Here is a 288,358-nt window from a genome sequence, read left to right on the forward strand (position 1 = left end):
CAACACTGTGGTGTTCAAGCTGAACCAAACTGCGTGCTTCCAGTGCAGGAAGAGACGTTGTAAACTTTGTGTTTGTAAACTGGGCTTTGGCCCAGAGACTCTTTACAGATATAACTACCTCTGTCTGGCTGCAGGCTTTCATTTCTGCCTTTCTTGATAGCAGGCAGGCTATGGGCTAGGCAGACAGATTGGCCTGAGCAATGCTGTGAACCCTCCGGATCGAGCTTTCCAGACTTTTCATGTTGGTGACATGCTTTTTAGGCATGCATCATTTTGCAACACAGTATTTCAGTTTTACTAGCAAACCAGAGGTTAAACTCAACCCTTTCCAGCCTTAGAAGGAGCGTGGGGAACATTCGCATGACACACCTACACATCAGTGTGTCGCGACACACAGTTTGGAAAGCTCTGCTCTAGATGTTGATGCACTCCCATCTCCCTGTCAACCATAGCTAGCGCGGCCCTGGGCTTCTTAAACCTTTCCTGTGGGCCAAACTTTCAGAATTAAATTTGCTCACACCACACCTATTTTTATTGATAAGAAATGCCTCGGTAGGGTTGCCATATTTTGAAGACCGAAAAAGAGGACACATTTGCCAACTTCTACTTTTAACTATGGATCGGACTTTTATCCCGACATATGGCATCCCTCGGATGTGACTGTATTTGTATGTATCTATGCACTCATATAGGGACGCGGGTGGCGCTGTGGGTAAAAGCCTCAGCGCCTAGGGCTTGCCGATCGAAAGGTCGGCGGTTCGAATCCCCGTGACGGGGTGCGCTCCCGCTGCTCGGTCCCAGCGCCTGCCAACCTAGCAGTTCGAAAGCACCCCCGGGTGCAAGTAGATAAATAGGTACCGCTTACCAGCGGGAAGGTAAACGGCGTTCCGTGTGCTGCGCTGGCTCGCCAGATGCAGCTTTGTCACGCTGGCCACGTGACCCGGAAGTGTCTCCGGACAGCGCTGGCCCCCGGCCTATAGATGTGAGATGGGCGCACAAACCCCAGAGTCTGTCAAGACTGGCCCGTTCGGGCAGGGGTACCTTTACCTATATGCACTCATATAAGGGGAGGGGAGGTGTGTGTGGGTGCAGAATAATAGAATGAGAGGATAGGTGAAGATTAAAAGGAAAGGGGGGATTAAACAATTGAATGAATGTAAAATGTGCAAGAGTAAGAGTAGGAGTAAAGGTTTGGAGGTAAAAGTCAGAGTTCAAGACAGAGAATCAAGTTATAAATAGGAGGTGAAGTTACAAAATGAAAATGTAAATATTCCCTCCTTTTCTTTGGAGTTAAAAATGCAAAATCAAAATGGAGGTTCAAATTAAGGTTTGAAGGAATAAACCAAAAATTGAAAGTTAAAAGGTTAAAATTTTTGGAGGTAAGAATTTAATCAGCTGGTGTGAGGCTCCTCCTGGCTCTGAGTCCTGGTATACTCAGCTGAGAATTAACACAGCTCTCTCCCTTCTCCTCAAATTGGCAAGGTGGGTGGGAAAGTGCCCCCACATCGCCTGTTTCACTGCCTCGCCGCATGGTCCCCCAAGGGCTCTCACGTTCCTCCTCAGCAGCTCTCTCCCAGGATCGGACCTATTCTGAGCAGTGCGCCTCCACGTGGCCTCCGCCGCCCTTCCGATCCCTCTCAGCCTCTTCTCTGCAAAGGCGGCAGTGGCAGCAGCAGCTCAGCACAAGGGAGAGCTCTCATGCTGCCTGCTCTGCCACACCGTTCCTCTGGGCCTCCAGGTTCCGCTGGGCTGCCGGTTGGGTCGGTCTCCATTCTGGGGCAAGAGGCGCCCAGGGAGACGCATTTCTCTGCGACCTCTCTGGTTCCCTTGCTCCCATTGGGCTCTACTCTGCCAACAGCAGCGGCTGCAGCAGCAGCGACAGCGATGGCATTGGTGGCACAAGCACTAGCCAGATGCTCCTGCCAGTATTGTATTTTTCCTAGCAACTCACTGAGCCCATGTCAGTCGCCATCTTGCATTGCCAGAAGTCCAGATGCAATTAATTTTCACCCAACAGTGTCAGCCCACTTGCAGATTTGTCTTCTGCTCATGGAATGGGACTTTCCTCTTATCTAAGCTTCAGGCCCCCCAAATCCACCGTGCTACCAAACAAAAAAGACCTGCGCTTTCTGCCAAATTTTAAAAATCCACCTGGACAGTAATTTTAAGCCTGAAAAAGAGGATATGTCCTGGAAATAAGGGACATATGGCAACCTTATACATTGGAAAACCCTATGCATTGGAAAACTAAGAGAAACAACTAGCAGTGCTTGATATATAACTTAGAACACAACTACTTTATAATATGGGGTGACCTATTTAATAGCTCCGTTTGTAGTGAAGCAGCGTTACAAGAACCTGGATGGAACATGCATTGCCTCGGCATGTCAATATGAAGATTCACACAAGCATTCCACAAACATCGGCATCCTTGATCAGTCAACCTTATGAACTTCCACAAAGCTTCAAACCTCAACAGCAGCTCTTGTAAGGGCAACTGTCTCCATTTTAGCATCAAATTCCAGAAGGAGGCAGATTTCATGGAAGTATTTGGGTGCCTCTTCCTGCTACTCCAGATGGCTTTCTAATCCAAACATTGTGTCTGCCCATTTCCAACACTCTGGAAATGGCAAGAAAATAAGCAGCCACGCGTGCTTTTCTTTATTATTTGTTTGGTACATTTACATCCCACTTTTCATCCAAGGAGCTCAAGGTGAGCTCAAGCAGTACGTGGTTCTCCCCATTTTATCCCCACAGCAATTCTGTGATGTAGGTTAGCCCGAGAGACAGTCACTGGCTCTGGGTCACCCAGTGGACTTCGTGGCTGAGGGGGGCGGCTAGAGCGCCAGACTCCCGGGTCTTAGTCCAGCATTCTAACCATTCTTCCCTCAGTCCTGTTTGCAACCCACCTTCACCTGCTGTAAGAGGAAATCAGTTTTGCAGCAGCTGATGGAGAAGAAAAGGGGACTTGTGGGAGAATCATGTAGGGAAAAGGATTGTTAGCTTGCCAACTGCAGCTAGTCTGGACCATTCTATGGAGGTGGGGGTGGTTCCCTTCTAAGCTCCTGCTTTCGTAGTGTGCATGTGGTTCTTGGGATGGATTTCGCCATGACAATTGGGGCTTCAGGTTGCTCAAGCACATTCCATTTATACAGCTGGGCACCTAAATTAATAGTTTTAATATGCTGCATTCTCCAGATGCTTTTTTTTAAAAAAAAAACATGGGGAGGATTTGGACCTTCACCCTTCTGACCCCTGTCAGCACTAAGTCCTATTGAACCTGACCAGAACGGTTTTGATACTAAAAACAATGTTCTGGACACCATAACATCCCCAAGGCTGAAACCTAGCATGATGATGCTTAGATGTTTCCAGTTATTAGATTACTCCAGTCCAAGAGAGTTTCCATTTTTTCATATTTGTCTGAGCTTTGGAAGGCATCAGCAAAGGTTTGAAATTTCCATATTGGCCACAAGGTGGCAGCAACAGCTTCAGATATGAGGTCCTGCTGATGCCAAAGCTGGAGAAAGTCATCGCCAGTGGCTCAATAGCCATCGTATTGAGAAAACGGGTTTGCACACAGTCATGTGCTGCACTGCATGCGCACATCCTTCAGTATGATGCAATTTTCTCACACTGCATCACAAAACCTTCCAAACACTATAACACATGCACATCTGATACACAAAACAGCTTTGAACAAACCCATCTTAACTGGGTTTACATCACTCCAGTTTCCCATTTTGAAGTTGTGGTGTCTAAGATAAAGGGGTGTTCAAAGGCACTCCGATAATGAAAGGGCCTTCTGAATGATGGCTACCCTTTACAATAAAAGACTCTTATTTAACCACTAAATAACCAAGCCTGCTTCCAGTCATGTGGCACTGACAGTACATCCCAATTAGAAAATATGGCTTCCAGGCCAGAAGCTTAAGCCCCAGCAAGCAAGACCAGCTCTGGAACCGAGTGAGGTGGGTCATTTGCAAGGGTCCCTAGTCTGGCCTGGCCCACTGCCCATTCTTTGCATGCAAAGGAGTTCACAGGTAGGGTCAGAATTCTGAAGCCTGATTTATATATGCAGGAGAATAAATCTCCCTGCTTGTGGAAATCTGGTATGATAGGAGAAAGGACAGGGGAATAATCTTTCTCCTGGGCTAATTTAGTGGTGAGCTGCACCACTGGCAGCTACAGGCATAGGCGCCAACTCCATGGGGCCTGAGGGGGCCCGAGCCCCCTCAAAAATTCATTTGGGGGGCTCTGCCCCCCCCCAACAATTTAAGAAAATTATTAGGCACCTTGCCAAAAACCGCGCAGGGGACTCTGGCGCGCCTCCCAAAGTGACCGGGAGCTCCTGAGAAGGGGCGGGTAGGTCGGTCAGTCAGAGGAAGACCCCCAGCGGCGGGACTTTAGAAAGGAATGGAGCCGCGGGGCCGAGGAACGGCGTATTCGCCGCCGGCGAGGGACCGGGGTGAGGGGAGAATGGAGGGGACGGGAGTTTCCGCCACCGGAGCGGGGCTTTTTTTCTGGGTTCGGCTAAGGTGACGTTGGTAGGAGGGGGTGGCCGCCTCCAGGCGCGAAGCCTGGGGAGGGCAGGCCGGTTCTTGCATGCAAAAGCACCACTGCCATCCTGCCGCCAGGGAGCGCGCGGCGGAAGGGCAGCGCGCGGGGGGCGACCCGGCGTGGGATAGGTTTTCCTTTTTTGCTGGCGGAGGGCCAGAAAGTGCCGTTGAGTGAGGGTTCTAATGTTGATCATATGACTCTAAAATACTTTTTAAAAACTTTATAACTAACTAATTTTCATCTAAAATTTAGAAAACTTCCTGGGGCAGGACCCCGGTATGGCCCCCCCCCATATTTTTTATAAGTCGGCGCCCCTGGCTACAGGTGGGAGTTGCCTGGGGGGAATGTGACTCCCCACTACCAGCCTGGCAGGTAGTTACACTCCCCCCCCCCCAGGCATCTCCCACCTGTAGCTGCCAGTGGTGCAGCTCACTGCCATCTCGGTATTCCACAGTGTAGACACAGAGTGGTATTCTGCTATATTTTACTCAGAGGGGACCTGCTGAAATATATTGGCCTGATGTATCCTTGCCCATCCATTTCCACGGGTCTGCTCTGAGTGCCCCAGGTCTGCTTTCACACCCTGTTTTTTCCAGCCTAAGTGGGCCTACTAGAGGTGCTTTCAATGAGAGTCCAACCTTCCTTTTTAGGAACCACTATTCTGCATCACAGTCACACGGTACACAAATCTGTCCCCATTGTTTTCTTCCATCTTCTCACAATCACCATCATGTACCCAGCGTGTTGTACACATCTACAGACACACAATTTTTGTACATTCATCATGCACTCCAAGCCATGGTGCTCCAAGGCTTAGCACATATGTTTAATGCTTTGCTACATATTTTCCGGGCTTAAAAAACAACAACACCTCCCAACAAATAGAATTCTCCTTATTCTTCCTCTTTAAGCACCCAGGGCAGATTTCAGGAGACACCTTCCTTTCAGTTTGGGCCTAGAGAATGCCTTGAACCCACACAGTAATCTCACCTCCTACTGTGTCCTGAAACTAGGTTTTCCTCTGGCAGTTTTTCTTTTTAAACAGCTCTAGGAAATATGGCATTAAAGGTAAGTAAGTAGTCAATCAGAGCCATTGAAGACCAGCCAGGTGGCAGGTCTATAGAAAAGATTTGCAAACGAATGTGTTAACAGTGGTGGCTTTATGTATTCATTCCCAATATGTAATAGGAGCATTAAACAAAACTGAAGGGGAAACGTCCAACGTGGAGACCTTTACATGTCAAAAATTATTACTTGAAATAGGTGTCAGGTCTGAATCATACAGCTATCAGCCAAAATGAAAAAATAATCATTCAAGAACTCTGAGCCAAATGTGTGAAGCGTCTCCACAGAAAAGCATTGTGTTTGCTGTAGTATATGACTGCACAAAAGCTCCTTCTGTGGTGTTTGATCTATAATGGATGTTTCACTCATGCAAGTCATTGCTTGATGCTGCAGCCACCAAGAGATAAACATGGATGTATGAATTCACTACCTGTTAACCAAGTAGGCTCCTCCTCTTTTATAATTCCCTCCCAATATAGTTTTGTTTGCTTGCTTGCTTTTAGTTCATTGCCCAAAAGCCTGGGGACATTGGGTTTGAGGCCAGAGCAAGAAGGGACCGAGGGAGCAACCCTGATGGGTCAAACCTGAGTGGAAGGAACAGCAGGGACCTAGTAGTAGCTGAGCTGTCTTGATTAAGGCAGGAACAGGCACCAAAAGTCTGTCAGAATCACAATTCTGTGCATATCTGCTCGGAAGCAAGTCCCTGGTGGATCTTAATCTGAGGTAAAGATAAAGGTACCCCTGACCGTTAGGTCCAGTCGCAGACGACTCTGGGGTTGCGCGCTCTTCTCACTCTATAGGTCAAGGGAGCTGCCGTTTGTCCGCAGACAGCTTCCGGGTCATGTGGCCAGCATGACTAAGCCGCTTCTGGCGAACCAGAGCAGCACACAGAAACGCTGTGTACCTTCCCACTGGAGGTATTTTTCTACTTGCACTTTTGTGCTTTTGAACTGCTAGGTTGGCAGGAGCTGGGACCGAGCAACGGGAGCTCACCCCGTCACAGGGATTCGAACCGCCAACCTTCTGATCAGCAAGTCCTAGGCTCTGTGGTTTAGACCACAGTGCCACCTGCATCCCTAATCTAAGTACATGTTATTAGACTGCAGCTTTTGCACGATGTGTAATGTAAATTAAGAATTTTTATTTTTAAAGAAACATGTTTATTGGTTTTTAAACAAATAAAAATACAATTACCATCAAACACTGATCCAGCAGTACATCGAATGGTATTTGTTTTATGCATTGTTTCTAGACATACACTTACACATTCAACTTTATGTAACCTGTCCATTGAGAATATTGAGTGGTTGGTATAAGAAGGTCTGGATTTTTGTCATTAACGAAATGGGTCCATGTTTCTTGGAAGGTGTCTCTATTCCAGTGATGGCGAAGCTTTTAGAGACCGAGTGCCCAAACTGCAACCCAAAACCCACTTATTTACCGCAAAGTGCCAACATGGCAATTTAATCTCATTTTTTTCCTGTGTGTTTCACGTTTCTTCTTTAGGACCACTGTTGTAATAAATAACCCTTCATAAAAGTTATTGCATTACATTCTTCATTAAATTATCTTTCCATTGATATATGATTTTATGGTATAACAGTGCTTTTTTTCTATAAAAAAATGTTTAGGGGTACTCTCACTTTGACCCAAGAAAATCACCACCAGGGGGAAATAAATACAGTTCAAATCGGGGGAAATAAATATAGTGAATTTCTTCTCCCTTTAAATTCACAAAACATTTAGGGGTATGCGTCCCTCAGTGTCCCCACAGAAAAAAGCACTGGTATTACTCCCAAACAAAGTGGTGTTATGAGCCATCACACCTCAGAAATACATTTTTTCCAGAAGGTTCCACAATTTTGGCCACAACTGTGCACTGGAGGGCTGTACTAAGAGCCACCCTCTTCCAATTTTTAACATTAGATAGTAATGATTGTCTGCATGTGCACATACAAATAAATAAACCCAGCCAGATGGACGGGGTATTATTATTATTATTATTATTATATTTTGCCGTTTCTTCAGCTGCCATTTGATTGCAGCCTCCACGGAATGAATTTCTCTGTTGGCTTCCGCAGGAAGCCCAGCAAACATTCAAACCCAGCAGCCCAGTTTTAGGTTGCCGTCTTTATATGCTTACTGACATGGGGGTTAAGCCCTGCTGAACTCAAGGCAGCTTACTCCAGAGTAGGAAAAACAGACTGGCGGGAGGCCCTGGCGCATCAGAAGTCATGCCTGCTCAGCCCCTCGCTCGCCCCCCAGGCCCTGGCGCAGCAGGCTTTGGACGGCACATGCGAGGCCTCCTCTCCTCCTCCTCCTCCCCCACCCCCTGCTGGGGCGATGGCGCACGTGCCCACAGAGAGGACTCTGAGTGCCCTCTCTGGCACACGTGCCATAGGTTTGCCACCACTGCTCTATTCGTTATGCTTTTAATTGCTCTCCTGTGTCTGGTGAGACACTCAGACATTGTTGTGTCCCATATATTATTTTTTAGGTTTTACCCTCAGTGCCACCCGCGTTCCACTGAAAAGCAGCATAGTATAACATTAAGTTGAGCATTCCCATCCCTCCTTTTGTTCTATGTCTAAAGAGAGTTTTGTTGCTTATTGTAGATTGTTTTGCGTCCTGACATAAATGTATTGAGTTTGATTTGCCCTCTCTTTAGCTGAGGAGGAAGGATGGGAATAGGCAAAACTTGAAAAAACTTAAAAAACCTAGGTAACACTGACATTTTGATCACAGCTATTTGCCCAAACCAGCTAAGTCTAAGATGTCTCCATTTCCTAAGTTCTTGTTGAAGGCCTTTATGCAGCCCTCTATGGTTTCTGCGTCCCAGATGTTGTGTGTCTGCAGGGGGATTAATACCTAGCACTTAAATCCTCCATGCGCTGTGGCAAATGGAGAGTTAACTAGTAGCCAGTCTCTTGTAGTGTTGTCTAAATTGATAGGAAGGAGCATGGATTTAGAATAGTTGATTTGCAATCCTGCTACCCTGTGATACATTTCTAACTGTTGCTTAAGTGGCTTGAGGGCTGTTATGGGGTTTTGCAAAAATAAGAGCATGTCATCTGCAAACATATTCGCTTTATGTACCTCATCCCGCATGGTGACCCCCTCTATAGAAGCGTCTTAGTGTAGCTGGATAGCTATTAGCTCCATGACCAATGCAAACAACAATGGCAACAGAGAGCAATTAGTAGTTATTGACTGACATGGGTGTGTGAGGAATCCTCACTGATAACTCCCAAGAGGAATCAAGCAATGGTGGCCTCTGAGGATTAAATAAATTAAAAGTCTACTGAAATTATCCCACTTCTCCCACATTTATTGTTTATATGTGCACACAGGACGGGAGACTGGAGGCAGGAAGATGTGCTGTGTGTCTCCCCACCCCACGACCATGCCCCAAAACACCTTCATGACCTGGCACAACCTCTTGCATACCTTCCAACATTTCTCCGATTAAGATAGGGACATCCTATTCCATAATGAAAATTCTACTATTTATACCCCACACATCTTACTGGGTTGCCCCAGACACTCTGGACAGCTTCCAACATATATAAAAACATAATAAAACATTAAACATTTTAAAAACTTCCCTATACAGGATTGCCTTCAGATGGCTCGGGGATTGGGTAATTCCATACCCTCCAACATTTCTCCAATGAAAATAGGGACATCCTAAGGAAAAGTGGGACATTCCGGGATCAAATCAGAAACCAGGATGGCTTCTCTAAATCAGGGATGACCCTGGAAAACAGCGACACTTGGAGGGTCTGCTCTTATGGCTCACTGCAAGGGCCCCAAGGCTACATATCCCCACAAGGAACTTTCCGGGGGCCACATGTCATTGGTGCCTTGGGCATGCAGCAACTGATGTAACACTTAACTTTTCCACAGTAGATTATGCTCCAGGCTTCTGCATATAAATACACACACACACACACACACACACACACACCTCTCCATCCCCCATCCAAGGAAGCAAACAAGTCAGCCCAGTCTGAGGTGCAGGACTGAGCTAGCAAGGGGTTTGGCATGGGGATAAAACCAACAAGCAAATGAGAAAAAGCTCTTCCTTGCTTCTGTTTTGCAACTTCCTGGCATGAAGTCATCAAGGACAAAGCCAAGGGGAGCTGGGTTCTGTCACAAGGGTGGATGGATGGCTCCCAAAGGCGCAGAGGGGCGTCATCAACTCACGGGTCATTTGTCTCGCCTCCACTAGGCCCAATATGCATCTCCCTCTCACATTCCTCTGCCACTCCTAAGAACAAATTGTTTCTCGGTGTACATTAAAAATCGATACGTGATGGATCGGGCAGTGCCAGGTATTAATATGGAACGGTGCCTTGTCACTCTCCTAAAGGTGACCCCTGACATGGGACCTGCACAGCACTACAAACAGGAAGGTCAAAAATAGCCCTGACATGAATGGTCTGATTGGGATGCCTGGAAGGGAGAGAAGTGTCCCGTGTTAGCAGGAGTGGGCAGTCCACACGAGAAACGACCTGCAAAGATTAGGAATTGCTCTATGTAAAATTTGCAAATGCTGAAGAAAGAGGAGATGGACAGATCTGCAAGGCGTCTAGTTGTCAGGGAAAGCCAGGGCCTCTGCTCCACATGCTGTTGGGTTGGTTTATCGCTAGGCAGACCCTGCAGCATAGTCCAAACTTCCTTTGGCTTTGTTATTTTTTTGAAGGTTCAGACCATTGGCTATGCTGGCTGAGGCTGATGGGAGTTGTAGTTCAGCAACATCTAGAGGGCACCACGATGGCTATCTCTGTGATACTATCATCTATTAAACTCTTCAGTAGAATAAAAGCAAGGGTGAGCTTTGGTCTTCCTGTGAGAGGCCAAAATTGCAGCAGGGAGCTTCCTCTCGCCTTCTGTTCTGTGCATGCCCTACATCTGCCTCTAAATGAAAGCTTTTGCCACACATAATTTTTAAGCTACCTTGCAACTTTCTTCTTGAGCATGCTTTGAGAAGAAGCATTTCTTCCTCTCCATGCTTCCAGCCACATTTCTTTAACATGGCCCCATTCTGCCCCCACTAGTGTGCCTCTTGCAAAATCCAGCAGCTGAGTTGGCCATTGCCTACTTGCTTCCTCCAGAAGTTTTGGGTTACATTTTCCATCAACCCCAGTTGGTATGGCCATATTTAAAACTTAAAAATGGTTTAAATTTCTGCAAGGAACCCTGGGAAATGTTCTCCCCTCCATTCAGAAGCCGAGTGACATGCAGAATTCAACAGGTGCAGCATTTCCTAGCATGGCGTTGTAGGGGTGAGGAACACTACACCCAAATTTCTCTCTCTTGTGGAGTTGTTGTGCCCTTCTTTTAAGGGGAGAGTAATTTACCTAAGGAATTTTAATTCTAGATGATAAACAAGCTAGGGCAGTTACTAGTAGAGAAAGAGATTGGAGCACTACCAGAACCACAATGAAATTTGCCTATTCAGTTCTCCAAAGAGTCTGTGCTATACTGTTGTCTGCATTATATATAGACTAACCAGTGGACAGGTTGAAGGATCCTGTGGACACAAGAACTGGACTTCAGGGCTTTCCACCTCTGTGTGCCTCTCACTAACAGAGCAGTCTAAACCTTACAGCACTACTTGAGAAAACTATTCCAGTTCGAAAGCCATTTGTATTGTAGTGTAGATGTGACTCAGGCCCTACCACACTTTACATTTAAAGCAGGTGTTACCGGAAAAATCCGAGGGCTCCCTTGGACAAAAAGTAAAGACACCAACCAGAGTAAATTGGAGCAAAACAGCAGCCTGTAGGCTTGGCCTTTATTGAACTGTTGCAACAGGGTGCTCCCCTCACTTGCAGGAGAGAGGAAAGACAGAAAAAATGGTGTGCAAGACCTTATAAAAACTTTTGAAACTCCCCTCCTCTAGGTCAAGCCCACCCCCAGAAACATCATGCATACATTACAGAAAGGAGGGGTTGAGGGAGGAGTTGTGGTGGTAACCTGAGTCTTCTGTCACCTGGCTGGTTCCCTTCTCCCCCTCCCCATGAGTCATTTTCAGAAGACAAAAGGTAGTCGCAGTTTCCTGCCCCCAGAGGGAAGATCTGATCATTGTCCTTTGTTTCAGTCCATGCTGAATCCACCCCCATATGCAAGTTCTTTGTGATCTTGATGGTCTTCTGTCTAGGACCATCAGGGTTGGCATAGCAACTGGGCAGGGCTCCTGTGGATGTGCTGGTATGCTGAAGGGATTATGGCTGGCCTGTATCAAACCTTCCCCATTGTGTAGTCCTTCCCTCATGGAGTAAAATAAAAGTGGAACAGTGCAAATCCGATGTATGGTTGATTTTCTATGAATTTATAACAGAAGTGTAGCGTATGTAGTGTGTGAGTGTGAGTGTGTGTGAAGTTTGTACAAACTGAATGATGGGGGGGGGGTTTCCTGCTACACAGGGGTCAGCAACCTTTTTCAGCCATGGGCCGGTCCACTGTCCCTCAGACCATGTGGTGGGCCGGACTATTTTTTTTTTTTGGGGGGGGGGGGATGAATGAATTCCTATGCCCCATTAATAACCCAGAGATGCATTTTAAATAAAAGGACACGTTCTACTCACGTAAAAACACACTGATTCCTGGACTGTCCGCGGGATGGATTGAGAAGGTGATTGGGCAGCATCCGGCCCACGGGCCTTAGGTTGCCCACCCCTGATTTAAAGCGTTATATTGCCACATTAAGCAGTCATGACGTCCCCAAAGAATCCTGAGAACCGTAGTTTGTTAAGGGTGTTGAGAGCTGTTGGGACTCCTCTTCCCCTCAGAGAGTGGTTGAAGAGCCAGTTCCTCCTCCCAGGAAACTGACTGGGTACAGCTTGTGGTGAACTTTCTGGAAGGAATTACTTCTTTATATCACTGTTAAAGGCACGCCAGGCTCCCGTCCTTACCAGTTTTTATTGGCCTCTCTGTGCCTCAAACACTGGCTTGACAGGCAGGAATTTGTCAGGAAAGCAAGAATTAACACCATCTTATGCCAGCATTTCAGGAAGTGGTGGTGCATTCCCCTAGGGGCGCATGCTGCGCCACCTGCCCAGCCACACAGTGGGGAGCCCAGCCAGCTGACGCCGCCCTGCTTTGAGAGGCGCACTCACAGCGCCCTGTGAGCCCAGCGCCGCTTTGCGAGACTCACAAAAAGGGTGTGGGGCTGGCAGGGCGCAGGCCTGTTGCGTCCTTCTCAAGCCACCCTCCAGCTGGAGGTCAGGTGAAAAGGACACAACAGGGCAGGGCACAAAATGGTGCTGGGCTCTCAGGGCACTTCTCATGGTGTCTTCCAGCTGGAGGATGGTGAGAAGGATGCAATAGGGCAGGGCGTCATGAGGAATGCCCCCCCCAAAAAAAAACTGCACCCAGAACAATTGCCTCCCCCAGTCCCCTGCTACGCCTTGGATATCAGGATATCACAGAAGCCTTAGGAAATGCTGGCAACCCTAAGCAAGGCCTGTGATACCTACTAGAATGGCCAGCTTTGGAATCAGTCTCTGTATCTGATCCTTTAATTGCAATTTGATCTGCAGCAATTAGGAAGTGATAACCTTTAGTTCCATCCATGCCATATAAAACCTCACTTATTGATTCCTTCAACATTAAACCCTTCTTCAAAGGCACAATAAGAGGCTGGAGCTGAGTGGGGCTTGTTAACAATTCTAGTAGTTGCTGTTCCTTCTTGGTCTTATTGCCATAACTGAGTTTCCAGTATGCCTTTGAAATAAGCAAACTTGATTTCAACTTTTGATGTGCAACTTCAATGCTTGCCCTTTTTATGGTTCATCTTACATTTAAACCAGACTTAGACAGGGCAGCTTCAAATAGAGGACTGTACAGGAGGACACATGGCCACCCCACAGAGAGACTGGACCTCAAAGTCCACCTGTTGGCATGGGTTCATTATGCAGTATTTGGCAAGACACAACTGCATACCTGTGGAAGGGACTTGCAATTAAGACTGTAAATCTCTCTCCCAATTAAAGATGTTCTATAGATATGTGATGATGTCAGTCAGTCACACTTCTCCATCTTTTTAATGAAAGTGCTGTCAAGCTTCTGCCAATGTCAGGTGAACCCAGAAGGATCAAGTACACAGTGTTCACTCTCTTTCACAGTGCAGGTAGATTAAAGGAAAAGAGAAAGGGAAGGGTCAACAATGCCTGGCATGTTGAAGAAATTTGAAAGTGGGCATTTTTAAAAATTATTTCAGATGAAAGCAGGCATATTTCACCAGGGAAGGAGCCCCTTTCTAGCAAATGCCAAATAAGGTGATGTCAGGGGATGGTTAGCTGCTTGTGCTTAAAATTGTGCCCCTTCAGAGTTTGTGCGACCCCACAAGCCTCTGTGTGTGACAGAGCTCCTCAGACATGTCTGCTCTAGTCACTAGTAGAGTCTGACAGTGGCTGTCTGCGGAAGCGCTTCCAGCAAAGAAGTTCCTTAACGGAAACGCGTCTCCTGGACTCACGACGTGGCAGCTTCCGGCGAAGTATGGGTCTCCCTGCAGTTGCTTCTGACACCTCCCCGCTATTTTCGCTCGAAGTGTCTCTCACCCCTTTCTCTCCCCTGCTGCTTCCTGCCTGGGCTGCTGCGTCTCTCTCAGCATTACTGAGATCCTCCTCCAGAGACCCCGCGCTCCCCCTGCTGGTCCCTGCTTTGGCTGTTGACTCTCTCCCAGTCTCTGGGAGCCTTACCACTTCCCTTTCCTCCGATGTCAGTTCCCTGACATCCACCTCCCCTCCAGGGCCCCCCTCTCCCCCGCCCCTACTTTCTCCTCTGGGCGGTGAGGAGCTGAAACCCCTAAAAGAATCCTCTTCATCTTCAGACGTCTCGAACAATTCCCTCCATCGGTCTTCGTTCCGACTCGCTGAATCCTCCTCCACCTCGGAATCAGCGAACCCCTCCAACTCTTCTTCGTCGTCGGTGGTGGCGAAGTATTCCCTCCGGAACCTCGCCACTGGCTGGGGTTTTCTAGGGAATCTCTGATGAAAAGTTTCAATCAAAACCTCGTCATCTACCTCCTCTGCCCTGACCCAGGTGTTTTCCGACTCCGGCTCCCCTTCCCACATTACCAAATACTCTACTTGCTCTCCCCTCCACCTAGAATCGAGAATCTCCGCTACATGGTAGCTGTGTTCTTTTTCCTCCATAGCCGGTCCCCTATTGACCCTCCCCTCTCTGTCTCCTATATACGGTGACAGCAATGATCTGTGGAACACTGGGTGCAACTTCATGTGGTTCGGTAACCGGAGTCTGAAAGCCACTGGGTTGACCTGTTGCGTGACTTCAAATGGGCCCAGTCTTTTGGGTCTTAACTTCTTACAACCTCCTTTATAATAATAATAATAATAATAATTTATTATTTATACCCCGCCCATCTGGCTGGGTTTCCCCAGCCACTCTGGGCGGCTTCCACAGAAACCAAAAAACACTAAAATATCATACATTAAAAGCTTCCCTGAATAGGGCCGCCTTAAGATGTTTTCTGAATGTCAGGTAGTTTTCCATCACCTTGACATCCGATGGGAGGGCATTCCACAGGGCGGGCGCCACCACCGAAAAGGCCCTCTGCCTGGTTCCCTGTAGCTTCGCTTCTCGCAATGAGGGAACCGCCAGAAGGCCCTCGGCGCTGGACCTCAGTGTCCGGGCAGAACGATGGGGGTGGAGACGCTCCTTCAGGTATACTGGGCCGAAGCCGTTTAGGGCTTTAAAGGTCAACACCAACACTTTGAATTGTGCTCGGAAACGTACTGGGAGCCAATGTAGGTCTTTCAAGACCGGTGTTATGTGGTCTCGGCGGCCGCCCCCAGTCACCAGTCTAGCTGCCGCATTCTGGATTAGTTGTAGTTTCCGAGTCACCTTCAAAGGTAGCCCCACGTAGAGCGCATTGCAGTAGTCCAAGCGGGAGATAACTAGAGCATGCACCACTCTGGCCAGACAGTCAGCGGGCAAGTAGGGTCTCAGCCTGCGTACCAGGTGGAGTTGGTAGACAGCTGCCCTGGATACAGAATTGACCTGTGCCTCCATGGACAGCTGTGAGTCCAAAATGACTCCCAGGCTACGCACCTGGTCCTTCAGGGGCACAGTTACCCCATTCAGGACCAGGGAGTCCTCCACACCAGCCCGCCCCCTGTCCCCCAAAAACAGTACTTCTGTCTTGTCAGGATTCAACTTCAATCCATTAGCCGCCATCCATCCTCCAACCGCCTCCAGGCACTCACACAGGACCTTCACCGCCTTCACTGGTTCTGATTTGAAAGAAAGGTAGAGCTGGGTATCATCTGCATATTGATGGACACCCAGTCCAAACCCCCTGATGATCTCTCCCAGCGGCTTCATATAGATGTTAAAAAGCATGGGGGAGAGGACGGAACCCTGAGGCACCCCACAAGTGAGGGCCCAAGGGTCTGAACACTCATCCCCCACCACCACTTTCTGAACACGGCCCAGGAGAAAGGAGCGAAACCACTGTATAACAGTGCCCCCAGCTCCCAACCCCTCTAGACGGTCCAGAAGGATGTTATGGTCGATTGTATCAAAGGCCGCTGAGAGATCCAGCAGAACTAGGAAACAACTCTCACCTTTGTCCCTAGCTCGCCGGAGATCATCAACCAGTGCGACCAAGGCAGTTTCAGTCCCATGATGAGGCCTGAACCCTTTAAATGGTAACCCTTGGGTGGACAGCCACACCTGGTCCCCCACCCTAATGCTTTCCCCTTCCCTTCTGGTTTTGTCTGCCTGCCTCTTATATTCCTCCTTCGCCCTGTTTAAATTAAGTTGGAGCTGGCGATGGATCGCTTCCATTTCTTCAACGAACTGTTCTGCGGCAGGAACGCTCCAGTTCTCCCCCTCCCCCCCTGGGAAGGCTCGGGGATGACACCCGTGATTGGCCAAAAAAGGGCTCATCCCCGTAGACACGTTCTCTGCATTGTTATAGGCAAATTCTGCCAACGCCAGCTTCTCCACCCAATCATTCTCTCTGTCATTCACATAACATCTCAAATATTGCTGGAGGACACCATTAGCTCTTTCCGCCTGCCCATTGGTTTCTGGATGACGGGCAGTGGAAAAATTCACCTCTACATGCAATAAGCTCATGAGCTTCCTCCAGAACCTGGAAGTAAATTGTTTCCCTCGGTCCGAAACCACCCTCAAGGGGGCACCATGCAACCTAAACACATTTTCCACAAACAATCTAGCGGTTTCTTCTGCTGTGACCGCATGTGAGCAGGCTATAAAGTGGGCCATCTTTGTTAACAGGTCTACCACAACCATAATGGCTGTCTTCCCCTTGGACCTGGGCAGATCAGTCATGAAATCTATTGCCACTGCCTCCCATGGTCTTTCCGGCGTGGGTAGTGGTTCTAATAAACCTGCCGGTGCCCGCCTCTCCCCCTTGGCTCGTTGACATCGGTCACACCCTCTCACATATTCACGCACATCTTCCCTGACCTTGGGCCACCAGAATTCCCTGGTAACCAGCCACATGGTTTTGTGTTGCCCAAAATGCCCTGCTGTGGGGCTATCGTGCAGTTGCTTGAGTACCTTTTCCCTCAATTCCCCTTCCGGTATGTATAACGCTCCCTTGTAATACAACGCCCCGTTTCTCTCCTCAAAACCCCCGGGTTTGTCTCCCTCCCTCCTGAGACCCCTGAGTTTGTCCTGGGCGTATTCATCCTGCACCGTTCCCTCTACCAGTTCCCTTTGCCCCACCAAAGCCGCCCCACACACCCAGCGGTCCTCGGGAATAACATGGGTCTCTTCGGGTGCACCCTCTCCCTCCAAATATTCAGGTTTGCGTGAGAGAGCGTCCGCCCTAACGTTCTCCGGGCCTGGTACGTAACAAATCTCAAAGTTAAATTTGGAGAACTCCTGGGCCCATCTCAACTGCCTTTGGTTGAGCACTCGCGCAGTTCTCCAATACTCTAGATTCTTATGGTCCGTGCACACTTGCACCTTCTGTTGTGCACCAATTAGTAGGTGCCTCCATCTCCGGAAGGCCTCATAAATAGCAAGAAGTTCCCGGTCGTGCACCGTGTAGTTTCTCTCAGATTTGTTCAGTTTTCGTGAAAAGAAGGCACACGGTCGCCACTCTGACCCCTCCTTCCCCGGCTGCAGAAGAAGCACCGCCCCTATGGCTCTGTCAGAAGCATCTGTTTCGACCCTCAGCTTTTTTTGTAAATCCACATGTAGAAGTTGTTCGTCAGAGGCGAAGGCCCTTTTCAGTTCCTCAAACGCTCGCTCCGCCTCCCCCGTCCAAACAAACTTCTTTTTGCTGCTGAGACAGTCCGTGATGGGCGCCGTCAGGTGGGCGAAGTTTCGGATGAACTTACGATAAAAGTTTCCAAACCCTAGGAACCTCTGCACATCCTTCTTGGTCTTGGGTGTTTTCCATTCCAGCACCGCTTGAACCTGGCCAGGGTCCATGGCCAACCCCTTGTCTGACAAGCGGTACCCCAGGAATTCCACCTCCTTGGTATGAAACTGACACTTTTCCAGTTTCACCCACAGTCTGTTGGCTTGCAGCCTGCTCAACACTTCTCTGACGTCTCTCACATGTTGCTCCTCATTCTCCGAATACACCAACACGTCATCTAAGAAGGCCACGCAATTCTTGTAGAGCAAAGGCCCCAGTACATGGTTCATAAAGGCTTGAAAACACGCGGAGCCTGTTTGTAATCCAAAAGGCATAACGAGGTATTCAAATGCCCCCAAAGGGGTGAACATGGTGGTCTTCCATTCATCCCCTTTCCTTATACGTATCAGGTTGTACGCCCCCCTTAGGTCCAGCTTTGTAAAAATCTTTCCTTTTCGCACCCTGGTCAAAATATCATCAATCCTGGGCATAGGAAAAGCCGCCGGCTCTGTCACTGCATTTAGGGCCCGAAAGTCACATACCAGCCTCGGCTTGTCCGTGTTTTTTTTATCCACAAAAAACACTGGGCTACCCCCCGCTGCCTTGGACTCTCTGATGAAGCCTCTCTTCAGGTTCTTGTCAATGAACGCTCGCAACTCCTGCATCTCCCTGTCTGACATGGCATACAACTTGCCTACAGGAAGCTGTGCTCCAGGGAGTAAATTGATCTGGCAATCAAAGGGCCTATGCGGGGGTAGTTGGTCCGCTTCCTTCTCGCTGAACACGTCGCTGAGATCAGCATACTGTGGTGGCACCTTCCCCTTCTCCATCACTTCCGTCCCTGCTAGGGTGGCTTGGGCCCCTGCTGACCCCTTTTCCGCCCTGCAGTGTTCTAAGCAGTATGCGGAACCGAAGGAAACCACTCTTTGATGCCAGCCCACCAGCGGATCATGTAGGGCCAGCCAGCTCATTCCCAAAATAATGGGAGCGCCTCCCAAGGTGGCCACATTAAACGCTATCAGTTCTGTGTGCCTTGCCACCCTCATTATCATTGGGACGGTCTGCAAGCTGACGCCTCCTCCCAACAGTTCCCTGCCATCAATCGTGGTCACCTGCAGGGGGTTGCTTAAAGGGATAGTCTGTATCTGGTGCTCAGCAGCAAACTCCTTGCTCATGAAATTGCAGGAGCTGCCTGAGTCCAACAGCGCCTTTATTTTTAGGGGGTGTCCATTTTGCAGCTCTAGCGACACTTCAATCACTAGAGCAGGTCGAGGAGCTTCTGGCACTGGCACTTGGGGAAGGGGCACTTTCACTGCTCTTTGGCCTGGCTGCAGTGCCCTGCTGGCAACCAGGCGTTGGCTTTTACCTGCTCCGTTTCTCCCTGCTCTTCCTCCTCAACCGCTCCCACCATCCCTTGCCATTCCTTCCTCTGGGGGCAGACTCTGGCAAAGTGGCCTGGCTGTTGGCAGAGATAGCATTTCCGGGCTCCCTTTCCCTCCTTCTTCGCCCCCTCACTGGGCTTTGAAACTGCGCGCGCGCGGGCTGTTCCGATTTCCATCGGCTCTGCCGGCGGGAAAGCTGGCTCAGGAATGTCTGGAATGCGTAACTCCTTCCAACGTTCCCCTCTCCCTTCCCGCCTCTCCAAGGCTCTTGCCTCCTGGCGCGCTCCAATGGTCAGCGCAGATTTGGTCAGCTGATCCATAGACCCCGCCCTGGGGCTCCTGGCCAGCTCGTCTTTCACAGCTGAAGAAAGACCTTCTTCAAATAGCATCTGAATGGGTGCCGCCGATAAATCCCACCCCAATCTGTGAATCAGCATGGTAAATTCAGTCCAGTACTCACGGACAGATCTGCTTCCCTGCTTGCAAGCCATTAGCTGTCTGCGTACCAACCCTTCCTCAATATCGCTGGAAAACATGATATCCATTGCACGAAAGAATTTCATAGTGTCCTTTAGGATATCGTTGTGCGTTGCCATCAGGGGTCGAACCCAGTCCCGCGCCCCCTTCTCAAGATGCCCAATTACGAACGCAACTCGCGATTCCTCATCAGGGAACTCATCAAACTGCACATTCAGAGCATATTGCATCTCAGTCCTAAAGGCATGGTAATCCTTGGGGTCCCCCCCAAACTTCTGCACCAATCCTGGTACCTTTATGGGGAACTGAGTGGTTCTCCCCTTTTTGTCAGCATCCTGAGCCCTTCTCTCCTCGAGCCTCGCCGTCTGCAGCGCAAGTTGGACCTCCAGAGCTTGATACCTTTCCTCCAAGCTTGGACCCGCTCCAACCCCTGCGTCTCCGGTTCCGACTGGGTTGCTCATGATGCTTTCTCCTGCACAGGCAGCGTACAGAGACTGTCAGACTGCTGTCAGGGGATGGTTAGCTGCTTGTGCTTAAAATTGTGCCCCTTCAGAGTTTGTGCGACCCCACAAGCCTCTGTGTGTGACAGAGCTCCTCAGACATGTCTGCTCTAGTCACTAGTAGAGTCTGACAGTGGCTGTCTGCGGAAGCGCTTCCAGCAAAGAAGTTCCTTAACGGAAACGCGTCTCCTGGACTCACGACGTGGCAGCTTCCGGCGAAGTATGGGTCTCCCTGCAGTTGCTTCTGACACCTCCCCGCTATTTTCGCTCGAAGTGTCTCTCACCCCTTTCTCTCCCCTGCTGCTTCCTGCCTGGGCTGCTGCGTCTCTCTCAGCATTACTGAGATCCTCCTCCAGAGACCCCGCGCTCCCCCTGCTGGTCCCTGCTTTGGCTGTTGACTCTCTCCCAGTCTCTGGGAGCCTTACCACTTCCCTTTCCTCCGATGTCAGTTCCCTGACATCCACCTCCCCTCCAGGGCCCCCCTCTCCCCCGCCCCTACTTTCTCCTCTGGGCGGTGAGGAGCTGAAACCCCTAAAAGAATCCTCTTCATCTTCAGACGTCTCGAACAATTCCCTCCATCGGTCTTCGTTCCGACTCGCTGAATCCTCCTCCACCTCGGAATCAGCGAACCCCTCCAACTCTTCTTCGTCGTCGGTGGTGGCGAAGTATTCCCTCCGGAACCTCGCCACTGGCTGGGGTTTTCTAGGGAATCTCTGATGAAAAGTTTCAATCAAAACCTCGTCATCTACCTCCTCTGCCCTGACCCAGGTGTTTTCCGACTCCGGCTCCCCTTCCCACATTACCAAATACTCTACTTGCTCTCCCCTCCACCTAGAATCGAGAATCTCCGCTACATGGTAGCTGTGTTCTTTTTCCTCCATAGCCGGTCCCCTATTGACCCTCCCCTCTCTGTCTCCTATATACGGTGACAGCAATGATCTGTGGAACACTGGGTGCAACTTCATGTGGTTCGGTAACCGGAGTCTGAAAGCCACTGGGTTGACCTGTTGCGTGACTTCAAATGGGCCCAGTCTTTTGGGTCTTAACTTCTTACAACCTCCTTTATAATAATAATAATAATAATAATTTATTATTTATACCCCGCCCATCTGGCTGGGTTTCCCCAGCCACTCTGGGCGGCTTCCACAGAAACCAAAAAACACTAAAATATCATACATTAAAAGCTTCCCTGAATAGGGCCGCCTTAAGATGTTTTCTGAATGTCAGGTAGTTTTCCATCACCTTGACATCCGATGGGAGGGCATTCCACAGGGCGGGCGCCACCACCGAAAAGGCCCTCTGCCTGGTTCCCTGTAGCTTCGCTTCTCGCAATGAGGGAACCGCCAGAAGGCCCTCGGCGCTGGACCTCAGTGTCCGGGCAGAACGATGGGGGTGGAGACGCTCCTTCAGGTATACTGGGCCGAAGCCGTTTAGGGCTTTAAAGGTCAACACCAACACTTTGAATTGTGCTCGGAAACGTACTGGGAGCCAATGTAGGTCTTTCAAGACCGGTGTTATGTGGTCTCGGCGGCCGCCCCCAGTCACCAGTCTAGCTGCCGCATTCTGGATTAGTTGTAGTTTCCGAGTCACCTTCAAAGGTAGCCCCACGTAGAGCGCATTGCAGTAGTAGACTGGGTTGCTCATGATGCTTTCTCCTGCACAGGCAGCGTACAGAGACTGTCAGACTGCTGTCAGGGGATGGTTAGCTGCTTGTGCTTAAAATTGTGCCCCTTCAGAGTTTGTGCGACCCCACAAGCCTCTGTGTGTGACAGAGCTCCTCAGACATGTCTGCTCTAGTCACTAGTAGAGTCTGACAGTGGCTGTCTGCGGAAGCGCTTCCAGCAAAGAAGTTCCTTAACGGAAACGCGTCTCCTGGACTCACGACGTGGCAGCTTCCGGCGAAGTATGGGTCTCCCTGCAGTTGCTTCTGACACCTCCCCGCTATTTTCGCTCGAAGTGTCTCTCACCCCTTTCTCTCCCCTGCTGCTTCCTGCCTGGGCTGCTGCGTCTCTCTCAGCATTACTGAGATCCTCCTCCAGAGACCCCGCGCTCCCCCTGCTGGTCCCTGCTTTGGCTGTTGACTCTCTCCCAGTCTCTGGGAGCCTTACCACTTCCCTTTCCTCCGATGTCAGTTCCCTGACAGGTGACTATTGAGGAAATGAATACGTACAAAGCACTGTGGAACACCTTCTGCTCTAGATGGGTTTTTATGATCTGATTAATGCTACAAAGAATAACAACAGGAGGGGAGGAATGCTTATTTTACATTCTTAGGGGCTTCTGATAACCCTTCCTATGGGTGTGGTAAGCATGTCCTAGACTCTCAGCTGTTCATCCTGTTGTGTAGTGAAGACTATGACCCCAATACCTCCTTGAGAGCCAGGGATTTGTTTTAAAAAAACAAAAGGAGATGTTTGCATCAGCCACAGGGGGTCCTGGCCCATCATGCTAGGTGCTGACACGGAGCCTGTGGCAGGTTGAGAAAGCATTTGACTTGGTCTAAGGCATCTTCCTTTTGACCAAACTGCGGGAGGCAGTGGAAGACAGGAGCGCCTGGCGTGCTCTGGTCCAGGGGGTCATGAAGAGTCGGACACGACTAAACAACAGCAACAACAACAAGGCAGCTTCCTATGTTCCGACTAGGGATGGGCAGATTTGTTAGGGCTTGTTCCCACTCAATAGTTGTTTTTTTTTAATGTTTCCAGTCTCCACATTTCCACATCACATCAGTTTGTGATTATTTAAAAACAAACTTCACAAAAATTCACCGACATTTTAGCATAGATTTCTCATAATAAATATGAAAAATAAATATGTGTTATAAGAATTTATGGCCTCAAATATATAAATTAAATGCTCATAAATTTACAAGGCAAACACATACATAAGTATCTAAACCACGTGTCTGAAATAGTGCAGGAGAGCAATCCTGAAACCATTTTGACTCTCCCAAATGTTTCTCTGCAAGGAGGAAGGAAATGGGAAATCCTCTTCATTGTCTTGTGCTTACCTATCTTTAGGGCATCTTTGTGTATGAATAGGGTGAGCCTGTGACCTGGATTCAGGAACTAACCATTTAGCATCGCAAAAGGAATGACCAGGCTGCCCGGTAAAGCAATCAACTGACCATTATCAGTATCCTGCCAGACAGGATTTCTGTTGTAGACCACCCCCTGTGATGTATTTCTGCTGTAGCCCGCCTCCTCCTGTGATGTATGTGTGATGTTTTGCGGGGTGCGCTCCCATCGTTCGGTCCCAGCGCCTGCCAACCTAGCAGTTCGAAAGCACCCCCGGGTGCAAGTAGATAAGTAGGGACCGCCTACCAGCGGGAAGGTAAACAGCATTCCATGTGCTGCACTGGCTCGCCAGATGCAGCTTGTCACGCTGGCCACGTGACCCGGAAGTGTCTGCGGACAGCGCTGGCTCCCGGCCTATAGGGTGAGATATGAGCGCACAACCCTAGAGTCTGTCAAGATGGGTCCCGTACGGGCAGGGGTACCTTTACCTTACCTTGAGTTACAGGGTGGGCAATTTCAAAAGTCTATATAAGGGCTTGCATACCATTGTTCTGGGTTCCTCCACCCTCTGGCATGTGGTAAATGAGGACCCTGTTGCAACAGTTTAATAAAGATCAGGCTTGCTGGCTGCTTTGCTTCTCAATATTCTCTGGTTGGCCTCTGACATTTTCTCCTACCAATAGGGAACCCACTTAAGGGCTCTATACGGGCTCTTGGATACCCCATAAGGGAAAAGGAGCAGGTTTTTTCTACATCATATGTTTGCATGCAATTCTGCCTAATATGCACATTTTTGCAAGGCAACTTCCCTCATATAACATGTTTTGCGTTGTTGCATGCCATCCCAATCTCCAAGTGGGGCGAGATTCCAGGGGTTCCAGGCACTTGCCCAAGGTTCATGTGTCCTTCGGAATGAGGTATAGAGAAGATGGTGGTGTCTTTATGATATATGGTTTATCTGCACATATATATACAACCTGAGCCTATGATGGAGGGGTTCACAGCATTAAAACCCCTGCTTCTTCCATAGCCACAGCCTTGGATTCCAGCAGAAATCAGGCATGGCTTTGACCCTCTGCCTTCCCAGACTGCTGTCTTGCTTCCAGCATCTAGCTCACAGCTCACACACACAACTCTAGCCTTGGCCTTTTCTAACTAAGTACCAGCAAGCTGAGGGAGGGTTTGCTCACCCATTTGCTGTCTTGCACTGCGTCACCTCCTTTGTTAACAACCCACATTTAGCGGCCCATTGTCAAGAAGCTTGCCTGGATATCCCAACAACTTGAGTCCTTGCTCAGACTTGAACATTTGCTGGATCCAGGAATTAGCAGGGTCTCAGCATATAGCCTATCGTGCCCCCACCAACTTATAATGCTATGTTCTTTTTGTTAATACCCAGTATATACATCTTTGGACATATTACTTGGCTAGAGAACTGCATTGCAAAATTCTGAGAAATATGAATTTTGAATGATGGTTGTGTTTCAGTTAATGTATTATTTTGGAAAGTGCAAATTAGGCAGGTTCACTTTTAAATTAAGATGCCTTGGTGTAAGAAAACTTCCTGTGGCCTTACTCTGCCTTTTTAGCGTAGAAGATTTCATTTCATTTATTTTATTGTTTAGATAATTTATACAGTGGTACCTCAGGTTAAGTACTTAATTCGTTCCGGAGGTCCGTTCTTAACCTGAAACTGTTCTTAACCTGAAGCACCACTTTAGCTAATGGAGCCTCCTGCTGCCGCCGCACCGCTGGGGCACGATTTTTGTTCTCATCCTACACCCATGTCTGGAAGTGCCTTCAGAGTCCCCAAGGGATTTCCAAACTTACATTCCTGGGAGTGCAAAGCAAGCAGTTTTGCCATTAGCCATGTTAGTTGCTCAGGGGCCCCACCAAACTTCCATTCCATTACCCACTTCATTGCACATTGTGGCCCCACAGGATCCTGCTTTCCATACTGCTTGTGCCTGCAAAAGTTTTGAGACAGTCACATTGCTTCATGTTCACTCAGCACAGATCCCATAGACCCTCCTGAAGTCCCATAGCTTTTTATGCCACAAATGTCCTGGTTTATTTTTGTCCTGCTTCTGTTGCACTATAGCTCCTCCAAACAGCAATAATGTGGTAGCATTGGAGACCCACCACAGAATAAATCCACCACTATTGCACTATTATTGTGTCAAGAACATGTTGCAGAATACACCCACAATAAAGCACCAGTCTGGAGAAACCCTAAAAGAGACCCAGAACTACACAGGAATGAAATGAGATAAAATGCAGCCCTAACTCCATTCTAACACCTTATTTCCAACTCTGCCTCCCAACTTCAGGGTGGGAATTAAATTATCCTCTTTGGCATTGTTCTTCCTTGTTACCTAAAATCTTAGAAATATGCAACAAAGCTTAAATATCCTATGTTATTAATGTTCCAAAGCAGCTGAAAACATTGTCAAATGAAAAGGATTTTGAGAAATGCCTGAAGATTTAAAATTGGGGGGGGGGGAGAATGAGGTGAGGAAAGGAGAGCAGCCTCTTTCCCCCCTTTTTAATAAACCCTTTAGAAAAGATTTACGGTGTCGATAAGTGAACAAAGAGCTATGATGAAAATAGATCTGAGACTCGGAGCTGCTATAGATCCGTTTAATATAGGTGTTTGTTACTTTTCAAAGACAACCGGGAAGGCTCCAGCAAGGTATTAATGTGGGGCCCCAGTCAACCTGGAAGGCGAAGGTGAGGGGAACTGAAAACTAAACAGGTTCCAAGGGGTGGAAGCAAATAGGGGGCCCAAGGGCCAAGGTGCACATATAATTCTTGAATTGGGGAAAACCTAACAAGGAAAAGTGTTGTTGCAATGCACACTACGGCACTTATGCTGACCCCAGTGCTGTGCGACTGGTTTCCTCTTAGTTTGCTGGTTTGTGACGCTGCTGGAAAGGCAGGCAGGAACACAGGATAGGTCAGCCAGCCCCACTCCATCTGTCTGGGCACGTCACAAACTCCCACCTGCCCTGGCTGTGGCACCTGTGCTGTAGCTTGGTTGCCCACATCTTAACACCTGAGAGACCCCACACATTTTACTTTTTTGAAATGTTTCAAGTGCCCCACTGATAACATGGCTACCCCAAGGGTCTGGTAGGAATGACAGACAGTGGCAGCAAAGTCAGGTCAAGACAGTGTGGGGCCCTTGCGAGTACCCCCAAACCCCCAGCCAGTGCCCAACTTGGCCAAACTCTGGCACTCGGCTTGTTCCCAGGGACTGGGCTGAATGCAGAATCACCCAAGTGTACTAAAAAGGTAAAGGGACCCATGACCGTTAGGTCCAGTCGTGGGTGACTCTGGGTTTGCAGCGCTCATCTCGCTCTATAGGCCGAGGGAGCCAGCGTTTGTCCAAAGACAGCTTCCGGGTCATGTGGCCAGCATGACTAAACCGCTTCTGGCGAACCAGACCAGCGCACGGAAACGCCGTTTACCTTCCCGCCGGAGCAGTACCTATTTATCTACTTGAACTTGACGTGCTTTCCAACTGCTAAGTTGGCAGGAGTTGGGACCGAGCAACAGGAGCTCACCCAGTCACGGGGATTTGAACCGCCAACCTTCTGATCGGCAAGCCCTAGGCTCTGTGGTTTAGACCACAGCGCCACCCGCTACTGGACCTTATTTTTCCTGGAATTATCCTGAGATTCCATATAAGTTTTGAAGTCCCAGGTTTTTTCAACATGGTTGGGAAACACCGCTTGCTTTCTGTAATGTTCACCATCCTGAATGGGGTTGTCTAGGCCAAATTCTTATTGTCATAACTGTTCCTGAGAAATCTGGTACTTGGGACAATGGTGAACTTTCCCTCTTCCTTCTCTTCCCCCACCCACACATTCCACTCTATGCGGCAATTTCATGCTGCTAGCTCCTTTCCTATCTGTCACACCCAATTTGGCATTGCTGCTTCGAGGGGAGAGATGTCCGTTATTATTTTTGTCTGAAGCGCCATCAGCAGCTTGTCCCCCAAGCTGAGATTTGTTGTCATCCACCTACAGAAGCTGCAGCTGTCACACTGAATTCCACTGCCCACTCCGGCCAGGAAGTCGATTCGGAAGGGAGCTTGGCAGGTGTGAACTTGCCCCTCGCCCTCCTCCACACGATGTGGAAAGCGCACGTTCCCACAATGCACTTCTCTGGATATTGTTTTGCTCTGGTTAAGACCATATGGAACCCTTACATTCTATCACTTTCTTCATCAGCCACTGGAGTCAAATAATAATATGTACATCTGTTAAGTTTCACCCTGTAGCTAAAACAGCCCCTGGAGGGGCTAAGGCTGAAAAACAAAACCACTCACTGATTATGGTTCTTTCCCCATTTGTGAAGGTTTGTTACAGCAAGACAGGGATGAGGAACCTGACGACTTCGATATTGCTGGACTGCAGCTCCTTTCATCCCTGACCACGGATCGTGCCGGCTGGGGCTGAGAGTCCAAAAGCATTCGGAGGATCACAAGGTAGCCACCACTGCAGTAAACCTTCACCTGACGCAGTAAATATTTGAGGCAATATTTCCAAAAGAGCATTGACATTCTTCTACAGCAGCATAACACAAACATTATTGGGCTGTATTTGCGGGATTCAAGTCCCTCCCAACCTCTACTGAGTGGTTCTCAAAGGGCGTGGTGCACCACACAACAAGTGGGAGGGAAGATTCAAGGACAAAGAAACATTTAAGCATTGCTATGCTGTATAGTATAGTATCAAAAAACTTTTTTCTATTTGCAGAATATGGATAGATATATTTTCAAAATGGGAGCAAGAGCAGTGATACTGCAAGCTCACACCTCTCACTGAGTTTGCATACATAATTAAAGTATGTCTAGGGTTGCCATACATCTGGGAATTCCCAGACATGTCATCTTTTGGGGGGCCTACGTACCCCTCTGAGGGGAAATTTACATTTTAAAGCAAATGTCCGGGATTTGCGGGGGCTGGGGGGGCTGGGGTGTACAGGTGGCTCTGGTTCAGGCTCTGGCGCAGAGCAGCTAAATTGCAGCTTGGAAGCCAAATCATGTGCAATTCTGACTCTCTTTCTTGAAATTAAAACAATGTTGTTCTGCCAAATACAGCAGTTCTTTCCAAGGATATCAGGACAAAAGGAATGAGGAGGTGGAGGGGGAACCAAAACAGTTTTATTAACAAATAAACAGCAGGCACACAAAGCATAAAATAAAACATACCCGACAGGGGCCACCCACTCTCCCCTTCAGCTGCCCGGAGCCCCAGGTAGAGCAGCAGGAGAAAGACCCCAATCGTCAGGTCCTTTGATCTGGGTAGAAGCTCCCCGGACCCCTCCCCCCTATGGCTTTTACAGCCTGCCTTGATGTAATCCAGTGCCCCTGGCATTACTCAGGATTAGCCCAGGACCCTGAGATGGAACTAATACAGAGCGGCTGAGTCTCCCACTACCTGCAGCCGGGCATCCAGCCAGCACTTGCAACACAGAAGAACCCAAGAAACTCCCGACAGGTGTGTGAAACACCAGAATCCAGCAGACCTCAAACCGGGGATGTGAAAGGGAAAGGGACATGCCACCTAACTCATCGAAATACAATGGTCTTCTGCATTTCCACTACAAATGTCCAAACACCTGAATTCAAAAATATTAAAATATTCAAAAGCTTTTACTTGCAGACCATATGGTTAAAGAAGAATATATGCAAAGTGTTTACATTCACATGCTTATCCAAGCATGGACTTAGTTTTTCTTAGCTGAAGATCACAGCTTCTGTGTTTTTTCCTCTTTCCAGTCCTTGCCCTCAGCCTTCGGCACATGCCCAGCTGGGCCAGGCAGTTCCTTCTGAGAGGTTTCCACTTTCTCCTTCCAGCAGACTTCTCCTGACTGGGAGAACACCAACGTCTGCATTTCTTTCTGCCCCAAACATTCACACAGAAACATGGGCCTCCTCTCCTCTGTTGTGTCTCCTCTTCAGAGTTCATGGACATGCAGCTATTATACTCAAGTCACTCATACTCAAAACAAAATGGAGAATGTAATAAAGACACACACCTTCCATGTGACCAGAGTTAACCGATCACCCAAGAGTTACTGGGGAATATTCCAGAATTAAACACACATAATGCAGTTAAACATTCCTAATTTCAGTAAATTAAATTGTTACAAGGTACTTTACAAGGTACATATATAAGAGGTTTGTTTGTAATTATATTTTGGGAAGGATTCATGTTCTTATGTAGCTGCACTGTTTTATACTTTCTGGATGCTCCGTGATCGTATCCTGAAGTAGTTGTGTTCTGGGTTATCAACTGAGAACTGCTAGTTGTTGTTTCCCTTTTCCCCTCAATTTATTTCTTGTCAATAAAACATTTGGTGTGGCACAATCAAATTTTTATTCTGAAAGTGTGGCCCAGAGAAAAAAGTTTGAGAACTACTGGTGTACATCATGCACCTGTACATTTCAGACTGATTTAACAATCATTTCCCATCCTCAAGAAACCCTGGGAACATAGATTTATTAAGACACATCACATTTAACAGAAAAATTCACTACACTCTCACCAAAACATGACTTCCAAGATTCTTTGGGAGAAGCCATGGCTGTTAATATAGTATAAAATCAATACACACATATAGCCACTGGCTAAATCAGGGCATGTCATTAAACCATGACTTAGCAATCAGAGTGTGACATGACGAGCACTGGGCTTCCGTTCACCTCCCTTATTCATGCGCAAGGGGCAGAAATTTAAAGCTTCGGGGCATGATTTGTAACAAGCCACACTTTCCCGGTTCATCTGAATCTTATTATTAATTTTTTATTTGTGAATTTAACAAGAAGAGGAAAGATGAGAGAAAAAGATAAAATAACATTTTATAAAGAGAAGAGATAATATTGATAAACAATAATATACAAATAATATTAAGAACAATAGACCACCATTAGTACATGACTCTTAAACCAAACATATAAATTAATTAATTTAAGCCCTCCAGATGTCCAAATAGGTATCCACAGAAGATTCCTATATGAAATATTTCTGAATGCAGCCAAGGTAATAAGGTCCTTGGACCACTGTGTGATAGATGGTGGGTTTTTATCCTTCCAGAGTTGAAGTCTCTTAGCTACCAGAAGTGTTTACAAAATCCACTTATGTAGTCCATCCATGAGTCCCTATACTATAGGTAAATGGTTCAGAAGTACATTTCTTTCATCTGAATCTGAGAAACTGCAGTTGGTACACATCCTGTTTTCTGAACCAAGTATGGTTTGTGCAACCCAGTGTTTCCACAACTGTTCACCACTGCTTTACATTTCCTCCCCTTGTGCATAAAGATGGAGGAAAGCACAAGAACTCAAACTTGCTGAGGTTACTAATCCCATAATGCTAAAACATTGTTTAGAATTACATCTGAATTTTGTCAATATGACATGGGGAAACTGACAATAAGGGTAGAGGGAAAGGCATATCCCCCTAAAAACTGAGACAAGCCAACAATCACAAAGCAAGCCTGAGTGATTTGCCTGGACTTCTGTGCTCACCTTCAGGTATCATAAACACATTCCACTATATAGAAAGCACAGTGTATTGGGCAAATAACCCAGTAGTATATCTATTAAGCGAACACCTCGTAAGCATTTGAATTGTCTTGACACGTGTCTGATTATGTGACATTCTTGTTCATTCAGACATCATTTAGGAAAGTGTAAGATGCAAACAGGGCCTCAGGTAATAAGTTCCACTATTTCTGCTGACTCACAAGAAGAGCTCCGCGGGATCATGCTAAAAGTCATCAAGTCCAGAATCCTGTTCTCACAGCAACCGACCAGACACCCATAGGATGCCTATTAAATAGGCATGAAGGCAGCAAGTTTATCCTCTCCCCTGGTTCTCCGGAACTGGTATTTCAGTCACGCTCCCTCTAATACCACAAGTAGTACACAGCTATCATGACGAGTAGCCATTTAGAGCTTTGTCTAATCCGCTTTTAAACTCATCTCAAACTGGCGACCAACACCACACCTTGTGGCAGCACATCCCATACATTCAGCTATGCACTGTTTGAAGGTGTACTTCAGCTTTACTCTGGATTTTCAGCCTACCTGTGCAGCATTGCAAACAAATATAGCACCAATCCTTGCTTTTACCTGCAGTCATGTGTCAAATTCTACTGCTGGAGAGCTCTGTGTCGCGAGGATGCCACATTTAACTGAGCTGGAGAAGCAAGCTCCCCATCCAGCAGGTGTCTAGGGGGCCACATCACCCCCCCAACCTCCCCACTGGTTTCTATGGGAGATGCAGGAAAGGTTGGGGAACGGTCCTCACAAGACTAGCAGCTGGTTTCTTTCATTATATATATATATTAAATTCCTCAGATCCTCACCATCTGATCCTAATTGTCATCAATCTTGCCATTAGGTAGAGTTACAGCTGGGCATGGGGTGGAAGGAGTAGCGCTTATGGGATTTTCTGCCTCAGGTGCTAAAATCTCTTGATTGGCCCCTGGATTGGGGGGGGGGGTGCCATTTCCCGCTCTGCCTCAAGCAGCAAAATGTCTCAGCCTGCCCTTATACACGTTGCCCACCAAATTATTTCCCTAGCACCACTGCTGATGCCAAGCAGCACACAGCCTTGAAGGCCCTTTCCTAGTATGTTGATGCTTTTCTCTCCCAAATCCTTTCCTACATGAAAATAGCTGCCCCCGCTTCCTAAACACCCTCGTTATCCAAATCTCTGTTCCAAAGTGACCAAAGGTCATTGCTGCCCAGGCAGGGAACAGCTGATCTGCTAATCTGACTGAGTGTGGTGGGTAACACTGATATTTAAGGGAAGAAGTACTTTAAAAAAACAACACATTTTTATGCCACCTTTCCACAATCAAAGCGGTTCACACAAATTGGAAGGTGGCGAGGAGAACAATAACTTCCAATAATTGTATCTAAACAGAAACACCAAGCATAAACAAAAAACCAGAATAAGCTGAAACCAGAATAATACTTACTTAGGCGGATCTCAACAGCCAAATGCCCTCCAGAACAAATACTTTATATATCTTTGTTTCCCAGCAGCAGCCACAGTTCACCCCTTTGCCTGATTAAGAATATCACGTCCTAGCCTTGAAAATGGTTCCGTATTTGGGGTGTGGGGAGTGTGGTAGGCTGCATTTGAGACACCCAAGGGCCTGAGGTAGTATACGTTGCCTCATTTAGTTCTCTGGGATCACTTAAAAAAGACTAATAACATAATAGTAGAATAACTTAACCTCTGTTGTCTCTGATTAGATTACTGCAATCCCTTAAATGTGGGGCTGCTTTTGGAAACAGTTCAAGAAGTGCAGCTGATGTAGAATTCAGCACCAGGTTAAGGCAGTCTGTGCATATAACACCAATTCTGGCACGACTCCACTGACTGCCAATTAGTTTTCAGGCACAATTAAAAGTGCTGATTTTGAACTACAAAGCCCTCTGTGGTTTAAGACTGCAATATCTCAAGGGCTGTCTCTCCCCAGATGAGCCAGCCAGGACACTGCGCCCATCATTTGAGGGCCTTCTTCATGTGCCCACTCTGAGGAAGGTTCGGGGGCAGCAACAAGTGGAAAGACTTTTTCTGTACTGGCCCCCCATTTACAGGATGCTCTCCACAGGAAGACACGCCTGGTACTATCATATCTATTTTTAAGCACCAGGCAAACACCCTTTTTATTTACCCAGGCCTTCATCCTTTAATTTGGAGAGTAATTAGTTCTGCCTGTGGCCTCTTTTTTGCACCTCAGCCTTTTACTGGGGTTGCTTGGATTTCTCTTATATATTAAGCATTTAAAGTCATTGTTTTATTGCTGTTTTTATACTTAGTTTTAAATGTTTCTTGTTATTTCCATTCTTACTTTGTGAGTCACTTTGAGACTTTTCCATGTAAAGAGCAACAAATAAATATAGTAATATTAGTGATTAAGTGAATGAGCTATGAGGTAACAAGTGTCTGGCTCAAAATTTAACTCAGCTGTGAACTCACCAGTCAATCTGAAGCAAACTACCCCCCAGATCAGCTCCTGACCCATCTGTGAAACAGGGAGAACAAAGGGGACCATCAGCAAAAGGTTACTTACAGTGGGGAGAATTTTGTGGTCTCTTCTGGTCAACCAGCCATGCCTTATTTCAGGATAAACCACCTCCCACCCTGTTTCCATTACACACACACACACACAGTATTCTCTAGCCAGTCCACTCTGCATGCTCAGTCCTCATTGAGCTGTTTTCTGTCCCCTCGGGGGACAGGAAGGAGTACATTTGCACATCTTAGGATTCACCTGAGCATGCTCATACCATCCTCTGGTTTCTTGCTTACCTTACTTGGCTATAGTCTTGTCTGTGGCTAATCAGCTATGTTCAAAATTGGAGGGAGTAGTAATACTGACTCAGGACAATTGTAAGGATTGCTGCAGTGCTGTGTGCAAAGTGCTTTGAGAACTTAGTTGAATAAATAAATAAATATTAATGTCAGAAGAAACATCTATTAAGGTGTCCTACTAATTAGGCCATCTAGGTCTGTACTGTCTACTTATAATGGCTCTTCTTCCAGGGCCCCAGGCAGAAGTCTCTCCCAACACTGCTTTTAAACTTTTAACACTTAGAGATTTTTAGTTTAGAAAAACTGGATGGGAGGACATGATAGAGGCGCATAAGATTATTCATGGCATGGAGAAAGTGTTCTCAAAAAACTATGATTTCGGGACATCTAAGAAGTTGAATGTTGGAAGATTTAGGGCAGACAAAATAAAGTACTTCTTCACACAGTGCATAATCTATGGCATTTGTTCCCATAAGATGTAGCGATGGCCACCAACTTGGTGTTGGAGAGAAAGGGTTGGAATGGAGTTCAGCACAATGGCAATTATTCCAAGCACGTTAAAACTTGGTTAGATTTACATCCGTCCTCATCCACCTTTAAACAAGTATTCCCCACAAAATATTTAGGCTAGAATAAATCGTAGACACTTAGCTTTACAAGAACAGGCAGCAACCATTTTGCTTGGGGGTTCCCTTCCTGGCCCCCACATGCATCAGTGGAGCATGTATAAGCATGTGCTGCCCTGTTCTGCCTTCTTCTGGGTGCAAAAGGACCGTGCATCAACTAGACATACCTAAAATGGTTGCAGTCTGTAAGTGAATGTTTTATTCACAGTCTCCATTGGCTGGCAGTAAAATAAAGGTGTAAAAAGGTTCCAAATAACTTCATAAAGAAAAGGAATTGGTTTCCTTACAAAATGATAATGCAATCTTCAGGTTAGCAAAGAAGCAGGCTGTAAAATCTCCCTTTTGGAGAGAGTAAGGTTCCTTCGTTTTTCTTGCATCTGGGAGCCATTGACTGTATGGAATCTTGCTTGTTTGAGGAAGCACAAAGAAAAAAAGACTGAAAGTGGGGAGCAAAGGCTGCTGTGTGCCTGCCAAGCCACACTCTGGTAACTTGAGCTCAGGGCTCAGGTTAACCCTTTCATGCATGAAAGTGTGAGTCAGTGACTGTATATAAAGAGAATTAGACAAATCCATGGGAGATAAAGCTATCAATGACTACTAGCAACACTGGCTTATGTTCTGCCTCCACTGTCGGAGGCATAAGGCTGTGTATACCGGTTTCTGGGTACCACAGGGTTTTGCTTGCTGGCTTCCCATAGGCATCTAGTTGACCACCTGTGAGAACATGATCCAGGATCGGGTGGGCCTTTGGCTGATCCAGCAGGGCTTTTCTTATATTATGCTTAACTGGAGATGCTGAAGAATCTGGGACCTTCTGAATCCAACACATGTAGATCCTTCATTGAACTATGGCCCTTCCTTAGCTCAGTGTTTCATACTTCACTCTTCAGACAAATTCACCTTTGAAGCAGAGGCCATATACATATTCTTATACTTTTGAGACTGAGGCAAAACAGTTAAGTGATCTGTGCTGACAGGAAAGCCAAGGCTCAAGTGACTATATTAAATGCTACATTTTGCACATGTCAGAATATAAGCACACCCCTGGCAAATGCTGAACATGTTTTTCCACCTCACCCCAAACAAACCCCATAGGCATCATCTACACTTCTGTCTGCTTCCAAAGTCACATTTCTGGATGGTATCCTGGAATGCAATTCAAAACTGCATGGTGGGACATAATGAACCACAGCATTTAAAAATGCATTGAACAGTGGGACATAGGGACTGCTGTGAAAGGACTTTGTAGAGTGAGCACAGTTTGAATTAGGACCACCACCACGTGTCCTACATTTACAGGGGACAGTTTTCTATTTGAAGGTTCAAGTTTAGCTTGTAGAAAGAAGAACCCTGAAAAGTGAGAGCAAAGAGGGGGCCTTGGAGTTGGCCATCAAAAGGAGAACCTGAGCAGCAGAGAGAGCAGGCCACAGATCACCTGGGCACAATCTTCCCCATGAGGGTGAATTGCATTGTATCTCTTTCTCGCTTTTAAAATAAATGTTATTTTTCAGTCTTTCAGAAATATTTTGACAAATCAACATACAATCCGACATTTTCTAACAAATACGTATATTTTGACTTCCTCCCATTCCTTTTGTGGTTTTTAATTTTTTTTTAATTTGTAACACTGCATCTCCTTCAGTACTCCAGTTATTAATTACTCCCTAGTTATTCTTTGCATTGTATCTCTTTCTACATAGTAATTATTTATTAATTAGCATGTGAACATTTTATAAAAATCTGTGTCCTTTTTTATGGTGAAACGTGTCCTCTTTATTTTTGCATCATGTAACTGGTGCCCTTAATCTGAACGGATGTGCCACTTCAGACAGGGGGGCCAACTAGAAAAAATATTGAGGCGGGGGGAGGGAAGCCCTGCCCGGCATAATCAATCACATGATGTGGCACACACACAGCATTTTTTTTGGGGGGGGTACGAATATTTTACTGGGGGGTGTCAAATACCTCTTGGCCCTTAGGAGTTGGCTCCTATGACTTAAGATATCACTGGCTGTGATCAGCATTCTTCAGCAGCATAGCTGTCAAGTGTCCCTTATTTGAAGGGACAGTCCCTTATTCCAGCGCCATGTCCCGCTGCTGTCCCTCATTGATGGATGTCCCTTAAATGATGTCCCTTAAATTTCAAAGGCCGGGGAGCCATCTTAAGTTGAGGCTGCATAGGCCTTGTGGTGCATGTGATTCAGATTCTATTCACTTGAACCTCTGGTTACAAAGTTGGTTGGACAGTGTTCTCGAAGCTACCAGCATGAGTTTGACCAGACTGCAGGAGGACAGGAAGACTGGAGTGCCTGGAACAGGTGAGGCTGCAGGTCCCTTATTTTGGCTGCTGGTCCCTTATTTTCAAATCTGTAAGTTGACAGCTATGTTCAGCAGGGCCCAGCTTCACTGGGGAGGGGGCAGGACAAACTTGCCAGGCACGCTCCTTCCCACACATAGATCATGATTCCATTGCATACATTCAATCTCATGATTTATATTTATAGCCAGACATGGCAGTAAGGTGTGTGCATGTACTGGACATTTGATGACATATATTTTCGGCCTGTAAATCAGCACTTGTTCCCCCTGTTCTTGGGATCAATGTCCCTGATTATCAATGTGGTTTTTGAGAGAGCATTTGACGTAGGAAAACACAAATGATTTCTCTGTCTCTATAACTACAAGTCCTGGCTTAACTGCACAAAGTATATACTCCTTGTCCTAGGAAAAAGGCCTGGGGCAGCATTTTCTCTTCAGACTGTTGCAGCACTGCTTCTGTTCCGATTGGCTCTAGCAACTTTCTCAAGATCTGAAGTTCAGCTTCATGTTCTGCCCTCGTGATAAAGGGTTGCAGGCTGGTCTGGCCCCTGCCCCGGATCAAAGAAGCCCCTCTCCCTCACGCTTGGGCCCCCCACCAGAAAGATGCAAAGATCCACTCCTGGTAAACATTTGACAATAAAATGGCGAAAAAGGTGGATTTTAAGAACAACTGTTGTGATTAGTTTCTTTAAGTACCTCAATAAAACAAAAGCAATGTTATCAACAGCAAACAGATCCTTCCAATCCCACTCCCTTTTAGTAAGCAAAAGGGATTTGAGCCTTTGGCATGCATACCTAATTCATACGTCAGCCTGCTGGAGTGTTTATATAACCATCGTCACCAGAAAGCTGAACTACAGTTGCCGAAGCTGCTGAGGAATAACAACATGTTATCCCAAGTATTCAGGGTTGTCTGCCCCCTCCCACTACTTAAATGTCACCCCGGTACATTTGAATAACTTTCTTAAACACATGGTGAACAGGGAACATAGTATGGGAAGGTAATGCACCATATTTAAAGTACTTTGGGAGTGATTTTGATTTGAACAAATTGCACCAATGGTAGTTAAGGGTGCAGGCTTTGGATGTCAAACACACGGGCTCCATTGGCAGGGCCAAAAGCTGTAGGGTGATGCCCCGTGATGAGATGAATACCATTTTAAAAATACTTAGAATATTTGTATGCTATCCATACAAAGATTATCTGGGTGGCTTATAATGTATATTTAATATACTGTACAGTAACCATGAAAAGAAAAAATATATAATGCAGCATTTAAACAAACAAACCTCAAGCAGCCTATAATAAAATCAATAAGACAAGACTCTCAGTCAGCACTAAAAATGCGAAGAGATTTTTAAATTTTAAAGGCCTGGGAAAATAAAAAGATCTTCACCTGGCACCAACACAGAGTACATGCCAGGTGGCGAAAGAATACTAGCTAGGGTGGCACCATCGAAAAGCCCGTGGTTCACTGCAAACTGCTTTATCTGGTCAGTGCAAGGATTTCTGCCGTACACATACCCCAGTCTTGGCATATGCCCACCTACAACATCACTGGGCACTCTCCCAAAATTTCAGATATGCCCACTTGCCCAAAAGGATTGGAAACCCCTGTGAGGGCAGCAAATGTGTTGCACTCCCGATATTCCTGCCCACTGACCATGCATGTTAGGGCTGATGGGAACTGGAGGCCAACAACATCTAGAAGGCACCATATTGGGCTATCCCTGCTATAGACCATGGCACCTCCCCACCTTCCTGACTCTTGAATCAGTGCTAGCAATGTACCAAGTACCCAGGAGGACACTGCTGGCAAACTCCTCCCAGTCCCTCCATCCAGGTCTCAATGACACTAACCAGATTTGCCCCGGCACCCACAGTTAAATCAATGATTAGATATTTTATTGTGGACTAAGCCAGGGACTCAGCTACATCAGTAAAGGAAAAGCATTTTAAATGCATTGTAACACTGTGGCACCAGATGGCGCTGTGGAGTTCCGTCTTTCGGCAACACGATTTCCCACTATGAGATTTACAACATGTTTTGCTGAAAGTTTTTTTGACGTGTCTAGATCCAGCCCAGCAAGCATTCAGTTGATGCCCTGTGGGTATCAAACTCCAACATCTGTAGAGCATCCTTTCAGCTTGTGCTCTGAGGAGGGCAGAACAGAGACTGGCCCCACAATCCCATGATTTCAGAAGCTGGTGTTTTAGGGAAAGAAACACACGGCATTGTGAAAGTTGTCTCCCACCTCCTGGGCATTTCCCCTCCCTGGCCACCAGTCCCTTGGCATGGCCACCCTTCCTGGAAGGCCCAGTTGTTCTGAGATACTTCTATGTGCGGTGGGAGATATGCCCCCCCCTCACTCCGAGAGAGGGCACATTTGGCAAGAGCTCTCCCAGCACCCTCTTCAGAAAGCCAGGCAGGTGTGCCAGCTGCAAAAGAGCCAGGTGGCCAGTGAAAGGGCAAGCACCTGCTGGTGCCAGCATTAAAAGGGCAGCTTTATTGCTTCCTTGTTTGGGTTGTCTTTACTCCCCCCCTCCCTTGGTGGCTCCCTCCCCGCATCCCCGCTCCCCTGCTGCTCACACACCAGGCAGAGCCCTGTCAGCCTTCAAGGGGAAAGAGGGAGAAGAAAAATAACACTTGAATATGTATTTCTGCGGAAATGAAAGAATTACTGCCCGCATATGAGGCGGCAGACACCTTAGAATATATAAGGGCATCCTCTGCATACACAAGAGCCAGGTTCTTCAAGTCAGCTTGCTCTGGGGGTAGGAACTGGAGGGCAGAGGGGAGGAATCATGTCCTTGATGGGGCAGCACCTGTCTTTAGGTAGGTGCGGGTGGCTGTGGAATATAAAGGGGATTTTGATTTTGAAGTGGATGGGTCTCCAGTTCTCTATGAAACAATTAAATGCTTGGTGATGGGATTCAAGCCCACCTGGAACTAAGTGTCTACTGCTATGAAAGACCCCCCCAAAATCCAAGATGCGTAAGCTTTCTTAGTGGTAAGTGAAAATAACCTGGCACAAACTCTGTGCATGCTTGAGGGCACTATTTTCTCTGTCAGAGAGGTCTTGAGGCACCTTAAAACATTTGTTAGGGTACACCCACCCCTCTGGAAATTCTTTATTATCACGTTTCAGAGAAATTTATAAAAATAGTCCTCAAAAACTTAACATGTACTAGGCGCTAAAAACACCCCTGCCAAAATATAGACAGTCTTCTGACATTTTTGAAATATTACCTATATAGAAAGTAAAATAGCAAGGTTAGCCTATAGTTGCATACAACCCGTTAGACTGATCACTACGGCTGAAAACAGATCCGAGAGCTCAGATTAAACCTTATTGTATGCTGCCCCCTGTTTAGCCCCCCCCCAACATCTCTTGTTCGAACTGGAAGATTTAACACACTGCACCCTGCGATTTTGCGCATGGATCTGAACCCACTGAAGTAAACGGATGGACGCGTGTGCTGCCGAGTGTGGGGCGGGGGTGGCGGGGGCAACCTTTGATGTCTTCCTTCCCCTTGAGATCACAAGTTCAAACCAACCAACCAACCAACCCTACTCTCTTCTGTGAAAAGTACAATTTTAACTTCTTCAGCATGTTCTCCGCCTCCCCCCGCTCACATTTTCTTTTTGCCCCAGACTCTTTCCCTCCCAGGAAGAGGTGTAGGAAGAAAAATCGCAACACCCTCTCCCATCAGCGGCGGGCGGACTGGGATTGGTGAACTAGGGAATTAAGGAACATCACCCCCCCCCGCCGCCAGCGCCCCCTTCCCTGCCAGCATCTTGGGCAGGGCGCATGCAACTCACGCCCGTCTCTTCTCCACGCGCTCCCCTCCTTCCGATCAAGTGCAGAGTCAACTTTCTCCCCCCCCCCCGCCTCAATTCTCAGTGCATCTTGGATTGCTGCTCCGGATACCTGCTGCTCCTCCTTCCCGCACAGCTCTTTCGCGGTCTCCTTCCCACCGCAAGGATTTTGTTGTTTTCCCCTTTTTTTTGGGGGGGGGGCGCCTGCTGCTGCTGGTGGTCTTCCTTTCTTCGAGCTCCCCACACCTCCTCCAGACCCACCTCTCTCTCTCTCTCTTTCTTTCTCCCACCCACCCCCCTTCCCCGCCGCGCTCTCGATGCTGGCGGAAGATTTTTGCCTTGAAAGATGAAGGTCCTTAGCTGGGTGCATCTCCTCCTTAGCCAGTGGCTCTTGCAAAAGGTAAGGGGCGAGCGGGGAAGGGAGAGGCGCGGGCGGGCGGCTTGGCTGGCTGGCTGGCTGGCGAGGGGGTCGCGGGCGGGGGAAGTTGCCGTCGCCGAGAAGGCAGCCTTGTGCCCGAAGCAAACTTGCCCCTTGGCACGAGGGAAGGGAAAGTGGGCACCAAAGGCACCAGGAGGGATTTCTGCCCGGTCCAAAAAAAGGCTAGTACTGTGTATATGGCGAGGAGGGATTGCTTTAATTCTGGCCGCCGCCCGCATCGTTTCCCCAACTTTGACTCGACTCCGGGTTACAATTCGTTGGAATGTAAGCAGCAGAGACTTGACGCGTGTCTCGAAAGTTAAGGGAGACGCTGATTTCTGGGGAGCGGGGAGTCGTCTGTATGTATTCATTGGCGAGCCGGGCGGGCGGCTGGGTTGTGTGTGGGTTGCGTGTGTGTCCTGTTTTCTTAGTGTGGGGCACAATCAGATTATGTAGCAAGTTCGTCTCCCCCCGCCCACAAAAAAGAAATCAGCACGGAGCGCCTGTGTGGGGTGTTTGGTTTGGTTTTTTTGGCGGAGTGGGGCGAGGAAGAGAAGAGATTGCCAAGCTGTAAAAACACCTCCTCCGCTCTCCTCTGGGGCGACGGCCCGTCTGGCGGCTCCGCGGAAGGCGGCTCGCGAGACGTGAATCGTGTAAATATAGCCTGGCTGCCAATTCGGATCCTCTTCCCGCTTAGCCCGCAGACAGCCATGGGGGCGGTTAGGTGTAACTCCGGGTCAAGGCGCGCTCGCAATGCTCGCGCCGCGGCGCTTCGCAGTGGCATCGTAAGAAGCCGAAGAGCGGCGGCTGGGTGACGCGCGGGCACCCCGAGGTCGAGTGGTCGGTCCAGCCGAGAGCAGCGCCGATCTTTCTTCCCGAACTCAGACGTTCATGCATCGGACGCTCGTGTCATAGTCCAGGACGATATTGCATATTCTTTCAACTCCCACAGGGCTGAAACGCGCGCGGAAGGCGCTCGCAGGCGCGGCACAAGCGAGGCTCCGGCGCCCGCCCTCGCGTACCCGTTGTGTGTACAAACGCGCGCACGTGGTCGTGCCGTGCCACTTGGCTCCCGGAGGCAGGTGGATTAGTACGGAGTTGGTGTGCAAGGTTTGCACGTGGGAACACCATGCAAGCGTGAATAGACTGCACCTACACGTCCGGGTCACACCGTACAATAGCGATTTCGTGCAAGGTGGTGGGAAATAGAGTGTGTGTGCTCACACATATTTCAGACGCTTGTTCTGTGAGTTGTGCAAAGTGCTAGACGTACCTAGCATTTGCTAGGATCTGGGGCTCTCAGGGCAGATCAGCCCATCCAGACCTTCCACCGCAATCCCAGCATTCAGAGTTTTATTTCCATTTCATTATCTACAAAAACTGGTTTCCACCACTTTTTCAGAACCCACTTCCACTGGTTAGGAAAAGAGGTACATTTTTCCCCTCGTGACATGGCAACTCCCCCGCGCCCCTCTTTTGAGGTGCTTCTTCTGGTTCTAAACTGAGTAATTTTAGACAGAGCTTTGACCTTTTGCATTGGGTGTTCCTGTTGCGAATTTAGCTTGTCTCAAATGCCACAAGCACTGCAGAACCCTGGGAGCCACGGTCGCCCCCCCCCCCCCAGGATCCGATGCACTAGTTCCAATTTGCTCGTCTTGAGGGCAGGGTGGTTGTTTGCTTGGTGCAAGCCCTCAGAAAAAATAAAACTGGAACCCAGTTCAGGCACAAACCCTGCCCCCCCCGCCCTTCTGACCTTGACGCCCATCTTCTGAATTACAATCCAGTCCGAAAAGATGTCTTCCATAAAATGCATCATTCTCTCTGTTGCACATACGTATGAAAGGGGATGTAACAGCCAGTGTGTTGCTGTTGGTTCTGTTTCTCCAACATGCTTACAGATTGTGGCATTAAGTGTTTCTTTCTGCCTAGTATAGTATACCCCTTATTGGTTAAACCAGGGCCCATTAGCTGTTCCACTTGGAGGCTTGCTCCTCTAATTTGCCCAGTTTAAACTGAGTGGAGAAGCACTTAAAGCAAAGTGTTATTTTGCTTATTCCAACTCAGACCTCCCCCCTACTTCCATTCCCCTAGGCTTCTGGTCTTCTTTTCTTCTACCAAACATGCTGCCATATTTTTTTAAAGTGACTTTTGGGAGCAGAAATGACCTGGCCCTTGTGATTTGGAACTTTAGAACTTCCCAATTTCTCTTTAGACCAGTCAAACAATAGCTTTCAAAAAGAATCATAAAATTTTGATTCTCTTCCGTCTGCTTCATACACGTCCGCTGGTGTGCAATGTGTGTGTGTGAAATAATTCTTTCACAGGTAACAGGCATTGCAGTTTTTAGTGCTTGCAAATGGGGAGTTAAGAGCTTCGGTTTCATTTTTAATTTTTTTCTCTGCCTGTGTCTTATTTTTCTTTTTATGGCATTGTAATGTTGCAGGGAGAAATAAGGAACAGGCTCATTAAGCACCAGGCCAGCGAGAATCGGATTTCATGACAATCAATTTTTACTTTTCAACAGTTTCATGAATGCAAACCCCTCCCCCACCCTCTTTTCTTTCTCAAGGAGCTACATACAGACTTTTGCAAGGTTAGATCTAACTAGTTTGTCTTTCTTGGGCTTATCTTATTCTATGTAGCAAGATGGGGAGGAAAACATTATTTGGGGGCTACCCTCAGCTTTCCATCAGCCTGAGAGCACTGCTTTTAAGAGGCTGTGGGGGGACCTTTGTTTTAATCAGATAACAGCGATTTTTGTTGCTGGCTGAAAGGCAGGGAGATCAAAGGAATGAGGTGTGCTTTGGGTTTGGAAAGAAGGTTTAGCTACTGGGGTTTTTTTGAGCCCTGCATTAGAGAAAAAAACATTCAGTGAAGGTACAAATGAGATGCTCTCCTGATTCTCAAACTAGGTCTTGTGTGATGTGTGTGTAAGAGAGAGAGAGAGAAGATACACTACTGTGAGCTCAAAAAAAGCCCAAAATATGGGTGGGAAATCCGCAGCCCCCCAACTACACCTCACTGGATCATCAGTTGTTTCAAATAAATATTACAAGCAAAGTTAAGGAATGAGAAACAATTCAGACACCAGTGCCTGGTCTGTATTAACTTCTCAGGCTGCAAGCCGCCACTATTACTGTGGAGGTGCCCCATTAAAATGTGGGGCTGCTTCTGTGGACTTCAATTTTTTATTCAGTTCCTTTGTGGCCCTGTTATAGTGCATCTTAGGCAGACAGCATCCCTCTTCAACTACATTTCTAATTTATCCCAACATTTTCTGTGTTGTCTGTACCATTTAGACAAATGAGATTTTGCAGTTGCCTATAGAACCAAAACCTTGCTGTGAATGAATATTTAGAGCAGAGCCCAGCAATATGCCATTCTTTCACCTGAGAATTTGGTTGATATTGAAGACCATTGGAAGTTTTTACTTGCCCCATCTGTGCTTCCTGGTTTCCAGTCCACCCAGCATCAGGCAAGGAAGTCTAAGATCATGATGTGGAATAAAAAAAATAATAGTGCTGAATGTTGTAGCTGCCATGGTAGCATTTTGGGAGTTTCCCTCAAATAAACAAAAGAAAAGGAGCAGTTTGCTAGCCCTCAAGATGTGGACTCTAACTTAAAATAATGTCTGAGTGCTATCAGGTAATATTGATCTACTAACGGAATTGACTTCCCTAAAGTCAGGGGTGCATCTCATCTTTTGTATCTTCCAAGAAGTCTGTGATCGTGTTCATGGGGATTGTGTCCCCTTTTATCTTCACAAGATGATAACTAACTCAAGACTGCTCAGTGGGCTTGGAATGTAGATTTAGTGTTTCAGATTTATTTGTTTCTTTTAAATGCAGAATTGCCAATCACGTATATAAGTATCCTATCTGTGGCTCTGAGGATGTTGAATGTGATGCTGCCACCTCAGAGTAGACTTTGACTGAAAAGCATAGCTAAGTGAAATTTTACTCACCTATTTCTATCGCTGAGATAATCAGATTCAACTTTATGCAACCTTTGGCCATAAGGAACCCAGGATGTTGCTTAATACCAGGTCAGCTATGGACAGACTGTGGACATTATACATTTAAAGCACATTCAGCCCACATGTAAAGCACCTAATTCATCCCTGAAGGATCCAGGGAACTGTAATTTTCCCTTCACAGAGCTACAGTTCCCAGCACCCTTAACAACTACACTTCCCAGGATTATTTGAGGCTAATTGTGTGCTTTAAATGTATGGTGTGAATCCATCTAGCCCAGATGGATACCCGAGAGCAAGCCTGGTGTGAGAAAGAACGACTTTGCATGAGTACCCTATCCATTATCAGGCTTTGCCCAGTACCAGAGCTTAGTGCTGAAAGGCTCTCTGTCGACCACCCACAGCTGTCCTTTGCAGAAAGGGCACGAGTGCCCCACAAGGCAATTGCTAACAAGCCGATGTACATGGTCTCTCTGAAGATGCTAGCATTTTGGGCACATGGCAAGCTCTGCAAGGGGGTTCAGCTGAAAATCTTGTTGACTCTCGGCCCAGAGTTCCCTTTCCATGCGGATCAGCCTTCAACCAGAGCATTTTGTCAAGTTGAGGTGGGAACTCTGATTATCCACAAACCAACCTGAAGTTCTTTTAACAAAGTGGTGGTGGGGAAATCTACAGACTTCAATAGTTGATACTGCTTTTTGAAAACAGTTCAGTTGATGTTGAGATTCATACCCAAATGTTGTTTATGGTGTTTAACCAGCACACGATATTTTGAGATATTTCTAACTTTGCTTTTGCAAACTGAAAAAAGCTTATTAATGGCAGCCCCCTGTGGTTCAGCACCGTCCGGGTCAACAGGACCCTGTCCATTAACTTGTTTTGTGCTTGTGTACATTTCTGTCAGCAGATGCTGGGAGATTATGAGGAGTGGGATCTACAGCTCTGAGCTAAAAAAAAGTAAGAAATCCCCAAACATTGCAGGATGGAATAGAATAGTGCTAAACTGTTTGGTGTGCTTGCATTGTGGTTGCAAAAGAGACAGTAGAATTTTAAATTTACTTCACCAAGGAATAGTATGTTGGAGAAAAAGAGGAACTGGGTGGGTAAAACATTAGAAATAACATGATCCAGAAGTGTATGAATGAAGAAGACCAAAAATGTAGCAAGGAGGTAGGGTTGGGGGATGTAAAGCAAAGATGTGGCCTTCCATCTGTGACTGGATTCTGCTTCCCATCATTCCTAGCCACTGCCTATGGTAGCTGAGGCTCATAGGATTTGGAGTCCAGCAACATCTGGAGAGCCCCTGTGTCCCTCACTCAGCCACCAACATCCCAAGAATCTCATTTTGGAGTGTTTAGAAGTTGCTACTCAATTTTGTACATTTTGTTATGAGGACCGCAATTCTGCTGCTTTTGAAGAGTGAAGGCTGTACTGAACTAAAATCGAGGGTTCAGAATTCCAGAAAGCCATATTCATCTATTATAGCAATGCAGATAGATATCTGAAATCCAGCCTCAAATATCAACCTAATAGTGGTGTTTAAAAATGTACAGTGGAAAAACATTGAATGTTGAAAAGGAGAGATTTGGAAATTGCTACAGCAGAATCCCTGCCCTTCCCCTTTCCTGATTCCATTTTTGTTTCCTGTAGTTCCTCCAGTGCTTTTTTCTTGGGGGGGGGGGACGCAGGGGTATGCATACCCCTGAACATTTTGTGAATCTTTGTACTTTTATCTATTTACTGTATTTCTTTTTCCCGATTTGAACTATAAAATGGTGAGCCAAAACTTCTTAAGGAAAAAAGCACTGAGTTCCTCCCTATGTTCCGCTCATATACTGCCTCAGTTCTTTGGAGGCTGGGGGCAGGGAGGGGCTGATGGTCACAGCAGGAGGCAGATGACCTCAGGACTTAAAAAAAATAAAAATTCCTGGCTCTACAGAGGAAATGGGATTTAGTTCAGAGCCAAGAGATCAGAGATGGGACGCAGGACAAACCTCTACTTTGGTTTTTCCACTCAGTTTGCTTTGGTAGGGTGAATTTAGTGCATCACTTTTCCCCATATGAAAATGTTTCTAATAACGTAGAGCAGGGGTCAGCAAACTTTTTCAGCAAGGGGCCAGTCCACTGTCCCTCAGACCTTGGGGGGGCCAAACTATATTTTTTTTTGGGGGGGATGAACAAATTCCTTTGCCCCACAAATAACCCAGAGATGCATTTTAAATAAAAGGACACATTCTACTCGTGTAAAAACACGCTGATTCCCGGACTGTCTGCGGGGCGGATTTAGAAGGCGATTGGGCTGGATCTGGCCCCCCGAGCCTTAGTTTGCCTACCCATGATGTAGAGGCACCCTTGCAAAATGCAACACGTTTAACACATGTCTGTTTCTAAAGGAGCTTCACAAAATGAACATCCTATTATTTTTCTGACCCAAGGACAAAGGCATGTGTCCTCATCCTCAGATAATAATGCCTGTCCTTTTGCTGGGCTTGCTATCTTGCTGTGTTCGGCATTGCCCTGTCCTGGGGAAAGGGCTGGCTTCGTTTTCTTTTCCATTTATTACGCTCAATAGCCACTTAAAGTAGCTGATGGGTGCCTGGAGCCCCGTCTGGCCCTGCTGTTTCACAGGGTCATGCGGTGCCAGATGTTCCTGCATTTAAACAGCTGCCGTAGCCTCATTTTGATAAAATAATAAATCCCTCCTCTTTGGCTTTAACCCCTTTCTGGCTCATACCACTCACAGCCAGTGCTACATAGCAACTTGGAGCTATTCACGTTCACACTGGATTGACATAATGATGTGAGGGGCAGGGAATTTTTTAACCAGTAGAGAAATGGGCCTGGATTGTAACTGGAGGGGGGATTTATTGAGGCCTTGAAGCTGTTAGCAGATGTATAGAAGGGATAATTTTGAAAGGGGCTGCGTCTCCCGCTATTACAGCAATATTATGGAAAAAAGGGAACACTGAAATTCCTCCTCCAGTAAAACTGATTCAGTGCACCGGAACACTTCTTTTCTTTGAATCTTGCAACCCTGGCTGGAGTAGTAACTGGTGCTCTTGTCTATAAGACTGGTGGTGGGCACTGAAGGAGTTATCCTGCCCAATTCTGAACTGAGCAAATCTAAGAAATCTTCCCCATCTCAGCAGTATTAATTAGCAAGGAAACACTTCTTCATTAGCCACAGCCTTGTTAAGAGCTCATTGTCTGACTGGCTCCCCCGTATTGTAATTGGGACTGGTAGGTAAACAGACAAAACACGGTTCTTATTTTGGGAGAGAAGCAATCATGTAACATGGGAAACAGCTTTTTCTAATGGATGCAGCAGCTAGGTTCAGAAGGGCCCTTGAACACCTGAGAAAAGGAGAAGCAAAATTTAAAAGTGTGCGCTTGTGGGCTAAAAGAGCGGGGAGCAGGCTGAGAGCCAAGATGCCTGAGGGATGTGGCTGACTCGGGCCCTCTGGAAACAAAATGGCCGCTGCATGGCTGCTACATAAAATGGCACATGTGTGACAGGCTCCCAGTGGAGCAAGCTGTGCAATGCCATAATCAGTGCTGGCTCACCTTCCATACAGATGGAGTTCTAGGCAGCCTTCATGTTCTGTCCTTTAGTGTGTGATGGGATTCCTGCTCTAACTATTTGTTTTGCCTTTTCCTTAAGAAAGGCCCAGGCTCACATAGAACTAGTTTCATCCAAATGGCGAACACAGAGGTGGGCCTGGAGCTGGGAGGGTGAATTTAAGAAGCTTGCTTGGTCATGGACCTCCTGCCCAAGGGATGGGGCTGACTCGGGTTTGGCCAAGTTGCTCTTCGTTGGCCTCAGTATATAAAATAGAAATGGGGATGCCTTACCTCCCACACAGTTGTTGGGAAGCTGAAGATAAAGCCATAAAAGCCTTTTATATTATGAACAAGCAGTATTTAAACCAGGCTTCCTCAACCTCGGCCCTCCAGATGTTTTGAGACTACAATTCCCAGCATCCCTGACCACTGGTCCTGCTAGCTAGGGATCATGGGAGTTGTAAGCCCAAAACATCTGGAGGGCCGAGGTTGAGGAAGCCTGATGTAAACCATTAATAAATACATCTGTATGAGTATGTGTAAGTCTCAGGAGGCATTAACACTTTTAGCCTTATGTAGTCAGTCCTATTTACTCTCATAGTTCCAAATTGAACCCTGGAGTTCTGGCTCCTATATTCTTCTGTATTTTCCACCTCAGTTTAGGCTTATGCGCTCTTACTTTTTGCCCTGCTCTTTCCACACAGAGGTCTGCACTTTAGTGGTCTGTGTCTGAGTGTTGTTGTGGTTGGTTTTTTTGCCCCAAGTTTCCCCCGCAAAATCCTGCTCTTTAAAGCTCAATCGGAGCAACTGCCAATTCTGGTTTTCCACAGGTTGACTTTGCTCCAATTGAGCTTTAAAGAGTATGATTTTGCGGGGAAAGCTCAGGAGCAAAAAAAAAAAAAAAAAAAAAAAAAAATGAAGGAAAAAAACGGGGGGTGGGTGTTTGGATAGAGAGCTTTAAATTGTGGACTGTGCCTGGAAAGAGCGGAGGAGAGGCAAGTGTGGATAAGCCCTTTGTCTCATTAGACCCTCACTCATTACACATGCAAAAATATGAAAGGCAAGTATGTGCATCCAGGAGTTGGGCAGGGGAAAACAACAGCGCATTGTGCAAGCCGAGAAGGCCATATTGGAGATCCAGGAGTCCCTGATCTAAGCAAGCCTCGCACAGCCTTTTGTCTGACTATCAAGGGGCGAGTGGACAGAAGCTGCTGTCCCTGGCTGAAGAGAACCTGCTGTGGATTTCCTTTTCTTCCCTCTCTTCCGCTCTGCACCTGCATGCTCCGTGTCCATCCAGTAAGGGGAGCTCTTGATTTCTATTCCTCTCAGTTTCCATTCTAGCCCCCTTTTAGCTTTAACTCAAAGAAGCTTGTTGAGAATTGGGACAAGCTGTAGTTGGCACAGTCAGTTTTCAGCCAGAATGTGGACACCTCAGAATCGCAGCTGTTTTTACTTTGTTTTACAATTTTGTTACTGGTATTTTCTTTTATATTTAAGCATAAGTTTCTAGACCTTATGACTGTTGAGAGATGTGTTTCAGATGTACAGTGCCTTTCTAAAAACTCGCTCCTTCTGTTTATGTGTAGTTCCTTCATGGCTTCCAGTGATACTGCTCTCTGCATATACCGAACCCAAACAGTACGTCATTTGGCAACACCTGGGAGAGAGTATGGGGTGTGTGTATGTGATTCCCCCCCCCCCAAACTATTTTAATTGGTCACATTTTATTTTGCCCTTTCTCCAAGGATAGCTGATTCAGAATAAGACATGCAAAACAAACTAATTTGAAAATGTTTGAATGGTAATCCATAATGCAATTGATTCTGAGTTAAAAATCTCCGAGTTTCCATTGTGCAGGATTTGGAGAAACAGGCCTGGCCCCCAGCAATACGAGGAAAAAATCCTGGGAACAATTTGGAAATCTAGGGAATCCACCTCCCTTCTCTGCCCTGTATTGATTAAATGTTAAAATAAGACTACCTCATGCCTTATTACTTAAGAGTTGCCTTCTGTTCTCGTAGAGCAGGGAGAGTCATCAGGCCTAATCTGGCCTGCCAAACCTCTAGATCCATACCCACCTCCTCCCATCAGGTCAAGCCTATTCTCCCTAGACTGCTCTTTCCTTGCTATTGATCTGCAGTCCCTGCGCAGTTGTGCAGCACTTCCTGCCATGTGATCTCTCCCCACCCTCCAGATTATGCTCAGCTGATTGCAGGTTTCACTACTACTGAGCAGTAATTTTTCACTTTGTAGTTTGGCTCCATTCTCCACCCATATGTCACCTCTGATCACTTTGCCCAAGAGACTGTGTTCCTGGGGGGTGGGGACCCACCCTCCCTTAAAGGTAAAGGGACCCCAGACCATGAGGTCCAGTCGTGACCGACTCTGGGGTTGCGGCGCTCATCTCACTTTATTGGCCGAGGGAGCCGGTGTACAGCTTCCGGGTCATGTGGCCAGCATGACTAAGCCGCTTCTGGTGAACCAGAGCAGCACACGGAAACGCCGTTTACCTTCCCGCCAGAGTGATACCTATTTATCTACTTGCACTTTGACGTGCTTTCAAACTGCTAGGTTGGCAGGAGCAGGGACCGAGCAACGGGAGCTCACCCCATCGCGGGGATTCAAACCGCCGACCTTCTGATCAGCAAGTCCTAGGCTCTGTGGTTTAACCCAGAGCGCCACCCGCACCCCACCTTAAAGCAATATAAAGAAGGCCTCCCACTGTTTCATGTTCCTACCTCATATTACTTCCATAGAACTGGTATATTCCATCAGCTCCCAGCATTTAATACAGCACATCCTGGCACAGCTGGCGTTCGCCCGATATCCTCAGTTGAGCAAGCCTCTCAGCTGTCACGGCACACCCATATGATTTTCCTTAGCATTGTTCTGCTCCAGGGGTCAGCAACCTTTTTCAGCTGTGGGCTGGTCCACCGTCCTTCAGACCATGTGGCGAGCCAGACTATATTTTTTGGGGGAAATGAACAAATTCCTATGCCCCACAAATAACCCAGAGATGCATTTTAAATAAAAGCATGCATTCTACTCATGTAAAAACACCAGGCAGGCCCCACAAATAACCCAGAGATGCATTTTAAGTAAAAGGACACATTCTACTTATGTAAAAACACGCTGATTCCTGGAATGTCTGCGGGCCAGATTGAGAAGGTGATTGGGCCGCATCCAGCCCACGGGTCTTAGGTTGCCTACCCCTGCTCTACTCCCTCCCAGACTGTCATCCATTCTCCTTGTCCTATATCCTTGCCTGGGCAATCCAAGGAATTGAAAGGGGTGGTGGTGGGGAAAATGTGATGCTAACAACCAAATACCAAGATGAAGGTCTACCAGGCTTGCGTGTTGAGCATGCTGCTTTATGGAAGTGAGACATGGGCAACTTACACCCACCAGGAGTGACACTTCAATGCCTCAGGAAGATTTTGGGCATTGCACGGCAGGACAGAGTCTCAGACAAAGATGTGCTCTTCCAAGCCCACTTTGCCAGCATGTTCGCACATTTCTGTCTCAATGATGGCCTGGTCATGTACACAGAATGGAAAATGGCAGGATCCAAAAGGATATGCTCTACAGGGAGCTGACTTCAGGTACCAGGACTGTTGGCAGACCAACTCTGTGTTACAAAGACGTTTGCAAACGTGATGAAGGCTGGCAACATCAATGCCGCCATGTGGCAATCCCTTGCAGATGACCGCAGTGCCTGGAGACAGACATTCAGGTCATGTATCCCCAGCAGTGACCAGAGGAGAAATGACCACTGGGAGAAGCGCAGAGAGAAGAAACACCATAGTGCATCTGTAAGAGTGAAACTTGACACCTTCAGCTGTCTTACCTGCAATAAAATATGTTTCTCCCATATTGTTCTCTACACCCACAGCAGGAGCTGTAACTCTCCAACAGTTTTGTCTCTCAGGACAAATCAGTGCCAACAACAAAATTCCTCCACCAGTTCTGCATAACTGGAGTGGTGGTGTTGGTGTTGAAAGGCTGCCAGAAGAAATCGCATTGGCATGAGCAGCAAGACGATGCACAGGAGCAACCCCTGAAACCAGATGTTGTAAACCAGATGTTGTCTTGCATCTGCCTTGCATGATCTGCTCCCCGTCCCATTCTAATGTGTGCATAGGTAGGTAGGTAGGTAGATAGATATATGATAGAGATAGATAGATAGATAGATAGATAGATAGATAGATAGATAGATAGCTGGATTGGATCAAGGTCCAGCTAATCTAGGACTCATTGCAAGGTGGTCTTCTAGAAAGCAAAACAACAACAACAACTCTGGGGCAAAATCACAGCAAGGGATTTTTATAAAACTGGGTTTGTCAAGAGGCCAGAGAACCAAGTTGTCTGGCTTAGGCTCCCCCAATTTGGGACTACATCTGTTCTGTCTAGGTAAGGTTTGAGTATGTAACTGTCACTCTTATTTGAATTCTATCTAAAACTAAAAGGTAAGGTAAAGGACCTCTGGATGGTTAAGTTGAGTCAAAGGCAGCTATGGAGTTACGACGCTCATCTCGCTTTCAAGCCAAGGGAGCCGGCATTTGTCCACAGACAGCTTTCTGGGTCATGTGGCCAGCAGGACTAAACCGCTTCTGGCGCAACAGGACACCGTGGTGGAAAACAGAGCGCACGGAAACACCGTTTACCTTCCCGCCACAGCAGTGCCTATCTATCTACTTGCACTGGTATGCTTTCAAAGTGCTAGGTTGGCAGAAGCTAGGGCAGAGCAACGGGAGCTCACCTCTTTGCGTGGATTTGAACCATCGACCTTCTGATCAGCAAGCCCAAGATGTGCTTAGACCACAGCCCCACCTGCGTCCCTGAATTGTAGCTATTGTTGCTGTTGCCATACACAACTGTCAAGGGCACTTCTCAGACAAGGAATACACATGGCAGATAGTTAAGTATTTCTTGTCAAAGATAGCACAGTCACTTCTACATCTCTGGATATCTACACACCCCAATCTAAAGGCTAGGCAACTATTCTCAGGTCCGCATTCTGTGGAGTAGTTGCAGCAACGGGGGACCATTCCCTCTCCACCAGCTTATGCACCTTCCTCCGAGGGGCTGTGTGCCTGCAGCTGGAGACTGTGCCTGTATGGAAACTTTCTCTGTGCATCCCGTTTCAGTTCCCTCCTCGTTCTGGGAGAGTGGTGCAGAAAAGGGTGGAGAAGCACCTTCCCTTGCCTGACCTGCCTTTTTCTCCTCTTCTTCTGACCCATCCTGTGCTCCACTTTCCAGCTCCGAAGCTTCCCCATGCCTCTGATTCTTGCCTCCTGCCGGGTACAGGTCCCCACAAACCATTGCCCCTCCATCAGAAATTGCATCTCCTTAACTGGGAGAGGGGGGAAAGTAATTCAGGGGTGGGGTGGGTAGATTTACCCTGAGTTAAATCTGAGTAGATTTAAGCTACTTCCTAACATGCCATAAAGATAAGTGCTTAGTGATCTGTACTTCAACACCCTTATTTCAGTTTGCTGCTCAATTGAGCACAACCAAAGCCATTTTGCTTCTGGTAGCCCAAACAAAGCCCGTTTCCACCAACTCCTTCATGCCAAAGGCGCATCTGAATTTGAGAAATTATTATTATTACTATTATTACAACTACAAGATCTCCGCACAGTACATGTGGGGAATCACTTCAGCTAATGTAATGCCAATACTGTACATACAGTGGAGCTCTTTTTGTTTTAAAAAAACTAATAACATGGAAGACCTCTGTGTTAAAAACTGTGCAAGACCTCGGCACCATTTTTCAATTTTTAAAAAATGCCATCAGATTCGGGGTGTGTGTTATTATTTAAATGTGTAAAGGTACAAAAATACCTGCTTGCATGGGAAAAGGTAGGACCAGAAAATACATCCTAAGAACATTCCACCAAGCACTGCTCACTGGTACAGATGGGATACAGCAGAATGGTTATGAAAAATGTGTGGACACTTGCATACCAATTGCCCACATGAAAAAGCAGATCAGAACAATCAAATTGAGATGTTAAGCCCCCATCTGGAAGTCCCCTAAGGGAGCCATTGTTAAGTCTCATGTGCATTCTAGCCAATGGTAAGTGTTACAGTCTCAGGAGGTGCAAGACGTACATTCAGTGCTGTCTGAAAATGCCTCATTTACTGCCCCCTACTTACTACACTGGAATCATCGTGGCTTAACAAGCTTATTGTGAGCCTGAATGAGATATGGAGAATGAACCGCAGGTGGAGGAAGGCTGGGCCCGCTCCATGAAACTCTGAATGCACCCCGCAAGCAGCGAATTTGGTATCTCTTGCAGAATTCAGCATTGTGCGAAATCTCTTTAAAAAGTAAAGCAAGTTTCTAGCACTCAGGGCTAAACATTTCTAGCTCATATGAGGTAAAATCATAGAATTGTAGAGTTGGAAAGGTCCCCAAGACTCATCTAGTCCAACCCCACAGCCATCCCTAGGTGGGCTTGAACCCCCACTTTGTGGTTAACAGATGCACTAACCCATTGTGCCACTGGGGGAAATCTCACACATTGAGTTAGGGGTTTAAAGAGACTTCCCGCAGAATAGAGGTGGTGAGGGCTGTAGAGCTCATTGCCCCCTCATGGAAAACAGAAATGGAATGTATTATTCAAATGAGAGCGAAAATGCTCTAATTTGCATAATTTATTCCATTTGCAGAATCTGTTTCCTTGGTGCTAAATTTGGACCAAGTGTGCTTGTGGGCAGAGTGTACAGCAGTCCTGGGTACAGGAGGAACTATAACTCTAACTAATAATTATTTCTGAAGTGCTCTTAATCGATATTAAATTTATTTTCTGAGTGTTGCATACTGCCTGGATTCCTGCATCTTACAGCAGTAGCCGAGGTGCTAATGTTAGGAACTATGCATGATTGAAAAGCTGTCTCCAAGAGACCGGAGTGCTGGCTGGTCTCTTTCCAGCCATCTCCAGAGCTAATATATTGCCGAACAAACACACTGTAATTCAGATTGAAGCTTTCCAATATGACTCATTTCCCTCCCTTTTAATAACACTCCCCCTGCTGCGGCCTTTAAACCCTTGGCTGCGAGCAATTCAATAAGGAGGCACACGACCCCGTCTGCCACCCCGAGACAAGCGCTGCGCATATCGCAGGACGCAGCACATCCATCTGGAATAGAAACGAACCAGCGGCTGGGAAGCTGGGGCTAGACTGGGGCAGAATCCGACTTCTCCTGACAAATGCCACTTGCTTTTTAATAAGAATGAAATATTCTCCCTTTGCCATCCCCCCCTTTGCGGTTGATTATATTTGAGAGCATTGCAAGAATCAGTATAAACAGGGAGGCTGGAGGTCAGAACTGAGGGGCACCGTCAGAGCTAGGTTATCAGGAGGTGTGGGAGGAGATTGACAGACACAGAGGATGTTGTGGCCAGTAAGCATGGAGGGCGGGGGGGGGGGGCTCTTTCCGTTTGCATTCACTGGAAGTTCATGTGTGAGCTTGTCTTATTCAGAAGTGCGGCTGTGCAGATGAGGGTTTAGAGCTCCTTTATCTGTACCTGGAGCGAGATGGTTGCTGAGCTTCTGTGATTTCTCCCACATCATTCCAGAAACATTAATAAATGTCTGTCCACATGGTTGTTTTGCTTTTCTTTGTAACAGAGAGACGATGCCCACACTCCCTTGGGAAGTGTATTTCTTCTCTGTTACACAAACACCATAAAGCAAAACTTCATGGTCAAAGATGTCCAAAACTTGTAGAGGGAGTAACTGCGGAGGCAGGAATATTCCTTGCTGCCCCAGGAGCCTCTATAAAGTGGGCCTTAGTTTCCAAGAGAGCAGAGTTCAAGTCCTACCTCTGCCATGGATTCATAATATCAGCCAGGCTAGTATTTCTGAGGGTTTCCCAAAAACAATGCTAAAAAGTATTTGAGCCTTCCGTATTGCACATGGACGCTGGTTAATGCAGGAGAGAATTGGGATGTTTGTGTAGTCAGAGTCAGCTGGATTTAAAGATTGTGGGAAGGTTGGTGCCTCTTTCGTGAAGTTCTAACTTTAATGCCAAGAAATTAAGAAGTGGAGTGTGGTTAGGGGCAGGACTTTGCAATATGCCTGTGCTTTATCTCTCCTCCACAAACCCCCCACAGTTGAGGAAGATATCCCCCAAGCTAACAATGGCCAATATTTTTTGCAAGTGTGCAACAGGCTCAAACTGTTGCTCTGGTTAATGTTTGCATAAGTATTTAAATGGCGTTTGTGAATTATTTGGAAACAGTGCTATATTATGTAAGTGTTTCTGACGTAAGATGTTGCGAAGATTTCTGGTGGAAGAATGGCATGCAAGCTAACTGATTATGAAAGTAGACATGCAAACCCCTGTCTTCTGAGCCATTCGTGTTAGTCTGCTGAGCCAGAAAGAAGGCTGTAATGCAGAACAGGAGAGACAAGGGGGTCTGTAGCTCTATGGGCCCCCCAAGTGTGCCAGGCCTATGGGACCCCTCTATGGGTGAGAGTGGTGACACTCAAGCTGCAGGCTGGCTATCATACATACCCATGTCCAAATATATGTCTGCGTTTAACTGGAGGACTAAACTAGGAAGAGTCAATAGTATCATATTGAACACTCCTCTCCAAAGTGTCCCTGAATTCTGCTTTGAACCCAGTTATTTATTTATTTTACATTCTTAGCCCACCCTCGCTTTAGGGAACTCAGGATGAAGTACTGTACACGATTCCCCTGTTATATTCACACAACAGCCCTGTGAAGTAGGTTAAACTGGAAGATGGTAACTGACCCCAAATCATTTAGAAACTTTTGTGGCATGTATTTAAACCCAGTTTTTCCTCTCTTAAGTCTCATGCTAGCCATCACACAATACTGGCTCTCACTTGTAAGGCTTTCTATACTGGATCCCTTGGACGGAAGACTATTGCTGCAGTGTTTGTTGGTGAGGGAGTGTCCAATGTTCATAATGATAGGAACCCACTTCAAAGCACAGTCAACTGATTTTACTTAAGCTGAATGCAAAATGTTCATCAGCAGAAACCTGGGCTGTGTATCCACCATACATTTAAAGCATATTCCCTGTAAAAAAGAATCCTGGGAACTGTAGTTTACCCCTCACAGAACTACAATTCCCAGCACCATTAAAAACGATAGTTCCTGGGATTCCTTGGGTGAAAAATGTGCTTTGAATTATGGTGTATATGTCAGCTCATTAGAGCTGTGGGACTAAAGAATGAAAGGACACCGGCTGCTCTGTGGTGAAGCAAGATGTGCATTTGCCTTCCCCTGTTACACCCAGCTTGGCTTACTTACATGAGCCATCCTTGGCTGTTTCCTCTCTAAGGACATTAGTAGTTCCTGAGTGTGTGCTGCTGGTGTGGATTGCAGAGAATGATATCTGTGTTAGCTGATCCAGCTTTGCGGCAAAGGGCTGAGATGGATGGCCTCTGAAGTCCTTCCAACTCCTGCAACGATTGCGTTGCCATGCGCCTATCGCTCCCGTCACCATAATCTGCTACAAATGAGCATTCAAGGCAAAATATTATCCCTCCTTAGCAAATCCTCATGTGTCGGCGACACAGGTTTTTAAAGGTCGCCAGCGTTGGCGCGAGACCCCGGGAACAAATGGTTCGTGTCTCTTTTCTTTGTAGGTGATCGAAAAGCCCTTTCCTCTCCCCACCCCAGCCGAATCGCTTCCCCTGTTCAGCATTCCTCCTCTGCTGCCAAGGCTAAATGGCCCCGAGAAGATGAAAACTTTTCTCCGCGCCCGACTGGATTGATGCTAAAGAAATAATCAACCCCCGGATCGCCGGGCGAAAAGCCATTCGGCAAATGAGCACCGGGACTGCAATCTCGGCTATTAAGAGCCGCCAAGGCTCACTCTAGGATTGGAATTAATTTCCCCCTTCTTCCTCCCAGGGCCTGTTGTGGGGAAGCTATAAAAGCTGCTGCTTCAGCTCTTGAGGGGTTTTGGGGGCGGGAGGGGGGAACTGTCCCATGGTGGACCCGCTGTCTCTTTATCTCTAATCCCTCCTTCAGTGCTGGTCGCAGGCAGCTGAACTCACACAGTTAGCACTCACAGTGGACAAATACTTTTTAATTTCTTTCGCTCCCCTGAAGGGCAGAAGAACACCTGCCATATATATATATATACACACACAGAGAGAGAGAGAGAGAGAGAGACACGTATCTACATCTATATCACAGTCATAGAAAGTCTATGCTCCACTAGGTCATTGTGCATGTCTGTTTTAATAAAGCTCTTTTGAATTTTGTGAGGGTGGGAATGTGTCTTCCTTATGTAGTTTTTGTTGAATGCTGAAGATGCACATCTTTACCCCAGCTTAATATATACATATGTACATATGTAGGGCCCACCCTATTACCTTGACTGTAATTAAAAAAAACAAAACTATTTTAATACTGCATTTTAAAGTTGTTGCAGCACTCCCTGGGAACTTACGGTGAAGGGTGGGCAAGAATTCTAATAAATAATAAAGGTAAAGGTACCCCTGCCCGTATGGGCCAGTCGTGACCGACTCTGGGGTTGCGCGCCCATCTCACTTAAGAGGCTGGGGACCAGCGCTGTCTGCAGACACTTCCGGGTCACGTGGCCAGCGTGACGAAGCTGCTCTGGTGAACCGGCACCAGCGCAGCGCACGGAAACGCCATGTACCTTCCCGCTATAAAGCGGTATCTATTTATCTACTTGCACTTAAGGGTGCTTTCGAACTGCTAGGTGGGCAGGAGCTGGGACCGAGAGACGGGAGCTCACCCCGCCGCGGGGATTCGAACCGCCGGCCATACGATCGGCAAGTCCTAGGCTCTGTGGTTTTACCCACAGCGCCACCCGCGTCTAATAAATAATAAGACTGACAAATTAAGTTAGTCAAAGGGAAAGCCTTTGAGAAAAAAGAGGGAAAACATCTGTCTCAACCACGAGATTCTTAAAATACAGATGTTTAGCTCTCTGAATAAGGTATGATTCAGAGAGATCAAATCCAAATCCCAAGAGCAGCAGCTCTGAGGAAAATCTGTAAGGGGAGATTTAATTTGTCACCCTGAGCAGCAGCCTGGGCTCTGACTTGGAACAGAAGTGGGTGACCAGATCCACCAGGCCAGCATAACCAGAAACAAAGATGGCAGAAACTCACCCAGTTGTGGATATGCATGGAAGCGAAAGGAAAGTCCAATGCTGTAAAGAAAAATATTGCATAGGAACCTGGAATGTAAGAACCATGAACCTGGGTAAGTTGGATGTGGTCAAAAATGAGATGGCAAGAATAAATATTGACATCCTGGGCATCAGTGAGCTAAAATGGACGGGAATGGGCGAATTCAGTTCGGATGACTACCATATCTACTACTGTGGGCAAGAAACCCGTAAGAGAAATGGAGTGGCCCTCATAGTCAACAAAAGAGTGGCGAAAGCTGTACTGGGATGCAGTCTCAAAAATGATAGAATGATCTCGATACGAATCCAAGGCAGACCTTTTAACATCACAGTAATCCAAGTTTATGCACCAACTACTGGTGCTGAAGAAACTGAAATTGACCAGTTCTATGAAGACTTACAAAACCTTATCGAAGTGACACCAAAGAAGGATGTTCTGCTCATTATAGGGGATTGGAATGCTAAAGTAGGGAATCAAGAGATAAAAGGAACAACTGGCAAGTTTGGCCTTGGAGATCAAAACGAAGCAGGGCAAAGGCTAATAGAGTTCTGTCAAGAGAACAAGCTGGTCATCACAAACACGCTTTTCCAACAACACAAGAGACGACTCTACACATGGACATCCCCAGATGGGCAACATCGAAATCAGATTGATTATATTCTCTGCAGCCAAAGATGGAGAAGCTCTATACAGTCAGCAAAAACAAGACCTGGAGCTGACTGTGGCTCAGATCATCAGCTCCTTATAACAAAATTCAAGCTTAAACTGAAGAAAGTAGGAAAAACCACTGGACAGGTAAGATACAATCTAAACCAAATCCCTTATGAATACACAGTGGAAGTGAGGAACAGGTTTAAGGATTTAGATTTGCTGGACAGAGTGCCTGAAGAACTATGGATGGAGGCTCGCAACATTATACAGGAGGCAGCAACTAAAACCATCCCAATGAAAAAGAAATGCAAGAAAGCAAAGTGGCTGTCCAACGAGGCCTTACAAATAGCGGAGGAGAGAAGGCAAGCAAAATGCGAGGGAGATAGTGAAAGATACAGGAAATTGAATGCAGATTTCCAAAGAACAGCAAGGAGAGACAAGAAGGCCTTCTTAAACGAGCAATGCAAAGAAATAGAGGAAAGCAACAGAATGGGAAGAACCAGAGATCTGTTCAAGAAAATCGGAAATATGAAAGGAACATTTCGTACAAAGATTACCATAATAAAGGACAAAAGTGGTAAAGATCTAACTGAAGCAGAAGACATCAAGAAGAGGTGGCAAGAATACACAGAGGAATTATACCAGAAATATATGGATGTCTCGTACACCCCAGGTAGTGTGGTTGCTGACCTTGAGCCAGACATCCTGGAGAGTGAAGTCAAATGGGCCTTAGAAAGCACTGCAAATAACAAGGCCAGTGGAAGTGATGGTATTCCAGCTGAACTGTTTAAAATTTTAAAAGATGATGCTGTTAAGGTGCTACACTCAATATGCCAGCAAGTTTGGAAAACTCAGCAGTGGCCAGAGGATTGGAGAAGATCAGTCTACATTCCAATTCCAAAGAAAGGCAGTGCCAAAGAATGCTCCAACTACCGCACAATTTCACTCATTTCACATGCTAGCAAGGTTATGCTTAAAATTCTACAAGGAAGGCTCAAGCAGTATGTGGACCGAGAACTCCCAGAAGTGCAAGCTGGATTTAGAAGAGGCAGAGGAACCAGAGACCAAATTGCAAACATGCGCTGGATTATGGAGAAAGCCAGAGAGTTCCAGAAAGACATCTACTTCTGCTTCATTGACTATGCAAAAGCCTTTGACTGTGTTGACCACAGCAAACTATGGCAAGTTCTTAAAGAAATGGGAGTGCCTGATCACCTCATCTGTCTCCTGCGAAATCTCTATGTGGGACAAGAAGCTACAGTTAGAACTGGATATGGAACAACTGATTGGTTCCAAATTGGGAAAGGAGTACGGCAAGGCTGTATATTGTCTCCCTGCTTATTTAACTTATATGCAGAATTCATCATGCGAAAGGCTGGGCTGGATGAATCCCAAGCCGGAATTAAGATTGCCGGAAGAAATATCAACAACCTCAGATATGCAGATGACACAACCTTGATGGCAGAAAGTGAAGAGGAATTAAAGAACCTTTTAATGAGGGTGAAAGAGGAGAGCGCAAAATATGGTCTGAAGCTCAACATCAAAAAAACGAAGATCATGGCCACTGGGCCCATCACCTCCTGGCAAATAGATGGGGAAGAAATGGAGGCAGTGAGAGATTTTACTTTCTTGGGCTCCATGATCAGTGCAGATGGTGACAGCAGTCACGAAATTAAAAGACGCCTGCTCCTTGGGAGAAAGGCGATGGCAAACCTAGACAACATCTTAAAAAGCAGAGACATCACCTTGCCAACAAAGGTCCGTATAGTAAAAGCCATGGTTTTCCCAGTAGTGATGTATGGAAGTGAGAGCTGGACCATAAAGAAGGCTGATCGCCGAAGAATTGATGCTTTTGAATTATGGTGCTGGAGGAGACTCTTGAGAGTCCCATGGACTGCAAGAAGATCAAACCTCTCCATTCTGAAGGAAATCAGCCCTGAGTGCTCACTGGAAGGACAGATCGTGAAGCTGAGGCTCCAATACTTTGGCCACCTCATGAGAAGAGAGGACTCCCTGGAAAAGACCCTGATGTTGGGAAAGATGGAGGGCACAAGGAGAAGGGGACGACAGAGAATGAGATGGTTGGATGGTGTTCTTGAAGCTACTAGCATGAGTTTGATCAAACTGCGGGAGGCAGTGGAGGACAGAAGTGCCTGGCGTGCTCTGGTCCATGGGGTCACGAAGAGTCGGACACGACTAAACGACTAAACAACAACAACAAGGCACCATTTTATTTGCAATGGATATTATTATTATTACAGTGGTACCTTGGGTTACATACACTTCAGGTTACATATGCTTCAGGTTACAGACTCCGCTAACCCAGAAATAGTACCTCGGGTTAAGATCTTTGCTTCAGGATAAGAACAGAAATCGTGCAGTGGTGCAATGGCGGCAGCGGGAAGCCCCATTAGCTAAAGTGGTGTCTCAGGTTAAGAACAGTTTCAGGTTAAGAACGGACCTCTGGAATGAATCAAGTACTTAACCCGAGGTACCACTGTACACTGTATTATTATTATTATTATTATTATTATTATTATTATTATTATTATTATTATTATTTACTATACCACTTTATAAGGAATGCGGGTGGCACTGTGGGTTAAACCACAGAGCCTAGGGCTTACCGATCAGAAGGTCGGCTTTTCGAATCCCCGCAACGGGGTGAGCTCCTGTTGTTCGGTCCCAGCTCTTGCCAACCTAGCAGTTCGAAAGCATGTCAAGTTCAAGTAGATAAATAGGTACCACTCCAGCAGGAAGGTAAACGGCGTTTCTGTGCACTGCTCTGGTTTGCCAGAAGCTGCTTAGTCATGCTGGCCACATGACCTGGAAGCTGTCTGCGGACAAATGCCGGCTCCCTCGGCCAGTAAAGTGAGATGAGCGCTGCAACCCCAGAGTCTTCCGTGACTGGACCTAACGGTCAGGGGTCCCTTTACCTTTATACCACTTTATATTTAAAAGAAAAAAGATCTCAAAGCAGTATAGAACACATTGAAAAATCAAATCAATCCAGAATAAAACAAATTAAAGCTTCAAGGGAAATATTTCAGATCTAAGTGACATTTTGCTTTCCCCTTATTTGTTTGCCTACTAAATTTATATAGCTGCCCCATAGCAGAAGTACTCTAGGACAGTGGTTCCCAATTAGCTAGTTACTGAGGACCCCCTATTTTTCAAAAGCCAAGCCATGGAGCCCCTACTTTTGAATTTTTTGATAACCCTATGCGCTGGGGTGTGTGTGCGCCCAAGGTGAAGCACACGTCCCAGAGCCCAGTGTGCCACTCCCAAAAGCAGCGCCACTCAGGACTGGGCTCTTAGCACGCTGAGCTGCTGCGTCCCCCCCCCCCAGCTGCCAGAGGGCGGCCGAGAAGGATGCAGCTACCACACACTGGAGGGCAGCTGAGGGGAGCAGCGGGCAGATGCCCTGCAGGCTCTGTGCTGCTCATGGTACGCGCAGACAGGCTGTCGCATCTTGCGTTCCATTTGGGATGCGAACGGGGCTCCGGAACGGATCCCCTTCGCATCCCGAGGTACCACCGTACAGTTGCATTGTGTGTCTTCAGACTATTCTCTGGATCCTGAGAAAGGTCTTTGTGGCACTATCAGCAGTGAGGCTGAACAAGCACAGAGAGACCAAAATATAATCTGAACACCCTCCACTTACAACTTCTTTCTTTTTGCAATAATTGGGTTGCCACAAACTTAAGCAGGGGTTACCCAATGCTCATTAAATACTTGTTCAGTATTTACTGGATCCAGAGTGGATCCAGTGAAGTTTTCATTTTTCAGAGGGCAAAAGGGAGGTTGAAGAGTCCACAGCTAAGCTGAGGTTTGAACATGATACTTCCAGGGTCAAGAGTCAAAGGGTGGTTCCTAAATTACAGGAGTGGTGTGGGGTATGCTGCTGGCTAGCAAGGGAACTAATTATGCCAGAGCTTCCCAATTGACTGCTCCCACCCATTAATGCTATTAGAGTCTCATGGGATGGAGCCATAGGGAAACAGCAGCCAACAGTGGAACTGTTCCTGTAGCATCTTACAAAATGCATTGTTATATGCATGCAAGCACACTGAAATTTCTCACATCCAGTAATTCATGACTCTTGCCTCCAAGCCCTACTAAAATGAGAGATTTTGCACAAGTACCACTGCGTACTAACAACTCTCATCCATTTCACTGGGGCGAGAGACGTTTCTATGGTATGTTTAATGCCAATACCACCCAGCTGCCCAAATAAGCCACGTTACACCAGTGACACACCATATTTAATGTGAACAGTGCTCCTGCATTTCTGCAAGCATCTGTCTGCTGCAAATGTTGCTCCTTTCTCTTTTTTTAAACTGGAGTACTGGAGCACTGTGTGGTTTTTAATGGGTAATAAACAGAAGAGCAGAATATCTAAAGGTAACTCTGTGACCTCCATTAATGTCATGTCTGAACATGTTAAACAGTTTAATGGCCCCATTAGGGTACTAGCTAATGGTCGGAAGGCACTAGATATAAATGGCTCCATCTCTGAAGCAAAAGTAGAGGCTGCCTTGACCCCCCCCCCCAAATGCTGCTCGAAGGAACAAGGTTCTGAAAGGTGCATGGTACCCCTTCACTTTCTGTTGCTTGGATTGGAGACTTTTTCCACTGTGATGCATTTTCAGGGACTATATTGCCTTCTACTGAGCAGTTATCAGAAAACTTCCTGTATCCCCAGTCTACAGATTGGAGAACGGATGCACAGAGAAATTAATGCCTCAGTATCACATGTTCCATTTCAGTATCTGCTGATTCCTATATTAAAGGCTAGAGAGGGGAAAGGAATTGAAAAACCAACTGGTAATAATGCTTAAATTTTATGGATCACTATTCCAAAGTGTACATGATTTCAGTCATCTTAACAGGAATCCCGTAAGGTAGCCCAATACAATTCCTTCCGTCTTATAGAATGCCTAGGGGCACCTGCTGAGGGACAGCAGCTTGCCTAAGACCACCGATTGGGTTCCTGGGGTGAGCCAAGCTTTGGACTGTGGACCTCTCTACTTGTAATTCACCCACTATGGAGGACACTAGCTCTCCAGATGTTGCTGGACTTCCAACCCTGACCACTAGCCATGCTGGCTGGGGCTGGTGGAAGTTAGAGTCCAACAATGTCTGGCATGCTGCAGGTTCGCTGTACCTGCTCTACTACCCTGGCACTCGGGAAGGACCTTAGGCTAGGCAGCGTGAGGGCAGGAAGGGCATGTTTTTACCCCACATAATGTCGAGAGTGAGATGTGACTTGGTGCATTTGTTTGGTGGGAGTTGACTTCTCTGGTCGAGATGAATGGGAATGAGTGGATCTGGGCAAGTGATGGATGCTTTGGATTCCCCCCCCCCCCCAGCATTCTGAGAGAGGTTGGACTTTCAGCCTTCTAATGCTTCAAAGGACATTTTGGGTAGTTTATTACAGCAACTTTTTCTGAGTCAGTGAAATAAAGGCTGTATGGAAATCTAAAGCAGAAATAAAAATGAAGAAGAGCATCTTTTCTTCCAACTCTCATCACTGCAGGTCTCTTCCATTTTAATCTTTGGAACATCCCGGGGGGGAGGGGGAGGTTCGCTTCCAGCTACCATTGGCAGCCCCTCTGTCCTCGCCCTGTTCATTCCGGGAACTGAACAGAGAGAAGAACAGGACATCATCACTGTTGCCCTGCCTTGCTTCCCCAAAAGTCTTGCTCTCCCTGTTCTTCCAGCTCAGTCATCCTCGTCTGACTGTACTTGTCCACAAAACAAATCATCCCTCCTGGTGCCTCTGCTTTGATTTCTTTTTCAGCAATATTTCTCACACGGTGATTTTCATCTGTGTTCCTGCTCTCCCTCCCGTGGCCCCAGGAGAGAGCAGGGTTATGTAGATAGAGAGGGTGTGCAAATAATATATTGTCCCACCTGAGCCAAGCGAATCAACTCTCTCCCTAGAGGGCCTTTAAGATGCAGTGGGGCTGCTGTTTGTTTTGTTTAACTCTTTAAAGCGGATGTAGCTGAACGAAATCAATTGGGTAGGCAAACATGGTATGGGGGAGGGGAATAGCAATCTTGGGACTGAAGATGGCGAGAGGAATTGAGGGCCAGGGTGGGCCTGAGATTCCACAGAGACATCTCCTTCTGTTTGGGTGTGTGTGTTGGGGTAGGGCAATGGAGGCCGGAGGGAAGGGCGAGCAACCGAGGTGGGATGGCCTGTAGCTGTTTTCTGTACGTTCACCAATATTGTTTGTGTGTTCTGGGAGCAGGGAAGGTCCTTGTTATTTCAAGCTTTCCCCTTCTTGGAATTACTTGGGGAGCCTGGGGAGGCCTTTGCTCCCACCGCCACCCTCTGATGCCCCACTTTTTCATTCCGACGTCTGACCTTATGTGCCACCAGCAATCGGCTCTCATACAAATCAAGGGGCGAGCAGTATGGCGGGGGGAAAGGGAACTTGGAAATGCAATTTATGACCCTTCCCGATAAGATCTTATAAAATTTCCTGGGCACACTCGAAATTACATTTCCATAGCTCCGTCGCACTGATCTCCTTGAGTATATGATACTTGCCACTTTTATGGCTACATTTATTGCAATAATAAAGCGAAATGGTGGGGCCGGTGGTGGCAACGATGGAGAAACGGGGAGCGTCGCGACATTTCATTTTCCCCATGGCAGCAGACAAAACTTTTGCTTTCCAAAAGGAAACACCCGCCTGGGAGTCAGGCCTCTGTTTGGTGCCCTGAGCTGGGGGTGAACCACGGTGCGTCCCAAACCACTTTCCTTTCCCTGCTTTATGTGTGGTGCATGGAGTAGAGGAGTGAAGGAAGGGAAGGAGCGAAGGGAAGGCCCGCAGCTCAGTGGCAGAGTATTTGCTGTGCATGCAGAAGGTTCCTGGTTCAACCTCTGGCACCATCAGGCAGGATTTTGAATCTCCCCAGTCTGAGACCCTGGAGACACAGGACCATTCAGTGCCAGCAGTACTGTGAGAAAAGGCTGGTATAAGGCATCTCCCTAAGGCATTCTGTTTTCTAGTTCTTCTTTGTGGTGTTTCTGCAGCTCCACATTCGGGTTCTGTGCCAAAGCAGAACAAACCCTTGCCAGGCAGGTGGCATTGCCCTACCAGGGTCTGCCTGAGGCATTTAGTTGGGGTCTGTATCAGCTCTATGTGTACCCCAAATTACAAGGTGGCTCAATATTCAGAGAAGGGTCTCATAGAACCATAGAATTGTAGAGTAGGAAGGGACCTCGAAGGTCATCTAGTACAACCCTCTGCATGTTTCCAAGTCAGATGGTGCCACTAACGAGGCTGATCTGGACCCCCAAACTTCTGAGTGGCTCTGTGATTGTTGGCTATTTTTCTCCCCTGAGAAATAGAACCAAGCTGACCTGGGTGGGAGGGGGAATCTTTTGCTTTAATGGGCAGGTCCATCCCGTCCAACATTTCTCTGATGAAAATAGGGACGTCCCATTCCATAATGATAATTTTACTGTTTATACCCCGCACATCTTTCTGGGTTGCCCCAGCCACTCTGGGCAGCTTCCAGTATACACACACACACACACACACACACACACACACACACATACATATATATATATACACACACACACACACACAATAAAGCATTAAACATTTTTTTAAAAAAACCTTCCCTATACAGGATTGCCTTCAGATGGCTCGGGGATTGGGTAATTCCATACCCTCCAACATTTCTCAAATGAAAATAGGGATGTCCTAAGGAAAAGCGGGACATTGTGGGATCAAATCAGAAACTGGGACTGCTTCTCTAAATCAGGGAGGTCCCTGGAAAATAGGACCACTGGTAGGGTGTGCAAGTCTAGCTTTAAATCACAGCTAGCTATTTTCCCAGTGCACTCCAATCAAAGTGATTCAAAGTAGTGTCTGTTTTTCACATGGATCTATGGCTCTCTCATGGCAAGTCATAGAATCATAGAATCATAGAGTTGGAAGAGACCACAAGGGCCATCGAGTCCAACCCCCTGCCAAGCAGGAAACACCATCAGAGCCCTCCTGACATATGGTTGTCAAGCCTCTGCTTAAAGACCTCCAAAGTAGGAGACTCCACCACACTCCTTGGCAGCAAATTCCACTGTCGAACAGCTCTTACTGTCAGGAAGTTCTTCCTAATGTTTAGGTGGAATCTTCTTTCTTGTAGTTTGGATCCATTGCTCCGTGTCCGCTTCTCTGGAGCAGCAGAAAACAACCTTTCTCCCTCCTCTATGTGACATCCTTTTATATATTTGAACATGGCTATCATATCACCCCTTAACCTCCTCTTCTCCAGGCTAAACATGCCCAGCTCCCTTAGCCGTTCCTCATAAGGCATCGTTTCCAGGCCTTTGACCATTTTGGTTGCCCTCTTCTGGACACGTTCCAGTTTGTCAGTGTCCTTCTTGAATTGTGGTGCCCAGAACTGGACACAGTACTCCAGGTGTGGTCTGACCAGAGCAGAATACAGTGGCACTATTACTTCCCTTGATCTAGATGCTATACTCCTATTGATGCAGCCCAGAATTGCATTGGCTTTTTTAGCTGCCGCGTCACACTGTTGGCTCATGTCAAGTTTGTGGTCAACCAAGACTCCTAGATCCTTTTCACATGTACTGCTCTCAAGCCAGGTGTCACCCATCTTGTCAATGGAGAGCTTTCCCATTGCATTCCCCAGAATTGGAACTTGTGTATGGAACTCTTCCCCCAACGGTCCTTGGGTTAACAGGGTCATTGTTGGAGCTGGGTGGCCAGCTGGCTATGAGAAACATAAAATCATAGCCAGGCTAGTGGTTTATCTAGGTCAGCATTGTCTACATTGACTGGCAGTAGCTCTCAAGGGTTTCAGATGGGGGACAGCCCCAGCTCTACCTGGGGGGATGCTGGGGAGTGAGCCTTTTGCTACCTCACCTTCTGCTTTTGGAAGTCTATAAGAAGCTGCTGCAGGAAAGGGGCTGTGAGCATCATCATAGAAGACTGTTTCTAAGACTAAGGTGAAAATTTGACACTACCTTGTTATTTCTGCTAGGGGATGGTGTGTGCTGCTTAAGTACAGCATTTACCGTACATAGGCTTTCAGAAGTTTAGAGTCTTAGTGTTCCTTATAATACCCTGTAAAGCAGACGGGTGGCGCTGTGGTCTAAACCACAGACCGAGGACTTGTCGATCGGAAGGTCTGCGATGGGGTGAGCTCCCATTGTTCGGTCTCAGCTCCTGCCCACCTAGTAGTTCAAAAGCACGTCAAATGTAAGTAGATAAATAGGTACCGCTCTGGCGTTTCTGTGTGCTGCTCTGGTTCGCCAGAAGTGGCTTAGTCATGCTGGCCACATGACCCAGAAGCTGTCTGCAGACAAATACCTGCTCCCTTGGCCTATAGAATGAGATGAGCGCGCAACCCCAGAGTTGTCCGCAACTGGACCTAACGGTCAGGGGTACCTTTACCTTTAAAGCAGATCAGTATCGGCCTCCCTCTCCCACTGGCGGTATTTAAGAAGAGCACTTCTGGACCAGACCAAAGACCTACCAAGGCCAGTCTCTGGGTTCCTGCAGTGGCCACCGAGATGCCTCTTGGGAAGCCTATGGCTCCATGGTAAAGCACACATTGCAAGCAAAAGGGTCCGGGTTCATTTCCTGGCATCTCCAGGTGGGGCTAGGAATATCCCCTGTGTGAAAGCTGCTTGTCAATGCAGACAAAAACGATGAACCAATGGCCTTAATTGGTACAAGGCAGCTTCTTATGTTCCCACTTGCAGGATCAAGTTTCAGACAGGTATGTGTGCTGAGGTTTGCCCAAGGCTACTTGCTCAGTTCAGGCCAGAGCCCAGATAGTTTACCACTCATTCTCCCATAAATCCCTGCTCAGAACTGCCTGCCACTGAGTTCAGTAGGACTTAACCCCAAGTAAGTGTGCATAGGAAAGTATTCTGCCCCACTATGGCTGCTTTCCCATATTCCTTCCCCACTATGTTAGAGCTGTATTAGTTCCATCCTACAACTTCGGCTGTTCCTTGGAGGAGAGAGATTGTTGGAAAGTAGCAAGCTCACATTTTTTTGCTCCTGCTAATCAGCCAAGTCTGGGCTGCTTGGCTCTCAGGGTAGGGAATCTAGCCCAGGGGGGATTAACCCCCCAGCCTCACAGGCGAGGATGAGCCGGGCCGCAGCCTGGTTGTGTTCTTACAAGGGAATAATAAGAAGTCTTAATAACCTGCCAAGGCGTGCGCTCAAAGGAGAGAGCGGCGTGGAGATTTGGAAGTGATGAGCCTCTATCGATCTCACTGCTGCCGGGGATAAAGCGATGGATAAGGTCTGCTTTCCCAGAAGCTGCTTTCTGCCTTCTGCCTTGGCTTTAGGGGATTCTGTGTTCATGTGCCTCGATCCCAACCACCTACAGCTATTTGCTGTCCTCGTCGTGGACTCATCCTCCTTTCTCCTGATCTGATGCTGAAGGCTCCACTTGCCAGTTACTCTGCCGTTCCATATCTGTGCTGTGTCTTTCGAGGAACACTCTGGGATTCCACTGGAGTTTTGATGCATTGATTATGCCCCTACTAGTCACTGCTAGTCCACTTGGCAGACCAGAGGAATACGTGGGTGGCCTTTCAACATTTCATAGTTTAAAATGGGGTTATTCTTGTCTACTTGTAACAGTTCTGTTCACACATCCCCAAACACTGACTTATCTCCTAGTTAGCTACTTGTCATTATACATATAGTTGCTCTCCCTGCTGCCCATTCATTCTGCCAGATTCTCCTGCATTCACCTCTGAAGGAGTGTGAATAGACCATACCAGTTTGATTGTTGCAATTTTCTCAACACTTTTAGCAACCTTTAATTTCTCGATAAGCAAGAGAAATGGAAGGAAGGGAAGGAGCACACTGGTATTTGGGGTCTACATATGCATGCATTTTTCTTGCTTGAAATAGGCATTGCCCAGCCCCCCAACCCCTTCAGAGGTGTACAGCTTAAGACAAACTTGAACAAACTGGTGTTTTTCAGATGTTTTGGACTACATCTCCCATCATCCCTGACTAGGGGCCATGCAGACTAGGGGTGGTGGAAGATGAGGTTCAACATAATGTGGAGGTGACCTGGTTGGAGTGAGGTGGAAATCCTATGCATGCCTACTGAGAAGTATGACTTATTGAGTGGGACTTACTCCCAGATAAATGTAGATTGGATTGCTGCAATCCTATTCCACTTTGCCTGGGAATAAGCCCTGTTGAACTCAGTGGGACTTACTTCTGAGTAGACATGCATAGGATTGAGCTTTTGACTTCTAGAAACTCTAGGTGGTAACTCTAGCAATTGACACAGTTTTTTTTTTTTAATTTAAAAAATAGCATCCTGACGTCTCACCCAAAGGTAGTTAGAGGCAAGGACAGCTGCCTCCCACCCAAGAGATTTTCCTTGGTAAATGCAATCCATGTGGCACAGTAGATACAACTGAATTGAATAACAATAAATAAGTAAGCCAGGAGAAGCTGGGTTTGCACAGGACTAATAGGCCAGTTCTGTATCAATCAACCATAAAGCAGCTTTCCCCTCTCTTAGAGCAAGGCTGTGATCAGCTCTGATTGGCTGGCCTTCATATCAATCAGAAAGCCACCTCCCTCTCTCCAGACACATCTCAGTGTGCCTATAATAAATAACTTAATCAGATGCCCATACCAGATGAGGAAATGCAAAAAAGCAGAATATGTATGGCACCATGGGTCATGTGGTGTATTTATTGTGCCCATTTATAAATGTTCATAAGGGGAAGTGACATGGGTCAGAGTCCATAGGCTTTGGTCATTCTAAGTTTTTAATATATGGGAGCATCAAGGATTGCAGCCTCATTGGCCCCCAGTTAAATTCAGTAACATAATATCATGCACAACACCATACAGCAGCATGGGACCTCATTTTGTGTGTGTGGTGTCCCCAGTTTAACAGTAAAGCTCTTGAATTAGCAGAGTGGGTAGATCTCATCTGGACATTCTCCCATCCCAGCAGTTCTTGAAGTATGAGGTAGGCATTCCCTAGGGAAGCATTATACATCTAAGAAATCCCGGACAGCCTGAACAAGCAAGCAGGTGGATGCACAGAAAGAAAGCAACCGCTTCACTCTTCCTCCAGTCCTAGGACATGAAGCTAAGCCATGGTTTGGCTTGGTATTATGTCTGAATCTAGGTTCATGGTTTGTCTCTCCCAACCCATGAGCAGTTTGCCAACAACAAACCTCAGCTATAACTTTTTGACTGTTTGGAACAAAACAGACCACAAGCCCAGATTGGCTTGCAGTGCTAAGCCAAACCATGGTTCAGGTCTGGGTAGCATGGCAGCAGCACAATGAGGAGAGGCGGGAAGAGGTTACAATTTCTGCTTTGTGCAGCTGTACATTTGCTAGTTAAGCTATAGTTTGTCTTAGAATTGCATGCAAACTATGCCAGGTTCTCTTGGATTTCATTACTGTCTTTGCTGGGTCACAATTTGCAATGATGGTAGAAGCCCTTATATGCTGCAAGGTGGTTAAGGCACACAAGAGCCCTCTCAATAGACCCATAGACCTTAAGCCATGTTGTTGTTTGGCTTGTTGTCCCTAAACCTTTTTTCCATGCCTCTGCCTTTCTCTGACTTTTCTTCGCAGGTTCCTTTATCTCATTCTGCTGCCTATTCCTCCCCTTCAATCTTTCAGTTACTGTTCTTGACCCTCCTAACTCTTAGGTTCCCTATAACCTAGAATTTGCCTGCCAGCTTTATAATTTTTTAGTCTGTTCCTTCTTCCATGGGAAGGTTTTAATGGTAGATTACACTCTCAGCTATCCGTTATCACAGAAGCCGGCCCGTTTCTGACCACTTTGTGCCCTGAACAGTTGGAATGTCCAAGCACATTCTGTGACACCACACCAGTTTAACCAATCAGATGCCTTGCAGCAAGTGCAACACAGTAGAGATTTAATCTGTATAGACCTCAAACATAGGTAGAGAGAAGAGTCTTCCGCTGGAGGTGTTTCTGTATTTTTTTTTACTGCAACTCATCACCTGGAAGGTTGGATGAGCTGACTATATTTAAAATTGGCTTGCCTTTTCATCCGGGTAATCAGTTGCAGTAAAAACTCAGAAAATGCCTCTAGCTGTACAAACACATCTACCCGTATCTGTACAAATGACTGTCTGGGATTGTGGCCTAAAATTTTTTTTTCCAGCCGTCTACAAAACTAGCTCCTAGAAATTTGAAATACATTTTCCAGCCTGATCCCAACCCACTATTCACCTGTCCTGCAGTCAACATGCAGTCTCACATTCACTTGAACCCCTTCCTGTGTTGAAAGCATGTGTGAAGGCATCTCATGCATAGCGCTTTTTCTCTTCCACCACTGACGCATCTTCTGGTCATGCTGTGAGCAACTGTGAGCAGGGGCCTACAATCATACCAACAGACACATGTAGGGGCCTCCATGAAAGGCCGGACATCAAATGACCCATGACTCCCTCGTGTATGTAAGGTAGGTATGTAAGGACTCTTCTCACAGAAACCCAACACACAGAAGATGAGCACTGGGCATACCAGGCAGTATTAGAAACTCAGATATATAAGCTTGGCACCAAATGGCTCCTTAAACCAGGGTTGCAGATGCCAAAATGGAATGCCTAGTTGCCATTTTTGAGCCAGCCGACTTTTTGGTTCCTGAATTCCTTCAGATTGTGCAGATAAAATATAATGGATAGAATTCTACAGGATGTGCTGCTGGTGTGATCCAAGGATCCCCAGGCACACTCCTCCAGATGGTGGAGGCAGACGTCTTCACTTGGTTGCAAGTAGCTGATAGCCAGGTGCAAAATGTGCCCAGCAAATTTCGAACACTGAGGGCAGGAATGGGACTAACCCCCACATCGCCCCTCACATAGGCTTTTAGTGCACGAGAGGGCTTCTGTGACTCCCTGAGGAGGCTGGATGCACCATCAGCGTTTTGTCCTCCCCGCCTCCAGCAGAGAAATTAAATAATGATATTTTCGTACCTGGGAGCAGTTTGGGCTTCCAGTTTTGCTACTTCTGCGGCAGAAGGTTTTAAACCACTGATATGCCAACAGCAGCAACCTCCCATTTCCTTTGACCAATTGGCTGGTAGCTGTTGCCAGCTTTTTATGTATCACATCCGTAGCTTTCCTTTCTCTCTCCATTTACTGGGTTCACTGTTCATTTATTCCTTTCTCTCCCTCTTTTTTTTTTAACCACCCGATGAGTCACCCAGCTCAGATTCATTGTCCTCTTGGCGGCTGCTTCCCCTCACTGCTTTTCCATTTTGCAGAGTTTGGTGGTTAATAATGTGGGAAGGGGTGTGTGTGGAATTGAGTGGTACCTCCTCTCTCTTTTTCTCCCTCTCTCATTTCTCTCCCCTCCATTCCTGATTTCCTCCAGGCCAAAGATGTTCAAACACAGAGAGAGAGAGAGAGAAAAGAAAGAAAGGGAAAAGGCAGGAAACAAGTGACAGGGATAAAGCACAGTAGAAGAGGGTGGGGGGAGAGCAGTGATGAAATATTTATTAGCTGGCATGCGTTCCGGGCGCATTAATAAAGCAACCACATTTGCATGGTGCTCCTGTCAGGGGTGGTGGTGAGGTGTCTTATTTGAGGGTGGGGAAAAGGAAAGAAATACACTGGGTTGTGGCAGAGGAGTGGGTGTGAGAGAAAGAGAAGAATGTGACGTCCTTACAAGAGAGAGATTTAGGACCTGGACACTATGTGCAAAATGCATGCTGGATGGTTCAATCAGTGGCTATTAGTCACAGTGTCTACGTGGAGCCTCCAGTTTCAAGGACAATATGCATTTGAATGCTAGATCCCGGGGTCAACAGCTGGAAAGGGCTCTTGCCTCCAAGCCAGCCATGTTTCTGGCTTCCCAGGACAGAGCTGTAGCTCCCGTGGGGGGGTGGGGGGGAGAGGCTAGCTAGGTTTTTTGCCCCAGGTGAAGTCTCCAGACGGGTGCCCTTCAGGCTTGCAGCATGTGTGTGTGTGTGTGTGTGTGTGTGTGTGTGTGTGTGTGTGTAGAAATGTGCATGGTGGGGTGCCATGTGGGGTCTTTGACCTGGGTGAAATAAAGCCTAGTTTGCCCCTACCCAGGGGCACTGTAAGAGGCAGTGCTGGTCCAGAATATAAGCAGAGCTCTTCCCACATTCCTCCTGGGTTCTGATGGAACATAGGAAGCTGCCTTATTGCTCCATGTAGCTCAGTATTGTCTACAATGACTGGCAGCTGCTCTCCAAGATTTCAGCCCAGAGTCTCTCCCAGCCCCAGGGACTGAACTTGGGAATATCTGCGTGCAAAGGGTCAAATGAAAGCTGAGTGGTTTCTGCAAGGGCCTCTTGAGTGTCAAGCAGCAGGAGTTTCTGTGGCCTGCATTCTAGGAAAAGCATCACCTGCTGGTTTTTTGCATGTGTAGCTACCATTAGAATCACAAAAGCAACACTGGTAAAATAGTTGGCAACGCTTGAAGTATGCTGCCATTGAATACATACATTCATTTCTTAGCATCATGGTCAACAGGCACTGATATGACCCCCTTGGGGCTACCTAATCTTCATGAATTGAATGTTTAAACCTTAACAACTGCTCATGTAACACCTTTTAGTCATTTAATTCCCTAGGTTTAGTTTCGCTTTCTGGGAAGAAGTACTTCCTTTTGTTTGATGCACAAAGGTTCCTAACTTTTTTTTTTTTTTTGGCAGAACTCATGTGCCTTCCACAGGTGTTTACCATGCAGAATTTCAGCCACCAATGCTTTTCATGGCATGTGGGTTTAAGGTTGTGGGAAGAATCAGCTGTTGAAGTTCTGAGTGTGATGTAGCTTGGGAAAAGGCTAAACTCAGTGTGAAGGACAGAAAAGGTGAAGTAGGGGTTGGTCCTGTTGTATGTTGGAATCCTGGTACTTCCCTGATGAGTAGGAAGTTTTCAGGAGTAAACCTTTTAAAAAGTTGGCTGTTTCCTTGTGAGGAATGAGAACTGGAGACATGGAGTGTTTTTGTATTGTTGTCTCCCTTCCCTGCAAATGCAAGCTGAAAAGTGGGAAGCATGCAAGCATCTAGACAGATGGTGCTAATCTTCAAAACAGTGTAGATTTCCACCCCTCCAGCATCAGCATACTCTTGTAGCCCTCCAGATCTCCTTATCAGCCAGCTGCAAAAGTTGTTGGTTCTATTCCAAACTGTCAAACTGTTGCCTTCAGCCTGCACTTCAAGCAGGAAAGATGTGTGCTCAGTAGCTTGGTGTCACCAGCCATCAAAGGCCATCTGGCAAGCACATTCAGCTCCAAGTAATACAGAAACGTGAAGGAAAGGTCATTTTGTGCGTCTAAAAGAGAATGCCTGCAACAATCCTCTTTCCTTTGTTTGCATTCTCTCTCTCTTCTTTTTCAGCCTGTGTTGTTCCCTTCCTTCCAGTCTTCCTCTCCCTGCATCTATCTTTGCTGTTATCCCCTCTCTCCCCCCTCTACGTGCTTTCCCTAGAAACTGCTCAGTCCCCCTCTTTTGCTCTGAACACGGTGGTTGGTATGCCAGTCCTAAGCAGACACTCCTGAGTTGCACCCAGGACCCCCTTGAGAGGACCAGTTAGGGTCCCTTCTACATTTCCATCCGGCCCTTTCGATCTTGCTGTAGTGAATCCGATTTCCTTTCTGCGTTGGGGAAGGGCAGGGTGGGAAAGAAGAAAGCAGAGAAGCCCCCCTGGCGACGGCAGCTCCATTAGCGCCCACGACTAATTGTCAGGGTGGTTTTGAAATTAAGATCAAAGCCTTTGAAGTCGGGGTCGGGAATAAGCGGATAGGCACCAAATGCCAAGCGCAGAGAGTCCAGCCAGGAGCTGGTTAACCAGCGTTTAGGAAGGAGCAGTCAGGATGTAAATGAAATGAGTCTGTAGCTGGCTGGTTCCCCAAACAGACGGCCAGAGACCGAATCTCTTTCAAATGCCTTTGATTCTGGATTTACTTTGCAGAAGGTTGGCTGTGTCTTTACTAGCGTGCAGCCCATGTGAGAGAAGGGGGAGAGTTAGGAGCGCAGTTCCTTCGGAGTGCGAAGGCAGTAGGAAAGATGGGGGGAGGGATATCAGTGGGGGTTGTTTGGAGCGGATCAAGAGGAGGAGAGCTCCAGACACAGCCCTCAACTCCACACTTTTTAAAAGGTCCAAATTGTTTAGTGTCAAAATTTGCATATTAATCAGAGAAGGATTTTTCCATAGAATGAGTATGCAGATTATGCAAAAATCAATGTGGTTCCACTATTTCCCCTCCTAGTTATGGAGACAAAGCACTGCTCATAGAGAGCTGTGAAAAAAGCCAGTGTGGTGTAGTAGTTAGAGTGTCGGACTAGAACCTGAGAGATCAGGGTTCAAATCCCCACTCAGCCATGAAGCTCGCTGGGCAATTAGGCTAGTCACTGCCTCTTAGTTGGGTAGTTTGCCATGTTTTAGGGAGCTCCTAGCAACTTAAAATAGGGCTCTGTGTGTATATACAATTTATACGTAGCTGTTTAGACTTCCTTTCAACGGGTTTCTGATTAGGGGCTCATCCACACTTTCCAGGCATGGTCTGCAATTGAAAGTTCCATCTCCAAGCACCCTTTTTTTTTGCTCTGGTGCTTTTTCCGCGAAAACCCGCTCGTTAAGGCTCAATCAGAGCAGACGTCAATTCATGAAAACCCGAATTGACGTTTGCTCCGATTCAGCTTTAAAGAGCAGGTTTTCATGGCAAAAGCTCAGGGCAAAAACAAACATATAAATGCTCAAACACCTCTGCCTGAAAAGAGCGGAGCAAAAGGTAAGCGTGGATAAGACCTAACTAACCCTCCCTGAATTTCACAAAGAACGGGATGCTTGCATGATGCATCCAGTCTTCCTGGATCATAGAACAAAAGCTAATGAAATCTTTTCTTGCCTTTGTGTTTTCTGACCTTTGTTTGTATGTATGAGCATTTGTGCGACCATTAGCTACAAACTACTGATGTACAAACTATGCATTAGTTGATCACCAAGCCTTGAAATTGCAGGCAAACTTGTTATGGAGGCTGCAAACTGAAATGGGTCACGAGGAACTTATCATAACATGTGCACTCAGCCTGTTATCCTAGCTCTCTTGATCAACTTGATGTATACCTCCAAATAAAGTACAGTATGTGACTCTGTGTGATCAAATGCTCCCCCACATAAATCAAAACCAAACCTCCCTGTTCATGGAAAACCAGCACATCACTGAGATAATGAGGCTTGGCCCCTTCTCCTTAGCACGCTGGCATTCCATAGGCTGGTCTTCCTCAATCTGATGCCTGGCAGATAATTTGGAATACTACTCCCCATCATCCCTGGCCAACAACCTCTTGAGTGAGGGTAGCAGATGGGGAAAAGCTGCAAGAGGGAGTTTTTGTGTTGAAAAGAAAATAGCACAGGAAAGAACATCCCTGTATTGTGTTCTCCCTCTCTTCCATTGTCATATGTAGTTACTAGTTGTCAGATTTCAGGACTACAGCTCCCAGCATCCCTGATGGTTGGTGATGCAGGCTGGGACTGATGGGAGTTGTAGTCCAAGAACATTTGAAGGGCACCACATTGACTAACCTTGCCTTATGCTATTGTGCCAAAATGTTGGGTGCTTCCTGCCTCAACTCCTCATCATTGGCTGGTGGTGTTGGGAAAATGCTCAGCACCATGTCCATGAGGGCAGGGAGGAAATATGTTGCAGAAGGCGGGGAATTCAACACTGGGGCGCCATCTTCAGCCATGAATTCCATCCCTTTTGACTCCCTGCCAGTCGTCCAGTTCCTCTGTTTGCATCCCAAAGTGGTGCAGGCACCGGAAGACTGCCTCACTTGCTTTTTCTCCCTGCTTTTGATCTACTTTCTCCAGGCTCTGGGCATCTCCTTTCAGCTCAAACTGGCACCCAACCCTTGTGCCACTCATTCCTTGCTTTGGTCACCCACCTCCACCTTGAAGGACTTGCCCCAACTACTTGCAGCTTTGGCCTCTCAGGAGCCTCTCCATATGCAGTCATATGCCTACTTACCTGAGAGTAAGTCCCACAGAATTCAGTAGGATTTACTTCTGAGTAGAAATGGATAGGATTGCATTGTCAGGCACTTGATGTGCATATATTTGATTTGCGTACACTTGATTTGCATGTTCAGGTGAACAAACTAGTACTGTGTATAAATTTTCTACTTCATTTTTTTTTGGGGGGGGAGGACCTTTCTCCATCAGTTAATGAGAAAAGAAATACCATTTGAAAATTATCAAAAGTGGGGAGGGGGAGAAAATGTTGGTGAAATTCTCATGGATGAGGTGCAGGGTTTTGGTTGCATTTAGCTTGCTTTCAAGGGAGTTGAGGGATGTTTGTTGGTGTCCTTTCTTTCATTCTGCAATTCAAATCTCTCTGGTGGTCTGCACTCTGAAGCTTTCCTGAGTGCCTGTGCTTCCTGGAAACCCAGTGATGTCCTCAACGGGGCTTTTCTGTACACACAGAATGCAGGAGTGCACCTGACGGCTGCTGTTGTTGCTTTAAGGCAGGGGCAGTCAACCTTTTTATACCTACCACCCACTAATGCATCTTTCTTGATGGTAAAATTTCCTTACTGCTTCCCAGTGCTCAATGGAAGGAGGATTCAGCTTGTGCCGTAGAACCCCCTCCCACCCACCCAGAATCCTGAAACGCCCACTGGTGGGCGGGAGGGACCAGGTTGACAACCCTTGCTTTAAGGTGAAATCTTCTTACTTTTAAAGAAATTGATGCAGAAAAAATATTTTAAAAAAGAAAACCAGTGAGTTCACTGATCTCAGACGCTCAGTGGTCAACCTCTCGAGCCTCCCCCCCCCCATTTCAATAAAAACCAGTGAAGGCTGGTTCATAAAGGCAGACAGAGCCCCGCTCTGGCAACTTAGGTTTGCCCTCAGCCAGTGTTTCCCCCCCTGGCTTGGCTTCTTATTTATGACCAATCGAGGGTGGCACTTCCTTTGGCATCTTCCTCATCCTTAGCCTCAGTGTTTCCCTTGCAGAAGTCTGCATGGAGGACGAAAGGGACCAAACTGGAATGAGCTGCTGGCTGGCCTTGCCTCTGGCTCTGCTGTCCCTGACTCTTGCTCCCCCGCCACTGGTCTTCCTGCGCTCTGTGCTGCCAGTTCCAATGGGCACCAGGGGAAGGCGCCATGAGGTAACTTCTCACAAGGGGCTTCCTCAGATCAGGATTTCTGGGGGAAGGTTAACTGGAAAAATAAAACACACCAGCACCCCTCTCTCTCACACACCCAACAAAAGTAGAGAGAGGTGTCCTGTGAAAGAGTCAGAGGAACAGAGGGCACTTTCACAGGTGAACTAAAACTTCTGGGAAACTGGAGGACACATTTCGGCGCAGAGCATGGGAGCAAATTGCTGGCGCGTCTTCTCTTGCCTCCCACGTGCATTCGCAACAGGACTCCCCTGTGGCTGCCTTGTCCCTCCCTCCCCCCTGTCTGCAATCCCCCCCCCCCGTGTCCCAGCAGCGGTTTGTTCTTGGGCTGCTCTTGTCAGGCCCTGACAGATGCAGCTTGCTGCGCCATTTCTTCTGGCCTCATTGAGGCAATCGCATTAAAACCCTCTCTGGTGTCCTTCCCCTAGCCAAGATAAATGGGATCTGTCACCAGCTGTGTGTTCACTCCTAACCCTTTGGAAATGCCACGCTGCCTGGCTCTGAACTGCAGGATGGAGCAGGGGGAGGGGAGGCAGGCGGGAGGGGGGCAGGAAGGGCCAGGGAGGGATGTCGCTTGCAAGCGCCAGTTAATCTCATTACACCCACGTAGGTGAAGGTATTAGGGCTCTGCTGGGTCATGGTGAAGTAGAGAGGCTAATAATAGGAGTCCTGAGCGTTTATATCTCGCTTTGAAGAGTTCACATCCATTATCTCATTGTATCTGTATTGGTCAGTGTTATTATTGTAGGTCACTGGTGGGCAGGAGGGAGACCACGGCTGAGAAAGAATCATTCGTCTAAGACCATCTAGGAAGTCTATGGAAGAGGCAGAATTCGAACTACGGACTTGTCTTGGAGGCTTAAGCTGCCCAGTCACATTTATGTTTTCCCCAAAGTTCTCTTTTAAACAAAAAGCTGGTGGAGGGGGGCTGCACACAAATGAGTGTTTGCAAGAATTTGTTTGGACTACGGAACCTGTCACCCTCCAGAAGCTTCTGGACTCCAGCTCCCGACACCTTCCAATCATAGCTGTCAACGTTTCCCTTTTTAAAGGGAAATTCCCCTATTCCGAATAGGATTCCTCACAAGAAAAGAGAAAAGTTGACAGCTATGCTTCCAATCAGCATGGCCAATGACCAGGGATGATGAGATTTGTATTCCAACAGCACCTGGAGGTCACAGGTTCCCCATCCCTGCCCTAAACGAACTGGGCCTGGCATATTCCAGGAACAGCCTGTGCCCCTGTCTGTCTTCTCAAGCACGGTGATCCAAGTCAGGCCCTGCTTCAGAGCTGAAGTCAAAGTAGGGTGTGTTGACGTTACCTCCTTAGGGTGCAGTGAAGTCCTCCCCCCTGTCATTTCACACCTCTTCCCCCCACTAGCTGTTTATATCAGCACAGCTTCATGTCCTGACTCAATAGAAGGCAGCTTCCTGGGCTGCTAAGCAAGGGGCTCCTCTGGGTTGTCCTCTTCCACACCTTTGCTTCATGAGAGGTAGTGCAGTGTACTGTGGTACCTGGGGTTACAAACACCTTAGGTTACGGACTCCGCTAACATGGAAGTAGTACCTCGTGTTAAGAACTTTACCTCGGGATGAGAACAGAAATCACGTGCCAGCGGTGCGGCAATAGCGGGAGGCCCCATTATCTAAGTGGTACCTCAGGTTAAGAACAGTTTCAGGTTAAGAACGGACTTCCGGAATGAATTAAGTTCGTAACCAGCGGTACCACTGTACTTCTCAAGGTTGTGAACTGAAAAGCCCCAGTTCAGATCTTACCTCAGCCACAAACTCATGCCAACTTGAATAAAATACTGTATGGGGGGGGGGCAGGTAATCAATGCACATACGCCACTTGAATGGCCATTCCCCATGAAGTTTGAGGCCCCGCCCCCTAAAATATTTTATTGGGGGGGACTGAAGGGACCTTGACCCCTAGGAATTGGCTCCTAGGCCCATGGCATTAGGCAGGATGCTGCTCTTCGCAAAGCTTCAGCCCCTTAATTTATAACGCACAGATAATAATACTGAGCTTTCTCACAGGGCTGCTTTAAGATTTAAGGAGACCATGTATGTGAAACACTGTATAAAGGCTATTTTCAAAATTCGGAGATGTGCGAGTTTTGAAGGATAATTCTTTTTCACTTCACGTATTGGTTTGTGAAGAGTGTGAATTAGGTGTTTCTCATAAAAATGCAAACAAAGCTGAATTTCTTCCCCATCCCTAGTGGAAGGTTAGGCTGAGAGGCAGTGCTTAGACCCAAGTCTGAGTGGGGATTTAAACTCTATAGTCTTCCTGGTCAAAGACCAATCCTCTAACCATTACACCATAAAATCTAGCAGCAATACAAGCCTAATCAAGACCAAAGCTGTCATATATTTAAGTACCAGCTCAGTACAGAAAAAAGGGGGTGGTATTTAAAATACGTATCATATTTTTGGAGCTCTACTGACCAGGCATCTAGGATTTTCTCCTGCCCTGCCTGATTCCAATTAAGTTCACTGGGCTGACACATTTGCACTGGTTCAGTACACTTCACTGCACACTCCACATAACAAAAAAAATGTGCTCATCCCACCAAGAATGTCACAGGTGTAGTTTATTAACGTACACACCATAAGGCCTGAGAAACCACAGAAGGTTGTATGTAGAATAAGCAGCACTGGATTAAATATTGAAGCCGGCTATCCACACGATGTGGGTCCCTGGGCCTTGAGTTGCATTCCGTGTGTGTGTGTGTGTGTGTGTGTGTGTGAGAGAGAGAGAGAGAGAGAGAGAGAGAGAGAGAGAGATGTTAAAGAACCTAAACTCAAAACACTATCTAGGGAAATAATTGCTGTTGCCTTTGGCACACACTTCTTGCAGGAGCCTGCTCTAGGGAGACTGTTACTGTGAGTAAGGGGCAAATGACCTGTGAATTGGAACCGGGTGTCATCAGCAGCAGGTAATTGCTGGGTGCTCCTGGCTCTCTGCCTCAAGTACATGCATGTCCAATGCCCTCCTCTGCCCCACGTGCCATCGACCACACTGCCTGGGCTGCCAAGTGCTTTGCAATTCCCTTTCATCACGCCCATTGCAAACTCTTGCTGTGAAAGGGAGTTTGGAAAAGGAGAGGAAGTGGGAACATGAGGAGGAGCTGCAGTTCCCTCTGTGCCTGGCTGGGGCGGATGCAAGCGGCCTTCTTTAGAGGAATCTGGAAAAGGGGATTGATGGATGCTCCCCTAGGCTGCCCACTTCCACATCACCAGAAAAAGGGGACAAAGAGGCACCGATTTGCATTACATTTGCATATGTTAATTTGTACATATCATGGCAAATTTAGAAATATCTGAAATTTAAATAGAAATACATCTCACTGCAGGAAAGACTATGGCTGGTTGACCTGTATGGCTGCTCAGACTGCTGTCTCAGTGCTACCCGATCCTGGTGGGCAAATTTAAAGCCCCTTCCTCTCCCTTCCTATGTTTCTTTATCTGATAGCTCTTCAAATATGGGATGGGAAAACTGCCACCCCAAGGGCTACATTCCCTTCTGGATCACTTTCCGTGAGCCACCCAACAGGGGCCAGAGCAAAGGTGGGCAGAGCAACCAGTGCAAAGTTTGTCTTTGCACAGTAGGCCAGTTCCTACTCACAGCTGAACCCCACCCCCTCTCCCATCCAGGCAAGCAAGAGCTCAAGGACGCATTCCAGCCAGGCAAAACACTCAAGGAGACCAAGAAGCAAGGCTGGTGATGGCCATGTCGTAGGGAGCCAGGGGTCTGGTATGGCTAGAGTTCTGAAGTCCAGACTGAGAGGCTCAGAGGGCCACATTTGATCCTTGGGCCTGAGGTTCCCACACACCTGGAATTGAGGACTGTCCTCTGCAAAGTGGGTTGCATGCCCTTCTAATGCCTTTCACCACAGCAGGTCCTTCAGGATTGTCCCAAGATTTGCCAGTCTTGAGCTCAAGCACCTGATTTTGAAAAGCTTCCCTTCCTTCATACAAGTATTTGTTATTTAATTCAGTTTTAAAGAAAATCTATACCCTCCCTTTCCTTATCCAGCTGAAGATGCGTCTCAAAAAATAGCAGCCAAAGATGCAACACAGTGAAGACAGCAGTACAAAAAAGAAAACAAACAACAATGAAAGCCAACAATGAAGGAGTTTAAGAGGAACTGCAATCAACAGCATAATAAAATGTAGTAAAAGCCAGTTTAATACACACACACCCCATGCATCAAAAACAGAGGGATACGCAGATACACACCCACAAAGCTTCTCAAGGGCAGTCTAAATTGGGAGGTTTTCAAGCTGCACTGGAAGGAGAAGGACAAGTAGCAGCTCCCTGTGGAAGCAGTTCCAAAGTCTGGTGCAGCAGCCGAGAAGGTTTAATGCTGAGGCTGTCTCTGGTTGTTCCTCTGTGTTCCCCTTTCTGCAGGTGGGGAGAGGGGAGAGCTGTCTTTGACTGAAAGTTTAGGACAGAAGAAGCCTTTGCTTCACTGCTTTCCTCACTCAGATTCAACAGGCAGTGCCAGGCAGGTAGCCGGCAAAGGCTTCTGTAGGGGAGCCAAGGCTGCTTCAGTTGTTGCCCCCATTGGCACTTTCCCAAGCAAGCCACTTTTTAGAGGCACATGTGGCTCACCTGAGGCCCTCCAGAAGGTTTGTTTGTTTGGTCTTTATCCCAGCTTTCCTCCAAGGACCCCAAGGCACTGGAGGAGGAACAGGCACCATTGGGGAGGGGAGTACCATCGCAGCTGCCCCCCCCCCGGACATGCGCCACGCACCCCCCCCGCACCGGGCGCCACGCTCCAGGGACGCACGCCATGCCCGCGGGACACATGCCACACCCCCAGGACATGCGCCAGCCACGCCCACTCTCCACCCCCGGTGCCAGAGCATGCAGCTTCGCCACTGCCCCAAGGTGGCCTGCATTCTTCTCTGATTTGCCATTTACCTTCACAACAACCCTGTGAGTTAGATCAGGCTGAGAGACAGTGACTGGCCCAAGGTTACCCAGTGAGCTTCATGGCTGAGGGGGGATTTTTCATTTGCTTCCACTTTCAATTTGCATACCACAAATAGCAATTCTATTTTGCTACTCACAAGACGTTTACAAGGCAGTAGAAACAACAAAATATACAACGATCACACATTCTATAACAATCCAATCCAATGCAAATAAGTCATAATAAAAAGTAAGACTTTAAAATAAACAACTTATTTCAAGCATAATCCAATTAGAATATAATATGACACATTAAATTGACTCAGAATATCAGCAAATAATAATTAAACAGAAATTCACTCTCAGCAATTACAATAAATCATTGCTAGACTATAATAAAAATAACAGCAAAGTTACAATAAAATACTACAATACATAAAAGACCATGTAAAAGGATCAAACTGAGCAACAAAGTTGCATAGCTTATAAAATTACAAAATACACAAACGTAACTCGCCCTGTGGTTCAGGTCCAATATTTATTGCACAAGACTTTTCTCGTGTGCATACAGGGATGGGAACCCTGGTGCCTCAGAGCCTAGTCTAACACTCAGAGCACTGTACCACATCGGTGGTTGTTGGACTCCAACTCCCATGAGTCCCAGCCAGCATGGCCAACAGTCTTGGACCATGGGAGATGTAGTCCAGCTGCATTTAGAGGGCCACACAGGGGCGCCGACTTATAAAAAATATTGGGGGGGCCCATACCGGGGTCCTGCCGCTGGTTCGCTCGGGTAGCCGGGAGAACGCAGTTCGAGGTGGCGGTGTTGGGGAGAGACCCTCGCTTAGGGCGCCACTAGACTTGGCGGCCGGCGGCCTATCTGGGGGGTTTTGGAGCGTATTTCGGCGGAGCGATTGGGGAGGAGGGGGCTTGTTGCCGGATTCTTCAGCTGGGCCGGAGATCCGCTGCTGGGGGGTCCCTGGGCCGAGTTGTGAGCACGGCCTGCTGAAGGGAGATCCAGCCGATTGCGCGACGGGGACGGCCGGGGCTCTCCGGCTAGGGCGCACGGCTGGCTGGCTGGCGAGGGAGCAGGTGGGGAGGAGGCGGGGGTCCTCACTCTCTTAGGAAACGCACCCGCGCGCCCGATTGCCACGAAGTCCGAAGGGTGCGTGTGTGGAATTAAAAAGCAAAAACGAGATACGGGCAGGGCAGGCAAAGAGTTTTCTGCAAGAGGATGGAGGGCAGGTTGAAGAGAAAATCACTCAGGATGAGACAGTCAAATCAGCCATGATAAAATGGGCTCAGGATATTGGGTATAACATCATGTTTGAGGACTGGGAAAGGTTATGGACCACCGGAATGAAATTCACGGCATGTAATGCCTTGAAGGAAAATATTATGAAAATGATTTATAGGTGGTACATGACCCCAGTCAAGCTTGCAAAAATATATCACCTGTCTGATAATAAATGTTGGAAATGTAAGGAGGCTGAAGGGACATTCTTTCACCTCTGGTGGACTTGTCCAAAAGTGAAGGCCTTCTGGGAAATGATCTATAATGAGTTAAAAAAGGTATTTAAGTATACCTTTCCCAAGAAACCAGAGGCCTTCCTCTTGGGCATTGTTGGCCAGAAAGTGTTAAAGAAGGATAGAACTTTCTTTATGTATGCAACTACAGCAGCAAGAATACTTATCGCAAAATATTGGAAGACACAAGATTTGCCCACACTGGAAGAGTGGCAGACGCAATTGATGGACTACATGGAACTGGCTGAAATGACTGGCAGAATCCGAGATTTGGGAGAAGAAACAACGGAAAAGGACTGGGAAAAATTTAAGGACTATTTACAAAAACAATATAAGTTGTATGAATGTTAAAAATTTACACGATTCGGAAACTATAGCTTCAGCAATTAGATTTGGGAAACAGGAAATTATATTTTAAGTAAGAAAAGGTCAAAATCTAAGGTAATACTATGTTTAATTAAGATATAAGTAACTGATGAAAAGTATGTTAAATTTAGAGGTATAGTATTTGAAAAGTACAAAATAAGGTACGAAACAAGGTAATAATTTGCTGATATCTTTATTATAAAGAATGCAGGGTAAGGGAGATGCGAGGAAGTCCAGTTAGTTATATAAAAAATGTGTTGAATGGTTGGTTTTCTTTTCTTCTTTTTCTTTTTTTCTTTTTCTTGTTCTTTTACTTTTTTCTTCAGTGTATGTTTCTAACTTTGTATTTGAAACCTTAATAAAATATTTATAAAAAAAGAAGAAGAGAAAATCCTTTCGCTTTTCTGGGGCGCAGGGAAGTCTCAGAGCCGGAGGTTGGGGAAGGGACCCCCTTTGCTCTGCCCTCTTCTCCCGTCTTAGATTTGCATGGGGGTCCCCGCCCAAGCTTGCCTGGCCACCGGGCCACACAAGGGCCGCGCTCTACGCGGCACACCTTGCTAGCCGCGCAGCTGTCCTCCGCGGCTGCGGAGCGGCCCTGCGCCGGTGCCCAGCCCCTCTGGGCGCCCGCTGCGCTGCCAATGACAAGCGGGCGACGTCACAGGCGGGGAAGGCGTCGCTTTCTTTCCCGATCCTTCATCCTCCCAGTCTTCCAGCCCTTTTTTGGGTTGGAAGCTCGTCTCGTTCGCCCTTCTCCTTTCTTCACCCTGCGCGCAATTTTCCTCCCTCGTCTCCCTCCCCATTTCTCCTTCCTGACTGACTGACTGACGGGCTTGGGCTCGGGCTCGGGCTCAGGCTCCGGGTCGGGCTCGGGATCCGGGTCGGGCTCAGGCTCGGGCTCGGGCTCGGGCAGCCACAGCGTCGGCGGTGTTGGCGATCGGCGGCGCGGGGGGATGGCCCTCCCGGGGGAGCCGGCGCTGCTCAATGGGGTTGCCAAGGAGACAGGCCGGCCGCCCTCCTCCCCCGGCCCGGCGCCCCCCGCCGCGCCGGTGCCTGTTATCGAGCTGGTGCGCGCCGGGCGCCCTATAAAAGCCGCGGATGCGCCCACCGCCGCCCGAGATTATTGGGGGGGCTGAGCCCCCCCAAACGAATTTTTGAGGGGGCTCGGGCCCCCTCAAGCCCCATGGAGTCGGCGCCTATGGGGCCACAGTTTCCCCATCCTTGCTTTATAAGGAGGAGAGGATAATGGAAATTTCAGGTGTTTCGGTAAGAGCTATTCAAGCTATTCATTTGGGGCTCCGACAGAGAACAGACAGACACACGGACATACTGCTGGTATTTTAAACAGCACCAGTTTCCTCTCCCTACAAAAGCAACCATATCAAGTCTTTGTAGCTGCCCCAGAGGCTGCTGCTTATTGGCCAGCTACAAAACCCAGACATTCTTTTTCACTTTTGGTGGCTTTATTCCAAATGATTGGATTTTTTCTTTCAACTCTGTATTGAAGCTGATGGGAGGAGTTAGCTAGTGGCCACCAGGTGTCCGAGGCCATTAAGCAGATGCAGGGGGCACCAGCTGTTTAGGGCTTGCCGGACACATCTGGAAATGTGAAAATCTGCTGCATGCATCACCACAGAATGGCTGCCATGAGAGTCTGACATAGTCAACAAGGGACAAGTAACTTGTGAGTGCAAGGCAGAGCTGGGATCTGCAGTGCACCCTAGAACACACAATCAATAGTGTTATCTTGAAGCCATGCACAACTGAGCCTCCCTGCGTCCTATTTTCTTGCCAAGGAATCCAAAGACCTGCTGCCATCCAGCTGCTGGGAATTGCAAGTGGGGAGAAGACTCTTGTGCCCAGTTCTGCTTGTGGTCTCCCCTGTGGGAAGAGGATTAGATGAGCCTTTGGCCTGATCCAATAAGTAGCCAGCTGTGTGTGTGTGTGTGTGTGTGTGTGTGTGTGTGTCTGTCTGTCTGTCTGTCTGTCTGTGTCTGCAGGGCTAGGGAGAAAACGGGCTGAAGAAGCTATAGGTCCAGCTCCACTGGGAGATTGAAAGTGTGTGTTCTCCATCTTTGAAAAATCTGGTTACTCCAGAGAGTGGCAATGGCCCAGATCTGTCCTCCATATTTGGGCTTCCATAAACTCAGTGAAGCTTATGAAGAACCATTTTATGCTATGTGGCAAATATGTTTGTGGCATATCTGCCAAATGTAAAGCATTGAGCTTGGAAAGTGAGGCGCACATCTCTAACCATGCAGCAGAATTGCACCATCCTTATTGGGTCTGTTCCAAGGAGCGCGCATGGTAGACATGTGGCAGATGGGTCTGCCAGGGAAAAACTGCAGCAGCATTAGTGGGAAGCTCTGTATAGCAGTTTGTGTATTGTATTCCCTAGATTTGCTTAGCTGAGGCATCTCAGTAAAGGGAAAACACACAGTTTTCCTGCACAATTGTGATGCATTTTCAGTGGTGGTGGCTGAGAGAATGCTGTTCAGTAGCCTCAGCCTTGATGGCATATCAGCCGCAACACTAATTTCCTGGTAATTTCCTGTGCTGCCGGCGGGGTCCCCTGCACCAGGTATCGGGAGGGCCCCATAAATATGCATAAGATGAGGCTTTAATAACTGCAAAAAGAGATGGTGGCAGATTATCTCTCCATCCCCAACTCTTGTACTTTCATTATTTGTTTATGTGGCAGCTGTGCTCTTTCTCAACCACCCATCTGCAATGCACCCCTGTTTCTTTTTTTAAAAAAAAATGATATTTATTAAAATTTCAGAAGCAAAAAATTACATAGTTAAAAATAAAAAAGACAAGGGAAAATATAGAAAAAAACAAAAACAAAAAACATACAAAATACAAAATATAGAAAAAAAAGTTAGAAAAAACACTTAAAAACAAATTAATCCTTCCGTATCTTACATTTCATTTCCTTGCTTCCCTGACCTCCTCTCACCTCCCTTTTTTGTATTCCAGTTCAATTGGTTAATTCAGCAATTCCTTTCCCTCTTTGTTTTTGTCTTAGTCCTTTAACCAAATATTTTATAGCTTTAGATTCTCACCTATTAACCGGCCATTTTTTCATACACCTTTATGACATTGCTGCTAGAACCACTTAATTTCATTCTAACATCATTCTAACATTCATTAATTTTACAATATTTCTGTAAATAGTGCAATGCACTCCTGTTTCTCCCCTGAGTCAGTAGAAGCAATGATACCCACCAACTTGGTTGGCTTTAAAAGAGGATTAGACATATTCATGGAGGAGGAGAGGGCTATCAATGGCTACAATTCAAAGTGTTGGTGTTGACCTTTAAAGCCCTAAACGGCCTCAGCCCAGTATACCTGAAGGAGTGTCTCCACCCCCAGCGTCCTGCCCGGATGCTGAGGTCCAGCGCCCAGTGAGCTGAGCATGGCCCCACTGGCTCTGTAGCGAGGCCTACCAGTTGCATTCCAGTCCTGTTTTCCCAGTCCCAGTCAGAAGATTTTTCAGGCCATCAGCAGGCTACCAAACAAGTTATAAATTCTGTTGGTTTGGCCTGGGCTAATCTTTCTTCTCCAAGGCTAAAATATACCATTGCGTGCCACTCCAATCTCCAAGTAGTGCGAGATTCCAGGGGTTCCAGATGCTTACCCAAGATTTGTGTTTCCTTTTGGAAATGAGGCACAACAGAGACTGTGGTCTCTTTAGGATACATGGTTTATTTGCACATATATGCAACCTGAGCCTAGATAGAGGGGTTCACAGCATGAATACCCCGAAAGGGTCTTGTTTCTCCCTTAGCTACAGCCTTGGATTGAGAAATCAAACATTGTGCTCCGCCTCTCTAGCTTTCCAGCTTCTAGCTCACATAACAACTAACAGTAAACTCTGGCTTTACTCCTCACTAGCTGCAAGTTGAGGGAGGGGGTTCACCCATTTGCCATCTCCCACAGAGCCCCTTCCTTGGCTCTCTTTACACCTCACCAGGAGGCTAGTCTGTCCCTTTCCCAGAATCTGAAGGCTTGATTAGCTTTTAATACTTGCTGGATCCAGGGATTAGAGACATCTAGCACCCCAAGAAGAAGAAGTAAAAGAGTTTGGATTTGATATCCCGCTTTATCACTACCCAAAGGAGTCCCAAAGCGGCTATCATTCTCCTTTCCCTTCCTCCCCCACAAGAAACACTCTGTGAGGTGAGTGGGGCTGAGAGACCTCAAAGAAGTGTGACTGGCCCAAGGTCACCCAGCAGCTGCATGTGGAGGAGCCGAGACGTTTAGCCGGTTCCCCAGATTACAAGTCTACCGCTATTAATCACTACACCACACTGGCTCTCTCTCCCAAGACTTGATTAAATTCTAATACTTGCTGGATCCTGGGATTAGAGGGGTTTGGCACCCACACCCTCATAATGCTACCAAACTCAGCTCCCCACTTATCACCACTGCCTTCTCAGCTCTGTCTGTTCCTGATCACTGGCCACGCCCATTGAGGCCAATGGGAGCTGTGCTGCAAAACATCTGGTGGGAATCATTTTGGCTACTCCCAACCTAGTAAGTTCTTGGCAGAGGTAAATGCAAACCAGATTTGCTGCTCTTGGTGTAATCCTATTCATGTCCATGCAGAGGTAAGCACTGTTGAATTCAATGGTACTCCCAGGTAAGTGTGTATGGGATTTTAGCCCTGGTCTCTCAACCATTATACAGCACAATCTTTCCTAACAAAGAAGACACCTGTTTTCTCTGTATGGTTGCTAAAAATAATCCAAATAAAATCAAAATTATTTGCCAACATAAACCAAACTCTGGCAGGAAATTTAAATTCCCCATGATTTTGTTTAAAATATGCAAATCAAACATATACCTTTTCCTAGTTTAGAAGGGCAGGGAGATATAGGGGGCACTGAGACTTTGACTCTTGATCACTGGAAACATTCTGCTGAGCCAGATATTTCCCTATACATTACCCACACTCAAGTTTTATTGGGGAGTACTGAGGCACTCCAAATCTTTCTGGACACAAACTTATGTCTTCCCTGACCATTAGACATGCTGGCTGGGTGCTGATGGGAGTTGGAGTCCAATAGGACCTGGAGGGCCATAGGTCGTCATCCCCCCCCTCCCATGGAGAATCAAGGCAGAAAGCCTGGACTCCTTGACTGCCTGCTGCACTTTCCACAACTGAGAGCAGGACCTGTGAATTCTGACCCTTCTCCCCAGGAGGGCAGCTCACGCTCTTCAACCCACTGCTGCCATTTCTCTTATTTCCACATCTGCCTCTTTCCCCTTCCTCTGGACTTGGCCATTCTCCCTGTTACAGATTTGGCTCCCAGTGCTACATTTCCATCCTCCACCTCCTTTCAGCATAGTTAAGGTACTCCTCCCTGCTCTTCAATTAGCTATTAACCTTGCCTGCCTCCCCCCTCCCTTTATCTCCCCATCTCCCACACTGTCTCTCTCTGCCTTTGAAGATGCATTGAAATATAGATAAGGCCCAATGCAGCAGAGAGAGAGAGAGAGGAGGTAGAGGGTGGAAAGTAGAGGGGGGCATGGCAGCCTAGCTGAGATTGTCTTGTACTTGGCTTGGGCACTTATTACCACACCCCCTGGTTCCATTATTTCTTATACTGAATGGCTCAGCCCTAAACTATGGGTCAGACTAGATCCAATCCTGAATGCATGTTGGACTAGGATTTGGGAGATCAGAGTTCAAATCCCCATTCAGTCAAGAAGTTCACATTGGGGCAGTTGCAGTCTCTTAGCCTGACCTACCCCATCAGGGTGTTGTGAGGATGAAATGAGGAGGGGAGAATCCTGTGTGCCTGCTTGAGCTCTGTGCAGGAAAGGCGGGAGTGATATGAATGTCATAATAAATCTCGGCACTATGCCAGCCATAACCCCATCTTGACTCATCATAATAAAGGCAATTTATGCAAGTGGGAAGTAATACCAAAGAAAACAGTATGTTTGACCACATGCAAAGTTTATTGATAAGGGGTATCAACAGTTTGTTCTTACACATCAAGGATTATACTTGAACCCCACTCACTACCAAAGAGAGAGAGAGAGAGAGAGAGAGAGAGAGAGATGGATTGCTGCAAGAAGTCAAAGTTCTGTGTTCAGAATGAATCATGAAATTTAAATATATATATGCAGTCATTTGCCTGGCTTTGAATGATTCATTCTGCTTTCACCATTCAGGTTTTCAAATCCACAATGTTATTTTATGGTATTAGCGAGAAAGGGAAAGGGTAACGGCGGGAATGGGAAAGTCTGATGACCTTTTCATTGGGGCTTTGCAACCAAAAACGAAATCTGAGATTCCCAAGAGACCAAATTCTAGGCCTGATAGCAAACCTTGCATGTGTGTTCTTTATGAATTGGCAGCCACAGGCACAATGCACACAGTCCTGTGTCCCCCCCTGCTCACCTTAGGAGACTACAGCCCCCAGCCCCCACTGTCAAGTAGAGGGAGGGGCCGCACAGTTATGTCCTTGCTTTTAGAAATGTATTTATATAGGAGATTTTCTACCACTTTTCTCCTTATGCTCCCAAGGTGGCAAATATGACAGTAGTCACATAAAACACATCTAAAATCAATATCAAAACAGCAATCAAACTAATTCACTGAACAAACATCTGCAACCAATTCAAGCAGCAGAAAAGGTAAGGTAATGGGGGCCAAGTTCCTCAGCAAAACCAAACAAAACAGACACTTCTTTATAATATTATTTGTTTTGTGATGTGTAGGAATCTGCTTGAAAGAACATAAGCTTGAGACTGCTAATGGGAGAAGGAATTATGTTCTGATTGCACTTGTGCAGGGATGGGGAACTTTTGGCCCTCTGGACTACAGCTTCCATCATCCTTGACCATTGGCCATGCTTTCTGGGGCTGATGGGAGTTGAAGTCTAATAGAAACATATTGAGAGAAGGGAGAATACCCTAAGATTCAGAGGACTAACAGAGGACGCAGAGGAAATAATTGAGAAAAAAATCTCAAAAGAGCTAGCAGCTTGGTTAGACCTAGAAGAAGCAGAAGTAGCACAAAAAATAGAAAAAGCATTCAGAGTCAAATCTAATGTAGCAAAAGCAAATAACTGGCCGGCTGACTGTTTAGTCTCTTTTAATTCTACGGATTTCAGAAATAGAATTTTACAAGCTAGTAACAAGAAGAAATTCCAGTTGGAAGGAAATTATATTATTGTCCATAAGATTATCCCAAATCGGTTGATAAAAAAGAGAGAAGCTTACAGACCTCTGGCCGAGGCACTAAAGGCAAAGGCAGTGGACTATAGGTGGGAGTACTCTGAAGGCATCTCCTTTTTCTTTAAAGGGAAACGTAGAAAGTGCTTGTCGGCACTAGATGCGGACAAATTCTGGAGAAAGTATCGGAAAGAGCTCGGAGGAAAAAGGCAATTGTTGGGAGAATCGGAGGAAATTGAACAAACAGTTGAGAGTTAGGAGACAGATCTAAGAAGGGAATTTATTAAACGTAGACTGAGACCTTGAATGTGTAATTTTTTATTTTAATTTTTTTAAAACCCGTTGACGTATCATAAGAAATAAAGTATGGATTATAAATTTATTACTTGGAACGTAAATGGTCTAAATGAAAAATCAAAAAGGAACAAGGTGGGATATATTCTGGTTAAGCAAAAATATAATTTAATTTGTCTGCAAGAAACCCATGTAGCGGAAAAACATAAAAGAGTATTAATAAATAAAAGATTGGGGCTTGAGTTTATTACATCAAGTAAAGAAAAAAAGAGAGGGGTGGTAATCTATGTAAAACCTCAGCTGGAGCCAAAACTGCTTTACAGTGATGAAAAAGGTCGAACAGTGATTATAGAGGTTAAGATCAATAATGAAAAAGTGATAGTTATTGGAATTTATGCACCAAATGAAAGAAAATCCGAATTCTATCAATACCTGGAAGAAAAAGTCATAGAATATTTAGGGGGGAAATTATATTATTAGGAGATTTTAATGGAGTAGTCAATCCAAACATGTACAGAACAATAAAGAAGAAAGAAAAGAGGCAGAACAAACTCCCAACTACATTTTTCCAATTAATAGAACTCCTGAATTTGTTTGACGCTTGGAGGTTTAAGAATCCAACAGAGAAAGAATTTACACATTATTCAGAGCCACACAAATCGGCGGGACAAATTGACGCGATCTGGACAACAAAGGAATTATTAAGTAATATTACAAAAGCAGAAATTCATCCAAGGACAATTTCAGATCACAGCGCGGTCTGGCTTAACTTTAAAGGAAAAGAAGAAAAGGTTAAAAGGTGGCAACTTAATGAGAGTATGCTAAACGATGAAAAAACTGTACAGAAAGCCAAGCAAATCTTAGAAGAATATTTTAAGTTCAATTTAAATCAAGGAGTAGATCTAGAGACGGTTTGGGATGCGGGTAAAGCCATCATAAGAGGCTTCTTTATCCAAGAAAACGCATTCCAAAGGAAAATAAGGGAGAAGAAGAAAATGGAGATATGGGAGGAAATTAGAAAAAAGGAAAGGATCCTTTTCCAAAAACCAGATGATGAACTAATTAAGCAAAGTATAAAAATTTTACAGACGCAATTCTCCATGATAATAAATGAAGAGATAGAATGGAAGATAAAATGGTTGAGACATAGAAATTTTGAGTTTGCAAATAAACCTGGCAAACTTTTGGCCTGGCAATTAAAGAAGAAAAAGGAAGATAGAATTATCAATAAAATTAAAATTGAAGACAAGTGGATTCAAGAACCGAAGGAAATTAGTAAAAACTTTGCTAGTTTTTTCGGAAAACTATATAAAGAAGGTCCAGAGACTCTAGAAAAAATAATTGATTATTTGGGCAAAAATAAACTACCAATAATACCTAAGGAAAAAACTGAAATCTTGAACTCACCAATAACAGCTATGGAGGTGCAACAAGCTATGCAGAGATCAAAAGTAGGAAAGACCAGGCCCAGATGGTCTCCCAGCTAATTACTATAAAAAGTTAGAACAAGCATTATTTCTTCCCATGAAAGACCTAATGAATAATATTTTGGCAAATGGAAAGCTACCGAAACCTGGAAGGACAGCTTTATTACTCTTATCCACAAACAGGGAACAGATGCCTCAAACATGGCCAATTATAGACCCATTGCACTGATAAACAACGATTACAAGATATTCGCAGACATTCTTGCAAATAGATTAAAAATGGTGCTGAAAGAGATAATTCATAAAGATCAAACTGGATTTCTTCCCAGACGATTTATGCAATCCAATATTAGATGTGTGATTAATGTATTAGAATATTTGGATATTAAAATTGATAAACCAGCAGCTATTATGTTGGTGGATGCTGAAAAAGCTTTTGATAATGTGTCCTGGAAGTTTATGAAAAAATTAATGGAAGAAATCGGACTGGGAGAAAATATTTGTAAAGGAATAAATGCCATCTATTCGGAACAATATGCAAAATTGATCATCAATGGAAGAATTACTGAGGAGTGCAAAATAAACAAGGGAGGAGTGCAAAAAAAGACAGGGCTGCCCACTGTCTCCACTGATATTTATCTTGGTGATGGAAGCCTTGAACAATCAGATAAGAAGGGATCAGCTTATTAAAGGCATCACTCTGGGAAACAAAACATATAAAATTAAAGCTTTCGCGGACGATCTACTTGTTATGACTGAAAACCCTAAAGAAAGTCTGAAAAGAGTGCTGGAATTGATTAAAGAATTTGGAGAAGTGGTAGGCTTCAAGCTGAATATAACAAAAACAAAAATGCTTGTTAAAAATGTAACCACAGAAGAAAAGGACGATTTAGAAAAAATATTGGGCCTGAAAATCTCCTCAAAAGCGAAATACCTGGGTATTTGGATCACCCCCAAGAACATAAACTTATTTCAGGATAATTACACCAAAACTTGGTTAGAGATTAGAAAAAACTTTGTAACCTGGAGTAAACTAAAATTAACATTCTGGGTAGGATTTCCATTATAAAGATGAATGTACTTCCAAAATTAATCTTTTTATTTCAAATGATTCCAATACTGGGCGAAGCAAGTTCTCAAGATATGGCAAAGAGAAATTTCCAAATTCCTGTGGGAAGGGAAGAAACCTAGGATTAAACACCTGATCTTAATAGACATAAAAGAGAGAGGAGGCTTTTCCCTACCCGACCTAAAACTTTACTACGAGGCAGCCTGTTTCACCTGGCTAAAAGATTGGTGCACGTTGCAGGATTCGGACCTCCTCGACCTGGAAGGTTTTGACAACCGTTGGGGATGGCACGCCTACCTAATATATGGAAAAGCGAAAATTCATAAAAACTTTACCAACTGTATAATAAGAAAGTCGCTCTTTGCTGTATGGGAAAAATATAAAGACCTGATGGAGCCTAAAGTCCCGTGGTGGACTTCTCCAGTAGAAGCCATAGCAGTAAAACAGAAAAATACTCAGGAAAGCTGGCCAACATATAAAATACTTCTAAAAAATGAAGATAACCAAATAAAATTAAAAAACTTTGAGGAAATAAGAGACCACATTTCAGACTGGTTCCAATACCATCAGTTATTTGAAAAATTTAAATCTGACAAACAAAAGGGGTTCTCAACAGAAATTTCCCGATTCGAATCTGATCTTCTAAATTCTAAAAGAAAAACTTTCCAAAACTTACCGACTCCTCCTTGACTGGACAGTCAGGGAGGAGGAGGTAACAGTGGCAATGGTGAGGTGGTCCCAGGATTTTGGCCACTCAATAACCATGGCCCAATGGGAAAATTTATGGAAGATCAATTGGAAATTCACAAATTGTTACATGATTAGAGAGAACTTTCAAAAAATGCAACATCGATGGTATCTAACACCATGGAAGCTTTCAAAAATGTATAAAAATGTATCAAGTAATTGTTGGAGATGCGGAGACTCAGGAACATTCTACCATATGTGGTGGATATGTAGGAAAATACAGGTATTCTGGGAGAGTATACATGCAGAACTGCAAAAAATGCTAAAGATCTCTTTCAATAAAAAACCAGAGGCCTACCTCCTGGGAATAACAGATTTGGATATTCCACAAAAGAGGAAGGGTATCTTTTTATATGCGACGGCGGCAGCAAAAGTTTTGATCGCAGCAAAATGGAAGAGTAATGAAATCCCCTCTATTCAAGATTGGATCCAAAAGCTGACAGAATATGCTGAATTAGATGGTTTATCATAAAAAATAAATCAAAACAGGAATTTGTTTCTAAATGGGAGGTTTTTAAAGAATATCTGAAAAATAAATATAGTAGTTTAAATTCTGTTGCAGCATTCGAGTAACTTCAGTAATAGTTGCAAGGTAGATATAAGAAATTAGATTTAATGAGAATAAGTTTAATTATGAAAAAAAAGTGTATTGGCAATAAGTAATATAAATTTGAAGTATGGAATAGACGGGAGGTTGGGTCTTTAGTGTTAAGACCAATAGATGTTTTATTGTTTGCTAAGAATATTAAGTGTCTATGGTTATTTTTGTAATTTGTGTGTAATTCGGTATTTGTGTTTTTTGTTTGTTTGTTTTTCTTGTTGTATAAATAAAAAACTTTTAAAAAAGAAACATTGAAAGACTCTGAGCTCCCTAGTGCATTCTGATCTCCCGCCTCCTTCACTTTCTCTTCCGGAAGTGTTTAAGTGTTTAGTAGAGAGCTAAGATAGACCAGGAGCGTGGGGGCTTGTTTTGATAACTCAGTGGTGAGGGAAGGGTCCTCTTCTTATCACTGTGCATTGGTACTTCACAGAGCTGACCTTCAACACTGAATGAATGCAGAATCAGTGTGGTAATACAGTGGTGCCTCGCAAGACGAAATTAATCCGTTCCGCGAGTCTCTTTGTCTAGCGGTTTTTTCGTCTTGCGAAGCAACCCTATTAGGGGCTTAGCGGATTAGCGCTATTAGCGGTTTAGCTTAGCGGCTATTAAAGGATTAGCGGATTAGCGGCTAAAAGGCTATTAGAGGCTTAGCGGCTTAGAAAAAGGGGGGGAGCGAAAAAAAATTGGAACACTTGCAAGACGTTTTCGTCTTGCAAAGCAAGCCCATAGGGAAAATCGTCTTGCGAAGCAGCTCAAAAACGGAAAACCCTTTCGTCTAGCGGGTTTTCCGTCTTGCGAGGCATTCGTCTGGCGGGGCACCACTGTACCGTAAGTTCTAAGTCAAAGGAAGCCCTGCTTCCAGAGAAGGCAACTGGAGGGAAAGGAGTGAGTGTAAAGAGAAAAGTGTGACAGAGGAGGAAGAAAAGGAACAGGGAATAAAATATTGAGTGGGAAAGAGATCTATTGGGGAAAAGTGGGGATTGAGTCCAAGAAGCATTGTGGTGGATGGCCTGCAATTTTGCTAGTTTCAAAGACCAGGCAGAAATAATCACCTAGTTTTTTCTGGCTTCTCAATGAAAACCGTGTGTGTGCACATATATACAGAGAGACATCTATATAAAAAAAATTTCTAAAATTTATATCTTGAACCTCATCATCATAGATGATCCCAGGGCCAGAAGCAACAATATAGTAAGATGTAAGATAAAATTAAAACAGTCTAAACAAGTAATTATAATAGAAAAAAGCATTGATCAGTATCTCACTGTACAGGCCCTATACATACATATTCAGAGGGCCAGGCAGAAGAGAAAGGTCTTCAGCTGGCAGCAGCCAAACCTCATGGGTGATGCACAACTGGGCTGCCATTACTGAGAAGACGCTCTGAGGAGTAATAGATCCTCTGACCTTACGTACTGATTTTGATCCAGAACTGCCTCACAGCTGATCACAAAGTGGGATGCTCTGGGAAGAGGCCCCAAGTTGTGTGGACTTTATAACTTTGAAGTGAATTGGTTCAGGTCTTCCAGGGCTGGTGCTACATGATTCTGTGCCGAAAAGCCCATTCAAGCCTTGTCTGCTGCATTTGGCACCACTATCTCAATGTAGAGCAAATCACAGTAAGTGGCTTAGGCTCCTCCTTTCCCCAGCTGATGTTTCCAAAAAGGAAATAGGGTCACAAATACTTTCTGCCCATGAGCGTAGCCAAGGGGAGGCAGGGGGACAACTGCCCCCCATCAATACAAATCTTAGGTTCTGCCCCCCAACAAAAATCCTGACCATTCCCATGTATTCTGCTTCACATAAAACTATGATTCAGCAGTCACCCTGACTTGCCTAAGATCCAGGACAAAGCACCAGCTTCTGGAACCCCCCCAACGTCAATTCTGCCTTTGAAATCTCGGTAATGTCTAGGAAAATCCAGGCGTGTGGCAGCCCTAGTTAAAAGAAATGGAAAAAAGGCCCCAGGCTGTCTCTATTACCAGTTTAACTTCATCCACAAACCACAGGAAAGTTGCTTTGTGGTGTAATACAACTCCCCTGAGAATACAGTGGGTTTAGGGGAGCGTTCTGAGAGAGAAAGAAATGGCACCGGAGAGGGGCCAGAACTGAGCTCCAGTGAGATCTGGCTGAAAAAAAGCCCTTGTGAAGAGTGTGAACTTTTACTAAGAAATCCCTGGCTGGAATAGTTCTATAGCCGTGAGACCCTCAGTGTTGCTCAGCTGACCTCTCAATCTGGGGATATTGCTGATTTAACTTTCAGTATTGTCTAGAGGATTAATAAGCATATTTCTCTGGAATTGACACAGTTGTTTATCCAGTTGTTGTGATGCATCCAAACGATAACATCACCAAACATTTGTATTTCAAATTTGCCTCCCCATCTTTTTAAAGAAGAGCTTTGTTGCAATTTTTCTGAGCATTTTGTTTATGTATTCTGGTCCTTAAAGTCAAGCCCTCCCGAAGCATCTTGCAGGTGAAAAATGTTTTTAAAAAACAAAACTATAAACACAGTATTAATTCCAGCCTTTTCCATGTTGCCTGGCAAAGTGCTGTTGACGTGCCTGGGGGGAGGAGAGGTCCGTGAAGCAGTTGGCATGTGGCTGGTGATGGCCCACTTTTCTGAACTGCCTGCCCTGCATCTCCTGGTAGAGCTGCCATTATGTCACACTATATGGTCCCTTCCAAAGTCTTTTTAATATCTTTTTTTCCTGCTAAAGCACAATTAAACGAAAATAAAATGAAATTAAAATAAGCAAGCAAATGGTAGAATTGTACTGGCTGCAAATAGGAAACGAGTCATTAAACAGCTAATGTCAACAGGCCCAGTGACTTGAGTTAAAGGGCCTGTTTCAGTTATGCTGGGGGGGGGGGACACAGGATGGAAGGCAGCAGGAAATGGCTGGTTATAAAGGGCTGATTTTGTGGGATAACCAGCCTCATACAACCAAGATGCTTAAGTCTATGCATGCTTAAGTTAATATGCATGAAGGGGTTAAGACCACAGAGTAAGCTTCCCTGCCAGGCTTAGCTCCCTTGGGAAGGACTAGGTAATCCAGCTTTTGTTTTCTTCCAGTCTACCTGAGAAATTTGCCTATGGTATAGAAGCAGTTAACATGGTCTCTCCAGATGTTGTACTACATCTGGGACTTAGTTGACCTTTGCGATAATGTATGACTGGGGTGGGGTGGGGTATTTTCAGTTTCTCTATAGCTTTTTGTACCATCCACCATTATTATCCTTCCAGACTAGCTTTGCGGGATGGTTCTACAATGGTTCTACTACTGTCTTGAGGATCTGCTGTAGACAGTAGTATGGGGAGACTGCTCTTTGTCCCCTTAGCAGCTATGGGGTTCCACAACGCATTATTTTATCCCCAATGCTCTTTAAAAATATGAAGCCATTGGGAGTGATCCTTAGTGGGTTTGGAGTGTGGTGTGATTAGTATGCTGATGATGAACAACTCTTTTCTCCATCGCACCTGAATCAGGTGTGCCTGGGCACAGTGGTGGGATGTGTGACCATGAATAACCTGAACTTGAATCTTGGTAAGAAGGAGGTTCTGTGGGAGAGCTGTTCTAAGGTCCAGAAAACAGTTCATATGCCTGTTCTGCATAGGGTAGCACTCCCTCTAAAGCTGGGGGCTCCTGCTACATCCATCTTTGTCTCTGGAGGCTCAAGTAGCTTCAGTGGCTAGGGGCTTATCCATACTTCCTCTTGTCCCACTGCTTTCCCCCGGGGAAACTGCTCTTTAGTGCGCAATCAGAGCAAACAACAATCAGGTTTTCCATAGATTGCCATTTGTTCTGAGTTAGAGCTTAAGAGCAGGTTTTCCCTGGAAAGGAGCAGGGCACAGGACAAGCAGAAGTCTACACAAGCCCTGAGAGTGCCTTCTAACAGCTTTGGTTGGTGCAACAGCTACAGCTGTTTGTAGATCAGGAAATGCTTGATGAAATGTATTCATGGCATGCTGAAATCCATAAAATGTCAGCCTGTGCTTTCACTGAACATCAGACAGGCACCTACAGTATTGGCATTTAAACCCCTGCTTAAAGCTCAGCCTGTTCAGCTGGGCTTTCTCCTGCAGGGTGGTCCAGCTATAATAATAATAATAATAATAATAATAATAATAATAATAATAATAATAAACATGAAACATTAAGAACTTCCCAATACAAGGCTGCCTTCAGATGTCTTCCAAAAGTTGTGTAGTTCTTTATCTCCATCACATATGAAGGGAGGGCGTTCTACAGGGAGGGCACCATTACTGAGAAGGCCCTCTGCCTGGTTTCCTGTAACTTTGCTGCTTGCAGTGAGGGAACCAGCAGAAGACCTTTGGAGGAGGATCTCAGTGTCCGGCCTGAACAATGGGAGTGGTATTCAGGTATTCAGGGCCGAGGCTGTTTAGGGTTTTAAAGGTCAGCACCAACACTTTGAATTTTGCTCAGAAATGTACTGGGAGCCAGTAAAGATCCTTTAAGACTGGTGTTTTATGGTCCTGGTAGCCACTCCCAGTCACCAGTATAGCTGCTGTGTTCTGGATTACTTGTAGTTTCCGTGTCACCTTCAAGAGTAGCTCCACGCAGAGCACATTGCAGTAGTCCAAGCGGGAGATAATCAGAGCATGCACCACTTCTGCGGGAAGGTAGGGTCTCAGCAAGCGTACCAGATAAAACTGGCAGATGGCTAACCTGGGCACAGAAATGACCTGCACCTCCATGGACAGCTGTGAGTCCAAAATGACTCCCAGGCTGAACACCTGGTCCTTCAGGGGCAGGGTTACCCAATTCAAGACCAGGGAGTCCCCCACACCCGCCCGCCTCCTGTCCCCCCATAACAGTACTTCTGTCTTGTCAAGATTCAACCTCAATCTGTTAGCCGCCATCCATCCTCCAACCACCTCCAGACACTCACCAGGACATTTACTGCCTTCACTGTTCTGATTTAAAAGAGAGGTAGAGTTGGGTAACAATAACAATAACAATAATTTATTATTTATACCCCACCTATCCGGCTGGGTTTCCCCAGTCACTCTGGGTGGTTCCCAATAGAATATTAAGAACAAGACAAACATTTAAAACTTCCACATACTGATAAACACCCAGCCCAACCACCCTGATGATCTTTCCCAGCAGCTGCATATAGATGTTGAAAAGCATGAGGGACTGAGCCCTGAGGCACCCCACAAGTGAGAGCCTGGGGGCCTGAACACTCATCCCCCAACACCACTTTCTGGATACAGCCCAGGAGGAAGGAGCGGAATCACAGCATAACAGTGTCCCCAGCTCCCAACTCCTCTAGATGGTCCAGAAGGATACCATGGTCAATGGTATCAAAAGCCGCTGAGACATCCAGCCGAACTAGGGAACAGCTTTCACCTTTGTCCTTAGCCCGCTGGAGATCATCAATCAGCACGACCAAGGCAGTTTCAGTCCTATGATGAGGTCTGAATTGGAAGGGATCCAAATGGTCTGCATCCTCCGGGAGTGCCTGGAATTGTTCAGCAACCACCCGCTCAATCACCTTGCCCAAGAATGGGAGATTTGAGACTGGGCGATAGTTGGCCATATTGGCTGAGTCCAAAGATGTTTTTTTAAGAAGCGGTTTAATAACCGCCTCTTTAAGCAGGTCTGGGAAGTCTCCCTCACAGAGGGAAGCATTCACCATCCCACAGAGCCCATTGTCTAGCCCTTCCAGGCTCGCTTTTATGAGCCAGGATGGGCAAGGATCAAGGACAGGTGATTGGTTTCACTCGTTCAAGCAGCCTGTCCACATTCTCAGAGGTTAGGGTATTAATTTGAGCTACTGATTTTTTATGTATTTTGTAATTGTTTTGTGGGTGTAATTTGATTGTTGATCTTACGCTACCCTCCACCATGAAATTTTCCTGTAACATTGGTGGTATAGAATTGTTTTATTTATTTATTTTGCAAATGACTGAATCCTTAAGCACTGGCCAAGGGGATTCCAGTAACACCTGGAGGGCACTCCATTGGCTTCCTCTGCTAGAGTATAAACCAGCTGTCTCCCCAGTGGCAGCCACTGACATGTTCCTCTTAGCTGCAGAGGCTTCCTCTGCTAGAGTATAAACCAGCTGTCTCCCCAGTGGCAGCCACTGACATGTTCCTCTTAGCTGCAGAAGCTCTCTCACCACCAGAAAACATGTGCTCACATGCACGCGCGCACACAAACCTCCCACTGTACAGACAAGATGCACTCACTCAGTAGCAGCTAGGGCATTAAAGGTAAAGGTAAAGGTACCCCTGCCCGAACGGGCCAGTCTTGACAGACTCTGGGGTTTGTGCGCCCATCTCACATCTATTGGCCGGGGGCCAGCGCTGTCCGCAGACACTTCCGGGTCACGTGGCCAGTGTGACAACGCTGCTCTGGCGAGCCAGAGCCGCACACGGAACGCCGTTTACCTTCCCGCTGGTAAGCGGTACCTATTTATCTACTTGCACCCGGGGGTGCTTTCGAACTGCTAGGTGGGCAGGCGCTGGGACCGAGCAGCGGGAGCGCACCCCGCCGCGGGGATTCGAACCGCCGACCTTTCGATCGGCAAGCCCTAGGCGCTGAGGCTTTAGCCCACAGCGCCACCCGCGTCCCCACAGCTAGGGCATTAGTGGGGAATAAAGCAATTGAGCTGGGAGCAAGAAGCCTTACAGCTGGTTAACGGAACAGCTGGGGACTAGGATTGAAAAGCAAGCAATTGCTTGAACTCGCCACCTGGCTGGAAACAAAAGCCAGAATCTTGAGTTACTTTCCCAACAATTCCATAGTTAGCTTTGCATCAGGTCTTTCACGCCTTTCTTATAGAGAGGGGAAACTGAGGCCAGAATGATAATCGGATCACTTGCCTAAGGCCGCCCAGATTGCCTGAGGCGGAACAGAGGGTTGGATTCATTTGTTTGCTGTGTGGCTGTGATCAATGCTATATATAGCTGAGTTTGATTTCCACGCAATAGCATCTTCTTGAGAATCCTGGCATCCTGTTATACGTGGAAGTTTTCAGCTCTTGCATGTTTGCTTTTCATTTTAAAGTGATGACACTGTTCTTCAAGAGCTGTAGGATTAAATAATGTCTGGCAAGGGCTTCCGGTGGCTAGGGTAGAAGATCTGTTATCCTTCACACTCCTCTGTCCCTAGGCTACGGCTCCTGGTCTCAGGTATTCTGCCTTTACCTACTTCTTGTCAGATTTGAATGTTCATTTCTCTTTGCTTTTATGCAATTAGAAGAGCTTAATCTAGCATAACTCAAAGTGAGTTCTTCCCACCTCTGCTAGTGCTGAATAGAGTACCTATTAAATCAAATTTAACTGATGCAAACCAGGGGCGGAGAATCTGTTGCCCTCCAGATGTTGCTAGACTACAGTTTCCATAATTCTTGACCATTGGACTGTTGACTGGGGCTGACTGGAGTTGGAGTTCAACTGTACCTGGGAGGTCACAGATTCTACATTCCTGCATTCGACAAAGTATCATTTTTTAAAATAAATAAAAAAATCTGCATAAAATTTGCATAAAAATACATTTGCCTTGGTAAACTTGTGTATTTTATGTTTTCCTGGATTACACAATTTTGGTTTCCAGATTTGCAGTACATTTATAGCTTGTCAACTGGGAAGGCAGCCTATCTAGGAGAAGGAAAGCTCTGATCCTATACTGCCTTTGAGAGAAGAAAAGGCTAAGAAGTAAGCCATACCCAAATCCGGAGTGGAGTCCCTAGGAGAGTTGAATAGCGCCTTGTACACCTCCTTCGGACAACTCCTGAAGCCCAGCTGCTTTCCTTTGGACTACATCAGCGAGGCCAAGAGGGCAGCCCACCACCTCCATACACACTGCCCAGGCTTGCGCCTTATCTGGTGGTCCTGACTGAAATATTTAATCGTGTGAGTTGGAAGAGAGGAAAATGTCATTTAGACCAAGCCCTACACAAAGTAAGACTATCCACCATCCATAGATCACTGCTCAGTGTAGACCACAAGTACACATTTTGAAGAAAAAAAATACTTGCTCACAGGTAGCATGAACTGATTGATGCAAGTAGCGAGTAGAGAATTTGTGTGAGAGACACTTTACCCATAAATGACACCTAGGAGAAATTCCCTTCCAAGCTCATGGAGTGGGGTGGTTTGATCTGCTATTTTTGAGTTGGGAACTGGGCTTCATGGTCTTCATCTCAAATGACATTTCAGCCAGTGTCCTGTTTTCACACACACATCTGTTTAAATGTGGCTAGATTTAAAGAGGCCTCTTCTTTGTGGCCTCTGTACAGTCCCACCTAGAGAACTCGTTCCTGAGCAGGCCCAAATTTGCAGAATCTTCCAGAACCCTGGAAGTTCACAAGATGCCATCAGGTAGTTTTCCCCACTTCCCTGCCAAATTCCTTCCCGAACCACCACATAGTGGGAAACAAAAACCACTCTTGTCATCTCACACCCTTTGGAGCACGTTGGGGCTGCTGCTCAGTAGTTTCATGTGTTCATTCATTTCAGGGTGCCCTAGATTAAAAATTGCCCACTGCTTGGGGCTCAGCCTGAAACCTAGCTGGGTTTTGCAAACAGATGAATGAATGAGAGGTAGCCAGAACTCTGTATATTGGAAAAGAAAATCCCAATCCTTACAATAATAATATAAATCTTGAAAGTTTTTTGGGGGGAAGGCTAGCAGGGGAGTTCACAGTAGGAAAGGAATGTCTCCTTTAAAACCAGCTAGGCCACAAGCCTAACAAGACTTCATGTTGACAAGGAGTTAGGCTGAGAGACACAAGAGGCTTGCTACATCAGCGGGAGAAAGGGGCTTCCAGTCACAGAACAAATTAGAATGGATATAGGTACTGAGCCACACAGCCTTGCAGTTTTGCTCCACTGGTGATCCAGCCCTCTTGCCCCCTTTTTGCTTCCGAAAAGCTCAGACACATCAGTTTCTGAGATGACGGGTTGTCCGTGGCCAAGCCAAGAGAATTTTTTTTTTTTAAAGTCCGCCAAGTCAGATGCGACAGTAGGCGACAATGATTGACGAGCCTGACATGGGCCCACATGATGATCAAAAGCCATCGGAGCGCAGCTGAGGAACAAGCAGCAAAAAGCAGCTGGAAGGGAGGAGGAAGCTGTTTGAGGGGTGAGGGAGGCATCGCATCAGAGCGGACGCCCACATGATGGATAGGGAACTGAGAGCTACTGTAGCCGGCTATCTTCTGTTGATAGATGGAAGAGGCCAAGGTAGAGAATGGGAGCTGTGTTGCCTGTGGCAGACTTGGCAGTGGGGGGGGGGTGAGGCAGCAGCAAGACAGAGAAGTGAGCAATATAAATTGAGATTGATAAATGGTCCATGTGGTCAGAAGGTGATGAATAAGCTCGATACTGCTTAACCCTAGACTTATCTAAGTAGGTTATGTATGTTTTATAACACTGTGGTACTGCGGGGCTGGAAATTTTGACTGGTTCATCTGCGTCTTGAATTATGAAGTGGTAGGGGGTTATTAAAATCTACAAGTCCCACTCTCTGATTCCCCCGATTGTAGCCAAATCATGCCGCCAACAGCCTTCTAAAAACAGTAACCAAGGGAGCTGTTGCAGAAATAAGACCCCCACTGCCCCAGTTGTAATTTGAGCTGTGTCTCTTTCCATAAAGGTGGTTATGTGGATTCATCATTTTGGGTGATGGAGGGAATATGTAACCTTACCTTCAACCCAGTAAGTAAGAAAAGACGACAGTGATTCCCAGTTTGTTGGCATCTGTCCGTCTCGAGAGACAATGGAGTGCGTCTCCAAGCTGTGTTGGGCTGCGCAGTGTGCATGGAGGTTCTGGGCTACCCAGATGACAAGACCCCCCACCACTTGGCCTCACTGATGTCATCCAAAGGAAAGCAGAGCAATAAGTTTGACAGCCGCTTGGCAGCAGGAGTTGCCAGAAGGCACCACCCACCTGCCTTTGGGACTTCTCAGGGCCAACATTAGGGTTTTCCATGCTTGATGGTTCTATGTTGGGTGGCTGTTTGTTTTTATCTCTTCACTCCAGAGGTGATATGTAAACACGCTTTGCCATACAGTATTTGCTCTGTGATAACCCTTTCACACATACAAGTCATTCACCTGTTGTGGTCATCCCGGGATGCATGGATAAACCAGCAGCACATAGAAAGGTCAAAACACGCAACACAGCCTTTCCCAATGTTTGTCAAGCCCTTCTCTTGAACCTGGAGGAAATTCCACAACCTCAGTAAGCAGCGTCTTATATTAAGGGAGAAATCCCCTAATGGCACAAAGCTAGTTGGTGTAAGACAAACCAGACAAACCAGGAGCTGGCTGAGCTGGCCTAAGCCTGGCAGAGAGAAATCAAGCTTTTACAATAGTGTTTGAGTTCTACAACCCTTTCGGCCAGCTTAATTTACCCTGGGTGGCCAGGTCACATGTCCAAGCTGAATGGGCTTCGGTCAGGATCTAGCCCAAGTCCCCACTCTCTGGTCCTGCCTCTGCCACTCCTCTGGAGTGCCCCATTATCAGGACTTAGGCTGCCTTGATATCCACTGGATTTGGCTCAGCTGGCTGGGTCCCAGCTGAGCTGAACTGGGGAAAATACGCTGGTGTAGCTCCAGCTGAGCCAAGGAAGGGGTGTTATACTGGTGTATCCCAGGTGTGCTTGGAACCTCCCAGCTCAGCCAGAGATTTGCTGGATCCTAACCCCACTCATGCTGGCAGATCTTGCTATATTCTGCAGTGGGCTGATACCAGACTAAATAAATTTTAGTCAATGAATCATATAAATTAATCAAGGAAGTTGATTGTGAATAAAATAAATTTTGAAGTAAAAACTGCTAATTATAACTAATAACAATGAGATTTCTGCATTGCAGGGGGTTGGACTAGAAGACCCTTAGGATCCCTTCCAACACTATAATTCTATGATTCTAGGTCATATTACTGTTTTTATTAGATGATGCCTGGTCATGTTGCAGCAGGCACCACCTTAGAAGAAGTATTTCATCTTTGCAAACAAAGTGAATTACCATATTTTTCGCCCTATAGGATGCACTTTTTCCCCCTCCAAAAATGAAGGGGAAATGTGTGTGCGTCCTATGGGGTGAATGCAGGCTTCAGGAAGCTTGCAGATAGGTGCTTGCAGCCCAAACTCCGGGGAGCGCGGCACTGCGCACCCCGGGCTTCGGATAGCAGCAAGCTCCGGGAGCGATGGCGAGGTTGAGCGCAACCTCGCCATTGCCCCCGGACCTGTTCTGGGGGCTGGGGTCGGGGGAAGCTCGGGCTTCCCCTGCCCCCAGCCCCGCAAGCTCCGGAAGCTAAAAACAAAGCCAAGACAGCTAGCGGGATCCATCCCGCTCGCTGTCATGGCTTCTTTGCTCTTTGGGGCTCGGGGGAAAAAAATAATTCCCCCCCCCCAAAAAATAAGTGCACCCTATGGGCCGGTGTGCCCTATAGGGCGAAAAATACGGTATTTTAGTTTCAGTTCACAGTGCATTTTCAGACAACCTGTTTATTGAGCATTCATCTGGTTTGTTTGCACAAAATTCTCATGGAAGTCATACAACTCCAGCTGTTTATTGGGCATTCACCCTGATCTCTTTGCAGGGAATTTATACATTGTTTCTTCAAGCAATGGTTATTCCTTATTTTTCTGTGCTCCCCCAACCCCATCACTTCTATTACCACAAAAAGTCAGGTGGGGTTTTTTTAGAAGTGGGATTGTTGTGCATGTGTGCCAAATCCATTTTAAATGTGTTTGAATCCCACCTAAAATAGCAACAGTTCGTTGGAGAATTTGGCAAGGAAGATGTTGACAAAGCCAAAGGTTTGTTTGTCAAAGAATTGAAAGAACAGAATGAATTAAGATTGAGAACTGCTTAGCTGGAAGGTCACTAAGCATAGACAGCCAGCCCTGAGATTACTGGATGATATGTTTTTAACTGAATCAGTTTTTATATGCTTTTAACTATAACTGTTTTTAGAATGTTTTAACTGTTTTAGAATTCATTGTTTTTTTAAAAAATAAAATTTGTGGATCATAGAATTGGAGAGTTAGAGTGGACCATGAGTACCATCTAATTCAACCCTCTGCAATGCAGGAATCTCAACTAAAGCATCCATCCAACCTCTGCTTAAAAACCTCCAAGGAAGGAGAGTCCAACACCTCACAATGGAGTCAAACAGTTCTTCCTGTAAAAGAGTTCTTTCTAATGTTTCGTTGGCATCTCCTTTCTTGTAATTTGAACAGGGACGCGGACTTATAAAAAATATGGGGGCCCCCCCGGGAAAGCTCATGAATAATAAATAAGCTCATGAATATGCAAATAAAGTGACGCCGCCTCCTCGTGAGCGAATAGGGGAGAGCGTGCTGCGCCTATTAATCAGCTCCAGAACAGCTGATATGCGGGAAACGCGGGGCTAGCCGGAGAAGAGAGGGCGAGCCCCCTCCGCTCCGGCCCTAAACTGCTGAAACCGCCAGGAGGAAGGAAATTCCCCCTGGCAGTGCCTTGGCAGTGGCGGTGGTGCTGCGAAGCAGCGAGGCAGGAGCCCCCGCCCCCGGGGATTCCCTAATCTCGCGGGGGACGGCCGGGGCTCTCCGACTAGGGCGCGCGGCTGGCTGGCTGGCTGGCGAGGGAGCAGGTGGGGAGGAGGCGGGGGACGGCGGCGGCGCTCTGCTGGAAGGGCGCCCGAGATTATTGGGGGGGCCTGAGCCCCCCCAATTTTTTTTTGAGGGGGCTCGAGCCCCCTCAGGCCCCATGGAGTCGGCGCCTATGAACTTGAATCCATTTGTATGAGTCCTACAGAGGAGAAAACATGCTTGTTCCATCTTCCATATGATAGGCATTTAGATATTTGAAGATGGCTATACTATCTCCTCTCAGTCTCCTCTTTTCCAGCCTAAACATACCCAGCTCCCTCATAAGGCCTGGTTTCCAGACCCTTGATCATATTGGTTGCTCTCCTCTGCACACGTTCCAGCTTGTCAACATCCTTCTTAAATTGTGGTGCCCAGAACTGGACACAGTATTCCAGGTGTGGTCTGGCCAAGGCACAATAGAGTGGTGCTATTACTGCCCCTGATCTGGACACCAGACGTCTCTTGATGTCTTTAATCCCTCCTGCAAAATAGTGGCCCTCTGGGGGTGCCTATAGTTTGCTTGTTGTTGTTCTTTGCCTAATTTACATACATTTTGATATTTTGCTAGACAGATTAGGCTGAGTATTTGTCCTCATTTGCCTTTTATGAAACTCACAGGCCTTATGGGTCAAACTAGACACTGATCCTCCTATCCACAGTGTTATTTTCCTCCCCCTTGTCTTTGTTTTTGAAGTGTAGGAATTAAATTCGTCCTGACAAAGGAGGTGTTGCAAAGATGAAACATCACACGTGAAAACATTGTCCTTTATTTCAACATGTACGTGAAGATACCAGCCTAATTTGGGGCCTTGGGTGCTAGACTGGTTTTTTCTTTTATATATAGGACTTATGGGTATGCTTTCAAATGTAGTCAGGAGGTTAGGTTTCTATTCAGGGTTCTGGAGTTAGGACTGGCAAGTTGGAATGATGTGTGTGTGATGTGGAAACTTTGCGGGCATGTGTGTAAGTGTGATAAAAAGTGAGAACCAGAAGCAAGGGCTGCTAGACTGTACTTGCAGCTTTTGAAAGGTTAGGGCTTTTTGTTAGGGCTGGCAAACAGGTACTGGGTCACCAAGCCTGAAAACTCCCCAAGAGACAGAGGAGCCAGGCCAGGGTCAATAGCTTTATGTGACCTGTTATTAGCCCTTTTGGATTGTCTGGTCCCTGCCAAGTTTGTGGTTGCAGCACCACTCTCTGGCCATCAGTAGTGGTGGCACTGAAGCACAGTGGTGAGCAGACAGGCTCTCCCTCAGGGTAGACTAAAACCCCTTTTCTCTGACACCTTCACCTTCTGGGTGAACAAACTTGTTGTTTGCAACTTGGAGAAACATTCAGACACAATTCCCACACCTGAAGCAGTGCTGCCTGAAGGCTATATCATATGACATTAGTGGATTTGTAGTTTGACTCTCAGAATACCTCTGAGCGGAAAGTAGGTCTGTCTTCCTCCTCAAGGTCCTTTAGAACAGCTCCTGCCACCTCTGAATATGGGACAGTGCTCTCAACGGATGAGGTGGCCACAACCCATTCTGTAGAAGGACTTAAATACTTAGCAACCTGCAGAGCACGGATATAATGAGCTGCTTGATATTGTCACAGGCCAATGCTTCCTCTAGCACGCTGCTGACAGTGGCTTTCAGAGTCTGATCCGGAGGTCTTTTCAAGTACTAGTACCTAAGATCCTTTAACTGTAGGTGCCAAGAATTAACCCTCTCATGAGCCCTCTTCAGGTAGCATGATCTGTCCCCATGGAAGCAGTGCCGTGTGTGGCAGAGCAGGGATAAGCATCCTAAGCTCAGCTTTCGTCCCTGTCACCCTCTGCAAGTTGAAGGGGCCATCGCCAAATGTACTCATGGAAAATCACCATGTGATTTAGAGCCTAGTCTTCAGTAAGTACAGGAGGTACTCCCCCACCCCACTCTCTCCCCCCCCCAATGATGCTACTCACATGTGAATAAACCCCCAAAGCAGACTAGGGATAGAAAAAACATTTTTGTCAAACAATTGCATTATAATCTCTGTGCTGTCACCTCTCATGCAAAATCAGAACCCAAGGGTTCCATTCCCCAGCCTAGGGCCCTCCAAGTGTTTTGGGTTACAAATGAACTTTAATTTTGCAGCCTGTGTTTGCTGGTATGCAATTGAATTATTGTTGTTGTTTAGTCGTTTAGTCGTGTCCGACTCTTCGTGACCCCATGGACCAGAGCACGCCAGGCACTTCTGTCCTCCACTGCCTCCCGCAGTTGAATGCAATTGAATCCCACCCCCCAAATAGTAAAGGTCTGGAAGCTCCTAGTGTTCTTGCCAATTTGCTTTATATGGGTTGTAGACCTCCCTTAGCAGTTACAGTGCCCAGAACTTCATGAGATTGCACATTTCTGTATATTTCCTAAGTGAAATTAGCAGGATAGGGAAACAGCATTGTTATTATTTAAAGCTGCATTTTTGTGCCAGTTCATATGCCCATTTGCAGCTCACAACAGCTGTAGTTTTTAATTTTAGGTTCATTATACAATTGTAGAGCTGCTAGGGATTCAGTTCTCTAAAGGCAAATCTACCTCACACTTTCTGAAACGATATGCAAACAGAAACATCCGTCCTTCAAAATCCACACTTCTTCAATTTTTTCAATGCAATTCTCTAGCCAAGTGGTGTGTAGAAAGCAAAGCAAAGCAAAACAAAACAAAACAAAACAAAACAAAACAAAACAAAACAAAACACTGAACATGTACTAGGGTAAAGTGTGTATAAAATGTATTACATTAGGAAAAATTGCTTTGCAAAAATGTGTATATCAAGCAAAAATGCATACAAAATTGTGTGTATCAGAATAAATTTACACAAATATGCTGTTGAATTTTCATGAGGACATTTTAAGAAATCACAGACTGATGTGCAAATGTGCAACTGATCTGAAGAGTTAAAAAACACACACAACAGAAACAGAGAGAAACCAAATATTTATAGATTCACACATCCCTAAGAACTACAGGCTGAAAACAGCCCAGGTTTGGATTCTGGCTTAGCTGTGGCTGATCCTGCATTTGAGGTGATCTGTGACAACATAGCAAAGGCAAAATTCAGTCTGTGGTGGCATGCTCAAAAAATTGCTTCGTCAACATGGACTTGCCATCCGCTAAACAAACTGGTTATGAGAATTAGCTCTAGTGAGGCAGAGGAGAGAAGATAGTGGCATACAGATAATGGAATCATAGAATTGTAGAGATGGAAGGGACCCCAAGGGTCACCTAGTCCAACCCCCAGGAATCTCAACTAAAGCATCCATGGCAGATGGCCATCCAGGCTCTGCTTAAAAGCCTCACCACCTTTGGAGGGAGTCCCTAGAACAGCTCTTAATGTCAGAAAGTTCTTCCTGATCATAGAATTGTAGAGTTGGAAGGTACCACAAGTTTAGTTGGAATCTCCTTTCTTGTAACTTGAATCCACTGGTTCGGGCCCTACCCTCTGAGAAAGAGAAAACAAGCTTGCTCCCTTTCCCATGTGACAGCCCTTGAGATATTTGAAAATGGCTATCCTATCTCCTCTTAGCCTCCTCTTTTTCAGGCTAAACATTCCCAACTCCCTCCTACCAAACTCCCTCATTTCATTAATATTGCTGGTTAGTTGGGTAGGTTGTGTCTGCAGCTGTGGAGAATTTGTAGAGCCGATGTGGGGAACTTGTGGCCTGCCAGATGTTGCTGAACTCCAGATCCCACCATCCCTGACTCATGGGCCATACTGGCTGGTGCTGACAAGAGTTGGAGGCCAATATCTGGAGGGCACAGGTTCCCCAATCCCGGCTTACAACGCAATCCTAAGCATGTTGCCTCAGAAGTAAGTCCTACTGAATTCAGTGGGGCTTACCCCCAGGTAAGTAGGGTTAGGATAGCAGCCTTAGAGGTGGATAAGAGGCCTCTCGGGCCCTGCTCCTGCTTCTAACGAAAGGCAACTTCCCCCAGCTCCATGCCTTGTTTTTCTCCCCTCCGCAGCATGAAGTTCACACCAGCTGCCCTCTCAAGAGCGCACAAGGTTTAATTAGTGCTCTCCAAACGCCTGTGATGAAGGATGCAACACGAGGTTAACCCACGTGCAGCTGCCAGTGGCTGCTTGCTTCTTTCCCAGGGGGACTTCTGCTTCGATTCCTATTCCCTCCTTTCCCAGAAGAGAGGCAGGCAGCAGGACCACAACCCTTTGCCCACCCTGGAGGATTCACAACTCGGCTCACGTAAAAGCTGAGGCCTCTTCCCGGGCAAAGCTTCTTCCATTCCTGCTTGCTTATGCTGGAGAATAGAGCCCCCTAACAATGCATGGCCTTGCATCTTCACACCTGCCTCATGAGTCAGCTCCCCCCTGCATGCGGTGATTGCCCAGGGAGGCTCCATTTTGCCCAGGCACTGCACACTACCCTGGGGTGAGGGCAGGGGCTCTATGAGTCAAGCAGCTTGTCAGAGCTTTTTTACAACAATACAATTAGGGGCCTTCTGCGCTTCCCAGCTGCATGGTGTGCTGGCTGCCCTCCTACCTGCCTTTTAATGACCCTCAGCACTTCCCTGAGCAGGTGTTAACAAACTGCTGGGCGTATTTTCCACACTGAATGCTGAGAAGCAACTGGGCGGGGGGGGGGGGGACTGCTTAGCAAACAGCACCTTTTTTTCAGGCATGGAAGAGCAAGGACTCACCCACACTTCCGCTCGTCCCATGCCTAGAAAGCATAGGCCTGGGCTGTTTCTGCTTGCCCTGTACTTTCCAGGCCTGGGTCCAAGGGCTTCTGTCTTTGCACGGCTGCTTTCCCCTGGAAAACCCACTCTTTAAGGCTAAATCAGAGCGAACACCAATCCAGAGAAAACCCGATTGAAGTTTGCTCTCATTCAGTAAACTGCGGAAGTGTGGATGAGCCCTAAGTCTCTTTTGGGATTGTGGCAGGCTTAAATTTTGTCAGGCTGTACCCTTGGACCTATTTTCAGTGTCCTAGACACTTGAGCATGTCTGGAGTGCCCCTGTTTCCTCATTGAGGCTCCCCTGTTTCCTCATTGAGGCTGTGTACAGTAGTCACTTTTCATTTTAAGAACTAAACTGCCAGTAGGCTGGAGCTCTGTTCAATTGGCATAGCCAAAATTTGGGGGTTGCAGAACCTCAGTTTGCTATGTATTTTTATTGATGGGGGCCAGCTGCCCCTCCCAGCCCCCCCCCCAGCTATGCCCATGATCTATTCCCTCAACTTATGCATGGATATTAACAGATAAACAGTGGTCATGGAATCACACCTGCTAACCCCCAACCCCAAGCTCCTGCAAAAATTCTTCTTTCTCCAGAGCTGTGATGTCCTGCCTTCAGAAGCGGAATTATCAACATATAGTCAACAGCACATCAAAACAAGTCAATCCACCCATCACATTTGTATCTTGCTGCTCCTCCAACAAACTCAGTGGGCACCTTGAGCCGACCTACTTACTGAACGTTCATCCTGATTTAGTTTACGAAGAGGTTGGATTATATTGGTCTTTATTGAGCATTTGTTCTCATTTACTTGGAGTGGTTATGCAAGAATAATTATTCACTCTGCATTTGTCCTTATTTGCTTGCAGGGTCTTTATACATTTTCCTCTTAGTAGTCATTCACTTATCCCACATGTTTCAATTCATTTCCCTGTCATTCATCCTAACAGCAAAAAGTCTGCTTCTCTTTTTTGAACTGGATTTGTTATGCTTGGGTGAGTGAACACTTTAATCCACTTTAATTGTGCAAACCTAAATTTCCAGGACACATTTGAATCCCTTCTGCAAAATAGTGACAATATGGAGGTGACTGGCGTTGCTTACATGGGGACTGTCCTATTTTATCCTCACAACTCTACCCCCCCCAAGGTTAGGCTCAGAGACAAGGATTTATCCAAACCTCCTCTTCGCCCCGCCAGACGGACAAGCTGGGCATACTAGCCAAGTGGGCAGTTGCACCGGGCCTTCCCTATATTGCCAGTCCGATTGCTCCCTACATTAGAATCATGCTAGCTATCAAATCAAAATTCTGGGTATCAAGAACAGCATGTTAGAGCAATAGAGGTGTGCACCTATTGTTACATTCCAACCATTCAAAAATCAGAATTTGTGTACACACACACACACACACACACACACACACACACACACACACACCCCTCCATCCAGGAAAGAAAAAGTATGATTACAACAAGAATATGTTCTAGCCAAGCGAACGCCCTTGAGAGGGTGTGTACTAGGGCCACTCTGGGGTGTGTGGCTTGAGGGAGGGGCATGGCCCAGACCCAAGATGGTGGGCCAGGTGGAGAGGCCTGGAGGTTCGCATCAGCTCTGGGTCTTGAGGTTCTCCACTCCTGCTGTACATGATGGAGGAGAGTGTGCCCCATTACAAAAACTCTCTGAGAGCCTCATGGGTTGTTGCGGATGTTTCCTCCCAAAGTATTTCACTTTTGCCTTTCCCCCACCCCAACACACAAAGACAAACAGCAGATGCATTCTGACAAATCCACTTAGACAACTTGCTATTTCCCTGACTGTTTGGGTGCAATGAAATAGCGACTGGCCCCTTTAAAAATGTTGCAGTGGAAAACCGCTTGATCCATTACATAACTGATGTTTTTCCAATATGTCCATCACATCCAAAAGACCTCACAACAACCTGTGAAGTAAGTTAGCCTGGAAGATGATGCCTACCAGGCACCTGGTGCGCTTCAGGGCTGAGTAAGGAATTGAACCTGGGCTGCCCTAATCCAGTGCTCTAACCACTGCACCCCACTGACCCTGGCCATGCTATGTGTGGCTGAATACATAACCGCTTAGGGATTTTATTGCTATTAAGCAGTAGGTAAAAGTTGTGAAATAAATAAACTATATGGGCGTATGTATGTCCTGTCCCTACATGCCAGTCAGACAGGTGGGCTTGCTGCCATGATCCCACTTCCCATAACATATATTTACTGTATGCGCAATAGTGCACATCTGAAAAGTGCATTTGCCAGGGTTGGTTCAAGACCTTTTGGCACCTCACTCTGCCTCATGGCTGGGCCCGCCCTGGCTTTTGCAGTCACGTTATGTTATACAAATTCAGCTCTTTATTTCTTAGCCAAGGGCCACCAGCAAATCATACAGCAGCGCAACTTAAAACATAGTGCATCACTGAGAATATAATTAAAACAAACTAGTAGCATAATCCATTGTAGTATCTAATCCATTGCAGCATTCAGTATTTCCCCCCAACAACATTAAATCTACAGCAGTGCGAAAGTGTAACATTCACTACAGAAAAAGGGACCTTCTCATTTACACTTTAGCCCAGCGCTTCCAGCAACAGAGCTGACAGTCCTCAGCCTTGCTCCAAATCGTGCTGGCAATCAATCTTATGGGATTCGGCCCATTCTTTTTTAATAGACAAAACCACAGAAAGCTAGCTAAGTCAAATATGATCCTGTGGGTCTGATTTGTCAGCAAAATGACCAATATGTCACCACCTACCCAATCCTTTATGTCCCCCAGCCATTTTTGCTATAAATTTCTGCCTAGGGCAATTACATAGACTGTACTGCAACACAATTATGTTCCAGAGTTTCCACTGTTGGTTGTCCACACTTCTTCCATGGCTGCTCCACAGAAATCCCTTTGAGCCATCCTAAAGTGACTGCAGAAAGGAAATTGTTTAGTGTTGCCAAGCTGATTAGTCTTTGGCACTTTGGTACCTATGTTTTGTTGAGTATGGGGGAAGGGAACTCATGTTATCCAATCTTGGGTAGAAGGGAGATGCTATTTGGGTAATAATCTCTGCCAACAGCTCATGAAAATCCACATCCATGATATGCTGTCTCATCACATTGAGAGCTTTATTTTCTTCCAGCATGAACATAAGATGAAAATCCTATCCTGGCTATCAGATTAATGGCAAAATTTAACCCAATCAAAAAGGTTTTAGCACCCAGTACATTCTGCCAATGAGCATATCTATATTCCATACTCTCTAAATGCAGAACCTGTTCACCACTAGGCAGGCAAAGGCAAGTATCCAGACAGATGGTTTGGCAGTGGGTGAGAAAGTAATTAACCCCAAAAATCTTGAGTCAACAGCCTGACCGCAGACTCCCACGCCCTGCCTGTGAGGGAGTGCTACAAGGAACCAAAGCATTCCACTCCAGTCATGAAGTGTCTTCAAAAGAATGGAGAGCAGAGGAATTATGTCACTGAACTATGAATAGTTTTACTTCTTGCCTGGAATCATTGGGCCAGAAATGCCAACAGGATTTCCTGGGTCTAGTCCACTGTATGTGTATTGGGCTGCCTGCCCCCGCAGTCTATTGATGAGCTGCTCCCTATGTATATACTAGGGGCTGTGCCCCTGCTCACTCTGGTCTCCAACCCCTCATTAGCCCTTCTGGCCTTTACATTTCTACATTAGCCGCAGCTTCTGGACCGACCTCGAGGGTAGCCCCACATACAGTAATCGATTTTCAGGGTGGACAATCACAAACAAACATCTTCCCAGCTAGTGCAACCAACTAACATTCAGATAGCTAGGTGGTGGTTTGGTGCAGATCAAGGTTCCAGCCAAATATGAACGCTGAGCTGATATGCACTGAGGCACTTGCTGTTGGCTCATATAGAGGTGGCTACACATACTTGGCCAATTTTCCACCTTCGCTTGGAGAAACTTTTAGGAACATTATTTTTTAGAGAGAGTGAGAGAAACACATTGTAGCCACTACCAATTTCAAGAAGGAAGAGTTTCAGGAGGAGCTGTATCTTCTGTTGTGCACCATATTCAAGGCCTTTGAAATATTTAAACATAATGGGATGGAATTCAACATCACACTCTTTTGTTTGCTCCATCTGGGCAAACAGTTTGGCGTTCTCCCCGCCCCCAAACCTCGAGTCAATTGTGGTGTGTACGAAGGGAGAGGAGGACGAAGTCCTGTTGCACAAGGGACAGCCCTTGCACAGGACTTCCACTTATGGTGCTCATGAGATCAATCCCATTCAAGAGTCACCAGATAGGATGTATGTTTGCATGCCATGGACCTCTAATATTAGACCTAGTGCTTCTGAATGAACCCAGCACCACTTATGGCTAGTTCACACATTTAGGCTCACCACTTGAAGTCTGTAGCAACCAATGATGACTCAGCATGTGTGAATGAGTCATCACAGATGAAGTGTTGCACAATTTTCATACCTCCTTCTGCCACCCAGCCCAAGCCCACCGCAAGGAAGCTTCCCTCTGGGCCAGTTCAAACATGCAGCATCAAATGGTGATTTGTATGCCTAAATCCACAATCACAACCAGTCAGACACCATCAAGGACCTCACACCCAAGACCTTTCAGTGGAGTAACACGGTCACACCTTCATCTGCCAGTCACCCAAACTGCACAGTAACCACGTATAGTGGAATCCCATACATGCATGTGTGAACTATGACACAATCCTATGTGGATTCACTTGGAAGAATGTCCCCCTGTAGACAGTGGGCCCTACTCCCATATGAGGCTGCCATCCTAAACACAGTTACATGGGAGTAAGTTTCATTGAGCTTAGAGCAAGCGTGGGGAACATGAACTGTTCATCTTGTGTCTGCACTATGAAGATAGACTTCTGTTCACAGATGGGTTACTTCAGAACAGACGAGTCTTAAAGCCTGCCTTCTCTCTCATCACGCTGAGACAAAAGAGATGCTGCAGCCATGATTTTCTGCCCTGGCTGCCTGAACTAATTACAGTCAGTGACTGCAGAGTTCTCTGCACTTTGATTCCATGTGCTGAAGAACTGAGTGGGGAGGACAGAACACTCTCTTGACTCGGACTGCATCTTCTAAGACTGCTTAGAGTGCTTTCAACTTTCATTTAAAATTTGATATGCACAAACTCCTTAGGACTAATGCAGACTAAAAGCACAGTGTGAACACACCCCAAGAACCAAACAAGGAGAGAGAAGGGGCGTGGGTTTTTTATATTATTATTAAACCTTTGATCTTAAAATCTACAACATATGATTTCTGGCTCTCAGCAAAAGGATGAAAGCAAGGATGGAGGATGAAATGCTGTTCCAATGCATGCTCAGAAAGTAACATTTGAAATGACAAAGTCCCTGGCTCCTTTTTGAGGAAATGCAAAAGACTGGTGTAGCCTCCAACATTTTCCCTTGCGAAAAATGGTGGGATAGGTATCATGCCCCAGTTTCTGCATTGGATTCGGAGGATGTGTTCCTTGTTGTTGTTTTTTAAGAGCTCCAGAACCTCAAGTAGGGCAGTGTACCCATTACCTCTTGCTATGGCTCCACTGCTGGTGTTTGAAGCTGAGTACACATGACACTAGCCACAATCCATAAGTATCCTACAGCTTCTTGAGAAATACTGCTCAATTTGCTTTCCCTTATACCAGCCTCCATCTGATTGCAAACCAGAAACTACAGTTAAGCTGCGGTGCATAGAGTTCAGGAAGCCATTGCTCATCCACAGATGCCTGCATATGCACAGACGGCAACTTCAGTGAATTGGAGTTGAATTGGAGTTCAGCACAGGGAAACAGGCAATGGGCATCATCTCTGGACTGAACAGCAGCATAAGAATGTGACTTGAAACACAGCAGGGGAAACATCATGTCTCTGATGTGCACATAGCATTGCTTTGGAGTAGCAGCTGCATCCCCCTCCAATGCCTGCCCTTCTCCCTCACTTGGGCCTCCTCCACTTTTGTATGAGTCTGAGCAGTTTTCTCCGTGCCCTGCTCCTTTCCCAGGGAAAACCATCTCCTTTAGTGCTCAGAGCAAATGTTAATCTGGAGAAGATCAGAATTGGCTTTTACTCTGATTGAGTGCTAAAGAGTGGTTTCAGGACGAGAGAAAGTGTGGACAAGCCCTCAGAGTTGTCATCTTCAGTCCAGGAGACTGCCTAATTTGAAGAGCTCCAGGCCAGCAAGTCTTTATGGAATAGTTGTGCTTGCCTTCCTGGTGTGTGGGTGGTTAATTCACGTATCCATCTCTTCTGCCTGGTGCAGCAATATTCATCTTACAGCAAGCAGGAGAAGGTGGTGGTGAACAGGCTGCTTGAGGAGTGGGTAAGAGCCCCATATCTACAGGCTGGCACCCTGACCTGGATCTCTTAAAGCTTACAGCTGCAGTCCACGTGTCTGGAGCAGGCAGTACAATCTGCTGAGGATGTGCAGAGATCTTCCCAGACATTGAAAAGGGGGTGGGGTCCACCTGAAAGCAGAACTGCCCTGCCCAATCAGCTCCAGTAATAATCCAGAGTAAGCAGATGCATTTACTAGATGTCCCTTAGGTGTCTAGAAAGCTAACTTAGATCACTGGGTAGCTGGGCTCCAGCATGATGCAGGCATCATTCTCACACACACCAGTGCCTGGAGGTCTTAATAATAATAATTTATTATTTATAGCCTGTCCATCTGGCTGGGTTTTCCCAACCACTCTGGGCGGCTCCCAACAGAATAGCAAGGATGGCTCTTTTCATAGCATGATGTCCTATCTGGGGAAGCCAGGTCCCATGTGAGTTCCAGGATTGGAGCACAACCAAAGGCCGGGCTTTTACGCCAGCTGAACCCCGCTCCTTGATTTGAGGAGCATGTATCTACCTGTATCTTTTCAGCAAGTCTGAGGGGCATGTCTGAATATGAAGAAAGAGGCCTGGACACTCTCTATATTCCACCAGTAGCAATAGTCTCATTGGCAGATGAGAGAGTGAGGAGCTCAAAGGAGCATCAGACACCTTTCTACCCTGTCATCTGCTACTATCTGCCATCACTGCCTTCCACTACACTTGGCAAGGTGGCAGAGCTGCAGCTGTGAGAGGGTGGTGGTCAGTGGGGGAGAGTGGGAAGAGGAAGAGCACTTGCTTTGCATGCAGAAGATCCTAGATTCATACCTTGGCATCTCCAGGTAGGGCTGGGAGAAACCCTAGTCTGGAACTGGGGAGCTGCCGAGTTGGTGTAGACAAAACTGAGCTAGATAGACGAACCTCTGTATAAGGTTTCTGTGAGGTACTGAGGTGATAGAAGCTGAAGCAGGAGAGGTGAGAAAAACATGGGGATCCACAAGTTGTGGCTGGGCTTGATAGCAAACCATTGATTCTAGGAGCCATTGCAGATGAGTTAGAAGGACCTTTGAATTCATGGATGTGGTGCCACGATGCCTACTGAGCAACTGCAGTCTGGTGGTTCCTCAAAACGGAATAAGGTAGTAGGGCTTAAGAACATGGATGGAATGGAAGGGTTTTAAAGAAATTACAAAGCAGCCTCATATTATGTGTCTTCCTTGTTAGACAGTGCATCAGCAACAAATTTTAAGAGAGATTGTAACGCAAGTGCATACATTCATCAAAGTAATTTATTGCTTCACCATAGGTCATAACTAGCAAATGCATGGATTGGAATCCTTCCAAAGAGATTTCAGTTCTGGAATAGATTTAGTGGAAGGAGAAAAATTCAAAGATGTGTAGCGTGTTAAAGAGCAGGGGAAGGGAAATGGAAGAGGCAAGAGTTAAGAGCCTTAACAAAGCGGCCTGTGTGAAACTTCACCAGCTTCCAGAAGTAGCAAGTCAATTGAAGTAATTTGGTTGCCCACCTACCCAAAGTGGCAGAGGAGTTTGCTCTTCCGTGGCTTTTTCATGGTGCATCTGCTCTGGAGTTTGTGACCAACATGGGTTGATCTAGAGGTGTGGGTCTGTGTGGGCACATATATGGCCCTGCCCTTTGGCCCTCTGATCTTTCCCTGCCCTGTGCTGTGGCCATTTTAATAAGTCAGCCTCTCTGTAGCAAGCAGAAGGGTGGAGGAGAGAACTAGATGACCTCTCTTTTAGTATCTACCAGCTCAGAAGAGAACAGAATTGTCATTAAGGAGGGGAGGAACCGGGATTTGCTAATAGGCTGACTTGACCAGCTTTACACCAGGGCTGGCCTTGGCCCTTGCTTCTCCAGCCTCCCTGGATCTTAAGCTGCCAAATCTCCCAGCGGTTTCAGTCATCACCTTTTGCAGCTCCTGTCTCCCTTTTAATGAGCATCCCTGCGTGCTCCCTGTACCTGTGAACAGCTCTGTGTCTGTAGCTCCTCTCCACCTGCTGCGCTTATGCCTTCCTGCCTTGGGGGATTTGGGCTGGAACCAATCAGTCAAGAAGCATTGGTGGTAAGAGCTGGTGGTGGCTTACATTCAAGGTGCGTGCAGCTGCGGGGCTTTTATTTCCTCTCTTTTCTTTCTCACTCTCCACATTTTTCCTTTTATTTGGGATGGCTGCATATGGCTCTCTGTGCTGCTAGGCGAAGTGGGTCTGAGATCTGTGAGCCACAGGATTCAGTCCCCAAGGGCCGCTCCATGTCCTCGGGCAAATAGCTGCAGAAGTGGAGTATTTCTGGTCAATCAAGGCAAAGTGGGTGAGGGAGATGGGAAGGGCCATTCATGTGGCATCATCAAGGCTTCACAGATCTCTGCCAGGGGCCTGTCGCTCACTCATGTGCGGCTTGCTGCTGCTGTCATCAACTTTCTCTGAGTAAAGTCTGATGACAGCACACAAGTCCCTTCCCTGGGATGAAGCATCAGGCTCTAATGGGCTGTTTAATCCCGGAGAAGGGACCAGTGCTGGGATGAGCGGTAGGAAGGCAAGAGCACGGACAAAGACAAATCTTAATCAAGGCAGCTTTTGGTGCCCCAGGGCCAACCCACAAATAGCTAGCCATTGGGATAGTGTGCTGTGAGAGAGACAGCTGTGGAGATTGACGGCACCCAAAGAATATCACCCCACTCGTAAAAAAACCCACACAAAAACCCCCAAAGCAAAACCCACACAATGTAATTCACTGCATTCACAGTTGAGTAGCACACACATTTATACTGAATTTATTTCCTTTATTGGATTATCCCTGGATTGGGAAAATCCAAATGTAATGGGGGGAAGTGTGGACTTTTAGTTGGATGAAGAGGACATAATGTGAACAGCACCAAAAAGAATGGAGACACAAGCAGCTTCAAATCCACATTAAATTTCTGTGTGGACTAGTTCAGGGGTGGGGAATCTTTGGCTCATGGGCCATATTTGACCCATCTGAAGTCCTAATTTGGCCCTCAAGGCTGTTCTTTGGAAGCCACGCCCACCTGCCCCACACCTGACATCACATATGACGTCAGGTGAGGAACAGAAAGCCATGGAATAATGGGGGGCTTAAACTGGGCTCCCCATCGTCTGCCCTTTGGAAGGATTCATCCTCCTTGTGTGCCCAGCGTTGTCAACAAGTAGCCCATATGCCTGTGATACAAGCAGCTCTAGTGATGGCAAAAGAACACCAGCAATCCATCATGACCTGTCATCCAGCTGCTGCGTTGGCACAAAAACTTTCCTGGGCTTGAGTGGGGGAGAGCAGATGACGAGAATTAAAGCTCAACTGGAATATGAGAGGAAAGGTTCCAATAAAGAGGAAACGTTTAGAAGAAGAATAGAGAAGATCAGGGAAGCACAGAAGGTTTAAACTTGGTTAGAGGGACTGATTGCTCATATCAAAGCTGCCAGGTTGGGTCAGTCTAGTGGTTCATTTAGCCCAGACTCCTTGCTTTCAACTGCACCAAATGTTGCTGAGAAACAGAAGGGACCCACACTTCATTATTTGTTCCTAATATCTGGTACTAGCATTCAGTGACCACCTTGGCCAGTGGCTTTCAGTAGCAGGGTGTTGTGTTGTGGAGGTGCTTACCTGGCCTCCCAGAAGAGGGAGAGGCAAAGAGGAGGCCGCACTGACAGCACTATGCAAGATCAAGGCCATAGCACCTGCCCACTCTAGTCTCTGGCACTGGAAACAGAAACCCATGAATTCTGGCCCTTCCCCCCAACCCTGCGGTCACTTTGTGCCCTTGCCAGACTGTTTGGCTGCATACTAAACCTTCCAGGTTTGCTTGTATTTTCACCCCTTCAGGACAAATAAGCAAGTACAAGTATACTTCCAAAAAACTCCTTTTTCCCACTTCCCTCAGAGCCTTTCCCTCTGATTCCTCTCCACGTCTGGTCACCACAGTTCAGTGCAGAGATGGGTCTGCCTAAGTCCACTGAAATCAGGAGGCTATGAGGGCACATGCTGTAGCTCAGTCTCGGATTATGATCATTGTATCTTCGCACTGCATGAATAGTCCAACCCCTCCTTTCTTCAGCCTCTGCTACCGACATTGGAATGGACCTTTTCCTAACTACTCCATACCATCTAACATTTCTCCGATGGAAATTGGGACATCCCATTCCATAATGAAAATCTTACTAAGTTGCCCCAGCCACTCTGGGCAGCTTCCAATATATAAAAATAATAATAAAACATTAAACATTAAGAAAAACTTCCCTATAAAGGATTGCCTTCAAACAGCTCAGAGGTTGGATAACTCCATTTATTTATTTTATTTATATTCCGCCCTATACCCGTAGGTCTCAAGGTGGTTTACAGAATAGATTCACACGTGGGTCCCCTAACTGTAAAATAAAAATAAAGATTAATGCACTTCTAATGTTTTTATTTTAAATGTGCTTCAGTTTTGAATAGAGCAGTGGCACTCCTGGAGGGGATATTGTCCCCTATGCCATTTTCTTGCTCTGTATTGCTCACACACAAACACCACCAGGGAAAAAAATCAGAAATGAATAAGTAGAGAAATAGCAGCTTGAAGTGGGGAAAACAGCATGGGTGGGATTTAGCTAAGTTGTATGAATGGAACGAGGTCTGCTTGTGCAGCAAAACTTCTCTTCCCCCTACTCTTGTGTGCACTCCCCCCTATACCCACTAAACTTGCTCTGGATGGTTGGGAGGAAACCTAGATTAGGTTTATTTGGGGGCGCAGTGGAGAGGGGGAGTTCCATTGTGAAAGTGGTCCTTGTTCCCTGCATGTGTGCCCAGTGCTTTGTTTATTTCCAAACCATGGTGGGAAAGGATTAGACACTCCCCCAGTTCTGCTGCTCTGATCAAAATCAGAACCCTTCCAATCACCCCCACATGGCAGCTGTAGGTTCAAACTATTTGTTTGTTCATTTGCTTTATTTAAAAGCATTTATAAACTGCTAAATACATCAGAAACCTCTAAGCAGAGGTCTAAAAGACAAACATTTTATCAGTAAAACATTAAAACAAAAACACAACTTAAAACCAATAAAATAGCAGTATAGAACACATAAGAGATATCAAAGCAAGTAAGAGAGAAATTCAGAGGATTCAAACACATGGAACAAGGCCCACTCTTGTGGTTCAAGGGAAGCGTGGGCAAAAAGGTAAGTCCTCACAAGAAGTCTGAAGCAAGGGATCGTTGCCACTTCATGTAAGCTCGAGGAAAGGGCCTTCCACTATGCAGGGGCAACAGCAGAAAATGTTTTCAGGTCAGACAGTGTTGGCATATTATGGAGCTCACATGTCACTGCTATTGTTACTTGTAATAAAGGCAGAACTTCCCATCTGCCAAATGAAGTGTGTGATATGAACAAATGTGCTCACCTATTGTCTGGGTTGCACCTGTTGTCTGTGTTGTGGAATTTCGGGTGCAGAGCTGTTGTGTTTTAAGGGTAACACTAGAATGAAGCAGGGCACCACAACTTCCCACTGTGGTCCAGTGTACACATTACAGAGAGATGAAGCACTCTTACAAGTCCTTTTTTAAACCTGTTTGTGTCCTGAAGATACCTAGATGCTTTCTCTGTGCACAGGGCAGGGTTCAGATGCACCGTGAGTACATGAAGGATCTCAGAGCACACCTGTTTTAATCCAAATTCCCTATTTTCTCTACCTCTTTGATAGGTTGCGTGTGTGAAAGGCCATGTGACCAAGACCCTGAACTACCTGGAGATGAATCCCTCAAGTGTCTTGAAGGGCACTGCTTTGAAACCTCACCCGCTCAACCCTGCTCGAATATTTTCCAGTGAGCCATCCAAAGCCAAGCTGGACCCATACAGTGGTGCCCTGAGTCCCTGGGACTGGACCAAGAACCAGACGGCCATGGAGCACTTCAACCAGCGAGCTAAGAGGAAGCCCTCCATGAAGGCGGGCCGAACCAAGAAGATCTTTGGCTGGGGTGACTTCTATTTCAACATCAAGACCCTGAAGTTCAGCCTGCTTGTGACAGGCAAGATCGTGGATCATATAAATGGCACCTTCAGCGTCTACTTTCGCCACAACTCCTCCAGCCTGGGCAATGTCTCTGTGAGCATTGTGCCCCCCACCAAGGTAGTTGAGTTTGATGTACTGGTTCCCCCTATCCAAGCCCAGCACCTTCACCCTCAGCAGTCCACTTTAGCTGAGCCCAAGGAACCCAAGACCTTCAACTGTCACGTGGAATATGAGAAGACCAACCGGGCACGCAAGAACAAGCCTTGCCTCTACGACCCTTCTAAGATCTGCTTCACCGAGCACACGCAGAGCCACGCCGCTTGGCTGTGTGCCAAGCCCTTCAAGGTCATCTGCATCTTCATCTCCTTCTTCAGCATTGACTACAAGCTGGTCCAGAAGGTCTGTCCAGATTACAACTTCCAGAACGAGAACCCCTACTTTGGCTGATGAGGGGGGAAGACTTTGGGAGGGGGGGACAGTGCAGAGGGGTGTTAAGTAAGTTGCACTCTTTTTATCAGGACAGGAATTGGAAGAACTTTGGCTGGCAGTGAAAGAAACAGGAGAGCGTTCCCCCCCCCCCCCGATGCTTAGTGAGAGAAGGATGGCCGGTTCTGAACAGGAACTGGATTCTGCTCCATCTCATAAGGCATTCCCTTCCCAGTGGTCACTAAACTTCCCAGGACTTTAGGAAAATAGAAACTGGCCAAAAGGACACTGTTGCTTTTGCTCCCCACTGTACCCCCTTTCCGATGCTATTTGGGTCATCTCAAGGGAATTCCCAGCAATATGAAGAAATGGCTTGCTGTGGCTTTCATCTCTTTTGTGCATAAATGGACCCTGCTGCTTCTGTGGGGCTGTAACACTGACTTATATGAGAATGTCTTTCAGGATCATGCCTCCCATTTGGAATATAAGGTTCTGGTAGCAGCCAAAGGTCCCTCTGTGCATCTCTCTGTTTCTCTTCTCCTTGGACTGAGCCACAAATTGTCAGCTGCTACTGAAGCTATTCATTGACCTGCCTGGGATTGTGGAAAAAGCATATTAACCCACAGTGCCAACTCACCTCTTGCCAGATGCTCTACAGAGGAAAGGACCAACAGAGGGCAGAAATTGCCAAACTCGGGAGCTTCTCTGTTCATATAATACAGGAATGTAATGTGCAATGGATCAATCATGTTAAATTGGGAGGGAGAGTGAGAATGTGTGTCAGCTGGAGTTAAGCTGAATGTAAACAGGGAGATTGGGGTTCGGTGGGTGAGATCATGTCAGAACACGGGGTTTGCATGAGAAACTGAAAGATTGGGAGGTGCATAAGAACACATGGATGCAACCGGGACTGTAACATTTCAGTGTGCGCACGTGCACGTCTCTCTCTCTCTTTCTCTCTCTCTCTCTCTCTCTCTCTCTCTCTCTCTCTCTCTCTCTGTGTGTGTGTGTAAGTGGAACTTTATGTTCATAGCAGAAGCCTGAGTTGAGTGTTAGTAGAAATTCAAATGAAATTCTATTAAGGACTGTGAGATTTAACCGAAACATGTATGTGTGCACAACTTAGGAAAGTGTGTGTGAGAGTGTGTGTGTGTATACACAGCACGACAGCGAGTAAGGATGTGTGCTATATTAGGTGTGCTCTTTTGGCCTTAATGGCATATGTATTTGCAAGTACATTTATTTAAGTCTGTATAACTAGGAATGCATATATGCCACCATGACAGTAATGAAGTGTGTGTGTGTTTTAATTAGGGCTGCAAGCATTTATTGATTTATTCTGCAGATTGATCAACTAGAGCTTTAATCTCAGATTAAAATTTGTCCCCTTTGATTGAGTGGCAGGGCTAAGACTGAGTGGCACACTGTTGTGCAGTCCTTGCAGGTGTAGCAGTTTCCTCTTTCCTGCGGACGGGTTTGCTTTCCAGCTGACACCCAGAGTTTGCAGATCTTTTTTCATTTCAGGGTGAAAACCCACTGGGGTTTTCCTGCCAGCTATATGAAGCACAAAGCAACTAAGGCTGACAGTGCTCATTTGAAAATCACATCAGTTTCTCTTTTAACTCTGGATCTTCCACAGCACTTACAGGATTTTGAAGTTGTTCCTTTTTGAAGACATTTTGGTTCTGATGACTTTACTGTAACAGGGAATGCTCTGCACAAGAAAGAAAAATGTAAAGGATGGTCAATCCTTCTTAATAGTGGAGAGCGGTAGCTTTTGTTGATTAAATTTTAAGCTATCTCACATTTAATAGGAGGCCATGCCTATCCTGCTGTATCCTAAAAAGACACCTGCGTTTTTGTGGTTTAGGTAAGGTGCAGATTTATTTAAAGACAATTGACAACCCTACTTTCAATATATTCACATATTTCAGTGTAAAGATTTCGTTAAAGGGTGTGAAGAGACATTTGAGTTTGCATATGTGAGTATGAGTGTGTGCTATCAGGCTTGAGTAAGGAGTGTCTGTATAAATCAGTGGCGGCGTAGGTGAGATGGTGTTAATGGGAGTCTGCATGTGATTGCATGTGCTGGTGGGGTGTGAGAGAGAAATTGGCTTACTAAACTGTATGGGAGGGAGAGAACAGATTCATTTTTTGTAAGAATGTATGGCTGGGCTTGCTTACATGAGTCTTCTAGAGCAGTTACTTTGAAAGCGATTTCTGCAATGCTCCTGCGCTCCCCTGCTCCCTCTTGCACATGGTGTGTCTAGAGGACTTTGGGTGTTCCATGAGAGGCTAGTCTATAGTCTGTCCTGGCTTCAGAGGGGTGGGTAGACTCTAGTAACATTGCAACTACTTCTAACGTTCCGGCTCAGTGATGCTCTGAATTCCCTTGATTCCTTCCTCTTGCTTATCAGCCTCTCCCTTCCACCCACGGCCCTTGCAAGTATTACAAAGGGTTTCAAGTTGGTTTTTAGCGGTTGCTACATGCCAGGTATAGAAATGAAGAAGGGAAATGATATGCTTCTTTTTTTGACAATCAGTATTGTTTGTTGGTTGGTTAGTTTGTTGGTAAGTTAACAGCAAAACAGTAATATACGTGTGGCTCTTCAGGTTTGAATGCATACAGTAAAAAGCAACTACAAAGTAAGGAACAATTTAATTGCGTGCTGCCATTACAAAACCAGACAGTTGGAATATTTTCTGATGTACAACTTCAAAAACATTTATTGTCATTAGTCATTTATTCATTTTTATTTTATTTTTTTAAAATGGTGTTTATTGAGAATTTTAAAATTACAAAAAAAACAAAAAAGAGGGAAAAAACAAGAAAAAAACAAATAACAATTAAACAATACAAATCGATAAAAGTCAAAATCAGAAAGCAAAAATAAACCGCAAAGATTTAAAAACAGATCCAATATTCCCAAATCCTTAACTGTCATTACCTTATTTCATCGACCTCCTCACACTTCCCTTTTTTGTATTCTAGTTGTTGATTGTCACAGCAAATCCTTTCCATTTTTCATAATATTCTGTCATTAAATTGCCTTAATCTATTTTAACCTTATCTTACCCTAAAACTTAAAACTTAAATCTTATTTATACCAATTTCTCATAACCATAGCATATTCTTACATAGTTCTTTTTAACATTTCTGCTAAAGCCAAATAATTTCATTCCAACATTTTTCTAGTACTCATTAATTTTAGAAAACATTCCTAAATAGAATTTTTAAAAACTTTCTTCCAATCTTCATCCAACGTCTCTTCCTCCTGGTCTCGGGTTTTGTCAGTCCTTTCTATCCCATCCATCTAGTTCATTAACCTGGTAACCTTATGTCCGAGGCCCTTAAGTCTCTTCCATGTCCCTTCCGCAGATCTTCTTCATATTTATACCTGTACTTTACTTTGTCTTCTGCTCCTTTCACTCGTGGAGACTCCAGCTTGACAATATTTTTGTCCCTTCTCCACAGATCAGCCCCTTTTCCATAGTCCATACTGAACTCCATGTGGTATTTAAAAGCATGTTTCAAGGTCCCTCCAAAGTTGAGGACCCCCACAACTCCAAACTCCTCCCGGCCCAATGCCAGACTTGAAAAGTCAAAACATCCCTGCATAGGGGGGTCTATCCAGCCCCCCATCTCCAAGCCAAACAAGACTCTATCTCTCCAAATCTGGCTTTTTCCAGGTTCATTCGTCAGATCCAACAACTCATGTTCCTGCTGAGCCACAGTTCCCTCCATCTCTGCCTCCCGGGGTCCAGCCACAGCCTCCTCCCTCATCTGATCTGTCAGAGCACACTCCTGAATTGATTCCTGAGTGGGTTCTATATAGATACCCACTACCTGTCCAAAATTTCTGATCGCAACAGTCTTCTCATGTAACTGTTCCAATAAAGCACTTGTCTTGCAGAAAGCACGCACCAGAGCCTCCAAGTACATTGTTGTGCAAGGTCAAAGTCTGATCCCACGATCTTAATCTATTGCAGCTGCAAAGCTCCCCAGTTCAGATTTAATAACAGTTTCACAAGCTCCCTCTAGGGGAAGAACTTCTATTTGTATCCATCTCTCTCTCTCTCTCTTTTTAAAAGCAGATCTAACAACAAAGTTTCCTTTTTCAGATATTTTGTCAATATTTTATTCCTTTTAACTGCGGAGAACAATGGAATCACTATGTTTCTCTTCTTTTAACTGTCTGTCAAAAACGTTTATCTATAGTCAATGAACTCCAAAAACGTCTGTCCTGACACCCCGCTCCCAAGTTCAAGACGGTGGAAAATTGCTTTTCTTTACACACTCTTCTGCAGGTTTAAACAGTCCAGAAAAAAAATCCCCCCTCTTCTCCTGCTTCCAAAGGGGGTTCAGTAATTTTAGATGATGAAAGTTGATCCTTTACAAATGATTTACTAAACTCTAGCTTGCCATGTCTTTGCTTTAATCTTTCTACAAAAAGCAGAAGACTGACTTCCTGTTTAGACCTTCCCGCTTCAGTGCCAAATTAAGAGAATTTCTTAGTCCAATTTTCCGTTCTACTCACGGGTCGTTGTTTAGAGTCCAATTGTCCAAATTTAACCTACTCACGGGTAGTTGTTTTTGTAGCCAGATTGTCACAGGAAAAAGGTAGCGCTCTCCGGTAACGGCTGTGCCTGTAATTGGGTTCCTTTACAAATTGGGGGGGGGGGTGCGAAAGGTGCCCGCCGAGTCCCACGGTCACAGGCTTCACCCGCCTGTGATTTTTTAAAGGGTCCCCGCTTCGCCGTAGCAGAACAGACCCAATTTCCGTAGAGCCAGTCCCTCCGGATCAGAGGGAGTCCGCCATTACCGATGGCGCCACCCCAGAAGTCTCCCCATTTATTCATTTTTAAAAGCAACGTGAGTCAAGTACTAGTAAAAGAAGTATGGCAATACCATATGGTTCAGTCATTTCTGGACTATGACATTTGTTAAAATGTTTGAGTGCTCCTTCCTGCAAACAAACATTCAACTTGCATGTGAGGAAGGAGCCTACCTATCTCTCTGTCATGCTAGCTTTCTACATGTTGGTTTGGGGTTATGGTTTGGCTTGGTTTTAACAAGGGCATTCAGACATTCATTCCTCCCCCTACATTCTGAAGTAGTACAGTTCTAGGAAGGCAGTATCACCTGATGCTTCCAAATGTGCAGTTCAGCTGCAAGAGCTTAAACACCAGAGATGAAACTTTAGATTGCTTTTCAAAATTGCAAATCAAATCTAAGGACAAAATGTGACTCATTGAAGAGTGGCCTGAATTTTAACTTGCACCTTTTTATGTGAAGGTAGCTTTGACTGAGAATAAGTCACTCTGCCTTCACCTAAAACCAACTTTGTTTCCATGAGTGAAGGACATGTGACACACATCCAGCCAGTTGTGGAATATGTTAGGCAAGCTGCATCGTGCTGCATTCACACAAATGTTGAATTATGAACTCACCCTAACAGCGGGTGATGAATTCAGAAACACAGCCAATTCACATATAACCAAGTGACTGATGTCTTGGGGACCTCTGTGGGTGATGTTTACAAATGAAATAAAAGATTCATGTTGGAATTCATGAGTTGTAGATCATGAATCTAAAGGCTCATCCCAGCTGTAAGGGATCCCACCTAGAATTTGCATGGCCAAATGGTGAATCATCCAGTTTTGCCAGTTCTAAAGGTAGAGGCTGTATCTTCACTACTCTCCTACTTGTTGCAGGACACGGGTGGCACTGTGGTCTAAACCACTGAGCCTCTTGGGCTTGCTGATCAAAAGATAGGCGGTTCGAATCAGCGCGATGGTGTGAGCTCCCATTGCTGTGTCCCAGCTCCTGCCAACCTAGCATTTTGAAAGTGTACCAGTGCAAGTAGATAAATAGGTTCCACTGTGGCAGGAAAGTAAATGGTGCTTCCATGCGCTCTGGCTTCCGTCGCTGTGTTCCATTGTGCCAGAAGAGGTTTAGTCATGCTGGCCACATGACCCAGAAAGCTGTCTTTGGACAAATGCCGGCTCCCTTGGCCTGAAAAGCGAGATGAGTGCCACACCCTATAGTTGTCTTTGACTTGACTCAATTGTCTAGGGGTCCTTTACCTTTACCTTACTTGTTGCAGCAAAGCTAGAGAAGTACAGCAGCCCAGCTGAAAGTGTGTGCAGGCTAGTGTCTCTGCTGTTGTGTTTTGTGGGTGTACACAACCATGAACAGGGATGCTCGTGCACATCAGCTCATGTAATAGGCATGAATCTCATGCAGCTGTCGGTGTATGTAAGTGATTTTGTGAGTGCTTTCAACAATGTCTGATGTCTCTGTGGCTGTATCTGTGTACTTCCTATTGTGTTAGAACTAAGCGTAGATGTGCTTAGTCTACACAATCACATCAGCGTTTCCTAAACTTCCCAAATTCTGTCCCCCCTCCTGCCGCTGCCACTTAAAATTGAAGGCATACTTCACCTGTATTCTCAAAATGAGATATACATTTCCAGAACATTGGGGAAGCATTTTCCTTGGAATGACAGGTTATCCTAGTCAGTATTCTTTCCCAGCATCCTTCCCTTTGCACACTCGCACTCAGGGTTGGGACTATGACATGCTTTTGGGATTCCCCACATTTGTCTACTCTAGTCTACTCTACTCTAGGCTGCATTAGTGAGTTTGAATCCTCCCTGACTCCCTCCCTCAGGAAGATGTTACTTCAGAGAAAGGATCCATGTTGCACAGAGCTTTCCTGCGTGAAAGGTAGAGAGCACAGGCGGGCAATCTGTGGCCCTCCAGATGTTGCTGAACTACAACTCCCATCACCCCTACCATTGGCTGTGCTGGCTGTGGCTGATGGCAATAGGCGTGCAGCAACCTCTGGAGAAAGCCACTGTTACCACTGTCTGCACCTGCCCCTGTTTACGTGTTTTGTGAACTTGCAAGTTTATGCATGTTGCCAAGGAGGCATGTTATCTGGAATATTTAATCCAGAGCTTGTTGTGCTCTGTCTGATTGCTAGGGCGGACATTGGCAAACAACAAAGCCACATTGCCTGGATCAGCAGGTTGTACTAAGCTTGTTGCTCTGAGAGAGAGAGAAGCTGATGGAGCTTCAGAATCTAATGGCTACTGTGCAAAGAGTGGAGAACGGTGCTAGGGCTCTGGCCTGCTGAACTGGAGGCCTTAAAGTGCCCAGAAGAATGCTTGAACACAAATGGCATGGGTTTGGACCATGCAAGGACAGAAGGATGTTGAGATAAGAGAGAAAGGAATACCTTAATAATGTTCCGAAGAGTGGGAAGGAACAGGTTTTGCCATGACCCAAGACTTTGGGATCGTCACAGCTATGTAGTGGGACACTTGGACGGCTAGGTGCAGGTTTTGTGGATTTGTATGCTGCAGTCTGCAGATACTGCGTGGTGGAATGATCTCTATCATTGGTTTTCAACCAGTGCGCTATGGCACCCTGGGGTGACTCTAGGGACATTCCGGGGAGCTCGGGGGGGGGCATCCTTTCATTAAATTGCAGCCCATATCTTTCTGCATTATCTTTCTCTCTGAGGAACATTCGGGGAGCCAGGAACTTTAACTTACAGCCCATTATCTTCCTGAAATAAAACAGCGGCAAAAAAAAGTGGGGAAACACTTTTGCAAGACTGTTTATCTTCTTAAAATCTTTCCTCCACAACAACAAAAATCCTTCCCAGCTTCAGTAACGAACAGTTCCTAGTTTTACACAGAGGGCTTGAGAAATGCAAGAAATTAACAAAGTAGCTTGATAGTGTGTGTGCCTGGATGTGTGCGCGCTCTATACAGTGGCGTAGGAAGGGGGGTGCAGCGGGTGCCATGGGCAGCTCGCTTCACCCCTGGCTGCAGGACACGTGCACCGCACCGGGCACCTGAGCAGATAGCTACTCCGCTGGCTCTATAAGGAGGTATTTAAAAATAACTCTGAAAGTGAGGAGTGTCTTCTGTGTTTCTCCTTCTATCCCCTGCCCCCGACATCCCTCTCCCTGCTTCTTCTTTGCTTCTCCCTCCAGGCAACCACCCTCCTCCTTAACAGTCACCCAGCTTTATGGGCATGGAGGGAATGTCGCAGGAAAGGGCCATGTATGCATGTGTGTCCTGCGCTGTGTGTTTCTCACTTGCCTTCCCTGCAATAACAACATATTTCTGCTTCTGATCTTGATCTTGTTTTGCCCTCTCCACCCTCACTTCCACCATGTGCACACTAATTTTTGGAAAGGCAGGCTGGGGCTGCCATGTGGAGTGAGTCAGCTCGGCCCTGCAGAGCAGTGGCGTTGGTTGGGCTCCTGTCGACACAAGCGCTCCCAAAATGGTGCTGGCAAGGGGCGGGGTGGAATGGTGCAGGGGCAGAACACTTACACACGTCCTGTAACGGAAGCCCAGTGTCAGCGGCTTCCACAGGGGATCCGCAGAAAGAATGTGGTTGGTCAAGGGAGCCGGGACTCAAAAAGGTTGAAAACCACTTCTATGGATCATTCAGGACCCTGGTAAGGATAAGGGAACCACAGGTTAGTTCCTTCTCTCTATGTAATTTCAAAAACAGCCATTTCTACAAGATGGAACATGTGGAAGTTATGTTCCTTTGCAGTTCCTGAGTAACCCAAGAAAAACAACAACAGGGCAGCAGGACAGAGGAGGCAAAGGAATGGAGCGTGGTGTGGTGATCTATTCCATGAGGTCAAGCATACTTCAATCAAAGCTTAAAGCAACGTGTTTGAGGAGGGGGCTCACCAAAGACGAACAATGTGGTAATGTGGTTTCTTGTTGACTTCCTGAGGGAACATGATAACCTGAATCCAAGAATTATTAGACTGAGGCTGCGAAGGCATATTCCAAAGTCAACAGGGAATGTGCTAAATCACTGCAAGGTTCCTGCAGCCACAGACTGACTAAACTGTCCCAGCGGGCACAGGTGAAGTCAGTTGGGACAAGATGTTCCAAACCCATGCCATGCTTGGACTTGGGTGGGGGCCAGAGGTGTCCTATATGGAAGCAGATGTAGGGGTCTTAATCTTTGGAGAAGCAAATGGTTAGTGATTAGGCTACTGGCAGAGCAGTGCCAGCCAGAAGGAACTTCTGGTCTCACTAGGGCAAAGGGAGACCAAGTAGTGGCTTGTGCTGCCTTGTGTTGGCAGTTGGCTGATAGCTTAGCCTCAAAATGAGGCATTAGCATACATCTAGAGTTCTTGCATCTTATGTGGTCACTTCCTCTGTGCTTGATACGAATCCACACTCACAGCACAATCTCCTGTTGAGCTAAGCTAAATGAACCACACAGTGCTGGGCTTGTGCTGAGTGCCAGCTCACCTTCATAACACAGCTGGTTGCTCACCCCCTATAAAGAGTATGGCAGGGGTCTCCAACGTGCTGCCCTCCAGATGTTGCTTGACCAAAGTCTCATCATCCTTCACTTTGGCTAGCTTGGCTGGGGGCTGATGGGAGTTGGAGTCCATCAACATCTGGAGGGTACCATGCTAGGTATTCCTGGAATATTGGATGCATCCAACATGCTTTCTTCATTCTTTAAGGCCTGGTTCAGCTCCTCTTGTGGCAGGCTAATTTGCCCTAGCACACAGTTGGCATTCAGTGGTGTATCCTCCCCAGTGTGTATGTGTGTATTGTTATCTTCAGTCATACCTGTTTTGTGTTTTTATGTGCATTTCCGTAAGCATCATTCCAGTCTCACGCTAGTGCAGAAAGAAATCTCCAGTCACTTCCATGTGGACGTACTGCACACACAAATCCAGCTTCCTGCATGTATACATGTTTGGAACCCACTGCCAATTGCAGTTTCCCAATTGCACATGGCCAAATAGATTCATGAACAATCTTCACACATCATAATGTATACATGGTGGTGCATGCAATCTGTACATTTGAAGGAAAACCTGGGAAGCGATTCTTGGTCATTGCGTCTCAGTCTTGTTTTGTGTGTCCTTTCTCTGTCCATACAAGTTCAAATGGTTGCTCTGTTTAAATTAGGATGCAAAGAACACCTTACAAGGAGTCAGATTGTTACGTTACCAAGCCCAGTACCATGTACTCTGCCCAGCAAAGCATGTGCTCTCCTGCTTAGCTGTGACACTAGTAGGGGCTCCTAATGAGGAAATAACGTGAATCACAACTGTTTTCATTTGGAAAGGCCAGGCAGTTTTTAGCCAGTGAAGTAGTGAAGCTTGAAAACACGCCAGCAGCTCTTAATATACCCTTACATCTCTGAACTGTGAAGGAACCAAATATGTTTGTAAATACCTCATTACTTTTTAATCCAGCCTTTAGGGAGGAGGCAGGCGGGGAGGGGGAGGCAGGAGGTGGAAGGCGAGAGGCATGGAGTCCACAGGTGGTTGTGTCATTTGGAGTTTGTACTGCCGTGTACTCGTGTCGTGTATTGGTATGCATAACTATGCCTCTTTCCAAACATGGAGCCAAAGTTTGTACAATCCATTATCAACAGATTTTCTCCATGAACTCAGCCCCCTATTGCAGCTGATGGCATGAGAAGCATCATTATGTGACTCTTTGCTGTCAAGATCCTGTTTCACTGCCTCCATTCATTTCAGGCATCAGATCATACATAGCATCGAATGGCATAAATCCCCACGTCAGTGGCAATTCCTGACCGGTTGCTGGAATGCTACTTGTTTCTGCATCTACTGTTGTGAGAAACACAAAGGTGTGTGTGTGTGTGTGTGTGTGTGTGCAGATGCCAAGGGTGTGCATGTGTATGTGTGAGTACGTATGCATGTAGTTGCTAGGTGTGGCAAGGGTGTGTGCAATGTGTATGTGTAATTCAGACAGTACATGGCAGAGGGGACACGGGTGGCGCTGTGGTCTAAACTTCCAAGCCTCTTGAGCTTGCTGACCGGAAGGTCAGCCGTTCAAATCTGTATGACAGTGGTGGTGAACTCCTGTTGCTCTGTCCCAGCTCCTGCCAACCTAGCAGTTCGAAAGCATATCAGCGTGAGTAGATAAATAAGTACTGCTGCAGCGGGAAGGTAAATGGCATTTCCGTGCGCTCTGGCTTCTGTCACGGTGTTCCGTTGCGCCAGCGCCAGAAGCATTTTAGTCATGCTGGCTACATGACCCGAAAAGCTGTCTGTGGGCAAACGCTGGCTTCCTTGGCCAGAAAGTGGAGATGTGTGCCACACCCCTTAGTCGCCCTTGACTGGACTTAACTGTTCAGAGGTCCTTTACCTTTACCTTTCCTACACGGCAGAGGTTGCAGGAGTTGGCAGAGGCTGATGAGCTGGGAGGAGTGAGGTTGCAGGAGTAGGCAGAGGCTGATGAACTGTGAGTGCAGTCTGGGAAATCGGAGGCGGGAATTGCGACAACAATATCTTCTGCCCAGGGACTAGAGAGCTGTGCCTGCAGATGAGGTCAGATTGCAGGAAGCGAGAAGGAACTGTCACCCCTCCTGGGGAATCACCCCCTGCCCTGCCACCCTCTGGACTATCAGCCATTCATTGTTGTCATTATCTATAGAATGTCTGTATTCTGTGAAGAAGCAACAGGCCACTGGACGACGGGTTGAGAAGGGGGCAGCAGCGAAGTCTACTTCGCCACGGCAGGGTTGCTCCCTTTGCAGTGGTACAAACCCACACCCTGCCCACCTTTGGCTGCGCCCTTGGCCAGGGTGAAGACTTCTTCATATTTTTATATATTTAAATTAAATAAATGAATAAATGAAAAACTGGAGAGAATTCATTTTTTGGAAAGGGGTGACTTATGAGTGTTGAATGTGGCATCACTTTGAAGTTTTAGTACAAACAAGTGGCGTATAAATTGGGTGAAATAAAAGAAAAATTATTATAATTATCACCATCATTATTATTATTTAGTCTACATATTGCTTAATTGCCAAGGTGGCTACTCAGCAGTTCACAAGTATAACAAAACATACAAACAAGCATCCATAAAACACACAATACAAATATACTTTTTTTTTTTAATGTTAATGTATCTAGATGTGGTGTTAGGAACATAACGAGCTATGTTACATCACCAGCTCAAGCTATTTCGCCACCTCTCCCAAAACTGGATCTAATCAGACCGGCAGCAACTTGGTCTCAAGGGTTGTCTTTTTGGGGGGATTCTCGGTCTTATTCAGCCACTCAACTTCAAGGCGCAGGCAAAGAGCTCTCTGGCGCTCATTTCAAGACATGAGCAAATGGCTCCTAAATCCATGTGAACAGGTAAGGAGGGTGGTTGTGTGTGTTTTCACAGGCCTCTGCCATTAGATCTACATTATGCTGGAGCTTTGTTCACAGAGAAACACAAAGGCTCTGCAAAAAGGTGTGTGTTACATTGTGCAGGCATTGTGGATAAGGATTTGGGGTAGTTTGTGCTTGTCACTTGTTGCAACACAGGAACTAGCCAACCAGTCCACTGCCTGTTCCACACAACAATCACATTGCACTGGTTCGCTACAAGAGCTAGTGCTTTGAGAATTCTGGGGGTGGGGGGAGCCTTGCAGCAGATACAAAATGGGAATGGCAATAGAAGTATTTGCAGAAACTCCTCCGATCCCCCTGCCCCTTTGGTCCTGCTGCCAGGCCATTTTGTTTCCAGAGGTCTCAAAGCACAAGCTTCTATACCATGGTTAGGCAAACTAAGGCCCAAGGGCTGGATCCAGCCCAGTTGCCTTCTAAATCTGGCCCAGATTTGTCTGGCTACGAAGTGATTGGCATACGCCCTTTCAGAGTTGGTTACATTGGTTGAAACCCTAAACCCAATTAGCTGGAAATATATTTCACTTATATCAGTGGGTCTTAGCTCTAACTAAACATGCTGAGATGGATTCTAGAGCATGGGTAGGCAAACTAAGGCCCGGGGGCCGGATCTGGCCCAATCGCCTTCTAAATCCGGCCCACGGCTGGTCCGGGAATCAGCGTGTTTTTACATGAGTAGAATGTGTCCTTTTATTTAAAATGCATCTCTGGGTTATTTGTGGGGCATAGGAATTCGTTCATCCCCCCCCCAAAAAAATAGTCCGGCCCCCCACAAGGTCTGAGGGACAGTGGACCGGCCCTCTGCTGAAAAAGTTCGCTGACCCCTGTTCTATACCCAAGTTGTGTGTTAATTGCACTATTAAGCGAGCCATAGTAGTCAATCTTTATTGTTATGATGACAAATCAGTCAGCATTAAGCAGAAAGCACCAGAGGTGGGACAAGAGCAAATCAGATGGAAGAGGCCATCATCTGTGAAATGGAAGCCCTGAGCACAAGAACGTGGTCACTATAGCCACCCTTCAGATATGTTGGCTCTATTCTATAGCAGTTTAACTGCCACAGTTTTCCCCAAAGACTTGTGGGAAATGTGGTTTGGCATTAGAAGAGGGGAGCTGAGAATTCTGTCTCGGAGATCCCTTGCCCATCTCACAGAACTACAGTTCCTGGGGTTCCCTGTGGAGCAGGAATGACTGCAAAGACAGTTTTAAGTTTTGTAGCGCAGCTGTGCCATAAAAATCTGCATCTTGTTTTAAAATAAAAACACAGCATAAACTTCAGGGGAGAATATAGAAGCCAACAAGCAAGCTTCCCAATTGCTGCTCTGACATATTTTAGTGTAGTGCAATTCTTTTGTGCTTGCAAGATGTTTTCAAATATTAAATATAATGCTTGTGTCAATTCCAAGATCCTCTGTGGTACATATGAGCTTCTCTGTAGCCAAACAGATTCTTGCTGGTCCAATCTTCTTTTCTCTCTTCCAGCATTTCATCAAAAGGAGCTGGCTGTTGTTGTTACCGATTCCTTTTCTCTATGCTCCAGTGGATTCTTTTCACCATGAAACCAAGTAGAACTATCACCAGAAAAGGGTTTGTGTAACCTCTGGCTCTGTGTCATTGATGTGTCCCTAGCTGGGCTAGACCAGCCCAGGAGATGAGAAGGGGGTGTGTGCAGTAATTTGTGGGACTTGAGTCCATGGCTAGGTCTGGAGGTGCCTATTCGCATGCTAATTTTTGGCTGTGTACTCACCACACTTTATTCTATAAACAATGGAGACTGAGTACTTGCTTGTTTCCATGTACTCCGCACACAATCAAGATCTGTTGCATATTTTTTGCCCCAAAAGTGGTTTCATTTTGGAAAGAAAAACGTGTTGCAGGTTGATTCTGCATTGCGCTGCAGTGTGTCCATTTGAAAACAGATGAAAACAAATGTTGACAGTCCCATTGATGCCGGGTATATCAGTGTCTGCCCAATAACACTGTGGGTAGGCAGACGCCAAGAATCAATCAGCACTTCCTCCTCCATTCATCTTCTAGGGCATGTGTGGCAAGGGGGGAAAGTCCGCCTGTGCAATAATGGGCATCTGGCTCTGCTCAGACTCCTGGCTTGTTGTTTCAACTCTGACTCCCTGGGACGACTCCTGGTTCTCCTCTGCTACCTCGCGTTCAAGCCTTTAACCAAGACACCATCAATTTTAGAAGCAACACATGCCAATCAATATTCAGTCTGCAGGCTGTACCTGCAGACAGCACACAACTGATCCAGAACTTTGCAGAAAGGAAGGGTGAGCGTTAATGTGGGATGAGTGTTAACGTGGGATGCACTAAAAGTAGTGAAATCACCAAACATCAGAACATAACATTGGTCCCACTCATAATGCTCATCTCTATTATGAAATGAGTGGCATTTCCGTCCCAAAAAATATATTCTCCAAATTGGAATGTAAACTGGAATTTTTTTGCACATTGTTATAATTCAGCAGACATACCAAAAGCCTGTTGCTTTCCGTGTGCAAAAGCTACTTTATGTCAATCCCTTTTAATTCTAACTGAAGTTTTCATTGATTGCTGTGAACTATGCCACCAAACCCCTTGTCCAACAAAGCATCATTTCAGTTAGCGTTTTCGGTTAGCATTTTCTTTATTTGGCTCCAACACCCAAAACCCTCCCTTGTTCCTAGGGGTGTTTGTATTGTGGGAAGGGGTGAGTTGTGTTTCCAAGTGGCTCTAAGCCACAGCTGGTGCTGGGAATGACAATCCTTAAGGCATAATATGGTCTGCAACACACAAGGCCTTTTGGTGCAGCGTTGTTGCAGGATGGCAGAGGCTCCACTGGGGCCCCAACAAGGGAGGCATGGCCTCGGTGCCCTTTCCTATCAGTGCCAGGGGGCGGAGCGGGAAAGCTTCCTTTGGGTCCGCTTTCTGGCCATTTAAGCAGGCCTCGCCTGGGGCCCTACCTGCCTTTCCTTCATCGGGCTCCTCACCTGCCCACCCTTGGTTTAAGCTGATAGTCAAGGACTTTGCTGTGGTTACCGTTTTATGGGGCCAAGTAGGAATTTGTCCACTGGGCAGATTGGCTCCAACCTGGTGGTTTTGCCTACCTCATAGCAATCGTCAGAACTGGGTTGGGCATCGGGACAATCCGTTGTCTTGGATGGAGGGGAAGTTGTAGTCTGCGCCTGCCCTCCAAATGCTGGGGTATCTCTTTAAAGGGATCCAGGGGGAGTGGTCATGTCCACATGCCCAGGTGGGGCCAGGGCTGAAGGCACTCCCACAGACGGCAGTCCCTGAGGGGGTCACCCTATTTGATGTAAGTCTTATGAACCCCCACTTGGAGTGACCTACACATCACTTCCGGTGTGTGAGCTTGAAGTATTTTGATTGTCCCATGCCCCAGCCAAACCCCTTCCATCTGTATTCAATAAAGTTGTGGCCTGTTTTGATCCAAACCAATCTTAGTGGTCTTCTATTCATATGGGTTGGGGACTGAGGCCTGCAAGCACACCACAACATCTTGAGCCGGGGGAGAGAACTCTCAGAACTCTTAGTGAGTATGTGGAGTCATTCCTCAGCCAGTTCCAAATTTACTTGGTGGGAGTTTGTCGATTGCTGTGTGAAAGTGTGTTCAAGTTCCTTCTCAGATCTCCACTGTAGGACACGCTGTGGCCAAGTCCCTTCTGTCTTTTCTAGATTCCCTTGGTCACTTTTCCAGAGTTGCGGAGGTGGTAACATCCTCTTTTTTCTTCTTTCCCCAAACCACCCCTATTCCTCCTGCTTTTTCCTTCAAATCAATGTGCCAGCATTAATCAAAACCTTAGTTTCCCAGGCCCATTAATGATGAGAAACATAACTGTGCAACAAATTAATTACATGTGGAAGGTACTGAGAGATGTCGCTATGAATCTCCCCCTGGAATGTCCATCAGACTGGGACAATGTATCCCTGTTCAAAGCCGCACTAGCAGTGACAGATAGAGATGATCTTCCCCCAAATGGCCTCTCTCTCTTGCTCTCTCTTCTCATCATCAGCTCTTGCGCAGCGCTTCTTGCTAGCTGACGCATCACGTGAAATTTATCTTCTTGCTTCCCACCGCGAAAGCTTTATTTCCTAAGCCCAGATGTTTGGTTTTGTTGTTGTTTTAATTAGATTCTGTTCAGTTAGTAGTAGTATTGCCTCAAGCAAGTAAAAAAAGAAGAGGCGGGGGGATTAGAGGAAGGGAAGGAAGAGGGTTGTAGTGAAAGGAGGAGGAAAGGCTAGAAAGGGGGAGGAAACAGCAGTCTCAGTGCAGAGAGCATTCAAGGTGGTGGAGGAGTTATGGATCGCACATCCAGGACCTTTTGCTGGCAGCAGAAGTAGCCCTCAGTAGCCTTCTAATAGTGCTGTTAACTGCATATACACCACAGCAGTGCCCCCCAGATGTAGGTAGACTCCAACTCCCATCAGCCCCAGGCAGCATGGATGATGGGAGTTGCAGTCCAGGAAGATCAGGAGGGCCATAGGTGACCCAACTGCAGAAGAGGTGCAGCCAGTGGCATGATCAATGGCAAAGGGGTTGTGGCACTTTGAGGAAGAGCAGGGGAGCCTGTGGATCTTAAGGCCATAGCTCATTAGTAGAGCTTCTGCTTTTTGCATGTGGAAGGACCCAGATTTAATCCTGGCATCTTCAGGTAAGGCTGGGAGAGACCCCTGTCTGAAACCCTGTCTGAAACCCTGAAACCTGTCATTGTAGACAACACTGAGCAGAATGGTTCTGATGTCTGTTTCTGCCTAAGGGCTAGTCCACACTTAAAAACTTCCCTCTTGTGGCCTATCCCCACAACACCTACTCACTATGGGCCCTACTAAAGCAAACAGTCTAATTGGGCAACGTCTAAAAGATATCGAGCATCAGAACAACCTGACCACTATAAGGAAATTCTGCCCTTGGTATGTTCATTTTCCACCTCTCCATTTTGAATCTCTGGCCCTAAATCTGCACAAACTTATTATCCCAAAATACAGACGTGCTTTTACACTTGCAAGACTGGATGTTTTGCCATCTGTGGTACTTGAGAGTCGATTTCAAAAGATCCCGCCTGAGAAATGTCTTTGCCCCTGTGGAGATGGCAGCACCAAACAGCGGCACATGTCCTTCTGTCTTGTACTCTACAAAGACCTGAGGAACGAGATCATCACCCCACTTGTACTAACCATCCCTGGGTGCTCAGCCACTGCCACAATGTCCTTTCCGCCTGCCTCTGGTTTCATTTTGTTCTCCTTGAATTAGTAGTTCAGAGGCAAAACTTTAGATGTATTTTTAAATAACAGCAATAGCAAAGCCTAAATGCTCCTAAAACAATATTGGTTCTGCATGTATACTACTGGAGCGCACACTGGAGCATACATGCATCACTTAATATACAGAACCATGGACATAAGTGATGCAGAGGAGAACCCAGATCACTCACATCTAGAAACAGGAATGTATAATAAAGCCTTCAAAGGGTATGAGCTGTGCTTGCAAACTGCCAGTCATATCCTGGTTTAGAAAACGTCAAAGAAGAAATGAAGACTTGTAGTGCTAGATCACACTGCTCAAATGCAAATGCAAAGCATAAGCCCCCAAACTGGCATGGATTCCTATAGTTCATTATTAATTATCATTACGTTTTAATGCAAATTAAATATACTTAAAACAATCTAAAACAATATTTTACTTAATAAAATCAATAAAGAGCAATGAAAACAACAATATTTGCAATTTTCCTACAGGTAATTCCATTTTTTAATTTTTAATTTTGCAGATGTCATCAGCATGGCACATCTTACTTTACAATCTTACGCAGTGATATATTCTATTTCTTTTTCAATAATGGAAGGTTGTTCACCATAGAATAATATTTCAGGCTGCAATCCTAATCCCATTTACTTGGATTAAGCCTCGCTGAATTCAATAGGACTTCTGAGTAGCAATGTTTAGGATTGTGCTATTAATCATTCTTACAATTTACAGTCTCGCATAAACAAATATTTGTTGGAGATGGTTCCCACCCCCAGCTTCTTTCTTCTTTGTGTAACAAACAAAACCACAGCATAAATCAAAGAAGTATACAGTGGTACCTCGGGTTACGAACTTAATTTGCTCCGGATGTCCGTTCTTAACCCGAAACCGTTCTTAACCTGAGGTGCGCTTTTGCTAATGGGGCCTCCCGCGGATGCCGCACTGCTGGCATTTCCGTTCTCATTCTGGGGCAAAGTTCTCAACCCAAGGTACGCTTCCGGGTTAGCAGAGTTTGTAACCCAAAGCGTTTGTAATCCGAGGTACCATTGTATCAGTATTGATCCCTATAGTTGTAGCCTCCTCCTCCTCCCACAGAGAAGTCTGCAAATGTGCCTCCAGTGGTTATAGGAGATAAAACCGAAGACCTTACTGATCACCTCCCTAATTTCAGCATCCTGAATTGCTGCTGGGGTGGACTCACTGTTGGCACTCACTTGAAATGCAGCCAGTTCTGGATAAGGTCAGTACAACCAATGATTCAGCAACATCCACTTTGTGTGGGTGTCTCTATGGGAAGCAGAAAGGGTACTTATGGAGGGAGAAAGCAATAACCCAAGTTGGGGTGGAGCCAGGGGGGTGTTGGAATTAAAGCCACAACTCTTGCAAGGAATGATCTTTAGTAGCTGGGATATGTTTGTGCAGTAACTACACCATAAAGCACCTTTCATCCTGAACAAGAGACCCCTGGGGCACCTTAGTGTGAATCAAGCAGTGCAAGAACATAAGAGCTGCCAGACAGCATAAGGGCAATCATCCATCTAGCCTGGCATTCAGCTTCTCCAATGGTAATGGAGGCTGGAGAGGAAAGGTCTGAGATGCAACAGGTGGTCTGTCCACTGTGGTTTAGACCTGGTATCCAGGTGAACTTGAAAATGTAACAAAAGCGCATGGGAAGATCTTCACTATTCAAATGCCCTCCAGTGTGGGGGACTTCCTGAAAGCTAGAGCAGTGCTGTGCACCAGGAGTTTCATTTGCAACAGACTGACCCAGACCAGGATGTGTCCCATCTGTGCCAGGGACTCAATGGATGTTTTGTCTGACCTAATGGCATTTGATTAATATTTGGAGAGTGCATCATCAGATGCTTCTTCTTCTTCTTCTCCTCCTTCTTCTTCTTCTTCTTCTTCTTCTTCTTCTTCTTCTTCTTCTTCTTCTTCTTCTTCTTCTTGTTTAAACCTTAATATTATCCCTTCACTTTAAAGAAAGACCACTTTTTAGCAGCTGCCAAAAGAACTCAGTCAAACAAAGGGTTCTTTCAAAATTCTGATGGGAAAGGGTGAGAGCTTTTTACTCAAATACAAAACTCATCACCACCAGATTCACCTTCCTTACGAATGGACCAGGGGTGAGGTGGGGGAGGCAGCTCCAGTAAGGTGGCCTTCAAAATGGATTAGGCCAATTCATGAAGAGACCATCAGTGGTTAGTTGCTATGAGATTCCTCCTCCTCCTGTTGACGTTTGAAGCCCAGACCATGGAGACAAGCAATGTGGAAGGTTTGTTGCCTCCACCATGCTTTCCTGATGGACTTCTCAGAGGTAATGGTTACAAGGCTAGGATTCATGTTTTCAAACACCTATCAGATTTTTTTCAAAAACAGCCATAAAATCTTACACAGGTGGAAGCACGCAGGGATGAAATAACATCACAATTACAAATGAGAAAGAACGGCAAAGCAGGATAGGCTCAGAAATTCATGAAAAACAAACAATGCAAGATGGAATCCTGAATTACACCCCCAGTTGTCACATTTCACATTGGAAGTTACATTGCAAACTTCAACTTTTTGTCCCACATTGAGCAGTTCCAGGGGAAAGCAGATCATAGCACCTAGTAGAAACTTCTTGAATTTCTCCTTCTCCAAACTTCTTTCCAAGTCTCTTGCCCCTGCATACACCTAGAAACACACACACACAAAACCTACCATAGCTGCCTGTTTGGTAAGGGAGTGTGGGGAGATTGCTTGCGAGCAAGACTGCATCCCACTGCATCCCACAAGTTTCTATGGTAGGGATTGGGAACCTCCTCCTTGACCACTGGCTGTATTGACCGAAGCTGATGAGAGCTGGAGTCCAGGAGCATCTAGAGGGCACCACCCTGATCTAGGGATTGGGGAAACTAGCATGCTAAATGCCACTATAGCCACCTGCTGTGAGAGTATGGCGGAATCTACATCATACAATTATGCCACTTCTCCCAAAGAATTCTGGAACTGTAGCTTACCCCTTGCAGAGCTACAATTCCCAGCATTCTTAACAAACTCCAGTTCCCAGGATTCTTTTGGGTAAGCTATTACTGCTAAAATATAAGAGTGTTTTAAATATGTGGTGTGGATGTGACCTAAGACTCCTTTGGAAGCTGCAAAGATGCCTGCATTGCAGGGTGTTGGGCTAGATGACCCTCGTGATCCCCTCCTTCCAGCTCTACAGTTCTCTGATTCTCTGATTCAGCACTTGTGGCTGCTCATTGACTCCCTATTTCAGGGTCCTTACCTGCTTCTTTCTTCTTCTTCTTTGGCGATCACTCGTAGCCAGGTAAGATTGTCTTCCATAAACACGGTTTTAACAATGAGTCCATAAGTGACTGTGGAGGCCAATTCTGGACCCACACATCCTTCCATAGTGGGGACATTGGTTCCTGGGCAGGAGTTGATCACGGTGTGGATTTGCCAAGCGTGCCTTCCTCTTAGCACGTTTCTCCCTTGCGTTCTGAGTTCGAGAGTCTTCAAAGCCCATGACACCTTTGGTAAAGACTGTTCTCCAACTGAAGCGCTCACAGGCCAGTGTTTCCCAGTTGTCGGTGTTTATACTTCATTTTTAAAGATTTGCCTTGAGACAGTCTTTAAACCTCTTTTGTTGACCACCAGCATTACGCTTTCCATTTTCAAGTTTGGAATAGAGGAGTTGATTTGGAAGACGATCATCAGGCATCCGCACAACATGACCAGTCCAACGAAGTGTGAGCATGACCAGCTGTTGCAGCAGAGGTGCACAAGGCACTGCCTTCACATTTTCGAGTCACAGCAAGACTCTTGCATTTTTTATGATAGCCATTTCCCCCTTTCTGTTGCAATTTCTTTAGAGCTCCATTTTGTCATTCTTTTACCTGCCAGTTCATTGTCCATTGTTAAACAGACTTGTAACAGACCTGTTTTCATAATAATGCAGTGTTATAATGATGGTGGAGGAGGAATGTGGGTTTAATACAGTGGTACCTCGGGTACCCCAGAGTCTGTCAAGACTGGCCCGTTCGGGCAGGGGTACCTTTACCTTTACCTTACCTCGGGTTAAGAACTTAATTCGTTCTGGAGGTCCATTCTTAACCTGAAACTGCTTCTTAACCTGAGGTACCACTTTAGTTAATGGGGCCTCCTGCTGCTGCTGCGCCGCTGCCATGTGATTTCTGTTCTCATCCTGAAGCAAAGTTCTTAACCCAAGGTACTGTTTCTGGGTTAGCGGAGTCTATAACCTGAAGCGTCTGTAACCCGAGGTACCACTGTAATATGGAAAGACCCTAAGGCTGTAACACTAAGCATGCCTACTGGAAAGTGACCTAATATGGGCTGCTGCTAGTCAAAGTAAACACGTGGAAGGATGGGTGTGCTTTGCTGTCATAGTCAAGGGGGGGGGGGAGGAATCTTTTCCTGTAATAGGCAGCTGGTGATCTGCTTTGATTTTCGTGCAATTTTTAATTGTAATGTAATTGTTATAACTCACGTTGATTTTTTAAAAATCAACTTGCAGTAAGCAAATAAATAAATAAAATGGGAGAATGGAGCGCAAGTTCACTCCAATGTTTGAGGGATTTTATGCTTGGTTAGTTAGCTGGGTTTTTTGTTTGTTTGTTTTTTTTGCAAATCTAAGGGTAAAGAGCGTGTCCTCAGTGATGTAAAATATTTCTAGGGTTGCTAACTGCCCTCACCAAACAATATTCTAGTCTGCTGCTGTGCAGTTTGATATGCCCCCCCTCCCAATATCATCAGGTGAAACTTCTCACAGCATGGAGATAAAACACGATCCGTCGCCATTGTCATTTATCAAGTTATCTCATTTATTTATTATCTCAGATACGTATGTATCACCATTTGAATCCACTAATAAATGATGCCCGAACACTGAGTTGCTCTTAAAAGCACAGCTACAGTGACAGCTTGCAAATTTGGCAACCCTTCGGACTTCAGTGTGTTCCCATTTTTAATGCCTGATTTGTAAGTAAGCCACTATAGGGCATCACTGATAGCAAGCAATGCCATATGTGACATTAATTGCCTCTCTGTTGAGGCTGTTGTGTTACCGCACCAGGACTGAGCACACAGTAATGGCCTAATAACAATAATTAATAGATAATGTAGCCCTATTACAAGACAGCATGAAATCTCATGCTCCTGTACACTGCTCATCTATTGGCCCTCACCCTGCAGAAACACACACATGAATAATGACTTGGTATATGTCATGAGAGGGGGAGAAATAACGGTATTAACTGAGTCTATGGTTTTGGTTGATTAAAGTCATCTGACTTTAGCATGCCCACCAATTAATCAATTAAGTACTAAAACTCAGCAAAACCTCAATGCAACATGACACAATTTTCATAATTTTCATTGCAGACAGGTAGATTTCCTTTATTCAGTCAGTTTTAATCTGCAAGCAGTGCTTTGCTCAATGAATGTTTGCAGGCCTAATGATAAGTCTACACTATCCATCATTTTAATGGTACTTCTGTACTGAGATGCAGCAGCAAATGCGGGGACAGGAACTTAAAATGGGACAGCTTCCCACTTCCCCACCCCAAGAATTTTCTAAAAAGAAAATAAAAGTGGGAAGCTCAAGATTGCCTGGCAGTCATTTTGTTGTAGGTTTTTTTTTTGGGGGGGGGGAGGGATTCCATCTGGATGATGCCTTGAGTTGCTTTCAATTCTTGGGGTCCTGTATCCCATGGAGATTAGAATCTGACAAGAGGATTTTGTTGAACTAGTCAAATAGGTTTCTTTGTGAGCCAATGGCCTTATACTCAGATAATTGTTCTTCTAGCCCTGAACTGTCTACTCTGAGTAGACAGTCCCCAAGGTCAAGGACTGGCTGAGCCGGAATGACAAGAGACCTCTCTTGGGTCCTCATCATCCTGATTCAGCCAGTCCATGACAGAGGAATGCCTTTCACCCCCTTACCCTTTTTACTGGAAATGCATTCTCTCCCACCCCACCAAAAATTGAAAGGGTCTCAGGAGGAACTCAGGAGGGCCACACAGGCTCCCCATCCCAGATCGAGGGGTTTTCAGACTTTTCCAGTACCTCTAGAACCCCTTCCACACTGTGCTGTCACCGACTGAAGAACCCTGCCCGTCTATCACAGATCTCCTGCAGGCTGCTGAGGATCCTGGAAACAGGTCATTCACTAGAAAGACCATCTGTTTGTGGGAGAAACTGGCCCAGTTAATCAAATCTCTCTCATTGCTGTGTTAAGTGAGAAGTACACTTCAGAAGACTTCCAACATTCCAATGTTTTGTAGGGGAAACTGTGTTTGCCTTTTACTGGTTTTCTCACTGAGTAATCCCAATAACCTTTCCTGTATTTTTTGTTGGAAGCTGCCCAGAGTGGCTGGGGCAAGCCAGTCAGGTGGGCAGGGTAATAAATTCGAACATAAACACTCCAGGGTGACCCAGAACACAATTTGTGTGGTTAGGTAATTTTAGCCTCTGGGCTTAATTGATGATGGTAGTACTGTATGCTGTACTTCCCTTACTTGCAAATGTGGTGAGCTGAGTGGGGGCCCTAGACTTCTGGCCAAAAGTCCTGCCTGGATGGCACCACCAAGAGCATTGAGTCAATCAGGCAAACAATATGTCAATCGTGTACACCTGACAGCAAAGACTTGCAGGGAACAAGCTACCAGAACAGTTTACATTGAGCCCTGCTCCTTCTTGCAGTACGAAAAACCTCCAAACAATGCAAGAAAACTTTTTATTATTGGCTGAACATGTCCACCCCTTATAGGGGAAGGAACCATTCACAATGGCTCACAGGATCACGAGCAGCAGCAGCAGCAGCACTGGCTCCATCTATCACAAATCACTGCAAGATAAGAAAGAAAGAAAACTTGTAGGTGGTGGTGGGGGGGGGGGGAGAGAGATGGTACCACTGACTTCTTTCCAGCATTGCTGCTGGGGCTGAAGAAGGCTTGGATCAGCAGAGCAAAAAATTAAAAATGAAAGATGTGCAAACTGCTAGATCAGCAACTAGCACGCACACTTCACTGAGGAGGCTGGGGGGGGAGGGGAGATTTGAAGTGAGCAGCAGCCTAGAATGTTACAGAAATATTGCACTGGTAGGCTGCTTTGGCAAAAGTGAATTTTGCCAAATTTATGTCAGTGTCTAACCTATTGCTGAGCCAGTGACCTAAAATTGTAGGTATCGGTGGGAAAGTATAAAATACAAGCAGCAGTCAGGGGACCAGTTCATGTTTTGGGGTTGGGGAAGAGATTCATCATAAAGGTTCATATTGGGACTGGTGGTGCCATTTCACATGTTCATAAATGATTTGAAGTGAGCGGCGGGATGGCTGTGTTTGCCAGAGCTTATTCAGTTATGAAGGATGGTGAAAGCCAATGCAGATTGTGAAGTGCCCCAAAAGCAGCTTTTTGGAGAAGGGACAACAAAATGGTAAATGAGCTCCAGTGTCTGTAAGTGTTGCATGTTGAAATGAGACACAATTCTAGCTATGTATGTACTATTTACATGTATTATGTACACAGAGATGGGACCTGACCTAGCAGCAGCTAACAAAGGAAGTGATCTTAGGGTTGTAGGAGTAACCCAGTTAAAACTTAGAAGAAAGAAAGAAAGAAAGAAAGAAAGAAAGAAAGAAAGAAAGGCAAATTTCATGCTAGGGATTATTAAGGCTTGAAATTATTATTAGGGTTTGAAAATAAAACTGTCAGTTTCGTTGTACCTTTGCACAAATCTATGCTGCCGCAATGTTGGAATACTACTTACAGTTCTAGCTGCTCCATCTCAAGAATGCCATTTCAGAGGAAGAGAAAGGAGTGACCAAAAATGACCAGAGGGTTAAAGTACCGTATTTTTCGCCCTATAGGACACACTTTTCCCCCTCCAAAAATGAAGGGGAAATATGTGTGCGTCCTATGGGGCGAATGCAGGCTTTCGCTGAAGCCTGGAGAGCGAGAGGAGCCGGTGCACACCGACCCCTCTCGCTCTCCAGGCCGCGCCCTGGGCTTCGGTTCCCTGACCTAGTTTGAAGGCTGGCGGCGGGGAGAAGTGCGCTTCTCTCTGCCGCCAGCCCCACAAGCTCGGGGAACAGCGGGGAGGCGGAGCGCCGCCATCCCACTGTTCCCCGACCTGGTTTGGGCTTCAGGCAGATATCCGCAAGCCGTGGGAGCCCGGTGGAAAGTCGCGCCGGTCTCCCAAGGCTTGCGGAGAGCTGCCTGTTCTGGGGGCTGGGGTCAGGGGAAGCTCGGGCTTCCCCCACCCCAGCCCCGTGCCAGGGGGGGGGAATAATTTTTTTTCTTTATTCCCCCCCAAAAAACACTAGATGTGTCCTATGGGCCGGTGCGTCCTATGGGGCGAAAAATACGGTACCTTCACTACATACAAAAGTTAAAATGGATTTCTTTTTTGGGGGGTGGGGTGGGGCTTTCTATACAAGTACAGCTGCATCATACCTTACCTTTTCTATGGTGGAGCATTTGGTTCTTTGAGTCAGAGGCTGGGGGAAACGAGCAAAATTCTGCTCTTCCCCTTTGCTTCAAGTATGTGAATGTGCATGCCTGTATGCATTGCTGTTTATGCACAAAGACATAATGTGGTGTACACAGGGAAGTGACATCTGGATGGTGTTTGAAATAGCTAGTATCAAGGGAAGAGCTTTGGAGCATGAACTTGTCCACCACGGGGGTGGGACCTACTGGTTAACTTAAAGCAGGGCTGGCAGCGGCGTAGCGTGAGTTGTCAGCACCCAGGGCAAGGCAAGTAATTTGCGCCCCCTAACCCGGGGCAAGGCAAGTAATTTGCGCCCCCCTAACCCCTAACCTGCCGATCTGAGGTGAGTTGCCGCTGGCGCTGCCACCCAAACCACGCCGCTTGCCCGGAGGAGGAGGGGGGCAGAGAGGCGAGGAAAATGCAACATGGCCCAGCAGCTGCAGCAGCAGCAGCGGAGGCGGGGCTGTGAGGAGGGGCTGCCTGGCGTGTCCTCCGCGGCCCTGACGCGCGGGGCTGAGAGCCGCTGCCTGCCGGACGCCTTCAGCCCGGGCGCGCGCACAGCTCGCCGGTTCCACGAGACATGGGGCTCTGCTACAGCCTGCGCCGGAGGCTCTTCGGCGACTCCGGAGGCAGCAAGCGCGCCCCCCAGATGTTGCGCCCGGTGCGGCCGGCCCCCCTGGCACCCCCCACGCTATGCCACTGAGGGCTGGGGACCCTCAAACCTAGGGGTCAAATGTGGCCCTCCAGACCTTTCCCAAGGCCACACGCATCTCCAGCTCTGCTTTACACCCTCCATGAGTGTTTCTACCTGTCTGGAATGTGTCCATCAACTCTGATGAAATTTCTTGCTTTTCCTGGACGGAGAATAGAAAGGGGTGTGTGAGAGTGAAGAAACTAGGTAGAATTCATATTAGTTGCTCTGCCCACCTTTGCCTCTAGCCCCACCCATCCATGGAATTTGGCCCCTTGAAGGTTGCCCCAAAGGGAGCTGTGGCCCTTGAACTTAAGAAGCTTAAAATATCAGTGGTTTGCTCACTGGAATGCACCCTTACTGTGGGCTTTCCTTCTGAGTAAACAACTCTCATGGGATTGGGCTGCTGGTTTTACTGTGTTTAATGGCCAAGAAAGCCAGAATATAGCCAGTAGCTAAAGCTGGTGACTTTTCTCCCATAAATTTGGGGATGGGGTAAATACTGTTATGAGTTCATGGAGGGGGCAGACTCCCCAGAATTCTTGGATAAGGTAAAAGTTAGAATTAATCAAGGTTTGATTAAACAGTGCCAAATGCTGAAACCCCCTAGTTTAGTTTATGCTAACAACCAGGCCAACTTGGCAAAGCTGCTATGGTGGACCATTGGCAGCAGACAGGTGATGACCCATCAACGTAAGGGTGCTGTCAGGGGCTCCCAGCTGGTTGCCCAGGAAAGTATAAAGACAAGGAAAAGTTTCTTACAGCCCTTTTTTATTTCAAACTTTACAGAGAAAGGCTATAGAACCCAGCCTCTTGGATAATGGTGTAGTCCAGAGTGAATCTCCACCCTCTCATCTCTCCCACTTCTACATTCATCATCGCCATCCTCTCCTCTGCGGGTGCTGCTAAGTGCCCTCTGTCTTTGAGCTCTTTGCTCTCCTACTTTTATGGCTCACTGGGTTCTGGGAGATGAAGGGTCTGGAATGCTTTCTAGTGACACTGTGTCAGCCAGCTGCTGCTCCGGCTCTGCCTGCTCCTCCTCTCCCATTATTTCCCAACTTTCCCCCTCATCTCTGAGCTGTGACCTCCTGCAAACCACTGTTGTAAATCTATCTTCTTCCTCCTCCCTGAGAAGGTCAGGATAGGGAGGTGGTCTCCACCACTCCTCCTCATCTGCCCAGCCCCTGACAATCAAGGAAACCACCAGAGGGCAAGACTGCCATACAAGGAGGGGAAGGGCTCCTCCTCCAGCCAGGGGCGGACTTTGGCAATATGGTGCCCTTAGCAAGGACAAAATGTGGCACTACCCCCCCCCCATTTTTTTCCCTTATTTTCAAAATAATTACTTTTGGTACAGTTGCTTTTTTATGGATCTTCTCATAGGTACCTATATAAAAACAGGTGGTTGTTGTTTTGCACCCCCTTGGCTCAGTGCCCTGTGCAGGAGAGCTGCTTGTACTGCCTTAAATTTGGTGTTGCAAGGGAAAGAAAAGGTTTAAGACTGCAGTGCTAGATGGTGCAGGCTGAAGGACAGTAGTGGTACTTTGTCCATGGGTGATTGTGAGTCATTTCTCTGTGGTAGCTTATCTTAAAGTTTTTAAGTGTCTATACGCTTATCGCATTTATAAATTTTAAATTTACTGTTGTATATTCTTTTAAATGTTTGTTTTCCTTCTGGGTTTGTATCCCCAAGTGTGTTTTATAAGCTGGTCTCCGACTGTAATAAATTATCTATCTATTTAGTGGCACTTTGCAAGAGGTTTGAAAAGTGGGGAAGAAGGGGGACTAGCAGAATCCTTGGTGGGCTGCCTGCAACAGGCTGTAACAAAGGGATAGGTTTCATGCCTGCACCCTCTGTTTGCAGACCTAAGCCTGCTGCTCCCAAGAGAGGAGCAAAGATTCATCTTGAGATGCCAATGCTGGAAATCCCTCCACTGTAGATGCAGGTTGTACATATGTGTAACTAAACCATACATCATGAAGACACCACAGTCTTTGCTGTGCCTCATTTCCGAAGGAACACAAACCCTGGATGAGCACCAAGACTGCTGGAATCCTGCACCATTCAGAGATTGGAGTGCCATGTAAAAATACTTTGCCCTTGTGCCAGCATGCATCTCTAGTGCAGTACAATGGCTCAAGATATAAAGATCTTAAAACACAAAGAAGTAACACCTGAATGCTTGCAACTCCATTGTTTTGGGCGTGGAGTGAGATGCTTTAATGTGGTCTGTTTGTTGGGAATCTTCTTACACTGACAGGAAACAACCACAGAGTAACTGAAATTCAGGGAACGCCTGCATGAGGTTTGGTTGGGGCTCAGATGGGCTGATTCAAGAAAGCTGATGGAGCATCGTGGTTAAGAGCAGGTGCTGTGAAAGGCAACTCTGCCATGAACTCACTGATTATCCTTGTTCCCATCTTAAGCTACTCGCCGCCCTGTATTATGGACGTAATAAATACTGCGGCCACTTAAACATTGCCATATGGAAAGAAACCAGAGGGACAATATCACCCTGAAAGAGGACAGAGTTTCCCCCCACAAAATTGGCATATAGAAATGCAATATATCTATCCATAATGGAGAAAGCTTTGACCAGGTGACCTATGTGTGCCTGCTCAGGTACATCTTTTGAATTTGAATTCCAGGGGAGCAGGAAAAGCAAGCCCCCTATAATATGCAGAAACAGTAGGGTTGCACATCTTTTTATCCGGCAAAGACCTGTGCCTATAACAGTCACGTGACAGACAGAAATTGAACAGGTGCAGCCTTCCCCTGCATGCCGATGTGGCAGAACCTGTATCGATTGAATTTCTAACTCTTAAAGCGACGGAAGCTTGGACAGGGACAATATATCTGTGCACGAGCAGCTGTATAATCCTACATGTGGCAAGGCAGACTGTGTACGTATGAAATTCAGTTGCGGTGCTAACAGGCAATATATAGTTCTGAAACTGAGCCCAGCAGCAACCCCCTTGTTTACAGAATTGCAAATTTCTCTGACACGTTACTGATGTCTATAATTTCCCTTTTTTGCGAGAGGAGAGCGGGGGCTTCTGTCCGTTCCCCGGGTTCAAATGCAAGACAAGTACGAGCTGCTACGCGCAGCCTGCAGGGCGATCCGCTCGGCTGACTTCCGACAAAAGCGAGCGAGGGAAGGGAGAAGAACTACATTTCCCATGATACCTTTTGAACCCGGTAGTAACTGGCAGTGGCGGAGGGAGAACCACGTGTTTCCCTTTCTCCAGCCCACCGTCCTCCTTTCAGATCTTGGAGACTCACTTAGCGTGAGCAACAACTAGCAAAACAGTTTGGGGCTTTTGCACTTTCTGCACCTTAGGCTGCTATGCTGCCTTTTCCCTTTAGACACTTTGCTAAGGTAAGGCGTGGGGAGCGAATGGCAGGAGGTGGGGAGGAGGTTGGATCTGCTGGGATCTCCTAAGTTGAGTGTAGGGAAGAGATGCAATAGGAGAGTGGGGAGGGGGGGAAGGGGTTTCCTTAGTCCCACGCACAACTTCACAGAAGTGCTTTGCAGGTCAGTGGCTGTGGATGTTCGGAGCACCTGGGCGAGTGCGCGTGGCTTGACTTGTAAAGTGGAACTGACCTGAGCGACACCTCCATCCTGCCCCTTCCTCCTCCCTCCCCATATGCGGGGCGCCAGGAGGCCTTTCCCTAGACAGTTCAGTTCTGGAGTGTCTGGGGAAGTAGTTTTTTTGCTCCTCGAGTGAGTGAAGATCTGTCCTCACTGATGGCATTCTCTCCCCCCCCCCCCATGGGACTGTTAAGTCGTGCAAGTTTGGAGAGGCAAGCTTCTTGGGTAAGGAGTTTATATACCCGCCTGAGGGTTCAAAGCCAGGGATCTGATAGCAGCACCGATCTGTTCGCCATTCTGCAGCTCAATTATTATTTAATTCTGGCTTAATGGCTCTTGGATGTGGCACCGAGCGAGGCGAAGAGTTATCTTGACGTTCCCAAGACTGCTGGGAGAGGTTTCAGCTGATAATAGAGTCTCGGTCACGCTTTGCTGACTTTTATAGGCTAATTTTTGTAGCATCTCTTTCCCTTTCTCACTGTCCTATCTGACATTGCAGCTTCGAGGGGAAGAAAGGGAAATTGGCAGAAAGAGGCCCAGGTTCGGAGTGGGGGAAAGTGGGGTGGGAGGAACTTGGGCAGCTGCTTTATCACCTTACCAAAGTCCCTTTGGCAGAGGCTTCTCTCTGGCACCAGATGCCATTTGATCTCTTGAACCCAGTCAATAAAATGACATACCCCCTGAAAACGGCTTCCTGATTCGCAGGCTAAAGATATCTGCATTGGGTAACATGATTACAACTCAAAATTAAAAGGAAAGAGTTTCTACAGCCAGTGAACTGTAAATATTTTGTAACCCTTCTATCCAGCAGTCAGAAACAAGTTTGTGCCTGCGCTTTACAAGAAAAAACAAACAACCTCTGCAATTTGTAGAATCACTTTTTGCTTAGAAAACGATGATGGTTTTTAAATGATGCAGGGAGTGTTTCATTCATAGGCCAAGATACATTATTGAGTTTTCCCTCCTTGCTGATGCAACCGAGATGAGCCGGTTACATCATCTGCAGAGGTGATTATGAGTTTTAGATGCTTTTTCAAAGTACAGCCTTTTTTATTTAAAAAGAAAAACTGCCTCCTTTTAAATGCTGTTGGCTGGCATTTGTGTTGCCTTTCTTTGAAACATGTGGGAAAGAAGTAGGGAAACAAAAGCAAACTCTGCGTGTGCACATGCAACTCCCCCCCCCCCAGCTGGACTTGCCAACTCAGCATTCAGCAGCGGCAGAAGTTGTTGTGTCTGCTGTTCTGCACAAATGAAGCTCACTTGACCATCTGCAACGTAACACCACAACAAAGCCAGCTCTGTTTCAGCAGCCCTTGAAGCAGCTCCTCCTGCCTCCCTGCCACCTCACCACTCCAGCTTTTTCTTTCGAGAATTCTCACTGTGTCGCTTTTTCAGTGACGGAAGTGGCAAGAAATTACTCCTTCCCCCAAACTCTCCATGTTAATGCAAGCAAATGCTATTCTGTAGGTCCATTGGGGCAACACAGAAAGAAGCTGATAAACTTCAACTATTTGCTGCTTTCTAGACTTCTTTTTTATATATGTTAGTTGGTTGGATGATTTATCTGCCTGCCACCCCCCAAACTTCATAATCTCCCACTGTGCTCAACAGCTGCCTTAGATTACAGAAGGCTGTAATATAAATTCCTCAGCACCCATCTGGTTTGCATGATAATAACCTAGTTCTGAAATGGACATAACTGCTAGGGAAAGGGGGCAGTGAGGAAGCCCCAGTTGGCAGCTCCAAGATCTAGCATGGCATAGTGGATGGATTCTTGCAGCTGGGCTGGGATGTGAAATCCCTGCTCAGTTACAAAGCTTGCTTGGTGATTTTCGGCTAGTATCCATAGCCCTATTCAGGCGTTATTCTCTGTGTCAGCCTTCCTGAACCTGATGCCCTCCAGATGTTTTGGAACTACAGCTCCCATTAACCAGAGCCAGTGTGGAAGGCATGTAGCAGGGACAGAGGGAATGTGTAGCTCTCTGGATACGGTTGGACTACAAGCCCCATCATTCCTGAAAACTGCCCATACTGGCTGGAACTGATGGGAGTTGGAGTCCTAGCAACACCTGGAGGGCCACAGGTTCAGGAAGGAGGCTAACATGTCTAGAAATGGAATATTGTTGCAGTGAGCTTTTTGCAGTCAAGAGATCATCAGATGCTTCAAGACTCATGGTTCTTTTTGTGAACGTCTATTGGTGTGTTTTTTTGAATGGTAGGGAAGCAGGTGAATGCCAGTAAACTCTCTGTGTACTGCTTATGGTGGGACTTAATCCCAAATCCATGATGGCTGTCTACCTCTAGAATGAGAAGGCTTATATTGCACAGGCGTACTTTCCACATGTGGGATGATACGCAGTGAGAGAAAGAGAGGTTGGTTGGAACACACACACACACACACACACACACACGATGGCAGGTCACCTATTTTGCAACATGTCACCTATTGGCTATAGACCTGATAAGGCTCCTACTACTGGTGTCAAGCAGGTCTCATGGGATACGCAGTCAGGGTCTCCCAGAAATCCAACAGGTTTGATGTATTCTTTGCTCCAGTAGAGCAGGTGCCTGGATTGCAACATGCGCAGCCAAACTTCCAAGATGGGTTGTGCACTTTGTTCATTCTAATGTGTGGATAGAACGCTGCTTGAATCCTCAAAATACTTTAGGATGGCCAGGCTAAAATAACCCTTTCTTTCTTTCTTTCTTTCTTTCTTTCTTTCTTTCTTTCTTTCTTTCTTTCTCCCTTCCCTTTTGCCAGCCCTTGCGGAGATGCTGCCAGGCTGCAGGGAGTTTGCGGGCCCAACACAGCAAAGCAGCTGCTGCATCTGCCAAGGAGACGCCAGGCTGGACCGGGCAGGAGAGCTTGGCCGAGAGTGACCCTGAGATGTGGGCGCTGGTGCAGCAAGAGAAGGATCGCCAGTGCCGGGGTCTGGAGCTCATTGCCTCAGAGGTGGGTGTCTCCTTCCTTAGCCCTGGAGTGCAGCACAAAAGGGTCTTATCCTTTGGCTGGCGAGTGCTGTCTCCTTCCTGGTAAGAGATCTCTCTTGGTCATACAGGCCTTGGGTCTGATCCAGCAGCTCTCTTACACACTTGAGAGTGCCGTAAGAGTGTATTCAGCCCCAGCCCCCTAAGCCACATTTGGCCCTTGTGTCTTCAGGCTGAGTCCTTGACTACAGCTATGGCCTTTTCCAAGGGATGCGATTGAGCGTTCTTTCTTAGTAAATTACAGGGGGAGAGGCTTCCTTTAACCTCATTTGAAGAATGCAGTTTGAGAAATAAATAGTTCATGAGGACTAGCTGCTGTGTTTTTAAACTGGGTTTTGGTTTTAATTCTTCCCTTATAATTTAAGGTAAAGGTACCCCTGCCCGTACGGGCCAGTCATGTCCGACTCTGGGGTTGTGTGCTCATCTCACTCTAGAGGCCGGGAGCCAGCACTGTCCGCAGACACTTCCGGGTCACGTGGCCAGTGTGACGAAGCTGCTCTGGCGAGCCGGCACCAGAGCAGCACACGGAAACGCCGTTTACCTTCCCGCTATAAAGCGGTCCCTATTTATCTACTTGCACTTAGAGGTGCTTTCGAACTGCTAGGTGGGCAGGCGCTGGGACCGAACGACGGGAGCTCACCCTGCCGCGGGGATTCGAACTGCCGACCATGCGATCGGCAAGTCCTAGGCGCTGAGGTTTTACCCACAGCACCACCCGCGTCCCTCCTTATAATTTAGTTGCTATTTAATGAATGATGTTTTATATCCTTCTTTTTATTATGTTTGATTAAGTTTTGGTGTTGGCTGCTTTTGAGCTCATTAGTTTTAAAGTGCCATAATAATTTGAGAAATAAATAATAAAACATTTGTAATGCACAGTTTAAATGCAAAATGTTTAAAGTCAGGACTGTAAAAAATATTTCAGATTCTTAGGTTTCAAGAATGAGGTCTTTTTAACAGGGCTGGAAAAGTGTCCAAAGGAAAAGAAAAAACGCTTTGGGATTTTCTACCCCCCTGCCCCCACCCCTCTGCTTTTATAATCTTTACCTGGATGTATGGGTTATTATGAATACAAAGGAAAGGTAGTTAATCTGGGTTCATGAATGCAGACTGCATAGGGGTTGGATCCAGATTAGGTCATGCTTAAAGCTAGACCCACTGACATCAATGGAGCTTGACTCCCATTCATTTCATTGGTTCTGCTCTAAGCATGACTAAATCTGGATCCAGCTCACAGGTATGGTCTTGTGTATATGACATGCATAGCTGGCCCAAGGCACTTTGCTGCCAGAAGCCAAGGGCAAGAGGCTTCCCTCCCCTACTCTACATACAAAAGCTGATTGACTGGCAGCTCAGTCTTCCTTCAGTGCTGGCAATGGGACAGCCTTCTCCACCACAACTTTTAGGCATCAGGCTAATTCCAGGAGCACAGGGCTGGCAGTGTGGTGCACACACAGCTCTGTCCTCAAACAGAGTACCAGGAGGGATCAGAAGGAATGGCCAGAGAGGCTGTTGCTGCCCCCTGCCCAGCGCCTCACTCTGGCTAATGCTAGGGCCGGACCTACTAGCTTTAGAAATGACTGGAGTGATAAAATAGCGTAAGCTAATGAAAGGAAGAGGGATTCTAATTTGACATAGAACTAGTCTGAGTTTTTCATTTTTTGAATCCAGACCCTGGTGTATGGGCAGGAGGCGATGTCTGACATTTCTCTGCATGTCTTCCTGCCCACTGTTCTGATCACCACACCCCCAGCTGCTACTTGGCCCCAAAGTTGCACCTCACTGTGGTCCCAGCCTGGATCACTCTCTCTCATCTATTTGGCCTTCCCCTTTGGATGCAATTCCTATTTCTCTTTTCAAAAGGACAAGCCTGGATAGACTGCTGCAGAGGAAGACTCATTACCTTGTCTGGGTCTTAGTTATATCTTATTGCAAGGTGAAAAAGTTACTCCATTTTTATTCACCTGGAAAGAGGAGCGTACAGTCTGAGGAACATGGCATAAGAGGGATGGAATGTTTCTAGCTCTCTATCTATTGCTTGTGTGTGATTCCCTTCTCTCTCTTTCTCTCTTTACCCCTCCATCTTTTCTTTTCAAAATACTGCTTATTAATTTTTCAAAAATTTTAGAAAACAATAAAATACAGTAGAAGAGAAATGGCAAATCATATTTTGATAAACAGTAGATATGAGTAATATTGATGACTAGTGTATCTTATACTTCACAGTAGGAATACAGACATAGGAAATGAGCTAAAAAGAAAGAAAAAAGGGGGTGAAAAAAATATCAATACAACTCTACAAAAATCATACTATTTTAGCACATTCCCTATATCAAGGAGTATGGGAAGCTCTTACCTTTTGAAACTCTTTCTCCCAAATTCCAGAATTTCTGCAGTCGAGCTGCGCTCGAGGCTCTTGGATCCTGCCTCAACAACAAGTATTCAGAGGGCTACCCTGGCAAGAGGTAATGCCATTGTCTGGGTAAAATAAATCAGTAATGGGTTGGGATGGAGGGTCCTGAAAGTGGATGAGCAGAGACCAGTTTTGATGGCCTGCTGGCCTGCAGACTCTTGCAGTGGATAAAAATGACGCAAAGATGTTAAAAACTTCTCACGTAGATATCACTGGTGCTCGAGTTGCAGAGATGTTAGGCCTGGTGCCGTCAGGTTTTTTTAGGCTGCGGATAAAACATGAGGGCAAGAATGCAGGAAAAGCACCCTGAGAGTCAGGGTGGCACCGTGGTTAGTGCTGGGCTAAGACCTGAGAGACCAGGGTTCAAATCCCCACTCAGTCATGAAGCTCACTGAATGACCTTGAGCCAGCCATAGTCTCTCAGTGCAACTTACCTCACCGGGATCTTGTGAGGATAGCAGTGGAGAGTGGGGGAGAACCACAAACATCGCAGAAAAGTAGTGCCATTAAAGAAGAACAGCAAGGGGCAAAATAGTGGTTCCCATTAGATGGGGGAGTGGTGGCCCTCCAGATCTTGATGGGATTCACAGCCCCAACCAGCATCACTGTGGGCCTTTAAATGTCAAAGTCGTGTCACAGGATGAACCTAGGGAAGAGCAGCTCACACTGTAATGTCTAAGGGCACCAAGGAAGAGGGATGGAAGGGGGTGAAAGGAGGAATAAGCCAAAGGAAGACGTAGCGTTAGTGGGAAGAAGCTATGGCTGGACAGGGGAGAAGGTGCACAAACTGCGTATGAAGAAAAGTCCTCTTTTCTCTTCTTCCTGAGACTGCTGTGGATAGCTTGGGGCCTGTTTCTTGCAGTGAAGAGACAGAATGCAACCGCCACTGAATTGTCCCGATGCGCCTGGTGTTTGCTTGACGCATGGAATGGTCCTCCCTTGGAAGAGGCCTGAGTGGAAGAGACTTGGGCACGGCCCATCTTGGGCCGGAGCTGTTGCCTCTTTGAGTGGTTGTCACCCACAGAAGCATGTTAGGATGAAATATTAGGAGTGACGAGAGGCGGGGGAGGGGCATTTTGTCATCTGGGAAAGGAATCTGGTAATGAAGAGGCGGGCGCATGAAAAGTCAGCTGTGGAGCACTGGGGTGGCAGCAGGAGGCTTTGCTAGGGGATGGTTGTCTTGGCAACTTCCTTTATATGTGGAGAGGAGAGAGGGGTCTCTCTTTGTTTCTCAATGTCTTCTTCTCTGGTTCAGAGATAATGGTGCCACCAGGGCAATGGATGTGTGGGCTGTTGATGTTTTAATTCTGCCTTCCCCTTTACATCCTGACACAGGTACTATGGTGGCGCTGAGGTGGTGGACCGCATTGAGCTGCTGTGTGAACGCCGGGCCCTGGAGGCTTTTGACCTGGACCCCGAGTGCTGGGGAGTGAATGTCCAACCATACTCTGGATCTCCTGCCAACTTTGCTGCCTACACAGCTTTGCTGCAGCCCCACGAGCGACTCATGGGCCTGGACTTGCCTGACGGAGGCCAGTACGTTCGAAGTGGGGTGTGGAACTGGGAACTGGCATGGCTAATAAAGGCACAAGTCAGGAAGCTGTAACTGAAGGAACTGGGAGGGGAGGTAGAAGGAGCAAAACTGCAGTGCTGACACAGTGGGTCTTTGTGTGGGGTTCAGGGCATTGTGCTTTTTCTTCACACTGGTGATAAAATCCTCCACAGGATAATGGTCCCCTGACAAAGCGAAATGTGCTGGCCCTTAGTCAGTTTAATATAGCAATTGGTTTTTCAACCTTGTGTCTGTAGAAGCTTCTGGTTCCTTTCTCCCTCTGGTTTGTGGAGATTTTGAACTCGTATTTTTTGGGGACATACTGTGCCTCATGTAGTTACTAGATCCTACTCTGCCCCATAGAAAATCCCGCTTGGAAGTGACTGTCCTACTTGAGGATGGGTAACTAGTTAATCTGTGGGTCCATTTGGGTGGGAAGGTTCTTACTTGGTCCCATGGTCAGAGTTCTGCTATGACTGCGGCTTAGATTATCTCCTGACAATATGTCTTCCCTATTCTTGCAGCCTAACGCATGGGTATATGTCTGACATCAAACGTATCTCGGCCACGTCCATCTTCTTCGAATCCATGCCCTACAAACTGAATGTGAGTGAACAGAAATGTGTCCCATCCTTCCTTATTCCAAAATACCCCCAAAGCAGGTTATATTCATAAATGAAACATAAAACAGAAATTTCTTGTTCCAATAAAATTCAGTCGAATCATTAAAACAGCAGTTTAGCAGGATTTCACAGACAATCATGGTGCTCATAAAAACCATTTTAAAGCATTTTAGAAGAAACAGTTTTACAGTCATGGTATGAGTGGTTAAGTAATCAAAATTTAGCTTAACCTTCCAACTGAAAAGTAGCTGCGGGAGGGATTTACACAAATATAGGGCCACCACCAAGTAGACCTTGCTTGTAGTACTTGCCAATCTAATTGATTTCAGCGTGGGGAGGCTGATGATGACGAGAATAAAGATTTGCCTTCATGTATACAAAATGTACGCCGTTGTGTGTGAAGTGTTAGCTGTGGTTTTCTTAAAAAATAGTTTTTATTAAGATTTTTCTGTGTTGCAAAACAGATAAACAGGGACTCACCTCCACGTTCAATTCATAGTCTTTTCTGCAGTTCATTTACATTTAGTGAGAGTCACTTTTGTCATAGACATCTTGCTGCTGGGGGAAGGAAGGGGGCAAGGGAGATGGGGGGCATTGTACTTTTGTTCTGTTGACTAGTGTTAGTGTGGGGGTTTGTGTCAGCATCATGTTGGTAGGTAGGGGTTTGGCACCTTTCCCCCTCCCCACCACCCCACCCATTTCCTCTGTGCTGAGAGTCTGCATAGGATCCTGCCTGCAGTTCTGCAGCCCTTCTACATACCATCAGCTGCCTCTACCCTGTAGTCAGCCACCTTGCCTGGAGAGGGAGACACCGTTGTGTGGTGTGTGTCCCCCCCCCCCCTTGTATCGGAAGATGAGAACTGGATCTGTCCAGTGGCCCAGATTGTTGTCTCTCCCACCCTCCATGGAGCACGGTTGACAGGGGTGTGGAGCCACCCACCTGCCAATCACTTTACATCATAAAGATGTCAGGTGACCCATTTTTGCCCACATGGTTTGAAATCAAACAATGCAGGCAAAGGCACAGCCTGAACAGAGCATTTTGCAACACCCTTGGGTAGCAGTCGACAAGCCTGACTATCAGGTGATTGCTGGGCCTTCTAAAGCCCAGTGTAGGGCTGGGCAATATAATAATAATAATAATAATTTATTATTTGTACCCCGCCCATCTGGCTGGGTTTCCCCAGCCACTCTGGGCGGCTTCCACAGAAACCAAAAAACACTAAAATATCATACATTAAAAGCTTCCCTGAATAGGGCCGCCTTAAGATGTTTTCTGAATGTCAGGTAGTTGTCCATCACCTTGACATCCGATGGGAGGTTTTCAACACTGCGATGCATCACCAGCCAAACACTGCGATCTGGTGATAGACCGTGAAGTTGAAACCAGCTGCATTGGCCCCAACCCACCAGGCATGGGGTGAAATTGCTGCAGCGCTCAGCGCTGGAACTGAGGCACTTTCACCCAAGGGTTTTGTGGGCTGGGACAATGCAGCTTGTTTGCACTGCTCAGGTGGGGGGCGGGAAGGCTCCCACCCCTAGCTGAGCAAGCCCAGTCTCTCCATTGAGGGGCAGGCAGCCGTGCGCCCCTGAACAGAGAAGTTTATTTTATTTTTATTTTTTTATAATAATTTTTATTACATTTTTTCGAAATTACAGAGAAAACAAAAAGAAAGGCAGAACAAAAGAAAAAAAGGAAAAGAGAACAGAAAATCTCAACCATTTCGACAACTTATTTCAAATTTCCATTGGACTTCCCCACATCTCCCACATGAATGCATTCTTGATAATAAAATTGTCAGCAAATTATACCCTTATTTCGTGTGTTTCTTTATATTTTCAGTTGCAATTTAAGTTTAAATCTCTTATTCTCCAATTACTCTAAAAATATAGCATAATATCCTTTTTACCCGTTTAAACTTTGATTCTTTCATGAGTGTTATCAGTTTCATAAATAATTAAATTTCATTGCTGGGGCTAACGTTCCAGATCATACGACGTCTTATGTTTCATACAACTTATAATATTTCTGCAAATAGTCTTTAAATTTTTTCCATTCCTCCTCCATTGCCTCTTCTCCCAAGTCTCGGATCCTTGCAGTCATCTCGGCCAATTCCATGTAGTTCATCAGTTGCGTCTGCCAGTCCTCCAGTGTGGGCAAATCTTGGGTCTTCCAATGCTTAGCGATAAGAATTCTTGCTGCTGTTGTAGCATACATAAAAAGAGTTCTATCCTTTTTTAACACCTTCTGGCCGACAATGCCCAGAAGGAAGGCCTCTGGTTTCTTGGGGAAGGTGTACTTGAACACCTTTTTTAACTCGTTATAAATCATTTCCCAGAAGGCCTTCAATCTTGGACAAGTCCACCAGAGGTGAAAGAATGTCCCTTCAGCCTCCTTACATTTCCAACATTTATTGTCAGACAAATGGTATATCTTAGCAAGCTTGACTGGGGTCATGTACCACCGGTATACCATTTTCATAATGTTTTCTTTCAAGGCATTACATGCCGTAAATTTCATACCGGTGGTCCATAACCTTTCCCAGTCTTCAGACATAATATTGTAACCAATGTCTTGAGCCCATTTTATCATGGCTGACTTAACTGTCTCATCCTGAGTGTTCCATTTAAGCAGCAAGTTGTACATTCTCGATAATACCTTGGTCTTTGGTTCTAGCAACTCTGTCTCAAGTTTCGATTTTTCCACCTGGAATCCTATTTTTTTATCTAGCTTAAAAACCTCATTAATTTGGGCATAGTGTAGCCAATTTTGCACCTTATCCTTTAGTTTTTCAAAGCTCTGCAACCTCCAATTACCTCCAATGTTTTCTATTATTTCCCAATATTTCGGCCAATGTGCCTCCATATTGGCTGTTTTCCGAGCTTTGGCCTCTATTGGTGAGATCCACCTCGGAGTTTTACTTTCCAATAAGTCTTTGTATTTTTTCCAGACCATATATATTGCTTTCCTGACAATATGGTTTTTGAACATTCCATATGTTTTCCCCTTGTCATACCACAAATACGCATGCCAACCTAACGAATTGTTAAAGCCTTCCAGATCTAGGACATCAGTGTTTTCCAATAAGATCCAATCTTTCATCCAGCAGAAGGCCGCAGCTTCATAATATAACCTTAAGTCCGGCAGGGCAAACCCCCCTCTCTCCTTTGCATCAGTTAGTATTTTAAACTTTATTCGGGGCTTTTTGCCCTGCCAGACAAACCTAGAGATATCCCTCTGCCACTTTCCAAAACATTCCACTCTGTCCACGACCTGCAAGGCTTGAAACAGAAACAACATTTTTGGCAAAACGTTCATTTTTATAACTGCAATTCGGCCTAGCAAGGATAATTTCAATCTTGACCAAATTTCAAAATCTTTTTTAACCTCTGACCAGCATTTTTCATAATTATCTTTAAATAGATTCAAATTCTTAGAAGACAGATTGACCCCCAGGTATTTCACTTTTTTAACAATGTTTAGTTCTGTTTCCTTCTGAAACCCCTCTGTTTCAATAACCGTCAAATTTTTCCCTAACACCTTAGTTTTTTGTTTGTTCAACTTAAAACCCGCCACCCGACCAAATTTCTGAATCAATTCCAAAACTCTTTTTGTACTAGGTTCTGGCTCCTGTAATGTTAAAACCAAGTCGTCTGCAAATGCTTTCAATTTATATTGTTTCGCTCCGACCCGTATTCCTTGTACCTGCCGATCCTCCCTTATCATATTCAGCAAAACCTCCAGGACCGAAATAAACAACAGAGGGGATAGGGGGCACCCCTGGCGTGTTCCTTTTTCAATATGAAGTTCTTCTGTCACCACATTGTTCACTATCAACTTAGCTTTTTGTTCTGAATAGATTGCCTCTATTCCATTCTCAAACCCCCTTCCCACTCCCATCCCTTCCAAATTTTTCTTCATAAATTTCCAAGAAATGTTGTCAAAGGCCTTCTCCGCATCAATAAAAATTAGCACTGCTTTGGTGTTAATATTTGTTTGTAAAAGTTCCAAAATATCGATAATGTTCCTGGTGTTGTCAAACAAATGTCTACCTGGGAGAAAGCCTGCTTGGTCCTTATGAATTACTTCATTTAGTACTTTTTTAAATCTATTAGCTAAAACATCCGCAAATATTTTGTAATCCACGTTTAGGAGTGAGATGGGTCGGTAGTTCTTAAGTTGAGTCTTTTCAGTTTCCACTTTAGGTATCAGTGTGATGAATGCTTCTTTCCACGTATCTGGTGCCCTCCCTCCCCCCATAATCTGGTTACAAACCTCCATTAATGGTTGTGTCAAGTAGTCTTTTAAGGTCTTATAGTATTTGGAGGTGAGTCCATCAGGACCTGGAGATTTGCCTAGCTGCATATTCTGAATGGCATCCTCAATTTCCTGTTGTGTTATTTTACAGTTCAAGATTGATCTCTTTTCTTGTGATAATTCTGGAAGGCCGTTTTCTTTCAAAAATTGTTCTATCTCAGTCGCATCCTCGGATCCTTGTGTATACAGTTTTTTAAAATATTTCTGGAAACACTTTCTAATTTCTCCCGGTTTCTGAATGTTCTTTCCATCAACTTCTAGATTGGTAACGTAATTTAATTTTTGTCTCTTTTTCAACTGCCAAGCTAGCAGTTTCCCACATTTATTCGCCGACTCAAAAGATCTTTGTTTCATTTGTTTAATCTTCCATTCCACTTCTTGATTAATCAGTTTCGCATATTGTGACTGGTGGTATTTAATTTCTCTTAAAGTCTCCTTTGATTTTGGGTTTAATCTTAATTTTTTCTCACCATCTCTTATCTTCTCCAATATCTTATCCTTTTTACCATTCCAGAACTTTTTCTTGATCGTATTCTGTTGTATCAGGAACCCTCTCATAACAGCTTTACTCGCGTCCCAGATTATTCTTTTTTCCACCGAGGTGTTCAAGTTAATTTCAAAATAGTCCTTTAAAGCTTTTTGGGCCTTCTTTACAATCTCTTGATCTCTTAACAGGTTGTCATTCATTTTCCATCTGAAGGAATCGGCAGTAGTAAGTCTCATTTCCATTTTCAGGGCGTTATGGTCGGAGCATGTCTTTGGGCAGATTTCTATTTTTATAGTCTTAGGTGCCAGCCCTCTAGTTGTCCAAATTTGGTCGATTCTTGTCCATGACAGATGGGCCTCAGAAAAGAAAGTTCCTTCTTTACCAAGGGGGTTTCTCGTCCTCCATAAATCAATTAAATCCATATTGTCAGTTAATTCAAAAAAGGTTTTTGGTAGTCTTCCATCTTTGGTCAAATTCTGGTTCTGTGACTTATCCATAAAAGTAGAGACAACCCCATTCATATCTCCCATCATAATGATGTTAGAATAGTCCAGATAGTCCAGTAATGTCTCATGCAGCTTCTTGTAAAATTCTGATTTCCCCTCATTTGGTGCATAGATTCCTAATACCAAGATTTTCTCTCCTTGGGTCGATATTTCAATAGCCAGGATTCTTCCTTGTTCATCTTTAAACAAAAATTTTGGTGAAAGGTTCTCCTTGGCGTAGATCACCACGCCTCTCTTTTTAACTCTGTCTGATGAAATAAATTCTTGGCCTAATCTTTTATTTATTAACACCTTCTTGTGTAACCTGGTCACATGAGTTTCTTGCAAACAAATTATATCCAAATTCTCTTTCTTTAGAGAAGTTTAAAGGAGCCAGCACCCTGCCTCTGGCTCGCTCCTCAGGGCTCCCTCCGGCTTCGGGTTTGGGGGGGGGGCGAGCGAGCTGCCTCTTCCTCTTAGCAGAAAGAGTCAGCCCACTCGCACCCCACTTGCTCGAAGATGGTGAGAGCCCTGCCGATGTGGGGGTGAGGGGCAAGTGAGCTACCTCTTTCTCCTAGGAGAAAAAAGCAGCCTGCTCGCTCCCCACTCACTTGTAAACGGAGGGAGCCTGATGGGCTCCGTTCTCAAGGCTCCCTCAAGTGTAATGGCACCTCCAGCTTGCGCAAGCCAGAGGCGGGTTGAGGGCACCGTTACACTTCCCCACTGAGGGACGGGCAGCCAGGCAACCCCAGAACGGAGAAGTTTAAAGGAACCACCTGCCAAGGGAGGAACAAGCTACATCGGCCCCTCAACCGTATGAGGGCCAGCCAGAGTGCAATGGCACCTGAAACCGCTGCTGCTCCTGAGTCCCTCTGCTGCCAGCGGCCGGCAGCAGCTTCTTTCTCCCTTGCGTGCTGAGCGCTGGTGGCAGAGGGACTCAGCAGTGGCAGTTTCACCCGCAATGTACTGGCGGGTGAAGCAGCCATTGCGATCCAGTCCTGGGTGATATATCAATACACCATGGGTCAGCTGATTGTTGGGCATTTGTGATGGTACCCAGGGCTTTGCAGTCCAGCTGATTGACTGTTCCTGCAAAATCTCTTTCTGCTCAGCCATGTCCTTACCTGCCCCACATCTGATGGCGTTTATGATGTCAGGTATGGGGCAGGTGGGCGTGACTTGGCTGAAATGGCCTGGCAGTCAAAGGGGGTCCTGTTGAGCCTGTTTTAATGATGCATTTACTATTGCTGTAACCTGTCCTGGGACCTTCGGGTGAAGGGTGGATGATGGTGATGATGATGATGATGATCTAGGTGCCCTCATAGTCTTCTCCCCTAGCTAGTTTTTTTGCAAACAAGGGCCAAGCTCTTTTAACCACATATAGATAATGCTTGGAAGCAATCCTTTCAGGAATCTGAGAAGAGGTCTTCCATAACGTGTGTAGCTTCTTGTTCCTCTTCATAACTATCCAAATTAGATTACATTATGCACAGTGCTAAAGAATGCAGATTAAATCATGTAAAGAAAAGAGTTGAAATTTGGCAGATGTGCTCAGTTTGCGAAGCATGTATGGATTTGGATTTCTTGGGCACCTGTTGTTTTAATACTGTCAAGATGGCTCTGTGCTATTCCTTTAGCCTCTTTTATCTTTAACCTCTCACTTCTTGAGTGCACTTTGCCCACTGATTATCCCTTGCACAAGATTACGGGTGAAGGAGATAATTTCATAGTTCACTCACATCCACTTTTCCTGAGTGGCTCTGAAGTGCGGTTGCTGTTTTTTCCCAAGGCAATGTAGAGAATCCTCTCCTCTTTTCTACTCCCCAAGAAGCGTCAGTTCTCTGTGTGCTCGACCACTTGGCCTGCCTCTGCCAGCTACACAAAGATGCCTGAGGTTGAGAAAACATGCTGGCAACAATGCGGCCTTCTTCTGGGAAGGAGAGGCGGCGGCGGTGGCAGCCTCTTTATAGTTCTGTATTCTCAGTCAGTATTGGCAGCCAATAAAACTGGTCGTGGAGAAGCTACCTGGTGGCAAAAAAAGAAAAGATCTCTGTTCTGATTTATTTATTTTAAAATTATCACAAATATAATGTAACAGCATGCAGAATTCAAAACTAAGAGTCTAAGTCCAGGGTAAGCTTGCGTAAGCATAAGTCTTAAAGAGCCTTTTTAAAAAAGCTTTTCTGTTTAATCATATCATCAATGCATACTGTGTTACAGTCAAGCACAAGGTAATAAGAATAAAAATAACTTAAATATTTTAGCTCTGGATCGTAGCATTTTTCAAATTGTGATGGTTTTTATGCAAATCCCAATTTCTTATCTATCTTAAATTTTGAATTGATTTGATGATAATTTAACCGATACAAATTCTTTAATCTCTTCTATTTTTCTCATTTTTGGCTCTCCTTTTGAAAAGTCTAACAATTCATTATAGGTACCCAGTTATCACTCATATTAATTTTTAATTTGCTTCATCTTCTGTTGTGGATAACCACCTTGGTGTTTTGTTTTCTAATAAATTTAAACAGGCATTTAAAGGTGGTTGCTATTATTTATTTCATTTCATTTATGAGTCTCTTCCCATGAAGCATCTGAAAGTGATTTCACATTACAGTAGAAAGATCTGTTAGAAATTTCCTATTGTATTCTGGTCTCTGCCTCACAAGAGACCCGAGGGAGGATATTCCAGAGGATGAGCCCTCTGGTGGAGAAGGGCTTTCATCCATGTTGCCACCAAATGACAAACTGCTTGTCATGGACTCCTCAAAAGATCTCAAATATCAGCTGGTCTGAACCAGAGAAGGCAGCCTGCTAGGCTTCCTAGTCTTTTAGCTAAAAGAATCCCAACTTGACTCACTGCAGCCCTTTCTGGGGTTTCATAGCCTGGGTGTTCCTGCGGCCTTCTCTGTCTTAGAAAGGCAGGACATCAGACTGTCTGCAGCTTCAGCCAGCTACAAGCATCTTAACAAGACACTAGGCAAGGGGGCAGTTGAGTTGTAAGCTAACTCGTCTTCATATGTGGGCTGGATTTGGTGCAGCCCATTGCCAACCCCTGGTCTATGGAACGTTTCTCTCCTGTGTGTGCATTTATGGGTGAAGGGAGAAATATTGGCTTAATCCCCATGTGTTAACCCATCACTTCCCTCCTCGCTCCCCACTCTGCAGCCAACAACAGGATTGATTGATTATGATCAGCTAGAAGTAACAGCCCGACTCTTCCGCCCGCGTCTCGTCATTGCTGGGACCAGTGCCTATGCCCGCCTCATTGACTACGCCCGCATCAAGAAGGTAGCCCCTGGGTGCAGTGGGAGGGCAGGCAGTTGTAGGGCTTTGAAATGCACCCCTGTTTTGTTGTAAGCCGCTTGAAGCATGTTTTGGGAGGGGGGTTGTGTGGAAAATCAGCATACAAATAAAATGACTGAATGAATAATGTTTATTCTCCCTATCCCATAGTAAAATTCAGTGGAAACGTGAGTGTTAGGGCTCAACTGGAACCTGTTTGCTTCTAATAGTTTTGGATCTGCAAGTAGCTGGACCTTCAGTTGGCTTTGGGCTGGAGTACAAGGGTGCTTGTTCCTTTTGCTTGCGAGGCATGTGGCAAGGAGCGTGGGAGCAGGAGACTGACCTGTTCTTCTCTGTCAGGTGTGTGAAGAGGTGAAGGCCTACATGCTGGCTGACATGGCCCATATCAGTGGTCTGGTGGCAGCCAAAGTCATCCCTTCTCCCTTTGATTATGCTGACCTGGTCACTAGCACGACTCACAAGACACTGCGTGGAGCGAGGTGAGCATGACAAGGACAGAGTGTGGGGTGGGGAAGCATCAGTCCTCATCATCTGGGGGTGGGAACCTGATGCCCTCCAGGTGGACTCCCATCAGCTCCATCCAGCACAGCCAATGAGCAGGGATGTTGGGAGTTTCAGCTCAACAACATCCAGAGGCGTCAGGTTCCCCCACCCCTGCTCATTGTGAACTCAGCGGAAGAGTGTGGGCTTTGCCCGCAAGGTGTTCCCCACCGCAGGAGGAGAGGGCCAGAGGTTCCTCACTCATTTTTCATCTCTTTGGGGGTTGTGAAGACCCTCTGTGTTGCCTCAATAATGGTACTTAATCTGCTCGGGAACTGTGAACATGGCTAACATGGTCCAGTTGTGAAATCTCTCTCGCTTCACCTGCAATCTTGTGCCTAGGGTAATTAGAAGGCAAAGTGCTCTCTCAGCGAGAGGTCAAAAACACTGGAGTTAGGACTTTTGGCAAAAGGTGTTGGGGAATATAAATAGAATTCTTTGCATAATTGTTAGTTTTGCTGGTTATGGGAAAGGCAAGGACTGTCTCCAGCTATTGGAAACCCTGTTCAGCTTCCTCTCTGGTTTCTGAAGCTTCAGTGGGCATTGCCCTAACCCTAACCAAAAAGCCTTGCACGCTTGGGACCTATATCTGAGGAGCCCTAGTGATTGATGTACTTTCCTGTTCACACTTCCACACTCTTGTCACATGCAGGTCTGGATTGATCTTCTACCGCAAAGGTGCCCGTTCCATAGACAAGAAGACTGGCAAGGAGATTCCCTACAATCTGGAAGAGAAGATCAACTTTGCTGTCTTCCCTTCTTTGCAGGGAGGGCCCCATAACCATGCCATTGCAGCTGTCGCTGTGGCACTGAAACAGGTGGGAAAGGGGAATAAGAGCCCTGCATAGCCTTTTGGACAGGATTTTCGACGTTAACTTGTATCACCACTTCGGGTCCCTCCGTGGCCTGAAATGAGCAACATTCACTCTTGGTTTCCCAGCAGCCTCTGCAAAAGAAAGCTGTTGATTGGCTAATCAAGTGCATTGCTCAGTGCAAATGATCTGTACCCCATAGTAAGCGCTTCTGTCTCCTTTTGAAACTTGCCTTGCCTTCACGCTTTGGCGTTTGTTGTGTGCTCAGTTCTTGTCTCTCTTGTCCTGCCTGTTTGCTTTGGTGGTCTGGACCAAGCCCTGTGTTTATCCTGCCCTGGACCTCAATCCTTCTTTCCATGGTCCTGATTCTGAAAATTCAGCTCATGAACCAGTGAGCCTGATATATATATGCTGTTCCATAAAGTTCTCTTATGTCTGAGAGGAGCTACCTTTTAATCAAAAATGTTGCCTCACAGGAGCAGTAAGGGCCCTTTGCTCTCCCGTCCTGCTGGAGTTGGGGCACAAACTCCCCATTTAGGGGTAGGCGCCCCCTGTCCCGCTACTCTCCTAGCAAGCTTCTGTCCTCCATATGGTCCAGTACATTGGCTCTCTTAATTCTGCTAGGAGAGGCTAGATTCCTGCATCTTTTAGAAGATTAGCTTTGATTTCTTTTTATTTCATGTTTTGGTATACTGCCCTTCCTATCCAAGGAAGTTCCCTCTAAGCATTTACAGTGCTAGACAATGACATAAATATGATGCTACCCCAAAAAAGCAATTGAAAGAGATGTACTTTACAAATTCACCACAACTTCAGAACCAATTTGGAAAGCAGAATGGGCAACTCATTGTTTAAAACATCATTTTCTTTCTTCTTGGTTACATTTAAAGTGCTTGAGAGAATAAAAAAATGCCATAGCCTAGTGCCTAAAACACAACAATGTAGGCACCAGATGAACTTCTTTGCAGAGGGGATTCCACAGCTGGGTTGCCACTGATGAGAAAGCCCCCTCTCTTGTTTCCAAGAGCGTAGCTTTCTCTGTTAAAGTTCTAATAACTAGTATTGGTAAACTAACTAGTATTAGTTTGCCAATATTGTGCCAGCTGATTGACTGCCCTCCTTTTGACCAGTTAAGTGCCAGTGTTGGAGAGTGTTCCCTAGAGCAGGAAGGGGGAATATCAGGCTCAGGAACCAAATGTGGGTGTCTAAACCCTTCTAGCTGTGCTGTACTTTTGTACTGTTTTATTGTTGTTAGCCGCCCTGAGCCCGGCTTTGGCTGGGGAGGGCAGGATATAAATAAAATTTATTATATTATTACTATTATTACCTGACCTTTGGGACACTCAGGTCATGCCCCCACCCCCAGTCCAAACACCCCTCTCCCCATTCCACAACCCTCACCAGCCCTGAGCCATGCCCTCCTTGTTCAGCTTTGCCTGTCTGGAATATGTCTCTGCTTCCATCGATCAGCTCGGGCACTGAGGTCCAGCTCCGAGGGCCTTCTGGTGGTTCCCTCCCTGCGAGAAGTGAAGTTATAGGAACCAGGCAGAGGGCCTTCTCGGTAGTGGCGCCTGCCCTGTGGAACGCCCTCCTGTTAGAAATCAAAGTGCTAAACAATTAAACAACCTTCCGCAGAAATTTGAAGGCAGCCCTGTATTGGGAAGCTTTTAATGTCTGATATATTGTGTGTTCTTTTATATTTTTTGGGAAGCTGCTCAGAGTGGCTGGGGCAACCCAGTCAGATGGGCGGGGTACAAGAAATAAATGGTGATTATGCCCTTGAAATGTGATAATGCCTCTTGCTTGTGTGGATGGAGGAAGACGTGTAGAAACCTGTGGCTTTTTTGCATGGCTGTGCGTGGCTCCTCCCACTTTTACTTCTGGTCCCGGCACTCAATCTTGGCTCGTGGCCCAGGGATGTTTGTCCGTCTGGCCTTTGTACTGAAAAAGGTTCGCCCTCCCAGCCCTGGAGTTCTGGGCTGGGAAGAAGCCGAGAGAGTGTTGCCCCTGCTTCCCTGTGGAGTGACAAAATGCTGCAAGTTGTGCTGCTTAAAGGAGAATTGCTGATTCTGGACCTCTTTGCATCCCTTTTTCTGTTGTAGGCCAGCTCACCCATGTTCCGGGAGTATTGCCAGCAGGTACTGAAGAACGCCAAGGCCATGGCAGAGGCATTGCTGCAGCGAGGATACACTCTGGTTTCAGGTATAGTGAGGACCCTCCGTTTGCTTCTGAGCAGAAGCACACAACCAGAAAGGTCACCTGGCGGAAGCTTTTACTGGGCTGTACCATTTCAGATTGCAGGTAGATGGCACATTTTAGGCATTCTCCTATATTAAAAGCTCCCAGCGTATACAGAAATTGGTATGTAGGGGAGAAGAATTCTAGGCTTAGTCATATCTCTGACCTTCTAGTTTAATGGTAGGCACAGGGAATTTTTAATATGGGATGGGATTCAAACATGTGCTTCCCCACCTGCGTCTGAAATGGCACATCCCAGCCAACGCTGCTGTGCCATCTGACTCTTCTGCTTGTGTGCTTTAGCTCTGGGTCTTGACTTTATTTTGGTGCAGTGGGAAGGGAAGTGTTGGGGTAGCTTAGCCAGTGAGTAGCACATGTGGAGATGTGAAAGCCTGTGGCTGTTTGTAGAAGCTGCTATTTGGAATGGGTGGAATAAGAAGGGATGTGGGAAAGTTTTAAATGCATTTTGATCAGTGACTGGAGTTCTGGTTCAAATCCCTCCTCTGCCAAGCTCCATATAGTAGTCTCAATCAAGAGGATATCTTCACCTTGGAGATGTGAAAAAGGTGCTCATATGGGACACTTTTTTGAAACTGCTGGTGTTCAGTTCCATGAATCAACCTCTAAAGCAGGGGTGCCTTGCCTCTAGCCCTCCAGATGTTGCTGGACCCCCATCAGCCCCAGCCAGCATGGCCAATGGCATCTCACAACATCTGGAGGGGCCACAGGTTAAGCATCCCTGCTCTAAACACAGTACTGCTTCTTCTACAACCAAGCAGTATATAAATTTTATGAAATGAATAAATAAAAATACATAGGATAGTCTATGAATTCAGTGTCACAGGTTTTGGGGGGTGGGATAGGAAAAGGTGGACACTAGGATGATTAGATAAATTCATGGTGGATGGCTCCATCAACATGTCCACCATAATGAAGAGGCTGTGTCGGCAAGCAACTAGGAAGGTCTTTAACCCAGCAGGGTAATTCTAGTGATCATCATAATTGTTATGAGATGGACCTATTATTTGAGTATTGAGAATGGATGCGAGTTAGGAAGGTTATACTCTGTCTATCTCTATCTCTCTGGTTAGGTGGCACTGATAACCACCTGGTACTTGTGGACCTGAGACCAAAAGGCATTGACGGGGCCCGGGCTGAGCGGGTGCTAGAGCTGGTGTCCATAACAGCTAACAAAAACACCTGTCCTGGGGACAAGAGTGCATTGACACCTGGTGGCTTGCGGCTTGGTAAGAACAATGACTTAAATAAAAAAGTCAGGTGCTTGGCTGTTTCTGATGTTCAGAGATGCATATAATTACACTGAAATAATCCAGATTCTGCCACAAGAAAAGCTAAACTCTGCTTTGAGACGCCTTCTTTTTAAATAATATCAATTATTTTTGCTCAGGACTGCTAGGGAGAAAAATGGTGGGAAGGGCATGGAAATTTGGAAATAGGCGCACTACTCACATTCCATGGATGCATCTTGTGAGTGCTGAAATCAGTACTGGGCCCAGATTTCAGCAAGCTCAGAATCTTACTCATGTAATAAAAACAACAACTTTCTAGCCCTTAAGGCTGCAAAAATAGGCTTGAAAGTATCCCAGAAATTAGAGTGAGGTAAGAAAGTTCCAGTATCTTGTAAATTTTTGCCCTTAATTAGTATAATAAATTAAGCAGAGTAAGCAAATCGCTATAAATCACCTCATTTCCAGGTTCTTGTTTTCTTGGCCCAAATTACTTCATTCATTCATTCACTTTTAGTGCAGATTATTTATACTAATGGGGAAGGAAGGCTGAACTGGGATAGGACACTACAATCCATGAGGTCTCTTCTCTTCTCACCCCCTCCCCCGCAGTGTGCTCCCCAACACACACCTGGAATACCAATTGCAGAAAATGGTATTGGTAGGTATTGGTGACGTTTTTGTAGGCAATCCGTCAATATGATTAAGAAAGAGAGTAAGGAGCATGGAGGTCTTTGAACTCCTTGTCAGGTCTGTGTGTGTGTGTCCTTCTCCTGCTTATGAGCTTTCACACTGCCCAGGGTGTTTATTCTTTCAAATAGAAGAGCTGTTCTCTTCCAATCCCTCACAGGGGCACCTGCACTTACCTCCCGGCAATTCCGAGAAGGCGATTTCCAGAAGGTGGTGGAGTTCATGGATGAAGGAATCCAGATTGGGCTGGATGTCAAAAAGAAAACCTGTAAGTTGTTGGTGTGTTATGGAAAAGCTAGCAGGTTGAATTGGGATGGGTTGTATGCATGTTGCAGTTACTAGTCCATGTTGACTATCACTAACTCGAGACTTTGACTTCTTTAGTGGGACATCCGGGCGATCTGTTTGATAGGCTCATTATATTCAGGGCTCCCCCCCCCCAGCTGGAGCTCACAGGAGCTCAGCTCTGGCACCTCTCAGGTGGGTGCCATTGCCATTCTAAGAGAACAAGGGAGAAGTTTACGGTGAGCTCCGGCACCTCTTTTTCTAGAAAAACAGCACTAATTACATTTGCTGTTTCTGAATGATGGATTTCCTTGATTCAGCTGAGACCCAAGAGGTCATAGAACATCCTCTGAAGGTCAGGTCCCCCCCCAACTGCTTTATTGGCCCTGCTCTGTGCCTTTTAACGCAGAGAAGTTGAGCAAGTCAAGATTTTTCCACCATGTGTCTCTATGTAACCAAAAGTTGGTTAAAGTGGTAAAATGGGGGTTCCTGATTTCTCAGGCTTGGCCCCAGATTGAGGAGTGAGTACATTCTTAGATAACTGAAAGTCCTCCCTCTGTGCCTCAGTCTCCCTTTGTTTTTGCAACTCCTGGTTTACTTATATTCCTGCTCTCCTTCTTTTCCCACAGCCAAGCTCCAGGACTTCAAAACCTTCTTGCTGGCTGACCCAGAGACGAAGCAGCGCCTGTCTGACCTTAGGCAGCGTGTTGAGACCTTCGCCCGTGCCTTCCCCATGCCTGGCTTTGATGAACGTTGATGTTATGCCCAACCAGAGACTGTCTGATTACCCCCAGATGGGCGGGGCTTGCCAGAGGCCAGGTGCTTGGGGTCCCTGTAGTCCTACCTCTGAGAGCCAGCCAGCAGGTGCCCTTTTCTGGAAGGGTGATTGCCTTGGCCACCTTTTCTCCTTCTCCCAATGCCCATTTTATAGTGACTCAAAAACAACTGACCTCCTTTCCGTTTTATAGCAGGACTAGTCTCTGATCCACAGTACCTGTGTAATATTTTCGCCTGCCCACTATGCAAGATGGGTTGTAAGAATTAAACAGCTTCATCTCTCTCCCTTGACTAAACCAAAACAGAGTATTTTTGAAACTACCTTCTGATGTCGTGCCCTTTGCCATCCATGTTTGAGAGTGTTTATGTATACATGTGTACATCCTCACAGTACCTTCTCTGCCCAGAAGCACACAGCCAGCCATATTAACATGCACACTTGTGGGCTTCTAAGTACCATGCAGACAGAATTATGCTTTGTGAGATTGTAAGAAGAGCCTTGCTGGATCAGGCCAAGTGCTGCTGGGAGGCCCAAAGCAGGACCTGAGAGCAGTCACTCTCGCCCGCTGCTCAGAGGCCTGTGCCTTCCATCCTGGGGGTCGGCTCTTGGTGGCTTCTGGTCATGATGGCTGTATGCTACCTCCCGATTCAGGGTCTGTGTGCCTGACTATGTAAAGAGAGCACTTTTTCTGTTTATTATAGAGCTTTAACATTAGCTTGTCCAATGAGAGCACAGAGAGGAGTCCTTTCCTTTGACATGGTGAAGGCAACATGACTTGTTTGTTCCCTGAAATTCTGCTGTGGGGAAATGGTTCTCTCAATGCTCCCTACAGGAGCCAGAGATGCAGCCTCTGCAACCAAGTGGTTCTTGCAAGTTTCCCAGCATGTTGTCTCCTTGTTAGGGCATATGTAAGGCTGCTTTCGCAGTGTCAATATTGCACAAAATATCTACTTGCTATAGGCTTATTGTGTGAAAAATGGATTCATGGACTGGCCCTGTTTTATTAAACAGGAGCACATCCAGCCCCTCCCCCCCCCTCAATGTGACTGTAGGTAACTTTACTACTTGGTAAGCTGGTCTTCTCCTAAATCACTGTCTGTTCATTTCTGGTTGGGTGAAGAAGTGTGGTTTAGGTATTTGTTCTGACCAAGTGGCTTAATGACAGGATTCTACATGGTAAATGGACCCCACTCTTCCCATCCACTACAGACAGGAAAGGAATTGAGAACACACTTGTAGAGGAGAACTGCAGAATATTCTCACATGCCAACGCATGCAACCTTTTAAAAGCTGCAAACATAACTCCCAACTCCTGCATATTTTCTGTTTCTCAGAATTAGGCTTGTTGCTTCCTTCTGCATGCTGACTCTGCCTTCTGTAGAGGGATGTTTCTTGTGGAGAGCACTCGCTACATGAATCTACTAAACTAGATTTTATTTGGATGAAGGATGGTGCATACAAGCTTCTCTAAGTCTGGCAGCGGTGTCTCTGTGAACAACCCAGAAGATGAATGGGGAAGCTTGCAGCAGCCCTTCAGGTGTTATTGAACTGCAGCTCCCAACATCCCTCGCCAGCTTGGGCTGATGGGAATTGTAGTCCAACAACATCTGGAGGGCCTGCGCTAGAAGGAAAGGCAGTTGCTGCTGCTTGCCTCCCTGGGGAAGTAGCAATCTCTGACCATCTATTATTTGCCCTTGGGGCACAGTTTGTGTGTGCATGCATGTCCACAAATGCAGCAGTAATGACATGTGGTGAGAGGGAGAGATTCTTTTCTATAGTCTTCTAGAAAAGCATGTTTCTGGGCTGAGGCTTGCTGCATTCCTGAACTTGACTCTTTCCTGGTCCTGCGCACTGGGATCTTCGGTGGCATAAGGTCACCAGTAGGGACCATGAGTGTGTGTGTGTTTTGCTACCCAAAAGTAAACAGTTTTCAAAAGAATTAATCTCAAGCCACAGCTTCCAGCATCTGTGTCTTGCTGTGTGTGTGTGTGTGTGTGTGTGTGTGTGTGAGAGAGAGAGAGAGAGAGAGAGAGAGAGAGAGACTTTTGCCCGGGGGGGGGGGAGGAATCTGCATATAAAATTTGGAATACAACACAAATTGCATGACTGGAAGCATCTCTCGGCAGCATTGTTCTCGTTCCCTGCCCACTCTCCCAATTTTCTCCTCATCTTTTAGATTAATGGTCAAAACGGCAAATAATCCCCTTGAGACAATCTTCTCTCCCTTTCTTTCTCCTACATGCTTGGGAATTCCTTCTGCTTATTACTAAATCAACCTACTACATTTGTTTCTAGTTTTATGGAGGGAGTCTATAATTCACCAGAAGGCTTCAAGTTATGGGGAACTATTCTCTCTTCGCTTCCTCCAGCCAATGGCAGCTTGTCCTGATGATTAATTGCTCTCACTGGTGACAATTGGTACCTTATTTCTCATTTGAATGGATCCTGCTTTAACTTCCATTTGTTCTTGTTCAGTTTCCCTCTGCCACTGCTTGCTTTTGATCACATTGCTTTTAAGCTTATTTTTGTGTGGTGCTTCCCAACATACAATGCTGCATACATGTAAACACAGGAGATTAGTGGGTGTACTATGGTTAGCTGTAGTAACATTCCTGGTAGGTGGAAGCATGTTACTGTAGACAAACACATTCACTGTCTTTCACGTGGGGAGGAGCACACTGTACCAGCAAAATTAAGCAGACATGCAAATTTTCCCTAAGATAAGAGGCCCTCAAGAATCAGGTCTAGAGGGGTGTGTGTGTGTGTGTGTGTGTGTTTGTGTTTGAAATCCAACGTCCGGCAAATGTGTGTATCTTATGCAAAAGAGCAACATGCACCCATTACACTGCCAAATTCATTCTACCTACAGAATTTCCTAATGTTCAATTCCCGTGAGGGCCCCAGGACTGCGAAAGGGGCCAGTTGCAGGGCCTCCACCACCACTGGAGGCAAGACTCACGGTGCTAGACCCTAGACTCAAGGTGCTACAGTTCCCAGGTGGGCACAGGATGCAGAGCCCTCATCGACTCAGGTTCCTCGGCAGATTTTCCAGATGTAGAGTTTCCTGGGCAGAAATTCAACAGTTTAAGCCTTTACTTACATGGAAATATAATTATGGGGAAATGTTCACTGTGATTGTGCTTTCTCTAATTTTGCATTTTGCCACACACCCATGAGAGCCATTTTGTGACTGCTGCCCCCACGACACTCTCAAACAGTGCCAGATTACCAAAAAGGCAGATTAGGCACCAGCCTATGGGCCCCCTGCCTTTTAGGGGCTCCATGACAATGGATCAAGTCAAGCTCTCTTCGTTCAATGTCATTCCACCAGAGCGAGAGCATGAGAAACCTCCAGGTACAAAGCTTTCTGTGAGTTAGTGTGTCATGAGTTCCACTGACTCCAGATCCTAGCAGAATATTCATGAGTAGTAGGAGAGAATTTGCAAGGGCTCCCCCCCCATGCGATTTCGACTGACTAGGGACCTCCACTGGGTTTAATCTGGCAGTGCTCTCAAAATGTGCCTCTTGGACCATAAAGGTTGGTGGCTTCTGCAATTAAAAGATAAAGGGCAATTTGTTGAAGATGCTTAACACTGCCACATTTTATGTCTTGAGGTGGTATATTTATGCTGCTGGCACTGTTAATCTTAAGCTCAAACATTGATTTTTCATATAACCTGTTGCAGAGGCTTGTCAACTGCTCACCTGATGCTCAAGCATTGCAAGGAGCCAAAATATTACAAGGGGCTCTGTTTTGACATCATACCTCATGGCTTCGAAAAGCTTGTTCTTAAATCAGGTTGCAGAGATGGTAAAGTTTTTGCAGTATTGATCCAGGAAATGTAGCCTTTAATGATGTTTATCTTAATTGGCAATATAACATTGTTTAGGAGGCAGACCCCAGCAAACAAATGTACATATTCTGTCCCTTGAGTGAAATCGACTGCATGAAAAATGAACAGGGAGGCAAGATTTCAGATTCAAATGAAGAGGTAGAACAGCATGGACATCTACAGCAATAATGTAGAATTGTGGCTTGTAAGGTTGCTAGGTTGCAACCTGCAGAACAGACTTCTTTCTTTAATGGTCTTGGAGAAAGAGGATTCAGCTGCAGCTTCTTCCTTCGCTGACTGACCTCTTTGCCTTCCTTTCTCACCCATGTGCTTTGGGGAACAGTCTTCTTAAATCAGTCAGGGCTAGAGAATCTTGAGACTGAGCCCCATTTTGCTGCTGTTAAAGCTTCCTTTCTCAGACTTCTAAGAGGCACACTGTTCTCTTGGAATTAAAACAGAAGGTGCACTTACACCAGGACTGGTGGGGCTGACAGCAAACTATTGCAGTGTGAAGTGCTTCTGTTTAGGTTGCCAGCCAGGCATGCCATCTTTCAGGATACTCCATTCCCTTCCCCTTCCCCAAACGCCAGTTCCACGACCACTAATATGCTCAGTCCTCATTGGACGGTTTTTCGGGTCCCCATCTTTAGGCATTAACTTGAGAGTTTTTGTACTTCCGCAAGCTTACAAATATCTTCCTCTTATATGTGTGGATGGGGCTACTTTCACTACGTAAGGATCGGCATTCTGAGGAGTTCTTCCTCCAAAGAATCCCAGGAACTGTGCTTCACCCTTCACTGGCTATAATTCTCAGCACCCTTAACAAATTGTAGTTCTTACTGGGGGGAAGCCATGTGCCTTAAATGTGCAGTTTCCTCTGAGGGCAGATACTTTTGCTGCCTCTCTGCATTTAGTGCAATTAGCTCACTCCAGATGTGAAAGCACAGCAGAAGGACTGAGTCCTAATAGTAACAGCTGCCTTATACATATATAAGCCATAAGTTCATCAAGCTCAGTACTGTCTGCACTGACTGGCAGCAGCACCCCAGGATTTCAGTCAGGTGCCTCTCTCAGTCCTACCTGGGGATGCCAGGGATTGAACCTGAGACCTTCTGGATGCAAAGCAGATGCTCTGCCACTGAGCTGTGGCCCTTTCCCTGTTAAAGATGGTCTGTCCATTTGACCTCTGTATGGGAAGTGGGGAGGGGTTCCATCCTGTCTTTGTTCTCAGGCAGCAAAATGTCTAGGATCCTCACTGTCTCCACACTTGCATGAAATTAGGCCAAGGGGGTTCCTGAGGTGCAGGTGCTCCACAAATCCAACTTAATGGTGTAACACTGGAAAATGTTGATCATTTTTCCTACCTAGGCAGTTATCTTTCCACAAGGACCGACATTGATGCCAAAATCCAGCATTGCCTGAGCTCTGCGAGTGCAGCTTTCTCCTGCATGAAGAGCAGAGTGGTTGTGGACCGGGACATTTGCAGGGGAACCAAAATGCTTGTTTACAAAGCTATTGTACTACCAAGCTTACTGTATGCTTGTGAAACATGGACCACTTATAAATGCCATCTCCAACTCCTTGAAAGATTCCATCAACTGTTTCTTAAAAAAAAAAAAAATACATTATCACTTGGGAAGATAGGCAAACTAATGTCAGTGTACTGGAAGAAGCAAAGATCACCAGTGTCAAAGTAATGATTCTTCAACATCAGCTTAATTGGACTAGTCATGTTGTTCAGATACAGTACCTGATTATCATATTCCAAAGCAACTACTTTATTCCAAACTTAAAAATGGATAGCATAATGCTGGTGGACAACAAAAGAGGTTTAAATATGCTCTCAAGGCAAATGTACTATAAACACTGGCATGTGGTAAACACTGGCCTGCGAGCGCTCCAATTAGAGAATAGCCTCTACCAAAGGCGTCATGGACTTTGAGGAAGCACAGACTCAGGACAAAAGGGAGAAATGAGCTAAGAGGAAGACACATTTGGCAAACCCTTACAGTGAACAACAACTGCCCAGAAACCAGTGTCCCCACGGTGGAAGGATGTGTGGATCCAGAATTGGCCTCCATAGTCACCTACGGTCGGTCACACTGTTAAGACCATATTCATGGGAGATAAACTTACACCGAAGAAGAAAGAAGAAGAAGCCCACTTCTGGGCTACATTGAGTCAGCATAATCTGCTCAGCATCATGGTCCTGTCACCTGAGTGGCAGATCTGAAATGGAAACCTGAAGTGCAGACTATGTGACACCCTTGTCTTCCACCACCCAGCCCTCCATCGCTATGGTTGCCTCAGCCATACCTGGAACTGTTAGGGAGGCGCAATCAAACAATTCTCTAGGAAAAAATTATGCCCCTTTGGCGGGGCGGGGAAGGGGAAGGGGAGAGACAAAGCTAGGCTTGGCCAGGCCAGTGTGTGGGGATGGTTAAGTTTCCCACTCGCTCCCTTCTTTCTCTGCTTGGCCTGAAGCCTGGATGCTTTTCAGAGCGTTTCTGACGCTGCCATCGCTTAAACCAGCAACAAACTCTATTAGCTGCTACTGCAAATTGGATTTGTTCAATGCGATTGGATTTTGCCTCAGGCCTATGTGGCTTTGTTTGGGTGCGGGGAGTGGTGGAGAGTGGGGAGGAGAGGAGAGGAGGGCGGAGGGTGGCGGCAGCCACTAATAATAGTGACTGTTGCATTTGTCTCCACAGTTCAAGCAGAACAGTAATCTGCTCCTAGAGGGCTGGATGAAACAATAGATTTGGGGAGCAGGAGGAAACCACAGGTGACTGCAGAGGCATCAGACAGTGGTGTTTCCTACTCTCTTCCCAAGCATCCTTTTTAGAGCTTTCACAATCTGGAGCATGGATGAAAGCAACTGGTGTGTTTTTTAATAAAAAGAACCTGGTAATGCTTATCAGTTCTGCTGAGGACCAAAACAGAAATGATGCAGAAGATCTGTGATTGCATCGCCTGACATTCTCGCTCCCTGCCCCCACTTTGAAACAGCTGGAGTAGTGGTGGAGCCCTTTCCCCACTGAAGTGTTTTCCTGGTAAAAATTGCCCTTTCCCAAAATGTTTTAGGCTCCCTTAAGCTCCTGCTGTGACTAAAAGCAGAGCCCCATTTCCCCCAACTGCTTTAAAGGAAGAGCAAACTGTGGTCACATCTGAAGCATTTGAATACCACTTTAACATTCATGGCCTCCCCCCCGAATCCTGGAAAGTATAGTTTGTGGGATAATCAGCCTCATATAACCAATATGCTTAAGTCTAATTAATGCACAAAAGGGTTAAGACCATTGAGTAAGCTGCCCTGCCAGGCTTAGCTCACCTTGGGAGGGATTAGGTAATCAAGCGTTTGGTCTCTCCCAGTCTACCTGAGGAGCTCAGTGTATGAGGTCTGAGCTGCTTGCTCCAAGCTCAGCCCACATGGCCCTAACAAGCCACTATTCAGTTCCTATATCAATAATTTAGGAACTATCACCACTGTATAACTAAGCCAAGTTTTACTGCCTGTGCATGGATTTGATCTTTGTAGAGTTTGTAAGTGAACCATTTTTAACATACCAAACAAGAATGCTGGGATAAGAGGGAAGTTTTGGAACTCATACAGACATATTTTAAAGGTCTAACAGCCTATATTTCCATTCTTTGCTTTGCTGCATATTTTGTGATCTTAAATCTCTCCTGGGGTTTTCTCACCAAAGAGTACTTGTCTCAAACCTGTATCCTGGCATCCAGGAATTCTCCTTTCTATATAATATTTTTTTCCTGCACCAACAGTTTGTTGATGGTGCTGAGAGTTGTTAGGGGACCCCTCACATAGATACAATTCCCCGCACCTTTAAAAAACTACAGTTCTGATTATTCTTTGGGGTAAGCCATGATTGTTAATGGCGGCATAACAGTACTTTAAACGTATGGTGGGTGTGGACCTGTGAGAGAACTCATCATGGCTTTCCTGTGCCATGTCTGTTTTGGCTCCTTAGCTACAGGTGGCATCTGTTACGTGTCTTCAAAAAGCCCCATTAGCATCTGCAGTGCTTCCAGTAGCTGCCTGCACAGTAGCACGTCCTGTTCTCAGATCTGGTCTCTGTTTGTTTTTTCTTGGAGCCAAACCAAAGAACACAGAAGGGAGGCAGGCAGCACTTTTTGCAGAGAGTTAAACAGCTGCTTGAAAAAAGAGGATTCCTGCTTTTGGTCTGTATGCTCACATTCCACTTTGGTAAGCAGGTTGTGCAGGTTCTTATATTTGTTTCAAAAATCCAGAACCTCAGTTTAACTGGAGGTGTCAGTGGCCCAAAGCAAATGTGTATGTGTATGTGATGTGTCTGTGTCTGTGTTTGTGGTGAACATATACCACAGAAAAGTAAAGTAGCTTTCAGATGTCCTGTTTACCAAGCATTTGTCCTGTTTGCAAGGAAAGTATAGATGGCACCAGCTATTTATTGAGCCTTCATTCCAATTTCTTTGTGGGGAGGTTGTTGATGGCGTTGCCCCAAGTGTCATTCCACACCTCCCATTGCATTTTACTGACACTTTGCTTGTTGCAGAAAGTCCAGTCTTTGGGGGCAGTTGGTTTGTTGTGCAAAGACTTCCAACTCAGCCTTAATTTCATAACCTGAATTTTCTGCTATGTGACTGAATCCCATTTTAAAATAGCAACAGTCTGTAAGTGCCCTAAGGGTGCTTCCAGATGGGTGTTTTATGATCAATGTTGCTCATGCATGCTTGGTTTGGTTTGGTTTTTCCCCACATCTACACAATGTCATTGGCATCAAGATTATCTGGAATTTCCCCCAGATAATAAGTTCTTGCCACCTATTGGCAATATCTCAATAAAACATAGGTAATATTGAGGCCTCATCAGGAAGCACTCCAAACCTCTTTCAAAACACTTCCAACTCTCTTTAAGAATGCGTTTCTTCACTCCAAGCCCAGTTGCTTCTAGAGGTTGGAATCACCTTTATTTTGGACTTGTGTGATGTTTGTGCTTCTTCCTTCACACGAGTGGTTCAGAACAAGTGCCAGACAGCTTGCATTTGCCATATAAAACCCGTATTCAAATTCCTGCTCAGTTAAAGGGCTACTTGGTTGGTCTTTGGCAAGTCCCTCTCAGGTTAACCCAGCTGGTACAAGACTGAAGCTGCTCTCTGGGCGTCTTGGAATGAGGGTGGTCTACAAATAAATAAGCTTTCTTTGGCTTTCTGGATTTTGGCTGGAGAGGCAGCATCTGCCAAAAACAATACTCACCCATCATTGCACAAATCATTATCGCTCAAATGCTTAATTCTTACACATGCATACATAAGCAACCTCCAAAGGCATTTACTTACCATTCAGGTATGTAGTTCTGCATTCATGTATGTGTAATCAAGACTGCTGTTCTTATGCATATGGGGCAGTATCCAGTGCACTCATTCCACTAGTGCAAGGCTTTATGCTTTTGCAACTGTACATTCCGCCCTCTCCTCTCACTGTGCATGCCCTGTACCCTCCCCAAATCTGCTCCAGAGGGTTGGGGAAATCCCAGTTCCATTGGATGAGTGTACATAACAGATTATTTAGCACTGCATTGGCTAATACCCAAAGAACGTATTTGCGTTGTGTATACTGTGTTTATATACACACAGAGAAACATGAGAGAGAAGAGAGGAAATGCTGGGGCTTAATTTGGCTGAATACAAAAACTGGGACTTATTTCTGCTTAACCCACGTGTGTAGAAATGGGTTGTGGTTACTTGGTAAATGAAATGTACTCTAGAGATGCTCTACAGTCTTTGTGACTACTTTGCATATTCCAGGGCTGTATGTCTTGGCACAGAAAACAGATTTCTGGCCCTGGCGCAAATAAAATAAAAGCCTGGTTATTCACGTGTAATACTATATAATAAGGCGCACCAACAGGTTAAAGAACAGTTTCTACCTGTGGGCCGTGAGGCTGCTGAATGGAAGACAGCAACATTGCAGCTGACATTCAGAGTTGGTGGTTGTGCGACAGCACACAGAGTGTAACAAGGACTGAGAGATTGGGGGGGAGGGGGGCTCGTTGAATCTCACTGTAAACAAGTGGTACAGTGACAATAAAGTATTTCTATAAATGCTATGCCAGTACCTCTATAATTATCCTTTGAAACATAGGTAGAGCAGTCCAGATCACCACAGTACCTAACTCCACCAACTGCTGATGAATCCCATGAAAATGTCCTATAACATTTACAACTTGTGTTGCACCATTCCTAAAGAGCCTTCTTCCTCCAAACCAGGAGTTGCCTGTCTTAGGGAGGGCACCTCCCCAAAGGCCTCGGTAAGCGTGATCGACTCTGGGGTCTATTATTTGGTGCTGCCCTTTCTCTGTGGGAATAATACAGTTGAGCGTGGGAGACAGGAAATGCAGCAAATTAAGTTCAGCAGGGGCATTCACAGGAAGGGGCTGGGAAACACTGAACCAAGAAGACTCTTAGGACCCAAAGGGAACACACTTTGTTCCATTCCTTCTCATTTTCTCCCTCCACCTCTTTTAATAAAAGCGCTGTTTGTTATCCAAGGCATTTCCTAGAGAAAGAATGGGCTAATATTTTGCTTTGCTTCTGCTGAATGGGCTGTAGATATTTTATTGGCCATCTGTAGTGTGGCACCAGCGAATCAATACATAGGCAGGCAGGAAGCAGTAGCAGTAGCAGTAGCATGTGTGCAATTTTAAGGCATGTACACAATTTAAGTGAAAGATGGTTAAAGACTCAATGTGAGAGCAGAAGATGTGACTGTGCAGAGCAGCAAGTGGTTCTTCCCTGGACATGGCAGGAGCTGGAAGATGGCCATGGCACCCTCAGAAGTCTGGGCGATCTTTCTTCAGGGTTTTGTAGTCCGTGGAGACAGCCATGAACTATGGAAGAAGGTGTTGCTGATGACTGATGGTTTGCTCTCTTTGCCCCATCGGAATTACTATGGCATGATGTGTCATCCCTCAATGCCCACCCCCACCCTTTCCAGGGTTCTGGCTCTTCCCACTCCACCCTACATTTGACATGGTCCAATTGGACATTTTCTTCATTCTCTTGTTTTTTAGCTGGGGTGATCAAAACACGTAACCTCCCACATACCTTGTACTGTTCATTAGGACTCAGTTTATTCCACGGTTCTGGATTATTCTTCCTATCCCAACTGAAAGGGGGGAAAGGAAAGGAAAGCCACATATAATAAGTTTTACACATCTGGATAGTGCCATTGAGTATATCCCTCCCACCCTAAGGCAGCTTTGATTTCTTCATCTTTTCTCCTCATAGTATTTCATTACGAAGGATTCATCCAGTCACATTCACATCATTTAAAGCACAGGGCTTCCCACTGCAGAATCCTGGGATCCATAATTTGTCCATCACTAAGCTACAACTCCCTTAACAAACGATGATTCCCCAGTGGTTCATTGTGCTTCAGATGTGTTTTGTCTCTGACCACTGCTCCTCTGAGGCTTCAAAACTCTTATTAGCCCAAGCACTGGTATTCCTAAGCTACAAATAACATGAGAGGACAGAAAACCAGGCAGGGTCCTCTCTTACTTTGATGGGTTTCTTGGCAGTGGTAGCCAATGTAGGATTGCTCTGAGGCATCATGGAAAATTTAAATGGAGCCCAGTAGACTTGGCTGCCTGATGTAGAAGGCCCAGGGCAACTGCAAACACTGATGGGTCCTGCTGTGGGACATGAGCTGAGCAGCTGCCCCAGGATGCCACATGCTGGTGTTGGTCCAGAAATTACATTACAGCCTGGGTCCAACTACCTAACACCATGGTGCTTTTCTGTGAAGGGAGTTCTCTTCTCTTTTTTGACTTACTGTATTACTTGTGAGATGTATAGAAGTGAAAGCTGGACCATAAAAAAAGCTGATTGCCGAAGAATTGATGCTTTTGAATTATGGTGCTGGAGGAGACTCTTGAGAGTCCCATGGACTGCAAGAAGATCAAATGTCTCCATTCTTAAGGAAATCAGCCCTGAGTGCTCACTGGAAGGACAGATCCTGAAGCTGAGACTCCAATACTTTGGCCACCTCATGAGAAGAGAAGACTCCCTGGAAAAGACCCTGATGCTGGGAAAGATGGAGGGCACAGGGAGAAGGGGATGACAGGGGACGAGATGGGAGGACAGTGTTCTCGAAGCTACGAGCATGAGTTTGACCAAACTGTGGGAGGCAGTGGAAGACAGAAGTGCCTGGGGTGCTCTGGTCCATGGGGTCACAAAGAGTTGGACACGACTAAACGACTAAACAACAACAACATTACTTGTGAATTGGTTGGAAGGTTCCAAGTCCCATGTGTAAAAGACATGAGATCAGTGGTGGGGAGTGCAAGATCTTCCTTATGAATTCACCTCACATGTGGTGATGGTGGCAGAAGTAGCACATGAGGCCAGAAGCATTTGATCTTGTCTGCTGCTTCTGGCCTTGTTGGTGCTGCTCATATACTTCTAAGCTTATCAGCATGCTAATGCCTGACCACTGCTCTTGCTGCTCCTCATCCTGTTTCTGCTGTTTCCCAATACAGTGGTACCTCAGGTTACAAACACTTTGGGTTACAGACTCCGCTAACCCGGAAGTAGTACCTCGGGTTAAGAACTTTACCTCAGGATGAGAACAGAAATCACACGCTGGCGGCACGGCGGCAGCGGGAGGCCCTATTAGCTAAAGTGGTACCTCAGGTTAAGAACGGTTTCAAGTTAAGAACAGACTTCTGGAACGAATTAAGTTTGTAACCAGAGGTACCACTGTACGAGGTGAGCAAGGAGGCTGAGGTCAATCTGCAGCTGCCATCCTTGGAGGACTGGGGCATGACAGGTCTCTTTTAGCCACCATGAATGGGCTTGTGAATGCTCCTCTTCCAGCATGGCTGCAACGAGGAAATTGGAAGTGTTTGCTCCAATTTTTAACTAATCACAGGATTGTGCCTGAACCTGAACAAACTGTGGTTAGTCTAAAAAATGATTTATGAATTGAAACAAGCCAACTTCAAGCCTATGTTTTCAATAAACCATAGTTTAGCCATAGTTTAAGGTTCAGACATAATGCTAAACTGTGGTTAACTGAAAATAGAAACAAGCACTTTCATTCTCCTCTCCTGTGGTGAATGAAGGGCACTTTGTACATGTTCAGAGGTGCTTCTATATACCCTATGGCATACAACTGAACCCTGACATGAAATCTGGATTCTGGAGCTAACCATGAGTCCTGATTTTCAAATTTAGCCTTACATGTAAGCTTCTCAGGACTTGTCTTTAAATGTTGTCATGTACATTAAGAAAAAGTGTCATGTAAATTAAGAAGAATAAAATGTCTATTGTTGTTCTCGCAAAGGACTAACAAGTATCTCTCATTAAAATGTGGCCCAGATACAATTTGAAACCAGGTCCTCCAAGGCCCACACTGACATCTGCACAACCATTTTCTCTTTCCATTGAGAGATAAGAGACCAAGGCTATGGTTCTAGCTCCCAGGATTGGGGGTTGGTTTTCAAACATCTGATTTGGTTGTGGTTGCTTTTATCGAGATGTGTACCCTCATATAAATAATGTGTACACACGTGAGGGTCCCTCCTGTGAATACACATCTTCCTGCTGCCTTCTGTAGGGGGTGAAGCACCCCCCTTTCCCTCCCCCTCCCCCCCTCGCCACAATCACAGACTCTGTTTAGCTGCTGACTCTGGTTCCTTAGCAAGTAATGCAACGTGCTAACAAGATGATGGTTGTAAGCCACAAACTGCCAAGTCTTGTTACAATCCTCTCCTGTCGACTGCACTAACCATATAATCAATGTGGAGAGAGAGATTTTTGTTTCGTTTTTTGTTCAGAATTGCCTTTTGAGGCATCAAAGTATTAAAAGTGAACAAGAAACCATTTGAAAATCTTAGTTCAGCAACATGGTGGGGGGTGGGGCGGCTTCTGCAAGGTCGGGCTAAGACATATTGCTGCCTCCCCCCCCCCCAGCATGTAAAGCTAGCTAAAGAAGAAAATCCCACAAGTGCCTCTCCACAGTCCCAAGAAATGAGAATGCAGCCATTATTATTATTTTGCCCTGATAGGGGCTCAAATCAATGATTAACAATTTCCTGCTCTGTCATTATGCTAGGGTAGCCATGTGAGTGACCTACGTTACAGAGAACCATCCTCTATTTTGAAGGGTTATCAGAAGATGGTCTGCTCTTTGAAGGTGTCCTCTCTTTGAGGACTGTCCAGTCCTGGTCTAGTTTAAATAAAAGGAACTTTTAAGAAGAGAAAAGAGGAGCCCTGAAGTTGTCCATCAACAATCAGGAGCTCCTGGTCAGCCGACTGAGCAGTCACACAAGTCACCTGGTGTCATCTCAACCACAGTGATAAATGCATTTCCCTTCTCTTTAAATTACATTTATGATTTCCAAATTTGTGCCTATACATATAAAGGACCACATGCAAATCTCATGCACGTTGGTGTCTTCTATTTGTGCCCAAGGGTAATTTGACAGTGGAACAGCCTGACAAGGTTATGCATAAAGAAATGTTGGGGCAGAAATAGTGCTTTAGCAATAGTGAGCTCCATATGTTCTAGAGCTAAAACACAATTCTGCATAAATGTGAAATATAATTTATTTTTTGGGGTGAGGGTACAGAACCATTAAGATGTAAACCGGCAATGAACCTTTCTGCCTGAACCGTGGGTGTGAAGTGAGTTCATTGCATCAGTGATTGCCTCCACAAAAGGCTTGACAATGCTGCACAGAGTGGAGCACACAGAGGAGCATGTGGGGCACCCCGTGAGGCTGAAAAGAAACGCACAAAGATTCAACAGAACCAAGGAGATAAGGAACTATACAACCTTTAGAAGACATCTGAAAGCAGCCCTGTATAGGGAAGTTGTTTTTTTTAATGTTTAATGTTTGATTATGTTTCTATGTGTGTTGGAAGCTGCCCAGAGTGTCTGGGGAAACCCGGTCACATGGGTGGGGTATAAAATAATAATAATAATAATAATAATAATAATAATAATAATAATGAGAAATGTTGGAGGGTAGGGTTAAACTGACCAAGGGTCTGAATCAGTAAAAGCCAGTTTAACATGTTCACATGGGCTGACTCTCCGTGAAGGGCAGGAATGGGGAACTTCCAGTTGTTGCTAGACTCTAACCTTCATCAGCCCCAGCCAGCCTGGCCAATGACTAGGGATGATGGGAGCTGTAATGCAATACCCCCTGGGGGGCCACAGATTTCACCGTCCCTGGTCATAAGGTGCCACACATATCCACTGAGCTTTCTGACATGGTTCGGAAAGTGGAATAATTTAGAGCCAGCACTGACAGATCCTGCAGATTGTGAGGCAGTAAAAAGAAGAAGAAAGTGGGGGGCGGGGAGCAGAATAGGTGGATGCGAAGCATCATATGATGGAGTGATGGGGAGATTTTTGTGGGGTTTTTTTGAAACATTAGACTGAATGAGTAAATAGAGAATACACTGTTGAGAAGAATCACACAATAACTAAAATAGAGAGAGCTAAATGAAGCCCAGGAGAAGATTTCTAGTGTAGTTGTGCGAATTTATCCCATCACAATGAAAAAGTTCATGAAAAAACACGATGCTGAGTATTTTGAATATTTCTGAGTTATCCTTTGCCCAGTGCACAAGGATGTAACTTCGCGTCCGTTGGTAGCACCAGATCACACTTCCACTCACCTTTTGAATGGTTTCATGAACTTTGTGGGTGGCTGGGGAGTAGTCTGGGGTACCTGAAAGACACCTGCCCAACCTGAGGGCAGAGGCAGCCCTAGACTATCATGACAGATTAGGTCAACTATTCCCCAATCCCAGTATGTCACCCCTGGAACTGACCAACAACAGTGTCTTCAGAGAAAAACACAACTTAGTCGTGTGCATTCATTTCAGTGGTTTTACTCTGAGAATGGCTTAATTGCACTCAGTCCTATCCACATTCATCTGCATGTGCATCGGGTCTATAAAGTGGCAGGGATCTAACTTGTCTGCATGCCCATAGAATACCTTCAGTCTATGGCGGTTAAGGGTGAAGCCAACAGATACAAAGAGGCTGAAAGGCTAGGTGGGCCACTCAAAGGGATCCTGGCCCCTTGCCATACTCTGTGCATGGATCCAAGTGTAAGAACCCTTACCTCATGGAGTAACTTGCAACTGCTTGAATGAATGTTCATATGCTATAGTCTGCTAGCAGGACGTACTGGAATTGAATGGTAGGATGTGAAGAGGGAAATTATATTTGAAAAGCTAGACTGGTGTGCTAGCATGGAGTGTGCCAACTTTGGTTTAAGTTAAAGATGGCACTCTGGGCTGGTCTCAAGGCTGACCAAGGTGGGCAGGCACCGTGCATCAATGGGGAGCTAAGACAGATTCTGGAAAACTGAGGGAGCTGGGTACAACTGGGCTAAATGAGGATTTCCTGGCTTTTTGGAGGCCAGGATGGGTTACCTGGCAAAATGTAGTTTTACTAGTGGTCATTGTGGTCAGGCCAGTAAAATGCTGGCAGACTGGCAAGCCTCATTTCTAGATTTTGGTTTCTCATTCATGCAGGGGGACCGGAGAGTAAATATGGTAAAATAAAATATATTAAGGTGCTTAGATATTATGGTAACAGAGGCTGTTGTAAGCTGGGTAAGGTATAGACTTGAGGAATGGCATTTTAATGCATATTTACCTGTCAGGCAATGGCCACAGATCGTGGTGAAGTGCCCGGGGGAAATAACCTGCATCTTTCCATTTAAATGAATATCCAGGACAACGGCTGACATGATATTGAGGCCTGACAGGAGATGGAAAGCTGACTGTCAGCTGCAGGCCTGTCCTCTTATAATGGGGCAGCGTTAACTCTTTTCAGGTCAACACTGAGCCTAACTCACCATTTAAAATATAATACAATCTTAAAGCGGAGGGAAGATTGTGGGGTGGGGTTTACTTCATTTGAAGCTATAGATGGCAAAGTAATCCCTGCTTTGGAAGGAACCTGATAGGATGGGAAGACATTTTAAAGAAAATAAACTTGGCTTCAGGAACATGGTGCGATTGTTGTTATTGTTGCTATAGTGATGACGATGATGGTGATGATGATTAATCAGCTCCCCCTTCCTCCAAAAAGGTCAGAGGAAAATGCAAAAAGATAAGACAGTGCGTGCCTGCAGCTCACAGTGCAAAATATGCAAAACAAAAGGAAAAAGGAATGGGCAGGGAGGAAGAAAAGGAAGCTTTATCTCATATTACCCTTGCCACTGCCCAATGAGATGAGGCTGAACAGAGAAATAGTGGCTCGTCCAGCACTCTGCCCAATACCCAGCACAGGCCCCCTGTATTAATTTATTTTCATTTCTTCTCACCTTGAGTGAGTAACAGCAGTTACCTCTAGGTGATCAGCTATTGCAGGAATACAGTTGTACACCCCTACACTCTGTTGACTGCAACCAGGGCTCTGTCATTGTCTTTTCTGTCCTTAAAACATAGCTGGCCTTTTAAGGTTACAGAGGAGATGGGAACCATATGCAGATCACAGAACCACAGACTCACGTAATTGTAGATTTGGAAGTGATCCAAAGGGCAGGGGCGGAGGAAGGGGGTGCAGTGGGGGCGGGCCGCCCTGGGTGTCACCACTGAGGGGTGTGACAAAATGCCGGGCGGCACTCACTACGGGGCCTGCAGCGTGCCCCAGCCATGCATCTCTCCAAACAGTCCACCCGCTGCCTGCCCCTCAGCTGTAGGGCGGTTGAGTGGGAGGAGGCAGGCAGACTCCTCAGAGGCCCCGTGGAGCGTCCTGCCCCAGCTGGCCCCGCCCCGTGGGCGGCTGGCCCTGCGCCCGGGCGCAGGGCATGCACATTGCCCCAGGCGCCCAATCGGCTTGCTCCACCGCTGTCTAAGGGTCATCTAGTCCAACCCCTTGAAAATGCAGGAATCTCTACCAAAACATTCCTGACAGATGGCCATCCAAATTCTGCTCAAAAACTTCCAATGAAGGATAGTCCACCACCTCACACTGGAGTCTGTTCCACTGCTGAACAGCTCTTACTGTCAGAAAGTTCTTCCTGATGGTTAGTCAGAATTTCCTTTCTTGTAACTTGAATCCATTGGTTCGGGTCCTGCCCTCCACAGAAGGAGAAAACAAGCATGTTCCATCCTCCATGTGACAGCCCTTTAGATATTTAAAAATGGCTATCATATTTCTTCTCAGTCTCCTCTCTTCCAGTTGACTCCATCAACTGTCCCTCATAAGACTTTGTTTTCAGACCCTTTATTATCCTGGGGCAGATCTACATTCATGGTTTATAACATTAAGAAAGAGTTAAGGCATGGTTTTCAAAACGTAAGGGTCACATTACATTTTGCTAAGAATGCTAAGAATGTGTTATTAAAACGTGACACCAGAGGGCATTGCAAAGCAACCAGGAACCAGGCAGTAAGAGGAACTGTTGTTATGGAGGAAGAACGTTAAGGTAATGAACTTTTTTTAAAAAAACCAAAACAGTATGCCCTGGGACGTTTTAGAACAATATAGCTAGTATTGTTTTAATAATGTTAAAAAGGTCAGTGTAGATCCTACCCTGGTCACTCTCCTCTGCACACGTTCCGGCTTGTCAATGTCCTTCTTAAATTGTGGCGCCTAGATATGGACACATTATTCCAGGTTTGGTCTGACCAAGGCAGAATTTCTGCTAGAAGTTTTAGAGCTACATATAGTCAAAACATGTGGGTATTGGATTTGGGACTGTAGTAGTAAGCCCCTCTCTGACCCACATGCATTCAGTTGTATGCATACAGACTCCATGTAAGATGCCCAGTTATTTAACAGAACATGTGTAGGTCGGGGGGGGGGCTGTTACCAGAACCCCACTCCCTCCATGTGCTTTCACTGTACTCAATTTGAATGTCTTGTCTAGTGCTACAAAGGACTCAGCATGTTGTCTGTGTAAAACAGGGCAGTACTCCTCTGATTTTCCCTTCTGGCCTTAGATTCACTCATTATTGGACTAGAAGGGGAAATAGGGTGCTGTGGGTTAAACCACAGAGCCTAGGACTTGCCAATCAGAAGGTCGGCGGTTCAAATCCCCACAATGGGGTGAGCTCCCCTTGCTCAGTCCCTGCCAACCTAGCAGTTCGAAAGCACGTCAAAGTGCAAGTAGATAAATAGGTACCGCTCTGGCGGGAAGGTAAACGGTGTTTCCGTGCGCTGCTCTGGTTCGCCAGAAGCGGCTTAGTCATGCTGGCCACATGACCCGGAAGCTGTACGCCGGCTCCCTCAGCCAATAAAGCGAGCTGAGCACCGCAACCCCAGAGTCGGTCACGACTGGACCTAATGGTCAGGGGTCCCTTTACCTTTACTCAGGATTTAAGCTTAAGGGCCGCAAAGTCTAAGGCTAGAAAGAGACAAGGAGAGCCCAGTCTACAGCTGCTATAGTACTGCCTTGTTTGACACAAGGCTATGCTATGAAGGCTGTGTATTTCAGTCCCTGCTGTTGGTTCTAGACAGGATGAGGGTGGGACAATCAGGAGCGTTATGGGTGGACAGCATTGAGGTGGGTGATGGCTACAACTTGAGCAATGATTTGCAGGCAAGTTGTGAGATCCTTGCTCACTAATATCTTGGGATATTGTGGAGTATCCCAACTTGCCTGGGTCTAGCTGGAATAGGTGATTGCAAATCATGATATACCCAGTGGGTAATGCAAATTCTGCATGTGAAAATTTACCTCAGTATTTTAGAACACGAGACACTTTGGCATTTCCTGACTGCTTTGATTTTGGCAGGTATCAAATATGAAATTTCATCAAGCTGTTAACTGTCAAACACTAATACTACCACATGACATCTGTCAAATACAGGCAAATATCCATATGTCAGCTATAATCAAATACGGTCAAATATTATTTATCACATTTTTATCCCAACCTTCCTCCAAGGAACTCGTGGTGGTGTACATTATTCTCCCCACTGCCTCATCCTTGTGATAGCATTATGAGGTAATTCTGAGAGAATACATGGCCCATGGCCATGCAGAGAGCATCGCAGCTGAGTGGGCTTTTGAACCCTCATCTCCCTGATTCTAATTTGACATTCTAACCATTACATGATGTTGGCACCAAATAAAGAAATACTATTAAAATGCTATTGCATGCCAACTGTCAAATATAAAATACCATTGTACAATGGCTCTCAAAAATTGTCCAGTACTAAACACTCAGATCAAATACAACCAGGTGTTGTATGCAGATATAAAATATTCAGAGGAAGTCCAGTAAATATTTGAATATTCAGAATACTGTGACTATTTTGCATACCAATTCTCTGATGAGATATTTTCAAGCAAATTGGTTTCAGCTCCTACTACTTGTCTTCTAACTTCCAGTCAAAATCTCTCCCCCCCCCCCGCCCAGCAGTCCTTACTCTGAAGCAGTCGCAGCTACCTCACACGGGGTGTTAAGGAGAATAAGGACAAGATCTCCATGTGTGACGCTGAAGAGATGGAATTAAGCCTTCAAAATTAACACTAAAAAAACTTGAGAGACTCCTGTGAACTCCTGTAGCTATGACAACTGGCTGCTGGGGAGACTGCCAGGCATGGAGCCATATTAGAACTCCAGCTGCTTGTAGCTGTGGATCCAAAAGGAGGAAATGAGCCGAGCCCGTGGGTCCCCTGGAGAAGCCACATTTGCCCTCCGCCACACAGGCACACGCGTGCCTCTCTCCAGGATATTCGGTAATCTGTACGGCTGGTCTCACATGTATAGATATTTAGGTATCTGCCTGTCAGTGAACAACAAACGAATATCCTGCCATCCCATCTCAGTCTTTCTCTTTCATTCTGTGCACCCAAACACAAATCCTTTTATGCTAGGGATTCCCAGCCTTTAAAAATAACAAAGCCACCCCATCCTAAAGTTGCACCTTGTACTCTGAGCTGCGGATAAATGAATCTGTCAATTTAGGTTTCTCTCAATTTCCCATTTTTTCCAAGCTTCAATTCAGTCTGCCTATTTCCACAGCAGATTTTTTCTCTTTAAGCCCCACAAAAATTAAGCTTTTTTTGTACAACTTTCTCCTAATATGCTCATTTTTAATGAAATTTTGCCCAATACATACATTTTCCTAAACATTGCTTCATAATTGCTGTATAGTTTACTTATTTTCACACTTGCCCCTGATGCACAAATATTTGTATGCTTTTTTGGCATTAAAGATCCCAAATTTTGTAGAAGCACAAAGAAGAATTGCAAGGTATAGTTGTGCTTCAGTTCACATATTGGTTCAGGAAGTATGAATTAGGCAGGTGCAAACTGAAATGTGAATCAAATGAATTTCTCCACATACCCCCTGCTGTCCCTCCTCTGGGGAGTCTCCTCAGTTATTAATGGTATGAGTTCACAGGCCACCTTAGGTCATTTTTTGCCTCTGGTTTGTTTTGTCCATCTAGCTAAGATCCATGTGTGCCTCCTTCTTGTTATTTCTTCCATTGCTGGTTGTCTTATCCATGTATTTTCAAATTAAGTTATGCTGTTGTGCTTCAGAAGAGGCAGGCAATTAGAATTTCATCACTAGAGTGACCTGATGCCAAGCAGAGCAGGGCTCTCTCTTGTATTCCTAATAGATATACAGCAAAGGAAATTTCAACAGGTCCAGCTTGGCTCCCCTATGCAGCGCTGGGAGATGAAAAGCTGACCCCTACCAAATTCCATCTTCTAAACAACTATTAAAAGTATAAGTAGGAGATCTCTTCTCTTTTGCATCTGGCTACCCTAAATTTCACTAAACCTGACCACAGAATTTACATCCCTCCAGCTCTCCTGTTCATTCCATTGGGATGGGAGAGAAATTCTATTCGGTTTGCATTTAAAAGTGAACTTTCTGAAACAATATGCAGACAACAATATGCAGACACAGCCATCTTTTGAAATTCACACTGTTCCATATTCTTCTGTGTGGTTCTCCAACCAAGTCATGTGCACAAAAATGCATATATTCATGAAAATAACATAGAAAAATGCATTATATTATGGGAAATTGGTTTGCAAAAATGTGTATATTAGGCAAGACTGCGTACGAAAATGAATATTTTAAGAGACGTTCACACTAAAATGCTGATGAATTTTCATGATGAGGTTTAAAAAAAACAAAAGTTGATGTGGAAAATTTGAGATCTGAATGTAAGGTTGGAAAAACCTTCTCAATCAAGCTGTATATAAACATTGTGAAATAAATAATATAACATAATAAATAAAAATGAGACACAGAGAAACTGAAATAGACAGATTTGGCCACCCCTTCATTCCAGTCTGGCAGTATAGGCTGGCCCATTAAGGAAAATGGGACCCTGGACCACCAACTTTAGCCTGCCCCCATTTGCCTGCCTCCTTGCTTATATCCATTCCAAGGAATGGCACTGCCTGTCAGCCTCCCCCCTCTCGGTCTCTGTCCTTGTAGAACTCAGCAGGGATGAGGACATTGGTTCTGTCATTAGTTCTGTCTCCACCTTCTGTTGACCTTCCACCCTACCAGACCCAATGGGCACCAGGCGCCAGTGGGCCATGTTTTTCTGATTAGTTGTGTATATACAGTGGCGTAGCGTGGGGGGTGCAGGGGGGCCGGCCGCACCGGGCGCAACATCTGGGGGTTAGGGTTAGGGGGCGCAAATCGATGGGTTAGGGGGCGCAAATCCATGGGTTAGGGGGCGCAAATTACTTGCCTTGCCCCGGGTGCTGACAACCCATGCTACGCCACTGTATATATCTTAATCCCTATGGTCATTTGCTTTGTTTATCCACACATTCCCTCTGGACTGCATTAATCCAGCTCTGCTTGCTCAGTGCCCATGAGGAAAAGGATCCCCAGAAATGGGGAGAGTTGCTGATGGGATCTCTGTGGCTGTTTGTGCTGATATCGAAAATGATTACTGATAAAACTCTTGCAAAGTGCAGAAGTGTTTACCACCTTTAGTGAAGCTGTGAGTTGTCATTATTAGTCCCTACAAAAGGGAGACGGGGGCTGAGAAACAGCAACTTGCCAAAGGCTAACCTTGCAGTGTAATGACAGAGCTGGGAATTATACCCGTGGCTCCAGGACCAGCCACAGATGTGTTCTGCTGGGGCATGTGAGGCAGGTACATTGAGAAGAAAACCTGTAGAGAGGAGTAGCTGCGCCTATTTTGCCACAGAGGCTGAAGGTGACTGTACTGATGCCCCAGGTATGATTTGCCCCTCACACCTCATTGCGGAATGAGCGTATGGTCCCTGCCACTTGCTTGTTCATCCACCATGCCTGTGGACCTGGCAAGAAGACACTATCTCAGACCCTGTGGTGAGAGCATCAGCAGCTTGGGTTGTCCCCAGGCTCTGCAGCCTCCTGCTTTCCCCCAAAGGTGAGATTCTGTTTCTTCCTTCTGGGAACTAGGTCAGAGGCTAGATAACCATGGATTTACAGGGATATTCAATCTTTCTCAATTATGTGTGTACCAGTGACAAGACCTATGCAGGTCTTAGTAACAGATCTCCCCCTGTCTCTTTCAAATCTATAACAGGGCTGGTCCAACCATTAGGCAGAATAGGACAAGTGCAACAGGTGGCTGTTCCTCCCAAGGCTCACAGCCATTCTCGTTTGTTGCCACCTAGTCTGTCCTGGGTCTCCTAATGTGGCTCTCTATCACAGATGTGGTGCAGAATGCCAGTGCTGAAGTAAGAGTCAACTGCCAACTCAGTCAATGTAGAGGGCACCATTTTGTTTTTTGCCTCAGGCAGCAGCATGCCTTGGGCGAGCCCTGAACCCATCTCTCCCCACCCATATTTCTTCCATTGTGTCCTTCCTCAGCCCTGTCCCAGAAAACACTGCTGTCAATATACAATAATAAGAGCAGCCTACCACCACAGACAAACAAACCAACAAACCAACATCCTTCTCCAGAATGGCCTGGTGCCTTTGGCAGCAATGCAACTTGATCTGCAGCATATGAAACATTCCATGGCAAGGAGCTAAAGATGGTCACCTACTAATGTCTGTGGTGATGTCCTCCTACCAGTCCCTACCTTGGGATGCGGGTGGCACTGAGCCTCTTGGGCTTGCCAATCAGGTCGTCAGTGGTTCAAATCCTTCTGATCGGCACTGGTCCACCAATCCCTTCTGATCGGCCACTGGTCCACCAATTTCTCTCCTTCCTTTGCATTTCGAGCATAGACAAAGCCAGCTCATGATCTTCTAGCTTTTTACAGACTGGTATTATCCTTTCCTGAGTGGCATCTGCAGAAACCTGGTCATTTCTGCACTACAATCATCATGGAAGTCCTGGAGGTAGAGGTAGAGGTAGAGGTAGAGGTAGAGGTAGGGCCAGGGCTAGGGCTTAGAGCCAGGGCCAGGGCCAGGGCCAGGGCCAGGGCTAGGGTTAGGGCATAGAACCAGGGCTAGGGCCAGGACTTAGAGCCATAGGAATATTTAGCATCTTCCTGAATGACAATCCCCAGGATTCTTTGCAGGAAGCCATTTCTTTAAGAAGGTATCAAACTGCCATAACAATATTTGTTGATTCTGCTGCAACTGACAAACACAGATATCTCTCTGGTATAAAACTGATGCAAGTTTGTAGTTTAGACATGCCTATGAGCTGCTGAAGACACACTGTGGTTCAAAAGAAAAAAGATAACAGATGATGGTTTGACTGTAAGGAGAAAGGGATTGGTGGACCAGTGCCTGAGATCTTTCAAATCCTGGAGATAGGACTATGAGATTTCAAGAGACACCAGCTAAGCTGGTGGGGCGGGGCGAATCTGTCCTTGTCATTTCATCTCCTAAGGATGATTGTTGTTGAAACATTAAGTATCTCAGAGCTGTTTTTCATTTTAGCTTTGAGGTATTTGTGAACAAGCAGCTAATGATGTGGGTTGGGACGGGGAGAGGTTAAGCCCACAAAACAGTCCTGGAGATCAAGGCCAGGAAAGTTCCCACGAGAAACTCTTTCCCACACACTCATGAACTCCTTCCTGCTCCTTTAACACTTTGGCCCTAGACAGGAAGCAGGAGACCAAACTTTTCATGTGGGAATCAGGCACTGATGATAAAAGAAGGCGCTTGCATTGACAGGGGCAGAGAAACCAAATCTGGATGCTTCTACCTCATCCCACATCCGTGCTTGGGGGTTGTTTCCAATGCTAGTCCTACTCAGATTAGATCCATTTAAATTAATGGACATAAGACATTTATGCTTCATTAATTTCAATGGTAGCAACCCTTGGGTTTTATTTTTTCCTTCATTGCTTTGGCCAGAACCAGCAGTTAGTAGTGACAGACCTTTGCTGGGAGGACTCAGAAACTGTTAAGGGGATTAGCCTCAGTTTCCACTACACAGAGAGGGCAGGGGGCATGAGAAAGAGAACCACCCTAGCACAGGGGATTTGGCTTCAGATCTACACAGATAATAAATAGAAATTGATGACATGAGTGGTGGAAATAACCACCTTTGCCTTGGAAGTCCCCCCCCCCCTATTCCCTGGCTTTTGAAGCTGACTGTGGTTACACAGTGGAAAGGGAAAGCACACTGTACATTCTCTAGGACATGGTCTTCTCTTGTCTAGGGGCGCAATGGGACTAGGAGGGCCCATGGAGGGCCCTACAAAAATCCAGAGCTGGCTTTGCCAATGCCTGTTAAGAGGCTGGTGAACATCCCCGGACGTCTGTTCAAGTGTTGTGTGCACAGCTCAATCCCAGGCACAGGGGCTCTAGAGCTGATAATTGCTTTGCTAAGTGCCCTGGGCAGATGGTGTCAAATTGAATCAATGATAGTTTTAGCAGAAGCAAACAGATATTATAAAAGCATTAGGCATCTTCAAAGGGTGACTCATGGTGCACTTGCCAGAGGCGCAGCGGCCTGGTGTTTGGCAGGCAGGCATAGGCAACTGAGAGAGAGGGATGAATAGCCATTTGCCCCTTTGCTGTTCCTTCCTCCATTTTTTTCCAGGGCAGTTTTGCACAGGTGCAAACTGCAAATCCAGCCATTAGTTCCACCTTGGCTATTTGCCAGTGTGCTACTGGGGAACTACAGGGTCCCAATAGCAGAATGGAACAACCACTTATTGGGACTGTGCAAGGGCTTGCAATGGTGTCAGTGCAGGTCGGTCACACCCACTGTATAGACTCTGCCCCGCTGCAATGTAGAAAGCAGTGCTGGAATGATGGGGTGGGGAGATGTAGGTCTATAGTTCACACATGTATGTTGCTTGATTACTATAGGACAAGTACAAAGCCTCTTTCACTTGCCGCTGAGCAGATGAGCAGGGCTTCCTTCCCAAGGCAGACAGTACATCTAGTATTCCTGAAGGAGCGTTTCCACCCCCATCATTCAGCCCAGACACTGAGGTCCAGCGCCGAGGGCCTTCTGGCGGTTCCCTCATTGCGAGAAGTAAGGTTACAGGGAACCAGGCAGAGGGCCTTCTCGGTAGTGGCGCCCGCCCTGTGGAACGCCCTCCCATCGGATGTCAAGGAGATAAACAACTACCCGACTTTTAGAAGACATCTTAAGGCAGCCCTCTTCAGGGAAGTTTTTTATGTTTGAAGTTTTATTCTGTTTTTAATGTTCTGTTGAAAGCCTCCCAGAGTGGCTGGGGAAACCCAGCCAGATGGGTGGAGTAGAAATAAATTATAATTATTATTATTATTATTATTATTATTATTATTATTATTATTATTCAGAGGCACCTTTTGCTTTCAAAATTAAGCACTGGCTAGACCTTCTTGACATAATTTTGAGAACATGGATCTATTTCTTTAAAAACTATTGAAACATATGGTGATATCCTCAGCTAAACATTATGCTAGAATTACTTGGTCACTTCCATCTATGTCTACTAACATCACCCTTTTACGATCGCCAAAGAGTCTTCCAGGTGATTGTAAGAGGTGCTTTGGCGATAGTTAAAGACTGGTGCCAAAGCACCTCTGGGAGGCTATGCCTGCAGCCACAGGAAGTGGTGGCAGCAGTGTGGGAAGCAGTGAGGGAGAGAGGGGGTGGGTGGGCAGGCAAGTCGTGGCAGGGGAAGGGGGTGGGGGGCATGGATGTGTAGCAGCACCTATTTTTTGGGGGGGGGGGGGATGACCACTGGCTGCACCTTCCATTTCTTCTGAAAAATAAGTCTCCCTGGTCTGGGGGGGGGGGAGTGGGAAGAAGCGCAGGGAGAATTCAGGATGACTATGATTGAATGATGGTATTGTGTGGATGCCCTACCAGAAATGGGTGAACAAAGCATTACAAATCCACACAGGTCTATTAATAGCATCAGGCCTATTACTATCTGTGTTTTATTTATGTTTTGCAACTATCAGTGAATGATCTGGAAATGTTATTATATTTTATTCTGAAAACTTTGCGAATGTGAGTCGTTTTGAGCATGGTTTAGCACAGGAGAGTGGCATACGAATAAACTGAGGGTGATGCCTGCGACTATGCTGCGACTAACTCATTCTCATTGCAACCGAGTAGTGATCTCCCTCCAGAAACGTACCTCACGTCGGGGCTGTAGATGGCCAGTCTCAAGAGGTAGAGGGCAGCGCTGCCCAGTCCGAGTCCAATGAAGCCAATGAGGGGGATGAGCTGGAGAGAGAGAGATGAAAAATACGTAAAGAAAATGAATATTTATCAGGGGGACTGGGGAGTTAAAGGGAGCCCTGACACATCAGGAGATTTACAGGGAAAATATGGCACAGCAATCGTATAGCCAAGCTCTAGTACACAGTGTAGCTGTCAGTTTGAGTGACTGAATTAAAAGAGGGGGAGAAAAATAGACATATCTAGGGGAGGAATTGGATCTGGGGATGAGAAATTGCCTGCCACTCCCCATACCTCCCGGGATGGGGGAGAGCAAGGCCTCTTAACACTGGATATTGGAGCATATTGGTGGGTGAGTGGGGAAGTCTAGGGGCAGTAGAAGGAAGCATGTATTTTCTCCCTCTGCCTGCTGAGCCCTGAGGGAGATGGTTATGAGGGGCGTTTTGTCAACAGCGATGTAACTGATGGAGCTGTGGTTGCTATTTGTGGGAGATGAGAAGATGAGCACCTTTGTCTGGTAAATGAAAGCCATTATTTATTGTGATAGTATCTTCACTTTTGCACTTCTCCATCCAACTCAGATTGATTTTTATCAATCCACTTAGCCATTCTTGACCTCTCTTGTTCACACTGAGTTTTCTTCCTCACACCCCAATCCAATCTTCCTTCCTTCCTTCCTTCCTTCCTTCCTTCCTTCCTTCCTTCCTAAATGTCATTTTCTACTTAACCACCTCGTAGTCAATCTGTTGTTCTCAAAATTAGTGGAGAGCAGTAAAAAGATGGATTAATGCTTATTTATGGTACAGGCATTCCTATAGGAATGTCTCCTTCCACACAGTCCTGCCATCCATTGAGGACAAGGAAGTGGGCAGCCCTTTAGCATATCCTCCCACTGTCTTAAGTGTCATTGTTGTGAAAGTGTGGTGAAGGGCCTTGCCCACTATGGCACCCAAGACATGGAGCATGTTGTCTGGTGAGATCCAACTGGCTTCCTCTTTCCAGGAACCAGTTTGTGGAATGAGGTTTAATTAACACAGAATATAGGGATACGACATTCTGGAGAGGAATAATCATTCTAACAATTTCAGCTTTCTTTCAACTTTTTTAATATATAAAAAGTTCCTAGTCCATATGGTTACAACAGTCTGAAAGTACGTGGTCAATGCATGGTTAAATCTTAAATGCTGATATAGAGGACATGGTACAGAATGTTTTCTTCTGGTCAGGAGGCATAGCTGCATCCTTGCTTTCCCCCATGTGTTTTGTAAAGAAATATTTTCTGTTTGCTTGCCTTGAATATCTAGTCAGGGTCACAGTTGGGCCACCAACTGAAGCTGAAGGAGGGTACTTCATGACACCAAAACTACTTGTGCCTTGAGTGACCATAGTGGATCCAAGAACCCCCAAACTGAGCACCAGCCTCTTTAAAGGGAATGCAACCCTACCTAAAACAGGTTGACCCCACCAGTACAGTCAAAAGAACCAGGTGGAGCTTCAGTTTAACTAGCATTTATCCAGTCCATCACTGAGTCTAGACCATCCACTGCCTCAGCTGCAGATGCAAAGGATAAATAGAGAGGTGTTTCATCTGCATAGTGATGAAATTCCCGTTCAAATTCCCGGGCGATCCTCCTCAGTGGTTTCATGTAGATGTTAAACAGCATGAGGTATAAGGCTGACCTTTGCGACACCCCACATTGGAGGGTCTATAGGGTGGAGCATCACCTTCTGGAGATGTCCATCCCAAATACTCCCAGCTAAAGTATTCTCAACTAATCGAGCTGGGCATTATTGGTTGCTGCTGGTGGTTTGGAATGGGGCATAAGGCTCGACACAGATGACTGCTGCTTTTCAGAGTGTTGAAAGTGATATGATAGAGTATGGTTGCTTTTCATGTTGTGTACCCCATCCCAACTTTTGCCTCTGGTAAGCAGGTTTTGCAGATTTGGGTAGCGTCACAAAAGCCTTCAAAACTGGTTTGATCAGAGACTACTGTGGAACATACAGCAAGGGGAACAATCCTATTTCCACTATCTGGTGCACTATTGCTTGCTTTCCAGCCAAACTTGATGTCCAGTGCCGAATACTTTGCCTGCCAATAGTTTGATTCTGAGGCTGTTTTCTACAGCAACACTTCTCTCCAAATCCCTACAACACACGTGCACACCCACATACACAAAATGTTTACGTTTCCTTGCCTCTTGGGCTCCAGCTACCATCCCTATTTAACGAAGCTGCCCTGAACGCCAACAGCTTTTGTATCCAATTCCAAGGTAATTTCCTTCCTAGCCTGCTATATGAATCCCCAGGAGGCTGAAGGTGCAAAGCCTCAATCCAAACAGATACAGCAGCCGCTTGACCTTTCCCAAATTGCACTGGCCCCTCATGCCCAGCTAGATGTTTGGAGCATAATGAACCTCTGTGTCTCCCCCCCCTGCCCTCTAGGAAACAAATAGCCAGGAGTTTATAATCCTAACTATTGCCATAGAAGCAAATCAAAACATTGCCTACCCCAGAACACAGAGTGGAATCTGGGAAGTAGAGGGGCAAGGCGTTCACATAAATATGAGTTTTCTGATTGATTACGGGCTGTGATCTTTGACAGGGCTAGGAATCCAGGTACTGAAAACTCTGTCTGTTGGGATATATATCCCAAAGATATTTTGTTCTAAGATCTCCCCATCGAATGTCACTTCACATAATTTTCTCCGAGGGTTGATGTAACACAAGGGGCAAGAAAGAGTTGGGAATAAGAATTCATAGGTTTTATTCCCATCGTGGGATATTTTATTCCGGTCCAGAAAGGGCCATGGCTCAGCAGTAGAGTACCTGCTTTGCATGCAAAAGGTCCCAGGTTCAATCCCCAGCACCTCCAGGTAGGACTTGGAAAGATCCATTCCTGAGGGAGCATTCCTGAGCAGCCACTGCCATGAGCTTGATGGACCAATGGTCTGACTTGGTAAAAGGCAGGGCAGCTTCCTGGGTTCCTATCCATTCTTAATCTCCCATTGGGAGACTTGTTGGCATCCTTCTGGAATCTAGAATAATTTAGCCACCATGAACCCCACAACTTTGCTTGTGACCAGGCAGTGTCCCATTCATTTCCCCATTTTCTTTTAACATCTCAGCATGCTTAGTCGGAGGCACGGCTACCCTCCCCACCTCACACCCTTTGGCACATCCAACTTTCAGCAGACGCCAGGTGCAATTCAGGAGGTTAGAGTTGTCGAGAAATAATGATTTTCCTTTTTTCACATTGTGTGCCGGCCCCATGCCAGGTGGACCTGGCAGTGGCTTCTAGCTGAAACACACCGGATAATAAAGAATGACGCCACAGTCCCAGGGACTTCTGGCACCTCTGCAGAGAGTCAGGGATTACAGACGTATTTCACCATCTGCTGCTGGCGTCTTCTGGGTTATTAATTCTGGGGGAACATCTGAGGATGGGCAACTCACTGGGGATAAATGTATGAATTTGGCTGCCACTGGGAAGAAAGCTGCTGTGGCACTATGGAAGTCGGCATGTAAGCCATGCAGAGGATAGAAGAACGTTGCACTGCTGATGCGTTTTCCAAACGGCTTTCCTGTTCTCCAGGATTTCAGAGGATGCAAGTTGTTCCACCTCAACCCACCCCATTCAAAAGCCTTTTGAAGTGTGAGTTCCAGAAAGTATCTCAGAAAATGTTGTGTAAACAAAGCATGAGGGCTGCTTAATATTTAAATTTAGCCATGAAGGCTCTCAGATTGTCCTCTTCTGTGTTTTCTAAAGGCTTAGCAAAGGGTGCCAGTTTTTAAGGGATCCAACAAGATAGGAAGCTGGTGGTAGTAGCAGCCACAGTGACACTGCTCCCTATATTAGTTCAGATAAAAGGTGAGGAATAGGCTTGTATAATATTGGCATGGAGAAAGAGGACAGGGAAAGGTTTTTCTGCCTTTCTCAGGACATCAGAACTTGGGGGCATCTAGTGAAGTGGAATGTTGGGATATTCAGGGCAGGCAAAATGAAAGGAAGTCCTTCCCACAATCACATAGTTCAACTAGTGAATTTGCTCACACCTGAGGTGGTGGGGGGCACCAACTTAGATGCCTTAAAAATAGGATTAAACAAACTCCTGGAGGAGGAGCCTACTCATGGCTACTAGCCAGTCAGAGGCAGCGTACGTCTCAGTCCCGGAGGGGTGAGTACTGTTGCGTTCAGGTCCTGCTTGCAGGCTTCCCACGGGACTCTGGTTGTCCACTGTGAGAACAGGATGCTGGGCAGATGGGCCACTGGTCGGATCCAGCAACAATCTACAAATGTTATTATGTGATGCACTAGTCAAATTTTAAAAATAAACTTAAACAGATAGATTGATAGATGATAGATAGATAGATGATAGATGATAGATGTCAAGGCCGTGGATAAGCAGGGCTCCTTTACTTCAATGTGAGATAGGTCTAGGTTTGCCATACATCACAAAAATTCTTGCCATGTCCTGGTTTCCGGTGAAAAAATGGCATCGTGGGGGAAATGGCATTAGGAGCAAAATGTCAGGGAAAACCCAGATGTATGGCAATGCGATGGAAAACCACTGTATTTGGGGGGACGCAAGTGGTGCTGTGGTCTAAACCACTGAGCTTCTTGGGCTTGCCGATCAGAAGGTTGGTGGTTCGAATCCCCGTGATGGGGTGAGCTCCCATTGCTCGGTCCCTGCTCCTGCCAACCTAGCAGTTCAAAAGCACCTCAAAGTGCAAGTAGATAAATATATAACGCTCCAGCAGGAAGGTAAATGGCGTTTCCGTGCGCTGCTCTGGTTTGCCAGAAGCGGCTTAGTCATGCTGGCCGCATGAGCCAGAAAAACTGCCTGTGGACAAACACGGGCTCCCTCGGCCTGTAAAGCAAGATGAGCACCGCAACCCCAGAGTCGTCTGCAACTGGACTTAACTGTCAGGGGTCCTTTACCTTTTTATTTTTACCCCAAAAGCTCAACAACTTTGCGGGTGTCAGGAATATTACCTCTTGAAAAAAAGCAGCCCTAGGTACATAGGTCTCCTTAAGGAGCTATAGGAAATACCTAGGGAAGATCTTGCTTTCTGTGACAGGCCCTTGTTGCACACTAACGCCACAGGGGCAGGAAGGGGGGGGGGGAGCTGGTTCCTGGATGGTCATGCTTCCATGCTATGGCTCTCTCAGGCGAGCCCTGCCCACCTCCCAGAGCCCCCGCCGCTGGCCCTGGCTGGCTGGTGAGAGGCACATCCCAGCGGAGGTGGCCTGGAGAGAAATCCTACTGTGGACAGGCTGCCCAATGGATAGAACCTTGCCCTATGCTGCACTGAACCAGTGGTGTGCTGTCACCAGTAAAGTTGTGCTTAGCCCAATCTCCTGTCTCTGGCTCGTCATTGCTCCCAGACTCCTGCATTCTTGTGAGGATGTGACCTGAGTACTTGTGCAGGTTTCTTCCTGACTCCTCTTTTTGCATGTTTTCAGATGTATGTGTCCCCCCCCCCCCGCCAACTTGATGGAATTACCTAATGCAAATTACGAAAAAGAAAATGAAAGGGAATGAAGAAAGGAAAGGTAGAGAGGTGGGTGGGAAGAGCAAGTACAATTTACTACGGCACTAAGACTTGTGTTTTAGTGACAGAACATCTGCTGTGCGCGCAAGAGGCCTCGGGTTCCATCCCTGGGATCTCCAGTTAGGGCTGGAAAAGACTCCGTCTCTGAAGCCCTGGAGAGCCATTGCCAGGCATTGCATACCTGCCAAGTGTCCCATTTTTACACAAGAGGTCATGGTGCCATTTTAGGTGCTGTAATCTTGCTTGCTCTCATGCTGCGCTCTTGCCCCCCCCCCCAAGCATTGGGGAGAACTGTGAGCTTGTGCGGTGGTAAAAAATGTGTGTTTTGGGGCACTGCATGAGATCACGCCCCCCAAAAGTGCTTTGAAGGGGCAAGAACACCGCACACTACTCACCTGGGAGTGTGTCCTGGGACTCGACTATACAGCTGCAAATAAAACGTTTTAAGTGTGTTGTAAAGTGCAATATATGACACTAGATGGCGACAATGAGCTATGGCAAATTCAATATATTTTTCAAAACGTTTTTTTAAAAAGCATTTTCACAGCGTTTTTTATATGCGTGTAGATTCCACCCTGGTATCAATCAGAAAAAGTTGGGTGGTATGTCATTGCAGACAGTGCTGAGCATGGTGGATTTATGATTTGTCTTGTCATAAGGCAACTTCCTGTGTTCTTATTTTGCTGAGAACTCTAGTCTAGAGACATGGTGGTGCCCTCCATTTATTACTGGACTCCCAACAGCCCCCACATTGTCTGGCCTTGTTCTCTTACCTTGCCGTAGGAGTATGGGACAGCAAAATGGTGAAAGAAGAGCAAAGGTTGCCAGTCGTGGAAAGAGAGTGCAGGACTGTAGCTGCCATCTAGGAATTACTGGATGTGGGACTTTTTTCCTGGCTTTGGGCATACCGGGGGGAGGGAGCACCTGCCCCCACAGATCAAGTACAGTGGTACCTTGGGTTAAGTACTTAATTCATTCTGGATGTCCGTTCTTAACCTGAAACTGTTCTTAACCTGAAGCACCACTTTAGCTAATGGGGCCTCCTGCTGCCGCCACGCCGGTGGAGCACAATTTCTGTTCTCATCCTGAAGCAAAGTTCTTAACCTGAGGTACTATTTCTGGGTTAGCAGAGTCTGTAACCTGAAGCATATGTAGCCCGAGGTACCACTGAAAATCAATGAAGATAACTGAGGTTCTTCCCCCCTAACATTAAGCCTGCCCCCTATCATAAATCCTGGCTATGCCCATGCTCCCGGTCCAGATTTTTCTTCTTCTACATGTGCAAGACAACTATAGGGCCAAGTCTCTGCTACTCTGAGAGAGAGAATTTCACAAAATCCCATCACCACCAGGCAACACTGCTACTGCTTCTCATCAGCCTTGCTTTGTGACAACGGCATGTTTCTGCACTGTTTCTGTACCACCAGCAGAGTTCTGGGGTTGCAAGCCTTTTCCTTCCTTCCTTCCTTCCTTCCTTCCTTCCTTCCTTCCTTCCTTCCTTCCTTCCTTCCTTCTCAGTTGGCGGTAGATGTGGAGTTGGCATTAATCATAGGCTGAGGCAATTGGGCACCCTGGGAAGTGCAGCCACACAGCAGCAGGAGAAGCTGTTGCAAGGTGAAAATGCTGACCCACATGGATGGTGCAAAGAACAGCTGATGGTGGATAATGGATGGCTGCACCAATCCCCCTACTTCTTTCAAGCTATCAGAGGCAGGCAGGGCTTGGTGCTCACAGTTAACCCTTTGCACCCTCTCCAACTGCTGCTATTTCCCAGGGACAGTCCCGGTTTCCTAGCATCTGTCTCTGGTAAATCATTGTCTCCTTTACTCTCCTTTTTCCCTCTGTGGGAAGAATTTGGGAATGCCCTTTTTAAAACGTTGATAGTGGGTGCACATGTGCACTAGAGTTTGCTTGCTTCCCCACTCCCCCATAACCGCTTACCCAAATAGGAAATCTTGGTGAATACAGTGGTACCTCGGGTTACAGATGCTTCAGGTTACAGACTCCGCTAACCCAGAAATAGTACCTCAGGTTAAGAACTTTGCTTCAGGATGAGAACAGAAATTGTGCAGCAGCAGCAGCGGGAGGCCCCATTAGCTAAAGTGGTCTTCAGGTTAAGAACAGTTTCAGGTTAAGAACGGATCTCCAGAACAAATTAAGTTATTAACCTGAGGTACCACTGTATCTAGGGACACGGGTGGCGCTGTGGGTAAAACCTCAGTGCCTAGGACTTGCCGATTGCATGGTCAGTGGTTCGAACTTTTTGACTTAAAAAATAATAATTCCTGTATCATAAAGGAATGATATTTTGCTTAAAAACACTAAGAAAGGGACTAATTCTTCTCAGTTGTGAAAAAGTCACCCTGAAATGAAAAGTTGGAATCACCATATATCTAATGTTACTACTCAATGAAAATGACTTCAAGAACTTGTCAGGAATATTGAAACCTTACAAAAAAAAAAAAAAAGCATTATGGGTATTGGAGAATCACTGGAAGCAGGAGCCATCCATACTCCAGATACCAAGAAGTAATCAGTGCGCAGAACACGCAATCAAAGTGATGTGGAAACTTTATGGTGCTTGCAGCAGAAACAGAGACAAACTGCAACCTCGACTTATTCTAAGCAATAAGAAGTGATGTACAATGTACAAAACATTGTACAAGTATTAGAAAAATTGCAAGCTCTATTTTTCATGTATTTTAATACATAATTAACATTATTATGTAATAATTACATAATACATTATACTGTTATACAAAATACATTATACTGGTAATACATTATACTGGTATACAAAAATCAATTTATTGATTTTGGGGTGACCTTTTTTCAAAAGATTTGGAAATTACAGTTAATTCCTTTGTTTTTAGGCAAAAATTCATCTAACTAAGCTACAGGAACATGAGGTTGTAAAAAAAAGTTATAACCCTAGTGTTCATACACATCTTCCTATTACTCATTCATTCATCTCACACTTTTCAATGCATTTTGTTGTCATTTCCCTAACTGCAAAAAGTCTATTATTTATTATTATTATTATTATTATTATTATTATTATTATTATTATTATTATTAGATTTGTTGCACCAGGGTGAAAGAGCCCCTTAATCTGCTTCAATTGCACAAGCCTAAATTTCCCAGTATGGACCTGAAGCTCTCCTGCAAAATAGTGACAGTTTGGAGGTACCCCAAATACTGGCGCCTTGGGTGGGTGGGTGTTATAGTGACAGCATTTCTTTTTTCTTCTATCTCCCCCCATCTTTTATTTTCTTTTAGCACTTCTCAGCAGATGTCAACTGCTACCTGCCATTAGCACCGTTTTGGGACATCTATGTTGTGGGAACTGGTAGATTCTGAGAGATAAACAGACCCTCCAGGATGCTGCTTGCTGAGAGTGGTTGTGGTCTAGAGCTGTGGGGTGGGGATGTTCCGAGAGTTAAATTGTCTCTAGGAGGTTGGTTAGATTGTCCATTTGCCAATGCTTGAATAAAATTCCTCGGATGAGACCAAGTGCAGATCTATAGCAAGCGAAAACCAGTAACCTTTAAGAGAAAATCTGGTTTTAAGTGTTTATGTATCCTTCCCTGTATGGAATGGGAAAGCTGTGCTCCTTTATTCTCCCCTCCCGTGTGTGTGTGTGTGTGTGTGTGTGTGTATAGCCAGCTCAGGCAAGTCCATTTCCCCCCTCCCCCATTTTTAGCCTGTGAGAGGGGAAATTGTATTTATATCAAGGCCTCATGGGCATATATAATTTATCAGGGTTTATTCATATTTGTAAACAAAATCCCTGTCATGAATTTTTGATGGAAAGCGAGACAATGGCTTTGGGAGACGGGATAAAGGGGGGTGGGTTGGGGTGGGTTGTAGGTTTTCCATTCTGTCACTGAAATTTCTGAAGTGGGGGGAACAGTTAGATCACAACACATGAGGGGAAAGATGGGGGCGGGGAACCACCTTAAGCTGGCTTTCGAATTTGATGGGGGGGGGGCGAATTGGAACCTGCTGTGTGTTGATTTATTCTTAGAGTGTTGAAAAACCCCTTAGAGACATCCAATATAACAAGGTAAATAACAACACATCAAATCTCCCCTCTTGCCAATTGCGCGCCAGCCGTCCACGGACATCTAGGGTTAGGGAACAAACTACCAAGAATTAAATATGCATAAGCTTGCCTCTATGGGTGGAGGGAGAGAAAAGCTCAAAAGCCTGGGCTAGCAAGTATATAAATAAATATTTTTGGGAGAAAGAGAGAAAGAAAGATGCCTTTGAATCCCATGAAACTATCCACCTGCCCTATACAGTCAAAGCCCAATTATGTCACTTTAAACAGTCATGCTCCCCCCCTCAAAAGAATCAGGGGATTGTTATATGGTGGGTAGGGCTGCCATATGTCTGGATTTACCTGGGGGGCGGATTTGTCCTGGATCTCAGGTAAGTCAATTGAAAAAATTGAGGTTTTCAAGCCCAACAACTTTCAGGGGGTCCTGGATTTTACTTTTTGAAATATGGCAACCCTAATGGTGGGGGGTGGCATAAAGTCCAGAGTCTAAAATAGGGATAGGGCATCTAAGGGCTCTTCTGACAGGGCCGGCCCACCCATGAGGCAAGGTGATCCAGATAGGGCAGCAGACAGCGGCATAGCTAGCCACTCGGGTGCCCGGGGCGGTACGCACTCCCTGCAGCTGGGGGGTGGAGCGAGTCGCCCCTGGTGGCGGGGCAAGCTGCCCATGGGGGTGGGGTGAGCCAAGGCAGGGCACGCTGCGTGGAGCCTCTCCACAGCCACCCCCTCAACTGCAGGGCGGTGGGCAGACGCAAGCCCTGCGCTGCTCGAAAAAGCAGCGTGAAGGTTGCAGGCAGTCCACCCACCGCCTCCCCCTCAGGGGAGAAGTGTGGCTCAGGCATGTTGCATGCCCCACGGTGTGGCGCCCAGTGCCCCCCGCCTCACCTAGCTATGCCTCTGGATTAGGCAGATTCATGGAGGCAAGGGCTGTCGAAGGCTACTAGCCATAAAGTTGGAGGCATTAATGCTTCTGGTTTCTGGAAATCACTCAAGGGGAGAGAGCTTCTGCCATTTTGTCGCCCCCCTCAGTGATGACACCCGAGGCAGCCTGCACCCACCGCACCCTCCTTCCTACGCCACTGGCAGCAGATCCTAACGTAGCTCTTCATTTCCCCCTTGCTCCTGATGTAGATCTTCACTCAACCCTTATTCTCAGGTGGGGAGGCGGGGGTGCCATTTTGTGGTCCTCCTCAGGCACCAAAATGTCCTGTACTAGCCCTGCCTTCATATATTTTGAGGCTACGGTTCTCATCATCCCTGACTGCTGGCTATTCAGGCTTGGGGCTGTTGGGAATTCAGCCCCACTCTGACTATATAGCAGAGGCACCAGCTTCTCAGGATGATTGAACAAAAAAAAAAATCTGAACAAAAAAAGACCCCCTCAAAAAAACACCCATGTTGGGTCTGCAAGTGCTTCAGCCCCTAGGAGCCAGTGCCTATGGTCTACAACTACCTAACTTCGTCACTGAGGGTAGGGGCTTGACAGGAATCCGGCTAGCAGAGGAAGCAGGTATCTTTTCTCCTGAGTGGGCTTAGAAGGAAGCAGCTATGGATGATATGCTCCTCTTGAATGCAAAGAGTTAGGGTTAGAGTCTTTATAATGTCTTTATAGGGTTAGAGGTTATAGGATAAGGCTCAAACGTGGCTGGGGGTAGAGGGACGCGGGAAGCTGCCATCCATCTACCAAGTCAGACCCTTGTGTCCATCCAGCACATCACTGTTAACACTGAGGGCTCATCCACAGTTACCTTTGCTCTGTGTTTCTAGTTACAGCTCAAGGCTTTCGAGGTCCAGGTCCAAGGGTTCGTTGGCTGGTTGGTTTTTGTTCTGATGCTTTCCCCATGAAAACCTGCTCTTCACCATTGCGGAAAACCCGAATTGCCTTTGGCTCTGATTCAGCGGTAAAGAGCGGGTTTTCCAGGGGAAAGCTGCGGGGCAAAAGAAAAACACGGGTGGGAAAGTGCAGATCTTTGCCTAGGAAGCCCAGGCAGAAGGCAAGTGTGGAAGAGCCCTGAAGAGCAGGGATTCTGCAGGTTTCAGGCAAGGAGTCTTCCCTGCCCTGCCTGGAGATGTTGGGGATCGAACCCGAGACCTTGCGCGCAGTCAGGGCTCTCCTGCTGAGCTGCTGCCATTCCCCATAGGAAGGTAGGAGTGGGAGCCTGACAGAGAAGGGGAGCGTGGAAGAAAGAAGCCTGGAACACCTCGCTCCTTGGGACAGGGGAAATGGAGGTGGCTGGTTCTCACGTTTCATTTTCATTTAAAAACAAACAAAAGCAGGTTCCTGTGCCTCCAGGGTGTAGGGAAGGCAAATAAGCAAGCAAGCAAGCAAGCGGGCTGGTGCAGCCTCTCTCTCCCCCCAACCGTACAGACAAAGGGATAAGAGGAAAGCTGCATCTCTTTATTAGGGGGAAGCTGCACCTGGCGAGTTTCTGCCTGCAGCGGCGGGGAAGGCGGCGATGCTCAGCAGTCCTTTCTGTGCAGGGGGCGGCGAGGGAAGGAAAGGAAGGTTTAGGGTTGTGGGTGCTGAGGGTTTGGGGCTACTGTGCAGGTGGGCGGGGGAGTGGGGTTGGGGGTCACTACTCTTAGGCTAAGGGGTCAAGCGGGAAAGAGGTGACTCACTCCTGGATGTCTCTTGAGCTGCCGGGAGAATCTGCCCCTCAGAGGGGCGCCCTTCGCTCCGGGGCCGGGCCGGGCAGTTGCGCTGGCTTCCTCGCCTCCCATCTCCTCGGCTCCGGTGGCTCCACAGCAGCCCAGCGCGTCCCAGCAGCGTCTGCGCCCGCCTCCGGGACCCGCGGGGAGGGCGGCTGGGAGCGAGGGAGGGAAGTTGGGGGACCTCAGGCAAAACAAGAGCGGGAGGGAGAGGAAAGTTTCTTTTATTCAGCTGGTGGAGGCGGGGGTCTACTTGTGAGGCCAGAGTGTCTGCACGAGACCCTTAATATCAGGTCCTGGGTTCGAGTCCCCTGTGGGGCAAAAGACTCCTGCATTGCAGCGGTAGACAGTCCTATGATTCATTGGGCTGATCAGTTCCCCAAGGAGAAACTCCCGTGGCGTGGAACTTGGTGAGGGGAGGAAGTGGGGTCACCTGCTGCTTTTCTGCGGGCCAAGAAGCAGTTGAGAGGCGCAAGAGGCGCCCTGAGTGGGCGGCGCGAAAGATGCTCTTCGCGGGAGCTGGAGGCAAGTCCCCGTCCTGTGGGGCAGGTAGCTTAGAAGGTAGAACATGAGACTCTCAATCTCAGGGTTGTGGGCCAAAAAGTCCCAGTGGCGTAGCGTGGGGGGTGCAGGGGGGGCGGCCGCACCGGGCGCAAATCCACGGGTCAGGGGGCGCAAATCCACGGGTTAGGGGGCGCAAATTACTTGCCTTGCCCCGGGTGCTGACAACCCACGCTACGCCACTGAAAAGTCCTCCTTGCAGGGGGTTGGACTAGATTACCCTTGTGGTGCCTTCCAATTATATGGTCCTGTACTTCTAGGGAAACTTGCTTAGACTAGCGAAACCTGGGTAGACTCTTTTGTGGATGGTTTTGCAAAGAAAGAGGAGACAAAAGTTATTGCTTCTTGGTGTGAGCTGGTGGTGTTTCTCCCCTTCCATTCACCTTTTTTTCATTCTCGTTTTTCTTTTCTTTTCTTCCCCCTCCCTTCATTAAATCAGGGTGGGGAGGGGAAGTAATGTTAGACACAACTATATGACAAGGGGGGGGAGGCTGGGGAAAGTGTTTGCAGAGTAGGGACCCACTGTGAGAGAAGTTAAACAAAAAACCCTCACCCTTTTTTGCAATATACTTGGGAGCCCCCAGCTTCTTTGGGCCCCTGCCAGTGTTCCACTTTGCTGGCTGTTAGCACCAAGACTGCCAAATGGCCCGAAGTTTGGGGGACAATACCTTGCCATGTACCTATGCTAAGCACTCCAGGAGCTGAGTGATCCTGAGATACTGCGCCAAGCAACCTTTGGGAAGCTCAAATGGCCTTCCTCTGTCAATATTGTGGTTTCACCTCAGATCGTATAAATCTTTCACCTTTTACTAAAAAATGTCCTTCCTCTGTCTCGCTAGGCTCTGGGTTCTCCGAGTGCACAAGGATGCCTCCAGCTGCAAGCCTAGAAAGAGGCTGGAGGCTTGGAGCTCACATGAATCACCCACAAGGTTCATCCTGGGCCTAAAAGACTTAACATGTGAATTGATCCTAAAGAGGCACAGAGCTGTTTCTGTGCATCTGGAAGATGCTATTACTGTGTATGTTGGGGACCACAGCCTGTCAAAATCTATCCAAGCTGCCTACATGGTTCTCAAAATGTCATTGTCTTGAAATTAATTTCTTTGTTTGCTTCCCCCTCATGAAGGGGAAAAAAGACATAGAAAGACAAAGCACTTTCCTGGGAGATGGACATACATCTCTCCACCACAGAGCTGAGCTACATGTTACACTGATCACACAGCTTGCATGTAGCTTGGCTCGCTGCCTTGTCTGTGCTATGCACAGCCTTCAAGAAATGTACAATTTTTGCGACTGCGTCTTCTCCGCACCCCTTGCAGGGCTGAGCCGGGAATATTTGCCAAGGCCGACAAAATGCACGTCTCTCCACCATATGCCAGCCTGCAATCAATTTATTTTTCATACAAACAAAACGCAGGTATGTTTGCTGCTGGGTCCCTACACTTCACACCAGGCGAGGGTGACATTTATAACTGATGGGGCCATCAACCTGCATTGCTTTTACACACACACACACACACACACACACAGTGTTTCCCCTCGCTTTCCACCTGGCTTCTTGAATGGAAACAAAACTTTCCTTCATTAGTAGCAGGCTTGCTGTTGCTAGTAGAGACTGCAGAATCCAGTAGTTGGAGCAGGCAGGGGGCAACTAGGGCAGTTTGCTTTCCAACCTTTGGCAAGGGATGGGATGTGGGCTATAAAATGTAATGAGATGGGATGGAAAAGCAGGATGCTCAGCCTTATTTCCTGCTCTTGTAAAAACTAGACATGCCTTCTAGTGCATGTTTTACTAGTGCAGTAAAAACTAGTGCAGCTGGTGCCCTTGAGATGATGTTGGACTCCCAACACCCATCAACTCTAGCCAGCAAGTCCAAGTCCAATGGTCAGGGATGATGGGCATGGCAGTCAAAAACATATTGCTAGAGTGATAGTGTGTTTTATGTTGGGTTTTAGGGGGAGCAAAGAAATGGACAATGTGATACCTGGTAATTTCTCCCTAGTAGGCTTAGTCAGAGTGGAAATGTGATTGTTAGAACATAGGGATCCATATTTTCTGCTCCCAGATCTGGATATGTAATGAAATATTTTGGCCAGAGTAAGGTGGGGCAGACTGAGTCAGTTCCAGGTTTGAGGGCCCCTGGGCAAAGTGTCAGTGGGGCCCAGTATCAGTGGGCCCCGGTGGACTTAGCAGGCTGTGGAGGCACCTTCCAGGCAGGGCTGGACAACTGGGTCTAGCCACCCTTTAAATTTCCCACAAAGCCCCGGGGTGATGCCAAGACAGGAGCATTGTGGGAAATTAAAAGGGTGGCTTGTAGGGCTGGGGCTGATGCTAGTCTTGGGGCAGGATCATGATTTGCTGGCTTCTGCTTCAAGCTGTCAGAAAACATGGTGAGCAACAACTTCTATGGGGCTGGCTTTGACTTTAGGGAGAGTGAGGTGACCCACCTCAGGAAGAAGTTTTTGGGGCATCCAATTGTCAGTTCTTCTGTTTATTTTTATGACCACATGGAACACTGTTTAGATAGGCAGTCCCCAAAATATCACGGGCCATCTCTGAACTCCTGGATTTTGTTGTTAGCTCTAGGATGGGAGCAAAGGACAAAGTCAGAAATGATCACAGCTAGACAGGTGAAGTGGCCAGACTGTTCAATTTAGACATGAAAGATGCCTCACATCACATCCCCTTTTCATTCACGAAGCGCGCCAGATGTCCTTGAACAACGCATTGCCACTCAGCCTAACTTAGCTTGTGGATGCGTGGGAAAGCTAAATCATGAAGCACTTTCTAATGTGTAGTGAAAGTGCCATGATCTTTCTATATTGTATTGAGCTGGTGGTGGTGAAGCCTCTGACACTGATTGACTGAGCTAGTGTGATGGCACAGGATGTTCAGGGAATAGCTTGCAATTCAGCTTCTGTGAGGAAAGGAAAAGCTGTCAGTTTGGCTGAGTTGCTGTTGTTGTTTTAAATTACACAAGGGATAACAGGACAGGAAAGAAATCTAGGATATAGCAGAATAAAGGGGCATGGAGCTTAGAGTCAGGGAAGCTGCAGGAAGGCTACGGAACAAGCAATGGACAGAAAAGTGGAACCTATAGGATGAGCAGAGAGAATGAGGCTTGAGGAGAAGGGCAGAGGACACACGGAAGTGAGGGCAAGATAGAGATGGGAGCGTAGGAGAGAGAAAGAGAAAGTGCTTTGAAGAAACTCCACAGTGCTTCATATTTGATGACATATCTATAAAAGCCATTTCCCAACAGCAACATTCTGTTCTGCCCTATTTGCCCAATGCTTGTCATACTTCAAAGTGACCAGGAAACTGGATCAGAAACTGCAGAGAAGAGCAGGCTTAATGCTCAGTGAATTTTATACAGGGCAAAGTAGATGGGATCTTACCAAGAGGGTGTAGTTAAATAGGGGGCAGAGCCAGCTTCTTCCCCTAAACACTGAGATACTGGATGCAGAGACAGCAGGTTTAGCCCTGAGTCTTCCCTGTGTTCCTGAGGGCACCCTGTTACATTCTTACTGCATAAATGAATGGTTGTTTTTTTACCCCTGTTGACAAAAATCAAAGGACATAATGGGTAGCCCAGCCCCACTGCAGCAAACCTGGTTCTCGTACTATATGAGCCTTCATTCTGTGAGCATTTGCACACACTAACCATAATGCTGCCATTTTGCTGCTACTGATGATGATGATGATTAGTATCAAACAAAATAGGCTGTATCTGGCAATAATGGAATGTACTGATAAAAAGGTGGAGAAAATTGAGTTATGTGCATTTCCAGGTTCTCGTATCAGCCATATGTAATTGTATATTCAGGGCTGGTTCACACATGCACATGAACCACTTCTGAGGTCCAATGAAATGTGGTTGGATTCCCATTAGCCCCAGCCATAATTGTCAATGGTCAGGGAGGGAGGATGGGAGCCATAATCCAGCAATGCCCACAGGGCCACAGAATCTTCCCTCCTCAACCCAAATCCTCTTCTCTTGCACCCACAGCTGCATCAGAGTTACTTCCCTGTGCCACAAGGAAGGTCCCTGCACTGGCAGAGGAGCCACACCCTTAGGACATGCGCCAGCCTCGCCCCCGCCTTCTTTCCACCTCCCTGTGCCAGAGCATGAAGCTCCACCACTGGTTCCCTGTATGTTTGGACTAGGCTGATCACCTGGCTTTTTCCCAGCCAATCGCCACCCCTCCAAAAGGATGGTCAGGTGGTAATGAGTCATGTAATGAGCCCAACCTGTATTCTTGTGCATTGTCACATATACCATAGCCGTATGGGACTACAGCAGGAGAAAGCTCTTCCTAAGTCTCTGTGGGTCAGTTAGAAACGGTCCTTGATTAGTGTCATGGCAAAAGTCACCTCATCACTAAGGCTGAGCTCACAATCCTGTTTACTGTGCACGCATTGTGTTTCCAGTGCTGGGCTTTTAATCCGTGTTCACAACTCATTTTCCAAAAATGCATATGTATCCTGTATATGTATTATAACACTAAGATCCTGCTGTTTTTGCATTGTTTCTCCAACCAGCTTTACAATGATTGAAGTCCTTAAGCCATTCCTAATTCTTCTAATTCTTCTCTATACAAGATATGAACACCTCTGCATAGGGCAAAGACAGCCTTTCTCCATCAACACCCCCTGATGTGTACACAAAAAGAAATTAATTGCAGCCCTGCTGATGGGAACAGCTGGGGGGGGGAGCTGTGAAACACTTCCCCCTCCAAAACCCAAGTTCACCGTGGTCTAAGGTGGTAATGTGAACACCCGCTAGTAGTTACAGGGACATCATCTTAAATTACTATTTAGACAACGGTGATCTGTTTTCATCTTCTGGATAAAAGCTGAATGAATATGTGAACAACTTCCACCAAAAGAGTATTGGCTGTGTGGTGTGTTGCTAGTTGGAAGATAAGAGACTTCTGTCTGGGTGCTTGATCTAGGACGAGTGATTCTCACCTGCAAGCCACTGCTTGACTGCTACAGTCAGATTGCGCTGAATATGCATGTGTGAATCCACCCCAAATCTTTCCCCTGTTGCTTCTTTGGTCTTTGCATCTGTGGCCCACGGTCACTATTGTCATCCATCCATCCAGATGAGTAGAAGGCAGCAGAGGTAAGGAAAGTTACTTCCTTCTTAGGTCATCATCCTCTTCTCCTTCTGTTTGTCTCATCAGCATTTGATCTCCTTTCTTCTCCCCTCCCCATCCCCTTCTTTTTTGATAAATGACATAATACGCAAATTACATTTAGCCATGCAAATTTTCCTGGCAGTAACAGATGTTGCTGTGCATATGGAAAACAGCTATTTGTATCCATTTACTCTTAACAAAAGATTTGTAGATTGACAGAATGTGTGCCTGAAAGGAGGGCTGTTAAACTATTATATGAGCAAGGAACAGAGGCCTGGTTTGGCTTGAAACGGAGCTTTAATTAGTTTTTTTAATATTCCGTGTAGCGGTTGGATAATATCTCCTAATGGGTATTTAGAATGAGATGAGAGAGATAGGGGGGCAGGTAGAAGGCACAGACAACAGAGCAGGAGCATGTGCTGTGCCTGTTCCCATCGTGGGGGCACATCACAGATCATCTGTTAGATGCACATCACTAGTGGACATGTGCTAGCCAAGGACACTGTGCCAGGCAAGGTCATATTTGGTTCAAGCCTAAATTTTGAGTGATGACTTTGTTTCCCCGTCAAAAACCCTAAACTTGGACCCTTCTTTTCCGTTTCTCCTTGTGTCCCTCAAAAACACCCCTCCCAAAAAAACCTCCCTCTGATTTCTCTGTAGCTCTCATGATAGAGTTGGGAGGGGGAGGTTGGTTTACTTGAGGCTGGGAAGGGCTTGCTCAGGTCTAGCTGGGGTGGTAAACCTTTCTGCGGGCTATGCTTCTTCAGACTGCCAGGGTGATATATATTCTATATACATAGAAATGTAGCATGTCCAGGAGAAGGCTAGGCTAGATCCTGCCTCTCAGATATCTATTTTTCTATTTGGAGAGGGCAGGGAGGGTTGTATGGCAGAGCATTTAATCATGTGGACCCCATTTATAGCCTGAAGTAGTACATCCCAGATACAGGTTTACCATCTCATTGAAGGCTTACACAGCAGTTACATGTAATAATTCCCTCCCCCATTATTTTTTTAAAAAAAAGATTATGGAGATGCTGCCCTGGTAGGCTGCAAATGTGATTGGAACAGCCATGGAGCGGATTTCCCCTTATGAAAACTGCCCTCCCAAAGCTGCTACTTATCTTCTCTGCCCCGGTGGTGAAGAGATCCCAAAGAAGACTGGGGGGAGGGAAGAGTCATGTTGGGTGAAATACCAGTCCCACCCTCTGCTTTGCCATCGCCATAGTCTCCAACAGCCCTGAAAATGCCAGGACTGTCAAAAAAACAAAAAACCCTCAAGCCATTATGGCTTCTCACTATGTCATGCAGAGTTCCTAATTCTGCAAGTGGGGAAAGGGAGCGGGGCAGGGGGAGGGCAGGGGGAGGAGGAGGAGGCCTGGCGCCTCATAGTGGTGCAGTGGGACTCACAGGGAGGGGAGGGGCAGGGGCACCACTGTGCTCCCAATGTGCTCTTCAGGGGGGACAAGGCAGCAGCACTGATGTATTTTCATCTGAGGAATGTTGGGTGGTATGCATCTCCTACATGCAGGGAGACATGTGCCTGCATCTCCCTGAGGTACTCACATCTGCTTGGTCCTGGAGAAGCAGGCCTCCAAGGAGCAGAGGGGAGAAATGTTTAACTCTGGAGATAAGAGATGCTCTGACAGGGAGTGATTTCATGTATATTGCATGTGGAACCAATAGGAGGGCATTCCAGATGTTGGTGGACTCCAACTCCCATCATCTCTGAGCATGAGCCATGCCTTCTGGGGAGTCTAGGAGTTCAAACCAACAGCATCTGTAGGGCATCATGTTGGCTAACCATTGGGTATGTTTGAGATGTTTCACAGCAAGGTTCAAATGCCTGCTCTCAGGTATTTTCAAGATTAAGTTGCAAGAAAGCAATGCATTTTGAGAGCATTTTTTGTGGGGGTTTTTTTGTATACCTCATAATAACCCAGGGTGCTTTGGGTGGGATTCATACACATACTGGCAAATTCAGGTTGTGCATTTATCATTGATTGGAAGGTCTTGTGCAATAAACCTGCTTCTCCCAAAAGCCTGGGCTTCTTGCAATAAGGAAAGTAATGCACTGAAAAGCATAGGATAATGTTTGCGTGACACATCATCATCATCATCATCATGCAAACATTTGAATGTTCATTACATAGCTGGTGGCGTGCAATCTTTCTGCAAACCGATTGAGTTGGATGCTCTGCAAACAGGTTGTCTGATAGTGCCCCCAGACATATAGGTACTCCTGAGGAATTAATCGTGTGGGGAGTCAGTAGCACTGAAGACCCACCCTATCTCAGTGATGCTTCCTCTAGCTAGTATGCTACTTTCTCTGCTCTGAACTGTCCTGAGATATTTGGATGGTGAAGGGTGGTATACAAATTTAAGAATTAAAAAAAAATACAAAATCTCTGAGCTGCATGTTGGGAGGTGTGCGAGTGTATGTGGGGTGGGACAATTGCAGGAGAAAGGCAGGCAAGATTTTAGCCTTTTCCACTTGCAGTTGTGACCTCCTTAATGACCACATTGAAAAGGGCATCTCTCAGAAGAAAAGCCTGTTTCCTGGGACAGAGGTGGGGAGGCAACTGGGAAAACCGAAAGTCTAGCTGGAAAGGATTGGTGGTCACCTGCCAGTGCCTTGAATTTCTACCCCACAGCTGTGCTAATGATAAGAATAATAACCATAAAGCCTTTGCATGGTCCCTTCACGGAGGCAGGTGGCCTTCTGTGGCAGGGTCTTCTCTGTTGTGGCTCCAGCTTTGGAATCCTTTCTGAGGGAAGCTCCCCTGGTACCAGCTCTGCTTTTTTTGTAACGCCAGGTTACAAAACCTTTCTATTGGCCAAGGCTTTTTGGTGTGCTTCATCCCCAGATGAAAGTTGAGATTCCCAAGAAACCAAATTCAGCCATTATGCTTTGTTCATACATACAGGATTGTGGATGACTGATCATTCTACCACTACCATGGCAGTTCTCTGGTGCACATGGAATGCCAGACGCAATCGTTGAAAGAAGAGAGAATGTGTCCACCCCCCATACCGTTTTTCATGCTTCTCCCCATGCTTCACTATGGTTCTTTCCCTGCCATTTAAATCATGGACTCCCTCATCTGTCTTTCCATTATGATTCGAATCTCTTTATTAAATCTGACCCCAGTGCTGGCTCACTTTTGCCAATGGTGTCCAATTCAACCCACTGTCCCTTCTTAACTAAAAATGAGAGCCGCTGCAAGTCACACCCTCTAGACAGGGTGCCTGAGAGCTGGTTGGTCATCTATTGCTATGGGAAAGGCACTCTGTACATGCTCAAATGCAGTCTCTTCCTCGTTGAATCACATATCCCAAAGATGAATGATGGTACAAACAGGTCCTGAAGCAAAGCCCTGGATGACCCTGGGTTCAAAATGAACCATGTCCACGTGTCTCCCATGCCCAGTTATTCAATTCCTCTGCTTCCTGAATTCTGGACTGATTCATACCTGCATGTAACACCATTCAATTTCTCTGTACCTTTAGTGTCCACTGTGCAGCTGAATGTGTGGACTGACTCCATTTTTTAAAAAGCATTAGGCAAGGAAGTTGACTCTTACTCAGTTCATTGGTCCATTTAGCTCAGGACTGTCTACACTAACGGGAAGCAGCTCTCGAACCCTACCTGGCTGGAGATACAAGGGACTGAGCCAGGGACTTTCTGCATGTAGACCAGGTGCTTCGCCACTGAGCTATGGTCCTTCCCTACTGTCTATGGTGTTAGATCTGTGATGGGCTATTCACACATGCAAGTAATTTCCGGATGTTGCAGCTGTTGTCTGGCAGCCAGAATGCATGTGGGAAACAGCTCTGTCATTTCACTACGGTCCCTGCCTCTCCTTTCCCTTCCCTGCAGACCCTGAATATCTCAGCCTGCAACTCCCCCCTTCCACCATTATTCCAGCTCTGCCCACATTTCACCCCCATCTGTATTTATAGCCCCCAGCAACCCGCCCCCCCATCCTTCCGTCTTCCCGCAGCCTTCCCCCCCTGCATGCGCTGTTATGCTGATGCGCCTCCAACCTGACCTCATTTCTTCCAGCAAGTCTAAAAAGGACAAAGGGGAGAACTTCTTGGATGTGCATGGAAATAAATAAACAAAAACTTGAATCCCAGCCAGCAGCGCCGTGTAGAGCCCTTTGTTGATATAATTAGAGTTTTGAAATAGAATTGATCAAGTGCCACTCCCAAAGACAAATTGCATCCTTTCTTCCCCCGACGCAGCTCCCGCGCTGCAGAGACGGGGCTTTAGCAATCATCGGAGTGCAGAGCAATCTTTCCTTTTACTTGAAAAAACATGATGGGCAATATATCGGGGGTGGGGATGAGGTGCATATATCTTTGCTCTGGCGGGTGTACTTGCCAACTGCGGGGGCTCGTATAACTTCCCCAGGTGCTGTGGAGCTCTTCCTAATTGATTGGCTGAAAATATATACACCTTTGGGGGATAGAGTGGAGTCCTGGGGAAGGGGGGCATTAATTCCCCCTTGTTTTGTGTATGTGCATGTGTAAAAAGCAAAGCTTGTGCAAAACAGGGCGTGGGGCTCCCCCACCCCCACCCCCAGTGCATTTATTCGGTTCTGGAATGAGTTTTGATTTCTTGTTCTTGCTTATTTGGTTTTATTTATTATAACATGTATAACTTTTCATCCAAGGGGCTCAGTTGGCATGCTTTGTTCCCCTCCCTTCCCATTTTCTTCTCACAACAACACTATGAGGCAGGTTAGGCTGAGAGAAAGAGAGCAGCCCAAGGTCACCCTGTGAGCCTGGTGGCCGAGGGGGGGTTGGAACCTTGGTCTCACAGGCCCTGGTTTGATGCACTATCCACTGTGCCACACTGGTTATATGATATAGGGGCTTTCCTTCCTAGGAGTAAAGGTTAGTTAACCAGTCTGCTTCCCAGTAGTGTCCCATTCATAGCAGTTCACCCATAAATCTGTTCTGTCAATCAATCTATGGTTTTTAAATTTTGTGTTTAAATATACATTTCTACATTTCTCAAAATATTTAAATAACAAAACCCAAAACTTATGCTGTTTTTGAGCAGATAGCTGCATTGGAATATGCATTTTTAAGAATGTGTTTTTCGGAAGAGAAGTGCAAAAGAACTGTAAAAATGTTGCCAAAGAACTAAATTCTGGGTCAATTAGTATCAGATTTTTTTGGGGGGGAACCCTCCCAAATTCCTCCTTTGGGGACATTTGCACAGAGGCTAACACTACTATTTCTTGTGAATGGGAGACTCTCTAAGAAAATTCCTCAGCACTTCCCTCCAGGGGCCGTTGTAGGATCAGCAAGAGGCTGCACACTCTGCGTGGCTTTTTAGCCAGAGGACATCCCTGAGCTGAATGCATCTGTCTTGGCGGAGAGGCACACTACCTGCCAGGGCTGCAACTGTGCTCTTGTACAGCTTCCATTCATTTCAACAGGGCTTATGCAAAAGAACTATACAGATAACAGTGTGCATTACTTCCCTTTCTTCCAAGGTGCACCAAACCTGCCATATGACAGAATTCCTGCATCTTGCCTCTTGGTAGGGATGGTTCGGCTGTTTAAATCATCATCATCAACAACAACAACAACACCACACATACACAAAAGCCAGTAGATCTGTATATGTTTGTTACAATGATTCCAGAATTTATGATAACTATGGTATGCACCCCCCTCCCCAAATTAAAACTGGATAAACACTTTATTTGTCCCTTGTAGGGAGTGGGATATTTTGCAGCCTCTATGAGTAACATTTTAACGATTCTCAGTTGCTATAAGAATCACCATTCTGGGCACAGTAATAAACGCCAACTTCAACTCCTTGAAAGATTCCATCAATGGTGTCTCCGAAAAATTTTACACATCACTTGGGAAGACAGGCGAACGAATGTCAGTGTACTGGAAGAAGCAAAGATCACAAGTGTCAAAGCAATGATTCTTCAACATCAACTTCGTTGGACTGGTCATGTGGTTTGGGTGCCTGATTATTGTCTTCCAAAGCAATTACTCGATTCCCAACTCAAGAATGGAAAGCAAAATACTGGTCAACATCAAAAGAGGTTTAAAGAGTCTCTCAAGGCAAATATATATGTGTGTGTGTGTGTGTGTGTGTGTGTGTGTGTGTGTAACATATGCACTGATAACTGGGGAACACCAGCCTGTGAGCACTCCAACTGGAGAACAGCCATTACCAGGGGTGTCATGGACTTTGAAGAAGTCTGAGCTCCAGCCAAGGAGGAGAAACGAGCTAGGAGGAAGGCATGTTTGGCAAACCCTCACTGTGATCAACTCCCACCCGGAAACCTATGTTCCCACTGTGGAAGGATGTGTGGATCCAGAGTTTGCCTCCACCGTCACTTATGGACTCACTGTTTAGACCGTGTTCATGGAAGATAAACTTACTTGGCTATGAGTGATTGTCAAAGAAGAAAGAGACATGGGGAACTGCCTTATGCAGAGTTGGACCACTGGTCCATTTAGCCTAGTGTTATCTGTCCTAACTGGCAAGGACTCTCCAGTGCTTCTGACAGCAGCCTTTCTCAGCCCTGTGCGGACATGCTGCAGATCAGACCGGGGCTTTCCACATGCAAAGCATGAGCCAAGAAATGAATTATCCAGCCTCAGCGGAGGCTGATGGGAAGAAAGCAAGACAAGAACAATGAATCACACAGAGACACAGCAGGCAGCATCCAGAGCGGATTGGTGTACTGAGATCACAAGAGCCTATAATGACTTAATGAGTTCATTTCTCATGGCTCACTAACAGTTCTCCCAGATCTGGAAACAACTCTTCCATGATAACAAACTTGATTCATAAACTATTGGGGAACCATAACCAAGAGTACTGCACAGATGTTTCTTTTGATTTTCATCCATCTAATCAATTCGTTTATGAGACCCATTTGTGCTCGGTCTGCCTCCTATCAGCCATCTGTATGTTTATTTTGCTCAGGACCCTCCCAAAATGGCAGTCGCACACTGTACAATCTGCTTGCTCCAAGTGGAACCTTTGATAAGGTTTGCTATTTCCCCGCCACAATAGTTTGCAATAATTTCCCATGCTGTTGTGCTGGAGAATTATTTTCTTGGTGGTGGAGGGGAGAGGTAACCTTCTTATACAAGCATCTCTGCCCTTAAACATTTTACTTAGACACAAGCCACACACCCTTAATCATATACAGTACCAGACCCCCCCCCCATTTGTCCACCCTTCCAAACTACTTGGCTGGGAATCAATCCCTGTACATGAGTGCCTGGCAAAATCCATGCATTCACCATATCACATAAGTTTCCCCTGCCATTCCAGGTGAGCTTTGATATGAAAGGTGATGCCAGTGATTGAGGCAAGTCTTTGGTTAGAGCTGGGCTTCATCCTGGTGATAAGTGTGGGGCAGTAGCATTGATGGAGATATTGAAACTGCCCCTGTAAATTGTGAGAAGCTCAGACAATTTATTCCAGAGAGGGGATCAAGGGAAGAAAGAGGACTGTGTAGTTTAGGGATAAAAGGAGTGGCTGAATATCAGCATACTTTCATCTAGGTGCTTCAACGGGTGATTTATAATGGAAAGCGGTACCTGTGTGGGATATAATTGCTGTATCATTAAACTAGGACAAGGGGTTAAGAACCAATGGCCCCCCACAAGCTCCCATGAGCCCCAGCCAGCATAGCCAGTGTAAGATTTAGGGTAGTGTGGGTGGTTCCCCTGCGCAGGGCACTGAGCCAAGGGGGTGCAGCAATAGTAGTAGTAGCAGTAAAACCTAGATTTATATGGGTACCTACTCAGAGTTAGGCCCATTGAGAACATCCATAAAAAGCAATGGTACCAAAAGGAATTATTGTGAGAATAAAAAATATTTGTGGGGGTGGGCGGATATTGTCCTCACTCAAGGCTTCATAGTACCAAAGTCCACCTCTGATGGCTGACAATGAAGGGTGATGGGAGTTGTAGCCTAGCAACCTCCACTGGGCTATGGGTTCTTCCTCCTTGAACTAGGGGTAGGATTGTATAGGAAGTAGACAGGCATCTTATAAATGCAAGGAGGGAGTACAACTTGTGCAAGTTTCCCCACCTTTTTGAATGGGAAGGGTTGGAAGTACCGTGTTTACTCGAGTCTAATGCGCCATTGAATCTAATATGCGCTTCAATTTTCAGAACCTTGAAACCTGGCGAATGTGAATGTGCCATCAAATCTAATGCACACCTTAATTTTCACAACAAAAAAGGTAAGTGTTAGATTTGAGTAAATACAGTATATACACACAGTTCATAGGATTGCCAGATCCCTTGAGGATGCACTTTGTAGGATGGAGAGCCACTCCTTTGAGGGCTGCAAAGCACATAATGGTTTCTTCCCTGTTCATTGATTTTTCTAGCCTGCACATGCATGAGCTCTGCTGCATCAATAGGATAGGAGTATAGCATCTAAATCAAGGGAAGTAATAGTGCCACTGTATTCTGCTCTGGTCAGACCACACCTGGAGTACTGTGTCCAGTTCTGGGCACCACAATTCAAGAAGGACACTGACAAACTGGAACGTGTCCAGAGGAGGGCAACCAAAATGGTCAAAGGCCTGGAAACGATGCCTTATGAGGAACGGCTAAGGGAGCTGGGCATGTTTAGCCTGGAGAAGAGGAGGTTAAGGGGTGATATGATAGCCATGTTCAAATATATAAAAGGATGTCACATAGAGGAGGGAGAAAGGTTGTTTTCTGCTGCTCCGGAGAAGCGGACACGGAGCAATGGATCCAAACTACAAGAAAGAAGATTCCACCTAAACATTAGGAAGAACTTCCTGACAGTAAGAGCTGTTCGACAGTGGAATTTGCTGCCAAGGAGTGTGGTGGAGTCTCCTACTTTGGAGGTCTTTAAGCAGAGGCTTGACAACCATATGTCAGGAGTGCTCTGATGGTGTTTCCTGCTTGGCAGGGGGTTGGACTCGATGGCCCTTGTGGTCTCTTCCAACTCTATGATTCTATGATTCTATGATTCTATGATTCTATGATTCTATGCTTGAATAAACTTTTTTGCTTAAGGTCACATTCACAGGAGCACATGGTGCAGATTATCTACCCCTTATAATCTTTAACCGCCCTGTTGAAATTAGAGTTGGGTTGTTAGAAGAGTATATCCTGCACACTCCCTCTCAAAGCAAGGGTGAAACAGAGATTCTAATATCCATTTGTGTGTTTGTGAATAAGAGTTTGGAGGTTATCAGAATGATTGAATGCAACTTTATTGCATTAGCCACAGGCTAAAGCAATTTGCCAAGTTCTTAAAAAACACTGAAGATAAACATAAAAAGTAAAATAGAACATCCATATGAAATCCACAGATCTTATGCCCAAATAGTAAGTAATCATATATAACTAAATAGTCCACTAAAATAAACTTAATGAACCCTAGACAGGAAAACACATAAGGGGCACAATCCAAGCAAACTTTAATAGCACATTCCATTTCATGTCTACTCAGAGGTAAACCCTAGTATTCATAAACCTGCAGTCTTTTTGCTATGTTGTGCTTTGATAATTTTAGGCAGCCCAGGACCTCCAAACATTCTGCTCAGGCTTGCGTTTCAGAGGACACTTCGGTGATGTGGTCCAAAGGAAAGCAGAGCAATATGTTTGGCACCAGGCTGGCTGCAGGAGTTGCCGGAAGGAGGCATCCAAGACTACAATTTCTATAGAATGGAAAGCCATCTCATCATAGTGGGGAAGATTGTGATCAGGTGACCTGTGTGCTTGCTCAGTCTGCTGTCCAGGTGCTAACTAACCATTTGAGGTAACTTCAAGGCTCCTGTTCTCCCTTCTTAGGGTTCTTTTATCTTTAAACCAGATTTGGACCAGGCACCCCTTCAAACAGAAGACTGCCAATAGTTATAGGGCTCTGCATTCTAAGCAAGGCAAATGGGAGCAAAAGCCACAAACTTGCCACTAAGGAGCTCTGAAACATGTGAAGAGGGGTTCAACCTGTGCAAGGGGGCTACTTTAGTAGAAAGAACCCTTAGACCAGGCGCAAGGGGTTGTTATATGGAATTCTTCTCTCTCCTCTGCCAAATGGCATGCACAGAAGAAGAGGTGTGCCACACAGTGGTAGCAGAGAAGCACAGGTGCAGCAACATGGGGTAGCTTCTGGTACACTCAAGGCCAGCAGGAGAAGACAGATTTTCCAAGCTGCTGCATCTCAATCCGGACCATCGTGACTATTTATTAATTTGCAGCTCAATACAAATCCCATGTTGACTTGAATGAACTCAATATTTCTTTCCTCCACATACCAGGCAGCTGGGAGCCGTTCATGCAAATGTCTTTTTTTCTGGGTGTGGGGCGATGGACTTTGATTCCCATTTGATGCAAGGTCACCTATTGACTCCAGTAATTTTGATTTCATTTTTTTTAAAAAAAATTCTAATCAAAAGTGAGTTTGATGCTAGTAACGTATCCTTTTTGAAAACACACACATGAGAACAACATGAAATTGAGTGGAATCCAGCAAAGCTTTCAAAAGGGCATGAATGCTAATGGAAGAAGGACTTGCATGTCTGTTGGCTAACTGAATGAAGGCCAGGGCGCTATGCTGAAATATATTTTACAGACACCCAACTTTGTACATTGTTATTGGAAGGTATGCTAATAGGAAATCTGCACGCTGACAAAGGAATAAGGCTGGGGTGCAGCATAGTTTCTGAAGCTGGGAGAACTTAAATCAGGGGGAACCAACATGATGCCCTCTAGATGTTCATGGAATCACAGAATCTTAGAGTTGGAAGGGACCAACCCCCTGCAACGCAAGAATCTCAACTAACGCATCCAGGACAGATGGCCATCCAACCTCTGCTTAAAAACCTTCAAGGAAGGAGAGTCCACAACCTCCCGAGGGAGTCCACTGTCACACAGCTCTTAACATCAGAAAGTTTTTCCTGATGTTGCTGGACTACAGCTCCTTGACCATTGATCATGTTGGCTGGGACTGATGGGAATTGGAGTCCAATATATCTGCAGAGCCACCACATTGGCTACCAGCTCTTCCCATAATACATTCCCAATACATAATACATTCACATTCCCAAATACTCAGATCAACGTTTGAGGCTCTGTTTGCAGTGTTGGTGGGGGGCGGGCGGTACTTGGAGCAGGGCCTTTTTTAGTTGTGGCACCAGTGCTGTGGAGTGCCTTCCAAGGTGGGCTCAACTCCTGGCTTTTTGGCGCCTTGCCATTTGACAGCCAATGAAATCATGGTTGTTTCTGAAGGCCTTTGGGGATGATGCTGGCTCATAATGCTGGTTTTATTGCTACCTTAGCTTCTAATCTGTTGTTGTTTTTTTAAAAAATACTGGCTGGTTCCCTCTATGTCCACAGCTGTCCCACCCTCAGTCCAAAGCTGCTCTTTCCACTTCTACTGTTCACCACTTATTTGCTGCCACCTGCTGCGAGAAGGAAATACATTGCTGCCCTTCACCTCTGCTTCATGGCTCAACTATCAGCAACAGGTACCCACCTTGCTGGTCATTGGTTGTGCTACTTCTTCTTCCCAAAGAGCTGATATTCTCTCTCTCTCTCTCTCTCTCTCTCTCTCTCTCTGGCTGTTCCAGTCCTAGGCGTGGAGACAGGAGCAGGGGAAGACAGCAAGCAAGGGAAGGAAGGGGCTTTATGGTGGATGAGCTTGTGCAGAATAAATTATTCAAATCAATACCATATATGCAAAATTGCTTATTTTGCATAAATGCCTTCAATTTGTATGCTGCATTCTGAGCTCAATATTTGATGTTGTTCAGAAAGTGGATTTTCTTTTTCTTTTGCTGTTTCTTTTTTCTTTTTAATTCTGCTTTTGCACTGAGAGCAGTGAGGCACAAGGTGGAAAAGTGTCTGTAAGTGGTGGGCAGTCAAGGCAAGATGGTTAAAAGAAAGTGTTTGGAGGTCAGGGAAGAGGGGCTACCTAATCACACAGCGCACAGGATCTGACTCCTTAAAACAACAAAGAAGCTGCTTACAGGCCCTGCTTGACCAGTCTGATACAGCCCTCTGCACCAGTGAGAGTTATTTTTGTGCCAAACACTGTATTTCCTACGTGCAAAGTAACAGGCATCAGCATACCCTCCAACATTTCTCTGATTAAAATAGGGATGTCCTATTCCATAATAACAATATTATTAATAATAATAATTTTACTATTTATGCCCCGCCCACCTGACTGGGTTGCCCCAGCCACACTGGGTGGCTTCCAACCTATATAAAATCATAATAAAACATTAAACATTAAAAAAAAACTTCCCTTCACAGGGCTGCCTTCAGATGGATCAGGGGTCAGATAGCTCCATACCCTTCAACATTTCTCTGGTGAAAATAGGAATGTCCTAAGGAAAAGCGGGACATTCCAGGATCAAATCAGAAACCAGGAAAGCTTCTATAAATCTGGGACTGTCCCTGGAAATTAGGGACACTTGGAGGATCTGCATTAGAAACCCGCAGTTGCAGACAGCAATGCTTCTTGAATACCAGTTGCTGGAAGTCGCAGGAGGGAAAAGGGCTGTTGTGCTCAAATCCTGAGAACAAGATGCTATAGTAGATGGGCCATTGGCCTGATCCATCAGGCTCTTCTTATGTTCTTGAACCCCTTAATCCAGGCATGGCCAGACTTAGCCCTCCAGATGTTTTGGGACTACAATTCCCATCATCCCTGACCACTGGTCCTGTTAGCTAGGGATGGTGGGAGTTGTAGTCCCAAAACATCTGGAGGGCCAAGTCTGGCCATGCCTGCAATCAGTAAGGAGTAGAGAGGACCATTCTTGCTGTGCGGGATGAGAAGGTGGTGCTGTTGCTCACTATCAATCAAGGTACACTTGCACAAAAATGATGGCGCAATACTGATAATAAAAGACTGGAGGCTTTAGTTGGGAACAGGATAGAAACCAAGGGGCCTCTGCATATTCCACTGCCCTCTCCTGCAGAGCTATAGCCTAAAAGAAGCGAGTAATTATTCCGCAGTGCAAGTCATGGCCTTAAGTGCTCTCCAGCACGAGTAAATATTTGAATTTGATTTGTGCACCTGGAAGGGCTGTGCATTCCCCTACTAAATGCAACGCTAACCATAAGCTTGTGCAGTCAGATCAATATCTCCTGGTAACAATAAAGCTGCAGCTCTGTCTCACAGTCGGACCAATTATATAGAGTAGCCAGCTCAGGTTTTGCCCTGGTTTCACAGCAATCAGGATCCGTCCCATCACACTAATCTTCCCCAGGAACTCACTGGGTTATCTCTAGTCATCCAATGCCCCAGGGTCTTTCTATCTTGGCAGGGACTGCCACACGGCAGAGATTTACTGCCTCTGCAGTCGGGAGGCCAGAGGCATCAGGTCCTGGGGCCTTCGTGATTTTCTTTACCTACTGCGGTTCCTGTATTTAACTCTGGCTGCTTTCCCATTCTGAGAGCCACTGGCAGAAACCCACAAGAATTTGCATGTGCAGACAGGAATGTCAACAAATTTTTCTGGGCCGCTTTATATGGATTCCGTCCCCAGCAATCTATTGACAAGAACTGCTGCTCATTCCAAATATAAAATGGAGAGGACACAAACAAACACAACCTTGAGCTCCTGGGTGGGAAAGCAAGTTACAAATCTACGCCACCCAGCACATAGTTAAACTAGGGCATATAGTCCCACAAATGGCTTTAAAAGAGTATTAGACAAATTCATGGCTCCTAGCCAGAGGGCCTATGCTCTGTCACCATGGTCAGAGGCGATAATGCTTATTATTATTATTATTTATTTAAATTTCTATACAGTGGTACCTCGGGTTCCATACTTAATTCGTTCCGGAGGTCCGTTCTTAACCTGAAACTGTTCTTAACCTGAAGCACCACTTTAACTAATGGGGCCTCCCACTCCGGCGGCAGAGCCGGAGCACAATTTCTGTTCTCATCCTGAAGCAAAGTTCTTAACCTGAGGTAATATTTCTGGGTTAGCGGAATCTGTAATCTGAAGTGTATGTAACCTGAGGTACCACTGTATTGCCCTTCATCTGCAGATTTTAGGGCAGTTTACAACATAAAAATGCAATATAAAACACCAAATACATAATAAAAACAAGAACAAAAAACAGATCAATAACCCCCTCCCACTTCTAGAAATACAAGTTGCTAGAAACTGTAAGAGGCTTCTCATAGGTATCGGGTTGGCCACTGTGGGTGGAATTCAAAATGGTGCTATGTCAGTGCAAACACTGCAGCTTTCCAGATGGAAGAGTCCCTCCTCTTCTGCCCACGTGCTATTTCGGCGGTTCTCCTGACACCCCCTTGCCAGGGGCATCAGGTATATGGGGCGCAAGGGGCTTTAGCCCCCCATATTTGGGGGCAGGTGGCTTTACCCCCCCCCCCAATATTGAGGGGAGTGCCCCCCGCTGCCAAGTGCCCTCCATGCATCCCAGCCCCTAGTCCGGGAGCCCAGGAGCCAGGCGGGGGCTGGGACAAGCAAGCGTGAGGATTGCCCTCCGCACATCCCGCCCCCACCTGGCATCACATGAGACGTCATGTGGCTGTGTCCCTTCAAAGGAGCAAGTCGGTGCCCCTGCCCCTCGCAGCCAATTTTGGATGTGCCAAGAAGGTGCAGAAGCTCTCACTCAGGGCATTGGTTCTTCACACACCTCTCTCTTTCCTCCATCCAGGTAACTAGGAGGCATCATCAGAGTGCAAGGACACATTCCAGCCAGGCAAAACCATTCACACAAGGTGCAAAGTAGGGATGGTGAGGAATGTGGCCTGGAAAGAGGCAGGCTTTCCCCCTCCCCAGTTGGAACTCATAGGAACTCAGTTCTGGCACCCTCAGGTGGACACCATTGCCATTCTAAGAGAACAAGGGAGGCGTTCATGGTGAGTTCTGGCACCTCTTTTTCTAGAAAAATAGCACTGGGAAGAGAAAAGTGGATGGTCAGGCTGTGTGACCTGGGGAAGTCCTCATATGTGAGTGAGCCCTGGTGGTAGTAAGCATGGCATACATGCTCAGATCAGAGCCAAATGGCTTGGCACTGCCATTATTTCTCACAATGCCCTGAGGCAACAGTATGTTGGCTCCCAGACCAAACCAAGTGGCACTGATCAGAACACTGGATTTATTTTTTTTTAAGGAGGGCCTATGTAGAACTGTGTGATCCTAACAGCTCCCTCAGAAGTTTTTATTCTGATGTTGAACCTACCCTGTGGGCTCATCCAGACTTCCATTTGTAGGTACAGGTCCGTGCTTTCCAGGCATGGATCCAAGCAGTTGCTTCCTCCGGGAAAACCAGCTGTTTACCACTGAATTGGAGCAAGTCTCCATCTGTGGAAAACCCAATCAATGTTTGCTCCAATTTTGAGTAGAAAGTGGGTTTTCCTGGCAGGACTGAAAAAAAGCCAACAGCAACTGCTTGGACCCGTGCTTGGAAATCATGGACTTATGAAGTCTGGATGAGGTCTGTGTCTGCTTTACCCTCATCAACACTCCAGAAACCTGGGAAAGAGAAAGGAATGTTAAGGACTGAATGAGAAAATAAATAGCATTGGGCTATTATTAGAGCTGTGAACCAATTGAACAGGGGTTTTTTGGGTTGGCAATTCTCTTGCCTTTTGACCCATTAATTCAGTTAAGTTTGAATAATCTTGCATGTTACTTCAGCCTCAGTGTATTTAAGTTACCTCACATTCCCTTCAATATCTCCACATGACATCTGTATTCAGTATAAGCACCTTTCTGAGATTCTGAGGGAAGTATGAGATAACTTAATAAGCAAAAGCTACTGCTCAATATTAAAAAGAAAGGGCATCTTTCATATTTGCTTCTTTTCCCCATATTTCCCGACAACAGTAACAAAGCAGCAAAAAATATTGAAAACAGCTTTAAAACAAACTAACAGGTATGCTCTTAACTTGCAGTTCTTCTAATTAAAATTGCCTATCCCCACTCCTTAAATCTTCAGTTGACTAATCTACTGATCAGACCTAACGCTGTGATGGACTTTGGGGTTGACAGATCAAAACTGAAGATTGTTCTCATGTACCTTTAAGTCTCCCAAGACAGCAGGAAACAAGGTAACTTCTCCTACCTGTTTCCTCCCTAGTCATGATGGTCACTTTGCTCTGTGACAAAGCTTGGGGCCCTCATCAATTGCAGCAAGGATGGGAAACTGGATCCACACAGCTGGCCCAATCCCCCCATCCCACACCACTCCAGTGGCCAGCTTTGACAGGAAGTATGAATTAGGTAAACTCACTTTGAAGTGCAAATTAAATTAAATTTATTCCCCATTCCCAGTGAGTGACAATGCTTACATGGCCAAAATGGCATCACCCACCCAAAAGAGGGAAGTATCAACAGACCTGGGTGGAAACACAGGCTGGCATAAATTTTTAGAAAAACTAAACAAAACTTTAGATAGGAAGTTAAGCGGGTCTCCCCCCCCAAAAAAAGAGCCCAGTTAGGATTGAGCATGCTCAATGGGCATGGAATGCTGATTGGCTACTGGGGGTGGAACAGACAACCAGGAGGGCAGAACAAAATGGCGTATCCTGGAAAAAAGCATGGCTGGCTATTCAGATGACCTGGCATGATTGACTGGAGGGGGAAAAGGACTGGGATGACAACACTGTGACTGATGTCGGGGCAGGACCCCATAGTGCACTGGGAGACATCTCCACCCCACTACTGCTGTGTCATGGACTGGTTGGGCACAGAGAAATGGTGGGAAGAACCCGCTGTGGGACAACCAAGGGAAGAAGTCTCAGAGCCCAGGGAGTGGTGGTGGGACAACTGTGAGTGGTCACAAGGAGAAGAGGAGGTGTTGGAAGCTGGAGAGGTGACAGGGCTTAGTGAGCTGAGAGAGCCTGTGGCAGAGAGAAGCTTAGAATCAGAAGCTGAAAAAGGAGACTGGGATGAGGGAGGTTTACAGGCCGAGATGAGTCTCACTGGTGAAAAGTCACAGGTGTTTCCCACTATTGCTGCGACAGGCTTCCCTCCCTCTGGTCTCCCAGAACCAGGAGAGGCATGAAACGGGAGGAGCAAAGACAGGTGCAGGTGCAGTCTTTGATTGCTTGGGGAAAGCCCTAGGAAGGAGGATACATAGCCATCTGTGGGGAGGCATGGACCTTCAGTCTTGGCAACTGCTTCATGGGGGGCAAGACCTGCCAGGAATGAGTTGCTGTGCTCATTAGGACTGATATTCTGCCAGGTCCGGGTGGATTGTGTTTTTGCTAATGAAGAGTTAATCCCAACCTGTGATTTACTGCCAACTTTTTCTGACATGCTGGATCTCTCAGCAGTAGCCAGTCCTAGGTATGCCCCTGGACACACTGTTGGATGTGCTGGTGTAAGCAGATCCAGCCCATGTGCAGGAGTGCCCGCTTGCTTGCCCAGTCCCAACACCTAGGATGTGAACCACGTGAATGACTCCAGTTCTTCAAAAGGGCAGCCCAAGGGGTGTGTCTTTGCTTGGGCCTAGCCCTGTATCTTAGAGCTCTGCTTTTAAACTTCTGAAATGTGTAGCCTGTGACCTGATCTAGGTATAAACAGCACACAGACTTGTGGAATAAAGCCTTCAGAAGTCATGGGGTGGAGAGTCCAAGGACTGTGTTTGAGACTGGGAGCCAGGACAGGCTGCAATCCTGACAGGTGCACTCCACACTGCAACATTTCTTAACAACTCCTACTTGTAATCAATAATAGGAAGAAAGGGTGGCAGATGAATAAAAGCATTCCTTGCTTAGCAGATGACAACACTGATCAGACTTGGATGACATGTCTACCTCCCATGAGAATGTATCTCGAGGGGGTTGAAAAGCAGGATAACATTCCTTACAACCTGGCAGTGGCCTTGTTCTCCTACAACAGTAAGCTCATACAGGGATGGGGCAGACAGGCCGAGAAGAGGAGATGAATAGAGGAGATGGACACTGTTCAGACACAAAGAGAGCATCCACCGGAAAAGGCTGCCTCAAGGCCCTCCCTGCTCCTGTTTCACACGTGAGCACCTGGAATTGCAGAGATGAAGAAGCAGATCAGCAGATGCCAGATGCTGGCCAGTTCAGAAAAGGCAAAGGCTGACACCAGGCAAAAACCAGAAGTGCCTTTGAAAACTTCTCCACTGTCCTTGGAAATCTAGCTCAAGGTCACACACACACAGGTTTGCAGTACTTGGAGCCGAGCCCAGATCTTCTTGTCTTGTGGCCCAGTGCCCAAACGGCTGGCCCTCTCCAGTAACAAGGCAGCAGATCACACACGGCAGATGTTGGCTGTGATGCTTAATGTGCTCTCAGAAGATGCTCGGACAGCGGAGGGGGAAAGAGTTGGTGTTGGCGGTGGGCAATAGTGAGAGGAGACCACAGGAGGAACCAGAGTAGTTAACTCTGCAGCTCTGAAGTCCCTCAGCGCCCACAGAAGCTTTTATTTCCTGCGCGCTAACCCACAACCTCAGGCAGCTGTGCCCTCCATTGTTAATTATTATAATTAAGATCTGCTTTAATTTAGACCAGTCATTTCCCCCTCTTTGTTAATTACAGGCAGAGAGCCGAGCGCTGTTTTGGTTCCTCAGGAGGGAAATGCTTTCAAGAGCAACTTTTACAGTTCAACTTTGAAATGGCTGAGTAGAAAATACACAAACACACACACACACACACACACACACACACACACACACATGCCCTCCCCCTTCTCCCTAAATATGGAATGCAATAAATAACAGGCAAAATGGAATCTGCTTGAATTTCCTATTCTTTTATGGATTCCCTTCCTGGCTTCAAGTTATCTTTGAGATGTGATGGCTCAGCAGTTGTGGAGGGGGGGGGGAGGTGAGAGACAACTTGAGAATTTTTCCCCAGAGATGAAAGAATTACTGTGCCTGACCTCAGCAACACACACACACACACACACACACACACACACACACACAGTTGCAGCTGGAGGAAAATAGATTTGGGGTGGGTGTCATTTTGATATTGAACCAGTGAGGTGAAAAACAAAACTCCCCCTCAATAATAACCCCTGATCAATGGGATTTCAAATGTATGCCGTTTGGCAAGGGTCATTTGATTTTATTCTCATCATCAATAGTCTTCATTGCTTTGGGAGGGAGGCTCCCCCTCTCTAGTGAAAGTGTCTCTTCGACCAAAAAAAATATGACAATGATAAAATGCCAGTGAGCCAACTGTAGGTTAACTGGATGTGAAAGGGGGCACAGATCCGTTCTTGGACTCAGTTCAGTGCTGATCCTGGGAGCTCGCGACCAGACCTCACAAACGGGGGCATTTAGCGGGGGAGTTTAAGGGGGAAGTCCAGAGTTCTGTCTCTTGGTGTGCATAGGAGACATGGAGACATGGAGGGCGAGGGAACTGCTGCAGTGACCTGTAACACCTGTGTCATGTTTGTCATTCTGCCGGAGAGCAAGCAACAGCACACCTGTAGCAGGTGCAACCTGGTTGTCTTGCTGGAAGAGAAGGTGTAGCAACCTGAGGCCTGCCTAGCCACACCTCAAGCAACAGGACAACAGGCAGAGTTACTTGATAGAGCTGAGTTGACTGAGATTGAGCACCAATATAGATGGGGTGCCCCCAGGGTGGAGAAAGATTGCCCATTGCAAGAGTCTGAGATTGAGCACCAATATAGATGGGGTGCCCCCAGGGTGGAGAAAGATTGCCCATTGCAAAAATTTGCTGCCAAGGAGTGTGGTGGAGTCTCCTTCTTTGGAGGTCTTTAAGCAGAGGCTTGACAACCATATGTCAGGAGTGCTCTGATGGTGTTTCCTGCTTGGCAGGGGGTTGGACTCGATGGCCCTTGTGGTCTCTTCCAACTCTATGATTCTATGATTCTATGAAAGATTGCCCATTGCAAGAGTCTAATCCCTGGAGAGATGTGATGCACAGAAGTAGGACAGTCACAAACCACACTTTGCTGTTAGAGTTGCAAAATTGTTTCCGTACTCTCACCTTGGACACTGATTCTGGGCCAGAGGAGCTAGGACAGCAGTTGCCAACCTCAGAAGACACAAAGGTGGGTGTGAAAGATACAGTGCACAGCATGATTATTGCACCCCCCCCTCCCAGGAGAAAAAGACTGGAGGAGATAGATTTGGAGGAGTCTTTTTCCATTCTTGACCTAACTCCTTCAGATGCAGGGCTACTGACCATGGATGAGTATACTGATAATGTACTTGCTACCTTCCATGGAGATGACATTAGAGAAAGGGAATTGCAGCCTAGACATGACAATCTGGGAGGAAGGAGTAGGAAGTACTCAAACCATAAGTTTCTGGTCTTTGTAACTTATTCCAACAATATCAAAATAAGCTCTCATAAAGAAGAGGGGAAGACTCGAGAACAACAGAAGGAGACCTCAGAATACTCCAGGCAGCCTTTGGAAGGCACAGCCCATAGAATGATTCCAGCTACTCCACAGAGGAAGAGGAGATGAGTCGGGGTGATAGGGGACTCCCTACTGAGGAGAACAGAGGAAACAGGATGTCACAGGAAGCGTGCTGTCTTCCGGGTGCAAAGATTCACGATGTGACGGAGAAGTTGCCAAGTCTTCTAAAGCCCACTGACCACTACCCCCGGGACCTCAAGGAGCATCTTGGGAAGTTGTCCCAGGTTGGAGGCTTTGTGGTGTGTCCAGCCAATGGTGCCATCAGGGTGGGACTCTGGGGCACAGATCCAGGACCACGCTCACTAGAATGAGCAGGGAGGACCCCCCCAAAAAAAACGCAGCAGGGGTGGCTTACCCCCATTTCAAAGTCCATGAAGGTGATGCATCTTCTCACCTGGCTCTTCCCATAAGACTGTTCCAACCCCAGAGTCTCAAATGATGTAACTGCAGTGCTTTGCCCAGAGCCTGTTGCCTGTTGCCTGTTCCAAAATGGCGCTGGAATGGGAAGGTGGTATTTTAAAAAACAAAACGAGAAGCATGACCACTCAAAAAACATTTCATTATTTCCTTTCCTCCCACCTCCCTGACACCACTTCTTATCTCCCATTACCAAATACCATTATATGGCTGTGAATGGAAAGAGCATTGCTCTTTCTCCACATGCCTGATCTGTACACAGCCGGGGGATGTTATTACTGCCACCAGCCGCAGGCTAATAAATAAAAAAGAGATGTCAAGGTAAAATATACCCTTCCCAGGGAAATGCTTTGTGGGGGAGGGGTGGGGTAGAGTTGGGAGTGGTGGAGAAAAATGACAGAGAAAATAATGGCATGAAACAAGCGCATGGACCCTTCTCTCCGCCACACACAGGGGGGGGGGAGAGGGAGAGACACACGCAAGTGATGGAGAGGTGTTGGGGCTGAGGCGATGTGAGCTGACTCCATGATGCTTCTGTCACTCAGTCTGTGCAGAAAGGTTTTTCAGTTTGTGTTCCTAGTCTGGTGTCTCTGGTACACTCCCCTTACATTGCTGTTTTGCAAGCCAAGAGGAGGATACCATCCAGGTTAAAATAAAAGCCTGGGCTTGAGAACAACCAGATATGCCTAGCTTCTATTCCATGTGGAGACTTTGCCTATAAAAAGTGATTATCTATATATATTAATCTAATCCTGAAACACACACTTTATGGTAATAGTCAGGGCTGAGAAACCACAAGCAATTCCTTGGCACTGGTGTCAATTTTAAAAGAGCTCACCTCAACGTTTTATGTGTCGTGCAAGGCTGATGGCTAAATAAATATTTCAAATCCCAAGGCACCGGAGATATTTCCAACAGTGGTAATAGCGGAGTTTTAACCCTTATGCCCTGCATCCCTGTGGTACCAAAACATATAGGGGATACCAGTGCTTGGAAAGTTCATTTTAAAAAGGAATTAGTTCCTGTTCACACCCTCCAAAAATGAACTAATTCTGTTGAAATTCAATTCACAATTCGTTCATGTGTTGCTCAGCACCCCCTCCACCAGCCTTCAGAATTTTACAAACTGCTCTGCTATTGTAACAAATATACTTGAGAGGACTTTGAAAACTGAAACACACACATACAGTGTAATATGAACACTGGCAGAGGGAGAGGGGGCAGGGGGAGTGCCCGGGACCACGATCCCGGTGGGGTGCCATCGCAGTTGCCTCCCCCCCCCCCGTGCAGGGTGCCACGCCCCCACAGACGGCGCGCCATGCCCCCAGGACACGTGCCACATCCCAGCGGGCAGCGCACCACGCCAGCCTGCTCTCCACCCCCAGTGCCAAAGCTCCGCCACTGAATATGAACAGTTGTTTTATTTATTATTAAATAGCTGCATCACTTTTCAGACAAGTAAAAATGGTAAATGCAATGGTCACAATCAAACACAGAGTTAAGAGTGATGAAACATCAATGGAGTGCTTTTTTAAAAAAGAATAATTTTTTTTAAAAAGGTGCCAGTACTCACCATGAAGTTGTTGCAGTAAGTGTCACACTTTTAACATTTGGAAGAAAAGGTGCCAGTACTGCACGTGCCCGGGGGCGGGGGGGGGCGGGGGAGCACTGCCTCTACATATATAAATTATTGAATTCAATGAAAATTCACCCAGAGCTCCAACACAAAGGAACTCAATTCACGTTCAGTTATAGGAACCACTTTTAGATGCAATTCAAGGATTTTTGAATTAATTCTGTCAATTAGTTAATCTCAATTAGTTTATTCTGAGTCCTGGGAGATGCAGCCTGGGGTGGTGGCTATCCAGCTGCAGGTGTGCCTGAGGGAACAGATTATCTAGACCCATTTCAGATCTGGACTCAGGCCTGGTTTTAGCACTGAAACAGCCTTGGTTGCCCTGACTGATGGCCTTTATCATCAAGAGAGAGGGGAAATGCAAATCTGCTGCTTCTCTTTGATCTCTCAGCAGCTTTCGACCCCTTTGACCATGGTGTCCTTCTGGAATTATTCAAGGGATTTGGAGCTGGAGGAACTGTATCACAGTAGTTCTCTTTCTTCCTGCAGGGTCATTAGCAGAAAGTAGCACTAGGGGACTGAGCTAGTTTTGAGCTCTGTGGTTCTGCAGGGGCCCATTCCATCTCACATGGTATTTAACATCCATATGAAACAGCTGGGAGTGGTCATTCGGGGATTTGGAAGAGGGCGTCTTCAGGATGTGAGTGACACACTGTCTCTCCTTTCCATCTGAATCAGGAGAGGCCTGGAAGCAGTGATGGGCTGGATGGGGTCCAATTAACTGAGACGCAACCCTGATGAGGTGGGAGTGTTGTGGGTGACAGATCCCATGACTGGATATTAGGTAGACCATGCATAATGATGGGGTCTATCAGTTTTATGAGGCATGGACAATAAATACCATATTTTTCCGTGTATAAGACGAGTTTTTTTTGACCCAAAAATGAGGTTCAAAATTTAGGCTTGTCATATACAAGGGTAGTGCTGAAGGGGGACGTGCAAATGGTTTTTGGGTGTGAGCCCGAGATTGTAAGCGGCGATTGGCCACTTGATTCTTGGGGGGGGGATGCCGAAAATCGCTCACCCGTCAGAACGAAGTGCAAACCCGAGATTGTAAGTGGCAGTTGTAAGCAATGCGAGTGGTTGTGTGCTGTGTTCTGGTGGGTGAGCGATTTTCGGCATTCCCCCCAAATAATCCTCCCCTAAAGCTCAATCCCCCCGATTTTCTAAATTTTGAGGCCCCAGCTTATAGATGGAAAAATATGGTAATCAGCGACCATGATGTCGCGACCTTCATTCATGTCACCAGCTTTCCCCTGTGGGTTGTGCTTAGATGATACTGACAATCATCCACCTACATAAGAAGAAAGTTTTGCAGCATTCCTGGAGGTGGGGGCCGGGCCGGCCCCAAACACGGTGGCACCTGAGGTGAACCAGAAAATGGTGCCCCCTCCCCACTAGGGGAAAAGGGGCGAGTGAAGAGCTACATCAGGAACAGATGGGGGATTAAGATCTCCATTGGGATCTGCTGCCCACGTGGATCCTGCTGCCTGAGGCAGTCGCCTAACCTTGCCTCATGGGTGGGCTGACCCTGATGGAGGGGCAGCAAGGGCAAAGGACCCTTTCCTCCCTGTGGCCTGCTGCCAAAGCCGGGACGGTGACTTGCTCCACGTCTGAGTCCCCTTTAAAATGTTCATTTGTTTTATATCAGTTTCTCTGCCATGGCCTCCCACCAAAGAATCTTGGGAAGTGCAATTTTCCAGGGAGAAGGGCCATAGCTCAGTGGTATAATATTGGCCTTGCATGTGGTAGGCCCTAGTTCAATTCCCAGGCATCGCTAGCTAGGGCTGGGAATGCCTCCTGCCTGGAATCCCTGAGAACCACTGCCAGTCAGTGTAGACAATACTGAACTAGATGGACCAGTCGGTCTGACTCAGTCTAAGGCAGATTCCTGTGGTCCTATATTGGGGAGAGGAATGAGCAATGTCTGCTTTGGATCTCTAGCCCTCCCACTGCTCTAAACCTGCACTGCCAAGGTAGAACCAGGACAAGGGGTACAGGTCTGGATAAAAGGTGCCTGTACTCATTTCCATCTGTCAGACCCCCCCCCCCAGAGTGTGCCCTGCCCTCCAAGCCAACCTGCCATTGGCCAATTTGGCAGAGCTGATCTCAAGCCAGGAGTGTGAGCTGAAGCCCCTGGCATCCAGCTCTTGAGCATCAGCAGGGGGAGGTGCTGGCCGTCCCGCAACACTCCCACACCCCAAGAAGGGGTCAAGCAGACTTAGAAGCAATTTCTACCATTTAAATAGAAAGAGTTCTTGCTACAGAGGGGAAGACTGTGACCTGTGGCTCTCTAGGGTTTGGGGACAAATTTAATTCAGTCCGTATTTAAAGTCAAACCTACCCAATTCTCACTTTTGGAAAGAATGTTGTGACCTGAACAGCAGCCATCCTTTTACACTTCTCTGGATTTTCCAATGCAGTTCTCTAGTCAAGTGATGGGTATATATTAAAAAAATGTACTGGGGCAAAGTGTGCCTAAAAATGCATATATTGGTGAAAATAGCCACCCAGATAATACATTATATTAGGCAAAATTACATTAAAGCGTATCTATCTTACTAGAAATTCACACTAAAATGCTGGTGAATTTTCATGAGGGCTCTGTGGGAAAAAAGTGGGGAGAATAGAACTTAAGACTGTGAAAATGAAAATGGTGAGAAACCTAAATTGACTGATTCGTCCACCCCTGGTGTCTTCTCCAAGTGCTCTCTTAGTGCTGGTGAGCATCTTCAAAGCCCTGTTCCCTCCACTCCCTTTTTAGGGTTCCTTAAACTGGGCTTAGACTCAACTTCTTCAAATAGAGAACTTCCCTCTGTCAGCTCTTCCAACAGGGAACTGTCCTCTGCAAAGCTGCAGTTCCCCAAGGACCAAACCAGGCATGGTGTGGGAGATCCGGAATCAGGATTTCCTGTGAGTTTCTCCCCACCCCCTTTTCTTTTCTTTAATAATTCGCACTGCCACGCAACTGCTTTGAAGATTGCAGAAGAGGCTCGTGGGGAAGGAGGACTCACTCTTTCCCTCTGAAGCTGTTCTTGGCTCCGTGGGGGAAAACAAACAGGCACCCTGCGCTTGCCTACATGCTTCCGCCTAATAGCACCTCAGGGGAAGTGGTAAATTAAACATCCCCACAGCGGCTTCTCCCTTAGCAGGAACACAGGAAGCTGCCTTCTGATAGGTCAGACTATTTGTCCTTCTAGTCCAGCATAGCCTTTGTGCTCCTTTGGGAAGAAGGGCAGGGCATAAATTGATTTAATCATCAACATCATTTTACAGAGTCTCAGCCTAGCTTGGCTGACCTCCTCCTGGGCTCAGACATTTTGTTCCCTGAGGGGCAGAAGAACCTCACCCCCAATTCAAGGCATATTGTACCCAAGGTCACTGAAGGCTTTTTTTGACAGTTGAAGCGGACAGTTCCACAACCACCACTCCTCCCCCTCCCAGGGATAAAATACACCCGTAACAAATTGCTGCATGTTTCTCTATTTGTTTATTTTTCTAAACAACAAAAATGGACGCTACACACTGTGCCTGCTCCTAACACTGAAAACCTCATTAAGGATGGGGGAGGAATTCAATTCAATTCATGTTTAAATGTGAATCTACCTACTTCACACTTTCCAAAACCATTCGAGAATCGAAACGCAACCATCCTTCAAGATCCACACTGCTCTGAATTTTGCAGGGTAGTTGTGCAGCCAAGTGATGCACACAAAAACAGAATTGTTCATGAAAGAACAAACAACATTTCAATAAATGAGGGGACATGCTTTCAAAAAATGTGTCTGCTGGGCAAAATTGCACAGCAAAACGTGTATTAGGACAAATTTGCACTAAACTGCTGATGAATTGTCATGTGGACTTTTATAACTAACTAACTAGCTAGCTAGCTGATGTTGAAATGTAGAGAACCAAACCTAAGGTTGGAAAAATGAGAAACAGAAATTGACAGAATTGCCTATCCCTATGCCTCATTCTGCCTAATGATAGGGCTGGCCTCCGCTCCCCACCACTCCCTTGCCCCAGACACCTTTTGCCAACTAACCCCACTGCCATGGCTGGCTGCTGAGTCTAGGAGTGCTGGCATTCTCTCCACGGAACCACTTCCAAGTGGCATGTTTTACAGCCTCTCCAAAAATATTATTCAAGATGAAGGAGAATCATAGCTCGTGCAGGCGCCAGACTGTCGCTGGGAATATATCATTCCGAATTGGGACTCCTCTCTCCGCACCGTGATGAAGTGCTTCATTAATGGGAGATGCGGCAGCTCAGATGCTGGCTGATTCAACAGCTTCCCCGACACCTGACATCCCCGTACATCCATTTATTCAAAACCCTTCCCCCACCCTGACAGGAGCCCCCACCTGCCTCTCATCCCAGAGAGGTTATTAAACTAGATTCTTATAGCACCATGGTTTCCTATTAGCTGAGAGTTATCCAGCAAGGTGCAGCACTAGGGTCCACTCCTCAGACTTCCACTATGAGCCATGCTGTCCCCTCCATGCAAAATGGCTTTGTTATGGCCTAGATACTGATGGGTGACAATGGGTGCTCATGGGCAACAGGCCGCAATATGTGGATGCAGGGAGAAGGTAACCTTTGTTCTAAGCATCTAGAATATACCTCGAATCTTATCAAGTTGGCAGTTGGGAGAGTGGCGGGTATTTGGTCTGGGGTGGGATTTGATCCCAGGATAATGCTTAGTAACTAGGATGATGTGCTGTCTGCTTGCTTCTGGGCTTCTCCCTAAGGCCTGTTCAGCCTCTACATTTGTAAATGCATTATGAGAACACCAAAATATCTCCACCGCCCTAACCAAGAGTCAGAGAGAGAGAGAGAGAGACAGAGAGAGAGAGAGAGAAAGAGAGACTGCAGCTTGGTATCCATTAGAACAAACACACAAAGCTGAAGATGGCATCAGGGTCATCATGTGTCCTACTTTGCACAGGGCAATCATCTCTTTGAAGGACTGGCCAGCAGTTATTTCTCAGTTTGTATTTATCATATGCAAATAGGTGTCTTCTTCTGTCCCATTTTGGGTGATGCAAATTCTCTCTTTCTTTTAGCAATGTCCAACTGGCCACCCTATATAGGCATTTGCCATCCCAAGGCTTCCCTGGAGTTAGGAAAGTCTTCAGCTTCTGCCGTTAGAGAGGATCAGGAAGAGACAAGCACACACCACTGATTGCAAAGCAATTTAGTAATTAAGATGTTGTCATCCAAAAGCTTTGGAGGAAGTGGCAGTGAAGTGATTAGCCTGAAAAAAGAAGAACTTGTAAAAGCACAATAGAGATATCTGCCCCCACTTCTTTTCCAGCTGACGAAACCAAGGATGGAGGAGATGGGGTGGTGCAGGCAGTAGTGTGGCGGGGGCCCCGCTTGAGAGGAAGTTTCTCAGCAGGCTGAAGAGAAGGGACCATCTGCTGCCCTTGTTTCTTCTGTAACAAAATGATGCTGTGGAAGAGAAAGGCAGGCTTCAGAAGCAGCTCTTTGGGTCAAAATCCACATAGGATCAAAGTCAATGTTCTGTTATTTGAGGGCCCCACTTTCCACCTTGCCCTTGAGACAGAATTCTCATGAACACGGAAATGGAAGTGGATATTGCCAATCGTCACTTTTTCATCTAGAATGGAAATCCATCCAGCAAATACTAGATTGCTATATGCTTTCATTATTTTATTTATATATATAATTTTTATTAAATTTTCTGTTTTACAGTTTAGAATACTCATTTAAACACCCTTAAAATATCAACCACTTCCCTTCTTCTCTTTCCATGGTTCATTTTGCATATCATAAATCCCTGCATATTTTACATAAACTAAATCATTCAGTATTCCATTATTACATCCATCAAAACTTATTTACACTGTTGAATTTATCTTAGTGCTGCCAATGTTTTCAAATGTACACAATTCCCCCCATATATTCAATAAACATTTTCCAATCTTCTCTAAACGTATATTGCTTTCCATCTGCAGATGAGGCATAAGAGATTACGTTCTCTGCCCACAATTTGCGTTACATTTCCTTTGCATTGAAATGAATGGAATGGAAGAATGTAATGGCAAGATAATTTATGTGGTCAACATAATTTTGCCGCAGTGTATAGTGAGACAAATAATATGATTTTTGGTGGAATATGAACTGCAGCGAAACAGCAGCAGTGCTGCAAGTGATGAATACAGGGCAGAACAGGAAATGATGCCTATTCACATTCCTAGTCCAGACTGGGGAGGGAGAGCAGGGTTTAAAGCAAGGGTGGTTAGAGGCTTTTCCCAGCCATGTAATCTGAGATCTCTTAACATTAGGAATGGGAAACCTGGGGTTCTCTGGATGTTGTTGCACTACAGCTCCTCTCATCCCTGACCATGCTGGCTGGGGCTGATGGGAACTGGAGTCCAACAACATCAGGAGGCCACCGCTTCTCCATGCCTGATTTAGAGGAAAAAGTAGGGTGAGTGAGGGATCAATGAAAGAAAAAGCAGGGGCTGTTGCCTGGCAAAACTTTTTGACTTGCCTCTGGTCTTGTGCCTTTAACAGCAGCTTGATTGGCAGACATTATTAGCAAGCGATCGTGCTTATCTCCATGCCTGTAATGGGAATTTTGAGGAGAGTCCAGACAGAGGCATCGGGGCTGTGAGGCTGGTGTCTGTATGTATGCATATGTGTGGGGAAAATCAATGACTGTTATTTGAATGGGAGACAGGCTAATGGCAGCCACATTGCATTAGCAGCTGTTGGCTTTATGAAGATTTCTGCTTTGATACCCTTTCTTACAGTACTTTCTTTCTAAACAGATCAGTGCTAAATCTACCTAAAAGCCTTACCATCTGACTGGACTGGAAGCCCTGCCCCCAACCCCAGATGTGGTGTGTGAGCTGTGGACACTTGGCCACGATGGGAACACTCTGCACATACTGACTGGTGGTCCTGTGTTATGACGACACACATCCCTGGACTGAGCTCAGACTCTAACCTAACTCTTGGGCTTAGGGGTCTTGGCCATCCCTGTACCATGTAGTCTCAAGGTGGGGAGACTGTGGCCCTCCAAAAGTTGCTGGACTGCCACTACCATAATATTTTACCATTGGCCATGCTGGCCGGGGCTGATGGGAGCTGGGAGCCCAACAATGGTTCTCCGCTCCTGCTGAAATAGTTACGGTGGCAAGGAGTTCCACAAATCGTTCCTGCACTTTATAAGAAAACATATTTGCAATGAGGAAGAAATATCCGTAGCTGCCTACAGCTACCCTGGGCTCATGTGGAAGGAGGAGCAGGATAGAATAATTAGAAATATGAACATTAATAAATAATAATAGTAAACAGCAGTAGTAGTATTACCTCTCTGCTTCAGGTTGCTGCCACAGGCTTTGTTCAGAGAAGGGGAAATGATAATGGAGAATATTGCAAGATCAGCTGCACATGCGATTTAGGTTCCAGGCTGGTGGTGTGTGTGGGTGTCGGGGGGGGGGGTTGAGTGAGTGAAAGAGGCGGGGCGAGGTGTGCTTTCAAGCCACTGCTAGGATGCTAGGGAGGTCTGGGGCCCAGTGCACCCCCTAAGTCACCTCCTCAAAAGGTGCAGTCTCCATTGACCTTCTGGCTGCACTTCCAGTGGGATTTGAAGGGAAACCGCAAGACCAGTGTACAAGAAGGACCTCTCCATGTGGCACTGAGGGGGCTGCTTAAAGGTGCGGATGTTCCTCCCCTAGGCAACGCATGTCCACTTTTTGAGCCCCAGACCTCTCATGCCATGAGCGAGCACCAGGTCCCTAGCCAGGGGTCAATGGCAAACAAGCTAGGGGTTCAATGGCAAATATGCCCAGGTTTCTTGGTAGGCACGTCAATGTGCAAAGGGTTCCTGATGGGAGAAAACTTGAAAAGTGCTGCCAGCGCCTGTAGTAATCACACCTGGGGCAGTCTGACCTAGATGCATCAAAACAGAAAAACCAACTGAGCTTGCTTCAACTCCATAAACAACTTCCTGGCATTTCAGCATTTCAGCTGATATATTTCAAACGGTGAGCCATCAGGTTCTGTTTCATGACTATTTATTTCCTCCTTCCTCCGTGTAACGAATCTCCGATTGTCTCCTCTGTTATTTAGTTCGGCTCGCTCCAGAATGGGATCCTCGCGCTGTAAATCTTGGGAGGCTTGTTTTCTGTCTCACAATAATAAAAAATTCATACGGACTAATGCAAACAAACAATAAAGCAGCAGGCAATAATTAAACAGTGAATTAACAGGATTTATTTCCATTGACGACTTGGGCTGAGGGATGGAGCTACAGCAAAGAGATGTTTCTTTCTGTGCATTGATTGCAACACCTGATGCTGAAGGCCGCAACACGTGGCCCATCCTGCCTCTGAGGGCACCTTTTTTTTGATTGGGACCTGTGGCAGACTCAGGGCCAGCCCTGTCCTTAGGCAGATGACATGCCTGCCTCAGGCGGCAGATATGGATAGGTGAGGGTAGTGGCTGCCCCTTGGACTATTCCTCCTCCAGAGGAATATTCTGTCCTCTGGAGCAGCTCCCATCTCCCTGAAATGCTGCTTAAAGGTGTGTCCATACTATCCACACTTGCTTGTTATTCCCCACCCCCTTTTGGTTCCAGAATTTATTAACCCCTCTTCTACTCAGAGAATAGCCATGTGCTGTACCTAAGTGGTCACCTCACAGATTGTGCTTTTGAGAAAGGCACCTGAGTGAGCGAGCAGGCAGAGAGGGAGCCGCATGGACACCAGCAGACACCATGCACCTGCATGTATTGCTCTGCTTCCCGCTGATGCACATGAACGCCACCATAGTTGTGCTGCAGCATTTATTTTGATGGGGCAGAGAGCAGGTTATTGTGAGGTGTTCAGGGGGAGGACAGAGCTGTGCATGTTAGCCGGTCAGCCAACCCACTAAGTTGGCCTGCTGCTCTCGGTGGCAGCCTCCCAGCTTCTACATGTGGAATGGGAGGGGCTCCATCTAGCGTTTCACTTCTGGCAGCAAAACATCCTGGGGTGTCCCTGCAGTTGCTTGTGGCAAATGAGCCTTGCTGGCCAGCCGGTGTCCCCACAAGGCATTGGTTTTCCTATCCAGTGGCAGGGAACCCTGTTCAGCCTGAGGAACCACATTCCCTAATGGGGAGCCACTGAGGAAAGAGGGTGGAGCAATGGATGCAACTCTTACCTTTGTGCAATAGGCTACATTTCAGTCATGCAAAAAGCCAGAGCTTTCTGCATGCACCCGTCTCCATCCTCCATCCAGGACAGAGAGTGGAAGAAGAAGAAGAGTTTGGATTTGATATCCCATTTTATCACTACCCAAAGGAGTCTCAAAGCGACTAACAATCTCCTTTCCCTTCCTCCCCCACAACAAACACTCTGTGAGGTGAGTGGGGCTGAGAGACTTCAAAGAAGTATGACTGGCCCAAGGTCACCCAGCAGCTGCAGGTGGAGGAGCGGAGACGCGAACCCGGTTCCCCAGATTACGAGACTGCCGCTCTTAACCACTACCCCACACTGGCTCTCAAAGGTCACTGGAAGGACCTATTTCCCACCAGGCACAACAAAAAACAACAGTGCAGACCTGGGCCCGTGAGGGGCATGGCCTGGGGAGGCCTGAGGACCAACCAGAGGGGCCTGGATTAGGGCCATGTTTGTGGGGGTGGATTTAGATACTAGGAGAGAATACGTTGTTTAGATATTGTCCTTTCTTCCTCACGTTTGGAAGCTAAGACAGGGTTGGTTTAACACTCTTCAAACAATAATCCAGGATGCTGGATTTTCCTGGTATTGCCCCTTAAAAACAACAATCATACACACACTGTTTTGCTAAGAAATAAAACATATTTACATACATAATCTTATGTCTTGAAGTAGCAAAATGAAGGCAGGCTTGAAACTACAAAAGTACAAAATTGAAGTTAAAAATGGTGCCTGCAGTTCAGACCTACATACATGGCCAGCTTGGCGCCATGATGAAGAGGAGGCTGCCCAGGAAGAAAGGAAATAGATAGACAAAGGAAGTGATCTCGTAGTTCTTTCTAGCCAATTTTCAGGAAAGCTCTGTGAGCCTCAGCCCTTTCAGGTGCCTATGTGGCAAAACATGAATTGTTGGTTTGAGAGTAATAATGTCCCACAATGTTTGCCCTCCTCCCCCTGGACCTGAGGTTCCCCACCTCTGTTCTACTCCATGTGTGGATTCAAACTGTACAACAAATCACCCCAAAAGGTGCACCTCTCCAAATGTCAGTGTGAAGAAGGGATGGACAAACCAGTCTGTTGCTGGTCACTTTAAAACATGTCTACCCTTAAATGCATTTTGCCCCATTCTGCCATAGATTGGCTGGAGGCACCAGTAGGAGAACCCACTGGGGAACCCCCTAGGGAGCAAGGCTCTGAGCCAGGGGATTGGTGGTGGGATGACGATGCCTGGTCAAGGGAGAAGAAGGGGCAGAACGAGGGGAGGCTGGGGGGGTGTCAAGAGGCTGAGTGTAGAGTGTAGGTAGACTGGAAGAAGACACTGGGTCTCCTTTTCCTGCTGCTACCAGCTCCTCTCCTCCCTGGTCTCCCAGAACATGCAGAGAAATGAAGAGGGCAGAGCAATGAGAAGCAAGAAAGCAAAGTCTTAGGCTATTGGGGAAGGACCCAGGAAGGAGCCCTAGAGAGCAGAGGGAAGACAGGAACATTCAGTCCTCGCAGCTGCGTCACTGGGGAAAGAATTGCTGAGACTACCATGCCTGAGCTGCGGTTTGTTTCCTTGAACAAAGAGTTAACTTCACTGGACTTTTTTGTCATATTCCTGATCTATGCCTGACTCCCAACCCTGACACATTCCAGCAATAATCTGTGATGGTGATGATTGCAAGTTATTACATGTCCTTCACCCTGAGCTCCCATATCAGCATGAATCTTTGCCTGGCATTGACTGGGTCATCTCTCCCGTGCCAGGCAAATAGTTCTCCAGACCATGTGGGCATCCTGCATCCCTCCACGCATGCATGTTCAATGCACACAGACATTTGTGGACAGGGCTAGCAGGGCATGTAGCTTGGGGTGTGTGTGTGTGTGTGTGATCTGATGAGGCCCCGCTCCCTGTGAGCCAAATGTCCCAAAGGCCCCTCTCATGTCTCCCCTGCTCCCTTCACAAAAGAAGGAAACTTGGGCAGCCTGTCATTCCTCCTCCGCTCGTCTTGGCTTGTATTCTGACTCGAGCAATAAGTACAAGAGTGTCTCTGATGATTCCGAGTAATGAGGGACTCGGGTCTCTGTCTCATCCAGAAGATGGAGATGTTGCATTCCTTTGGCGCACCTGCCTCTAGTTGTTTTTTCCACAGCAGCCAGGAGCTCATAAAGCCGCGCTCCCGAGCTCCTATTTCACATTGAGTATTGGCTATTATATAGCGCTAATATTTCTTTGATTTTCCTCCCCTCTTCCCCCCTTCCTTTCTCGCTTCCCCCTGTCCGTATTATGGTAGTTTTGATGAGTCCGTCCTTGCTAGGCGATTGCGCTTCATTCCTGAGCTGCCACCGGCTCTCGGAGAGAGAAATGAGCTTGTGTTGGAGGCATATTCATTCAGCAGAGCTTCCCAAAGGACTCTGCAGGAGAGGGGGAGAGAGGGAGGGAGGGTTGTATGACACGGTGGAGATAACAGGCCTTGCTGGCTGGCTGGTGACCCCACATGGAATTGATTTTCCACTCCGCAAGGAATTAACCGTGGATTCCGACATTATGATGAAGCGCCCCAGAGAGAATGCATGTCTCTTAATGTCAAGGCAGAGTGTCAACCAAATACAAGGTTGTGATAGAAGGAAAACAGAGGCATATGTGTAATCCCTTCCATTAAGGCCAACTAAAAGAGCCTTTGACAACCTAGTGTGCTCCAGATGTTTTGGAACAACAACTCTCATTGTTCTCCACCAGCTGTCATCCGAAACATTGTGGGTGGATGACACCGGGTTGGGGAAGGCTAAACGAAAATATTACAAAGTTGTGAGCAAGCTTTTAGTTTTCCCAAACTCTTTTTGAGGCTAGATGTTTCCCATCCTTGGAGTAAAACTCATGTTTGAGCAGGTGGACAGGGATGAGTGCACCAAGCTCTGCCTCCTGCCATCATCCCAACCCACGGATTGTGTGCATGTGCAGGCCTGGACGAGGGCGCCTCCTCCACTTGGGAGTTCCCCAAATGATTCAGAACCCTAACCAGGTTTCTGATCCAGCTATTTTGCAGCTGAGGCAGAAAAGCCTACAAGTAACAAGAAATAAAATAAAATGATGATTTGCCATTCTTTTCATAGCACTTGTAATCAATCAGCAGTCTGAGAAAACTGAGTCACTCAACCTAATGGTAGAGCCAGCCCACACCTTCTGTTTGGGCTGAATGCAGAAAAGTGTTTCCAAATGAGACCCACTGCTCTGAAAACACTGCTTCTGTATTCAGCCTGAACCAGACAGATCACCCACAATCCATGTATTCAGGCATAAGACTCTGATTCTGATCATTGTTAACTTAGACATACAAATCAAGGTCATTAACATGTCTTGCCAAAACAGTACAGTGGTACCTCTGGTTATGTACTTAATTCGTTCCGGAGGTCCGTTCTTTTTTATATATATATAAGATATTTATTAAGGTTTTCAAGAAATTACAGAATAAAAAGGAAAAAAAAATACAAAAAGGAAAAATACAAGATAAAAATAGTTAAAAATGAAGGGGGAAAAAACAAACAATTCAATCATCACATATTTTTCATTTGCTTATTTCCCGGACCTCCTCACACCTTCCTTCTATGTATTCCAGTTCAAATTATTATTTCAGCAAATCCCTCCCCTCTTCATTCATCTTAATCTTCAATTTTTAAATATTATAACATTAGATTTTTACCTAATAATAGCCCATTTTCTCATATTCCCTTATAACATTACAGCTAAAGACCACTTAGTTTCAGTCCAACATCATTCTAACATTCATTAATTTTACAGTTTTTCTGTACATAATCTTTAAACTTTTTCCAATCTTCTTCCACCGACTCATCTCCCTGGTCTCGGATTCTGCCAGTCATTTCTGCCAGTTCCATATAGTCCATCACCTTCATCTGCCATTCTTCCAAGGTGGGTAGATCTTGTGTCTTCCAATACTTTGCGATGAGTATTCTTGCTGCTGTTGTGGCATACATAAAAAAAGTTTTATCCTTCTTTGGCACTAATTGGCTGACCATGCCCAGGAGAAAGGCCTCTGGTTTCTTCAGGAAGGTATATTTAAATACCTTTTTCATTTCATTATAGATCATCTCCCAGAAAGCCTTAATCCTTGGGCATGTCCACCAAAGATGAAAGAATGTACCTTCAGTTTCCTTACATTTCCAACATTTATTGTTAGGCAAATGATAGATTTTTGCAAGCTTGACTGGTGTCATGTACCACCTGTATATCATTTTCATAATATTCTCTCTTATGGCATTACATGCCCGGAGGTCCGTTCTTAACCTGAAACTGTTCTTAACTTGAAGCACCACTGAAGCAAAGTTCTTAACCTGAGGTACTATTTCTGGGTTAGTGGAGTCTGTAACCTGAAGCGTCTGTAACCTGAAGCGTCTATAACCCGAGATACCACTGTAATGGTAACTCTATACCTGTGCAATAAAAACCATTTTAATGTGGTACTTCCTACTTCCATTTCTGTTTGCTGGCGGCTGTTGAAAGAGGGAGGCGGGGCACATTTATTTGACCTGCACCAGAACTAGGGGCAACCCCCAAACCAGCTAGGGAGACAGCTTGCCATAGTTTTTAGCGCTTCTGTGGGTGGTGAACATGGCTCTTGACAAACCAGCATCTGTTCAGGGCTGCTCCAAGTCACCAGGCGACTTACTGTAACAACTTAATGATGAGTTCCAGCACCTATTTTTCATGGAAAGAAAGCACTGGTACTTATACAGTTCTCCAAATGAATAGGTGTAGAAAGTAGAGTCTCCCAAGGCTTTACGTATTGGGACATGTACTTTTAAAACTGTTAATAAATGATGGATTTAGGGGTGAGCAGTGAGGTGGCCAAGTTTGCTGATGATATGAAATGTTCAGGGTTGCTTAAAACAAAGGGAGAATATACCCTCCAGCATTTCTGCAATGAAAACAGGGACATCTTAGGAAAAGAGGGACATTCTGGGATCGAATCAGAAATTGGGATGGCTTCTCAAAATCAGGGATGTCCCTGGAAAATAGGGACATTTGGAGGGTCTAGAAGAATGTGAAGAGTTCTCAAAGGGTGTATCCAAACTTTAAGTAATTGAGTGGTAAGATTGCAAATGCAATTGAATCTAAACAAGTGCAAAGTTTTGCATGCCAGGGCAAAAACAGTCTTAAATTCACATATATGTTTATGGGGCCTGAATTGGTGGTAAACTGACCAAGAACGAGGCCTTGGGGTCATAGTGGATAGCTTGATGAATATGTTGACCCAGCGTGTGGCAGCTATGAAAAAGGCAAATTCCATGCAAGGGATCGTTAGGAAAAGAATTGAAAATAAAACTGCCGATATCATAATGTCGTGTTATAAATCTATGACGCGTCTTCATTTGGAATGCTGTATACAGTTCTGGTTGCTTCTTCTTGAATATTGTAAAGTTGGAAAATGTTCAGAAAAGAGCAGCCAAGATGATCAAGGGGATGGGGAGACTCCTCTATGAGGAAAGGTTGCAGTGTTTGTGACTTTTTACTTTAGAGAAAAGGTGAATAAGATGTAACATGATAGAAGTTTATAAAGTTACACAAGGCATGGAGAAAGTGGATCGAGAAAGTTTGTCTTGGGACTTGTGAATATCCAATGAAGCTCAATGCTGGAAGATTCAGGACCCATAAAGGAAAGTCCTTCTTCATGCAATACATAGTTACTCTATTGAACTCGCTCCCACAGGAGACAGGAATGACTTGGACGGCTTTCAAATAGGAAGCAGCAGGTGTGGCAGTGGTGGTGGAAGCGGCAGGACAGGGCAATGCTGCGCTTCCTGTTTCGCTTCCAGGAGTGAAACAGGATGTACCAACCCTACTGCTGGCTAACATTCATGGACTTTAAAAATAATTCGCAAAGTGACATAGAAATGTGACAAATTGAATTTAAAACTGGAAAAATGAGATGCTGAAATTGACAGATTTGCCCATTCCCAGAAGCACCCTAAGGGCACCCCCCCCCCCCGTTGTGTTTTCTTTTTTGCGCATTGCAGAGATGCAGAGTGACACCCTTGTTGTCTACCATGCAAGTATAGAACTCCAGTCCATCCAAGAACCTTTCCCTTTTAGCTGCCTTTTGGCATTTAGCTCTCTTTGGGAAGTCTCAGGTGTGGGGAACCTTTGGCCCTGCAGATGTTGCTGAACTACAACCTGCACCATCCCTGGCCATTGGCCATGCTAGCTGGGGCTGATGGAAGCTGTTGTTCATCTTCAGGGCAAAGGGTCCCCCCCACCTGAGCTAGAGTAAAGAACTGGAGGATTTAGTGTCACTTTACGTATTTAGTTGTTGTTGCTTTCTAATTGACGTTTATGTTTGCTTTTTATTCTGCTCCCTGTTTCATGTGTTTGGTTGGGACAGCCTTTTTTAATAAAAGGTATGTGAGAGGAAGAATTAAACATAAAACTGGGATCCTATCCCCCCCCCCCCAAGGGTCAGGGTAAGTAACACAATTAGACACACAAATATAATTATAGATCAAAGAGACATTTTCCTATCCCTGAAGGTCTTCACAGCCTGTTATCTCCATATCCGTAGCCTGGCCTGATGGCCACCTTAGCCAGAGAGCAGCTCTGCTTCTTCAAGCTTGTCTCTCCCATCTGCATTCTCTCCCCGCACCCCCGCTGCACCCCAAGCCCTCCTGCCTGTGCGCCTGTTGCTATCTCAAATCCAATTTGACTATTGTTTGTGCTGTGCGTACGTCTGTTTCTCTCTCGCGCACCCCCGCTTTCGCTTTGCGCTTTGTTATTTTAATGGATTCTTTATTCCAATCCCGGCGACGCGGCGGGCGAAGGCTGAGATACTGCATCAAATTGCATTCCTCTTCTGTAGATTTCTCTCTCTCTCTCTTTTTTCCTGCCCTCCATCTTTGGGGGAGGAGGGAGGGGGAAACAATGGGAAGGAGAAAATTAAAAAAACAAAAACAATTCAAAGGTACACAGCCTGCAGCTGCGCTGAGGTTTAATAGAAACTCAGAGTCCCCCGTCACTCGAGGGCTTGTGCCAAGGTTCCTGAGAGTCTCCGAGAAGCAAACTGATCACCTGGACCTCTGAAGGGAAGTAGCATGGGATGGCCGCCTGGTTAACCCTTCCCCACAGTCCCCATATGAAAATTTCAGGGTTGGTTTCCCAGCCTGGCACTCAAAGCTCACTGGCCTGCTTTCATGGGCCACTATCCTTCTCCTTTTGCAACATCTCAGTCCCCTTCCTCACTCCAGATTCCATACCTGGCTGTCACATGGAAAGGATAAGGGATATCCGTATGCACCAATAAGTCAGGCTGTATAAATTATGAATGTAAGCAGGCTCCAAGATTCACCTATATCAGTGGAATGTTTTTCCCCGTTTTCCTTTTTAATTCCAATCTGTTTCTGAGTCATTCTGTATTCTCTCTACTTCAACCTATGCTTCAGGTTCCCAGCCAAAACTCTGTTTCCCTATTCACTGTAGTGGGAAATCTGAAAATATCTATAACAATTTCCAGTTAGGGCCAAAATGAATGGAATTTACCGGCGCAGGACCCTGCCAGGGTTGATTAAGCCTGTCAAACTGCAGACAAATACGTCCAGGGGCTTTTTATGGAGGAATTCACTGTCCACAATCTCTTATGAGGGAGGAGGAAGAGGGCTTTTGTCTCTTTCTTACCGTAAAACAATTTATAGGAGAATTTTCTGAAGTTTCTGAATTTTGCAATGGAATTCTGAAAACAAAAAATGTGTACAGGAATGTATATGTTAGTGAAAGCAACATAAAAAATGCATCAAATATGGGAATAGTGTTTGCAAAAACATGTATATTAGTCAAAACTACATACAGAAATATGTTTATCAAGAGAAATCTGCACTAGAAAGCTGACAAATTTTAACGAGAGAGAGAGAGAACCAACCACACATTGCTGCAGAAATGCAAACTGAATTTAATATTGGGAAAATGAGCAAATGAGAAACCAATTCCTATTAGCAACCACGACAAGGTATGTCAGTTTCACCAGATGACAGAGAATGCAAACCAGAGAAGGGAGTCTGTACAAGTGAAACTGACAAGGGTTTTCTCAATTTCCCATTGTCTATAAAACTATAGATGATATAGATATAGATATAGATATAGATATAGATATAGATATAGATATAGATATAGATATAGATATAGATATAGATATAGATATAGATATAGATGATATAGATATAGATGATATAGATATAGATATAGATATAGATGATATAGATATAGATATAGATATAGATATAGATATAGATATAGATATAGATATAGATATAGATATGGGTGGAGCACCAAAATGGTTGAAACACAAGTGGAAGGCCACCCTTCAATAGGGAGAGAGACTCAAAAAGCACTTTCAATGGAAAGATCCTCATCAGTCATCAGCACCATAATCACTGCAAGTGGTCAGAGTGGGGGACTGCTTTCTTTCTAGCCTTATGACAGAAAACTCTAGGCAAGCCCTCCTAGCTGCAAAGTCAGGTGATCAAGAGCAGCCTACCACTTCCCACTCTCTCCTATATTAAACCCCAGAGCCTGCACCCTTGTGCTCATTGAATGGGTGTCTGCTTCTGAGTATTGTTATGTAGTTGCTTGCGTGTGCTCACCTGATTATTCTTCATTGTCCTAACCTGGCTCTGCACTGTGAGGACTGTGTGAAGGCCGTGGCAATGAGCACCCGAGGTACTGGCGGTGTAATATATTGGGCACAGTGAAGTCCATCATCACATGTGCCGCTTGGATGGCATTGTGCCAACAGATGCTGCTGATAATAATACTCTATTCAACATATGCTGTAGTACCTGTTTTGTATGTCTATTCCATCATATAATGACATCATCTGTGCAAAAGGTAAGTCCAAGCAGGGAATCCCAAGGGAATCCCAGGGTCTTGAATCCCATCCAGCTCCCCCTCGTTGCTGTTTCCCCTCTCCCCGGCCCACTGCTAACTTGTTTCCTAGCGCACACAGCCTCTGGCAATGAGGAGTAGAATGTACCCGCATCCATCATCTGTGCACAGAAATACATCATCTCCAAGTGGCACCTTCATTTAAAGGGCTATTATCAGAGTAATTCCACCCATTCATCATTGGGGCTCAACCTGGCACCGTGCTGTTTCTTTGGCCAGCCCTCTGAAAGCTCCAGGACAATAACAGGAACCAGAGTACAAGCCAGCATGTCAGGGGTCCTACCCAAGAGCCTCAGGGCAACCCACTTCCCCAGGGGTTGGGAGCCAGAGTAAACGGGACCCTTGAGAAGAGGTGCCAAGCCTAACTCAGATGTTCATCTCCTTCAGGATGGCTGCTGTTTTGAATCGTCTGGGTTTCATCTACACATAACCTTTTACCACCTGTCTTTAGGCAAGGGTAGCCAAGCTGCAGGTCAGCTGCAGCCCTTAGACAATTCAAGAAAAAAACTAGGAACAAGGCTCGGGCTGTGCACACACACCAGACTTTTAAAGCACATTTAAAGCATGTACCCCACTGAAATACTCCTGGGAACTGTAGTTTGTTATGGGTGCTAGGAATTGGATATTATTCCCAAGCATTATAGGTTGCTGGCTTGAAATTGTTAGATGCTGAAACAAAAACACAATGAGGCTTATAATGTGCAATTAACTTTTATTGTGAGCCCGTAAAATGATTTCCAACCCTTTTTTGCTTTCATTGTAATGCTAGAGTTTGTGTCTATATTCTGTTTTTGTTAATGTACTATGTTTACTCCTGTTTGTTTTGTATTTTAGTTGTTTGTATATGTTGCAAAACAATTCAATGAAGATTTTTTTCTTAAAGGGTGCTAGGAATTTTAGCCTTTGAGGAGTAAACTACAGTTCCCATGATTCTTTGGAGGAAGCGGTGTGCTTTAAATGCATGATGTGTTCGCAGCCAGAGAATTCCCTTCCTCTCAAGTGCTTGGTGGGACTAAGGGATTTGGGGAGGAGAAGGAGAGAGATGGCAGTAGCAGAGCCTTCAAGGTGTTACATGATATCCTCACTAGGGATGATGAATTGGTGTTGTTGTCAAGGGAGGAAAACAGAACAGCCGGAGTCTGGGTGGACAGGAGAAGGTGGAGACCAGATTAGGAAAAGCAGTGGGAAGCAGGAAGCAAGTAGCAATTGGCTAATGAGACTTGGATCCACCAATTTTCCTTTGCTAGGCCAATGCCTACTACTATATCACCCAGGCCCGGTATGAGGGGCAGGCCGTGATGATGACTTCACTCAGCATTATATCGCGGGGGAAACTGCCTCCTCCTGAGTCCCTCTGCTACCAGTGCCCAGCGGCCGAGGGAGAAACAAGCTGCAGCAGGCGCTGGGGGCACAGGGACTCAAGAGGAGGAGGTTCAGCTTGGCTAAGGAGTGCCCGGCTGCCCTCGTCTCAGCCAAGCAGTTTTACGGAGCCCCCTACTTGCCACCAGGTTGCATGAGCCAGCGGTGGGGTGGGGGCTCCGTTAAAGTGCTCCCACTCCCCAGCTGAGGGAGCCCTGATCCTTCTCCTGCTCGCTTGCAAACAGGAGAAGGATTGGGGCTGCTCAGCTGGGGAAGAGGAGGCTTCTCACACACCCCACCTGAGGAGCACAAACAGCTTGTGTGTACTTGCTCCGCCAGGTGGCAAGAAGGCCGAAAGAAGCCCAGCTCAGCCTCGCCAGTCCGTTCCCGCCCCCGCCCATATCAAGGCAGTGGCAGATGCTGCCTGAACCACTACAGCTGCCTTGGCACAGGTGGGGGGAGGCATGAGCAGGCTGTTTCTTCATCTCGGGAGGGACAGCCAGCCCGCTCGCCCCACCCCTTGCCCATGCCAAGGCAGCAACTGAGGCAGAGATGCAAATGGACATTCGTGCTCCTGTATCATCTGCTGCTGCCTTCACACGGGGGGGGGGGGGCTGGAGGAGGAGGAGGCGCTTTGGAAGAGGCAGAAGCTTCGCACGGTGGCCAACAACTCCCTTCTTCCTTCCTGCCTCCTATCCGACATTGTGATATTGCGATGTTTAGCTGGTGGTATATTACGATGATGGGAAGCAGTTATTGCCCATCCCTACTAGGCATATGGGGAAAGAGTGGGCTACTGGATTTTTCTTCAGTGTTCAGCTAACAAAATGATGCCCTTCCTTCAGTCCCAGCCAATGTGGAGATTGGCCAAGGGGGGTGCGAGTTGTAGTTAAAAACATCTGGAAGGCATGTTGATGGCTACCCCTGCTTTAGTGGTTGGCGGCAGGGTTGAGGGTGCCATTTCCTGTTCTTTGCCATGTATTAAAACAAGTTTGTGGCATGGGCTCTTCCTTCTTACATTATATTCATGCCACATGTAGTATTCTGCCAGCTCTGCATTCAGAGAGATCTGGTCTGAATTATTGGAGCCCCTCTGGTCTTGATTCTCCCCCCTTATTTCTGGGCCTGTCTTGGAGCTCGCCTCCCCTTTTCTATCCCTCTCTCCCTCCCTTCTTCCTCTCTTTTGGCTGCCCCTGCTCTTTCTTTTCTTCTGCACTTCTATCGTGTTCGTGTCATTGGACAGTTTAGGTGATCCAGGTTCCGTGAGTACCATTGTGTTTGCTTGCTTCAGATATGCATATTAACAAAAATGTGGCAATAAAAATACATGCTGATGGTAGCCTCAGAGATTTCACTATTTGCTGTACTCTGTTTTTTATAATTTTCAAATGGTATATGTGCTGTTTTACATTGAAATGGTCAATTGCAGTGAATTAGATCTACTCCTGGTTATGTTATCATCCCTCCACCCACCAATATACAGTACTGCAAATGACATGTCACCTGCAGCTGTTTATACACAAGGACACACACATGCAACCTCTCCAACCTGTCCAATGTGTCTCCCGGCATTCTCAAAAAGTCTTCTACTCCCCCAGCAGCATTGCTTCCTTTTTTGCCACCCAGGGCACTCACGCCCAGGCGTGGGGGCATGCCTCAAAGAGTCAACAGAACCCACCATGCCAAGCCAGCCCATGCCGCCAAAGCCATGGAGGGCATGCGCATGGGGTGCATAAGGTTCATGGAGCCCACACAGCAGCGCAGCCCTGTAGGGAGGAGCCTAGCTGGCCAACGCAACCCTTGGCAGACAAATCCTCTCCTGGCCAGATGACCATTCATTGAGGGGGTCAAGGAAGTCATGGCGAGGCCAGGCTGGGCTCCAGGGCCCACAGACCGTTGTGGCAAGCAGGGTGGCAAGCAGGACAGGGCTCCCTGCATGGGGGCACCTAGGTGATGCCCCCTAAACATCCTGTGCCCAGGGCTACGCCCCCTGCCCCACGCTAAGCCCCTGGTTCCCCCTGGTGAGCAGACTATCCTCAGTATTGAAAATCTGGTGAGATGGAGAATAGACACTGCTCATCTTCCAGACAGATGGCATCAGTATGTTGGGAGCAGCAGGTGTTTGTTTTCTTAACTGGAACATAGAAAACTGCCTTACACTGAGTCAGAGCATTGGTTTATCTAGCTCAATATTGTCAACACTGACAGCAGGATCTTTCCAGGATTCAGGCAGGGAGTCTCTCCCAGCTCCACCTGGAGACACAAGGGATTGAACTGGAGAACGTCTGTGTGTAAAACAGAAGCTCTACCACTGAGCTACGGCCCAGTACAAGGGATATGACTTGAAATAAAGCAGCTTCTCTAATGGTCCTAGAAGTCCCAATTGAGCTGGTGCCCCGTTCACAGGAAGTGCTTAGCATTATGGTTATCCCAGCAGAGGGAGCTACTCCCAGAGGCCAAGCTATACAAACCAGGATGTCTCTGGATCAGACCTCACCTTTTCCAATGAGTTTACTTAATTTACTATCTCTCAATCTAGGGTAGACAACTGACCCAAAGAAAGAGTTTAGTTTGCTCCTTCACCTTTAATGGCAGCTCAGTCTGCAGAAATCAGCAGGGGAAGCTTTTCAGAGAATGGAAAGAAATATGATCCCAAGCTGATTTTTGTATGGGCTGATTAAGCACCTGCTCCTCCAGCTGAAATACGGGAATAAGAATGCTGATCTACCCCAGAGTGGTGTCATAAAGATTACTGAAAGAATGTCAGCTAGGTGCTTTGAGGACTCTCCTGGCGCAATAGGATGCATACCTGATCAGAAGTCAGCCCCACTGGGTTCGGTGGGGTTTTCTCTCATAAAAGTGTGGAAAGGATTGCAGCCCCAAGTGCTCTGCAAATGTTAATAAAGAGGGCTTATTTTTGCCCATGTGACCCCCCCCCCCCAATCTTGGTCTCTGCTCATTCTGCATTTTCTCTGAAACTTTGCCTGGAAATAGGGAGAGAATGTTGGACCAGCTGCAGGACCCCGGGTTCCTTTCCTCCTCTGCCCTGGGGCTCTTATTCTAACCCTGCCATAGCAGCTCACTCCAGCTGGGACTGTCAGTTCACCAGGCATTCTGCTCCTCTCTGCTCTCAATGCCTCCCAGGAACAGGGATGATGTGCGCACACCCCCCATCCCCCCATCCCTGGGGTTTTCCCATTCGGGAAGGCTCAAGGTCCAATCTCCCAGAAAATCCAAGCAAATTGCCTTTGTTTGGTGGAGCAGCTCTTCATTTGTGGCACCAAAGACAATGCTTACTAATAAAGTGTTTTATGATTACAGTATTAGTATGCATTTAACACAAAGTGTGCCTTTGTTTTCTGATGGTAGTCTGATTTCCCCCCTTTTTATAATTGCTGGCAAATATGAGCCTGGAAGGTAGTATGGGCTAGGAGCATTTTCATACATCAGGTTTTAAATTGCCTTTGAGCTTTTCTGCACTTACTTATATTACGCTTGAAGAGAAAACAGAGGAGAGGCATATCTGATGCAAATGAGCATCCTGGTGAATGTAGGTCTTATATCCATGCTACTACAAGTCCCATTAAAGCAGTTTGTTTGTTCCACATGTTTTTACCCCACCTTTTGGCCAATGGTTCCCAAAGCACAACACAACAACAATATATTAAAATTTGGTAAACCTACAATTAAATCAGTTGATAAAACCAGGCTTTGCAATCACAAAGAACAACTCAGCTGTATTTAAGGGAGGGAGCAGCAATCCTTCAAAAACCTGGTGAAATAAAACCATATTAACACACTTCCTGAAAATAATCAGAGCCTTGTAGTGGAGAAAGGTGGTTCCAGAAGGATGGTGCCACTTTCAAAAAGGCCCTGCCTATGTGATTGATCACATGCTAGAAAGGGTGCCCAGAACAGGGTCATGTTCAAGTATCTTAATATATGAGAAGCTTTATATGGAAGGAGGCACTCTTTGTCATCCCTGGGCCACTGAAGGCTTTACAACACTGCTGCAGACCCTCAGGCCAATGAGCCAAACACAATCCCACAAGCCTTTCTAACCAACCCATTAGCAAAACTGGAACAGTAGTCTGAGCACGTGGTCACAATATTCTCCACCATGGTGTGATGTGTAGCCATTCTACTTACATTACGATGATGATTTCTGAATGTGCATATAGACGTGTACATATATCTGCATCTCCTTTTGCCCCTTTATTGTGGCAATGCATTTCCTCTCCTTTGGCGATGTGAGATTGGCCACCTTAGCCCCAGGCTCATGTGCTGGGCCCACAAAGATTAAAGTGTTCTTGTCTGAGAATAACCACTGAAAATAAATTTGTCACCCCTCCTTGGTTCTTCTCCATCTTCTTTGAATCAGTAGAAGAGCAGTGTTATTCTTTTGCATTTAATGAAGGGCTGCTGATATCGTGGCTATATGCTGGGATGGCAGAGTACAGAGGGCATTTAAGAATGGCACACAGAGGCAGGGGGTGGCTCTAAGGAGGAGCGCCAACAGAGCTAATAAGTGGGTGTTCAGTGGATGGGAGGATGTTGTGTTGGGCTGGACAGGGAGGGTTAATTCATGTAGCTGCTGTTTTGGTATCAAGAGAAATCAGCAGGCGGTGTTCTCTGTAAGTGAATATCAAATTAAAACCAGATTGGCTTGTGCCTGGCAATATTGATCCCTCCCTCCCCCCACCAACATATTCTCAGCAGCTAAAATCCAGCCCTGGGAGCTATGTTTCCTGATGCCCATTTCATAAATAACCAGGGTTCCCAGCTGCCAATTGCTTTAATGTAGCCTCAATACAATTTAATAAACATAATAGCCTCTTCCCTCATTGTGTCAGAAGCGCTGGCTGGGAGAGATCTGTGCCGAGCAGAAAACGCTATTGCATCTTGCAAGTGCAAAACACCTGCAAAATGTAGGCGCGTGGTACGTATGCAACACCTGCTCATGTGCATACTTGTACACTACATATACAAGCATACAGACATACAAACACTTGCTAATGTTTTAAGGGATGTGTTCAAAGTCACATCCACACCATGCATTTAAGCTATTATTTCCAGAGTTGCTTAAGACCCAAACCATCTTCAAAGGGAACTCTGGGAATTGTAGCTCTGTGATGGGGGGAAGGTATCTCCTAACAACTCTCAGTATCTATAACAAACTACAGTTCCCAGGATTCTTTGGGGGGAAGCCATTTTTGCTTCCAGTGGTATGGTACTGCTTTAAATGTATGGTGCAGATGTGGAATGCTACTGTATGCAAACATGAACATGCCTACATGTGCAAATGATAATGTATGGAAAAGTGTGCACATTTTCCCCATTGGAAAGGGGGACAGCTAAATTGGGACAATGAGATAGTAGGGGGAGGGTTAAGTTCCTCCCCTGTTTTAAGTCAAAATCAGTCACAGATCTCACATAACTCGATGGCCCTTGTGGTCTATTCCAACTCTATGATTCTATTATAACATACCCCATATTTTAGGTGTTGTCTGTGAATAACACCTGATATCAGGTACACTTTTTTTAAAAAGTGCATGGTGCTGGCTACCCTTTTGAGAAGCACCTGCTTAGCAGGGGCCCTGGTCCACCCTGTGACTACAACGTGTAAGGTTAATATTTCCATCCCATGCCCCTTCCTACCAATAATTGCCCTGCCCCTACCCATTTCTGATATTTCCCCTGAAGGTGTTATCTGCAGTAACAACAGTAAAGAACTGTGGCTTTCTGTTCCATAGTGCAGTTCTTTTCAAAATGTTAATCTGATTATTTCTTTCTTCCTCTTACAAAGGCAAAAGCATAATTGCACAGACCCGAAGTACACATATGGGCACGTCCAGAAATGGAGAACTCACAACCCGTGCAAAAGCACACACCCTGTGAATGCATGCACAGACAACCACGACGTGCGCACAGATATACAGAAATGCTTATGCAAATGTGAAGACTATAAATAACCAGGGCTAACCCTTTGCTTCCCTTCGTGCTCTCCAGAGGACGCCAAAGTGCTTCACAGACTTCATTAGCAAAACTACACAGCCCACTGGGAGAAGCAGTTCTTATTATCCCCGCCTTGCAGAGTCTGCCGAGGTCAGGCAGCAGTTCAGAGTGGAGGCAGAGAGAAAGCCCAGCAGGCCTAGCTCCCAGACCCCACTCTAACCCACTGGAGCGGCCTCCCCTCCCAGAACTGGGAACGGAACAAATAATGCAGTTTGTGCAGGATGTCACGAAGACCCTGTTCCCTGGAGACACGGGCTAGTCTATGCAGCACATGTGTTTCGCTTTAGACACATGAAGCTAAGGCAGGCAGATGTGGCTGAGCAGGGGAAGGCTACAGGGCAGAGCAGCCTCACACCCCAACACTGACACGCGTCCCCAGATAAAAGTTGCGGCACAAAATATTTTCCTTACTTCTTCTTCTTTTCCAATCTCAGTTTTATTTTAACTTTCAGAGCACAAAGTATTTTCTGCCTTCATCCTGAAAGCCAATCCCTGCACGTTCCAAGTGGCATGAAGTATTGTTCTGAATTTTACATGGTGTGGGGTAGTATAATTTGGTACTGTGCCACTTCGGGGATTCCAGGTGAAGGGGGTCATTTTTTAATGCTCCCCTAAGTATTTAAAAAACAAAACAAGAAGAACCACATAATCCACCCCCCCCCCTGTAACCTGCAGCTAGTAAACTACTACACCAGGCAAGTTTTTTTTTTTTTAAAGCAAATTTTCCAGCTGCACAAATTCCCCATCAGACACTGCACACTAAAAAGGAAAATGCCATGTGAAGACAAAGTCTGCATTGCTGCTTGCCTACATCCTGTATTGGTGGCCGTTTCTCCACGGGAGTCAGTAGCTTTTACCTACTACACAGCAGTGCCAACGGGAAGGAGGCAAGGCAACAGACATCAGATGGACCTGCTATGGTTGCTTAGGTGGAATCCCTGGGATCCTAAAACATGGTTATAACTGCTCATAACACATGCTGTCCATATTCACCATAGACAGTTCCCTGTCCCTTCTGCAGGTATACTCAGGAGGAAGTCCGACTGTGAGCAAGGAAGTCTTCGTCCTTTAAGCATAGGATTGCTCAGATTATTGTTTTACGTGCAACATAAACATACTGATAAACTCACAGAAAAGACAGGTGTTGTTGTTGTTGTTAAAAAAGCTGGCCATCTTGTAGTCTAGAAAGATACCACAGGTTGTAGATTGCAGGTGACACAATCAGATTGGCACTTTTTATTTTAACGGCTTCCGTAGTGGAGTAGGAGAACTGAAAATAATGCCAATATTCTTCACATCTGGCAACCAATGAGCCCCTTTGGTTTCATGGGTATATGGGTAGACGAGTCTTAAAAGCCCAGAACACAAATTGGTACTGCCCTCTAGTGGCTATGGTGACTCATTTACCAGAAGTACAATCGTACCTTGGAAGTCGAACAGAATCCATTCCGGAAGTCTGTTTGACTTCCAAAACGTTCGAAAACCAAAGCGTGGCTTCCGATTGTCTACATCAGAAGCCACGGAAGCCCTGTTGAATGTTCGGCTTCCAAAAATAGTTTGCAAACTGGAACAGTCACTTCTGGGTTTGCAACGTTCAGGAGCCAAAACGTTTAGGAACTAAGTTGTTCGACTTCCAAGGTATGACTGTAATGCATTTAGCATTAACTCTGGAAGTGTATAATCAATTCTGACCAAACTAAGCCTCCTAAAGCACAGTATACATCAGGAGAGCCGTGAAAGTTTGTGTCCCAGGCTTTTTAGACTTGTCTACCCGTGCACTATCTGAACGACCTAGTGGTGCATTGGCTGCCAGATGTGATTCCCGCCCCCCCAACTCTTCTGTTCCACTACTGTGCCTTCGAGGGCTTCAGGAGAAGCAGAATTTCAGCAAGTATGGTTTCTCCAAGAAGAGAAAATCCACAAAGTTTGAATGAAGCAATGGCTGTTACATTTGTTTTCTATGCAACCCTTAAAGCCATATAAACCTTGTTAGAAAAACAGAAAACTTGCAGAACACAACATTTCTTGCTGTAGCAGCAGTAAATGGAAGCTGTATCTATTTATTATATATTTCTTCTAAGGAGCTTAAGGCAGTGTCTGTTGGCCGTCTTGATAGAGAGTGACTGGCTCAAGATCACCCAGTGTAAACCCCATTGAATTCAATAGGACTTCCTTCTGATTAGCCATGGATTAGGCATAAAATGGGATGAGGGTGGCGCTGTGGGTTAAACCACAGAGCCTAGGACTTGCCAATCAGAAGGTCGGCGGTTCAAATCCCCACAACGGGGTGAGCTCCTGTTGCTTGGTCCCTGCTCCTGTCAACCTAGCAGTTCAAAAGCATGTCAAAGTGCAAGTAGATAAATAGGTACCGCTCTGGTGGGAAGGTAAACGGCGTTTTCGTGCGCTGCTCTGGTTCGCCAGAAGCGGGTTAGTCATGCTGGCCACATGACCCGGAAGCTGTACGCTGGCTTCCTCGGCCAATAAAGTGAGATGAGCGCCGCAACCCCAGAGTCGGTCACGACTGGATCTAATGGTCAGGGGTCCCTTTACCTTTACCTAGCCATAAAATGGGTTGGCTGGATCAATCCAATAGCCCATCAGGGCCAGTAACCCGTTCTCGCAGTGGCCACCCAGGTGCCCATGGGAAGCCCAAAAGCAGGACATGAGCGCAACAGTACTCTCCCCACTGGTAGCAGAGGTATAACATAGTCATTGTGGTTGTTGATAGGCGTATCCTCCATGAATTTGTGCTGTAACATTTAACACTGGCATGTCACCTCTTAAATATGGTGGTACCTCAGTTTTAGAGCGTCTCAGAAGCCGAACGTTTCGATTTTTGAATGCCAAAAAAACAGAAATAATTGCTTCCATTTTCGAACACGCCTCGGAAGTCGAATGGTTTCTACTGCATGTTTTTCAATTTTTCTTAATTGAACTTGCAGCCAGCCCTTTGTGCCTTGGTTTTCAAACGTCTCGGAAGTTGAAGGGTCTTCCAGAACAGATTACGTTCAAGAACCGAGGTACCACTGTATAATAAATATTATTGAAAAGACAACAGATAAGGATGAAGGGATATCCAAAGGCGATGTGCTCATTCCTTCCTGCATTTGTTCTGCATGCTGCAGCAAACAGAAGCAGCAATCTGAGTCCCCTTTGCTCAGGTCAACCCACCCCATAAGCAACCGTGTCAGCTTTTTGAGTGGAAATGCCAGGAAACAGTCATTGCAATGCAGAGGAAGCCTTCCAGATCCTGATCACGCCTATCAACAACCACAATGACTATGTTCTACCTCTGCTACCAGTGGGGAGAGTACTGTTGTGCTCATGTCCTGCTTTTGGGCTTCCCATGGGCACCTGGGTGGCCACTGCGAGAACAGGATACTGGCCCTGATGGGCTATTGGGCTGATCCAGCCAACCCATTTTATGGCTAATCCATAGCTAATCAGAAGGAAGTCCTATTGAATTCAATGGGGCTTACTTGAAGCACACTGGGTGATCTTCATTACTTGAAGAGCACATAGCCCCAGCTTTGGGCCTTGAGGTTTAGCCCAATGGGGCTGAGGGCTACCACGGCCTTGCCTTGCTGCTGTCCTCTGCAACAAAGGATGGAGGAAGAAATTCGATTAAGTTCACATTTGAAACCAAATCTATCAAATTAGCACTTTCCAAAACAATATGAAACCTGAAACACAGCCATCCTTTGAAATGTGCACTTCTCCGATTTTGGGGATGCAGTTCTCCAAACAAACAGTGTTTACAGAAATGTATATATTAGGAGAAAGTGAGTATATTAGTAAAAATAACATGCTGTTTTAAAAGTGGGGTGCCACCCCCTCTCTCTGCCGAGCCGCAACAAGAGCCCATGAGGTTCCAGAGACTCACCCAGGGTTTATGTCCCTTTGTAGAATTGAGACACGGTGGAGACTGCCACAGCTTTAAGAAATATGGTTAATTCACCTATTTACACCCTCAGTCTGCATGGAGGGATTCCAGCTCTTAAAACATGGTCATTTCAAGAGGGGCTTGTGTCCTACAGCAGTGCTGCACTCGAGTCCAAAGCATCTCTCCCAACCAGCCTTCAGCCAGGCTGCCCAAGATGGATTCCCGCCTCTCTTCTTCCTACTTCTTCCTTCCAGCAACCCTTGCTCAGGACTCTCTTCCTATCACCTCACACCCATTAACCCTGACCAACCCCCCCCCCCCCCAGTCTCTGTTCACACTTCAGGGCAAGGGGGGAAGACAGTTATCTTACATTGCCAGTGCTCCTCAATGCCCCTGTATTGTTTTTTTAATGCCCCTAGCTCTTGGCCTTGTCATTTTTGCACAGGCTAACCCAGGAATTCATCTTCAGCTTGTATTTCTCCCTTCATATCCAACATAATAAAAATCTTACCATTTATTAATTTCTAAGGATTGGGGTTTTTTTTTGGGGGGGGTCCTCCCCAAATCTATAACCATACAAAAATAACATAATATTTGGAGAAAACCTCTTGCAAATATGTGTACATTATTACATACCCCAAAAAACCCGCATACAGAAATGTGTCAATTAGGAAAAAAATGCTGATGAATTTTCATGAGGATTAAAACAAAAAATAAATAAATGTGCAAATTGCTGCACTAATGTGGAGAACTGAATTTTAGATTGGAAAAATGAGTAAGTGAGAGGACCTAAATTGACGCATCCTTCCATCCATCCATCCTTGCAACGTGTGTGTGTGTGTGTGTGTGTGTGTGTGTGTGTGTGTGTGATTTATGGTCCATCCTGGCCCTGCCAATTGCATGACTCGGCATCATCATCCCTCAGCGCTGAAGCACCATTTTGTGCTTATTGTGCATCCTTCCCTGCTTGTGATCGCATGTGAGAGACACGGCTAATGAGCTGTCGACTTGACGCCCAGGAAACAAGGCTGTTGAGTTGCAAAGCCCGGGGGCAGTGCAGGAGGGGAGAGAGAAAAAGGATGGGAGGCAGGTTGTGGGCCTGGTATAGACGCCTGGATTGTTGAGGCGATTAACTCTGTGAGTCTTGCCCAGTTGAAGGGGTCTCATGCTCCACTTCTGGCTCAGGGTTTCTCCATGGCTAAACTTACCATGACAGCTGCAGACCTACGTGTTAGAACAACCCTGATTGCTACTAAATTTTATGATACAAGATTCAAAGCAGAGAATCAGTGGCAGGGATGTGTGAAAGTGTCTCAATTCGTTCTGACATTCATTCACAGTTTCATCCACCATGTTTTGTTCCACTGCAGTTAGCTTGTTTTGCAGAAGCCTTTATTCTGTTTCATCATCCACTGATGTGGAAATATCCTTATTTTTTTAAAAAAACTTATATTATAGCACACAATAACCATGTACTGTACCACCTTAGCCATCAACAGATATTTACAAATGAATGACCTTCCCTTTCAAACTTAGTGAATTTCCAGAGTGGTAGTCCTGTAAGCTTTCTTCAGCAGAAACAACAATGAATCTTCAGGCACCTTAAATATAAATTTGATGACCCACCACAAAGCCACTTATGGCTGCAATTTTCACAATTTCAGAAGTCCCGCTGAATTCAGTGGGGTTTACGCTCAGGTAAGTGGAGTTAGGATTGAAGCCTATCTCTCCAGCTTGAGTTCAGTGTTTATATATTAATAGAATCATAGAATTGGAGAGTTGGGAGGGACCCCCAGGGGTCATCTAGTCCAACCCTCTGCAATGCAGGAATCTCAACTAGATTATATAAACTTCTCAGCCTGTTTCATTTTTCTCATTCAGGGGTCAGAGAAGGGCAGTTTAGCACCCAAATGATATTTTATTCTTTGTGTCCTGGATTACATCAGTTACTCCTTCACTTGGTGTAATGCTGATTAGGCACATATAAGTCCTTCTTTTATTGCAACATTTTATTTTATAAATGCACTTTTAATTTAAAAAATGGTTGTGTCTTGTATCTGCTAAAGTAGCACTCAAACTAAATTGTGTTTTACATGTTTGCAGTAAATGTGATTTTGTGTTAATGGCAATTCTCTTGTGCAACCTAACAATTTATTTTCTACATTTATCATTTGATTCTCTGTTTTGTTTTTAAAGTAGATAGTATCCTTTCAAGCTGTACATTTTGTGTGAAACCCCCCAGCTCCGCTTCAATTCCTGTGTCTTGCCCTGCTTCACTATACAAATCTAAGGGAAAGACACTTTTAAAGCAAAGCAAAGCAAAGTAAGCAGTCAATTCCAGAAGGTTCTCCCCACTTTGAGAAAGCGGCTTGGACAGGTAAATTTTACAAGTAACAAAAGAGAACAGTTCTTTCCAGGTGAAGAGGACAACAATGAATGGTGCAAAACTCTGGTTTTTAAAATATACAGTAGGATCCAGAGTAAGGCTGCACTCCTAACCCACCACCCATGGAATGGCTGGGCAAAGAACAACCAAGTCAACAAACAAAAATCAGAAAAAGCTGCTGCTACACTAAACAGCCAACTCCTCGCAAATGCAGAATGAAGTTTATAAATGTAAAGCACATTTAAAACATTCCCCCAAAGAATCCTGGGAACTGTAGTTTGTTAAGGATGCTGTGAATTGTAACCCTGTGAAGGGTAAACTACAGTTCCCATGGTTCTTTTGGGGGGGGGTTGAGCTTTACATGTTATGGTGTTTACACAGCCATCAAACACATTTCTCTTTAATATGAACTGTGTTAGCCTTTCAAGTGCCATTCAGCTTTTTGTTGGTTTTACCTGAAGAGTGAGGCCTGTATCCCTCGAACCCATACAGATCATCATTTTACCACACATTTTAGTTCACATCTGTACCTGACAGGTGGCCGTCTCCTCCATGCCACTTGGCAGGGTCATACGGGCCACCATGGTACCCCAGGTTGAAAGAACATGCCCCCAAGTACCTTGGTTTAACATACAGTTGGCTCTGAGGTCTATTGGGGAATGGACATATCTGAAAAGTGAGGAACTGTTTCTGCCAGGTTTGATGAAAACTATCAAATGCAAAAACACAAACACATATATGTATCTCATCAGGTATTTTTACAAAGCGAGTTTACACCTAATGATGTCCTAAAGTTTAGAGCCCAAATAAGAGATGGGTGGCCTGCAGCCCGCCAGAGGTTGCTGGACCTCAACTCCCATCAGCCCCAGGCACCACAGCCAGTTGCCAGCAATGAGGGAACTGGAGTCCAGCAGCATCTCGAAAGAACCACGTTTCCCATTCCGGGCCTAAAGCATCCTATGTATCATCAGAAATTATATGCACAACCAGAGAAATGAAGCCTTTTAAAACACAAGTTTGTTTAGCTGCACTGTGCTATTTTTCAGGAGAATCTGGATTCACTTTTTTAAACAACAGCAACCTTTCCCCCTTAAAAATGCAGAATGACCTTGTTGTGGTACCCACTGGAAAGCAATAACAGGTAAAATACATACCCTCCAATATTTATCCCATAAAAATAGGGATGTTCTATCCAACAACAATAATAATTTTATTATTTATACCCCAACCATCTGGCTGGGTTTTCCCAGACACTTTGAGCAGATTCCAACATATATAAAAACATAATAAAACATTTTTTTAAAAAAAAATTAAAACTTCCCTACACAGGGCTGCCTTCAGATGTCTTCTAAAAGTTGGATAGTTAGTTTCCTCCTTGGCTCAGGAGTCCCATGACTTTATACCCTCCAACATTTCTCCAGTGAAAATAGGGACGTCCTAAGGAAATGCAGGACTTTCAGGGATCAAATCAGAAACCAGGACAGCTTCTGTAAAAGCTTCTGGAAAATGGGGACACTAGGAGGGTCTGAAAATGGTGAACTTCAGTATGTGTGCGTATGTGTGTGTATGGCCAGGGAGTGGGGTATGGAAAACACATGGAAACATTTGTTAGAGTTCACCTACTTTGGAGGAGGGGGAAGACAATTTCATTTCTCAAACTCCCACCAGCCCTCTGATGTACCAGTCAAGCTTCACTGAGGCAACTGCAATTTCACATAAATTGGCAGAACACTACCAGTGAGAGGCAATGCTTTTCACATGATGTCAAGCAAGAGCAATTGTGAATGCAAGTTTACTAGAACAGACTTCCATATTTTCCACATTGCCCAAGCTAAAAAAACCTACTTTCTCATGCACACACACCTACACCCCTTTCCCCCTCAAACAACATACTGAAACCCAACATTTTGACAGAGACAAGTGCAACATCATCACTTCAGCAAAATGGCAGAAGGGTTGCAGCATTTAAATCAGGAAGGAGGAGCCTGTCTCTCTCTAGGTGTTTATTGTTGAACTCCTACTCCCATCAGCCCCAGCCAGCATAGCCAACGATAAAGGGGGTGATGGGAGTTGCAGTCCAACATTGTCTGGAGGGCCACAGGTTCCCCATTTCCTGTTTAAAAGAACAAAAGTATAAGAAGAAATAAAATAGGAGGGCTGGAAAGCATGAGACAGCCACGGCCTCATAAGCAGTGACCATAAATATGGAAAATTCAGGACTGGTGATGGGAACTGAGGAAGTGGACAGAAAGGAAATGACAGACAAGGCAGCCCTTTCGAGAATGGAGAATGGTTGTTTGATTGCACTGCTTCATTTGCAGAAATAAATGCAGCGGAGGCTGGTTCAGTAGGGCAAATGGCGCACTACTCCACAAACCCTCCTCCTAGGTTTATTCTAAGCTCCAAACCACCACCACCCCCCAATTTCACAAGCGCAGTGCCCACCCCTGATTTTTTTTGTAAGTGAAAGAATATGAAAGAAGGAAGAGACAATAAGAATTACAAGAGAGACTGGAAGGAAGGAAAAATAACAGGCAAAGAAGGCAAGAGAGGAAATCTGGGAAAATGAAAGATAGTGATGGAGCAAAGTTGGACGAGTGCACATTTTGAAGGATGGCTGTGTTTTGGTTCTCATATTATTTCAGAAAGTGCAAAGTAGAATTTAGTTATCTACTGACTTTTGCACTTCCCCAATGTTCTAAAGTCATTCCTGGCTCAAAAAAGTTCCAAAATATGTTTAAAACTTATAATTGTTAACGCTGTTGTAGTTGTTGTAGTTGTTAATTACCCATCCTTCACCTTAACAATTAAAACACAATGTTAAAAACAGTTAAAAACAACTTACAATAATGCATATTTTTTTGAGGGGGAATTACATATTTACACCATATTTAAATGCACATCTTTTTTAAAAAGATCTGATTAATGTAGAAACGGGACTGGATGAACTTAGAGGGGAGAATCAACCATTCATTCGCCTCTTGAAGTATCCCTGCTATTTTTCTGAGGGTCCCAGGGTCCCTGAGAACATGGACTGAAAACCACAGCCCTAAGGTCAAATGTGCACCATCAGTATCTTCTAGAATGAATGTGTCGCCTTGGGCATAAAAAACAGCAGGACCAAGTACTGGAGGGCCACATGGATATCAGCGCAATGGCCAGACCCACCAGGAGCGCAGACGATGTGGCTGGCTTCTTCTATCCGGATGCATCTACATGCGGTCGACCCACAGCTGAATGTGAATGTCCCATAATTAGATTGCGGCTCTGCTGTAAAACTGATTGATTTGTTCTGAGGCAATGACTGTATTAAAATTCTTCTTGCTCACTAACAATATTATTGTGGCATTGTACCATTGTTTGCTGTCCTCACTGTAAATATATTCTTGAAAATTAACATCCCAGAATCCATTATAAGGCTCAAATCAATTACATCGCTTTGATGGCACATTACAGGCTAATGTTATGAAATTAAGTGCTGTTTTAATTAGCCACATTAATAGCATGGCGCTTGTAAGCCTCTATTGTTAGACATGAGCGAGGAATAAGAATGGATTGTTTTGATATTGGAATATTGTAGCAGTAACAGCATAAGAAAGCAACACGTCTCAATCCTTCCATTCCATATGTGAGTGCCTTTACTTGCAGGGTTGCTTCCTTCCTTCTCTATTTAGCCCAGAGCTCGCCATGGCGGTTCTTCCGTCTCTTAGCAAACTTGCATACACGCACATACCTGGCACTTCACTTCCAAAATGGGAGGTGTATGGGCTCAAGCCTGGCAGAGACGGCTGTCCTCTACTCTTAGCTGAATAGGAACTGCCTAGGATTACCCAGTAACAACAACAAAACATTTTGCACCCAAGGGAGTGAAGTTTCAGTAGAGGGGCAACAAAGAGATTTCAGCAACAGAAGGCATGATTCTCAATAAGATTTAAGGGTCCACTCCTAGATAAACTCAATATGAAATTGCTAAGCAAATTAATAAACCACTTCATAGAATCATAGGGTGGAATTCCATGGTGTGCTCTGTTGAACGTTTCATCTGTGCAAGCATATCAACTTGCCAGACAGAATGAGCCTGCTTCAACCCCACCACCACCACCACCACCACGGGGAGCTGTTCTGGAGCTTCTGCCTATCCCCCTGTGAGAACTTCGGGGCAACGGGGATGGAAGAAAGCCCACCGTGCAAGAGTTGTCGGGGTTCATTGGGTGAATTCTGCCCGTAAAAGACTACTGAGGTCATTCTGTCAATGCAGGAATTCCCACTGGACATTATGAATATGTTCTTACCTCGCCTGTTGCAGCCAACATGCCTCTGAATGCCAGCTCCTGGGACTCTCCAGTGGGGAGGGGCTGTTGCACTCAGGACCTGCTTGCTTGTGGCCTCCCCATGGATATCTAGTGGACCACCAGATTCTGAATTCTTCCTTTGTTTCACTGCTACATGTAACGGCTCCCTGGTGCAAACTCAAAACCAAGATTCTTTATTATTACTTAATAGATGTAGAAAAATAATAATGATCTGACATATGGTAAATCTGGATGAACCCATGCTAGCCGTATTAAGTCCTGCATATATCTATCTGTATAATGGCTAACCATTGTGTTGTCCTCTGGATCTTTCTTTTTGAACTACGACTCCCATCATCTCTCACCCTTAGTCATGCTGACAGTGATTGACAGGAGTTATAGTCCAACAACATTTGGAGGGCGCCACGTTGGTGCCACCTGATTGCTATATGAGACGTTATTTGTTATGTACTGAAGTTCTCACCCTGGGCCAGCAGGGGGATACTGTAGATAGTTATGCAAATGAAGGATCGAAAGTAACATTCAGTGATTGGATAGTTTTAGAAAGTTGCTACAGTAACGTTGTACTGGAGCTCTATATAAGCAGGCTGACTAAGCCCTTCAGTACAGTTCTGTTCTGGCCTCTGAATAAACAAGAGCTGTTTGAAGAATCGCTGTGTCGTCTGATATGTTCACCCACAACTTAACACTATTGTAATTAGCCACCCTAGGTGTCTTTTCATAAAAGACAGAAAGGTGAGATATTTTTGAATGAACAATGCATATGGATATGGATATGGATACATGCAAGATGTTCAATGCTGTAATAAATCTGTTAGCATTTTAAGGTGCTGCAAAACTCTCCAGTACCCGACTTCTAGTTCAAATCAGCATTTCTCAACTGGGGGCCATATGGCTATTCCAAGGGGGCCACAACAGAAAATCGCAAAAATGGGGGGCCACAGCATGAGACTATGGGGCCAGAGAGGAAAGTGAGAAGTGAAGAAAATGAAGAAGTGACCAATAAAAGAAAAGACAAAAGCAGAAAACAGAGAAGTGAAGTAAATAGAAACAGAGGAGTAGAGTGAACAGAGAAGTGGCTGTGCTTCCCAATGGATGGAGCGCCATGCGCACTCTGCAGCAACGCCCCTTCCTCTTCCTTCTCCCTCCCATTTTCGCACTCCTGCTGCCCGCACCAAGTGTGTGGGTGCAGCAGGCTTGGCGTGTGGGGTGCTATTTCTTTGTGCGGGTATTACTGCGAAAGGAAGTGATCTGTGGGTATCCCTCACAGCAATAGAGTCGGATATAAAGAAGCTTGTTTCTGGTCATCAAGCACAAGGGGCATATTGATCGAGAAATACTTAAAGTATACATTTTTGTGTAATTGTATTTTGTACAAATGATAAAAATTATAAATAAAACATGTTCCATTTACAAACAAAGCAATTGCACTGGTAGGATGGGCAGCCACAGGAAGGAAACAAGGTCGGAAGGGGGCAGGGTCAGGAAAAGGCTGAGAAGGACTGGTCTAAATTACTTTGTTTTAAAAGTGTGTTTTTGTAGCAGTGGCAGTTAAGAGACAAGGGGCAGTGCAGGCTGTGATCTATTTGCAAGGAAGTGTTCTCCCTGCTCTAATTTTGGAGGTGTGGATATGTCCGTTCCCCTTCCTTCTTCATTGAAGCCCACATATTTAATATTCACACATTACTGTTTTCTTCCTCACATTTACTTTTTGATTAATGTTCCCTTCATGCTGCTTTTCTTCATGGGTGGGGGAAGGTACCTGGAAGGAATATTAATCAAAGGCGGGTAGAAAATAAGAGGAGAAAAGGAGGATTTGTATCAGGTAGCCGAGCAAACTAATAACAGGATAGGCAAGGCCACTGAGGGCAACTCTCTTTGGAGAGTATTGAAACTAGGTCTGAGCCAAAATTTATCAGAGAAGACCTTGCTGACATTGGGGGGGGGGTGTATATGTGTGTTCTTTTCGAAGCTGCTCCTGAACTCTGGAGGCTTTCAGGTTTCCCCAGTTTTTACACCTGTGGCTTTTTGTGTGGAATTGCGGGTCCAGTTTTAATATGTTACATGTAACAAAAAGGTAAGGTTGTTACCACACAGTGGTTTATTTACACATATATGCAACCTGAGCCTCTAATGGAGGGGTTCACAGCATTAACACTCCAAGTGGGTCTTGCATCTCCCATAGATACAGTCTTTGATCCAAGAAAAAGCACCAGAACATCATGCTCTACCTGCTGCTTTGTTTCTCAGTCACATAAATGCTAATTCTGCTACTCAAAGCACTGGCTTTATTTGTTGAGGGAAAGGCTCCACTCATCTACTGTCTCACACAGAGTCCCTTTGTTGTCTTAAGGACCCATCAACCAAGCTATCACCTCAATGCAGAAGACTAGCTCAGCTTAATTAGCTTTTGACATGTGCTAATTCCAGGGGATTCCAGTGTCTACTACATGACTCAATACACACAGGTTTGGCACCTAGTTTTAACACCATAAGCATTAATTAAATTCTAACACCTACTGGACCTAGGAATTTAGGGAGGTCTACCACCCACAAACCCATAACACTATGATGGTGTTTATACCTTTTACTCAGCTTTAGTTTATATTGGTTTCCATATATGTGCTATTTTTCGTTTCCTTGAGTTACATTTTGTTTTAAAAAAGTGACTGACAAGTTCATTTGCTTGATGGCCCTGAATGCCTGGTGGTTACATAGCCTTTGAAAAATTTTGGAGACAGGTGAGATCCC

The 288,358-nt window shown here is 46.1% G+C and overlaps 3 protein-coding genes and 1 long non-coding RNA gene across 9 annotated transcripts; 3 read left to right on the forward strand and 1 right to left on the reverse strand.

The window, feature by feature from the left end:
• Nucleotides 1–40,776: 40,776 nt before the first annotated feature.
• NXPH4 (neurexophilin 4) lies at nt 40,777–129,650 on the forward strand. Of its 5 annotated transcripts, none has more exons than XR_014215880.1 (2): nt 40,777–40,883; nt 58,069–58,773. XR_014215880.1 is itself a non-coding variant. In XM_082208899.1 (2 exons), the coding sequence occupies exons 1-2, from the start codon at nt 40,830–40,832 to the stop codon at nt 128,719–128,721; spliced, it is 810 nt and encodes a 269-aa protein (XP_082065025.1). In that variant the 5' UTR covers nt 40,778–40,829; the 3' UTR covers nt 128,722–129,650. The 5 variants fall into 5 exon arrangements, 4 of the variants coding, with proteins under 4 accessions (XP_082065025.1, XP_082065027.1, XP_082065026.1 ...); XM_082208899.1 differs by lacking the exon at nt 58,069–58,773 and adding an exon at nt 127,966–129,650 and having other exon boundaries at nt 40,778–40,883; XM_082208901.1 differs by lacking the exons at nt 40,777–40,883; nt 58,069–58,773 and adding exons at nt 106,928–107,691; nt 127,966–129,650.
• Nucleotides 41,858–46,261, forward strand: LOC309524541. 2 transcript variants are annotated; one of them, XR_014215988.1, is made up of 3 exons: nt 41,858–42,113; nt 43,356–43,494; nt 45,782–46,261. It is a non-coding gene; the product is annotated as an uncharacterized lncRNA (long non-coding RNA). The 2 variants fall into 2 exon arrangements; XR_014215989.1 differs by having other exon boundaries at nt 41,858–42,096; nt 43,345–43,494.
• A 28,943-nt stretch (nt 129,651–158,593) lies between the features above and the next one.
• SHMT2 (serine hydroxymethyltransferase 2) lies at nt 158,594–182,009 on the forward strand. The gene is made up of 12 exons (XM_082212976.1): nt 158,594–158,752; nt 161,727–161,918; nt 164,339–164,418; nt 165,702–165,902; nt 166,443–166,524; nt 175,000–175,122; nt 175,477–175,616; nt 176,330–176,495; nt 178,592–178,691; nt 179,819–179,974; nt 180,825–180,932; nt 181,579–182,009. The coding sequence occupies exons 1-12, from the start codon at nt 158,720–158,722 to the stop codon at nt 181,704–181,706; spliced, it is 1,509 nt and encodes a 502-aa protein (XP_082069102.1). The 5' UTR covers nt 158,594–158,719; the 3' UTR covers nt 181,707–182,009.
• A 10,128-nt stretch (nt 182,010–192,137) lies between these two features.
• Nucleotides 192,138–221,557, reverse strand: NDUFA4L2 (NDUFA4 mitochondrial complex associated like 2). Its single transcript, XM_082209093.1, has 4 exons — nt 221,344–221,557; nt 209,062–209,150; nt 192,664–192,724; nt 192,138–192,446 (listed from the first exon to the last, which is right to left on the reverse strand). Exons 1-4 carry the CDS (start codon nt 221,443–221,445, stop codon nt 192,390–192,392), a joined length of 309 nt encoding a protein of 102 aa, XP_082065219.1. The 5' UTR covers nt 221,446–221,557; the 3' UTR covers nt 192,138–192,389.
• Between the last annotated feature and the right edge of the window lie 66,801 nt (nt 221,558–288,358).

This window comes from Podarcis vaucheri (assembly GCF_965113315.1).
Source record: "Podarcis vaucheri genome assembly, chromosome: 2".
In the NCBI taxonomy this organism is placed as follows: domain Eukaryota; kingdom Metazoa; phylum Chordata; class Lepidosauria; order Squamata; family Lacertidae; genus Podarcis; species Podarcis vaucheri.

Coding starts and splice junctions, on each gene's coding strand:
- NDUFA4L2 (XM_082209093.1), bottom strand. CDS start 221,445: ATGGGAGGCGAGGAAGCCAGCGCAACTGCCCGGCCCGGCCCCGGAGCG. Junction 209,151..221,343: donor AGCTCAAGAGACATCCAGGA/GTGAGTCACCTC, acceptor CTCTCTCTCCAG/CTCATCCCCCTCATTGGCTT. Junction 192,447..192,663: donor GTCCTAATGAACAGTACAAG/GTATGTGGGAGG, acceptor CTTCTTCCATAG/TTCATGGCTGTCTCCACGGA.
- NXPH4 (XM_082208898.1), top strand. CDS start 124,283: ATGCCTTCCTGCCTTGGGGGATTTGGGCTGGAACCAATCAGTCAAGAA. Junction 124,340..127,965: donor TCAGTCAAGAAGCATTGGTG/GTAAGAGCTGGT, acceptor CCTCTTTGATAG/GTTGCGTGTGTGAAAGGCCA.
- SHMT2 (XM_082212976.1), top strand. CDS start 158,720: ATGCTGCCTTTTCCCTTTAGACACTTTGCTAAG. Junction 165,903..166,442: donor GACTTGCCTGACGGAGGCCA/GTACGTTCGAAG, acceptor CTATTCTTGCAG/CCTAACGCATGGGTATATGT. Junction 176,496..178,591: donor TCGCTGTGGCACTGAAACAG/GTGGGAAAGGGG, acceptor TTTCTGTTGTAG/GCCAGCTCACCCATGTTCCG.